The sequence below is a fragment of the Esox lucius genome, chromosome 11, assembly GCF_011004845.1.
Source record: "Esox lucius isolate fEsoLuc1 chromosome 11, fEsoLuc1.pri, whole genome shotgun sequence".
Taxonomy (NCBI): Eukaryota; Metazoa; Chordata; class Actinopteri; order Esociformes; family Esocidae; genus Esox; species Esox lucius.
The window spans coordinates 51,063,189-51,320,941 of NC_047579.1; the positions used below are offsets into that span (position 1 = coordinate 51,063,189).

General features: G+C 43.6%; 15 protein-coding genes across 27 annotated transcripts in view; 10 read left to right on the top strand and 5 right to left on the bottom strand.

The window, feature by feature from the left end:
• The first annotated feature begins 2,642 nt into the window (after window positions 1-2,642).
• Window positions 2,643-15,022, top strand: arl6ip1 (ADP-ribosylation factor-like 6 interacting protein 1). Its single transcript, XM_010904377.5, has 6 exons — window positions 2,643-2,822; window positions 6,785-6,918; window positions 7,246-7,365; window positions 8,823-8,940; window positions 9,565-9,649; window positions 13,747-15,022. The coding sequence occupies exons 1-6, from the start codon at window positions 2,787-2,789 to the stop codon at window positions 13,863-13,865; spliced, it is 612 nt and encodes a 203-aa protein (XP_010902679.1). The 5' UTR covers window positions 2,643-2,786; the 3' UTR covers window positions 13,866-15,022.
• Window positions 15,023-15,389: 367 nt separating this feature from the next.
• LOC105030484 lies at window positions 15,390-22,845 on the bottom strand. Its single transcript, XM_010904378.3, has 5 exons — window positions 22,815-22,845; window positions 22,122-22,337; window positions 16,306-16,467; window positions 15,750-15,945; window positions 15,390-15,660 (listed from the first exon to the last, which is right to left on the bottom strand). Exons 2-5 carry the CDS (start codon window positions 22,320-22,322, stop codon window positions 15,548-15,550), a joined length of 672 nt encoding a protein of 223 aa, XP_010902680.2. The 5' UTR covers window positions 22,323-22,337; window positions 22,815-22,845; the 3' UTR covers window positions 15,390-15,547.
• Window positions 22,846-77,024: 54,179 nt separating this feature from the next.
• Window positions 77,025-96,918, top strand: LOC105030482 (NACHT, LRR and PYD domains-containing protein 12-like). Of its 3 annotated transcripts, XM_013135999.4 has the most exons (15): window positions 77,026-77,179; window positions 78,380-78,498; window positions 78,586-78,702; window positions 80,811-80,924; window positions 81,062-81,178; window positions 83,708-83,762; window positions 84,000-84,216; window positions 84,926-86,717; window positions 87,684-87,857; window positions 93,121-93,303; window positions 93,437-93,610; window positions 94,311-94,484; window positions 94,777-94,950; window positions 95,054-95,100; window positions 96,233-96,918. In XM_013135999.4, exons 1-15 carry the CDS (start codon window positions 77,051-77,053, stop codon window positions 96,763-96,765), a joined length of 4,119 nt encoding a protein of 1,372 aa, XP_012991453.3. In that variant the 5' UTR covers window positions 77,026-77,050; the 3' UTR covers window positions 96,766-96,918. The 3 variants fall into 3 exon arrangements, with proteins under 3 accessions (XP_012991452.3, XP_012991453.3, XP_012991451.2); XM_013135997.4 differs by lacking the exons at window positions 95,054-95,100; window positions 96,233-96,918 and having other exon boundaries at window positions 78,361-78,498; window positions 94,777-95,003; XM_013135998.4 differs by lacking the exons at window positions 80,811-80,924; window positions 81,062-81,178; window positions 95,054-95,100; window positions 96,233-96,918 and having other exon boundaries at window positions 77,025-77,179; window positions 94,777-95,003.
• A 3,778-nt stretch (window positions 96,919-100,696) lies between these two features.
• Window positions 100,697-113,959, top strand: shmt1 (serine hydroxymethyltransferase 1 (soluble)). Its single transcript, XM_034295104.1, has 12 exons — window positions 100,697-100,812; window positions 103,153-103,292; window positions 104,151-104,296; window positions 105,819-105,934; window positions 107,465-107,625; window positions 109,370-109,451; window positions 110,343-110,555; window positions 111,003-111,116; window positions 111,657-111,779; window positions 112,541-112,657; window positions 112,734-112,844; window positions 113,491-113,959. Exons 2-12 carry the CDS (start codon window positions 103,194-103,196, stop codon window positions 113,661-113,663), a joined length of 1,455 nt encoding a protein of 484 aa, XP_034150995.1. The 5' UTR covers window positions 100,697-100,812; window positions 103,153-103,193; the 3' UTR covers window positions 113,664-113,959.
• A 335-nt stretch (window positions 113,960-114,294) lies between these two features.
• On the bottom strand, window positions 114,295-131,452 carry smcr8a (Smith-Magenis syndrome chromosome region, candidate 8a). The gene is made up of 6 exons (XM_010904372.4): window positions 130,772-131,452; window positions 130,524-130,672; window positions 129,640-129,900; window positions 124,493-125,938; window positions 123,598-123,822; window positions 114,295-120,879 (listed from the first exon to the last, which is right to left on the bottom strand). Exons 1-6 carry the CDS (start codon window positions 130,967-130,969, stop codon window positions 119,922-119,924), a joined length of 3,237 nt encoding a protein of 1,078 aa, XP_010902674.2. The 5' UTR covers window positions 130,970-131,452; the 3' UTR covers window positions 114,295-119,921.
• A 231-nt stretch (window positions 131,453-131,683) lies between these two features.
• Window positions 131,684-145,213, top strand: top3a (DNA topoisomerase III alpha). The gene is made up of 19 exons (XM_013135983.4): window positions 131,684-132,303; window positions 132,500-132,559; window positions 133,052-133,125; window positions 133,270-133,345; window positions 133,517-133,625; window positions 133,793-133,936; window positions 134,120-134,290; window positions 134,468-134,568; window positions 135,263-135,337; window positions 135,534-135,616; window positions 137,767-137,977; window positions 138,163-138,348; window positions 139,829-139,958; window positions 140,099-140,212; window positions 140,307-140,472; window positions 141,035-141,181; window positions 141,272-141,394; window positions 143,246-143,934; window positions 144,379-145,213. The coding sequence occupies exons 1-19, from the start codon at window positions 132,082-132,084 to the stop codon at window positions 144,597-144,599; spliced, it is 3,102 nt and encodes a 1,033-aa protein (XP_012991437.2). The 5' UTR covers window positions 131,684-132,081; the 3' UTR covers window positions 144,600-145,213.
• Window positions 145,214-147,082: 1,869 nt separating this feature from the next.
• flii (FLII actin remodeling protein) lies at window positions 147,083-165,990 on the top strand. The gene is made up of 31 exons (XM_034295242.1): window positions 147,083-147,219; window positions 148,764-148,874; window positions 151,307-151,378; window positions 151,458-151,538; window positions 151,875-151,960; window positions 152,492-152,653; window positions 153,058-153,161; window positions 153,388-153,563; window positions 153,765-153,922; window positions 154,082-154,166; window positions 154,250-154,397; window positions 154,723-154,856; window positions 154,958-155,080; window positions 155,210-155,314; window positions 155,637-155,816; window positions 155,902-155,984; window positions 156,064-156,138; window positions 156,258-156,341; window positions 156,595-156,766; window positions 156,905-157,009; window positions 157,119-157,310; window positions 159,467-159,565; window positions 160,946-161,035; window positions 161,196-161,335; window positions 161,470-161,695; window positions 162,781-162,935; window positions 163,050-163,110; window positions 163,614-163,742; window positions 163,970-164,182; window positions 165,120-165,185; window positions 165,348-165,990. The coding sequence occupies exons 1-31, from the start codon at window positions 147,157-147,159 to the stop codon at window positions 165,480-165,482; spliced, it is 3,813 nt and encodes a 1,270-aa protein (XP_034151133.1). The 5' UTR covers window positions 147,083-147,156; the 3' UTR covers window positions 165,483-165,990.
• A 10,333-nt stretch (window positions 165,991-176,323) lies between these two features.
• LOC105031077 (NACHT, LRR and PYD domains-containing protein 12) lies at window positions 176,324-191,890 on the top strand. Its single transcript, XM_010905293.5, has 15 exons — window positions 176,324-176,469; window positions 178,503-178,615; window positions 178,932-179,048; window positions 180,212-180,328; window positions 180,990-181,106; window positions 181,556-181,631; window positions 181,760-181,979; window positions 183,720-185,517; window positions 185,647-185,820; window positions 186,294-186,476; window positions 186,601-186,774; window positions 187,950-188,123; window positions 188,659-188,832; window positions 189,138-189,184; window positions 190,333-191,890. Exons 1-15 carry the CDS (start codon window positions 176,443-176,445, stop codon window positions 190,863-190,865), a joined length of 4,044 nt encoding a protein of 1,347 aa, XP_010903595.3. The 5' UTR covers window positions 176,324-176,442; the 3' UTR covers window positions 190,866-191,890.
• A 2,768-nt stretch (window positions 191,891-194,658) lies between these two features.
• On the top strand, window positions 194,659-212,042 carry LOC105031080 (NLR family CARD domain-containing protein 3-like). Its single transcript, XM_010905297.5, has 15 exons — window positions 194,659-194,861; window positions 196,102-196,232; window positions 198,156-198,272; window positions 199,330-199,446; window positions 199,793-199,909; window positions 200,383-200,458; window positions 200,573-200,792; window positions 201,224-203,021; window positions 203,165-203,338; window positions 203,725-203,907; window positions 204,035-204,208; window positions 206,594-206,767; window positions 207,264-207,437; window positions 208,095-208,141; window positions 210,444-212,042. Exons 2-15 carry the CDS (start codon window positions 196,189-196,191, stop codon window positions 210,977-210,979), a joined length of 3,951 nt encoding a protein of 1,316 aa, XP_010903599.4. The 5' UTR covers window positions 194,659-194,861; window positions 196,102-196,188; the 3' UTR covers window positions 210,980-212,042.
• Window positions 212,043-212,190: 148 nt separating this feature from the next.
• LOC105031076 (tripartite motif containing 16 like) lies at window positions 212,191-216,617 on the bottom strand. Of its 3 annotated transcripts, none has more exons than XM_010905291.5 (4): window positions 216,390-216,617; window positions 215,373-215,463; window positions 214,705-214,751; window positions 212,191-214,279 (listed from the first exon to the last, which is right to left on the bottom strand). In XM_010905291.5, exons 2-4 carry the CDS (start codon window positions 215,414-215,416, stop codon window positions 213,738-213,740), a joined length of 633 nt encoding a protein of 210 aa, XP_010903593.1. In that variant the 5' UTR covers window positions 215,417-215,463; window positions 216,390-216,617; the 3' UTR covers window positions 212,191-213,737. The 3 variants fall into 3 exon arrangements, with proteins under 3 accessions (XP_010903593.1, XP_010903594.1, XP_010903592.1); XM_010905292.5 differs by lacking the exon at window positions 216,390-216,617 and adding an exon at window positions 216,337-216,382; XM_010905290.5 differs by having other exon boundaries at window positions 212,192-214,279; window positions 215,373-215,467.
• Window positions 216,618-217,753: 1,136 nt separating this feature from the next.
• bud31 (BUD31 homolog) lies at window positions 217,754-220,448 on the bottom strand. Its single transcript, XM_010905286.5, has 4 exons — window positions 220,181-220,448; window positions 219,534-219,656; window positions 218,343-218,509; window positions 217,754-218,040 (listed from the first exon to the last, which is right to left on the bottom strand). The coding sequence occupies exons 1-4, from the start codon at window positions 220,272-220,274 to the stop codon at window positions 217,990-217,992; spliced, it is 435 nt and encodes a 144-aa protein (XP_010903588.1). The 5' UTR covers window positions 220,275-220,448; the 3' UTR covers window positions 217,754-217,989.
• Window positions 219,900-224,445, top strand: pdap1b (pdgfa associated protein 1b). Of its 4 annotated transcripts, none has more exons than XM_029122997.2 (6): window positions 219,900-219,972; window positions 221,941-222,032; window positions 222,512-222,610; window positions 223,193-223,311; window positions 223,427-223,578; window positions 223,972-224,445. In XM_029122997.2, the coding sequence occupies exons 2-6, from the start codon at window positions 221,967-221,969 to the stop codon at window positions 224,025-224,027; spliced, it is 492 nt and encodes a 163-aa protein (XP_028978830.2). In that variant the 5' UTR covers window positions 219,900-219,972; window positions 221,941-221,966; the 3' UTR covers window positions 224,028-224,445.
• Window positions 224,446-227,712: 3,267 nt separating this feature from the next.
• On the top strand, window positions 227,713-232,233 carry cpsf4 (cleavage and polyadenylation specific factor 4). Of its 2 annotated transcripts, none has more exons than XM_010905284.4 (8): window positions 227,713-228,271; window positions 228,504-228,554; window positions 228,631-228,783; window positions 228,931-229,026; window positions 229,473-229,566; window positions 230,226-230,280; window positions 230,462-230,641; window positions 231,782-232,233. In XM_010905284.4, the coding sequence occupies exons 1-8, from the start codon at window positions 228,169-228,171 to the stop codon at window positions 231,848-231,850; spliced, it is 801 nt and encodes a 266-aa protein (XP_010903586.1). In that variant the 5' UTR covers window positions 227,713-228,168; the 3' UTR covers window positions 231,851-232,233. The 2 variants fall into 2 exon arrangements, with proteins under 2 accessions (XP_010903586.1, XP_010903585.1); XM_010905283.4 differs by having other exon boundaries at window positions 227,715-228,271; window positions 230,226-230,298.
• Window positions 232,234-233,510: 1,277 nt separating this feature from the next.
• On the bottom strand, window positions 233,511-235,510 carry atp5mf (ATP synthase membrane subunit f). Its single transcript, XM_010905282.2, has 4 exons — window positions 235,415-235,510; window positions 234,551-234,658; window positions 234,272-234,388; window positions 233,511-233,634 (listed from the first exon to the last, which is right to left on the bottom strand). Exons 1-4 carry the CDS (start codon window positions 235,428-235,430, stop codon window positions 233,606-233,608), a joined length of 270 nt encoding a protein of 89 aa, XP_010903584.1. The 5' UTR covers window positions 235,431-235,510; the 3' UTR covers window positions 233,511-233,605.
• Window positions 235,511-242,190: 6,680 nt separating this feature from the next.
• The window catches only part of slc29a4 (solute carrier family 29 member 4), a 17,350-nt gene continuing 1,787 nt past the window's right edge, over window positions 242,191-257,753 (top strand). Inside the window, exons 1-12 of one of the 5 annotated variants that reach the window (XM_034295591.1) lie at window positions 242,191-242,800; window positions 245,518-245,924; window positions 246,647-246,778; window positions 247,107-247,220; window positions 247,492-247,620; window positions 248,138-248,212; window positions 248,338-248,615; window positions 253,765-253,888; window positions 255,163-255,350; window positions 255,436-255,676; window positions 256,631-256,750; window positions 256,787-257,753. The exon at window positions 256,787-257,753 is cut by the window's right edge and continues 1,787 nt beyond it. In XM_034295591.1, the coding sequence (XP_034151482.1) occupies window positions 245,678-245,924; window positions 246,647-246,778; window positions 247,107-247,220; window positions 247,492-247,620; window positions 248,138-248,212; window positions 248,338-248,615; window positions 253,765-253,888; window positions 255,163-255,350; window positions 255,436-255,676; window positions 256,631-256,750; window positions 256,787-256,788 (1,650 nt within the window). In that variant the 5' untranslated portion in view covers window positions 242,191-242,800; window positions 245,518-245,677 and the 3' untranslated portion in view covers window positions 256,789-257,753. The other 4 variants (XM_013136010.4, XM_013136011.4, XM_034295592.1 and 1 more) reach the window with 4 other exon arrangements.

The window sequence follows — 257,753 nt, forward strand, 5'->3', positions numbered from 1 at the left end:
ATTCTTCTATACTCAACTGTGCTGACACGCAAAGTTAAGCCTCATCACACGTCTTGGTATGGTCAATTAATATGCAGTATTTTCCTTTTTCATAGACGAATCAAATCTGATCAAGAAGATATGGATAAGCTGTGTGTATTTCTTGATGTAATAATGATCAATTATCATTTGCTACCTCGTGAAATCCGAAAGTAAACCAATCGTTTGAATATGTATGTTTTAGGGGCTGGATAAATATTTGATAATGGTGCTAACTTGGCTTTAGCTTAGTGTGTGGGGGGTAAATGTTACCTACGGTAACTTGCACGACACGGCTGGAATAAAATAACTAACGGTTGTGGCCTAATTTAATTGTTAAAGCCTATTATCAGATTAGGAAACCTCACTTCTCTCATTATTGCAACTTTCAGAACGTCATTGACAATGCCTCCGCCTTTTTTATTTAAGCAAGAAAGACCGCAGCAATGGTGAGTCTTTTGGAATTGTTGGAACTGGAGCGTATCCGAGAAAGACCCCATATCCGCAGGAAGTGGGGGTTGCAGCCTTCCCGCCGGCGAGGTTCTGAAATGTGGGTGTTCCCACTATTTGCGAGTCACGCTGCTGGGACTGGTTTGCCGCACTCACGAAACAGGCGTTGTACAATGTAGAGATGTATGAAAATATATATTTAAAAGCACATTTCACGATCAGCTATAGCATATTATGTCGAAGTTTGGGTTTATGGCTCGGATATCGATGTAACTATAAATATAACTCTCACCTCGAAGGTCTACCTCTCTTTACTGGAAAAAAGGTGATAGTTGCTTTTTAGTATCATCTAGTAAGATAACGGTTTAAAAAGGAAAAAAAAGGGTATTGGTTTTCATCTACACTCAGTGCCGGCTTTAGCCTTTTGGGGGCCCCTCTCCCCTATTGTTTGGGGGCTCCCTAGCGGTCGGGGGCCCTAAGCAACCACTTATGTTGCACATGTCTGGAGCCGGTTCTGTCTACACTGATGCTTTTCAGATCAGATATGCTCTTTATTGTGTAATTGGGCCAAAAGTAGTGCACGTACTAAAAGTATAGCTCTAGATCCTACACTGCTCAAAAAAATGAAGGCAGCACTTAAATCATACATCAGGTCCTGATGAACGAAATATATTAAATATTAAAATCTTTACTGTACATTGTGTCATTTATTGAGAACAAAATTATGTAACAACAGTCAATGAAAACCAAAATAACCAAACGATTGATGACCTGGATCAGGGTGTCTATGAGCTCCTGGACACTAGCGCCACCTGGCAGCATCAGATGCACCGATACATAACGTCCCAGAAGTCCTCAGTTAGATTCAGGTCGGGGGAATGTCAGGGCCAGTCAATGGCATCCATGCCTTCGTTATCCAGGAATTGCCTACACATTCTGGCCATATTTGACTGGCATTGTCCTGCACCAAGGGGAACCCAAGGCCCACGGCACAGGTGTCAAGTCTGAGGAAAATGGGTCTGAGGATTTCATCCTGGTACGTAATGGCAGTGAGGGTACTGTTGGCTAGCATGTGGAGGTCTGTGTGAACCTCCACGGATGTGCCTCCCCAGACCACCCCTGACACACCACCAAGCCGGTCATGCTGGATGATGTTGCAGGCAGGATAATGTTCACCACGGCATCTCTAGACTTTTACGTCTGTCACATGCTCAATGTGAACCTTCTCTCATCTGTGAAGAGAACAGGGCAACAATAGCGGACCTGACAATTCTGGTGTTCTCTGGCGATTGCCAGTCAAGCTGCACGGTGCTGGGCTGTGAGCACAGGTCCTACTAGAGGACTTTGGGTCGTCATGCCACCCTCATGGAGGTTGTTTATGACATTTTGGTCAGAAACATGCACACACGGCATTCGGTAGAGCCGTCCCTTCCAACTTTGATGGGTGAAAGTGACAGATTAATTGACTGATTCAATAATGACAGGAACTATGAAATAAATTGTGAATTATGAAATTGTAAAATAAATAGTTAAATATAGAAATACGTGGAAAAGGTTAACATGCACATCCAACTCGTTAGGTGCAGGACAAAAAATATTTGTAATAATTGAAGAGAGTCCACAACTCTGATAAAGTTTCCACAAACGTAATATAATAAAATGCACAGATTGACAACGCTTCAAAATTATATTAAATTTTTGTTGGAGCATTATCAGAGTTGTGTACTCCATTCTATTATTTATAAATATAGAAATACACCATTATATATCTTCCATGTTTTCTTTATTCATTTAAATTATATATTTTCCTTTATATTTAATTATTTCATGGGGTTTATATTAATCTAATAAAGTCCCTAAACTTCCTCCATACTAAACTGGGGTTCAGTAGGCCTTGGTGTATCAATTCATCTAAACTGAGGGTATAAACCAGTAAACACACAAGCTCTTGATGTGGCAGTAGCTTTATTACATTTACGAAAACCGTATGAAAGTGTTTAGGGAAATAGTTTAAGAAACATTTATTGCGAAACAAATTGCAATCTTGAATTGTAGTCAAATAGCCTATTATTGGTAAATGTCAACGGATTTATTTTATTGGGGGGGAGGGTGTGAAACGGGGAAACTGATGAACTCCATTTCCCATAAATCATTGAGCCATGACGCGTGTATTTCAGATAAAAACATCATCGGTTGGTTTTGTGAGTAGAGCCGGAAAGGCGAGAGGGATCTGCGTGTCTGGGCCGTTTCAGTTTTGCTTTTAAAGCGCCACTGAGGAAAAAAAGGAAATACATCTTAGGACAAAACCGCCTTTAGCTATGACAGAAGGAGATAACCAAAGTGTGAATACACTCGTAAGTAATAACGCATCTTCTAACCTTTCGTTCGCCAGAAGTGGTAGTGTTGCCGCGGTTATGAACGGCCTACTTAAAGGCTACCTGATATTGCTGTAGCTAGCTGACTATGAGGATTAGTAAAAAAAAAAACGTACCCAAAACATTCAATAGTTACATTTCCTAATTTAAAAAAGTAAGTACTATAGTCTACCTGTTCTTTGCCCTAGACTACATACGTATCTAACTATCTAGCTAACGTTATTGGGGATTCACACATTTCATGTATGGTTGGTTAACAGCTTGCTAGATAGTTGGTTTGACTGGAGTTAGCTGATCTGGTGGTATTTTCACTTCCTAAATATATATTTAACTAGGTACAGTAGCTGTTAACGCGTGATAATGTAGCTACCACTCACTGACAGGTGTATTGGTTAGTAGCCAGTTAGTCTTAACCACTACGGATTTTGAGGTTACGATTACAAATGATTACGACGTCTTAGCTAGTCCGCTAATTAGCTAGATGGTAAACTTAAATATTTTGAACCTGCAGCTGGTAACATTCCTGCCAACTAATGTAGGGCTACATAACGCATTTTCTACGCGTCCGGTCATGATGACACTGCAAGTTATGAAGTGCTCTTGGAATGACACAGCTGTACGAAGACAGCCGTATGCAGTGTCCTAACGTTTCCCGATAGTCCACAACCCTTTGGCGTTACAAATCTATCGCTAAGTTTGGAATTGAAGCAAGTACTGTAGCAGTGCTTAAAGTATTAGCTAATTATCCTTGAGGACCTAAACGGTGGCGTTAGCGTATAATGGTGGTTGTGTAGGCCGCCTATACCTCGTCTTATGCGTCCCTTACGCCGCCTTTATTTCTTATGTAATGCAGTCCCTGGGATCAACGCCCATAGCGAATAGGGGACTCCGACACCCTGCGCCCCAGCAACGACTGTGCATGTTGCAACTTAGTTGACTAAAATGCACTTTCAGTTACTGTGTTGTGTGATTGTCACACCCAGCCATTTTGAGATTGGTTTAAAATGCTGTAAATTCACTCTGAATACACCGCAACTATGTGTCTAAAATGTCTGGCTCAGAGCTCAGCTTCTGATATAGGGCAGTGTTTCCCAATCCTGGTCCTGGGGACCCCAAGGGGTGTACGTTTTTGTACTTGCCTTACTACTTACACACTTTATGATATGTTGATTACATCAATCAAGTATTTTATTTGAATCAGGTGTGTGTGTGCGTGTGTGTGCTAGTACAAAAATAAAAACATGCACCCCATGGGTTCCCCAGGACCAGGATTGAGAAACGCCGCTGTAGGGTGTCATTTTGGACTGGGTCTTACATTACACATGCCTACATATGTCCAGCTATAGTACTAGAACATTCTCCGGTGCGAATTAAACATTTTCCCTGTTACCATCATTAGTCCAAACCATGGAACTGTAATTTTCAATGGACAAATTAAAGTCTCCTCCTATAGGCTCTAACGCTGGTTTAGTGTCATATGACTGACTGCTCTTACTCCTCAGGAGCCTCTAGGTGCCATGAGTCACAGTGGCTGTATCTGTCGGGCCGAGTTGGACAGGGTTTTCCTGTTGCAGCCGTTGTTCGTCCTTGCTTGTTATTATGCAGTGTTCTTTATGCTAGAACCTCCACCACGACGTGTCTGGGGATTTCATCTTGACGATGGAACCTCCACCGCGACGTGTCTGGGGATTTCATCCTGACGATGGAACCTCCACCGCGACGTGTCTGGGGATTTCATCCTGACGATGGAACCTCCACCGCGACGTGTCTGGGGATTTCATCCTGACGATGGAACCTCCACCGCGACGTGTCTGGGGATTTCATCCTGACGATGGAACCTCCACCGCGACGTGTCTGGGGATTTCATCCTGACGATGGAACCTCCACCGCGACGTGTCTGGGGATTTCATCCTGACGATGGAACCTCCACCGCGACGTGTCTGGGGATTTCATCCTGACGATGGAACCTCCACCGCGACGTGTCTGGGGATTTCATCCTGACGATGGAACCTCCACCGCGACGTGTCTGGGGATTTCATCCTGACGATGGAACCTCCACCGCGACGTGTCTGGGGATTTCATCCTGACGATGGAACCTCCACCGCGACGTGTCTGGGGATTTCATCCTGACGATGGAACCTCCACCGCGACGTGTCTGGGGATTTCATCCTGACGATGGAACCTCCACCGCGACGTGTCTGGGGATTTCATCCTGACGATGGAACCTCCACCGTGACGTGTCTGGGGATTTCATCTTGACGATGGAACCTCCACCGCGAAGTGTGCAGGGATTCGCTGAATGGTGATTGGGAACGGCAGTCACATGATTCTTTAAGAAATTTCATTTATTCCTTCAAAATGCGTCATGTACATTTGACTCTTTCCCCTTTAACAAGTATCATCTGATTTCACCCAGGGCTTGCTCCACACCATATCGGACTCCAAGCAGGGCCCTGGGTCAGCTTTGCCGTGCCATGTAGCCCATCTCTCACTGGCTTGCCTGTTGGACGGAATGTTATTAATTTGAGCTGGAATACCACACTCAATGCCAGGACTAGAGCAGGTGAAAGCCTGCTGGTGTTTCCGCTGGCAGTTTAGTGTCTCAGACTGGCTGTGCCTCCCATTGCATGTGGCTGGTTCAGGTCGAGGTAACGGTCATTTTACTCACAGGTGCACCTCAATATGTTGCTGTGCAATGGGGAATGTAATTGCTTAATTCTTGTGTACCTGCATTTTTTTAATTATGGAACGCGGTTCATCTTCTTTGTAAAAAGCAGAAGCGGGTAAATAAAAGGGGATTTTGGCATTAGGCCTCATTACATGACCAAACCCGGAAAAATTTGATCGTGTAATTTCCACCTTTGGCCTTACACAATATAACCACAGGCTACATTTTCAGTGGCACATTTTCTTTGACTAATGGGCTAAGCCAACCAGCCTGGCTGATGTGACCATGTGACTAGACGGCAAAGAGCTCTGGAATGGATTAGTGTTTACTGATCGGCCAGTGTTGCAGTAGTCGACCGGGACGGACCGGAATCACAACTGCTGGATGAAAATTATAATTACGACTAAACGATCGACTTGTTGACTGAATGCGGTCATCCCTAAAAAAATGTTTTCCTGCTGACAGACCGTATCCCAAGAGCATGAACATCCAATCAATAAAAAGTAACAACAGTCCAAATGAAATTACCAGTTGGGAAACACAAAGCGGTGCTAACTGGCCCTAAATCAACCATGCGCCACGGCTGTCCATATGACCGTGGTTAAAGAGTGTAAAACGGTGACAAAGTGCCAGCTTGGTGAGCAAAGCCCTGGCATTCTGAAGGGTAGACACAGGAAACCCACACTGTGTAGAGGAAAGACTGTGCTGCCGTTTTCTGACAATGTCATAGATGCCAACCAATTTTTGTAAGTTCCTTTTCTGGTGACTGTAGGAAACCAGTCATTCTGAGTGGGCACATCGCTGTGTTGGCATCACACGACATTGCTACCTGACACAAAATGAGGGACAGTATCTTGCAGTCCTATAAGCCTTTCTTATGCCATTGTTTTCTTGTAAAGACTCATTATTGGTAGATAAATCATTCATCCAGCCATGGCAGTTGGGTTGTTGTTCAAGTTCTACTATCCCCTTTGGGGCGCCTGATTGGTGTGGCCGGGCGCCTGATTGGTGTGGCCGGGCGCCTGATTGGTGTGGCCGGGCGCCTGATTGGTGTGGCCGGGCGCCTGATTGGTGTGCAGTGATGTCTGGTAACTCTGAAATAAGAGCGGCGTCTATCACATCTGCTGGGTTTCAGCAGCGTCTGTGGTGTGATGTCATCACTACGTGACGACTTCGTGTGAACTTTTATTGTAATTTATTTTCTGAGCCGAGGATTTTGTCAGCCTGTAGTTCTACTTTTATTTCAACTGAGCTTAATGTCTGTGTGTTCCAGGCCCAGGCGACGGCCCAGCTGGAGGATCAGCTGCAGGGCTGGGGAGAGGTGATCCTAGCTGGGGACCAGGTGCTGCGCTGGGAGAAACCATGGTTCCCGGGAGCTCTGGTGGGAGCCACCACACTGCTCTTCGCGTAAGTAGGACACAGACACAGCAGGATGCAGTCAAATGTATCAGTTGTAAAAAAAAAAAAATACAACTATTTCCAATTAGTTATTTTTAGCCCGTTCAGTAAACAAAAAGGTACTGTCTATAGAGGAGTCAGGATTGGAACCCTCACCGCCATAATGCAGCTTCACGTGAAGTCTGTCTGACAGGCTGGAGTGCCCTGAACAGCCTGGGAAGACCAGTGGCGGTCCTACTTGCCAAATTCATTCTGCAGAATGCCGTCTTCTCACGGTTAATATCTGCGGTGTGCTGAAGGGTGAATACATTGTCTGTTTCTCCTCCCCCTCGGCAGGTTGATATACTACCTGGACCCGTCGGTGCTGACCGGCCTGTCCTGCGCCGTCATGTTGCTGTGTCTGTCTGACTACCTGGTGCCCACCCTGGCGCCCCGCGTCTTTGGATCCAACAAGTGGTGAGAGCCTGGGGTCTTCGACTGGAGGACAGGGTGGGGGGCGGGGGGGGAGACTGGGGGGGGGGGGGCAGGGTGGGAGACTGGGGGGTGGCGGGGCCAGGGGAGAGGGTGGGAGACGTAATGACTTGTTGGGTGAGCGGGGGTCAGGATTTAAGATGGGTGTGGTTAATGTCAACAGTCTGCCCCACTTTGTCACGTTGCAAAGATGTTCCTTCACACGTGGCGCCTCCTAGTGTTCTGTAGCACGGTGTCCAAATTCACTCCCTATTGAGTCTACCACTATTACACCAGGGACCCTATGGTATAGGGGACACGTGCTGCATCTTTCTCAGTCCCGGTCCTAGCCCTTCTCCTTGGGTAGTCTGGTCGGTAAGGGGACACCAGGACCGGGATGATTGACGCCTCCGTCCGTAGCCAGAACCCCATCCTGACTCGGCTGTTGGCAACCTTATCCAGGGTCTGACGTTGGTGGGCTGATCAGGTGTCGGCAGAGGTCACGTCCAAGCCCCTGTTCAACACCATGTCCAGTAGCCTGCTGTCACCCGTCCCCCCTTCATTTAGCAGAACAGATCTCCTCAGGCCACACCCTGTTCTGGATGTTAGGGGTGTGTCTATCATTCTTATGCCAATCAATTACAAGCCAATTTACCGGCGAAAGTTGCTGTTTTCAGTGATTCCTGTTGACAAGCAAATTCATGCAGTTTCCCCGACGGAGCTGATGTGTTACATGCAGAGTAGGCTGACCTCACAGAGATCCTGCCACAATTGCCAAAACACTGATATGATACTACGGGTGGGTGTGCCGGAGGGGGGGTGGGCGTGCCTGACGCTGGATGTTGAAAGGTTTCACACGTGGATGTTGCGTAAGACTGTGACCCTTTCCCCTGCCTGATATAGTGAATTTTGTCCGCTAGGGGACGCAGGCCAGGTGTACTCCTAATCACCCGTCGTATCCATGTTTAAGACACCTTTTAGTCCTGGGTCCTATTCACATTAACAAGTGGATTTGGGACAATTTTCCAAAATAATCATGTGGGTGCAGTTTCCCCATCCACTTTCATGACTGGAACGTATCAGGCCAGCGGATTTGGGGATGGGCAAGGCTCCTGGAGTCCACTGACCTCGTCCAAGTCCCTCTCTCTCAGAAGGGTCACGGAACGTCAGGACAATTTAGAATTTCACAAGTTTACAAAAATATCCTTTGTTGCCAAACCACAGAGCGATGTCTCAATGTGACTGTTGTGGCATGAATATGTCCTAAAACATCAGTGTCTGGGAAACATGACCAGAATGTGGTCCCTTTTCAGGGTGTAGTTTAACCCTTCATCTGCCTCGTCCTGCTTCTATGTGGTTCAGGGTGTAGTTTAACCCTTCATCTGCCTCGTCCTGCTTCTATGTGGTTCAGGGTGTAGTATAACCCTTCATCTGCCTTGTCCTGCTTCTCTGTGCTTCTGCAGGTCTTCAGAGCAGCAGCAGCGTTTCCATGAGATCTGTGGTAACCTGGTGAAGACTCAGCGCCGTGTGATTGGCTGGTGGAAGAGGCTCTTCGCCCTGAAGGAGGAGAAACCCAAGATGGTAAAAAAATACACGCACACTTTGGAGTATACATCTATTGAATTGGTTTGGTTGGGTCTGTCTTTTAGTCTCTCTTCTCCTTTATTTTTTTTCTCCTCTCTCCTAGAGAGAATCAGTGGTTTCTGCCAGTAGTTTCAGACTCTGTTCTTTTTATCTGGTTGTAAATGAGGCTGCAGTGACCTTAAATAACTGTTGCACAGCACACACAGCTGTTTAGTCCTCAAACTGTACTCAGTTCTCCAATTTAGAATGTAATGTTTTATAGTATTACTTAAGTGTTGTAATTAGCTGAGGTATTCAGTTACTGCGGTCTGCTTGGCCTTGTGGCAGTGGAAACTGTTTTCATTTTGTTGCTGGGGTAAGCAGCCCTTGTATAGAAATTGTTGCAATTTCCTGTTGCAGAATTCTACATAGTTTTGTTAAATGAGAGCATGCAATAAATACAGTAGGGAAATACTGTGTTGTTAAATGCTGATTTATGGATTAGGGGATGGTTAAATGCTGTGTTTAGGTAAATGGGTTGGTTAAATAAAATAATTGGTCAGGTTTAACGGTAGTTTTACCTAAACTAATAGCTGTATCGCTTCCTGGTTTGTGATGTAACTTCCTGTTGCCTTCCCACAGTACTTTGCGTCAGTGATCAGTGGTCTGGTGACAGTGGCCTGGATTGGACAGCAGGTCCACAACCTGTTTCTGACCTACCTGATTGGTACGTAAAACATTTAACTCTGTTACAGGCTAAGGACAATATTTAAGGGATGGTTTGTCAAAAATTTTAACCAAAAGAGAATTCTGAAAACGCATTGTCATTTTTTTTCAAAAGACATTATTCAGCTCTGTCCCCGTATGTAAAAAGTATTGTTCACAATTGTTCTTTCAGGAAGAATGTGTGTATAAATCACAGTAAACTATAGTATTCACTAGCTAGAAAGCAAGTTACCGATCTCGTCTTTGATATTCACCTTGGACGGTCTGTGTGGGTGTGTCTCTGTGTGGGTGTGTCTCTGTGTGGGTGTGTCTCTGTGTGGGTGTGTCTCTGTGTGGGTGTGTCTCTGTGTGGGTGTGTCTCTGTGTGGGTGTGTCTCTGTGTGGGTGTGTCTCTGTGTGGGTGGTCTTACAGAACTCATGGGGACCTTTTGCCAGTCCCCATGAGGCAAAAGTCAATTTCCAGCTCAGGGTTTAGGGTCTAACTTACAATTGATTTTATAGTTAGAATTGGGGTTTCTTCAAGGTCCAGGCGTTGTTGGTTAAGTTTAGGCATTACATCTAGGTAAAGTTTAGGCATAAATGTTGCTTTATTGAGGTTAAGGTTGGGTTAGGGTTAAGATTAGGGCAAGGGAGCATGCAATTTTTATTTTCTGGTCCCCATGAGGGTGGCTGTACAAATGTGTGTCTGAATATTAGCAGGAATAAAATTTTTCAGGATAGTGTTACTTGTTCTGACTAATACACCGATGAATTGACCGAATAGAAACTTGGACAGCAGCTAAAGGGTGAACCCGTTAATCCCCAACCCTTGCCCAGAATATCTGGAGGCAATATGTACTTTGTGTTTCATAACACAGCAGTCAGAAGTATTACTTACAATCTTTCTTGTCTCCAAGAGTAACTTAAAGTTCACGCTCACCTCGATGACATCACTGCCGAAGAACAGAAGCTGTGTCCGGTGGCTATAGGAAATAGTTTGCTAGTGCCAGTTTGAATTCAGACAATTACACTGGCTGTTTCGTCAGTGTACAGTTAAAAATAATTGACGCTGCCGTGACAGATTACTGAATCTAGTTTGAAGTATTTTGGAGTAGATTTCCGCGTACAGTGCAGCTTTGCGATAGTGGGATGAACTGCTCCCATTCATGAATTCAGAAGATGCTAATAACGCTAATACCAGACTGGGACAGAGCTGAATAATGAATTGTTTGAAAAAATTACTGTCTTCAGGATTCTGAAAAATAGGAATTTTGGACAAACTGTCTCTAACTCTGTCACACACTAAGGACATCACTATCTAAACTTTGTAGGTGTCCTTAACTCATCCAAATGATCCAGTTTGGATATGAAGGTAGGCTAGCTAAGCAATGTTTATGTAAGTTTGAAAAGTGAGGACTTCACCCCTCCCGACTGACTTGCCATCAGAAGACCGCTTATTCAGTATAGGCTAGAGCCTGTGCTTTGGACCAAGCTTGACAACAGTTAGGCTAGAAAACTGACCCATGTTACATTTAACTCTCCTCTTCTCTACGCAATCAGGGCAATGGCAGCTTCTATGTGCTACTGCAAAAAGGCTTGAAAGAAAGTGCTGTTTATGTTTACAGGAATCATTTATGAATGGAGATCCTGGGTCCCCACCCCAAAGGCTTTTAAATGTCTGTTTTTAGTTGCATTATTTATACTTGTGCATTGACAACTTGTCAGAATACATTTCCCCATCCTTCCCTAAGCCACCTGCTAAATGAATGTGGTTAAGACAAGAGAAAAAGGTGTCTTGTGGACTAGGTGAACTAGTCTAGCGTTTCCTTGTTCATTAATGTTGTTTGAAGGTGAACTGTGGACGGCTGTAGCCTCCACACAGAGCCCCTTTTCTCCTGCCGTCTGTCTTCAGACGTGTCTCTGTGTTTTCCTGCCGTCTGTCTTCAGACGCGTCTGTGTTTTCCTGCCGTCTGTCTTCAGACGCGTCTCTGTGTTTTCCTGCCGTCTGTCTTCAGACGCGTCTCTGTGTTTTCCTGCCGTCTGTCTTAAGACGCGTCTCTGTGTTTTCCTGCCGTCTGTCTTCAGACGCGTCTCTGTGTTTTCCTGCCGTCTGTCTTCAGACGCGTCTCTGTGTTTTCCTGCCGTCTGTCTTCAGACCCGTCTCTGTGTTTTCCTGCCGTCTGTCTTCAGACCCGTCTCTGTGTTTTCCTGCCGTCTGTCTTCAGACGTGTCTCTGTGTTTTCCTGCCGTCTGTCTTCAGACGTGTCAGGGTTCAGACGTGCTGGATGAGTTGTCCAGCTGCTGTAACTATCAAATGACCGTCACAAAGCGCCCCTGGTCTCCGCTGGCTGTAACTGGAATCCATGCTTAGTCTGGTCCGTTTGCAGTGCGTTGCTTCGTGAAGACGTGTTCATATGAATGCCCTAGCAGTCGGGAGCCAAGGATGTTCCTTGTAGGCTGTATGTCATGGGTGTGCAGACAAATCACATGGTGTCAGGGCGGGGCAGAACCTATGTGTCTTGGACAATTTGCCAGTGCAGTTTGGCAAAATCGGCATGTGTGTTTGTGTAATTCAGGCCTCCAGGCTAGCACTTTGCCCTGGTGGGACTGATGCCTTTCAGTCTTTTAATTTTGTGGCACCAGCACATGATTTGGTTGCACCCCCCAAATTTTATTTTAGTCTTGATTCTACATATAACCCTCTGTCAGTATAAGTGTCTATTTCTGACATGATTTAGACGTGTGGTTTAAGTGAGGTGTATTTATTACTACTACTGGGCATATCAAACGAGTATTTCTTAATGTGTTTAAACTGGGTGTAGTTGCAGCTGTAACACGTGGTGAAGGCTGGCTTCAGAGGAGCCACGTGAATGATTAGATTGAAGTGCGTCGCTTGACAACAGCAAGTGTGATAACCACATAGTTTGCAAACTGAGCTAGAATATCTTCTCTGCGTGGACCAGCAGATGCTTCGGTTTCACACATCAACTGGAAGCAGTTTTCAGTGACTCCCTCAAGGGAAGGGGGAGGGAAAGGGACTCACATGCAACTTGCCAAACAGACATTTTTGATATTATGAAACTTTTGGTGTACGTTGGGAATGCAACAAAATATTCTCCAGCTTTATATTTGCCTGAAGTTTCATGCCGATTGTACTGGGTTACTGCGTTAATTTTAAACTGGCGCAGTAACCACAGCAAGAACAAAATGAATTTCGTGTTCCTGTCAGACACATGAATTGCAATTCGAAGTAATGGATAATCTGTTACTCCACTGTCCTTAAGGCCCTTGAGCTCCTGGTCTCATGTATTCATGTGAGATTTGACAAACACAGAGCACACTGTCCTTGTGGTTGGATCCAGACTCTGTTGGCCATCCGTCTGTAAGCCAGACCCACCCTCTGACAAAACTCTGACAAAATTAAAACATTGTTCAGGTTTAATTGCACTTCACTTCACTTCAGAAACTGCAATGAAAGATTGCAATGTGACATTATAAGGGACGTCACAAAAAGGATGTTCTGAGTTTCACTATCTGAACACTTCCTGTTGGAGTCCCAATTCATCCCCTATTCCCTACCTGATTCTACTAATCTGTTAGCTGGGGTGGATTTATTTAATTATTGAACAGGGACAATTCTATAAGTGTGTAAGCTTTTACCTGCTGACTATTTTCTAGCTGTAGTCTCTGGTTAATTAAAACCTAGCTCCATGTAAGGGATCATGAATCAGATGGGGTGTAAAACTGGTTTGATCGCTCCGATGCTTTGACTCTGTGGGTTGTGATGATTGGCTGCTGGGAGATGAAGGGCAGGTTTGATCGTGTCATCACAGCAGCTTCTGCTTTCCCCAGACATCACATGGTCACGTTCTCATGACTGTGAGGAGAATACAACATTTAGGCTTTAGAGTTTTCTCTTTGTCTATCATCTGGAATATTTTGTAAGTCAGTTGGTATGTCAAAATGTAACTTCTGACGTGTTCTTTCGTTTTCTAACCTTATAGAAACTCTAGTCCTGTAAGGTTATCACTACGGTGATGTTTTTCTGAATTCCCTAGTTGGAGGATTCCAGGCATGCATGACATTTCTTTTAGTGACTGTCTTCTGTTTCCCCTCCAGTGAGCTTCCTGCTTCTGCTTCCTGGTCTGAACCAGCATGGCGTCATTAGCAAGTACGCGGGTATGGCCAAGAGAGAGATCAACAAGTTGCTCAAACAGAAGGAGAAGAAGAACGAGTAGGAGAGAAGAGGGCGTCTGTGAGATGGAAGACGGAAGTGAGAGAAGATGACGTCGACATGAAAAGAAACTTAGACGGAACTAAACAAGAGAAGACAAAGCTTAAAAGTACATTAGTACACCCTCAGTCTACACATGATCAACTCCACACGCTGAATGACTCTCTTTGACCCCTGACCTGTTGAAATAGGAAGTGTTTGTGCATCTACCCACCCATGCATGCAGTCACCACATCTTGCCGGGCTTTAGTTTTTCCTTCCTTCCTCCACACACACACACACACACACACACTCTCATCCCTGCTCTGTTTATCTGAATAATTCATGTGTTTAATGATGCCAGTCACTCTCCCTAATGCTCTTGCTTATTTTATGTCACTCATGATTAGCCAGTGGGAGACTACTGAACACAAACCTCTAGCTCTGTTTATCAGGCCCCACAGCCTCACAGCATGAATCCATCTCAGGCCTGACTCCCCCTGTGAGGCTAGCCAGGGGCTCAGTCTGAAATGGTGCCCCAGCCTCTATTTAATTACACTGCTGAAATGCAGTTAGGGGGCCATTTTGAGACGGCCAATGTAATAGATTTTCAGATGCCGTCTCTTATTGCTTGAGAAAGCTTGAATGTACACCTGTGGTCGACCGCGCTGGATTTAGCTTTTAGCTTCCTGCTTCGGCTTTGTTTTTAATATTGTACTGAAACCGTAGAAGAAACTGGAGTTTGAGAAATGGGATTCCATTTGGGTCTCTTTTGATGTTTGTAATATATTGTGGCAGTGTGTGAGGTGAGACTTGTTCTGGCCCATTCAGGTGGCCCTGGTGTAAGCACAGACCTGGGATCAGCTGAACTCTGACCTTAATAACTAGAGGGGTAGCACCAGTTTGTCCTTGGATTAGTGTGTAGGCTTTGGGTGGATTTGAGCCACTGCTGAAACCCTGGTAACTGGACCTGCTGGTCCCTTAGCTGCCCCCCCCCTCCCCCCCTCACTGGTCTGGGGTACCTCTGATTGTAAATATGCCTCCTCTCCACCCATCCATCCTCCATCTTTCTCATCTGTGTCCTGTGTTTTATTCTTAACCTATCCTTTATCGGTTCCTGTCATGCAGTTCTTCTGTATTTTGTGAATTGTCAATGAAGAACGAATAAAGTGTGATTTAAATGAATGTTGTTGTTTGTTAACTTGATTGTTTCTTTTAAGACCCACTCTGGGACCCAGTATGCACATGCACCAGAGGACTCTTGGTCTCTGGACCATCAGAGGACTCCTACGAAGTTTCTTACAAAAGCATAAAAAAAATGTGTATTTTGTCTCGCTGAGTTTGTTTGCGGCCTGGTGGGACCCTGGAATGTCTCCTTTTTGGCTGACCCGCCTCTCTGTGTGCCGCCTGCCGTCACATGGCCTGTGTTCGTACTCGTGCCCAATGGTTGGTACAAACGCCCTGTGCCGGGACGAACCTGGGACACGGAGATCAGCAACATTACCCTTTTTAATACCACAACTCTGCCTTCTGCGTTTTGAACCGGGTGGTTTATTGAGCAAAACAAATATGTCAAGGGTTGCGTTTGACCCTCGTCTGAGGACTGTGTGTTTTAGTTTGGTCAGAGTGCACGTTCAGTTGTGTATGTGTTTAGTAGAGCGCGTTCTGTTGTGTGCGGTGCGTGTATGTGTTTAGTAGAATGTGTGTTCAGTAGAGTCGGAGAGCGCAGCATCCCGTCTCCCAGCGCCGTGTGGCCCACAGGACTCTGTCTAAAGACTGCCTCCTAGCTTTACCGGGACCAGCTGGAGTTCTGGCCTCACCTGACAAACACACACAAACAAACACCCAAATAAAGACACCAGGGTGGGTACAGAACAGTGAGGACACTGTGTCCGTGTGACTATGAGACCTGTGAGTATATCGTGCTGGTGCCACATTGTGGGTCTGCCATTTGAACTGGAGGGGGTGGGCCCTGGACCCCTGTGCTCGCTGCGGTAGGTTGTCCAGTAAGGGGTGGGCTCGTTGGGATTGGTCACCTCTTTCATGGCCACGCCCTGACGGTTACGGGACAAGTTATTCTGACCCAGCCTGTGCAGAACATTGAACTGTGAGATAAAGATGGAGAGGGGGGAGGAAGAGAATGGAAAGATGAGGAGGAGTATGGGTGGATAAGACGGTTTGAAGAAGCAGGGGGTTAGGAAATAGATATCTTTAAATGTGTTCGCTTCTGTCTAGGAGTTGCTCAGTAGTTTCTTTCCTCTGAGTATGAGGTCACAGCACCCTCTACTGGCGACATGGAGAACTGCCAACATGGTCCAAAACAACAACGAGTGGAATAAGGGCGTATTGGACTTATGTCAAATAGTCAATAATCGGTTTAGTTTTTGATCTATTCTTGCAGTCGCTTAATCACTAATTAATTTATCAACTTCATTAATTGTTTGAGAGCTGACAGTCGGACTTACCGGGATGATGTCCTTGAGGCCATGGACATCTCTGCTGTGTGTCTGCAATTGGTTAGTGGGCCTGTCGCTCAGGTTTATCTGAGTAGTCTGCTGGGAGGGGTAGGCGGGATCTCTGGGAAAGAAGACCAGTGGGTGTCCGTCTGCTGTCCGCCCACAGTAACTCTTCAGGGGACATGGAAGTGGAAAGAGTAGTGTAAATACGGGGGTCTGACACGTGCGTGTGCGTGTGCGTGCGTCCCCTGACATCAATGTGAGCGAACAAGCGCGTGTGTGTATCTGTAAAGGTCAACGATTGATTTGGGTTTGGCAGACAGACACAGATCAACACAGAACCAGTGATTTGGGTTTGGCAGACAGACACAGACCAACACAGAACCAGTGATTAGGGTTTGGCAGACAGACACAGACCAACACAGAACCAGTGATTTGGGTTTGGCAGACAGACACAGACCAACACAGAACCAGTGATTTGGGTTTGGCAGACAGACACAGACCAACACAGAACCAGTGATTTGGGTTTGGCAGACAGACACAGACCAACACAGAACCAGTGATTTGGGTTTGGCAGACAGACACAGACCAACACAGAACCAGTGATTTGGGTTTGGCAGACAGACACAGACCAACACAGAACCAGTGATTTGGGTTTGGCAGACAGACACAGACCAACACAGAACCAGTGATTTGGGTTTGGCAGACAGACACAGACCAACACAGAACCAGTGATTTGGGTTTGGCAGACAGACACAGACCAACACAGAACCAGTGATTTGGGTTTGGCAGACAGACACAGACCAACACAGAACCAGTGATTTGGGTTTGGCAGACAGACACAGACCAACACAGAACCAGTGATTTGGGTTTGGCAGACAGACACAGACCAACACAGAACCAGTGATTTGGGTTTGGCAGACACCTATGGGGTCCATGAGGATCTTGTCAACCACGATTAACAAACATCTCATCCTACATAAAGGAGAGGTGACCTCTCCAATAAAGTACAACCTTGCACTTCGGTCCACCAGAAACACCTGACTTGGTTGACGAGATGCTTTACCATCAGTCTTCCTTGTTTCGTCGGAACAGCCTGGCATTTTAGTTCGAACTTGTGATGCCAATACCAGAGACCATCTTGGCCATGTTCCCAGGCTGACGGTGGGCCTTTTTCAGACTGCGTGAACTTCGATGTGAGTACTTTTCAGGGGATTCGGCTGACCATGTTGTAGATGGTCTTGACTTGTACCTCTCAAGACAGTGTCACTAACAGCACACGTCCACAAATGTTCTTGTGTAATTCTTGAGGATTTGTTTAGGCCTTTATGACGTTGCGTTTTGTAAGATGTAGAATAAGACAAATATTATACAGTTCTGCTCTTAAGTTTGGATGCCTTGGCTGAAATTTTGGCATTTATTTTGAAAATATGCAAAACATAGTTTGTCTTTTATTGAAGGATAGTGATCACATGAAGCCATTAATTATCACAATTGTTTGGCTCATTTTTAAATCGTAATGATAACAGAAATCACCCAAATGGCCTTGATCAAAGGTTTACATATTTAAATGCTTGGCCTTTTTACAGACACACAAGGTGACACACACAGGTGAAAATGGCAATTAAAGGTGAATTTCCCACACCTGTGGCTTTTAAATTGCAATTAGTGTCTGTGTATAAATAGTAAATGGGTTTGTTATCTCTCATATGGATGCACTCAGTAGGCTAGATACTGAGCCATGGGGAGCAGAAAGAACTGTCAAAAGACCTGCGTAACAAGGTAATGGAACTTTATAAAGACGAAAAATTATATCCAAAGCCTTGCAAATGCCAGTCAGTACTGTTCAATCACTTATTAAGAAGTGGAAAATTCTGGGTTTTCTTAATACCAAGCCAAAATCAGGTAGATCAAGAAAGATTTCAGCCAAAACTGCCAGAAGAATTGTTCGGGATACAAAGCAAACCCACAGGTAACCTCTGGAGAAATTCAGGCTGCTCTGGAAAAAGATGTTGTGGTTGTTTCAAGGAGCACAATACAACGATATATGAACAAAAATGAGCTGCATGGTCGAGTCGCCAGAATAAAACCTTGACTGTGCCAATGCCACAGAAAAGGCCTGGTTACAATATGCCTGACAACATCTTGACACGCCTCACAGCTTCTGGCACACTGTAATTTGGAGTGACGAGACCAAAATAGAGCTTTATGGTCACAACCATAAGCGCTATGTTTGGAGAGGGGTCAACAAGGCCAATAGTGAACAGAATATCATCCCCACTGTGAAGCATGGTGGTGGCTCACTGATGTTTTGGGGGTGTGTGAGCTCTAAAGGCATGGAGAATCTTTTGAAAATGGATGGCAAGACGAATGCAGCATGTTATCAGAAAATACTGGCAGACAATTTGCATTCTTCTGCACGAAAGCTACGCATGGGACAATCTGGGACTTTACATCACGACAATGACCCTAAGCACAAGGCCAAGTGGACACTCCAGTGGTTACAGCAGAAAAAGGTGAAGGTTCTGGAGTGGCCATTACAGTCTCCTGACCTGAATATCATCGAGCCACTCTGGGGAGATCTCAAACGTGTGGTTCATGCAAGACGACCAAATGAGTCATTTTGGCAAGACGAATGAGCAGCTATACCACCTGCAAGAATTCGGGGCCTCATAGACAACTATTACAAAAAAACTGCACGCTGTCATTGATGCTAAAGGGGGCAATACAGAGTATTAAGGACTAAGGGTATGCAGACTTTTGAACAGGGGTCAGCTAATTTTTTCTTTCCTGCCATGTTTTGTTTTATGATTGTGTTATTCTGTTATGACCTACAGTTGAATGTGAATCCCATACGAAATAAAGTGTTTTGCCTGCTCACTCGTTTTCTTTAGATATGGTACATATATTAGCAATTCTCCAAGGGTATGCAAAATGTTTGCACAAATGTTCAGTGGGGAGAACAAGTATTTGATACACTGCCGATTTTGCAGGTTTTCCAACTTACAAACCATGTAGAAGGCTATAATTTTTATCATAGGTACACTTCAAATGTGAGAGACGAAATCTAAAACAAAAATCCAGAAAATCACATAGTATGATTTTTAAATAATTAGCATTTTATTGCATGATATAAGAATTCGATCACCTACCAACCAGTAAGAATTCCAGCTCTCACAGACCTGTTAGTTTTTCTTTAAGAAGCCCTCCTGTTCTCCACTCTGCACCTGTTTAAACTCGTAACCTGTATAAAAGACTCCTGTCCACACACTCACCTGTCCACACACAAACAGACTCCAACCTCTCCACAATGGCCAAGACCAGAGAGCTGTGTAAGGACATCAGTAATAAAATTGTAGACCTGCACAAGGCTGGGATGGGCTACAGGACAATAGGCAAGTAGCTTGGTGAGAAGGCAACAACTGTTGGCGCAATTATTAGAAAATGGAAGAAGTTCAAGATGACGGTCTATCTCCCTCGGTCTGGGGCTCCATGCAAGATCTCACCTCATGGGGCATCAATGATCATGAGGAAGGTGAGGGATCAGCCCAGAACTACACGGCAGGACCTGGTCAATGACCTGAAGAGAGCTGGGACCACAGTCTCAAAGAAAACCATTAGTAACATACTATGCCGTCATGGATTAAAATCCTGCAGCGCACGCAAGGTCCCCCTGCTCAAGCAAGCGCATGTCCAGGCCTGTCTGAAGTTTGCCAATGACCTTCTGGATGATCCAGAGGAGGAATGGGAGAAGGTCATGTGGTCTGATGAGACAAAAATTTTGCTTTTTAATCTAAACTCCACTCATTGTGTTTGGAGGAAGAAGAAGGATGAGTACAACCCCAAGAACACCATCCCAACCGTGAAGCATGGAGGTGGAAACATCATTCTTTGGGGATGCTTTTCTGCAAAGGGGACAGGACGACTGCACCGTATTGAGGGGAGGATGGATGGGGCCATGTATCGCGAGATCTTGGACAACAACATCCTTCCCTCAGTAAGAGCAATGATGATGGGTCGTGGCTGGGTCTTCCAGCATGACAATGACCCAAACACACAGCCAGGGCAACTAAGGAGTGGCTCCGTAAGAAGCATCTCAAGGTCCTGGAGTGGCCTAGCCAGTCTCCAGACCTGAACCCAATAGAAAATCTTTGGAGGGAGCTGAAAGTCTGTATTGCCCAGTGACAGCCCCGAAACCTGAAGGATCTGGAGGTCTGTTTGGAGGAGTGGGACAAAATCCCTGCTGCAGTGTGTGCAAACCTGGTCAAGAACTACAGGAAATGTATGATCTCTGTAATTGCAAACAAAGGTTTCTGTACCAAATATTAAGTTCTGCTTTTCTGATGTATCAAATACTTATGTCATGCAATAAAATGCTAATTAATTACTTAAAAATCATACAGTGTGATTTTCTGGATTTTTGTCATTCGGTCACTCACAGTTGAAGAATATCTATAAGAAGAATTACAGACTTCTACATGCTTTGTACGTGGGAAAACCTGCAAAATTGGCAGTGTATCAAATACTGTATCAGATACCACTGTATCTGTGTGGGGAGGCCAGAGTGAGGTGCTGAAAAGCTGTTTAAAAATGACAGCCCCTCATGTTAGGCCTGAACAGCCTTGTATGTCACTGCAAGCTCTGAAAAAAACATTTGGGAACCTTGGTGTCCTCATATGTTGAGAGTACGTGGCCTTTAGATTGTAGGGGTTAATGCATTGCCTTCAAAAAGTATTTTGACCCCTTCACGTTCTCTACATTTTGTGTTATGGACTTTGTTCCAGTCTTCCTTCCCTCAATCCTGACCCGTCTCCCAGTGCCTGCTGCTGAGAAGTATCCCCATAGCATGATGCTGCCACCACCATGCTTCACTGCAGGGATGGTATTACCTTGTTTGGAATTGTCTTCAGACAGAGAATCTTTATTCTCATGCTCTATGGGTCGTTTAGTGACAGTGTCATATGCCTTGTACTAAGGAGTGGCTTCTAGCGACTCCACGATAAAAGCCTGATTGATGGAGTGCTGCAGACATGTTTCTCTCTGCCAGTCTCTTAAGAGAAACTCTGAAGCGTTATTAGAGAGGCCACTGGGTTGTTGGTCAGTTCCCTGACAGGCCGTCTTGCCTGGTTACTTCGGACAGATAGCCAGCTTGAGAAGGTGTGTTTTTAGTTCCAAACTTCTTCCATTTCACATCGATGGAGTCCGTTGTGCTCCTGGGAACTTACAATACTTTAGCAACTAAGATCTATTTCATGACACTATTCTGCACACAATTTTGGAGGTCTACGGAGAGTATATTGAACTTCCAGACTTGGTTTTAGCTCTGACATGACTGTGAGACCGTATATAGGCAGGTGTGTGCCTTTCAAAATCATATCCAATCAGTGTAAGTTGCCCAGAGGTGGACTCCAATCAAGTTCTAGTGACACGTCACAGATGATCAAAGGACACAGTGTCATGGCAACGGCCTGAGATATTTCAGTTTTTCATTTTCAATAAATTGTCTCAAATATCAAAGTACATCCATAACAGAACAAATTGGAGAAAGTGATCGGATCTGACTGTATTTTGAAGGCGGTATTAGTCAAGGCCACAGCAGCTACCAAGGAACTGCTTTGTGTCAGTGTTCATTGGCTGCCTCACTGTGAGGAGGAGGGCCTATCTTTTCCCATTCATTGTCTTTACGTATTAAGACTGTTAGAATATTTGAGACCTTTTTGAATTGACATCTGATATGTGTTCTTAAATTAAGGGTCCTGACCTGGGTGTGTCCTGACCTGGGTGTGTCCTGACCTGGGTGTGTCCTGACCTGGGTGTGTCCTGACCTGGGTGTGTGTGGTGGTGTAGCTTCTCCCACATGCCTGTGGGTCACCAAGCGTCAGTGTGCTCCGGTGCATCCGACGCCCACCCCTTGGGCCTAAAGCCTGGGGCTCGCCAGGAACCTGCTGCCCAGCCGGAGCCTTTCGAATATGGGTAATCCCGCTGCAGCCCACTGTCACCACAGATGTATGCCAGTTGTGAGACATATTGCTGGCCAAAGCCTGTAGACCAGCACACACATTTAATCAATTAAGCGTCTTTCAAAAGCTCATTTTACAGATAAGTGGCAGACAAAATTCCAGATGGTTCCATTCATTTTCTGCAATTCAAACAATATATTGATTTCTGTAAATCCCCAAAACATGTCAGATGACATTTCGAATCTCTACTGGGAAATGCAATTTTGCTTTCCCTCAGTATTTAAATATATTACAGTAAGGTTTTGCAGTATGACAGATGTATTATTACAAATGATTACACTTCAGATCTTTTAGAACTACATATTTCATCAATTCTTTTTGGAGCCTCAACACACTCCATTAATTCATCCATGAATTAATGAGGATATACCATTATTGAGACCAAATTCTTCATAAAGCAAAATGTGGTCATGTGAAAACAATTTTATTGCATGGCCTTATAGATAGACTTAACTAAATAATAGACTTTTTAATAATTTTCAGGTAAGGAGTACTTACCCCAGCTCTAACCAAGACTGAACAGAACACGAGTTGCTGTTCTATTGTTGAACTTTGGTTGTTATGGATACAGAAAACAAGTCCAGCAACAGCACAGAAATAGAACGACACATAAAGCATTACAGAACTTATTACATTACAAATGAATGCCTTTGAAGTTGCTTAATATAAAATAAAATAAAACATTCCAAATAGAATAAATTTTTTCTTTACTTGTGAATATAAATAATAATAGAACAATGGACCTGAGAGACGAATAATTTAAAATCATATCAGTTATCCGTGTGGGAATCAACAATGTTGTGATCAGACAGGCGAGGTCACCAAGCACAGCAGAGCTTATACATATCAACTAGCTAAGAAGACTTGTAATTTTAAATATGGCAACACCAAGTGTCACGATGGGACTAGTTAAAGTTAATTTGTTACTTTGAAGGTGAGCACAGTCAGTCAACTGATCTGGAACCTGTGATGTGGATGGCCTGTGAGGAAACCTGGCTTAAGACCTGAAGCATTGCCCTGAATGAGGCCTTCTGGTTTACACTATGTTTAGTGACTATACATCCCAGACAGTATTTATGATACCAAATGTCATTTCACACCCAAAGAAAACGGCCTTGTCTCTTGTGTTTCTAGTCGTGGAATCTGGGCAGCCTACTCAAATGATTTGTAATAGCTCGTGTTTTCAGCCCCCCTGGGCCATTTGCACCGTTCATACGGACCAGTCTGTGATTTCTGGTAACTTATGTAACAAAATTCACACGGCGCAGTAGACTAGCTGGCCTAACGACACCTGGGGTGTTCTGTGTTTTCTTTAAAACGCACTTTTATCTTATTGATCATATTGGAAATTCACTGTCAAACACTTATTTAGAAACACTTCATTAACAATGAGACTGAATGTCAATTGGGACATTAAAGCAGTTGTCTTCTATCACAAATGTATATGGCCCAAAACCACCACTTACTGTTCTCAGTGAAAACTGTACAACAGTGTTACTTCCTACCAGGGTGAGGGGTAGTATTCAGTTGAATGCCAAGTGTGCAGAGTTGTCATCGAGTCAAAGGGTGCCTACTTTGAAGAAACTAAAATATAAATGTATTTTGTTTTTGTTTAATTATTTCCTGTTGCTACATGTGGAAAATAGTAAAGCAAAAGAAATACCCTTGTGTGTGTGTGTGTGTGTGTATATATATATACACAGATCAGCCATAACATTATGACCACCTGCTTAATATTGTGAAGGTCCCCCTTTTGCCGCCAAAACAGCCCTGACTAGTCGAGGCATGGACTCCCCTAGACCTAAGGTGTGCTGTGGTATCTGGTACCAACATGTTAGCAGCAGTTCTGTAAATTGCAAAGTGGGGCCTCCATGGATCCGACCTGTTTGTCCAGCACATACCACAGATGCTTGATTTGATTGAGATCTGGGTAACACTTTGAACTTGTTACGTTCCTCAAACCATTCCTGAACCATTTTTGCTTTGTGGGAGGGTGCATTATCCTGCTAAAGAGACCAATGCCATCTGGGAATGCTGTTGCCATGAAAGGTTGCACATGGTCTGTTGCATTAGACCAGGCCACCTTCTTTCATTGCTTTGTGGTCAAGTTCTGATGCTCACATGCCCATTGTAGGTGCTTCCAGCAGTGGACAGGGGTCAGCATGGGCACCCTGACTGGTCTAAGGCTACTCAGCCCCTTCCGCAACAAACTGCGATGCACTGTGTGTTCTGACACCTTTCTATCAGTACCAGCATTAACTTTTTCAGCAATTTGAGCTACAGTAGCTTGTCTGTTGGATCGGACCACACGAACCAGCTTTCAATCCCCACGTGCATCAATGAGCCTTGATCCTGTTGCCAGTTCACCACTTTTCCTTCCTTGGACCACTTTTGATAGGTACTGAACACTGCAGACCGGGAACACCCCACAAGGGCTGCAGTTTTGGAGATTTTCTAATTGCTCAAGGGCCTAATTGCTCTAGCCATCACAATTTGTCACTCAGATCCTTACACTTGCCCATTTTTCCTGCTTCTAACACATCAAATTTGAGGACAGAATGTTCACTTGCTGCCTAATACATCCTAGCCACTGACCGGTGCCATGATGATGACATAATCAGTGTTAATCACTTCACCTGTCAGTGGTCATTATATTATGGCTGATCGGTGTACGTTTTTTAACTGTGATCAGGTAGAGAAAATACAAGATTTTTAAAGGTACCGCCTACCTCATAACATTCATGGACTGCAATGATGTGGTGTGCCTCTCAACCAAACATCAGAAAGTATGAGGCATATCATGTTGTTAATAGTTTTTTGGTCCTAAGCCCAAAGACAACTGCATCCAGATACTTTTTTTTTCCATGATAAAAGATCCCATTAAACATGTTTAGGACAGGATAAACAGTAAATTGATCAAAGCTGATATCTGGACAACTGAAGAAATTTTTTGTGAAAGCTTATTCTTACAATTGATCATTTTAACTTGATGGTGAAATGTTTTTGTCATTCTGTGTTAAATGTAATGATCAACATTTTAAATGTTTTGTGATCAGTATTTCACACACTTTGATGATCTTTTGATACGATGTGGGGGGTGTCAGTGATTTATAAGATTGTACAAGGAAATATCCACTGTTTAAACATCCACATTCTAACAGACTGAAAAGTATTATAGCAGATGAAATTCATCTCATCTCATCTTCATCCGCTTATCCAGTATCGTGTCGCGGGGACACCAGCTCCAGCAGGGGACTCCAAACTTCCCTTTCCCGAGCCACATTTGCCAGCTCTGACTGGGGGATCCCGAGGCATTCCCAGGCCAGTGTCGAAATAGTCTTAGAAATAGTCTCTCCACCTGAGTCCTGGGCCTACCCCGAGGTCTCCTCCTAGCTGGACGTGTCTGGAACACCTCCCTAGGGAGACGTCCTGGGGGAATCCTTACCAGATGCCCGAACCACCTCAACTGGCTCCTTTCGATGCAAAGGAGCCGCGGCTCTACTCCGAGTTCCTTACGGATGGCCGAGCTTCTCACCCTATCCCTAAGGGAGAAGCCAGCCACCCTTCTGATAAAACCCATTTCAGCCGCTTGTACTTGCGATCTAGTTCTTTCGGTCATGACCCAGCCTTCATTAGCATAGGTGAGGGTAGGAACAAATATTGACCGGTATATCGAGGGCTTTGCCTTCTGGCTCAGCTCTCTTTTTGTCACAACGGTGCGGTAAAGTGAATGCAATACTGCCCCGATTCTCCGGCCAATCTCCCGCTCCATTGTCCCCTCACTATTGACCCCATTGACCCCGAGATACTTGAACTCCTTTACATGGGGTAACGCCTCATTCCCTACCCAAAGGAGGCACTCCATCAGTTTCCTGCTTTGAACCATGACCTCAGATTTAGAGGTGCTAATCCTCATCCCAACACCTTCGCACTCGGCTGCAAACCGGTCCAGTGAGTAATTGTGGAGTATATGTTATAATTTTATTAGGGACTTAAAATGACCAGGCTCAAAGTTGGCACATGCTTGCTTCAGAATTTCACATGATTATAACATATTTACACTAGTGAATGCTGCTTTCCCACCAGGGCCAGTCTGACCAATGGGACCAGTCAGACCTGTCACACCAATGAAACCAGTCATTCCGGTCAGACCAATGGGACCCGTCAGACCCGTCAGACCAATGGGACCAGTCAGACCAATGGGACAAGACAGACCGGTCAGACCAATGGGACCCGTCAGACCACCAGGGCCAGTCAGACCAATGGGACCAGTCAGACCAATCGGACCAGTCAGACCTGCCAGACCAATGGGACCTGTGAAACCAATGGGACCAGTCAGACCAATGGGACCAGTCAGACCACCAGGGCCAGTCAGACCCGTCAGACCATCAGGGCTCCAGAATTCCAAACCATCAATCCAGATTCCTTCAATTCTGTTATCAACTGTTTTCTCGAAAAACTAACAGAGGAGTAAGTAATAGTTTCTTTTGTATTTAGCTGTATGATGGTCAGCATTTTTGGGTTTATATTTGTGCTAAATTATATTACTTTCTGCAGGCAATTGAAGCTGTTAAGAGGTGGCAATATGGACCCTGTAAGTTTGTCTTTGATTAATATATTGTATGTGAATTAATGTTTCTTCTTTGCAAAACACTCCAAATCTGTCAGATTACGAGGACATCTCCTGTGCAAAGCCCTCTTTAGATCACCCCACAAATGTTCAATTGGATTCAGGTCTGGGCTCTGGCTGGGCCATTCCAAAACATTAATCTTCTTCTGGTGAAGCCATGCTTTTGTGGATTTGGATGTGTGCTTTGGGTCGTTGTCGTGCTGAAAGGTGAACTTTCTCTTCATCTTCAACTTTCTAACGGACGCCTGAAGATTTTGTGCCAAAATTGCCTGGTATTTCGAACTGTTCATAATTCCCTCCACCCTGACTAAGGCCCCGGTTCCAGCTGAAGAAAAACATCCCCACAGCATGATGCTGCCACCACCATGCTTCACTGTGGGTATGGTGTTCTTTGGGTAATGTGCAGTGTTGTTTTTGTGCCAAACATACCTTTTGTAATTATGGCCAAAAAGTTCAACCGTAGTTTCATCAGACCATAACACAATTTCCCACGTGCTTTTGGGGGACTTGATGTTTGTTTTTTTAACTGTCTTTTGGCACTGTCTAGAATTAACTAACTGACACGGACAGTTCATCAGTCATCTTTGCATCACAAATTGAACCTTACAAATCTAGAACACTGCGTATGAAATAGGGTTTAATTTGTGACACAATCAAATATTGCTGACGTTCCTGTAGCACTATCACAGGCAATGATAAGATATGGTTTGATGTAAGAAGCTGGAGGAATTAAATGTCAGCAGAACAAGCAGAGATTATAAAATACCACAAATGAAAAGGAGATTCTGATAATGCACAGATGATGCACAGAAATTCGGTTCCCAATGGGTACAACCTTTAAAACGATTTTATGGGGATAAAAGTATTTACATGAAAAATTGTAGTGATCTGGTGCTCATGTACAGATTCAAATCAATATTCTGCTCGTAAGATATTAAAGTGTCACATTATATCAGATTAAATAACCCTGTTTCTGGAGGCTGATGGAGTATTACACAACATATACACACAATGATGACACATTATTGACGCACAAAATAAATTCCCAGCAGTGATGTGGCAATAGGCTCATGCATGTGAAGGTGTGATAGTGAGGGAGCTGGATGCTGGTGCATGTGAAGGTGTGATAGTGAGGGAGCTGGATGCTGGTGCATGTGAAGGCGTGATAGTGAGGGAGCTGGATGCTGGTGCATGTGAAGGTGTGATAGTGAGGGAGCTAGATGCTGGTGCATGTAAAGGTGTGATAGTGAGGGAGCTGGATGCTGGTGCATGTGAAGGTGTGATAGTGAGGGAGCTGGATGCTGGTGCATGTGAAGGTTTGATAGTGAGGGAGCTGGATGCTGGTGCATGTGAAGGTGTGATAGTGAGGGAGCTGGATGCTGGTGCATGTGAAGGTGTGATTGTGGGGGAGTTGGATGCGGGTGCATGTGAAGGTGTGATAGTGAGGGAGCTGGATGCTGGTGCATGTGAAGGTGTGATTGTGGGGGAGCTGGATGCTGGTGCTTGTGAAGGTGTGATTGTGGGGGAGCTGGATGCTGGTGCATGTGAAGGTGTGATAGTGAGGGAGCTGGATGCTGGTGCATGTGAAGGTGTGATAGTGAGGGAGCTGGATGCTGGTGCATGTGAAGGTGTGATAGTGAGGGAGCTGGATGCTGGTGCATGTGAAGGTGTGATTGTGGGGGAGCTGGATGCTGGTGCATGTGAAGGTGTGATTGTGGGGGAGCTGGATGCTGGTGCATGTGAAGGTGTGATAGTGAGGGAGCTGGATGCTGGTGCATGTGAAGGTGTGATAGTGAGGGAGCTGGATGCTGGTGCATGTGAAGGTGTGATTGTGAGGGAGCTGGATGCTGGTGCATGTGAAGGTGTGATAGTGAGGGAGCTGGATGCTGGTGCATCTAAAGGTGTGATAGTGAGGGAGCTGGATGCTGGTGCATGTGAAGGTGTGATAGTGAGGGAGCTGGATGCTGGTGCATGTGAAGGTGTGATTGTGGGGGAGCTGGATGCTGGTGCATGTGAAGGTGTGATAGTGAGGGAGCTGGATGCTGGTGCATCTAAAGGTGTGATAGTGAGGGAGCTGGATGCTGGTGCATGTGAAGGTGTGATAGTGAGGGAGCTGGATGCTGGTGCATGTGAAGGTGTGATTGTGGGGGAGCTGGATGCTGGTGCATGTGAAGGTGTGATTGTGGGGGAGCTGGATGCTGGTGCATGTGAAGGTGTGATAGTGAGGGAGCTGGATGCTGGTGCATGTGAAGGTGTGATAGTGAGGGAGCTGGATGCTGGTGCATGTGAAGGTGTGATTGTGGGGGAGCTGGATGCTGGTGCATGTGAAGGTGTGATAGTGAGGGAGCTGGATGCTGGTGCATGTGAAGGTGTGATAGTGAGGGAGCTGGATGCTGGTGCATGTGAAGGTGTGATTGTGGGGGAGCTGGATGCTGGTGCATGTGAAGGTGTGATAGTGAGGGAGCTGGATGCTGGTGCATGTGAAGGTGTGATAGTGAGGGAGCTGGATGCTGGTGCATGTGAAGGTGTGATTGTGGGGGAGCTGGATGCTGGTGCATGTGAAGGTGTGATTGTGGGGGAGCTGGATGCTGGTGCATGTGAAGGTTTGATTGTGGGGGAGCTGGATGCTGGTGCATGTGAAGGTGTGATAGTGAGGGAGCTGGATGCTGGTGCATGTGAAGGTGTGATTGTGGGGGAGCTGGATGCTGGTGCATGTGAAGGTGTGATAGTGAGGGAGCTGGATGCTGGTGCATCTAAAGGTGTGATAGTGAGGGAGCTGGATGCTGGTGCATGTGAAGGTGTGATAGTGAGGGAGCTGGATGCTGGTGCATGTGAAGGTGTGATTGTGGGGGAGCTGGATGCTGGTGCATGTGAAGGTGTGATAGTGAGGGAGCTGGATGCTGGTGCATCTAAAGGTGTGATAGTGAGGGAGCTGGATGCTGGTGCATGTGAAGGTGTGATAGTGAGGGAGCTGGATGCTGGTGCATGTGAAGGTGTGATTGTGGGGGAGCTGGATGCTGGTGCATGTGAAGGTGTGATTGTGGGGGAGCTGGATGCTGGTGCATGTGAAGGTGTGATAGTGAGGGAGCTGGATGCTGGTGCATGTGAAGGTGTGATAGTGAGGGAGCTGGATGCTGGTGCATGTGAAGGTGTGATTGTGGGGGAGCTGGATGCTGGTGCATGTGAAGGTGTGATAGTGAGGGAGCTGGATGCTGGTGCATGTGAAGGTGTGATAGTGAGGGAGCTGGATGCTGGTGCATGTGAAGGTGTGATTGTGGGGGAGCTGGATGCTGGTGCATGTGAAGGTGTGATTGTGGGGGAGCTGGATGCTGGTGCATGTGAAGGTGTGATAGTGGGGGAGCTGGATGCTGGTGCATGTGAAGGTGTGATAGTGAGGGAGCTGGATGCTGGTGCATGTGAAGGTGTGATTGTGGGGGAGCTGGATGCTGGTGCATGTGAAGGTTTGATTGTGGGGGAGCTGGATGCTGGTGCATGTGAAGGTGTGATAGTGAGGGAGCTGGATGCTGGTGCATGTGAAGGTGTGATTGTGGGGGAGCTGGATGCTGGTGCATGTGAAGGTGTGATAGTGAGGGAGCTGGAGGTCTGATAGTCTTGCTGTCTGACTCATTGAAACAGAGTAAGAGGAGAGAGGAGCTGTGGTGTGTGTGTGTGTGTGGCCACAACCATATTTTCTAAACAGGAAAAAATCATCAATCCATCTACATGATTTCATTTTTTACTAAATGAGGAGCAAATTTATCTCAAAGTCGCTGAATGAGAAGTACTGAAAGCACTATTATTAAGCACTCATTATTAATATTATTCTACATATAATGAATGTGTAACTCTAGTATCACATTATATCATACTACAACAGACAGAAACTCTAATAACACTGTACATCATACTACAACTGACAGAAACTCTAGTAGTAATGTACATCATATTACAACTGACAGAAACTCTAAAATCACTCTACATCATACTACAACTGACAGAAACTCTAGTAAAACTAGTAGAACAGTTTAGGAATCTTAAAAAGTGAGTGAGGAATTTAATTGCATGATAATATTTCCATATTTTATTTAGTAAAATGCAGTTATACAAAACTTTTCCCTCAATCTGTAATATATGGCATGCCTCAGTGGACCTGCTTACTGATAATCTTTCACCTGAAAACCTTAGATTTATATTCCTCTTTTTCATCTGCACTACCTCTACTGATCTCTGTTCACTCCAGTCTGTCCTCTCTTCCTCTTAATTATCTCACATAATTGTCTTCTCATACTCATTTCTCTTCACTCTCATCTATCTTCTTTCTTCATCACTCTCCTCTTCAACTGTGCTGCTCCTCTGTCTCTGGTCTGCAGTCCTCCTGGTCTTCAAGGAAGCCTGGTCTCTTCTCCTGGTCTTCAGGTTCACAGTGATCAGAACACAGAACATCCCCAGCAGAGCACAGCCCATCAGTGAAGAGTAAACTCTGTAGAACATGGAGTTGATGCCAAAGGGGTCCCAAATATACAAGACAGTCTTATTTACTGAAACACACACCTCTTTATAGAAGACAGCACACCAGTACTCCCCACTGTCAGCCAGTGAAAGGTTAGAGAGAACCAGAAAGGAAGGAGGGTTAGGTATATACATTCGGCCATTCAGGTCTTCAGGGTAATTTCCTAGATGGTAATATGTGTCCAGAATGACATTGTCCACCTGAGCAGTCTGTCTGTACCACACCACCCTGTCAGACTTAGTGAGATCAGAGTTACAGCTGAGAACAACCTCCTCTCCTTCTGAGAAGAACTCTGTGAGCGGCTCAGACTTGGGACACACCAGGAGTTCATAGACTGTAATGACAGTATCTAACCATTGATAGCATGTGTAAGAACTTGAGTGGTTGAGCATCAGTGATGGGATGACCAGGGAGTAGTTTCCTGATGTTCTTCCATCTGACACATACATCTGATTCCCTCCACCAGTGAGATGATTGGGGACCCATGTGATTAATCCAAAGTGGCTTCTGTGCCAATATGTCTCTGTCCCATTTGGGTCATCAGGGTTAAAGCAGGGTAGTACCACCTCCTCTCCCTCTGACAGACAAATGTATTGACTCTTAGGTTGCAGTTGAAAGTCCTGTCTGGAAACACAAAAACGTCCCTTCAGTACAACACAGATATAACTGAAAGAAAGCATGTCCATGCTGGTGAGTTTTATTAGGTCAGAGTAGCTGTTCTCAGACTTCAATTGTCTTTTTGAGCTAATTTCCTCCTGGAACCATCTGACTGTCATGTCTCCATCCCTGGCACCCTCACACATCAGCTCTACTGTCTCTCCAAGTTTAGCACGCAGGTACTTCGGAACATCTGGAGCACTGCAGACAAAGAGGTCAGTCGTTTTCTGGTATGACACCCTGCCTTCTTTCCAACACTTCACGCTGTACTGTCCAGAATCTGACTTGGTGAGATTTCTGATCTGGAGAAAAGGAATAACCTGATAATACACAAATCGATCTCTGAACTCTGCAGACAGGGTGGAATTCTCAAGTGGTTCAGAAGTGTTCCACAGCAGCAGGTTCTCTTCATCTGAGGATCTCAAGAGGAGACAGTAGTCTGCATCATTAGGAATGTCAAAGTCAATGTAACCCCTTTCTGTCATGATGTCCCATTCAGTATAGATGGTTCTGATAAGAACAGCCAGTAGAACACTGAGCTTTATGACCCAAGCCATTATATTCAGAGATGTCTGAACATCTTTCTGTCTGTCTAACTGCTGTCTGCTAATGTTTAAGTCCTAACAAGTCCAACCCAGGGGATCGTTGAAGAGTCATTTCTGGGACTTGTTGAGGTCATAGTGAGATATCTACTTATCTGACTTTTCAAAGGCCGGAAGTGAGAGAACAACCTAATCTGTTAAAACAGCACATGGCAACTTGTAGATGCTGCATTTAAGGGGAATTTGTTGTATTATTATTTATTTCACATTGTTTTTCTCCCTATTTTACATACAGGGCCTTTGAAAAGTATTCAGTCCCCTTCACACTTTGTTGTGTTATATGCTTAATTGATAATAATAAAAAAAAAAATGTAGCCATCACTCTACACACAATATCCCATTATAACAAAGTGAAAACAAATTATTTTTGGACTTCACATTCTCTACAACTCTGTATGTTGGATGGGAAGCATTGGTGAACTCAGATCAATAACAAATTAATATTTTGAGAATTTGAAGGGGTCTGAAAACTTTCCAAAGGCATTCTCTCCACAATGACTGGCCAAGCCCACTGGAGGTTGGACAAGGATTGCTAGTTCAATATACAGTACATGCATGATATATAACTGTCACTCATCCTAGTGGCTTGGCATTCCTTGTTTAGACATACCATATATCTATTCCTCAGTTTCCATGGAGACTGATAAGATACTAGACACGACCCTCCTGGGATGTTGCTTTATAACACAAGCTTCTACAAGGTAATTTGTTAGATTGTGGGACTCAGCAGGGAGAGAAACCCACTAACACTGGAGAGAGCTGTGATTGTAACATCTGGAGACATTTACTATGACTGCTGAATAAACATTAAAGGAGCCTCTAACCCTGATTCTTTCATTCACCTGTGCAGATCTACATGAACAACTACTAGCCTAATGGTCAAAAATATGTAGATCTAACAATAATTATGTTGAGGGGCCATAATCACAATCTGGATGTCAGGACGTCAGGGAGAATTACTGTCAAAATTAAAACTAAAATGCAACTGTGATGTTCTGTTCTGTTTAGATTTTGCTATTTTTTTATGAACGTAGCTTGTTCTGTTTGGCTTTTATCCTTTGTTCTTACACACAGCCTGTTGGCCATGTAGTGAATGTTGTCTCCTTCCCAATAAAGGTATTCATGGATGTGCACTTCCACAAGTAGCTGATTCCAATGTATAACAAAACCTAAAACTAATAAAACTAAAACTAAACTTTTTCAAGAATTATTTCAACACTATGAAATAAGACCAATTTGGAAACTGACACTAAACTCAATTGAATAACATATTCAAATCCACAAATTAGGCAAGATCAGGGCCTAAAGATTTATACTGACAGATTTTATTATTAACCTTGAGTCAGGAAAATCATAGAAATGTGTGAATGTTGTGTTCATAATTTTTCGTCTTACTAGAAAGACCTTCAGACAACAAAGTAAGGCATCAGCATCAAGATGTCCGGTGGTGGTTTAAAACATCTGCTCCGTCTGTGTCTTCCAGCCTCCAACAACTCAGATGAATAAATCAGATAATCTGCATCCTCACTGTGAAAAGAAAACAGAAATCACTCACATAAGATCCATGGGGTTGGACGTGTCAGGACTTAGACAACAGCAGCATAGCAGAAACTTAAAGGTACAGGTCTTGCGATGTGTGTTTTCTTAATCAAATCTAATATACTGCATGTAACACTCATTACATAAACAAATCCCCTTAAAGACACTTCTACCTTCTCTTCCCTCTTCCGTGTTCACTCACTCGTCCCTTCACTATTTTCTTTGCTCACTCCTCTTTCTTCTTCATTTACCACTATTCTCTCATCTCTCCTCCTCCACTGTGCTGCTCCTCTGTCTCTGTGTCTGGGCTGCAGTCCTCCTGGTTTTCAGGGAAGCCTGGTCTCTTCTCCAGGTCTCCAGGTTCACAAGACAGTCTTAGTTACTGAGACACACACCTCTTTATAGAAGACAGCACACCAGTACTCCCCACTGTCAGCCAGTGAGAGTTTAGAGAGAACCAGAAAGGAAGGATGGTAAAGTAACTCTAGCGTTTAGGTCTTCAAGGTAATCTAAGGTGACAACCTAGTCTCTACCTAGAATAAACCCTTAGCCCCCACAACTTATTACCCTACAGGATAGGACCTAAATCCAACCATTTATAGCCTACACCCATCAAACTCAACTATGGATCTTGAGGCCAGTGCCACTCCATATTTTCATTTCAACCCTCTAAACAGAGACGTATTTAGACCTGGGTCAACAGGTGGTTGCAATTTATGGTGAGGTAGAAGAGAAAACCAGCAGGATCGTGACCTCATAGGGTAGAAGTACTCCTGACCTACCTGTACCCTAGACCCTACAACACATACTCTACACTATAGAACATGTATACTAGACCCTACAACATATACTCTAAACCATAGAACATGTATACTCTAGCCCCAATAACCTATACCCTACACCATGGAACATGTACTATAGATCCTAAAACCTATACCCTGCAGCATAGGACATTCACTATAAACCCTGGGTCCTATACTCTAGACCCTATGACCTATACCCTACACCATAGGACATGTAATATAGACCTTAGACCATATACTCCAGACCAGTGTGTCCTGTACCATGTACCATAGTCCCTACAACCTAGAACATAGTCCCTATACCCTTGACACTACAACTTATATTCTACACCCTACACTCTATACTCTAGTCCCTATAGCCTATACCATACACCATTGGACATGTAACATAGACTCTACAACCTATAAATTATACCACTTATACCCTTATACCACTTATACCACTTATACCCCTTATACCACTTATACCATTTATACCACTTATACCACTTATACCCCTTATACCACTTATACCCCTTATACCACTTATACCACTTATACCACTTATACCCCTTATACCACGTATACCCCTTATACCACGTATACCCCTTATACCACGTATACCCCTTATACCACGTATACCCCTTATACCATGTATACCCCTTATACCACGTATACCCCTTATACCACGTATACCACTTATACCCCTTATACCCCTTATACCACGTATACCCCTTATACCACGTATACCCCTTATACCCCTTATACCACTTATACAACTTATACCCCTTATACCACTTATACCCCTTATACCACGTATACCCCTTATACCCCTTATACCACTTATACCCCTTATACCACTTATACCCCTTATACCATGTATACCACTTATACCACTTATACCACATATACCACTTATACCCTACACTATAGTAATTTCTGCATCTTAAATGGCTTCTTATAAATGTAGAACACTACATAAGGGACACATAATAATTTGGGACACTATCAAATAGGAGTTCCTGTAGCACTGACACAGGCAATGATAAGATCTGGTTTGTTGTAAGAAGCCGGATGAATTAAATGTTAGCAGAGCAAGCAGAGATGATGAAATACCAGAAATTAAAAGGAGATTCTGATAATGGATGAACTGTATTTTAAATGTTATGGTCAGACGATGTAATACACCTACATTATGATCTTTCCAACAGCAACAACGTGTAAAAGGATTTCATGGGGAAAATACTTTTAGAATTGTAGTGATTCTACTGGCGCTCATATCCAGATTCAAATCAATAGTCCATCTGTGAGAAATGAAACCCACATTATATCAGATTAAATCCCCCATCTGGAAGCCGGCGGAGTATTACACAACATATACAAACAATGAAGACAAATTTTTTACGCACAAAATGTACACATACACAATATAAATTCCCAGCAGCGATGAGGCAATAGGCTGGTGCATGTGAAGGTGTGATAGTGAGGGAGCTGGATGCTGGTGCATGTGAAGGTGTGATAGTGAGGGAGCTGGATGCTGGTGCATGTGAAGGTGTGATTGTGGGGGAGCTGGATGCTGGTGCATGTGAAGGTTTGATTGTGGGGGAGCTGGATGCTGGTGCATGTGAAGGTGTGATAGTGAGGGAGCTGGATGCTGGTGCATGTGAAGGTGTGATTGTGGGGGAGCTGGATGCTGGTGCATGTGAAGGTGTGATAGTGAGGGAGCTGGATGCTGGTGCATCTAAAGGTGTGATAGTGAGGGAGCTGGATGCTGGTGCATGTGAAGGTGTGATAGTGAGGGAGCTGGATGCTGGTGCATGTGAAGGTGTGATTGTGGGGGAGCTGGATGCTGGTGCATGTGAAGGTGTGATAGTGAGGGAGCTGGATGCTGGTGCATGTGAAGGTGTGATAGTGAGGGAGCTGGATGCTGGTGCATGTGAATATGTGATAGTGAGGGAGCTGGATGCTGGATGCTGGTTGAAACATATAATTGTGAGAAAGCATGTCTTTTCTTGATTATTCAGGTGCATTTTAGTTCTATGTTCTTGTTAAAGAACACAACACAGAGGAATGGTACTTCGCTAGCTTCTGCTATATGAGGTACCGTACAGCAAACAGTTGGTATCTATTATTGAGGGGCCCCAGACAACCCGATAAAACTCAAGAGGGGACACTGTACATGGTCATATAAGGTTAGGATATTGAATACACTTACTTGATTGGAAGACAGACAGATATTGAAGGGGACGTGCTGAAGGTTTGGTGGCATATAAATATGCTGTTAAGGACAAAGACATTTGGAGAACATGTAAGAAATATGGAATATCATGGTCTCATGCTAATAAAGAATGTTCTCCCCTGACTTCCGGTTTAATGATTTTGTTCATGGATCAAAAGTGGACAGAATCTGACACCTGATAGTTAGAGCATCTTAACAGTAACCAAAAGGTTTCTAGTTATTCCCTGACCGGCAAGCTGAAAAATCAGTCCCTGATTGTTGCTGTTCATAAGAATTGGTTCTCAGTCAATGTGTCTGGTGAAATACGAGTTAAAGTCAAAGTTGTGAACGATAAAGGGATTAGGGTGTGGTTCTGGATTCTGCCTGTGAGTGGGAGTATAAGCACACAGTCATGCAAGAGCTGGGAAACTTTTCTCATTGCCCATTTTCTAGGCCAGTGGTGTCAAACTGGTTCCACAGAGGGCTGAGTGTCTGCAGGTTTTCACTCTCACCTTGTACTTGATTGACTAATTAGGTCACTAATTGGTTAGTTTCTACCCTCAACTGGTTATTTTTAGTCTGAACTGGGAAACTATTTATTGGATTAACTTGTCTGTTGGATCGGACCACATGGACCAGCTTTCAATCCCCACGTGCATCAATGAGCCTTGGTCCTGTTGCCAGTTCACCACTTTTCCTTCCTTGGACCACTTTTGATAGGTACTGAACACTGCAGACCGGGAACACCCCACAAGGGATGCAGTTCTGGAGATTTTCTGACCCACTGCTCAAGGGCCTAATTGCTCTAGCCATCACAATATGTCTCTCAGATCCTTACACTTGCCCATTTTTCCTGCTTCTGACACTTGAACTTAGAGGACAGAATGTTCACTTGCTGCCTAATACATCCCAGCCACTGACAGGTGCCATGATGATGACATAATCAGTGTTAATGACTTCACCTGTCAGTGGTCATAATATTATGGCTGATCGGTGTACTTTTTTTAACTGTGATCAGGTAGAGAAAATACAAGATTTTTAAAGGTACACCTACCTCATAACATTCATGGACTGCAATGATGTGGCGTGCCTCTCAGCCAAACATCAGAAAGTATGGGGCATATCATGTTGTTAATAGTTTTTTGGTCCTAAGCCCAAAGACAACTGCATCCAGATAATTGTCTCAGGTCTCTCTGGCTTCTGCTAGCAAAGTTTGCGGACTGCCCTGAAATCCTTTAATGTGTCATTAATTTTACATGGAAAAAGACATTTTTCCATGTAAAAAATGTTCCATGTCCATTTTTTTCTATGTAAAAAGATCACATTAAACATGTTTAGGACAGGGTAAATAGTAAATTGATCAAAATCTGATATCTGGATTTTTTTTTTGAAAAGCTCATTCTTACAATTGATCATTTTAACTTGATGGTGAAAATGGTTTTGTCATGTGTGTTAAATGTAATGATTCTTAATCAACATTTTAAATGAGTAATAGCTCTGTATGGTATCATTCATCCTTTCAACCTGTCCTTAAGGGGAGCAGAGGCTCTGTTTTGTGATCAGTATTTCACACACTTTAATGATCTTTTGATATGATGTGGGGGTGTCAGTGATTTATAAGATTGTACAAGGAAATATCTACAGTTTAAACATCCACATTCTAACAGACTGAAAAGTATTATAGCAGGTGAAATTATAAAACTAAAACAAGGAACCAGGCAAGCCTACTTCAGGCGGCCCGCAATAAAAAACATTGACCAGTGTTGCACCATCTGACATTCAAACCCGTATTGTCCACGTGAAAGGTTGTATCTTTCACCACTAAGCCACCAAGCTATCCTTTTACCAAGGGTCAGTATAGCCTCTTGACATTATTCTGTCACGCATTAACATCACATCAAGTTTGAATATTTCTTTAGACACCATTAACCACTGTGTTAAACTGAGTAACATTTCTTATTAAGTTTTCCTCCACCACAAATAGCATCTATGGACTGTATGGCTTTTGCCACCGGCCGTTTTAACAGCTTATTAGCCATTCGTGAATGACATTGAAAATCCACAAGAAACAGTGCAATTTAACCGTAAACAGTTTTATTTTAGGCTTACTAAAATGTAGCTACTGAAAGGTGTAGCAGCAATGTTTTTGTCTATCAGGAACAAAGCTAAATGCATATTTTGTGTTGACTGGGAGGAGATTCAACCACAAAACCTATAATTTGCATGTCCGCTTCTCTAAAAACTATATTTAACTTGGTCGGTCGGTAAGAGACATCCACTCTTCTAGGCCAGCTCCGCTCACGCGGTCCGGCAAAAAATAATCAGAATAATTACCCACAAAGCAATTGGATGAGAGCTTTGGACGCGAGTTTTTAAATATCACTAAACGGTCTGCAGATACACCTTACCTTACTAGAGTTGTTTTGCGCATGATTTCAGTACTCACTCAGAGGTCCAGAATGTGGTTATGACGTCACAATGTATTTCATCCGCAGCTTCCCAAAAACACCAGGCTGCTTACTAGTTATGCATCTTTTTATTTCAAATATATTAGCAAACTAGTAATACTGATAAAAATGCATATTGAATAATTATTGACCAACCGTAAAAATGCTGTTATTTTTCCAAAAAACTGATTTTTGAAGAATACTTTGAGCTGTTTTCTCAAGCCCAAATCCTGAGGGGGACACAAAGTAGTGCTGTAATACTGTTTTAGATTGCGCCATCGGTTTGCTCGCTATTGTAGATCTGGATATTAATTATGTGAGAATCCTGCCAACATATAACAAAACGACTGGATTAACCCCACGTTATAGCTACGTGCATTGAGTTTATTTCAGACGGTTGACACGAACACAGTCAGCTTGCCAGCTAAAGAACACTACCTACAATACAACATTGGAAGCTTCTCTCATTGACTCGAATTCAAACAGCTCTAACACTGGTTGATGTTACTGTAGGTAGCTAGCAAACGTCAGCTAACCGCTAGCTAACAAAGTGTGATCTGTAATTCAATGCAGCGAAAATGAAGATTGGTGACGGATATAAATGTGTCTTATTGTATTGATCGGTTGACGTAAAGAAATGTTTATTTGAACTAGTTACTGAAAGTAAGCCAACGACCAACTGGCAAAGGTGCAAAATGGCACGAGCAACTGAAATGCAGGGATAGCAGGAATGAGGTTCCCGAGTTATCTCCTTTTTATATTTAAAAATAATAGAATTCAAGTATGTATCTTACCTTGTGGGATTCTCACTGTGAAGACTATAAAACACTTCAGACTAGGCCGTTTGACATGCTGGATCTCTGACTCTGTAAGGAACGCTTTACAAAGATTATTTAGAGCTAGCTTATAATTTTTTAATTGTTGCGTTTATAAAAAAAAGAAAAGAAAATGTACCATCGCAAGACCAGGCCAACAACAATATCAGAATTTAAAGTCCTGCCCGATCGTGATTGGGTTCGGGCTGAGAATGAACACATAACTCTAGGTTACAATGGCCCTCATGAAACGTGTGTACGATCAAATATGATCTTAAAATGATTTTACGATCATTTCACCATCAGAGCTGGTATTCATCAATATTATCTTTGTCGTATCTTTACGATCAAACAATTGTCCATACTATACGTATTTTTTCTATAATATGAAATAATCAATGTTATTGCTCCCCAAAAAGGGCTGTATTGAAGTGTCTTTAAACATTATGTAAATGACTGTATTGTCTTTTAAAACGAAAAGGATGAAGAGAAACACAACAGGATCACATGGGATGGATGGACCTCAAGCCAAACAATCTGGTTAGAATGTCCAGACCAATGGGACCCGTCAGATCACCAGGACCAGTCAGACCCGTCAGACCAATGTGACAAGTCAGACCGGTCAGACCAATGGGACCTGTCAGACCACCAGGGCCAGTCAGACCAATGGGACCAGTGAAACCAATGGGACCAGTCAGACCAATGGGACCAGGCAGACCACCAGGGCCAGTCAGACCCGTCAGACCATCAGGGCTCCAGAACTCCAAACCATCAATCCAGATTCCTTCAATTCTGTTATCAAATGTTTTCTTGAAAAACTAACAGAGGATTAAGTCCAAGCTTCTTTTGTATTTAGCTGTATGATGGTCAGCATTTTTGGGTTAATATTTGTGCTAAATTATATTATTTTCTGCAGGCAATTGAAGCTGTTAAGAGGTGGCAATATGGACCCTATAAGTTAGTTTTTTAGCTAATTTGTAAATCATGATTAATATCCTCAGTCGGAAAAGGGTGGCTTGCCCACTTCAGGTTGGTGGAGAGTGCCTGCCTCAAGTGGAGGAGTTTAAGTATCCAGGGGTCTTGTTCACGAGTGAGGGAAGGATGGAACGGGAGATTGACAGATGGATCGGTGCAGCTTCTGCAGTAATGCGGTCGATGTATCGGTCTGTCGTGGTGAAGAAAGAGCTGAACTGCAAGGCGAAGCTCTCGATTTACCGGTCAATTTACGTTCCTACTCTCACCTATGGTCATGAGCTTTGGGTCATGACCGAAAGGACAAGATCCCGGATACAGGCGGCCGAAATGAGCTTTCTCCGCAGGGTGGCTGGGCGATCCCTTAGAGATAGGTTGAGAAGCTCGGTCACCCGGGAGGAGCTCAGAGTAGAGTCACTGCTCCTCCTCATCGAGAGAGGTCAGCTGAGGTGGCTTGGGCATCTCTTTCAGATGCCTCCGGAACGCCTTCCTGGGAAGGTGTTCCGGTCCCGTCCCACCGGGAGGAGACCCCGGGGAAGACCTAGGACACGCTGGAGGGACTATGTCTCCCAGCTGGCCTGGGAATGCCTCTGTGTCCCCCCGGAAGAGCTGGAGGAAGTGTCTGGGGAGAGGGAAGTCTGGGCATCCCTGCTTAGACTGCTGCCCCCGCGACCCGGCCCCGGATAAGCGGAAGATGATGGATGGATGGATGATTAATATATTGTATGTGAATTAATGTTTCAATAAAATGTGATACAAGCCCTTGATTTACAAGTCATCCCCATTATCATTAGGAAGTTAGGGTAGCCTTGGTGAGAGCATATACAGTGGATATAAAAGGTCTACATACCCCTGTTAAAATGCCAGGTTATTGTGATGTCAAAGAATGAGACAAAGATAAATGTGTCAGATTGCAAGGACATCTCCTGTTCACAGCCCTCTTCAGATCCCCCCACATATGTTCAATTGGATTCAAGTCTGGGCTCTGGCTGAGCCATTCCAAAACATTAATCTTCTTCTGGTGAAGCCATGCTTTTGTGGATTTGGATGTGTGCTTTGGGTCGTTGTCATGCTAAAAGGGGAACGTCCTCTTCATCTTCAACTTTCTAACGGATGCCTGAAGGTTTTGTGCCAAAATTGCCTGATATTTCGAACTGTTCATGATTCCCTCCACCCTGACTTAGGCCCCGGTTCCAGCTGAAGAAAAACAGCCCCACAGCATAATGCTGCCACCCCCATTCTTTACTGTGGGTATGGTGTTCTTTGGGTGATGTGCAGTGTTGTTTTTGCCCCAAACATACCTTTTGGAATTATGGCCAAAAAGTTCAACCTTGGTTTCATCAGACCATAAAACAATTTCCTACATGCTTTTGGGGGACTTGATGTTTGTTTTTGCAAACTTAAGCCGGGCTTGGATGTTTTTCTTTGTAAGAAAAGGCTTCCATCTTGCCACCCTACCCCATTGCCCATTCAAATGAAGAATACAGGAGCTTGTTGTCACATGTAGCACACAGCCAGTTCCAGACAGACATTTCATTCCTTTAATGTTACTGTAGGCCTCTTGGAAGCCTCCCTGACCAGTTTTCTCCTCATCTTTTCATCAATTATGGAGGGATGTCCAGTTCTTGGTAATGTCTCTGTTGTGACAAATTTTCTCCACTTGATGATGACTATCTTCACTGGCTCATTCTGGGGTGCAGTCATCGGTCTGTGTAGCCGTATCAAGAGAGAAGAGATATTTTATGTGATTGGCACGCAACAGACTGCAAGAGATCTTATAAGTGATGCAATAGCCTGTGAGTGCTTATATTCTCAAACTTTATGTTGCTGAACAGGTCACCACTTCACTATTTATTTCCTGGTAGAGGCAGAATCTATTATAAACGTGAAATTGTCACTCAGTATGTGATGTGCAGTCTAATTTACATATAAAGACTTAATAACGCATTTTAATGTTTGACAGGTACAAGTCCAGAAGTATTTAGACAGTGACACTAGTTTTGTTGTCTTTGCTCTGTGCTGCAGCGTATTGGATTGGAAATAAACAGCCATTTGGATTCAACCAAACACAAACAGAAGGACTTTATAGGGCAGTGAGCTGCTCAGGATTGGCTGTTGGAGTTTAATGGCCAAGCCCACGTCATCAGGAGCAACTCACCACACCTGGGTAGGAAATAGAGTAGAGACAGGGAGAGCACACCCAACAGAGACAGCACACACAACAGAGACAGCACACACAACAGAGACAGTACACCCAACAGAGACAGCACACACAACAGGGACAGTATACACCACAGGGACCGTACACCCAACAGAGACAGCATACACAACAGAGACAGCACACACAACAGAGACAGTACACACAACAGGGACAGTACACCCAACAGAGACAGCACACACAACAGGGACAGTATACACCACAGGGACCGTACACCCAACAGAGACAGCACACACAACAGTGACAGCACACACAACAGAGACAGTACACACAACAGGGACAGTACACCCAACAGAGACAGCACACACAACAGTGACAGCACACACAACAGAGACAGTACACACAACAGAGACAGTACACACAACAGGGACAGTACACACAACAGGGACAGTACACAGTACACAGCACACACAACAGAGACAGTACACACAACAGAGACAGTACACCCAACAGGGACAGTACACCCAACAGAGACAGTACACACAACAGAGACAGTACACACAACAGGGACAGCACACACAACAGTGACAGCACACACAACAGAGACAGTACACACAACAGGGACAGTACACCCAACAGGGACAGTACACCCAACAGGGACAGTACACAGTACACAGCACACACAACAGAGACAGTACACACAACAGGGACAGTACACACAACAGGGACAGTACACAGTACACAGCACACACAACAGAGACAGTACACACAACAGGGACAGTACACACAACAGAGACAGTACACAGTACACAGCACACACAACAGAGACAGTACACACAACAGAGACAGTACACACAACAGGGACAGCACACACAACAGTGACAGCACACACAACAGAGACAGTACACACAACAGGGACAGTACACCCAACAGGGACAGTACACCCAACAGGGACAGTACACACAACAGGGACAGTACACAGTACACAGCACACACAACAGAGACAGTACACACAACAGGGACAGTACACACAACAGAGACAGTACACCCAACAGGGACAGTACACACAACAGGGACAGTACACAGTACACAGCACACACAACAGAGACAGTACACACAACAGAGACAGTACACACAACAGGGACAGTACACACAACAGGGACAGTACACACAACAGGGACAGTATACACAACAGGGACAGTACACACAACAGGGACAGTACACACAACAGGGACAGTACACACAACAGGGACAGTACACAGTACACAGTACACCCAACAGAGGGAAAATATTTAATGGAAGGTTTATTTGAACAGTGAGAGACAGAATAACAAACAAATCCAGATAAATGTATGTCAAAAATGTTATAAATTGATTTTCATTTTAATGAGTGAAATAAGTATTTGATCCCCTCTCAGTCAGAAAGAATTCTGGCTCTCAGGTGTCTTTTATACAGGTAACGAGCTGAGATGAGGAGCACACTCTTAAAGGGAGTGCTCCTAATCTCAGTTCGTGACCTGTATAAAAGACACCTGTCCACAGAAAAAGAGCAATCAATCAGATTCCAAACTCTCCACTATGGCCAAGACCAAAGCTGTCCAAGGATGTCAGGAACAAGATTGTAGACCTACACAAGGCTGGAATGGGCTACAAGACAGTGTTGTTTTTGCCCCAAACATACCTTTTGGAATTATGGCCAAAAAGATCAACATTGGTATCATCAGACCATAAAACAATTTCCCACGTGCTTTTGGAGGACTTGATGTTTGTTTTTGCAATTGTATTTTGGCACTGTCTAGAATTAACTAGCTGACACAGAAAGCTCATCAGTCATCCTTAAAACGATTTTATGGGGATAAAAGTATTTACATGAAGAATTTTTGTGATCTGGTGCTCATATCCAGATTAAAATCAATATTGCGCCCATAAGAAATACTATATCAAATTAAATAAAAGTGTCACATTATATCACATTAAATAACCCTGTTTCTGGAGGCTGATGGATTATTACACAACATATACACACAATGATAAAAACATTATTGACACACAAAATAAATTCCCAGCAGTGATGTGGCAGTAGGCTCATGCATGTGAAGGTGTGTTAGTGAGGGAGCTGGATGCTGGTGCATGTGAAGGTGTGATAGTGAGGGAGCTGGATGCTGGTGCATGTGAAGGTGTGATAGTGAGGGAGCTGGATGCTGGTGCATGTGAAGGTGGGATAGTGAGGGAGCTGGATGCTGGTGCATGTGAAGGTGGGATAGTGAGGGAGCTGGATGCTGGTGCATGTGAAGGTCTGATAGTGAGGGAGCTGGATGCTGGTGCATGTGAAGGTGGGATAGTGAGGGAGCTGGATGCTGGTGCATGTGAAGGTGTGATAGTTAGGGAGCTGGATGCTGGTGCATGTGAAGGTGTGACTGTGAGGGAACTGGATGCTGGTGCATGTGAAGGTGTGATAGTGAGGGAGCTGGATGCTGGTGCATGTGAAGGTGTGATAGTGTGGGAGCTGGATGCTGGTGCATGTGAAGGTGGGATAGTGAGGGAGCTGGATTCTGATGCATGTGAAGGTGGGATAGTGAGGGAGCTGGATGCTAGTGCATGTGAAGGTGTGATAGTGTGGGAGCTGGATGCTGGTGCATGTGAAGGTGTGATAGTGAGGGAGCTGGATGCTGGTGCATGTGAAGGTGGGATAATGAGGGAGCTGGATGCTAGTGCATGTGAAGGTGGGATAGTGAGGGAGCTGGATGCTGGGGCATGTGAAGGTGTGATAGTGAGGGAGCTGGATGCTGGTGCATGTGAAGGTGTGATAGTGAGGGAGCTGGATGCTGGTGCATGTGAAGGTGTGATAGTTAGGGAGCTGGATGCTGGTGCATGTGAAGGTGTGATAGTGAGGGAGCTGGATGCTGGTGCATGTGAAGGTGTGATTGTGGGGGAGCTGGATGCTGGTGCATGTGAAGGTGTGATAGTGAGGGAGCTGGATGCTGGTGCATGTGAAGGTGTGATAGTGAGGGAGCTGGATGCTGGTGCATGTGAAGGTGTGATAGTTAGGGAGCTGGATGCTGGTGCATGTGAAGGTGTGACTGTGAGGGAACTGGATGCTGGTGCATGTGAAGGTGTGACTGTGAGGGAGCTGGATGCTGGTGCATGTGAAGGTGTGATAGTGTGGGAGCTGGATGCTGGTGCATGTGAAGGTGTAATAGTGAGGGAGCTGGATGCTGGTGCATGTGAAGGTGTGATAGTGAGGGAGCTGGATGCTGGTGCATGTGAAGGTGGGATAGTGGGGGAGCTGGATGCTAGTGCATGTGAAGGTGGGATAGTGAGGGAGCTGGATGCTGGTGCATGTGAAGGTGTGATAGTGAGGGAGCTGGATGCTGGTGCATGTGAAGGTGTGATAGTGAGGGAGCTGGATGCTGGTGCATGTGAAGGTGTGATAGTGAGGGAGCTGGATGCTGGTGCATGTGAAGGTGTGATAGCTAGGGAGCTGAATGCTGGTGCATGTGAAGGTGTGATAGTGAGGGAGCTGGATGCTGGTGCATGTGAAGGTGTGATAGTGAGGGAGCTGGATGCTGGTGCATGTGAAGGTGTGACAGTGAGGGAGCTGGATGCTGGTGCATGTGAAGGTGTGACAGTGAGGGAGCTGGATGCTGGTGCATGTGAAGGTGTGACAGTGAGGGAGCTGGATGCTGGTGCATGTGAAGGTGTGACAGTGAGGGAGCTGGATGCTGGTGCATGTGAAGGTGTGATAGTGAGGGAGCTGGATGCTGGTGCATGTGAAGGTGTGATAGTGAGGGAGCTGGATGCTAGTGCATGTGAAGGTGGGATAGTGAGGGAGCTGGATGCTGGTGCATGTGAAGGTGTGATAGTGAGGGAGCTGGATGCTGGTGCATGTGAAGGTGGGATAGTGAGGGAGCTGGATGCTGGTGCATGTGAAGGTGGGATAGTGAGGGAGCTGGATGCTGGTGCATGTGAAGGTGTGATAGTGAGGGAGCTGGATGCTGGTGCATGTGAAGGTGTGATAGTGAGGGAGCTGGATGCTGGTGCATGTGAAGGTGTGATAGTGAGGGAGCTGGATGCTGGTGCATGTGAAGGTGGGATAGTGAGGGAGCTGGATGCTGGTGCATGTGAAGGTGTGATAGTGAGGGAGCTGGATGCTGGTGCATGTGAAGGTGTGATAGTGAGGGAGCTGGATGCTGGTGCATGTGAAGGTGTGATAGTGAGGGAGCTGGATGCTGGTGCATGTGAAGGTGTGATAGTTAGGGAGCTGGATGCTGGTGCATGTGAAGGTGTGATAGTGAGGGAGCTGGATGCTGGTGCATGTGAAGGTGGGATAGTGAGGGAGCTGGATGCTGGTGCATGTGAAGGTGTGATAGTGAGGGAGCTGGATGCTGGTGCATGTGAAGGTGTGATAGTGAGGGAGCTGGATGCTGGTGCATGTGAAGGTGTGATAGTGAGGGAGCTGGATGCTGGTGCATGTGAAGGTGTGATAGTTAGGGAGCTGGATGCTGGTGCATGTGAAGGTGTGACTGTGAGGGAACTGGATGCTGGTGCATGTGAAGGTGTGATAGTGAGGGAGCTGGATGCTGGTGCATGTGAAGGTGTGATAGTTAGGGAGCTGGATGCTGGTGCATGTGAAGGTGTGATAGTGAGGGAGCTGGATGCTGGTGCATGTGAAGGTGTGATAGTTAGGGAGCTGGATGCTGGTGCATGTGAAGGTGTGACTGTGAGGGAACTGGATGCTGGTGCATGTGAAGGTGTGATAGTGAGGGAGCTGGATGCTGGTGCATGTGAAGGTGTGATAGTTAGGGAGCTGGATGCTGGTGCATGTGAAGGTGTGATAGTGAGGGAGCTGGATGCTGGTGCATGTGAAGGTGGGATAGTGAGGGAGCTGGATGCTGGTGCATGTGAAGGTGTGATAGTGAGGGAGCTGGATGCTGGTGCATGTGAAGGTGTGATAGTGAGGGAGCTGGATGCTGGTGCATGTGAAGGTGTGATAGTGAGGGAGCTGGATGCTGGTGCATGTGAAGGTGTGATAGTTAGGGAGCTGGATGCTGGTGCATGTGAAGGTGTGACTGTGAGGGAACTGGATGCTGGTGCATGTGAAGGTGTGATAGTGAGGGAACTGGATGCTGGTGCATGTGAAGGTGTGATAGTGTGGGAGCTGGATGCTGGTGCATGTGAAGGTGTAATAGTGAGGGAGCTGGATGCTGGTGCATGTGAAGGTGTGATAGTGAGGGAGCTGGATGCTGGTGCATGTGAAGGTGGGATAGTGAGGGAGCTGGATGCTAGTGCATGTGAAGGTGGGATAGTGAGGGAGCTGGATGCTGGTGCATGTGAAGGTGGGATAGTGAGGGAGCTGGATGCTGGTGCATGTGAAGGTGTGATAGTGAGGGAGCTGGATGCTGGTGCCTGTGAAGGTGTGATAGTGAGGGAGCTGGATGCTGGTGCATGTGAAGGTGTGATAGTGAGGGAGCTGGATGCTGGTGCATGTGAAGGTGTGATAGTGAGGGAGCTGGATGCTGGTGCATGTGAAGGTGTGATAGTGAAGGAGCTGGATGCTGGTGCAGTTGAAGATGTGATTTTGGGGGAGCTGGATGCTGGTGCATGTGAAGGTGTGATAGTGAGGGAGCTGGATGCTGGTGCATGTGAAGGTGTGATTGTGGGGGAGCTGGATGCTGGTGCGTGTGAAGGTGTGATAGTGAGGGAGCTGGATGCTGGTGCATGTGAAGGTGTGTTAGTGAGGGAGCTGGATGCTGGTGCATGTGAAGGTGTGATAGTGAGGGAGCTGGATGCTGGTGCATGTGGAGGTGGGATAGTGAGGGAGCTGGATGCTGGTGCATGTGAAGGTGTGATAGTGAGGGAGCTGGATGCTGGTGCATGTGAAGGTGTGATAGTGAGGGAGCTGGATGCTGGTGCATGTGAAGGTGGGATAGTGTGGGAGCTGGATGCTCAATCCATCTACATGATTTTGTTTTTTGAGGATCAAATTTATCTCAAAGTCGCTGAATAAGAAGTACTTAAAGCACTTTTCATTATTAATATTATTCTACAGACTGACAGAAACTCTAGTATCACATTATATCATACTACAACAGACAGAAACCCTAATAACACTGTACATCATACTACAACTGACAGAAACTCTAGTAGCACTGTACAACATACTACAATTGACAGAAACTCTAGTAGCACTCTACATCATACTACAACTGAAAGAAACTCTAGTAGAACTAGTATAACAGTTTAGGAATCTTAAAAAGTGAGTGAGGAATATAATTGCATGATAATATTTCCATGTTTTATTTGGTAAAATGCTGTTACACAAAACTTTTCCCTCAATCTGTAATATATGGCATGCCTCAGTGGACCTGCTTACTGATAAACTTTCACCTGAAAACCTAAGATTTATATTCCTCTTTCACTCCAATCTGTCCTCTCTTCCTCTTAATTATCTCACGTAATTGTCTTCTCATACTCATTTCTCTTCACTCTCGTCTATCTTCTTTCTTCATCACTCTCCTCTTCCACTGTGCTGCTCCTTAGTCTCTGGTCTGCAGTCCTCCTGGTCTTCAGGGAACCCTGGTCTCTTCTCCTTGTCTTCAGGTTCACAGTAATCAGAACACAGACCATGCCCAGCAGAGCACAGCCTATCAGTGAAGAGTAAACTCTGTAGAACATGGAGTTGATGCCAAAGGGGTCCCAAATATACAAGACAGTCTTAGTTACTGAAACACACACCTCTTCATAGAAGACAGCACACCAGTACTCCCCACTGTCAGCCAGTGAAAGGTTAGAGATAACCAGAAAGGAAGAAGGGTTAGGTATATAAATTCGGTCATCCAGGTCTTCAGGGTAATTTCCTAGATGGTAATATGTGTCCAGAATGACATTGTCCACCTGAGCAGTCTGTCTGTACCACACCACCCTGTCAGACTTAGTGAGATCAGAGTTACAGCTGAGAACAACCTCCTCTCCTTCTGAGAAGAACTCTGTGAGCGGCTCAGACTTGGGACACACCAGGAGTTCATAGACTGTAATGACAGTATCTAACCATTGATAGCATGTGTAAGAACTTGAGTGGTTGAGCATCAGTGATGGGATGACCAGGGAGTAGTTTCCTGATGTTCTTCCATCTGACACATACATCTGATTCCCTCCACCAGTGAGATGATTGGGGACCCATAAGATGAATAGAAAGCTGCTTCTTTGCCAATATGTCTCTGTCCCATTTGGGTCATCAGGGTTAAAGCAGGGCAGTACCACCTCCTCTCCCTCTGACAGACCAATGTATTGACTCTTAGGTTGCAGTTTAAAGTACTGTCTGGAAACACAAAAACGTCCCTGCAGTACAATACAGGTGTAACTGAAAGAAATCATGTCCATGCTAGTGAGTTTGATGAGGTAAGAGTAGCTGTTCTCAGGCATCATTTGTCTTTTTGAGCTAATTTTCTCCTGGAACCATCTGACTGTCATGTCTCCATCCCTGGCACCCTCACACATCAGCTCTACTGTCTCTCCAAGTTTAGCAAACAGGTACTTCGGATCCTCTGGACCACTGCAGACAAAGAGGTCAGTAGTATTCTGGGATGTTACCCTGCCTTCTCTCCAACACTTCACACTGTACTGTCCAGAATCTGACTTGGTGAGATTTCTGATCTGGAGAAAAGGAATATCCTGATAAAACACAAATCGATCTCTGAACTCTGCAGACAGGGTGGAATTCTCAAGTGGTTCAGAAGTGTTCCACAGCAGCAGGTTCTCTTCATCTGAGGATCTCAAGAGGAGACAGTAGTCTGCATCATTAGGAATTTCATAGTCAATGTAATCCCTTTCTGTCATGATGTCCCATTCAGTATGGATGGTTCTGATAAGAACAGCCAGTAGAACACTGAGCTTTATGACCCAAGCCATTATATTCAGAGATGTCTGACCGTCTTTCTGTCTGTCTAACTGCTGTCTGCTAATGTTTAAGTCCTAACAAGTCCAACCCAGGGGATCGTTGAAGAGTCATTTCTGGGACTTGTTGAGGTCGTAGTGAGATATCTACTTATCTGACTTGTCAAAGGCCGGAAGTGAGAGAACAACCTAATCTGTTAAAACAGCACATGGCAACTTGTAGATGCTGCATTTAAGGGGAATTTGTTGTATTATTATTTATTTCACTTTGTTTTTCTCCCTATTTTACATACAGGGCCTTTGAAAAGTATTCAGTCCCACATTTTGTTGTGTTATATGCTTAATTGATAATAATAAAAAAAAGTGCCATCACTCTACACACAATATCCCATTATAACAAAGTGAAAACAAATTATTTTTGGACTTCACATTCTCTACAACTCTGTATGTTGGATGGGAAGCATTCGGTGAACTCAGATCAATAACAAATTAATATTTTGAGAATTTGAAGGGGTCTGAAAACTTTCCAAAGGCATTCTCTCCACAATGACTGGCCAAGCCCACTGGAGGTTGGACAAGGATTGCTAGTTCAATATACAGTACATGCATGATATATAACTGTCACTCATCCTAGTGGCTTGGCATTCCTTGTTTAGACATACCATATATCTATTCCTCAGTTTCCATGGAGACTGATAAGATACTAGACACGACCCTCCTGGGATGTTGCTTTATAACACAAGCTTCTACAAGGTAATTTGTTAGATTGTGGGACTCAGCAGGGAGAGAAACCCACTAACACTGGAGAGAGCTGTGATTGTAACATCTGGAGACATTTACTATGACTGCTGAATAAACATTAAAGGAGCCTCTAACCCTGATTCTTTCATTCACCTGTGCAGATCTACATGAACAACTACTAGCCTAATGGTCAAAAATATGTAGATCTAACAATAATTATGTTGAGGGGCCATAATCACAATCTGGATGTCAGGACGTCAGGGACAATAACTGGGCAAAATTGAAACTAAAATGCAACTGTGATGTTCTGTTCTGTTTAGATTTTGCTTTTGTTTATGAACATAGCTTGTTCTGTTTGGTTTTTATCCTTTGTTCTTACACGCAGCCTGTCCTTGTCCTTTTTGCTTTATCTGTGTCTTGTTTGCCCCCTCATTATGTCCCTATTTAAGTTCCTCCTGCCCTCTTTTGTCATGGTCTTATGTGAGGTCTGTGTTAGGTTGTTGTGTTTAAGTTCATAACAGAAACTTGCCACGTCTGCAATCCTATCTTATCTCAGTTTAGGATGACATTTAGGATTTTTGCTATTACAGAAACATGTTTACTAACTGCATTCAGGGGGAAATTATATCTTATGATAGGAATGTAGCTATTACAGAGCCATCCTAACTGAAGAATATCCTGTGTTTGGGAATCCTAAGTTAAGATAGCAAATCAAGGAGGACTTTTTCAGACAGAGCCTGATGCCTGGAGTAATTGGGCTTGTTGATGGTTCGCACTTCCCGGTTAAAGCACCTAGTGGACCTGATGAGCCAGCTTTTGTTAGCCGCAAAGGCTTTCATGCCATTATTGTGCAGGCCATCAGGGACCAAAACATGGTCATATGGCATTTGGAATCAAAGTGGCCTGGATCCACCCATGATTCTTTAATCTTCAACACCAGAAAAACTACTAACACTACTAGTACAAATAATAGTTATTGTTATTGTAGATGGAGATGCCATGTTATTTGGTCGTTATCTGCAGTATGCCCCAGAGAAGGTGGTAATGTTCATACCAGCCACTGCAGGTTGCACAATATTTGCAGGATGGCAAAGTTTCCAGACCCAGAAAAACATCCCTATCCTGTCTGAAGATCAGGAGTGAGTCAATGATTGCGCACAAAAACACATTTCACTACATAGAATAATTACCTAGCTATACAGACTAGGAAATTGGACAGACAATGACATTTTACTTGATTTAAAACATTATATTCGTGAAGAATAAATACACATTAATTTACCAATGAATAATAATGTCTAGAAAATAAAATATAATTTTTAATTTTTTATCCTACATCTCAAATACATTTACGTTGTCACACCCTCTAGCTTCCTGTCTTTTAGAGTGTTCCTTCATAAATTGTAATTTTGTCATGTCTTTCCTTATCTATTGCCAGTTGTTCTTTCATCAGCTGCACTTTTTCTCTCTCCAAGTCGAGGAGCTCTTCTTGGGCATTCTTATTGCGCGGGTGGGGCTCGTGTAGTCCTCTTCTTTTTGGCTATACAGATAAGAAAAAAACTGACTGGGGAAGTAGACCTAGATTATATTCAGCATTAGCTTATTGTGAAAACCAATTTACCAGGTGATGGAAGAACTATTTGAGGTTGTTGCACCAGCGTTATGATGACCTGAGGCTCAGTTGACGCTGGCAAAGTTGGCTCTGGAACTGGGAGTCCGATCTCTGAACCATTGTGATACATACATGGCATAGACTTAACAACTCACAGATAGCTACGTGGTATTTGTTGTTAGCTAGCTACAATGTATCAACAATGGACATCCGTTAACGTCAGCTAACGTTAGCTTTCCTTCGGTGTAAACCTTTCCCATCATGGCAAGGATACTTTCTCCGTGGGCAGTCAGTGGTTTCATCTCATGAGTTTAGGAACTGCTTATGTAATAGCAAGATAGGAAAAATGATATCTTTGAAACTTAAGTTTCAAGTTTACATAGGACAATTAGTTAGGAAATGTTTCTGTAATGAGGCCCCTGTTATGTATCTCAAGAGCATTGTATGTTTAGTGAGCGACAAATTAGTCCTGCTACAACCACCATTAAGACGTGACAGCACTGTCAACATGCATTCTAAGATGCTAATAGAGAACTCAGTGGAGAACCCATCAGGTTTACAACATGAGAACCCACACTGGGGAGAAATAATTTAGCTGCAATGAATGTGGCAATGTAAATAGAAACCAGACACTGAAAATAACAATACATGACACTGCACATGTGGAGAATAAAGGGTTTTCAGACCAAGGCACACATAGAAGAGCATGTGAGGAATCACACTGTGGAGAAAACTTGTGTTCTCCAAGTGCTTCAGTGGAACAGTAATGAGTTCCATTAGAGATCTCAGAGTGGAGAGAAACCATTTGGATGCACAGAATACAACAAATGCTTTTTCATCAAATCAACCCTGGTTGTCCAAATGAGAATATCCACAGAGGAGAAATCACACTGCAAAAAGATATGAAATATATTTTAGTATAAAGACCATCTTCAGACAGCTTTTTATAGTATCCTATGTACTTTGGGTGTGACAGTTGCTGACCTTTCACATTAAAAGTGCAAAGAATGTGCTAAATGCTTCACTATCAAGTTACTCAAGGTCATCTAAATAAGAACAAACAGGGGAGAAAAATTCAACAAACGTTCCACAATCAAATCAAGCCTGGTTAAATACATTCATTCAACACAGGAGAGAAACCATGCAGCAGTAACCTGATATTGCAAAATGAAAACCCACAGACCAAAACAACACCAGCAATCTGTGAATTCTGGTTATTCTTTTGGGGCTTGGTGCGACACCGGTGCAGCAGAAGGGGGCGCCTTCACGTGATATTAGGGAATGGAGTCCTGGTTATACATTGTGTACATGGTAAGGAATTCAACATCATTTTCTGGTCAAAGTAAAGTGTTATACATTATGTACTAACTGGAGGTTGGTAGCCTCTGAGAGATTATGGGCACGAGAAACTTAACACAATGCATTAGTGCTAACTGACTCTGAACAAAGGAGAATAGATAGAACATGTTCCCCATTACTGATGGGCCCCACACACCCTACCCACACACCCTACCCACACACCCTACCCGCACACCCTACCCACACATCCTACCCACACACCCTACCCACACATCCTACCGACACACCCTACCCACACATCCTGTCCACACACCCTACCCACACACCCTACCCACACATCCTACCGACACACCCTACCCACACATCCTGTCCACACATCATGTCCACACACCCTACCCACACACCCTACCCACACATCCTGTCCACACACCCTACCCACACATCCTGTCCACACACCCTACCCACACACCCTACCCACACACCCTACCCACACATCCTGTCCACACACCCTACCCACACACCCTACCCACACATCCTACCCACACACCCTACCCACACACCCTACCCACACATCCTGTCCACACATCCTGTCCACACATCCTGTCCACACACCCTACCCACACACCCTACCCACACACCCTACCCACACATCCTGTCAACACACCCTACCCACACACCCTACCCACACATCCTGTCAACACACCCTACCCACACACCCTACCCACACATCCTGTCAACACACCCTACCCACACATCCTGTCAACACACCCTACCCACACACCCAACCCACACATCCTGTCAACACACCCTACCCACACATCCTGTCAACACACCCTACCCACACATCCTGTCCACACATCCTACCCCCACATCCTGTCAACACACCCTACCCACACATCCTGTCAACACACCCTACCCACACATCCTACCCACACACCCTACCCACACATCCTGTCAACACACCCTACCCACACATCCTGTCAACACACCCTACCCACACATCCTGTCCACACATCCTACCCACACATCCTGTCAACACACTCTACCCACACATCCTGTCAACACACCCTACCCACACATCCTGTCAACACACCCTACCCACACACCCTACACACACACCCTACACACACATCCTACCCAAACATCCTGTCAACACACCCTACCCACACACCCTACACACACACCCTACACACACTTCCTACCCACACATCCTGTCCACAAATCCTACCCACACATCCTGTCCACACATCCTACCCACACATCCTATCAACACATCCTACCCACACATCCTACCCACACACCCTACCCACACATCCTACCCACACATCCTGTACACAAATCCTACCCACACATCCTGTCCACACATCCTACCCACACATCCTACCCACACATCCTGTCCACACATCCTACCCAAACATCCTGTCAACACACCCTACCCACACACCCTACACACACACCCTACCCACACATCCTGTCCACACATCATGTCCACACACCCTACACACACACCCTACCCACACATCCTGTCCACACATCATGTCCACACATCCTGTCCACACATCCTGTCCACACATCCTGTCCACACATCCTGTCCACACATCCTGTCCATACCTCCTAATAGGAACTGTCCATGTGTCTGTAATAGACTCTATGAATAGATCTATGGACCATAGGTTGGAACATATCATTGTGAGAAAGCATGTCTTTTCTTGATTATTCAGGTGAATTGTAGTTCTATATTCTTGTTAAAGAACACAACACAGAGGAATGGTACTTCGCTGGCTTCTGCTATATGAGGTACCGTACAGCAAACCGCTGGTATCTATTATTGAGGGGCCCCAGACAACCTGATAAAACTCAAGAGGGGACACTGTACATGGTCATATAAGGTTAGGATATTGAATACACTTACTTGATTGGAAGACAGACAGATATTGAAGGGGACGTGCTGAAGGTTTGGTGGCATATAAATATGCTGTTAAAGACAAAGACATTAGGAGAACATGTAAAAAATATGGAATATCATGGACTCATGCTAATAAAGAACGTTATCCCCTGACTTCCGGTTTAATGATTTTGTTCATGGATCAAAAGTGGACAGAATCTGACACCTGATAGTTAGAGCATCTTAACAGTAACCAAAAGGTTTCTAGTTATTCCCTGACCGGCAAGCTGAAAAATCAGTCCCTGATTGTTGCTGTTCATAAGAATTGGTTCTCAGTCAACGTGTCTGGTGAAATACGAGTTAAAGTCAAAGTTGTGAACGATAAAGGGATTAGTGTGTGGTTCTGGATTCTGCCTGTGAGTGGGAGTATAAGCACACAGTCATTCAAGAGCTGGGAAACCTTTTTCATTGCCCATTTTCTAGGCCAGTGGTGTCAAACTGGTTCCACAGAGGGCAGAGTGTCTGCAGGTTTTCACTCTCACCCTGTACTTAATTGACTAATTAGGTCACTAATTGGTTAGTTTCTCCCCTCACCTGGTTGTTTTTAGGTCTGAACTGGGAAACAATTTATTGGAAAAACCAAAAACCTGCAGACACTCGGCCCTCCATGGAATTGGTTTGACACCCCTGGTCTAGGCTAAAAACATTACAGCCTATAATGCAGGTGTCATGGAAGGCAGAGTGTCTGCAGGTTTTCGCTCTCACCTTGTGCTTGATTTGTTAACGGGTTCACTAATTAGTGAAGATCTTCCTTCACCTGGTTCTATTTGGTCTCAGTTGGGCACCATTTGAAAGGAAAAAACAAAAACCAGCATACATTCTGCCCTCCAAGGATCCGGTTTGACACACCTAGCCTATAAAGATTCAGATATAAAGACGGCTGTTCTGAGGCACTTCATGGTACTGTCCTAGATCAACACTTTTAATCTGAGACACTTTGTAGTCCAGTCCTAGATCAAAATTCCTAATCTGAGACAATTTATGGTCCAGTACTTGATCAATACTGTTAATCTGAGACACTTCATGGTCCAGTCCTAGATCAATACTGATAATCTGAGGCCCTTTATTTAATTTCATTTTTATTTATTGTTTATTTGAAAAGGGACAGTTTACATTGATCAACTAGCCACAGGCTAGTTTTCATCATTAGTTATTTTGCCTGATGTTGTTAAGCATCCTAAAAACATAAGATTAGTACAATACAATACAACATACAGTAGTTGTTAGAAAGGTGTATACAAGCAATAAAACAACACAAGCAGATAAAATCCTGTAGAACATGATATGGGTAGATGGGACCAGCATCAGTGTTGGCATTGTTGGTTTTCAATAAGTCATTTCTTAATAATTCCCTGAAATGCAGAGTAGGATGAGGATTCTCTAATTGACTGTGGTAGTGAGTTCCATTGGTGTGATGCTCTGAAGGAAAACACTGCTTGGCTAAATCTGGTTTTTCTAAGTGGGATTGTGCAGTTCCTCCTAACTTCACCTCTAGTAACTCTGTTTGTGGTAGATTTGAAGTTGGTGAGGCCAGACAGGCCTAATAATCTTATAAACTAAGCAGACATTTTTATGTTTGGTTGGTTTTTTCCAGCTGAGCAGATTATACTTATTTATGGCAATGATGGAAACTAGATGGCCTCTTGCCTAGTTTTTAGTGTTTGTTTCTAGTCTTGTTTTAAGTGTTTGTTTCTAGTCTAGTTTTAAGTGCTTGTTTCTTGTTTAGTTTTAAGTGCTTGTTTCTAGTCTAGTTTTAAGTGCTTGTTTCTAGTCTTGTTTTAAGTGCTTGTTTCTAGTCTAGTTTTAAGTGCTTGTTTCTAGTCTTGTTTTAAGTGCTTGTTTCTAGTCTAGTTTTAAGTGCTTGTTTCTTGTCTAGTTTTAAGTGCTTGTTTATAGTCTAGTTTTGAGTGCTTTTTTCTAGTCTAGTTTTAAGTACTTGTTTGTATAATGATTCCAGTGGTTTTAAGGCTCTAGTGTGTGTATTAGACCAACTTTGACAATAGGTGATGTGGGAGAGAACCAATGAGTGGAAGTATAACTTAGCTGCCTCAAATGATAGAAGGTTTCTGATAAACCTGATATTTGCCAAACTAAACTTACTTTATTACAGACCATTTTCTAAGACATCTTGTAGTCTCTCTCCTGAAATAAAAAGATCTTGCTGTACATCTAGATCTACACTCTTAAACAAGGGTTTGAGTTTTTAATTGTATTCGTATTTACACTTACACTGCATACTAGTTTGTCATTAAGTCACATGAAAGTCTCCTTCAAGCTGGCATTTCAGCAAAAAAGACAAAATGCCCCAGAACGATTTCTGTCACATGGGGGAAGGAGGGGCAATTTCATGAAATCTGTCACATAAATGTTCCCTTCCTAAATGCACAAAGAAATACAGTACAGTTGTCTGAGAAGAGCTCCTCTCTTTTCATCAACAACATTCCTTTGGACAACATCCTGCATTTCAATTACGTGTGTGTTTATTACTTCACATTAGTCACAGTTTCTGACTCTGTCAGTGGGAGATGCCCTGCTTGAACCATGAAAATTCTTATCACAACAAATGCATATATTAACTCAGCAATGATGGAATGTAGTGCCCAGGACCTGTAGGTAGAGGCTTTTATAATTTATACAAACCAGATTGAAAAACTGAGGGCACTGTTCCCCAACCCCCCTCTACACCCTGTTGACTCCCAGGGACCCTGTGTAATGTGACTCCCAGGGACCCTGAACCTCTGATATCAGGGGACACATTGACCCTAAGACCACTGAGTTGGTTTAGCTAGACCCTGAACCTCTGATATCAGGGGACACATTGACCCTAAGACCACTGAGTTGGTTTAACTAGACCCTGAACCTCTGATATCAGGGGACACATTGACCCCATGACCACTGAGTTGGTTTAACTAGACCCTGAACCTCTGATTTCAGAGGACACACTGACCATAGTGACTAAGTAGAAACTAATAGGAGAAAACAAAGTTGTTGAGTATTAACATGTTGCTTTCTTTAAATCGAAGATGTTAGGGAGGACCCTGTCATCATGTCATGCAAGCATAAGCAGATAAAAACATATTTTTTCAGAATCTTCAGACCACAAACATCAGCATCATAGTTTTATCTTGTCATCTTTTAACATGTCAGCTAACTCTAATCAGACACTTTAGTCCTCCAGCAACTCAGAAGAAAAGATTAATACATCAATACATCAATGCATCAATATATCAATACAACAATGCATCAATGCATCAATGCATCAATACAACAATGCATCAATGCATCAATACATCAATGCATCAATACAACAATGCATCAATACATCAATACATCAATACATCGATACATTGATACATCAATACATCAATGCATCAATATATCATTACAACAATGCATCATTACATCAATACATAAATGCGTCAATACATCAATACAACAATGCATCAATACATCAATACATCAATACAACAATGCATCAAGGCATCAATACATCAATACAACAAAACAACAATGCATCAATGCATCAATGCATTGCCAATCATGGAAAGATAATCAAATACACTAGTGGTTAGTGCATTGGGCAAGAATCCCTGAGCCCACAAGATCTGTTTTGATCTGTTTTGCCCTTGAGCAAGCACCCATCTCCTATTGTAGCTGTTAGCCACTCTGGATAAGAGTATCTTTTACAGGTTTTTTTCTCGCTTTGGTACTATTATCAGTAGTATGCTGCAGTTTTTCAAAACTCCAAAGAGATCATACTTGTAAACCATTAAATATTCCATTCAAATCAACTGATTTTGCTTTCATTTATTTTGTAAACATCTTTCAAAACAAGATCGTTGATTCAATCACAAAGTTTTTGGGTGAAATATGTTCATACAATGTACAACTTTTGATAGTTTCTTGCATCATTGCATTGCATCATCTTCCGCTTATCCGGGGCCGGGTCGCGGGGGCAGCAGTCTAAGCAGGGATGCCCAGACTTCCCTCTCCCCAGACACTTCCTCCAGCTCTTCCGGGGGGACACCGAGGCGTTCCCAGGCCAGCCGGGAGACATAGTCCCTCCAGCGTGTCCTAGGTCTTCCCCGGGGTCTCTTCCCGGTGGGACGGGACCGGAACACCTTCCCAGGAAGGCGTTCCGGAGGCATCCGAAACAGATGCCCAAGCCACCTCAGCTGACCCCTCTCGATGTGGAGGAGCAGCGGCTCTACTCTGAGCTCCTCCCGGGTGACCGAGCTTCTCACCCTATCTCTAAGGGATCGCCCAGCCACCCTGCGGAGAAAGCTCATTTCGGCCGCCTGTATCCGGGATCTTGTCCTTTCGGTCATGACCCAAAGCTCATGACCATAGGTGAGAGTAGGAACGTAGATTGACCGGTAAATCGAGAGCTTCGCCTTGCGGCTCAGCTCTTTCTTCACCACGACAGACCGATACATCGACCGCATTACTGCAGAAGCTGCACCGATCCGTCTGTCAATCTCCCGTTCCATCCTTCCCTCACTCGTGAACAGGACCCCTAGATACTTAAACTCCTCCACTTGAGGCAGGCACTCTCCACCAACCTGAAGTGGGCAAGCCACCCTTTTCCGACTGAGGACCATGGCCTCGGATTTGGAGGTACTGATTTTCATCCCCACCGCTTCACACTCGGCTGCAAACCGTCCCAGTGCATCCTGAAGGTCCTGGCTTGAAGGGGCCAACACGACAACATCATCCGCAAAGAGCAGAGACGAAATCGTGTGGTCCCCAAACCTGACACCCTCCGGCCCCTGGCTGCGCCTAGAAATTCTGTCCATAAAAATTACGAACAGAACCGGTGACAAAGGGCAGCCCTGCCGGAGTCCAACATGCACAGGGAACAAGTCTGACTTACTGCCGGCAATGCGGACCAAGCTCCTGCTTCGGTCGTACAGGGACCTAACAGCCCTTAGCAAAGGACCCAGGACCCCATATTCCCGAAGCACTCTCCACAGGATGCCGCGAGGGACACAGTCGAATGCCTTCTCCAAATCCACAAAACACATGTGGACTGGTTGGGCAAACTCCCATGAACCCTCCATCACCCTGTAGAGGGTATAGAGCTGGTCCAGTGTTCCACGGCCTGGACGAAAACCACACTGTTCCTCCTGAATCCGAGGTTCTACTGATAGTTTCTTGTTATTGTTAAAACACATTTTATTATCACTATGCTCATTGTTCCTAATTGATCATTTGGTGAATATACAGGATGTATTTTACATTGTTTTGCCTGCTTTGTTCAGATTGAAATGATAGACTCACCACCCTAAGGCCGCAGATTTTTAAGCAGGTTAATGTTCCAAAATATTGGTAAAGCATGAGCTCATCCAACACAGGTACTCGTCCAAAGCCCTGTAACATCTCATGTCTGGACTACTACAACTGTGTGGACAGGACTCCCTGATTCTGTCACCAGACACCTGTAACTGATACAGACTGCTGTGGCCCAGCTGGTGTTCATCCTTCCCATATGTCACCTCTGTCCTCTGCTCTACTGAAACACACATTCACTAAAAAACCATGGTGTTTGTCTGTGGAACAATAAGGGGATATTTCTCTTGGTACTTTTAGGGGTTTGATGAAACCCAACCCAAAATATGTGTCCTCCCATCTCTGGTCTTCTGATCACCCCTACAGGAGGGCATTGCTCCCTTTGTCTAGTCAGAACTCTTCTCTGTCCTGGCAGCCAAATGGTGAAACATGGTTCCACTCAAAGCTAGGACGGCAGAGTTCTTACCCATCTTCAGAAAACTTCAGAAATCTTATTTTTCAAAGATAATATAAAAAGATAGTTTATATAACTCCTTAGTCTTTGGGCACTAAGGTTCAAAAGGACACACAAACTGCATCCATTTGCTTGCTGACAGTTAAATGTCTTTTACAGGAATGAGCTCTCTGACCAAACACATGCACGTTTGTGGAGGCGGAGCCCAACACTTTTTTGACTAACTGGGGGTATTAACAAAAAAAAAAGATCTCTGACATACTGGAGAGGTCACTGATATACCAACAGACCACTGAGTTGTTCTAAGTATAAGATATTAGGAGAATATTTTGTTGTTATTATTATAATTATGAGTATTAACATGTTGGTTTGTGAGTCTAAGGCATTCAGAGGGAAGCTGTCTGCATATTGTTCAGCAGAAACAGATTGTTATGATCAAATTATTGAGAGTTTTTAGACTGCAAACATCCCCATTATCTTCCACATCAAGTTTTTATCTGTGTTATTTTAGCATGTGAAGTAATTCTACTGTCACACATCATGTTTTTATCTGTGTTATCTGGCTGGACCTCTGGGTCTGGACCTCCGCGTCTGGACCTCCGGGTCTGGACCTCCGGGGCTGGAACTCCGGGGGTGGACCTCCGGGGGTGGACCTCCGGTGCTGGACCTCCGGGGCTGGTCATCCGGGGCTGGACCTCCGGGTCTGGACCTCCGCGTCTGGACCTCCGGGTCTGGACCTCCGGGGCTGGAACTCCGGGGGTGGACCTCCGGGGGTGGACCTCCGGTGCTGGACCTCCGGGGCTGGTCATCCGGGGCTGGACCTCCGGGTCTGGACCTCCGCGTCTGGACCTCCGGGTCTGGACCTCCGGGGCTGGAACTCCGGGGGTGGACCTCCGGGGGTGGACCTCCGGTGCTGGACCTCCGGGGCTGGTCATCCGGGGCTGGACCTCTGGGTCTGAACCTCCGGGGCTGGACCTCTGGGGCTGGAACTCCGGGGCTGGTCATCTGGGGCTGGACCTCTGGGTCTGGACCTCCAGGGCTGGACCTCCGGGGCTGGACCTCTGGGGCTGGTCATCTGGGGCTGGACCTCTGTGGAGGCTGATCCGGGAGAAGAAGAACATCAGCTCCAGCAGCGGCCGAAGGAGAAGCAGCTCAAGGTTGCTGGAGGTCTAAAGGTAGAGATAACATACGGATAATGATGCTATTATGTTTTAAAAACATGCAGTTTTATTGGTTGACCTCCTGCTGTCAGTGATGACAACTTGGTGTGAATTTGTGACCTTAGATGCATGACCTGACCTCCGACATGTGGTTGAGCTGTGTTATTTCTCCTCTGTTGCAATTAGAAGCTGAGAAACAGCTAAGCCTACACAGCTGGCCCGGCTCATAATTATAATACACAAATAAGGTGTTACTTTTTAGGTGTTGAATACTCAGTCCAAGAGCCCCCTGAGTGTTAAGTGATAGCACGGAAAGGTGTCATTAGTATATGGATTAACACTAAGAATGCTATTATTGTAACACTAAGAGTGTAAAGGTTATGACACTACTTTAGTGTTGATTTAGACCCTTGACACTGCTGAATTGTTGTTTTTCTAAAACACAGAGTGTTAAACTTTCAAAGGTGTTGATATAACACCAATTTTTGTGGTCTCAGATACACACGTTGTTTATGACACTCAGAGTGTTAAATCCAGAAATGTTATTTTTGCCGTGTGGTACCAGGATGAGATAAGAGGACGACAGTCAAAATATAAGTTGGTGGGTGTTGATTTTATTCCACAGAAGCACAGGTTTAGTTAGCCAACAGTGAACTAGTGGCTGACAAAGCCTGGCTTAATTACTGGTAGTAATACAGTTTTAGGCAGCATAGACATTTTACGACGGCCATGGTCGTCATGGCCCTTGGCTCTTGCCGCGAAGCCCTGAAAATCATTGTACGCCCTACAGCCATCACTTATTTAATGCATAACTTAATCAAACCTCTCTATTTTGGAAGGTGCGTTCATGAGCAACTGGGAAGTTGCTCCGAGTGGGAGAATTGGTTTGACATCACTAGACATGGCAGCGTTTGTGGTGAAAAATAAAAAAATGAAAATGTATTAAATTCCATGCACAAATAAGTCATTTGTATATTTAGGTTGTACTTCTAAGCACAGGGCCTTTGTGACCTTTGTGCCCTAAAAATTTTTTGTGACGCCGAAGGCCAAATGGCCCCTAAAATGACTAAATTCTTAGTCTTAGTCTGAAATAAACATGTATTAGGCCTATTTTAGAGTTGTTATATTTTACTTTTGTGGACAGTTATGCCTTTTGAAGGACACCAAAGAAAATAACGTTGGTTGATTTTGACTTTTCATTGTCAGGAATGTCGACAAGCTAAGCTGTGAAACTGTATGATTAGTTCACCTCAGTGAGCAATCAGGACCTCAAAGTCCTTAATGGCGACATGTAAAAACACATTGTGTGTTCTTTGTTAGTTAAGGTAAGACATAGAGCAGTGTGTGTATGTGTGTGTTTTAGTAGGAACATCTCCCTGCTGGTACTTATGAGCATAGCTAGTTCATCCAGGGAACCTGAGTGGGCACTGGCTCACCGACGCATCAGCTGATGTCAGCATCGCTCCTTCTACATGCTCAAGATTGCTAATCTAATATGGCGGTTAAGTCAGTCAGGGTTTTCACTCTGCTTCTCTGCTGTTTGACTTGCATGTGGTTGCTAAGCCCACCCACCACAGCAGCCTCGACTTGTTGGTTCTTTGGCTGGTCCTTTTGCGGGAGGATTGGTGCTGTTTCTTTGCTCATTGTTGAGCATTGTTTCTCTAATAAATCAATCAAATCAATCAATCAATCAATCAATTCTCTAATAAATGATTAAACCAAGACGTGGCGTGTCCTGTCTGAACTGTCATTCTCACTGATACAGTCCAGGTCTAACAGGAAAATCGTTACAATCTTCAGTTGTATGAAACTGATAGATATTTAGTCATTTATGGGAGCCCTAGTCATGACACTGTGACATCATCAACCCACTACAGTTTGATTATATACACACGTCCCTTTGTCCATACAGCCTCCATGTGAACCTTCACTCCACCCTCAAAAACCTACTCACTCCCCCCAAAATTTAGAGGGAACATTTCCCTGCACCCTTTCTCTCCCTTCACCCCCCCTACCTCTTCTCTCTCTCTCTATCTCTCCACCCTCTGTACCTCCTCTCTCTCCACCCTCTGTACCTCCTCTCTCTCCACCCTCTGTACCTCCTCTCTCTCCACCCTCTGTACCTCCTCTCTCTCCACCCTCTGTACCTCCTCTTTCTCCACCCTCTGTACCTCCTCTCTCTCCCCCTCTCTCTCCACCCTCTGTATCTCCTCTCTACCCCTCCACCTCCTATTTCTCTCCTCATTTTTTATTCTTGATAACAGGTTTTCAAAACAATACAAAACGTTTTATTTATTTGACATTTTATATAGTACAGTGAGGGAAAAAAAACATTTGATCCCCTGCTGATTTTGTACGTTTGCCCACTAAAAGTCTATAATTTTAATGGTAGGTTTATTTGAACAGTGAGAGACAGAATAACAACACAAAAATCCAGAAAAACGCATGTCAAAACATTTTAATGAGTAAAATAAGTATTCGACCCCTCTCAATCTGAAAGATTTCTGGCTCCCATGTGTCTTTTATACAGGTAACGAGTTCAAACAGGTGTAGTTAATACAGGTAATGAGTGGAGAACAGGAGGGCTTCTTAAAGAAAACAAACAGGTCTGTGAGAGACTGAATTCTTACTGGTTGGTATGTGATCAGATACTTATTTCATGCAATAAGATGCAAATTAGTTATTTAAAAATCATACAATGGGATTTTCTGGATTTTTGTTTTAGATTCCGTCTCTCACAGTTGAAGTGTACCTATGATAAAAATTACAGACCTCTACATGCTTTGTAAGTAGGAAAACCTGCAAAATCGGCAGTGTATCAAATACTTGTTCTCCCCACTGTACATTCAGCTGATAAGATCACAGAAGCACTCATATAAGATCCACTGGGTTGAATCTGTTAAGACTTGAACATCAGCAGACAGCAGTGTTCCCTACTAGACAGACAGACATCTCCGAACAGAATGTCTTGGGTCATAGAGCTCAGTGTTCTACTGTCTGTTCTGATCAGAACCGTCTATACAGACCCTATCATCATGATAGAAGGAGAGTCCTTTAGATTTAACTTTGATAATGATGAGGTATACATTTTCTCCTTCAGATCCTCATATGGAAACAGCAGACTGCAGTGGAAGACTTCTGACCCACTTGAGAATTCCACCCTGGCTGCAGAGTTTAAGGATCGACTGGAGTTGGAACAGGATCAGAATAGTATATCTGTCAGGATCAACAGTTTAACTCAGTCAGACTCTGGACAGTACTGGAAGGAATATTCGACGGACGGTAGGCAGTTTGTAATGATCATTGATCTTTTAGTCTGTGGTGGTGCAGGTGAAACGACTACTCTGTATGCTAATCCAGGAGAGACGGTAGCTCTACGTTGTGGGGATACCATGGATGGTGACAGCGTGACAGTCAGTTGGTTCTATAAAGACCTGGGAAATGGAAACATAGAAAAGAGCAGCTCATCTCTCATCTTAAACAACATATTTAAGGAGGAAATAAAAGATTTAAAGTTCACCTGTGTGGTACTGGAGGGAAAGGATTGTGTTTCCAGACACGTCTATATTCTGTCTCTTCGGGTACAATACGTTGGCCTGTCAGAGGGAGAGGAGGCTGTACTGCCCTGCTTTAACCATGATGACCCAAATGGGACAGAGACAATGTAGCGCACCAGCAACTTTGGATTCATCAGATGGGACCCCAATCATCTCACTAGTGGAGGGAATCAGATGGAAGAACATCAGGAAACTTCTCCCTGGTCATCCCATCACTGAGTTTCATACACACAGGGTGGTATAACTGCTGTAGGAATGTCCAAGAAATGGACACAGTCATAAAAGGCTATGAACTCCAGGTGTGTCCGAAGTCTGAGCCGCTGACAGAGTTCTTCTCAGAGGGACAGGAGGTTGTTCTCAGCTGTAACTCTGATCTCACTGAGTCTGACAGGGTGGTGTGGTACAGACAGACTTCTCTGGTGGATGATGTCATTCTGGACACAAAATATAAACTAGCAAACTTCCCCAAAGACCTGGATGACCGAATTAATGTACCTAACCCTCCTTCCTTTCTGGTTCTCTCTAAACTTTCGCTTGCTGACAGTGGAGAGTACTGGTGTGCTGTCTTCTATAAAGAGGTGTGTGTCTCAGTTACAAAGACAGACTTGTATATTTGGGAGCCCTTTGGCATCAACTCCATGTTCTACAAAGTTTATTCTTCACTGATGGGCTGTGCTCTGCTGGGGATGGTCTGTGTTGTGATCACTGTGAACCTGAAGACCAGGAGAAGGGACCTGGCTTCCCTGAAGACCAGGAGGACTGCAGCCCAGACAGAGAAAGAGAGGAGCAGCAGAGTGGAGGAGGAGGGAGAAGAAGTTGAGAAGAGAAGAGAGGAAAGAGAGTGAAGCATAAAGAAGAGATGAGAAAGAAGAGAGGAAGGAGATAGAGAGAAGAGACAGAAAATGAAAGAGAGATGCATTTAAGGTGAAACTTTGTCTTCTGCATGAGGAGGTACAACTGATTTAACAATATTTTATAACATGCATATTTTTACAAAGTACGTTTAAAATCACATAGAAATACTAAGAGCTTGCATGAATGGGTCTTCCTAATGCCAGATGTTAAAGCAGCAGTGTATTTGAAATAACTGAATGGAGAAAATTAGATAATTAACATTAATTGCATCTATCATGTACTAATCTGGATCTTATCATGCAAAAATGATCAGATCCAGATTAAATGGCTTCATAGGATAGTGATCATATGAAGCCATTTATTATCACATGTGAATCCCATAAGAAATAAAATATGTTTTGCCTGCTCACTCATGTTTTCTTTACAAATGGTACATATATTACCAATTCTCCAAGGGTATGCAAACTTTTAGCACAACGGTACATTTGACTGGTGATGTATATACAGTGTTACAGAGAATTATTTTGATTTTCTTAAAGAATGTACATGTGCCTAAGACTTATTGTAGGCTACGTGTCAAGAGAAGTACTGCACCACTCGTTTGAATACAGGAAGTCATGGTTGAGTTCTGGCTTTGGGATAACTCAAGCCATTGATGATATTTGTACCAAGAGTCATTGAATGCCCTATTCCTGTTACCTTGCATAGTTCTTGGAAATACCTTTAAATGTGGCTGCACTGGGCCCGATGCTCTGGATTGTGAAACATCTGCGAATGATACATCATCAAGATTAATAAAGTACAGGCCAGGATGAGCTTATAGGCTTCAGAACACCAGCAGGAAAAGTGGTTGTGTTGGGCTGAGTATAGAGAGAATGTGTTTGGTGATTTGACCATTAGGTTCATTGGTTGTAATGTAGAATTGAATGCAAGCATTATAAAAAAAACTAGTTATGGTCTAGATATGATGTAGATATGGTCTATATATGGTCTAGATATGGTGTGGATATGGTCTAGATATGGTCTAGATATGACATTGTTTGCAGGTGTAAGAGACTCCCTTTCACAGTCGCCATCTACCTGATGTGTCCTGGTAAAGGGATTCCGTTCTCATCGTCTGCATTTTGCTGGTCACTCTTCTTAATGCACCTCTTCTTCTTTCCACATTTATTATCAGTATATTTTTTTAATATTTGTATTATTACACCTCTATTACACATGAAACATTTTTAATAGCTTCCTATACAAATGACATGGACCCCTGAAACCAATTGCATGTTGTAAACTGACCTTCTTTGTCTCGAGTACGACCCTTAGATTTGCCATTTTCCATTTCAGTGATTTTATCAGAATTTATCCTTCTTTGCAATCCCTTTTTAATAGCTCACTATCCATATGAGCTAGAGATCTACAAACATGTGTGGTGTGTTCTTTTCCCTCTACTCTCAAAGGTACACCTTTTCATTTTTATGCCAAAATTCATGCAATTTAAAATGTGTTAAATAAAAGAACTCACCACACAAGCCATTTATTTAATCGTATCCATTTATTTGGCTAGTTGGAGCCATTGATCACAGTGGCTCTTACCCTGTGGACCTACTTGCAATTATTATTTTGCTCCAGCGGTTAATGCAGTATATTGATGTAATTAATAAAACACAATTATGTTAACATTCCTCAACTACAATTTATTTTCCTGTTGCAGCTTTTGTTTATATTTTATTGTCACATTTGACTTAGTAGTTATAAATGTGAAACTCCTCTCTGGTCGTGGGTTCGAGCCCCGGTCAAGCCACTGTCCATTGTGGCCAGGGTGTCCGTTAGAGTGGGGGCATATTGGGCTGGTGTCGCCTTGGGGGAGGTAATCGACATAGGGGATTTGCTTGTGCCACTGCGTTCCAGCAATGTCTCTGGTGGGGCGGGTGCCTCTGACCTGGCCATGCATATAAGGTAATGTGAGCGGGCGTTTCCTCCAATGGCTCTTATTCAAATCAATCAATCAAAATTTATTTATAAAGCGCTTTTTACAACAGCAGTTGTCACAAAGTGCTTTACAGAGACACCCGGCCTTAAACCCCAAGGAGCAAACAACAGTAGTGTTGAATTTCAGTGGCTAGGAAAAACTCCCTAAGAAGGTCGAATTTTAGGAAGAAACCTAGAGAGGACCCAGGCTCAGAGAGGTGACCAGTCCTCTTCTGGCTGTGCCGGGTGAGATATTAAGAGTCCAATTGGAATAATAAATAAATTTCTCTTGGCTAAATCCAGAGTATATTTGATTTTAGACTAGGTCAGAAGTATGACCAAGTGGACAAGGACAGGAACAGCAACGGTCCCCCCAAACCAGGTAATCCGCAGGTGTGGACCAGGACCTCATCTCCTTCTAAAATTTAAAATTGGAGGAATTTATTGATTTATAGGTTAAGAGTAAAACCTTAAAATCAGCCCTAACCCTAACAGCCAGCCAATGTAAGGATGCCAGGACAGGAGTAATGTGTTCAAATTTTTTTGTTCTAGTTAGGATTCTAGCAGCTGTGTGCAGCACTAATTGAAGTTTATTTATTAATTTGTCTGGATAACCAGAGATAAGAGCATTGCAGTAATCTAATCTAGAAGTAACGAAAGCATGGATTAATTTTTCTGCATCAGTTTTTGATAGGAAGTTTCTAATTTTTGCGATGTTTCGAAGATGAAAATAAGCAACTCTTGAGACATATTTTATATGTTCTTCAAAGGAGAGGTCAGGGTCAAGGGTAACGCCAAGGTTTTTTACAGTTTTTTGGGATACGACCATGCAGCCGTCGAGGTTCACAGTGAGATCTGCTAACAACGCTATTTGTTTTTTGGGTCCTAAAAGGAGCATTTCTGTTTTATTTGAGTTTAAGAGCAAGAAATTCTCTGTCATCCACTTCCTAATATCTGAAACGCATGCTTCCAAAATAGCTAATTTAGGGGCTTCTCCATGCTTCATTGAAATATATAACTGTGTGTCATCAGCATAACAGTGAAAGTTAATATTGTGATTTCGGATTACATCGCCCAGAGGGAGCATGTATAGTGAGAAAAGTAATGGGCCCAGAACCGAGCCGAGGAACTCCAAAGCATACCTTTGACTTGTCAGAGGATATGCCATCCACACTAACGAACTGATATCTTTCAGATAAATAAGATTTAAACCAGGCTAGAACATGTCCACGTAGCCCAATATTGGTTTCCAGTCTCTCTAAGAGAAGGGAGTGATCAATAGTGTCAAAAGCAGCACTAAGATCAAGAAGCAACAGGACGGATGCGGAACCTTTGTCTGAGGCCATTAGAAGGTCATTTGTTACCTTCACGAGTGCAGTCTCAGTACTATGATGGGATCTAAAACCAGACTGGAATATTTCATAAATGTTTTTTGTCTTTAGGAAGGCATTCAGTTGTTGGGAAACACATTTTTCTAAGATTTTTGAGAGGAACGGGAGGTTCGATATTGGCCTATAATTGTTTAATATGTCGGGATCTAGATTAGATTTTTTTAGAAGAGGCTTAATTTCCGCAATTTTTAGTGAGTTTGGTACGCATCCGGAGGAAAGGGAGCAATTTATTATGTTCAGCATTGGCTGACCTAGCACAGGAAATAACTCCTTAAGTAATTTTGTAGGAATCGGGTCTAGCTGAGAGTTTGTGGGTTTAGAACTCATTACAAATTTTGTAAATGTGTCGAGCGATACGGTATCAAAATACTCAAGTGTCCCCATTGACACCTGATCAGGGAGGCTCAGGAAATTTTCCGGACAACCGAGATTTTTAGGACCATAACTATTTAGGGATTCAGTTATTTGTTTTCTAATGGTGACGATCTTTTCATCAAAGTAGTTCATGTATTCATTACAACTAAAGTGAAGACCCACTTCACATGCTAAGCTTTGCTTTTTTGTTAACTTTGCAACTGTATCAAAGAGAAATTTTGGATTGTTTTTGTTCGCCTCAATCAGGTAGGAGAAATAAGCTGATCGAGCAGACGTGAGTGATTTTTGGTATTGTACTGAACTGTCTATCCAGGCTAGTCTAAATACTTCCAACTTGGTGGAGCGCCACTTTCGCTCCAATTTCCTGGAGGCTTGCTTAAGTGCTCTAGTATTGTCGGTGTACCAAGGAGCAAGTTTCTTGTTGCGTATTTCTTTAGTTTTTAGTGGTGCAACTATGTCTAATGTATTTCGCAGTATTGAGTTTAGATCCTCGATTTGATCGTTTACAGATTTATTTACTCTGTCATTTAAGAGCGAACTAGTAAGAATATCAAGGAATTTATTTGTAATCCGAGAATTTATAGTACGGCTTTTGAAACTCATAGTTTGGGGGGCAAGTGAATTTCTTGTTTTAACGGTAAATGTAATAAGACAGTGATCCGATAATCCAGGATTTTGGGGGTAAATTATTAGATCTACAATATCTATTTCTCGTGACAGGACTAAATCTAAGGTATGATTGTGGCAATGTGTTGGACCTGAGACATGTTGGATGAAACCCATTGAGTCGATTATGGCTTGAAAGGCTTTTTGAAGAGGATCATGGGGGTTTTCCATATGGATATTGAAATCGCCAAAAATTAGAATACTATCTGCCATGACTACAAGGTTAGACAAGAATTCTGGAAACTCATTGAGGAACAATGTGTATGGCCCGGGGGGCCTATAAATAGTAGCTATGTAAAATGATTTATCGGCCTGGTTAACTTTCATGAGTAAAACTTCGAAAGAATGAAACTGTGATATGTTTGTGAGTAAGTTTATATTTACTGTCATAAATATTAGCGACACCCCCTCCTTTTCGGGATGCACGAGGGATATGATCACTAGTATAGCCAGGAGGAGAGGCCTCATTTAAGGCAGTGAATTCTTTAGGCTTTAGCCACGTTTCACATAAACCAATAGCATCTAGTTTATGATCAGAGATTAATTCATTTACCGCAACTGCCTTTGGAGCAAGAGATCTAATATTTAGGAGTCCCATTTTGAGATGCGAAGTGATACAATTATTTTTATTTTTGACCGAGGTGGAGGAAGGCTTTATCTTAATAAGGTTGTTTTTGTTAGCACTACCTTGTTTAACTTTTCTCAGCCTGGAACGAGTCACAGTGGCAATAGGTAAAGCTGTACTAACTACTCTGGCTATGCTATTGACAGACTCCACTATGCTAGCAGGCTGGCTAACAGCCTGCAGCCTGACCTGCACCCTATCTCATGTTAAAGCTATAGGAGTGAGACTCCTGTCAATGTTCCTAGACAAAAGAAGAGCACCACTCCAGCTAGGATGGAGTCCGTCGCTCCTCAGCAGATCAGGCCTGGCCCTATTTCTGGGAGAGTCCCAAAAAGAAGGCCAGTTATCTACAAACTCTACCTCCTTGTTGGTTTTATAAACATAAAGCCATCTTAGAAAACAATGTATTGATTCAGCACAGCGAACCGTGGCCAAGGTGTGCACCATGATTGTTTGGGTGGACTTTGATGGCGCTGGAATGACCCCGCCTGGCTTCACTTATGGCTAAAGGTCATGTTACGGTGATATGAAATGGTAGAGGCGCCATTTGTTTTTGGTCAGCATAGATCAGATCTACAAACAGAGGATTGGGTCAATGCATCATTATATGACATGCGTAATGGCGTCCATTTTTGGTGAAGAAGAGGACGATGGTAAGGAGCGAGCATTTGCCATTTCAGGAAACAAACTTGTGAGATCAAGTGGTCAAGACGTGGCACTGGTGGTCTCATCACAATTCTGCATCCAGTCATCCGTTTAGTGGATACAGAATGCTACCCAAGGAAAAAGTCCATCCTCTGTATTACTAATAATTTGGTATAATTGATGATCATTGATCTAAAGGAAAATTCATACTTCATACTATTGCAGCCAGTGCTTGTTTAGGCTCCCTGGGAAAATGCCTTCTCTGTCCAGCATTGAGTTACCTAACCATTTGGATCGCATCTTTTGTGTCCAAGACAAAGTTGGAAGCGCTCACCATGCTCCACCAAGTACGCTCCCATGTTCTTCTTCAGTTTATCAAGATGAGCATCAGGGATATGGACTTCGAGGGACATCCTACAGTCCACTGTGCCTTAGTTCTGCACCAGAGCCTCAACAAGCTCCATTCAGAACAAACTTGTGATTGCCCAGGAGTCCCTGAAACACTGTGACAAAGTTGCTCCAATCCTCTTTCTCCTTACTAGTGAGCTTCTTGGGGAATTCATTGCACTCCAGGATCTTCTTTATCTGTGGTCAGACGAAGACATCAGCTTTGACCTTTGCCACAGACAGCTTAGGAAAGTCTTGATGGTACTTTAAGGCTACCGTCTCCTTATCTAGAGCTCTGACAAATTGTTTCATAAAGCCCAATTTGATGTGCAGTGGTGGCATCAGCACCTTCCGGGTGTCCACCAGTGTCTCCCACTTGACATTGTTCTTCCCCACAGAGAACTTGGTCCGCTGTGGCCAGTCCCACCTGGAGTAGTGCACCTTGGTGTCCCTGCTGTCCCAAAGGCAAAGATAGCAGGGAAACTTGGTAAAACCGCCTTGGAGACCCATCAAGAATGCATTGGAGACCCATCAGGAATGCCTTGGAGACCCATCAGGAATGCCTTGGAGACCCATCAGGAATGCATTGGAGACCCATCAGGAATGCCTTGGAGACCCATCAGGAATGCATTGGAGACCCATCAGGAATGCCTTGGAGACCCATCAGGAATGCTACCATTCTGAAGTCTCCTCTGATCTCCCAGCCATACTCATCATATTTATCCACTTAGGCAGTTGGAACTACATTGAACTGGTTGGCTTAAGGCTCCTGTATTCATACTACTATTTATATTACTGGAAACGTATAGATAGTTCTAGAAGTTACTCCAATATTACTCAGCACTGAATCTATCTGGAATGTTCTGGAAAATTGATACATATTAAAATGTCCTTGTCCTGGTTACAAAAGAAAAGTTTGTGGGTAATAATATAGTAGCCGTTTTCTATACTTTTGAGGCATAAACAATAAAAAAAAAGCTTCTACAACCCATGGACAAAAAAGAAATGTTACACGGTGTCAGAGGCACAGCTATAACACCCCACACCCCTGCCTGGACAGAAAGTACAGGGTTTTGAATGTACATGCTGGATGAAAATGTTCAATGTACATGGGGATAGATCAAATAGGGTGATGGGTGGAAGGTTTGCATGGTTTCATGCTCCCTTGTAAAAGTATTTTTATTCCTTTTGAAATACAAAAATATGTGTGTGTGTGGGTGTGTGTGTGTGTGTGTGTGTGTGTGTGTGTGTGTGTGTGTGTGTGTGTGTGTGTGGGGCTGGGGGGTATGGGGGGGGTTTGCATCGAGGAACACTAAAAATGAATATCTTAAAAGAACACACTTTTCTGGTTGTCTTTTCAATCAAGTTAGCTGGTGCTCTACTGTGATATCAGGACAACCTAAGACAGGTCCAGTCATGCATCTGGCCACAATCCAAAATATACATACCTGAGGCACAGGTGTACGTCACCCAGAAACAAATAGCACAATGACTCACTCAGACAAATGCAAAATTAGTTTTTTTGTGTGTGAATTATGTATTAGATAAAGGGAAAAAAGAGGCGGTGCAGAAATGATGCAATTAATGACAGTGTTCACCATTGATTTGGTTGATATTATTAATGACAGTATTCACCATTGACTTGGTTGATATTATTAATGACAGTATTCACCATTGACTTGGTTGATATTATTAATGACAGTATTCACCATTGACTTGGTTAATATTAAATAATGACAGTATTCACCATTGACTTGGTTGATATTATTAATGACAGTATTCACCATTGATTTGGTTTACATTAATAATGACAGTATTCACCATTGATTTGGTTTACATTAATAATGACAGTATTCACCATTGACTTGGCTGACATTAATAATGACAGTATACTCCATTGACTTGGTTGATATTATTAATGACAGTATTCACAATTGACTTGGTTAATATTAAATAATGACAGTATGCACCATTGACTTGGTTGATATTATTAATGACAGTATTCACCATTGATTTGGTTTACATTAATAATGACAGTATTCACCATTGATTTGGTTTACATTAATAATGACAGTATTCACCATTGACTTGGCTGACATTAATAATGACAGTATACTCCATTGACTTGGTTGATATTATTAATGACAGTATTCACCATTGACTTGGTTAATATTAAATAATGACAGTATTCACCATTGACTTGGTTGATATTATTAATGATAGTATTCACCATTGACTTGGTTGATATTATTAATGATAGTATTCACCATTGACTTGGCTGACATTAATAATGACAGTATACTCAATTGACTTGGTTGATATTATTAATGACAGTATTCACCATTGACTTGGTTAATATTAAATAATGACAGTATTCACCATTGACTTGGTTGATATTATTAATGACAGTATTCACCATTGACTTGGTTGACATAAATGACTGATCGGCACAGAAATGTAGCTGGTTCTGGGTTAGGGCTGAATTTCATTGGCTAATGCAGAATGGGTGGAGTTTTTCAACATCAGCCTGTGAGGTAACAACGCTCCGATGCCAAATTCCAGGGAGCCTTTGTCTCTTAATTCCTGTGTTTATTTATCACACTACCTGCCTTCCAGACACTTTATGAGGGACAGGATAAAACACACACCAGGGAGACAGATCACCCCACTACTCCAGGTATGGTGCTACTTCATAAACAGAAATACTAACCCTTACTCCCTAAACCTAACCCCTAACCCATATTCATCTGCTGAATTAGTCATGTCAAGTCATGTTCAGTCATGTAAAGTGAAGTTTAGTCCTGAAAAGTTTTGTTTAGTCATGTCAAATGTTAAGTTACACTACACTATGTTTTGGAAGACCTACATTTTTCCAGTTTTTATTTAAATGTGAACAGTTCAAGTGAATCACCTGAAATGGTTCAAAGGTTAGCAGTAAATAGCCAAAGGTTATAAAAAAGTTGAGGTTAACAAAAACACTAAAATTATGTACATTTCAGAGTTATAAAAAAGGCTTTTTTTCAGGGAACAAATAATGTGTTAAAAACGTACAGCTGTTCTGTAGCAATGGAAGTAAATTAAACCTTGAAAGTTGATGCTAGCAATTACCAGTTTTGGAACTTTTGTTGATTACTTACAAACCCTCTGTCTGTATAAAAGCAGTGTTGGAACATATTGTGTTACTGCAGCCTCTTAAGCATTATTTGGAGAATATGGAAGACAAACAGACCATTATAACCTATAAAAGTGTAGGTCTTTCCTTTAGAGAAAAATTTGCCACGGTGTCAGTGAGTGTACTTTTCCACAATATCCAACGGCACTTGGAAACAGGATTAGTCATTTAAAGTGATTTAATGTAGTGAGAATTTTTTATAGGAATAAATGGTATATGAATTTACAGGGATGTCGGAGCTCAAACCCTGTCTGGTGATTTCATTTCGGTCATTGGCAACCAAGATCGTGTGAGCTGAAAATTCAAATAAATGAGCTTGACAGTTTTGGTAATCATCATAAAGGATGTGATTAATTAGAAAAATGTTGTGTATGATTTGTTTTTTGTGCAACTGCGAGTAAGAATCCTTCAAGTTCATAGAATATGTTGTACAGTAGAATACTTCATGGTAGTTATGGTAAAACACACTACAACAGAATATTTCTGAAAAAACAACTGCACGGATGAGATCTGGTCATGTGATGCATTAAAAGTGTAGGTCTTGTGAAGACTTTTTATATCCACTGTAAGTGGTGCTAATCAGTGTGTGTGTGTGTGTGTGTGTGTGTATGTGTGTTTGTATGTGTGTGTGTGTGTGTGTGTGTGCACATATATGTGTGTGTATCTTTCCACATTCATCAACACAGAACAAAAATCCCTTTACAGACATGGGAAGAGACTGATAAGACAGAGGAAGAGGAGGGAACCACTGCCTCTATGATGAGTCTCTCTGGGAAAAATGACACTGAAAACAAACAGATGAAGGAGCCAGGGTGGAGAGACAGGTGTGTGAATGTGTCAACTTTTATCAGTGACATGACATCACCAGACAAATTATTAGATCATAAAGATCTGTGTTTGTTGTGTTGAAGCCCAAACCATCAGGAGAGACCAGCGTCCCCTGTACCCAGCTGTCTGTCCATGAAGAGTGACCAGTCTATAGATCTGCCAATATTCCTGAGAGAGGGAGACATTCCTACTGAACAAGGGTAAATACACATGGTATTGATGAATACAGCCATTGTCTATGTGTCTGATACATTTGTTCCTCTTTTAGTTTCCATAGACCAGGGTATTTTTACCTACCCACTGTGTATTGGCCAAATATTAACAGTGGCTCTAATTTGTTCCCATTTTGTTTGATAAAATAGAATCTGATTTGTGGAGAAACTCTGTGTTTATTCACATTCACTGGAAAAGATCAATTTAACCTTGTAGGTTGCAGGTTTGATTCAGAGCATTGGTTTGCTATAAAAAACTGAGTTTGCTTAATTTCTGGTTTGATAGAGCTAGCTGAGTGACAAAAACAGTTTTCTGGAATACCCCTCCAGTGGCTTATAGCAGGACATTTATGTCACTAGCAACCAAGGTGGTTTGAGTTCAAAAACCAAATAAAGTGACTATTTTGGTAATCATCATACAACGTGGGGTTAATTACAATAGTTTGGAGGTTTTCTTTTCAACAGTGAGTGAGAATCATGAAAACATGCTATAATGAATTAAAAAACAAACAGAAATCTTTGAGGGGGAAAAATAAAGAATTCACACTAACCTGGTTGAATAAGTGTGCACACCCTTAAATTAATACTTTGTTGAAGCACCTTTAGATTTTATTACAGCACTCAATCTTTTTGGGTAGGAGTCTATTAGCAAGGCTCATCTTCACTTGGCAATATTTGCCCACTCGATCCGCCAGATTGCAAGGACATCTCCTGTGCACAGCCCTCTTCAGATCACCCCACAGATGTTCAATTGGATTCAGGTCTGGGCTCTGGCTTGGCCATTCCAAAATGTTTATCTTCTTCTGGTGATGCCATGCTTTTGTTGATTTGGATGTGTGCTTTGGGTCATTGCCGTGCTGAAAGGTGAATTTCCTCTTCATCTTCCGCTTTCTAACGGACGCCTGAAGGTTTTGTGCCAAAATTGCCTGGTATTTGGAACTGTTCATAATTCCCTCCACCCTGACTTAGGCCCCGGTTCCAGCTGAAGAAAAACAGCCTCAAAGCATGATGCTGCCACCACCATGCTTCACTGTGGGTATGGTGGTCTTTTGGTGACGTGCAGTGTTGTTTTTACACCAAACATACCTTTTGGAATTATGGCCAAAAGGTTCAACCTTGGTTTCATCAGACCATAACACATTTTCCCATGTGCTTTTGGGGGACTTGATGTTTGTTTTTGTAAACTTCAGCCTGGCTTGGATGTTTTTCTTTGTAAGAAATGGCTTCCGTCTTGCCACCCTACCCCATAGCCCATTCATATGAAGAACACGAGAGATTGTTGTCACATGTAGCACACAGCCAGTACTGGCCAGAAATTCATGCAGTTCCTTTAATGTTGCTGTATGCCTCTTGGAAGCCTCCTGACCAGTTTTCTTCTTGACTTTTCATCAATTTTGGATTGACGTCCAGTTCTTGGTAAGTTCTCTGTTGTGCCATATTTTCTCCACTTGATGATAACTGTCTTCACTGCATTGCATGGTACATCTAATGCTTTGGAAATTATTTTGTACCCTTCTCCTGACTGATATCTTTAAACAGTGAGATCCCTCTGATGCTTTGGAAGCTCTCTGCGGACTATGGCTTTTGCTCTAAGATGCAAATGATACAATATCAGGAAAATCCAACTACAACAGCTGAACTTTATTTGTGATTAATCAGAGTCACTTTAAATGATGGCAGGTGTGTAATGACTGCTATTTAACATGAGTTTGAATGTGATTGGTTAATTCTGAACACAGCCACATAAGCCAGTTATAAGAGGGTGTGCACACTTAGGCAACCAGGTTATTCTAAGGTTTTTATAATTTTTCCACCTTGAAGATTTCAGTTTGTTTTTTAATTGAATTGTTCACATTATAGGTCACATTAAAAGTGGAATATTTTCTGACATGATTTATCTTTGTCTCATTCTTTTACATCACAAAACCCTGTCATTTTAACAGGGGTGTGTAGACTTTTTATATCCACTTTAGGTGGTGCTTATCAGTGTGTGTGTGTGTGTACGTGTGTGTACGTGTGTGTACGTGTGTGTACGTGTGTGTGTACGTGTGTGTGTACGTGTGTGTGTGTATATCTTTCCACATTCATCAACACAGAAAAAAAAGCCCTTTACAGACATGGGAAGAGACTGATAAGAGAGAGGAAGAGGAGGGAACCACTGCCTCTATGATGAGTCTCTCTGGGAAAAATGACACTGAAAACAAACAGAGGTGGGAGCAAAGGTGGAGAGACAGATGTGTGTGAATGTGTCAACTTTTCTTATATTTTATGTCCGAGCCTGTATCAGTGACATGACATCACCAGACAAATTAATAGATCATATAGATCTGTGTTTGTTGTGTTGAAGCCCAAACCATCAGGAGAGACCAGCGTCCCCTGTACCCAGCTGTCTGTCCATGAAGAGTGACCAGTCTATAGATCTGCCAATATTCCTGAGAGAGGGAGACATTCCTACTGAACAAGGGTAAATACACATGGTATTGATGAATACAGCCATTGTCTATGTGTCTGATACATTGGTTCCTCTTTTAGTTTCCATAGACCAGGGTATTTTTACCTGCCCACTGTGTATTGGCCAAATATTAACAGTGGCTCTAATATGTTCCCTTTGTTTGACAAAATTGATTAATTGGTGGAGAAGCTCTGTGTTTATTCACATTCTCTGGAAAAGATCCATTTAACCTTGTAGGTTGCAGGTTTGGTTCAGATAATTTGTTTGCTGCAACACCTGAAATAGGGTATTTTACCTACCCACTGTGTATAGGCCAAATGCCCCCAGTGTCCCTAGAACCCATTGGGGATAAGCCAAGTAGTTCTTGTGTCCTTAGAACCCATTGGGGATAAGCCAAGTAGTTCTTGTGTCCTTAGAACCCATTGTGGATAGGCCAAGTAGTTCTAGTGTCCCTAGAACCAATTTTGGATAGGCCAAGTACTTGTACAGGAATCCTAGAACCCCTGGTTGGGAACCTAAAACTCACAGAAAGATACATATACAGACAGACACAACTACAGATAGACAAACACTTCCAGACAGAATCACAACACATCCCTAATTTCTCATTTGGGCATAGCGAATTAATGACCCTTGCGACTGGCATCACCAATCAGTGTGTAGCTGTAAGATCAGATCAAACTCTGTGAGCTATGACACAGTAACCATCGAAGGATTAAGCTAAGTAAAATGCCTTCTGCGCTCCCCAACTAAGATTTAGACAAATTCAACATTTTGTAAAGGCAGCAGAACCAGACAGAATGGGAATGGTCTTCACGGACGTCTTCAGTATCAACTAGCAGACCAGCATGATCTCAGTACCAAAGAATAGAAAAAAACACCCTGCCTGAATGACCACAACCCAGTAGCACTGACGACTAGACACTTTGAAGGACTGGTCATTGCTCACTTCAACACCATTAACCCAGACTCCCTGGACCACTCTGATTTGCATACTGCCCCAACAGGTCGACCAACACAGCCATCTCCATTGCTCTCCACACATCTCCCACCCGAACTACATTAATAGTTACGTGACAGTGTTGTTCACTGAGTTCAGATCAGCATTCAACACCCTAATACCATTTCAAGTTGATCACTAAGCTCAGGACCCTGGACCTGAACACCTCCCCCTGGAATGGGAGACTGGAGGTGACCAGTGTTTGCATTACATTGAACAACAGAGTAGAATTAAGTGTCAATTAAGTGAGAGTTTATGAGTAATGACAGACTGTGTGTTAACAGAGAGTATCCTTGAGAGTAAGTTGATCATTGGAACATTTAAACACAAACGGACAATCTGTCACACTCAAGGAAGTGAATATTCTAAAAACAAAACAGCAAGATAAAAAACACAGTCTGGTTCTTCGGAATCCCAGTCAACCACATTCTTGAAATGGCTGCAGAACCTGTTGTGTTCAGCTGAGTCATTCTGTGACCTTCTCTCTCACTGGGCGACAAATACAACTAGTTGGAAGTCCCACCTCCAAGAAGCCACCGATCGTTGGATAGGTTGCTGTTGCTACAGCATCAGTAATGTTGCATGTTGAGAACAGATGGGTTAAAGAGATACAGTTATTTCCAGAAAGGTGGCATTGCTGGCAGCAAATGAGCAACTACGTAGTTTCGATCAACAATTTCTCAGGACATTGTTGTGAATATCACAAAAAAGTACTGATATATTATGCAACTGTGTGTCATGTTACTCTGCTCACTAACAATTTCTCAGGACATTGTTGTGAGCAGAGATGCTCTGGAGGCCTATTCAACCAGTTTAATAAAATATCATGGACATATTCATGTCATGTCAAACACCAGGTATAACCACTCTGATGGGTTCAGTTGAAACCCCTCACTTTATACAGGTAGGACGGTTGAAAAGAGAGGACACAGGTTGAAGGTGTATTGAGAAAAATAATAAACCAAAACAGTTTTTGCAGGTAAAACCAAGTAAAACTCTCCCGGAAATGAGCCATGGGTGTACCAAGAAAGCACAAACTGAAAATAAGCCACTGCCCACATGTAATGGTAGGGGCAGGGCCGGCTCCAGGCATAAGCAAAATAAGCGGTTGCTTAGGGCCCCCGACCACTAGGGGGCCTCTGACTGCTAGGGAGTCCCCAACCTGGTATCTGTTCAGAGTGAACTATATGCAGTGGTTACTGTGACCCCACTCTGAGAATCAATATACTTTTTATTCACATATATCAAAGAATATGTGTCATATGGGTCTCCTTTTACACACAATACTGTAGAGAAAACTATATTATAAAATATTTAATCAACTCAAATATAGCGAGCATTATGTGAAAAGCAAATGCTATATCATATGAGTATACTGTATATTATAGCTGTGTATATAGATTTGACAATCTATTTTGAGGTTTTTACTAAGGTTTGTCAAAATGTTTGTGTGCAGGAAAAGGGTATATGTGTGGGTGTTGGGTTTAGAGATGTTTTCGAGGTGTTTCTATGTAATGCTTGGTTTATAATCTCCTGTGTAGTTTCAGTGGTCAATCTGCACAGAATCACCAATCAAACCTGGACTCCATATTCAAGGTGAGAATTTTTCTCAAGTCTTGTTGACTTTTTCTGGCCTTTTTTTTTTATTGTAATTGATATAAGATATTGGGGAAAGTGATTTTGCTGAAAGTGAAGTGGTTAAGATTCTAAGACATGCTGCAGCACTAGATGTGAATCTGGTGCCACAAACAAAACATTTAAAAAGCAAATATATAAATTGCTTGTTCTGCTCAATAAATGCTGACCTTTTGATTTATATATTCTTTGTTTCAGACCCTTGAAGACAATTTTATCATGTTTGTAAAGAAAGAGCTGAAGAGATTCAAGAGCATGCTGAGTCCAGATCTCCCAGAATGCACTGACAGTCAAAAGAAAGACAAGGAAGTGTTGAAGCCTGAAGATGAGAAGCAGAAGAACAGGGCTCTGGAGATCACACTGCACATCCTGAGGAACATGAACCAGACGGAGTTGGCTGACACACTGGAACAAAGTAATATTTATTAAAAATTCAATCTTTGCAAGGTCACACCCCTGTTGTGGAAATCAAATTTACTCCACACCTCCATCCTGTAAGATCTTAACTAAAGTTAGGTACATAACTACTTCTCACAAAAGTGAATGGATGTTAGGAACCCTGTCATGGAAAACCGTGTAGGAATGAGATTAGTCTACATACCAAGAAGGGACCCTTTATTGATATATTTGCAGAAAACAGTCATTGATGTCATTGCAAATTTGAAAAGAAATTAGTCGTGTAGGTGGTAACAAGCACCACATTCAACAGATTGATCGCAGCGATTGCATTTGAAGTTGTCCGTTTGTATTCTATTTTTATTTGAGCTATGCTAATTATTGAAGGAGATTAGGATAGTTGTTAGTTGAATAAAGAGACCATCTTCTTGATCTCAGTCTTTTACTTTATCTTTTACTTTTATTACTTTATTTTATCTAAAAGGGACCGGATAAAGGTTTCTCCATTCATTTGGCCATAGATGTTTGAAAACTATAGTATATTTCAATTATAAAAAATTTACCTTTGTTAATGTCACCTATGTTTCAAATATGATACATTACAGTACATGCCAGCTAGTCACCACTAACAATGAAAATAGTTTTAGGTTGCTTTTTCTATTCAATAAACACAATAGAGTAGAAACCAACTGTATATCTGTTAACATTTATGTCCTCTGCATTGTTAGGTCTTGTAGATGATCCTGTTATGAAGAGCCAACTGAAATTGAAATCTCATCTGAAGAAGAAGTTTGAAAGTGTATTTGAGGGAATACCTAAACAGGGAAACCCTACACTTCTCAATAGTATCTACACAGAGCTCTACATCACAGAGGGTGGAAGTGGAGAAGTCAACAATGAACATGAGGTGAGGCAGATTGAAATGGCATCAAAGAGACAAACACATGTAGAGACACCAATCAAATGCCACAACATTTTTAAACCCTTACCTGGACAAGAGAAATCTATCAGAACTGTGTTGACGAAGGGAGTTGCTGGCATTGGAAAAACAGTGTCTGTGCAGAAGTTCATTCTGGACTGGGCTGAAGGAAAGGCCAATCAGGACATCCAGTTCTTATTTCCACTGTCTTTTCGGGAGTTAAATTTGATAAAGAAGAATAAGCACAGCTTGATGGAACTTGTTCATCACTTTTATATAGACTCTAAAGAATCAGGAATCTTGAACTTCGACGCATACAAAGTTCTGTTTGTCTTTGATGGTCTGGATGAGTTTCGACTTCCTCTAGACTTCAAGGGCGGTGATAGTTGCTGTGATGTCAAAGAGTCATCCTCACTGGACATGCTGCTGACAAACCTCATCAAGGGGAATCTTCTTCCCTCTGCTCTAGTCTGGATAACCACCCGACCTGCAGCAGCCAATCAAATCCCTCCTGATTGTATTGACCGAGTAACAGAAGTAAGAGGATTCAATGACCCACAGAAGGAGGAGTACTTCAAAAAAAAAATCAGTGATGAGAACTTGGCCAACAGGATAATCTCTCACATAAAGTCATCAAGAAGCCTCCATATCATGTGCCACATACCAGTCTTCTGTTGGATCTCTGCCAATGTTTTTGAGAACATGTTAAAAGAAAAAGGAAGGGAAAAGATGCCCAAGTCTCTCACTCAATTGTACATTGGCTTAGTGGTGTTCAATCTCCAAAAGATGAATGAGAAATATAACAAGACCGATAACCCACAGTGGAATATAAAATTCATCATGGCCCTGGGAAAACTGGCCTTCCAACAGCTTGGAAAAGGCAACCTAATCTTTTATGAGGAAGACCTGAGAGAGTGTGACATTGATGTCAGAGAAGCATCAGTGTACTCAGGAGTGTGCACACAGATGTTACGAGAATATAATGGACTGTTCCAGAATAAGGTGTACTGCTTTGTTCATCTAAGCATCCAGGAGTTTCTGGCTGCGATGTATGTTTTTCTCAAATTTATCAATGAAAACATTAATATTATGGCTAAACCACAATCAACCCACAATCAATCAAAGGAACAGCAACCTGAAATGAGCCTTTTGTTCAGGAGTGCTGTGGACCAGGCCTTACAGAGTGGGAATGGACACCTGGACCTGTTCCTCCGATTCCTTCTGGGCCTTTCAATGGAGATCAATCTGACTCCTCTAAATGGTGTTACAACACAAACAAGACGCAGCTCCCAGACCAGAGAGGAAACAGTCAAGTACATCAAGGAGAAGATCAGGGAGAATCTTTCCCCAGAGAGATGCATCAATCTGTTTCACTGTCTGAATGAACTGAATGACCATACACTAGTGGAAGAGATCCAAACCAACCTGAGCTCTGGAAGTCTGTCAGAAGCCCAACTGTCACCTGCACAGTGGTCAGCTCTGGTCTATATTTTGCTAACATCAAAAGAGCAGTTGGATGTGTTTGACCTGAAGAAATACTCCAGATCAGAGGAAGGACTTCAGAGGCTACTGCCAGTGGTCAACGCCTCCCAAACAGCTTTGTAAGTACTTAAACCTAATTATTCTCAATGGCCATTTACCGAAAACCTCTGAAACCCTAAAGCCTCGATCAGACATACAGGGTCAATGCACTGTGATACTCTGGAAGTTAATTCATTTCAAATGGAATGCTGTATTGGGTCTTGTGTGTATGTTCCATTGGTCTTGTAAACGTTTATTCAACGTAAAGACCACGGACGAAAATTGACACCAAGTAGAGCGATTTCATTTGTCAAGTTGAATGCCTGGTCATTTTTCTCCAGTAATAAATGTTTTATTGATAAGTAATGTGTTTAATACCATAACTGAATTTAAGAACTTAACAATATAACGTAAAGTTATTTAACCTGCTTTCACAATCTTTATTGCGTTGAGTTTTCATGAGAAATAGGACTGATAGAGAGATAAAAAGTCTATAAAGTATAAAAACCAAATGGCTGTGTTAGAAAGCTGCTAGCTAGCCAATAATTGGTAGCCTACATATATGTCGCTACTTGACACACAATATGCACAGCGACAATGATTGTCTCCATTTTATAAAAAGCAGCATGCAACATCTGTGGAGAACAAATGCGTTTTGAGTAATTGCGCAGCTGCACAAAATGTTCTGCAAGCTTTCTACTTTGATGCTGTAGGTGTGATTGAGGCGTGAGAGAATCTTGAATAAATCTTAACCCCTCCCCACCTCCAAGCACACACACACACAAACACCTCTGCCCACGGTTAAATACTTGCACATTTTTGTATTTCTTCCTTTTCCCCTGCCTTTGCTAATAGCTATTTTGTGTAAAGTGTACTTACTATTATTTATTTTGGTAGTTGCCCAACATAGACATTTTTACATCAATCCCTCTGTATAAGAGTACCTGGTAAATTATTAATTATTGAAATGTAAAATAGTTGCTTCTTCGTGATTAACAAGAATTCCACAACATCCTACATATTGCCATTTTCTATTTTTAATATAGGCTGGACGGATGTAACCTCACAGAGAGATGCTGTGAAATGTTGGCCTCAGTTCTAAGCTCAACCTCCTCCCACCTGAGAGAGCTGGACCTGAGTAACAATGACCTGCAGGATTCAGGAGTGAAGCTGCTCTCTGCTGGACTGGAGAGTCGTCATTGTATACTGGAGACACTGAGGTCAGTGGAGTTAATTTGTTATACGTGTTGAACTCAAAAGTGACAGTCATTTTTTTCTAGGACCTTGTGAGAGGTTTTCAGTGCTTGATTTGGGCCACAGCTGTCCAGAGTGGAGCTCCCGCATATTTGATTTTGGCCAAACAATTCTCTGGTTACTTTTTTGGGCAGAAGACTTCTCTAGAGAACTGTACTGGCACTTCTGATTAAGATTATCATCTAGTTGCAAAATGGTTGATCAAGGTAGAATGTGGTTTGTATTCTTTTTTAAATGAGTGGAGTCAAGACATACAGCTCCGGAAAAAAGGAAGAGACCACTGCACCCTTTCCTTTCCGATAAAGTAGAAAAGGAAGATTTTGAGTGAGGAACAGAAGGGTTAAAATTAAAAGACCACTGCATATTGAACACTTCTGTTGATCTCTCAAAACTTTCCTTTTCAACTTTTTTGGAAAGGAAAGAACAGGGGTGCAGTGGTCTCTTCATTTTTTCTGCTATCTTGAAGTGTACAGTTGTGCTCCTAAGTCTGCATACCCTGGCAGTAATTGTGAAATATTGGTATTGATTTTGAAAATATGACTGATCATGCAAATAAAATGTATTTTTTTAAGGATAGTGATCATATGAAGCCATTTATTATCACATAACAGAAATCACCCAAATGGCCCTGATCAAAAGTTTAGATACCCTTGAATGTTTGGCCTTGTTACAGACACACGAGGTGACACACACAAGGTGACACACACAGGTGAACATTTCATTTCCCACACTTGTGGCTTTTTAAATTGAAATTACAGTGGATAAAAATACACACCCCTGTTAAAATGCCAGGTTCTTGTGATGTAAAAGAATGAGAAGAATAAATCATGTCAGAACCTTTTCCACCTTTAATGTGACATATAACGTGAACAATTCAACTGAAAAATAAAAACTCACAATAACCTGGTTGCATAAGTGTGCACACACTTAAATTAATACTTTGTTGAAGCACCTTTTGATTTTATTACAGCACTCTTTTTGGGTAGGAGTCTATTAGCATGGCACAACTTCACTTGGCAATATTTGCCCACTCAATCCGTTACATTGCGAGGACATCTCCTGTGCACAGACCTCTTCAGATCACCCCACAGATGTTCAATTGGATTCAGGTCTGGGCTCTGGCTGGGCCATTCAAAAACATTAATCTTCTCTGATGAAGACATTCTTTTGTGGATTTGGATGTGTGCTTTGGGTCGTTGTCGTGCTGAAAGGTGAACTTCATCTTCAGCTTTCTAACGGACGCCTGAAGGTTTTGTGCCAAAATTGCCTGGTATTTGGACCTGTTCATAATTCCCTCCACCCTGACTAAGGCCACATTTTGAAAGATCTACTTTACGGCTTTATTAATAAGTAAATGAATAGGTCTGCGTAGTGCGTTTATATATATATATATATATATATATATATATATATATACACACATATATACCTATATATACACACCTATATATACCTATATATACACCTATATATACATATATAAACGCACTACGCAGACCTATTCATTTACTTATTAATAAAGCCGTAAAGTAGATCTTTCAAAATGTACCACTTATCACAAATACAGGATTGGAGATGAAAAGTTACTGACACGTAGGCCTAACCGCGATCAGTTCGTGGGAAATGTATGTTTTGCGCTATTATCTAAATATCGATTAAAAAAACTATTTTTTCATCTGAGAAACACTGTGATTGGTGGATAGGGAGCACCCGGAGCAAGCGACTGGTTATGTCGCTGTCACTAACATCAACATAACCAATCACAGTGTGACAGACGCTTTACATATCACCAACGGCAAGTTTAATTTTAAATGAATGTAGCCTACTGGCGGTCTGGCACACGTGGGTGCTCGTGCTCGGTATTTTCGTGGGTGCTCGCTATTTTCCGTGGGTGCTCGCTATTTTCCGTGGGTGCTCGAGCCCCGGATCACCCACGGTATCGGCGCCTATGACTGTCAACTGCGTAACATTGTAATGGAACTTTATAAAGATGGAAAAGGATATAAAAAGATATCCAAAGCCTTGCAAAGACCAGTCAGTACTGTTCAATCACTTATTAAGAAGTGGAAAATTCGGGAATCGTTTGATACCAAGCCAAGGTCAGGTAGACCAAGAAAGATGTGTGAGCTCTAAAGGCATGAGGAATCTTGTGAAAATGTATGGCAAGGTGAATGCAGCATGTTATCGGAAAATTCTGGCAGCCAATTTACATTCTTCTGCACAAAAGCTGCGTATGGGGCACTCTTGGACTTTCCAGGAAGACAATGACTCTAAGCACAAGGCCAAGTTGACCCTCCAGTGGTTATAGCAGAAATAGGTGAAGGTTCTGGAGTGGCCATCACAGTCTCCTGACCTTAATATCATCGAGCCACTCTGGGGAGATCTCAAACGTGCGGTTCATGCAAGACTACCAAAGACTAGACTATGACCTAGAGGCATTTTGCCAAGACGAATGGACAGCTACAGTGAGGGGATTTTTTTTTAATCCCCTGCTGAGTTTGCCCACTGACAAAGAAATTATCAGTCTATTATTTTAATGGTTAGTTTATTTGAACAGTGAGAGAAAAAATCCAGAAAAACGCATTTCAAAAATGTTGTAAATTGATTGCATTTTAATAAGTGAAATAAGTATTTTATCCCCTCTCAATCAGAAAGATTTCTGGCTCCCAGTTGTCTTTTATACAGGTAACGAGCTGAGATTAGGAGCACACTCTTAAACGGAGTGCTCCTAATCTCAGTTTGTTACCTGAAAAGACAAATCTCCACAGAAGTGATCAATCAATCAGATTCCAAACTCTCCACCATGGCCAAAATCAAAGAGCTGTCCAATGATTTCAGGATTTCAGATTTTCATCTTCCTCGGTCTGGGGCTCCATGCAAGATCTCACCTCGTGGAGTTGCAATGATCATGAGAACGGTGAAGTATCAGCCCAGAACTACACGGGAGGTTCCTGTCAATGATCTCAAGGCAGCTGGGACCATAGTCATCAAGAAAACAATTGTTAACACACTACGCCGTGAAGGACTGAAATCCTGCAGCACCCGCAAGGTCCCCCTGCTCAAGAAAGCACATGTACAGGCTCGTCTGAAGTTTGCCAATGAACATCTGAATGAGGGGAACTGGGTGAAAGTCTTGTGGTCGCATGAGACCAAATTCTAGCTATTTGGCATCAACTCAACTCGCCGTGTTTGGAGGAGGAGGAATGCTGCCTATGACCCCAAGAACACCATCCCCACCGTCAAACATGGAGGTAGAAAAAAAAAACTCCTTCCCTCAACGAGGGCATTGAAAATTGGCCGTGGATGGGTATTCCAGCATAACAATGACCCAAAACACACGGCCAAGGCAACACGAGGAGTGGATCAAGATGAAGGTCTCTACAGGTCCATATAGGTCTCTTCAGGTCCATTTAGGTCTTTATAGGTCACTACAGGTCCATATAGGTCACTACATGTCCATGTCAATCAATCAATCAATCAATCAAATGTATTTATAAAGCCCTTTTTACAACAACAGTTTGCTTTTACAACAAAGTGCTTTACAGAGACACCCGGCCTTAAACCCCAAGGAGCAAACAACAGTAGTGTTGAATTTCAGTGGCTAGGAAAAACTCCCTAAGAAGGCTGAATTTTAGGAAGAAACCTAGAGAGGACCCAGGCTCAGAGGGGTGACCAGTCCTCTTCTGGCTGTGCCGGATGAGCTATTAAGAGTCCAATTGGAATAATTAATAAATGTATCTGGGCTAAATCCAGAGTCTATTTAAAATTAGACTAGTTCTGAAGTATGACCAGAAGGACAAGGACAGGGACAGCAACAGGCCTCCCAAATACTCCGCAGGTGTGGACCAGGACCTCCTAAAGTTTAAAACGGGAGAAGACTGGGACAATTCAGAAAATGCATTCATTATATCAACAACGATTTATAGTGGAGAAGGAGAACTTTGTGGGGAAGAAGAATTGACCCAAACCCCCAGCACAATATTATAGCAGCGTAAGACCTAGGAACTGATAGGTCTCTACAGGTCCATATAGGTCACTACAGGTCCATATAGGTCTTTACAGGTCCATATAGGTCTCTACAGGTCCATATAGGTCTGTACAGGTCCATATAGGTCTCTACAGGTCCATATAGGTCTGTACAGGTCCATATAGGTCTCTACAGGTCCATATAGGTCTGTACAGGTCCATATAGGTCACTACAGGTCCATATAGGCCTTTACAGGTACATATAGGTCACTAAAGGTCCATATAGGTCACTACAGGTCCATATAGCCCTTTACAGGTCCATATAGGTCTTTACAGGTCCATATAGGTCACTAAAGGTCCATATAGGTCTCTACCGGTCTACATCCTGCAGTTATCTGGAGTGTTTCTCTGGTACCCTTTTTCCATATTCAAGTGGGATATTGCCAACCCAGATTCACACTTAGCAGCAAAACATGTCAAAGTGGAATTAAAGCAGGATCTGCAATAAGTAACAATGGAGAAGGGACATTCATTCCGCAAATTCACTTTATTTATCCACACATTTTCAGTGCTGAGAATATACCATTAATGAACACAAGGTGGACAACCATCCACCAGGGCTACTGCACACAGGACCCCACACGAGACCCAGTCTAATCAGATCGTAATCTAAACATCTGCAAACCTTGGAAAGGTTTGGTGTGAGTCAGGGTGGGACTGAATGCCTGCATTTAAGAAATTGAATTAGCAGAAAGATCCTTTGTTGCATGAAATAATCCCTGACAGCGGGTGAGGTCATCATAGAACAGGTGCCAGTTTGAACCAGCAACAACCAGCCAGGATTATTTTTGACAACAAGGAAATGACTACATGTTGGCTGCTTTCCCCAGTCTGCCAGACTTGTTCATTGTGCTCAAGGAGGAGAGGCAACCCTGTCTGACATCTGATCCATCCACCCCCAGAAGAGCTGAACAGATTTACAGCGCCCTCTGCATGATCACCAGGCATTGTTTTGAAAATCAGAATGTATTGATATTCCAAAACCAGGACTTAGACTACTTGCTGCCATGAGGCAGTTATTCTGCGATACAGCGACATAGACCACTGTGCCATTCAGGAGCCATGAAAAGCTCCATGTGATTTTCTTATATAAAAGCAATAGCTGCCACACTGCTTTTCAATGTCTGTATTGTAATAGTTTGTGTGTGACATACTTTCAGTGTGAACTGTGTAAATGTAACATTGATGATGTTCTCTCTATAGGTTAACAGGCTGTGGGGTCACTGAGGAAGGTGGTGGTTCTTTGGCTTCAGCTCTGTTGTCAAACCCCTCCCACCTGAGAGAGTTGGATGTGGAGCTGGAGGTGTTTGACCTGAAGAAATACTCCAGATCAGAGGAAGGTCTTCTCAGGCTGCTTCCAGTGGTCAAATCCTCTAGAAAAGCATTGTAAGTAGTTGGATATGAAGACATAATTATCACCCAGAAAATGTATGCAGTGTAACAGAGCAATCAGAAAAAAAAAAATGTTTATTTGATAGTTGACATTGAACTCACATTGTCATTTGTTATCATCTCTAAGGTTGAATGGATGTGAGCTCACAGAAAGATGCTGTGAAGCTTTGGCATCAGTTCTCAGCTCAACCTCCTCTCATCTGAGAGAGCTGGACCTGAGTAACAATGACCTGCAGGATTCAGGAGTGAAGCTGCTCTCTGCTGGACTGGAGAGTTCCAACTGTACATTGGAAACTCTGAGGTCAGTACATTTAATTGGCTTGGACACTTACTGGACATGTACTTGTAGACTTTAGCTAAGAAAATAACTGTCTTTCTTGATACAATGAACGGAGTGCTAATTAAACAGTGTAACCATCTTAACTACAAGACTACATATGAAGGCCCATTTCTACTTACTCTATGCCACACATTTCTCATTTGCTCCCTCCTTTACACATAAATCCTCTTACACACGCACACATGCACACACACACACATCTAAACACACAACACACACACCCTACTCTTGCATATACAGCCTAACTTGGACAAAAACTAAAGTAAAGTAGCTTAGAATGTTTCAGGTCTTCCTGTGCAATCCCAATATGAAAATATATACACTCAGAAGCTGATGCTATGTTAACTGTGGGTTAGGGCTAAATGACTTCACATGTGAATGTTAGGATTTGGGTTCAAGGGCCTTGAGGTGGTGCATTGGTCTAATTCACTACCACACATTGGTTTGTGATATTAGCTCTACCATTTAAAAGTGTCTGATATGTTTCTTTATGGTTTGTTATTTAGTAACAACAATAATCATCTCAGCCCCACCAATGTGATAATTCCACAAAGTTCACAAACCAATCCTATTTTATATCTAGCACTGCAATGTAACTTTGTCTATTTCATATTCTATGATGAAAATGTTTGTTTATTTATTTTATTTATCATTTCCATAGATTGAATCAATGCACATTATCAAAGTCATGCTGTGAAACATTGGCCTCAGTTCTCAGCTCAGCCTCCTCTCATCTGAGAGAGCTGGACCTGAGTAACAATGACCTGCAGGATTTAGGAGTGAAGCTGCTCTCTGCTGGACTAGAGAGTCCCCACTGTAAACTGGAGACACTGAGGTCAGTATAAGAGTAATAGTTCCCAAGTGATTCTGTTGGTTCATGTGAGTTGAGCTTTCAGTAATCTAAAAATTATAAAAAATGTAAAGCATAAATGTAAAGCTCAACTCACAAGCATAATTTTCTGTCTTTAAGCTTACACTGATGACAAAAACGACCTGATGTAACTTCCCTTCTTTTCACAAACTGATTATAGCTATTGGATTTTTGTTTATCATTAAAATCGCTGGTGAGTTTTCTTTTTCAATATTGAGATTAATTGTGGAAATGTTACCCAATGATCCCTATGCAGGCTGTCAGGTTGTCTGGTCACAGAGGAAGGCTGTGCTGCTCTGGTCTCATCTCTGAGGTCCAACCCGTCCCATCTGAGAGAACTGGACCTGAGCTACAATCACCCAGGAGATGCAGGAGTGAAGCTGCTCTCTGCTGGACAGGAGGACCCACACTGGAGACTGGAGAAACTCAAGTAAGGGTTTGTGTCTAACAGTGTCCATGTGGTATTGTGTGTATGTGTTTGAGTTTGTGTGTGTTTGTTTGTAATACTGAATCTTGATGTTTTCTTCCTTCAGTGTGTACCATCATGGAGAACATTTTTTGAAATCAGGCCTAAAGAAATGTGAGTGATGACTGACTGTTGTGGAATATTATACTTTTAAATGAAAACAATAATTAATATAACAACATTTTGTAATTGCCATGTGATTAACAGCAGATGGTGCAGAGGTTTGGAGACAGAGGCAGATCAGAATAATTAAGATTCCAATTGGGAATGCACTAGGAAAAAAAGGTGCACTAGGAAGAAATTATGAGTCAATTGCTCAATTGTAAGTCGGTTTTGTTTAAGCAGAAACTGGGGCACTCATCAAAATCTACTCTAATAGTCCTACTCATTACTTATTGTAACTATAGCCAAATGTACCTCATGAAAATCTCACTCAAAATCTCCTTCAAAGTTTATTCTATTAACTATTACCTAATTTATATTTCTGGCTGTTTTTTTCATAGTATTTTGGTTAAAGCATTACATTACCATTACATCCTATAAAAACTAAAGTATCTCATTTGCACAAGTATTCACACCCTTTGCAGTTACACTCAGAAATGGCTTGGGTGCTTCCTGTTTCCATCATCCTCGAGATTTTGTCCGTTGAGCTCTGAGAAAGTATTGAGTGTAGCCACAGATCAGGGTGGTACCAAAAAAGGGTAGAGAAGGGTGTGAATACCAAGCATTGTGTCTGTAGGAAACTATGGTGCTCAGGACCTCAGACAAGTGCAAAGGTTTACCGTCCCACAGGACAACGACCCTAAGGACTCAGCCAAGACAGTGCAGCAGGGACGGTTTTGTGAATGTCCTTGAATGGCCCAGCCAAGGCCTGGACTCAGACCGGATGAAACATCTCTGGAGTGATCTCAAAATGGTTCTGTAGCGATGTTCCTCATCCAACCTGACAAAGCTTAAGAGGATTTGTAGAGAGAAGAACGGGAGAAAATACTATTGTGCCAAGCTAGTGGCGTCATATACCCAAAAGACTTGAGGCTGTAATTGCTGCCAGGTGCTTCAACCGAGGACTGATTAAAGGGGTCTGAATACTTATGCAAATGTGATATTTCTGATGGGTTTATATAAATGTGCTGAATTTCTTTTTCAAGATATATTTGCTTAGTAACTAAGGGATGTTCGATGTGTAGATGGATGAGTGGGATGTGAAAGATTATTTATAACACTGCGTCCTGATGTTCCCCATTAGATGCCTGTGACATCACACTGGACCCAAACACAACATGCAAAACCCTCTTCCTGTCTGAGGGGAACAGGAAGGTGGAATGTGGAGAGGAGGTGCGTCCTGATCACCCAGAGAGATTTGACTGCTGGGACCAGGTGCTGTGTAGAGAGGGTCTGACTGGGCGCTGTTACTGGGAGGCAGAGGGTGATGGGAAAGGAGCTGCTATAGCAGTGACTTATAAAGGAATCAACAGGAAGAAAGGGGGTGTTGACTCTGGGTTTGGAGCCAATAACAAGTCCTGGTGTCTGGAATGGTGTTCTAAAACTTACATTGCCAGTCACAATGAAAAGAACACAGTCTTATATGTCCCCTCCACCTGGTCCAGCAGAGTAGGAGTGTATCTGGACTGGCTGGCCGGCACTCTGTCCTTCTACAGCATCTCCTCTGACAAACTAACCCACATACACACATTCCACTCTACATTCACTGAGCCCCTCTACCCAGGGATTAGGGTTGCCTGGCCTGGCACCTCAGTGTCTCTGTGTCTGGTAGAATAGCCTCTTGTGTCCTTGTGGTATAACTGCACCTTAAAAACTGTCATTTGTTTTGGTACGGTAGAGGAGAGATTTTGTTTTACCAAAAATGTAATTGTGTCGTGGTGAAGAAAGAGCTGAGCCGCAAGGCGAAGCTCTTGATTTACCGGTCAATCTACGTTCCTACTCTCACCTATAGTCATGAGCTTTGGGTCAGGACCGAAAGGACAAGATCCCGGATACGGGCGGCCAAAATGAGCTTTCTCCCCAGGGTGGCTGGGCGATCCCTTAGAGATAGGGTGAGAAGCTTGGTCACCCGGGAGGAGCTCAGAGTAGAGCTGCTGCTCCTCCACATCGAGAGGGGTCAGCTGAGGTGGCTTGGGCATCTGTTTCGGATGCCTCCGGAACGCCTTCCTGGGAAGGTGTTCCGGTGCCGTCCCACCGGGAGGAGACCCCGGGGAAGACCTAGGACACGCTGGAGGGACTATGTCTCCCGGCTGGCCTGGGAACGCCTCGGTGTCCCCCCGGAAGAGCTAGAGGAAGTGTCTGGGGAGAGGGAAGTCTTAGACTGCTGCCCCCGCGACCCGGCCCCGGATAAGCGGAAGATGATGATGATGATGATGAAAAATTTAATTACTGTATTACTTTGATTTTCATCTTGATTTCTATATTAATTGCATAATGAACACCAGTAAGCTTCTGTATGAATTGTATTCTGTTTATTGATTAGAGACCTGCTTAACTGCTCTGCAAAATCCAGTGTAATAAATTAACTGTGTTAGACGGTTCATGGACACCAAGGATAGGCAAATACCTTGGTCAGCATGCCCTGTTCTTAGACAAGACCTTGGTCAGCATGCCCTGTTCTTAGACAAGACCTTGGTCAGCATGCCCTGTTCTTAGACAAGACCTTGGTCAGCATGCCCTGTTCTTAGACAAGACCTTGGTCAGCATGCCCTGTTCTTAGACAAAATCTTGGTCAGCATGCCCTGTTCTTAGACAAAATCTTGGTCAACATGTCCTGTTCTAAGACAAAACCTTAATCAGGAACAACCAAAGGCCCCAGGCCTCAAACTATCTTATCTATGGCCCAGCTTCAGACTATCTTATCATGGGTACAGCTACAGACTATCTTATCTATGGCCCAGCTACAGACTATCTTATCTATGGCCCAGCTACAGACTATCTTATCATGGGTACAGCTACAGACTATCTTATCATGGGTACAGCTACAGACTATCTTATCTATGGCCCAGCTACAGACTATCTTATCATGGGTACAGCTACAGACTATCTTATCATGGGTACAGCTACAGACAGCTCCAAGTTGAAGCTGCAAATGGTTGCTCAGATCAGGAAGTCAATTAACTTTAATCTTATTTTCATGTTTGTGTGACAGCTTGTTTTTATGTATTTTTTTGAGCAGAAAACATTTTTCCTCAAGACATAATATTAAAAGTAAAATCAACAATGTGACTTCAGATCAACTCATGACAATTTGTTTATTCCTTGTACTCTGTGCTGAATAAATGAAATAATGAACATCCATCCAGTCTTCTGAGAGGTTTCTTCAGACTCTTTTCTTCAGACTTTCCTTATTGTTTTCTCTGAAAAGTAGACTTTTCTATAGTATATTCATTATTGATGTATGCACTATTGAACTTTAAATACCATTTGAAATACTCTGAAAACTAGTACATCGTAAGTTTTATTTGTATATGTCATAAGTTATTTGTAACGAATATGACACAGGCAACCAGGTGGAGTGGTTATGCAGAGCATATATTTTAATTCTCAAAAAAGCAAAACCCAGAGGACAGGCAGTTCGGTACATGGGTGATAACAGGGAGAAACTGGTCGGTACACTTGGAAATGATCAAAACTAGAGAATTGCAATAAACGGGCTTAGCCAATAAGCAGGGAGCTAAAAAGGAATTATGTTTATATATTTTTTTTTATTGTTGTTATTTTTATTTGCCAAATGAAACATTACATTGGGGGTATTTCAGAAAGTGGGTTTAGTGAAAAGTTAGTTGATTCTGAGTTGAGGGAAACTCTGGGTTTACAGTTTCAAAGAGCCAGTTCAGCTCTGAGTCAGTTACTATGGCAACATACTCGGTGAAGCTAACCTGCTCGCTAGCAGGTTTTATCCAACTAACTCTAAATTTGGTCTATTCTTTAACTGAAATCTGCTCTCTGAACGTGTAAGACAGGTTGTGTCCATTTCTCGAAGAGCCACTTGAAGCACAAATATTCTGCAGAAATCTCAGATTAATGATTTATTTAAGGATTATTTTGAAAATGTCATATTTTGTATGCCAGTTAGTCTACACACCAATCAGCCATAACATTATGACCACCTGCCTAATATTGCGATGGTTCATCTTTTGCCGCCAATACAGGCCTGATCCGTTGAAGAACGGACTCCACTAGACCTCTGAAGGTGTGCTGTGGTATCTGGCACCAAGACGTTAGCAGCAGATCCTTTAAGTTTTGTAAGTTGCAAGGTGGGGCCTCCATGGATCGGACCTGTTTGTCCAGCACATCCCACAGATGCTCGATTGGATGGAGATCTGGGGAATTTGGAGGCCAAGTCAACACCTTGAACTTGTTATGTTCCTCAAACCATTCCTGAACCATTTTTGCTTTGTGGCAGGGTGCATTATCCTGCTGAAAGAGGCCAAAGCCATGTGTTCTCCAGGTAAGTAACGCACACACACCTGACCATCCACATGATGTAAAAGGAATCGTGATTTATCAGACCAGGCCACCTTCCTCCATTGCTCCGTGGTCCAGTTCTGATGCTCACATGCTCATTGTAGGCGCTTTTGGCAGTGGACTGGGGTCCTCACCCTGACTGGTCTGCAGCTACACTGCCCCATAAGCAACAAACTGCGATGAACAGTGTGTTCTGACACCTTTCTATCAGTACCAGCATTAACTTTTTCAGCAATCTGAGCTACAGTAGCTTGTGTGTTGTATCGGACAACACAGGCCAGCCTTCCCTCCCCACGGTCATCAATGAGCCTTGGCCGCCCATGACCCTGTCACAAGGTCAACGCTTTTCTTTCCTCCACTTTTGATAGGTACTGACCCCTGCAGACCGGGAACACCCCACAAGGGCTGCAGTTTTGGAGATGCTCTGACCCAGTCGTCTATTCATCACAATTTGGCCCTCGTCAAAGTTGCTCAGATCCTTACGCTTGCCCATCTTTCCTGCTTTTAACACATCAACTTTGAGGACAGAATGTTCACTTGCTGCCTAATATATCACAACCACTGACAGGTGCCATGATAACAAGATTATCAGTGTTATTCACTTCACCTGTCAGTGGTCATATTGTTATGCCTGATCAGTGTAGAAAAACTGAGAGGAGATTTTGGAAAATGACAAAGTCCTTTTCTCCAAGTGAACAGGCTACAAAATGGGACGTCTTTGAGGGTCTCTCACGAGGGTTCTGATGGGGATGACGAGTGGATTTCAAAGCAAGTGCATAGGTCTAAACCGAGAGGAGTTTTGGGAAAATACAATTGCTTAAATTACGAGTCTGGTCATGGCAACCCTGGAAATGAAATCGAATCACCAATCAAAAAACTGTATTCGTAAGAGACTGGGCCATCCAACTCAAATGGGTGAAAGTAAAAGATTCAATGACGGATACAATATTGACAGATTTCACAATGCCTGCAACCATGAAATAAATAAATGGTGAAATATGAAATTGTGAAATTAATCGTTACATGTAGAAAATCACCATTAAATGTGTTTCGTGGTTTTCATTAATTCTTTTATTTATCATTTAAATTATATATTTACCTTTGTATTTAATAATATTTATTTAATTAATTCCCCAAAAATCATCCAAACGTATACCTGGGTGTGATCTCTGTGAATTCGTGTCATTGGTCTCTTGTGATCGTTCTGACAACGGGGAAATCCCGCCTCACTGTACAATGATTGGGTGAGAGTTTCGCGGACTTTGGATCTTAGTAAAGTCAACCTGCGTTCTTGTGCAACTTTCACCAAACAACAGATTCCCTACTCTAATAGCTGCTCAACCCATCGACCTGGTGGGTACCGTTTCACGAATTGTCCATGTAAATTGTTATGTATTTAATGTAAAATACGCATGCATTTATTCTACAGCATTGTGACGCTTTAGTACAGATGGTTTTGTGGTTTTGACTCATGCAATGTCGTATTTGTTACATTACAGCCAGATAAAACTTGTTAGCTAGTTAATTTTGTTAAAAATCTGCGGTTTTTAGTTATGTGTAAGCGAGTCCAGTCGGCTTGGAATATCCTGAAGTACTGCTAAAAGTTTTGACAAGTACAGGAGACCGCGTGTCAGAAGACAGGCATCCCTGGACAGTCTACTGTACGGTACTTAAGTTGCGAAACACGAAATTGTTAGATAGTTGTAGTTAGCATCTTCGCGGGAAAATGTGACAGCTCCTGTCATTTGGATCCAAATTGACACGTTAACTTGCGAGTTAGTGTTTTTCTTTGAGATAGACAGCTGACGGTTTAGCTGACCTTTGTCATTTTAACAACATAATAGAAGTCATGGGTCCAGTCGCTGTTGCATCAGACACACACACACGCTGCGCCGCAGTGTCGTGCGCTTGTGTTCACAGCCCTACCAAACTATTTACCAAACTATTTACCAAGCTATTTGAGATGGTTTTGCACAACCTTACACCATCGTCAACCGAGTTCTGATAAAAGGTAGTAACAACTTTAGGAAATGGTTTGCGGTCTGGTTTATCTATAAATACCAGCTAATGATATCCACCATGGTGGTGACCCGACAAAAACCTGACCGCAGTTCAGTCAAGCTGATTGACTACCTAGCATTTGGCCTGTAGCCCTCTCGATTCAGCTTGTCAATAAAAATTGTGAAATTTCCCCTAGGAGTTTCGAAAACCACTGATACTTAGTTAATTAATACTTTTGTTTGTCATCTTGAAGCCTTGAGCAGAAGCTGGTTTCTAGTCTGGTTAAGGTTGTGTAGCTTGATTTAGTGTGACAGTGTATAGACTACTTTCCTGGGTTGTTATGAAGGATCTGTTGTAAAACTTTAACCTGCTGGAACCATCATGTGGTCTGAGCTCAGGAGTTCAACCATGAGGGAGGGGAAGAACTGGGAGGCAGGAGTAGAGACGCGCAGGGCTGGGACGGTGCAGTACTGGACAGACATGAGTGACATGCAGGCCTGCTCTACTGAAACAGATGTACTGTACTACTGTCCTGTTGGTTACCACGTGGCTACTCCACTGTAACAGGTTTACTGTATGGGTGTCCAGTTGGTTTCAACATGGCTACTCCACTATAACAGGTTTACTGTATGGGTGTCCAGTTGGTTTCAACATGGCTACTCCACTGTAATAGCTGTTCTGTCGGTTTCAACATGGCTAGTACAGTGTAATACAGCTCCGGAAAAAATTAGGAGACCACTGCACCTTTTTCTTTCCTTTTCAAATAAATCGAAAAGGAAGGTTTTGAGTGAGAAACAGAAGTGTTAAAATTAAGAGACCACTGCAAATTGAATGCTTCAGTTCCTCACTCAAAACTTTCCTTTTCAACTGTTTGCAGTGGTCTCTTAATTTTTCCCGCAGCTGTAGCTGTCCTGTCGGTTTCCACGCGGCTACTCCATTGTAATAGCTGTCCTGTCGGTTTCCACGCGGCTACTCCATTGTAATAGCTGTCCTGTCGGTTTCCACGCGGCTCCTCCACTGTAACAGCTGTCCTGTTGGTTTCCACACGGCTACTCCAGTGTAATAGCTGTCCTGTTGGTTTCCACACAGCCACTCCATTGTAATAGCTGTCCTATTGGTTTCCACACAGCTACTCCACTGTAACAGCTGTCCTGTTGGTTTCCACATGGCTACTACATTGTAACAGCTGTCCTGTTGGTTTCCACACGGCTACTCCACTAATCGCTGTCCTGTTGGTTTCAACATGGCTACTCCACTGTAATCGCTGTCCCTTTGGTTTCAACATTGGCTAGTACAGTGATCTGGATGCAGGGCCAGGCCTAGGCATAAGCAACATAAGTGTATGCTTAGGGCCCCCGACCGCCGGGGGGCCCTGGACTGCTAGTGAGCCCTGGACCACTAGCAGGGGGCCCCTCAACCAACCAAAATGTTTAGAGATAATGAGAGGCTGGCTCCGTTGCGCCAGTGTGTGCTGAGTGTTCGCATAAAAACCATGTGAATATCAAAGCTGAGGATGTCAGTCAAGTGTCCTCATATATGTTGATATGATTTTCTGGAGAGTCCATATAACCTGGCAGAAACCCAGCCTGATAGCATGAAGGACTACGTAGCAGAAATAAAGCAGCAGAACAGACAGTAAGATGGTCCATGATTGACTCTGTATGTCCTGTGTGTGTCTATATGTTTGTTCAGATCAATAATCTCATTGTTGAGCCTGCCTGGGAGCCTCCATCATGTCTCTTAGCAATGGTAATGGTCACCATGTCAGTCAGGAGGTCTGGGAGTCACACAACAAGATGATGCAGGAACCTCTGTCCACCAACGACTCTGAGGTAGGCAGCTAAACATGGGTGGTTGTCTGGGGCTGGGTAGGTGTCTGGGGCTTGGGTAGGTGGTTGTCTGGGGCTGGTGTAGGTGTCTGGGGCTTGGGTAGGTGTCTGGGGCTTGGGTAGGTGTCTGGGGCTTGGGTAGGTGTCTGGGGCTGGTGTAGGTGGGTGTCTGGGGCTGGGTATTTTTGAGTCTGGGGTTGGGTAGGTGTGTGTGGGTGTGGGTGAGTGGGTGGCCTGGAGCCTAGACATGGAAACAGGATTCGTCCTTTTCCATTTTCCATTATGGAATCTGTGAGAGCTTAGACATCCAATCTCATTGGCTGATCCCTCCTGATGACCTTGCATTACTTCCAATGGGTCATCAAGAGGAATCGGCCAATGACGTTAGACATCCGATCCAGTTGACTACACTGAAATGGCAAAAGGCATGTTTCTCTTAAAGGCAATGTTAGCTCAGTCTGAAATTACCTTTATATTAATTGATTCCCTGCATGCATGTGTGTGTCTGTGTGTTTTAGGTCTAACTATACTCATGGGGACCAAATGTCCCCATGAGTATAGTAAAACCAGAAAAATCCCCATGAGGCAAAAGTCAATTTCCGGCTCAGGGTTTAGATTTAGGATCAAACTTACAATTCATTTTAGATTTAGAATTGGGGTTTCTTTAAGGTCCAGGCGTTGTTGTTTAAGTTTAGGGTTAAGGTTAGGCATTACATCTAGGTAAAGTTTAGGCATAAATGTTACTTTATTGAGGTTAAGGTTAGGGTTAGATTTAGAGTCAAGATTAGGGCAAGGGAGCATGCAAATTAAATTTTCTGGTCCCCATGAGGATAGCCATACAAATGTGTGTGTGTGTGTTAGGTATTTGACATCATAAAGAGAGAGAAGCATCGTCAGACGTTTGGTCTGGAGCTGATAGCGTCAGAGAACTTCACCTCCAGAGCTGTTCTAGAAGCCCTGGGTTCCTGCATGAACAACAAATACTCTGAAGGATACCCTGGACAGAGGTACTCGCACGCGCGCACGCACACGCACACACATGTACAGTCATGGCCAAAGCTTTTGAGAATTACACAAATATTCATTTTCACAAAGTCTGCTGCCTCAGTATATATGATGTCAATTTGCATGTACTCCAGAATGTTATGAGTGATTAGATTAATTGCAAAGTCCCTCTTTGCCATGAAAATGAACTTAAACCCCAAAAAAGAAGGCTTCAGGACGCCCAAGAAAGTCCAGCAAGTGCCAGGACTGTCTCCTAAAGTTGATTCAGCAGGGGGATCGGGGCACCACCAGGACGTCTCCTAAAGTTGATTCAGCAGGGGATCGGGGCACCACCAGGACCGTCTCCTAAAGTTGATTCAGCTGTGGGATCGGGGCACCACCAGGACTGTCTCCTAAACTTGATTCAGCAGGGGGATCTGGGCACCACCAGGACTGTCTGCTAAAGTTGATTCAGCAGGGGGATCGGGGCACCACCAGAGCAGAGCTCAGGAATGGCAGCAGGCAGGTGTAAGTGCATCTGCATGCACAGTGGGGCGAAGACTTTTGGAGGATGGCCTGGTGTCAAGAGGAGCAGCAAAGAAGACACTTCTCTCCAGGAAAAACATCAGGGACAGACTGATATTCTGCAAAAGGTACAGGGATTGGACTGCTGAGGACTGGGGTAAAGTCATTTTCTCTGATGAATCCCCTTTCCGATTCTTTAGGGCATCTGGAAAAAAGCTTGTCAGGAGAAGACAAGGGGAGCGCTACCATCAGTCCTGTGTTATGCCAACAGTAAAGCATCCTGAGACCATTCATGTGTGGGGTTGCTACTCAGCCAAGGGAGTGGGCTCACTCACAATTTTGCCTAAGAACAGACATGAATAAAGAATGGTACCAAAACATCCTCTAAGAGCAACTTCTCCCAACCATCCAAGAACAGTTTGGTGACGAACAATGCCTTTTCCAGCATGATGGAGCCCCTTGCCATAAGGCAAAAGTGATAACTAAGTGGCTCGGAGAACAAAACATTGACATTTTGGGTCCATGGCCAGGAAACTCCCCAGACCTTAATCCCAGTGAGAACTTGTGGTAAAACAAAAACCCACAAATTCTGACAAGCTCCAAGCATTGATTATGCAACAATGGGCTGCCATCAGTCAAGATGTGGCCCAGAAGTTAATTGATAACATGCCAGGGCGGATTGCAGAGGTCTTGAAAAAGAAGGGTCAACACTGCAAATATTGACTTTGCATAAATTTAATGTAATTCTCAATAAAAGCCTTTGACACTTATGAAATGCTTGTAATCATACTTCAGTATACCATTGTAACATCTGACAAAAATATCTAAAAACCCTGAAGCAGCAGACTTTGTGAAAATTAATATTTGTCTCAGTCTCAAAACCTTTGGGCATGACTGCACACACAGCTTGTAGACACCAAGACACAGAGAAATGTGAAACACATTTACCACCCAAACTGCTGTGTCGAAGAAGAGTCACCTACAGTGTGTGTTTGTGTGTGTGTGTGTGTGTGTGTGTAGGTACTATGGTGGTACAGAACATGTGGATGAGTTGGAGCGTCTGTGTCAGAGAAGGGCCCTGGAGGCCTACAGGCTGGACGCTGAGAGATGGGGTGTCAACGTACAGCCTTACTCTGGTAACACACACAGACACACAGTCTGAAACACACAGTCTGAAACACACTGTCTGAAACACTCTGTCCCCTTCAACACACAGTCTGAAACACTCTGTCCCCTTCAACACACAGTCTGAAACACTCTGTCCCCTTCAACACACAGTCTGAAACACTCTGTCCCCTTCAACACACAGTCTGAAACACTCTGTCCCCTTCAACACACAGTCTGAAACACTCTGTCCCCTTCAACACACAGTCTGAAACACTCTGTCCCCTTCAACACACAGTCTGAAACACTCTGTCCCCTTCAACACACAGTCTGAAACACTCTGTCCCCTTCAACACACAGTCTGAAACACTCTGACCCCTTCAACACACAGTCTGAAACACTCTGACCCCTTCAACACACTGTCTGAAACACTCTGACCCCTTCAACACATAGTCTGAAACACTGTCCCCTTCTACACACAGTCTGAAACACTGTCTCCTTCAACACACAGTCTGAAACACTGTCTCCTTCAACACACAGTCTGAAACACTGTCCCCTTCAACGCACAGTCTGAAACACTCTGTCCCCTTCAACGCACAGTCTGAAACACTCTGTCCCCTTCAACGCACTGTCTGAAACACTCTGTCCCCTTCAACACACAGTCTGAAACACTGTCCCCTTTTACACACAGTCTGAAACACTGTCTCCTTCAACACACAGTCTGAAACACTGTCCCCTTTTACACACAGTCTGAAACACTGTCCCCTTCAACACACAGTCTGAAACACTCTGTCCCCTTCAACGCACAGTCTGAAACACTCTGTCCCCTTCAACGCACAGTCTGAAACACTGTCCCCTTCTACACACAGTCTGAAACACTCTGTCCCCTTCAACACACAGTCTGAAACACTCTGTCCCCTTCAACACACAGTCTGAAACACTCTGTCCCCTTCAACACACAGTCTGAAACACTCTGTCCCCTTCAACACACAGTCTGAAACACTCTGTCTCCTTCAACACACTGTCTGAAACACTCTGTCCCCTTCAACACACAGTCTGAAACACTCTGTCCCCTTCTACACACAGTCTGAAACACTGTTTCCTTCAACACACAGTCTGAAACACTGTCCCCTTCAACGCACAGTCTGAAACACTCTGTCCCCTTCAACGCACAGTCTGAAACACTCTGTCCCCTTCAACGCACAGTCTGAAACACTCTGTCCCCTTCAACGCACTGTCTGAAACACTCTGTCCCCTTCAACGCACTGTCTGAAACACTCTGTCCCCTTCAACACACAGTCTGAAACACTCTGTCCCCTTCTACACACAGTCTGAAACACTGTCTCCTTCAACACACAGTCTGAAACACTGTCCCCTTCAACGCACAGTCTGAAACACTGTCCCCTTCAACGCACAGTCTGAAACACTCTGTCCCCTTCAACGCACAGTCTGAAACACTCTGTCAGTCTGTCTAGGTTCCCCTACTGACTGTCAGTCTGTCTAGGTTCCCCTACTGACTGTCAGTCTATGTAGGTTCCCCTCCTGACTGTATGTCTGTCTAGGTTCCCCTGCTAACTTTGCGGTGTACACTGCCATCGTGGAACCTCATGGTAGGATCATGGGACTGGACCTTCCTGACGGAGGTCACCTGACACACGGCTTCATGACCGATAAGAAGAAGATCTCCGCTACGTCCATCTTCTTTGAGTCCATGCCTTACAAGGTAGAAATACGCTTCATCATGATGTCATTGTGGTCAGCCAAGGATACCTCCACGGGTGGTGTCAGTGATTGGCCAGATGGTGCCGGTGATTGGCCTGATGGTGCTAGTGAATGGTGATTGGCCAGATGCTGCTTTCCAATAGATATTGAGGATATTCCTCTGAATACTATTGGTACACAGGACACAAACGCATTGACTTGGATTGTTCTATTAAAGGATGGCGCTTATTCTAACCCTAGGTTCTGTTGGTCAGAACTGAGGTGGGCCTTGACATCAGTTGGTGTATTAGTCATGGTTAATGCAGTGGCATTTCTTCAGGCCAATACCTCACATGTTAACCTGTGCGTCTTGACTTTACTCTGGTTTTAATGGCCCTCATTTATCATTCTTGCGTAGAAACGGGCGTATATGTTGGCGTAAGATTTTGCTTACACTCCTCTCATCGCCTGATTTATGAAACTGTGCGTACCTTTAAAATCCAGGTGTACGCAACACCTTCCCTTGATAAATGCCGCGGACGAAAACGATCGTCATTAGAATAACACGCCCCTATATATTCAAGTCTCCGCTTCCCCCACGCCCTCATTTTACGCCATGGACACACGGAAGACGGCAAAAAAGAGAAACTTCTCTGACGTGGAGATTGAGACGATCACCAGGGAGGTAGAAAGAAATAAAATTGTTTCATTTGGCAGTTTAAAAAGCGGAATAAAAGATGAAGATGTGATGTGGAGTACCATTCATTCACATTAATAACTGCATGACAATTTGTAATATTCGTCTTATTATTTCATGATATTTATCAATGACGTTTATTGTTATTTAGAAGAAGAATGTCGTTATTATTATTATTTCTATTATTGTCTAAAAGAAGAAGAATGTCATTTTTATTATTTTGTCAGTCTGAATTATATTTTGGTAATTCAAAGCCTTTTATTACTGAACCCAGTCCGTGCGCAACTGCCGGGCCTAACCCTGAAACATCATGTAAAGCGCACAGACTCGCATCTGAAGGAATACATATAAGTCAAATGCTTTGGTAAAGTCACACAAATGAAATCTTGAAGTCCATGTTGCACAAAAATAAACACTGAAGTTTGTAATTATGTTGTTGTTTTTTTTTACAGTAGGTCATAATATATCACATCTTTTAGTTTGTCAGTGCGTTAGGATTTTCTTTTCTGCGCTGTTAAGGTTTCATTTCTCTCCGCCATGTCCATGTGCAATATGTTGTTGTCATCCATCCACCAAAGATCACTCCAAATATAACTATTAATACTGTTTTATTTTCAGTTTACATCTCAATGCACTGGCATAACATCTGTGCACGAGGGAACAGCAGCAGGGGCTGAGTATACGGCGACCAATTTTTTGCTTGAGACAGGTCAAAATAAAAGTCCCGTCTCTTCACACATGCGCACAATTAACTCTTGCACAATTTTGGGTATACAACAGTCAGTATCATAATTAAACAACATAACATAAATGATGAGAACATATAACTCAACATGCGCATTTCCGCACTAACTCAAAACGTGCTTACACCACCTCCTGAGCTGGCGTAGGATTTGAGAGTGCTGTACGCCAACGTCCTTATTGATAAATCTCAAAGTCACCGTGGTTTTGGGTGTACGCCAGGTGTACGCTGGAAATTTGGTGTACGCACTTTTGATAAATGAGGGCCACTGTGTGTTAATCCAGATGAATCCAGACATTAGTTTGATGTTAATCTGTGTTAATCCAGGTGAATCCAGACACTGGTCTGATAGACTATGACAGACTGGAGGAGAATGCCAGATTGTTCCACCCCAGACTCATCATTGCAGGTAACAGACACACTGACAGATACAGACACATTGACAGACACACACACACTGACAGACAGACACACACACAGGACAGACAGACACACACACACAGAGCAGTGAGATAGAGATAGAGTCCAGGGACAGAACGTTCTGTATCTTCCTATATGGAGTAACTGGGGTGTCTTTCAGGATCCAGTAACACAACCTCCCCTGAACATTTTTATTTTGGGACCAGTATCCAAGACTCGATGTTTGTTGAAATCTTGTCTTGGATTTACATAATTTTACATAATCCTTGAACACATCTTGACCAAAAACATTATATCAGAATGTGTTTAGTAGAATGTTTCCAAAACAATGCCCATTTCTGGGTAACATCCAGTTATTGATGCTCCCAATATTTTTGGTAAGCCTTGTCCCTCTCATTTATGTTTTGGATGAGACACTTGCACAAACACACGCAGGAAAACACAGAAACAAACAAACACACACACAAAAACACATGCATAGTGGATGTTGAAGCGCTACAATAGAGACAGACTGTTCTACTGCATCAGAGAGACTGAGGTGTTCCATGAAGCAGTGGAGGAACGATGTGATGAATCAAATATTTGAGTGGCGTCAAAAACGTGTGAACTCTGACAGCTCCAATAGAAACCCATCATTTCCACACAAGGATAATGTGTGAAACGGTAACACTGCAATGGTGTGAAACGGTAACACTGCAATGGTGTGAAACGGTAATACTGCAATGGTGTGAAACGGTAACACTGCAACGGTGTCAAACGGTAACACTGCAACGGTGTCAAACGGTAACACTGCAACGGTGTCAAAAGGTAACACTACAACGGTGGAAACTGCAACAGTGTGTAATGGTAACACACCAAATGTTCTCTTCATCCTCCCCAGGCACCAGCTGTTATTCCCGTAACCTTGACTATGCCCGGCTGCGTCGTATTGCCGATGACAACGGGGCTTTCCTATTGGCTGACATGGCACATATCAGTGGGCTGGTAGCGGCCGGTGTCGTCCCGTCTCCATTCGAGTACTGCGACGTGGTCTCCACGACAACACACAAGACGCTGCGAGGTTGCCGCTCCGGGGTCATCTTCTACAGGAAGGGTACGAGGGGTTCTTACAGGAAGGGTACGAGGGGTTCTTACAGGAAGGGTACGAGGGGTTCTTACAGGAAGGGTACGAGGGGTTCTTACAGGAAGGGTGGGGGGAGTTCTTACAGGAAGGGTACGAGGGGTTCTTACAGGAAGGGTACGAGGGGTTCTTACAGGAAGGGTACGAGGGGTTCTTACAGGAAGGGTACGAGGGGTTCTTACAGGAAGGGTGGGGGGGGTTCTTACAGGAAGGGTACGAGGGGTTCTTACAGGAAGGGTACGAGGGGTTCTTACAGGAAGGGTACAAGGGGTTCTTACAGGAAGGGTACGAGGGGTTCTTACAAGAAGGGTGGGGGGGGGTGTTACATGACTGGTAGGGGGGTGTGTTACGTGAAGATTGCGTTCATGGGGATGTGTGTGTGTGTGTGTGTTTGTGCATGTGTGTGCTCAACCCCTCCAGGTGTGCGTAGTGTGGACGCCAAGGGGAAGGAGACTCTGTACAATCTGGAGTCTCTTATCAACCAGGCCGTGTTCCCTGGTCTACAGGGAGGACCCCACAACCACGCTATAGCAGGTAGATATATACAGGCACCTACACAGGCATCTATACAGGGAGGACCCCACAACCACGCTATAGCAGGTAGATATATACAGGCACCTACACAGGCATCTATACAGGGAGGACCCCACAACCACGCTATAGCAGGTAGATATATACAGGCACCTACACAGGCATCTATACAGGGAGGACCCCACAACCACGCTATAGCAGGTAGATATATACTGGCACCTACACAGGCATCTATACAGGGAGGACCCCACAACCACGCTATAGCAGGTAGATATATACAGGCACCTACACAGGCACCTATACAGGGAGGACCCCACAACCACACTATAGCAGGTAGATATATACAGGCACCTACACAGGCATCTATACAGGGAGGACCCCACAACCACACTATAGCAGGTAGATATATACAGGCACCTACACAGGCATCTATACAGGGAGGACCCCACAACCACACTATAGCAGGAAAGATTGGAAACTTAACTGAAATCACACTAACCCTCATAATAAACCATGTGTGTGTGTTTGTGTGTGTCCGTCCAGGTGTGGCTGTGGCCCTAAAACAGGCCATGACCCCAGAGTTCAAGGCGTACCAGCAGCAGGTGTTGTCTAACTGTCGAGCCTTGGCAGACGCCCTGATTGGACACGGATACAAGATTGTCACTGGTGAGATCACTTAAAGGACGAGACGTGTGAAGGCCAGCCGCCATGGGCCTCCTGTGGGCAATTAGCATTTTTGGGCGGCCACGATAACTGACTTTTATCTGCCGATAATATGTTTCATTTTTATTAAGGGACGGAAAAACAGATCAGATTGTGCTCCAACTGATAAACAGAAAAGGGGGTTTGAGTATTCTTAACAGCCAGGCTACTGTACTAAACAGTTTCTCAGCTGGAGGTTGCGCTCAATATGCACACAGCAAGTTAGTGTTCATGTGTATTAAACATTGTTGATGTAACGTTGTACTTGTTTTTCTATTAAAGACAAGTGTTCACTGTTCAGCGGAGTAACGCACAGGTTGCGTTACTAAGGTAACCTACTTGCTGGATTGATGGCTGGCTAGACAATACCACCGCCCTGGTGGCTGCATAGCCAACTGACATCAGCAGTTTCTTTCTAAGCATTACTTCCAGTGTGCTGGCCAGGGTAGGCTGCTCTTTCACACTGTGAGCTGAGTTATGTTCACTTACCAGCTTGTTGAGGGGTCCAGGAGAACCACTGTTAACTCTTCATAATAAACATTGGCTCTTCATCGTTGGAATACGGACTGAGTACAATTATGGCTAACTGATAAATGAATCTAGTGATTTGGTTGTATTATAGTTGTTTGAATTTTGTATGATTGTAATATGGTTGAGAGGATGTTGTGTGGTTACAATCCGGTTGTATTATAGCTGTGTTATATAGTGGTTTTACTGTTGCCCAGGGGGATCTGATACCCATCTGATTTTGCTGGACCTACGGCCAAACGGGACCGACGGAGGGCGGGCTGAGAAGGTTCTAGAAGCAGCTGCCATCGCCTGCAATAAAAACACCTGCCCAGGTATTACACACACAATTTCACAAATCACACAATTTCTGCAGGATGCCTGTAAATAATGTGTGTTGTTTGTGTGTAGGTGACAAGAGCGCATTGCGTCCCAGCGGTCTGAGGTTTGGTTCTCCTGCTCTCACCTCCAGAGGAATGGTGGAGGACGACTTCAGGAAGGTTGCAGAGTTCATCCACAGAGGTAACCCCTGAAGCAGTAACCCCTGAAGCAGTAACCCCTGAAGCAGTAAACCCTGAAGCAGATATACCTACGGACACCCACCGGACAACGTCACACCCAAACAACCACAGATCTTGAGATGTACTTGATTAGACACTGCTTCAGAGTGCTTTGCATAGTAATGGGGATGTGTCACCCACCTGGGTCAAGGACGATGGGCGGTGTTTACATAGTAATGGGGATGTGTCACCCACCTGGGTCAAGGACGATGGGCGGTGTTTACATAGTAATGGGGATGTGTCACCCACCTGGGTCAAGGACGATGGGCGGTGTTTATAAGACCCCGCTATGAGGTGGAGATGTGAGCAAATATGTTTTCAAATTAGGAATGACAGGGATGCTCAGATTGCATGATGGGACAAGGACAAGATTGGAAACGGTTGCAAAATACACAGTTTAAGATGATTGTCATGAGGTCTTAGTGACCAGATGGGCCCCCGTTTAACGTCCCCTCTGAACGACGGCTTCCTCCAGGGGGCGACAGAGCCTCCCTCCACATTGAATCACAGGTCTGCTTAGGTTCCACCTTGTCAGCGGGATTTAAACTGGCAACCTTCTGGTGACCGGTGCAACGCTCTAACCCAACACACCATCTGATGCTCTCCAGGTATCCAGATCACCCTGGACATCCAGTCCAGCCTACAGCCCAAAGCCACCCTGAAGGAGTTTAAGGAGGCCCTGGCTGGAGAGCAGAAGCACCAGGAGCGGGTGGCCGAGCTGAGAAGGGAGGTGGAGGGCTTCGCTGGGCGGTTCCCCATGCCCGGCCTGGAGGAACTGTAGAGGGCAGGGCCACAGCCCCTGTATCTGAAAGATAGAATGCCTTGGTCTATACAGCGCCTTAACCAATCATAACCTTCAGAATATGTGGGCTGTTTAGCTATTGGTCCTGACAGAATTATGACTGTGACATCACTGCAGGGTGATAATGGCACTCTTAAAGCAGTGCATTTTCTAGAATAGGGGGTGTTACTTGGGATCAGCCTGAAAAAAAGTGCTTCAACTGACGGTTTCCTCCTCTGCAGTAACAGGCTCTGCAGTCTGCTCCATGGTCCTGTTTGATCTTCTGCTTTACTGTATCTTCAGACCAAATGACAATCTGCTGTTCTGATTATGTAACATGTTTTGTCTAATTGTTCCAAAGACTCGAGTAAAACTCTGATATGGAACAGCCCTGACTACGGCCTGTTTATTACCCAAGGACTCCCGGAACACTAGTTCCTGCTTCCTCCGCAACTCAGTGATTCTAAGGCAGTAGGACATTATAACACGCGCCAGTTTGTAGAAAAGAGCTGCTAATCAAACACATAGAGGCAGGTTTGATTGAACTGAGCCCTCAGTCACTAGAGCACTCTCATTCTTCAGATGACACGTGACCAGTGTGAGTGACGACAAACGGACAAACAAATCAAAGTCAGGAGGTGTTTGATCTTTAATACTGATGATCAGAAGTCGTGTCCGTCCTCACAGCCCCCTGGCTTCGACAGTTTCAATATTCCACAGTCATCAACATTCAATAAATTAATGGAATAATTATCAGTGTCCTAACGGCATGGATAAGACATTCAGCTCAGTTTAACATGGATGGATCCTCTGTACAGGGGAATATCCAGCTCAGTTTAACACGGATGGATCCACTGTACAGGGGAATATCCAGCTCAGTTTAACACGGATGGATCCACTGTACAGGGGAATATCCAGCTCAGTTTAACACGGATGGATCCACTGTACAGGGGAATATCCAGCTCAGTTTAACACGGATGGATCCACTGTACAGGGGAATATCCAGCTCAGTTTAACACGGATGGATCCACTGTACAGGGGAATATCCAGCTCAGTTTAACACGGATGGATCCTCTGTACAGGGGAATATCCAGCTCAGTTTAACACGGATGGATCCACTGTACAGGGGAATATCCAGCTCAGTTTAACACAGATGGATCCTCTGTACAGGGGAATATCCAGCTCAGTTTAACACAGATGGATCCTCTGTACAGGGTAATATCCAGCTCAGTTTAACACAGATGGATCCTCTGTACAGGGGAATATCCAGCTCAGTTTAACACGGATGGATCCACTGTACAGGGGAATATCCAGCTCAGTTTAACACGGATGGATCCACTGTACAGGGGAATATCCAGCTCAGTTTAACACGGATGGATCCACTGTACAGGGGAATATCCAGCTCAGTTTAACACGGATGGATCCTCTGTACAGGGGAATATCCAGCTCAGTTTAACACGGATGGATCCTCTGTACAGGGGAATATCCAGCTCAGTTTAACACGGATGGATCCTCTGTACAGGGGAATATCCAGCTCAGTTTAACACGGATGGATCCACTGTACAGGGGAATATCCAGCTCAGTTTAACACAGATGGATCCTCTGTACAGGGGAATATCCAGCTCAGTTTAACACAGATGGATCCTCTGTACAGGGTAATATCCAGCTCAGTTTAACACAGATGGATCCTCTGTACAGGGAAATATCCAGCTCAGTTTAACACAGATGGATCCTCTGTACAGGTGAATATCCAGCTCAGTTTAACACAGATGGATCCACTGTACAGGGGAATATCCAGCTCAGTTTAACACAGATGGATCCACTGTACAGGGGAATATCCAGCTCAGTTTAACACGGATGGATCCACAGTGCTGACAACTGGAGTGAGGGCTGATCCTAAATCCGCCTCTAGTTATGTGATCAGTAGTAAATACTGAGCTGCAAAACTGAATACAGACACAGAATAAGGTGCGTTAAAATGGACACGAAAGAAAAACCACATTAAGGCCTGGGTTCAATCGGCTCAAACATTAACCAGCGCGGGCTGACACCTGCACAGCTGCCATTTCGGAGTAGGTCTGTAGCACAGGAGAGGCTGCAGTTAATAAGGATTTATGTGCGATTAATGGCTTTATAAGGCTGGCTGTGGACAACTAAACCCTAATAATGCAACTCGCCACATCCAAATGTTAACAGTAGGAACTTGCACATCCGGTGTTGTATTTATTTAGGCTATGAAACTGCTATGCGAGTTGTCAGTTTTCACAGGTTAAGGCAGAATTTACGTCAGCTGGGATTCATTCAAACCCACCATGGCAATTTTAAAGCAGCCTCTTCTTTTCCAATATTCAACCTGGGCCTGCATTTCTTATTCAGAAGAGTGGAATTCTCCATGTCAGGGATAGTATGGGGAATCCACACCACTAAAAACAATAAAACATATTTTTTAAAGGCTTTACCTCAAAGTTCTTAGACAGAAACCCGGCCTAAAGCACCACAGAGCAGTGGGATGTCTTTTACAATAAAATTGTCACGAACAAATTAACACTGTTTTTCCTACAATAAAATCTGCATAAATATCTCAATGGAATTAAAATAAAATATTGAATACTACATAGACAGTGTTTAAAAGGTAGGCTGTGCCACTTAAAACAGTTCTGTTCTCATGTTTAATCACAAATGTAATCTAGCTGAATCGTTTAGGAAACAAAACAACACTGTTGATTTCAATCTGCCACATAAATCTGCAGGACTTTCTGTTTCACACAAGTGATTTACTTGGGACAAGTCTTCGAGAAAGGGTTCAAGGTATTAACTCTGAAAGAATCCATTCGGGGAGAGACCAGTTAGTTTCTCCCTGGTAGTATTTTTAGGTTTTTGTACAGTACTCAAAAGCAGTCTGAGTCAATTTGATCATTGGAAAAAGAGCAACTGCATAAATACTGCAATGAGGCCTTGACTGAGTTGAGCCCTTAATCTAACCCTAAGCACAAAAACACACACGTAAACGCATACACGTACACACACACACACAGTGTGGTATGGCTTATCTTTAGGTTACATTCTGTTTGCATTTTAGACAATCTGTATAACAATCAAAAGAAGAAAATAAAAAACATTAAACTTCTTGAACTTTAAGAGCTATTCTACTTAAGGAATGACCATAGTAGTTCTATAACTAGAATGAAGAAGAGGAGTTCTATGACTAGAATGAAAGAACGGAGTTCTATGACTAGAATGAAAGAACGGAGTTCTATGACTAGAATGAAAGAACGGAGTTCTATGACTAGAATGAAAGAACAGAGTTCTATGACTAGAATGAAAGAACGGAGTTCTATGACTAGAATGAAAGAACAGAGTTCTATAACTAGAATGAAGAAGCAGAGTTCTATGAATAAAATGAAGGAACAGAGTTCTATGAATAGAATGAACGGAGTTCTATAACTAGAATGAAGAAGCAGAGTTCTATGAATAGAATGAAGGAACAGAGTTCTATGAATAGAATGAAGGAACGGAGTTCTATAACTAGAATGAAAGAACGGAGTTCTATGACTAGAATGAAAGAACAGAGTTCTATGACTAGAATGAAAGAACAGAGTTCTATGACTAGAATGAAAGAACGGAGTTCTATGACTAGAATGAAAGAACAGAGTTCTATAACTAGAATGAAGAAGCAGAGTTCTATGAATAAAATGAAGTAACAGAGTTCTATGAATAGAATGAACGGAGTTCTATAACTAGAATGAAGAAGCAGAGTTCTATGAATAGAATGAAGGAACAGAGTTCTATGAATAGAATGAAGGAACGGAGTTCTATAACTAGAATGAAGAAGCAGAGTTCTATGAATAGAATGAAGGAACAGAGTTCTATGAATAGAATGAAGGAACAGAGTTCTATAACTAGAATGAAGGAACGGAGTTCTATAACTAGAATGAAGGAAAGGAGTTCTATAACTAGAATGTAGGAACGGAGTTCTATAACTAGAATGAAGAAGTGGAGTTCTATGATTAGAATGAAGGAACAAAGTTCTATAACTAGAATGAAGGAACGGAGTTCTATGAATAGAATGAAGGAACAGAGTTCTATGACTAGATTGAAGGAACGAAGATCTATAACTAGAATGAAGAAGCAGAGTTCAATGACTAGAACAAAGGAATGGAGTTCTATGACTAGAATAAAGAATCTAAGTTCTATGACTAGAATGAAGAAGCGGAGTTCTATGAATAGAATAAAGGAACGGAGTTCTATGACTAGAATGAAGGAACAGAGTTCTATAACTAGAATAAAGGAATGGAGTTATATGACAAGAACTAAGGAATTGGGTTATATGACTAGAATAAAGGAAGAGTTCTATGACTAGAACTACAGTGGAAAAAGTGGCTTAAATAAGTGTGGTTTTTGAAAGAGAATGTCACAACACAGAAAGTGATTTAAGGTATGTGTGGATGGAATGAGCCAACAGCTCTATAGTAAAGATCGTCACAACCATCAGTCAGGGTTACTTCAATGATATGGGAGAATGTTCTGATGTTGCTTCAATGTTTTCATGGATCATGAATAAGGTTCTCTGAGGTTAGGTACTCTGTTGCGGCGGTAGATTTATAGTCCTTTTAAGAATGAGATTTTCACTTACGTCAGTTACTTCAAGATGCAGTCTGAAAACCCCCCATTTTGGGCTGCATGTGTAATATGTTGTGTATATGTGCTTATACCACAGTATTGTTGAATACTTGTTGCTGATATTCAGGACAGCTGGATATCTTCAGGACAGATATACCGGACACCCAATCATGGCGTCTATAATTAGAATGACTATCACCTCAGTTACACATGATATTCCAAGTTTGAAAGCCAATGATTTTGATGAAATGGGGCACATATCATCATGTAAATGTCAAAAGTACACAATTTCCAGAGATCTGTTTTGGCTTGACAATGCCACTTTTACAACCAGTGGCCAGAATACGCACAGAATGCATCTTTAGGTCTTGATGTAATGATGACATCACTGAGGTGGTAACTGTATGGCACTGGAGATAATCCTCTGTGAATGTCTGTCTATAATATGTCTCTATGAATGTCTGTCTATAATATGTCTCTATGAATGTCTGTCTGTAATAGGTCTCTATGAATGTCTGTCTGTAATAGGTCTCTGTGAATGTCTGTCTGTAATAGGTCTCTGTGAATGTCTGTCTGTAATAGGTCTCTGTGAATGTCTGTCTATAATATGTCTCTATGAAAGTCTGTCTGTAATAGGTCTCTGTGAATGTCTGTCTATAATATGTCTCTATGAATGTCTGTCTGTAATAGGTCTCTGTGAATGTCTGTCTGTAATAGGTCTCTGTGAATGTCTGTTTGTAATAGGTCTCTGTGAATGTCTGTTTGTAATAGGTCTCTGTGAATGTCTGTCTGTAATATGTCTCTATGAAAGTCTGTCTGTAATAGGTCTCTGTGAATGTCTGTCTGTAATATGTCTCTGAATGTCTGTTTGTAATAGGTCTCTGTGAATGTCTGTCTGTAATCGGTCTCTATGAATGTCTGTCTGTAATAGGTCTCTGTGAATGTCTGTTTGTAATAGGTCTCTCTGAATGTCTGTCTGTAATATGTCTCTATGAATGTCTGTCTGTAATAGGTCTCTGTGAATGTCTGTCTGTAATATGTCTCTGAATGTCTGTCTGTAATATGTCTCTATGAATGTCTGTTTGTAATAGGTCTCTGTGAATGTATGTCTGTAAAATGTCTCTGTGAATAGTCCTTGTCTCAACATTTAAAGGCTAACACCTGTTACACCCTCATGCCGACAGCACAACACTCTTACAAACTTAGAACCTTCAGACAACGTTTAGACAACTGTGCAGTACGTCACATTTAGTAGCTTAAAAAGTGTCCAAGCAGTCGATGTCCCATGGTTGCTATGGACACCGTGGATGCCGCCAGCCAGTGTTGTAGTACTATAGTAATACTGTAGTAGTACTATTGTAATACAGTAGTAATATTTTAGTAGTACTGTAGTAATACTGTGTTTCTATGGACAACATGCAAAAAAGGCGGAACGGCACTAGACACACATGCATCATGATCGTCACACACACACACACACACACACACAGAGTTTTCTCTTAGACCAAAGACCAACTCTTGGTGACTGATATTCAATACATTCACTTCACACCCTCGAACTCTCCAGTTACTATGCAGAGGGACACACCAGTCGTTCATGAAAAACCCACTGAGATCAGTGATGCCAGGTGTTTCAGGTTAGATTTTGAATACTTGGCTGGTGGTGTAGTTAAAGGTGAAGCTGGATGGAACCTTCCGTCTAGTGGCAGACAGAGATGTTGCAGGGTCCAGATACTGTTCTGGGGTTTTGGCGCCCCCAGTGGCAGGGTCCAGGTACTGCTCTGGGGTTTTGGCGCCCCCAGTGGCAGGTTCCAGGTACTGCTCTGGGGTTTTGGCGCCCCCAGTGGCCGGGTCCAGGTACTGCTCTGGGGTTTGGGCGCCCCCAGTGGCAGAGTCCAGGTACTGCTCTGGGGTTACAGTGCCCTCAGGGGCAGGGTTCCTGTTCTGCTCTCGGGTGGCATCGCCTCCGTTAGCAGGGTCCAGGCACGGCTCTGAGATTACCACAGTGGCAGGTTCTAATATTCTCACAGATTCCAGGTCCAGTTGTGTGGTAGTGCCCCCAGCGTCAGCGTCAAGGTATTCTCCTGGGGTTGCCGCGCCTCCAGTGGCATGGTCACGTGTGGTTACAGACACTGGGTCCTGCTGCGTGGTAACAGATGTGCTGTTAGCCTCTAGGCTGGGGCGTGTCTTGACAGCGCCCCCAGTTTCCGTCTCCAGGTAGCGCTGTGTGATCAGGTGACTGAGGTACAGCAGTATTCGACAGTCGTCGTCGGTCAGCCCCAGCTGATCTTTCAGGAAGCCCCGCCTCCTCTCCTCTACCTCTCGTCTCGTTTCATTGGCGACGATGGGTAGGTGGAGGTGGTGAGTGAAGCTGAGGAGGAAGGCCCGGGCCGCCATGCTACTGAGCATGCTCTGTAGGTGCAGGAAGTAGGTGGAGCCACGCCGGAGGTGTGTGCGGTGGTCCGCCATGTTGGAAAGGAGGTTCCCGCGGTAGCCGGGGCAACGAAGCGTCTTCTGGTCGGCGTCAAGGACAGAGATGTAGCGACTGTAGCGAGACAGGGAGCAAAGCATGCTGGTCCCCACTGGTGAGCCCATCCTGTAGTGGGAAAGGAGAGCTTCAATGGACTGAATGAGGTGCACAGGGAGGAGTGAGAGACTCAAACATGGTGGTTTACTGACTGACAATTTTAAGCGTTTTGCTTGAGTTTTTTTAATTTGGCCACTTATACTATTCTGCTTTAATAATGCTGGCTGCAAAAACAGTGCCATCCACAAATATGCAGAAAAGTCAAAATTGCTATTTTTGCTGTACACTCAAGGCATATGAAAATACAATTAAAAGATGAATATGAACTCTGACAGTGCTGTTATTCTTAGTTGGTAAAACAAATGTGTTGAAACGGACCAAAATATAAGGTGACACTCCATACTTATACTTCATATCTTTTAATTGTATTTTCATATGTCTCAAGTGTATAGCAAAAATAACACGTTTGACTAAACTGTCCCAATACTAATGGAGGCTAACGACTGAACTGAACCTGTCTGGATCTGTCTGCACTGACTGTCTCGTACTGATGACATCACAATCACCATGACGGACATGGTTCTGTTTAATTATTTTCAGATAATGAGACGCACCTTTTTAAGAACCACTCTGTTTTAACAGTGTTGAGACCGGATGCACCAACATCGGAGCGGGCCCAGGCTGACCCCATCGGGGCGTGCCCACGCTGACCCCATCGGAGGGTGCCCAGGCTGACCCCATCGGAGGGTGCCCAGGCTGACCCCATCGGGGCGTGCCCACGCTGACCCCATCGGAGGGTGCCCAGGCTGACCCCATCGGGGCGTGCCCACGCTGACCCCATCGGAGGGTGCCCACGCTGACCCCATCGGAGGGTGCCCAGGCTGACCCCATCGGGGCGTGCCCAGGCTGACCCCATCGGAGGGTGCCCAGGCTGACCCCATCGGAGGGTGCCCAGGCTGACCCCATCGGAGGGTGCCCAGGCTGACGGTCTGATTGGATCCATCCATTATGCAATAAATATAAATAACAGATTTCTGATGTAAAGGCAGCTGTTATCTTAACATAACAGCAAGTATATCTTAAATCTTTCAGTCAATTTAAACTAAAATCATATGCACGTGATCACCTCCTGCTACTGGCTGCTGCCAGAGTGAGAAAAAGGAGGAGGCTATACATTGGTATAATCTATTCTTGATTGATGGAATATGGAGGGCAATCTGTGAAAGATAGAAGATGAAAAGTACACTGTTTTATTTCATTATATTGTTAAATATTTCCCTCAAGTTGGACAGAGCTATTTAAGACAGGCCAACTGTTAGGTTCTTATATAATGTGAAGTTGGTATTTTCAAACTAATTTAAATTCCCTTTAATTTTATAAGGATTCATTACTTTAATAGTTCATTCGGTTTCTTATTATTTATCATTAATGAAGTTTACAAAGGTCTGGCTATATTCCTATTAGTCAACTGTGTTGGTGAGCACTGCCTCCTCTCAGACTTCATTCATTTGAGATGAAAAATAATGTCTTAGAGTTTGATCTAACAATATAATGCTTCTTTATTAAAATACTGAAATTATAAATTAACAAATTATAGTCTCTTACTATAGGCTAATGTAGCCTGTTTCCCCTGTAGCCGACAAGGACAGGCTAAATAAGAAGTGTGGCTATGGACTGGGAACACTCCACTGGCATATCCTCAAGCTCGCAGAGCACTTTACATCTGTTTGTCAAAATCCCTATGCTAAAGGCATACATGCATGCATTGAATGCATTTAGCCACCAAATCTCCACCTGAACCATCAGTGTGGTGTGAGTCCAGCAGGTGTGTAGCTGCGGAAAGTGTGGTGCGTTTGGGTATTGTAGGCTATTCTCCGCTGCTTTCGCCAATATTTAGGAATACACCAACAAGAATATCGGAATTAATGTCATACCTGGATATAGGAAAATGCCGGCTGTAGCCTATATCCTATATCGGTCTTTATAGGCACACGCTTCAATTTGTCATTTAAAATTATTTCAAAAATATATTTATGGACTTGCATGCAGTGACTGAATGTTTAGGACCTAGGCTATATTACGCAATGCATTCAGTCAAGACCGCAAAGCGTTTAATGCCAAATATGCACAACTGAGCACCGTTGGACACCCTGTTCTAGGCAATGGAATAAATATAAATAAATAACACATTTTGTACTTGGAGGTTATGCAATTTGTTGTAGGACGTTAAAACAATGAACTAATTTTGCCAATAACACTTCTGCTATTGATGGCGCTGGCTGGCTGCTGCACCAGCCAGCCAGACTTCATTCCATTTCTGTGGTCGGGACTGAACAGATCTTTCAGGGGTCTGTTTTTCGTTTTATTCTACTTTTCGGGAATTTATCAGTTTTTTTCTTCGGGTCCATTCGGAATGGGTCGAATATTTTTAAATTTTATCAGGTCGGGTGAGAAACACGTTGGTTAATTTCGGAACGGATCCAACTCTTTGTGAATACCTCTAATGCCCACACTGACCCCATCGGGGCATGCCCACACTGACCCCATCGGAGGGTGCCCACACTGACCCCATCGGAGGGTGCCCACACTGACCCCATCGGGGCATGCCCACACTGACCCCATCGGGGCATGCCCACACTGACCCCATCGGGGCATGCCCACACTGACCCCATCGGGGCATGCCCACACTGACCCCATCGGGGCATGCTCAGACTGACCCAATTGGGCCGTGTACAGATTGACCCCATAAAGACACACACACACACACACACACACACCCCCTCTCACCTCTGCAGTCCGATGAGTTTCCACCTCTGCAAGTCAGTGAGACTGAATTGGCAGGAGAGCCATGGCTGGACCCTCTCCCCACAGCGTCCTGGCCCAGGGACGTAGAGGGCTAGAGCGGACACCAGCCTCCGGACCCTCCCCTCCTCTGACCCAAGGACCACCAGGGTCCGACCACTTAGCAGCGACCACAGAGCCTGAAGGGCAAACGGGTACTGACGCACAAACCTAGACAACACAAAGACCACGTTCACGTAACTGACACAAACATGTAGGTAAAGGGTTAAAACTGACAGACTAACTCCAGTCAGGCAAATATCTGTCTCCTTAATCCATAAGGTCCAAAGTCTCAGTGTGCACCAAGCAGTGGCAAGAACATTGACCATTGACCAGGGAACAACCGTCAAGATAGCGTTCTTTTATGGTCAGAATGTTGATGGTCAGAATGTTTAGGGTTAGAATGGAAGGTCAGGGTTTGTAAAAGACTAACAATTTAAAATTAGAATGATGAAGGATAGAAATGTTTAGGGTTAGAATGGAAGGTCAGGGTTTGTAAAAGACTAACAATTTAAAATTAGAATGATGAAGGATAGAAATGTTTAGGGTTAGAATGGAAGGTCAGGGTTTGTAAAAGACTAACAATTTAAAATTAGAATGATAGAAATGTTTAGGGTTAGAATGGAAGGTCAGGGTTTGTAAAAGACTAACAATTTAAAATTAGAATGATGAAGGATAGAAATGTTTAGGGTTAGAATGGAAGGTCAGGGTTTGTAAAAGACTAACAATTTAAAATTAGAATGATGAAGGATAGAAATGTTTAGGGTTAGAATGGAAGGTCAGAGTGTTGAGGATCGATATGTTTTTAATTACAAATCAAATCAGCAAATTAGTGACTGACCTGAGTGCCCCCTGGCCCGCCTTCTTCCTTTGTCGCAGCGTGACCACGCCCCCATACCCAAGAGGAGAGCCGGTCTGCTCCGACCCTGTGGAGGCTGACATGGTACAGTCGGAGCCCAGGGAGGGCACAGACAGGTCCAGCCCAGCCCCAGGGCTCAGGCAGCGGGGAGAGCCCAGGCCATAGGCCCCCTGGACAGGCAGCATGGCCTGGGGCTCCTGGTTGACCACCAAAGGTAGGGGCAGAGAGCCTGGGCCAAGCCCAGGACCAGGCAGCATGTCTGGGGGAGACGGGTCGTAGAGGAAGCCCTCCTGGGACATGCAGCAGGCTGTATCCATCTGGACCAGAGCCTCTGAGCCTCCCTCAGTCCCTGCCTCAGGCTCACAAACACGTTCTGTCTTCCTCCTCCCTGCCTCCTCCTCCAACAGAAAGACAGGGGATTGGTCCTCCTCCTCTCCTCCGTCCTCCTCCCCTGGACTGCTACCTCCATCCTCACTGCTGCTCTCCTTCTCTGCAGGGTTAGAATCAGGGTGCCCTACTCCTTTTCCCTCCTCTCTCTCCTCCCCTTCTACATCTCCTGCTTTTCCCTCTCCAACTCCCTCTCCTCCTGGCTCCTCTCCTCCACTCCTGTCACTGCCGAAACTGTCCTTGTTCTCTTCAGAGCTCTCCTGGTCCTGGGTCTCCATGGTCAGGTCGGACAGCGTCGATTCCAGCCTCTCCTCCCCAAGCAGGTCCTCCCTCTGCTGGGCAAAGCTAGCAGGGCCGGCTGGGTTCTCCTCCAGGACCTCCCCGGGCTCCAGTGGCACGGGACACAACACGACGAAAGGGTTGTGCGAGTCCGTCCCCGTCGTGTGTGTCAGAGAGCAGAAGATCCGTCCGAGCGCCGCCACCTCCTCCTCCTCCTCTCCCAGCTCCTCCTCGAACAGGAAGTTGGTGACGTTCTGTTTCCTGCGGAGCGCCCGGTCCAGGCGGCGGGTGTGCAGGTAGCACAGGTCCCCCCGGAAACACCGCTCGGTGTCAGTGAGCAGTTCCACAGTGGCGCCGTAGAAGCTCTCCTCGCACAGCTCCGTCAGCGTCTTCAGGCGCTTGTCGAAGCACTTGGCCGACTTGCCCTTGATCAGCTGGGGAGTGTAGGACTGCCTCCTCTCGCCCTGCTCCCCCCGCGACCCCGGGCCACAGTCGGGGGGTGTGTGTGGAGTGTGTGGCCCGTGTGTGTCGGTGTGCCTCCGCGACTCCGTCACACAGTGCTGACAGTGTGCGGCGTGGGGGTCCCGGCGGGGCCGCAGCGGGTACGATGTGATCTGCCTCAGCAGGTCCCGGTGCTCGTAGATGCTCTTCTCCACCGCTGCCAGCTCGTTGGCTTTCTCCACCACGTGGGCGGAGTAACAACCCTGTGGCCCCGCCTCTCTCTGTAACCCCTCCTCCTTCTGCAGGACAGATCGTGTGTAACTGGAGGACACACAGGGGAGACACAAAGGTGTTAGGACAACAGGAGGTCAGCTTTGTGTTTGTGTTGTCATTTAGCAGATGCCGCGGTCCAAAACGATTTACAGTAGCGACTGCGGACTAGGGATGGGTGACGAAACCCTGAATTAACCTGGCCCCGGGGCTGAATTATGAAAGACTGTATCGATAAGCTCTCACGTTATCGGTTCTGCTTTCGATACTGGAGAAATAAAGAAAATAAATGTCCTATTTATTAGTGCTACATAAACATTATCTTGGATATTTTATCCCACCAACAGTTTCTAACTTGCATTCCCAGTTCAGAAAAGTGATGTCTCTCGCAAGGAGCCACGCGATACAGCATGTACGCACACACACAAAAAAAACCTGACCTTAATGTTGAGGACTAAACATTCATAAGTTTGGTTACACATCACCAGAGTTGATGGCGACAATGCTCGTTGCCACAAGAGCAACAATACTATTGTTTGTAAGGGCAGAAACACGAGCAATATGCCCAAACATCTATAAAAAGTGCATTGTGTACAGGCAGAGAAAAGCAGTTTTCGACTGCCTAACTCCTAGTTCACCTCTCGTTGCCTGATCTACGTTAGGTATGTATGCTAGCAGCCCAGAGCCCACACACAGACTTAACTAAATTATGCAAACCCGAGTTCATGATCAAAAGTAACTATTAGCCAGCTGATTGTTTAGCTATGGGTGCGTTCATAAATTAAGTCACCCATTTAAAGATTTAGCAACTGTTTTGCAACTGCTAAGAACCGTTAGTCCAGTTGCAGCCTACCTGCACGCCCACCAGTGTTGCTCTGTAACACTATTTTGTTTTGCAGGAAAGTATTGTTTATTTCATTTGTTTTACATTTCCATAATCACGACATGGGAGTATATAGTGATTAGTTCAAAATATATGTTTCTGTTGCTGTAAATAATTATTTTATTTATTTACATTTCAGAAAATAAAGCAATGTTAAATCTGTTCTTAATTAGTTGAGGTTTTTTTTCTCGTAAAAAATAACATTATGAACCGATAAGAATACTGTTAAAGTACTGCATGGATAAGCAGTATCGGTAGGAGCAAGCAAACAAGCAAGTTTATATAGCGCAATTCATACATTGAAGCAATTCAATGTGCTTTACAAAGAAACATTTTAATAAAAATATACACAAATACAAAAACATAAAAACAAATACTCAAATGAAAACATCATAATAAGAAAAAATAATAAGCTATAAGGCTAAACAGTGTGGTTAAGTTTAAGTGCTCAGTCATAGGCACGTGAGAAGAGAAGTGTTTTTAACCTGGATTTAAAAGTTGATAAGTTTGGGGAATGTCTAAGATCTTCTGGTAGTTTATTCCAGTTGTGTACAGCATACAGTGGGGAGAACAAGTATTTGATACACTGCCGATTTTGCAGGTTTTCCTACATAAAAAGCATGTAGAGGTCTGTAATTTTTATCATAGGTACACTTCAACTGTGAGAGACGGAATCTAAAACAAAAATCCAGAAAATCACATGGCATGATTTTTTTATTAATTTGTATTATATTGCATGACATAAGTATTTGATCACCTACCAACCAGTAAGAGTTCCGGCTCTCACAGACCTGTTAGTTTTTCTTTAAGAAGCCCTCCTGTTCTCCATTCATTACCTGTATTAACTCCACCTGTTTGAACTCATTACCTGTATAAAAGACACCTGTCCACACACTCAATCAAACAGACTCCAACCTCTCCACAATGGCAAGACCAGAGAGCTGTGTAAGGACATCAGGGATAAAATTGTAGACCTGCACAAGGATGGGATGGGCTACAGGACAATAGGCAAGCAGCTTGGTGAGAAGGCAACAACTGTTGACGCAATTATTAGAAAATGGAAGAAGTTCAAGATGACGGTCAATCTCCCTCGGTCTGGGGCTCCATGCAAGATCTGACCTCGTGGGGCATCAATATCATGAGGAAGGTGAGGGATCAGCCCAGAACCACACGGCAGGACCTGGTCAATGACCTGAAGAGAGCTGGGACCACAGTCTCAAAGAAAACCATTAGTAACACACTACGCCGTCATGGATTAAGATCCTGCAGCGCACGCAAGGTCCCCCTGCTCAAGCCAGCGCATGTCCAGGCCTGTCTGAAATAGCCAATGACCATCTGGATAATCCAGAGGAGAAATGGGAGAAGGTCATGTGGTCTGATGAGACACAAATAGAGCTTTTTGGTCTAAACTCCACTCACCGTGTTTGGAGGAAGAAGGATGAGTACAACCCCAAGAACACCATCCCAACTGTGAAGCATGGAGGTGGAAACATCATTCTTTGGGGATGCTTTTCTGCAAAGGGGACAGGACGGCTGCATCGTATTGAGGGGAGGATGGATGGGGCCATGTATTGCGAGATCTTGGCCAACAACATCCTTCCCTCAGTAAGAGCATTGAAGATGAGTCGTGGCTGGGTCTTCCAGCATGACAACGACCCAAAACACACAGCCAGGGCAACTAAGGAGTGGCTCCATAAGAAGCATCTCAAGGTCCTGGAGTGGCCTAGCCAGTCTCCAGACCTGAACCTAATAGAAAATCTTTGGAGGGAGCTGAAGGTCTGTATTGCCCAGCGACAGCCCCGAAACCTGAAGGATCTGGAGAAGGTCTGTATGGAGGAGTGTGCCAAAATCCCTGCTGCAGTGTGTGCAAACCTGGTCAAGAACTACAGGAAACGTATGATCTCTGTAATTGCAAACAAAGGTTTTTGTAAGAACTATTAAGTTTTGCTTTTCTGATGTATCATACTTATGTCATGCAATAAAATGCAAATTAATTACTTACAAATCATACAATGTGATTTTCTGGATTTTAGTTTTAGATTCCGTCACTCACAGTTGAAGAGTACCTATGATAAAAATTACAGACCTCTACATGCTTTGTAAGTGGGAAAACCTGCAAAATCGGCAGTGTATCAAATACTTGTTCTCCCCACTGTAAGTGCTAAACGCAGCTTCTCCATGTTTAGTTTGGACTCTGGGCTTTACTAGCTGACCTGTGTTCATGGATCTAAGAGCCCTGCTCGGTTTATATTCTGCAAACACATCAGAAATATATTTGGGTCCTAAACCATTCAGAGATTTATAAACTAAAAGCACCAATTTGAAATCTATTCTGTAACTGACTAGAAGCCAATGCAAAGAGTTAAGAACCATTTAAGAGCAGTAATACCGTTAAAATCTTCCCATCCCTACTGCAGACATTTTCATTAATGTTTCTACTGGTTCTCTGTTAGAATTAAACCTGCAACATTCGCCTGGTACAACCAATCAATTGGTCCAACCAATTGAGTTACACTGGCCATTTCTTAGTTAGCACTGAGCGATATGGCCTGAAAATGGTATTGTTATATTGAGTATTATTGAGGAATCAGTATAAATACACAACATATTAATTTGTTCCTTTAATGGAAACAAAAATTATGTTTAAGGAGTAACTATTGATAGGAGTATTGGGTTAGACAACTATTGGGTAATTGCTGTGTTGTTTCATCAAATAACCCAGTGCTTCTTTCATACAATTTTCAAGAATTTCAAGAAAACGCTGCAAAATCCTCCAGGCAACCGTGGCTATTCTGGGTGGCTACCCGGATTTTCTGTGTGTACGGTGTGTGTCTGGTGTGTGTGTGTGTGGGTGTGTGTGTCGTCTTACTCCAAGTCTCTCAGCTTCCTCTGCAGCTCGCGGGCGAAGGCCCGACGGTTTCCGGTCTTCAGGCACTCTGAGGCACGGGAGAAGCGGAGCGACAGCTCCTCGAATTGGAGCATGATCTTCTTCTCGTCAGCGGAGACGTAGGCCATGCAGAAGGGACGGACGAAGCCACGGGCCTCCAGGTCGTACAGCGTCAGGTGGTGAACGTAGGCAAACGCCCCCTCTTTAGAGTCACCCAGCACCACACGGGAGTCCTCCACAAAACTACAGGGGAGTAGAGATTAAGAACAGGGCATTAGAACATTAGAACAGAATATAAAGAACAGGGCAGTTATATCATGGTTCAATACATTTATAGTAGAGTGCAATAAAACTGCTATCAGTTATAGTGGAGTACATTAAACAATACATAGATACAAATTAAGGTAAACTTCAGGTACATAATATGTATTATTCATGAGATAATCCAGCACACGGAGGTGGTCTGCATATTGTGTTGAGTTCAGCCTTCTAGCATTCTCAACCAGAATGGCTTTGTTTATAAACACTCCAAACTTCCAAACTGCTAAGTTTATAACATTACAAACTACCAGAAAGACTTTGTTCACCAAAATACCAAACTTCCAGTATGCCTTTATTTATAAACATTCAGTACCAGTAGAACAGCTTTGTAAACATTCTGATTTTCTGAGTTTCATAACGAAACCATTACTAAGTTTGATGTTGTAAGCCAGTTACACTCCCCCATATAACCAAATACTACTTCACAACAAACTTCTCATTTCTCTATTACAGGCTAAGTTACGTAACGAACAATATCAGCATAATGGTTGGGCCCGTGTCAATCAGGTTGGGTTGATGGCCCAGCTCCACTGGGCAGTAAGTACCTGAGGCGTGGGTACCCACTGCCAGGAGGGTGTCCTACGAATGAGGCCTGGTAGTCCACAGACATGATCCTCAGACTGAAGTAGTTGAGGTCAAAGGTCCCACACACTTTAGGGTCATCTGGGATGGTCAGCAGAGGTTGGGGGCCCACCTAGTTAGGACGGGAAACACACACACACACACTCCCTGTCAGAACACAGCAGACACACACACACTCACTCACTACTCCCCCAGTTGCCCGTGGTCCAACCTGCTCAGAGAACTCTGATATGAGGATGAAGTCCTTGGTGAACTTGGCGTAGGATGTTTTAGCCCAGGGGTTGGCGTTGTTAGCCTGTGGGAAGAGAGGCACAGAGAACTCCTCTGGGACCACCCATGGGTCAGAGTACCCACCGTCCCCAAAATCATCCTCCTTGGTGAACGCCACCACGTCTGGAGAACCAATCATATTCACTAGATGAGACCGGAGTCTGGGGTTAACGTTTCAGCTTAGACATCAGAGAAAGTCCATAAGCTTGTTCAGCTGCCAGCCTGTCCTTATCTGTGTCCCTCAACCGACTGAGACTTAACCGATTCCTGTCTCTCTATATGCATACCTGTCTGTCACCACTTATCTGTCAACGAGGTCTGCTGCTGGATAATAGCAGTTATCCCGCTGACTGTCTTACGCGCTCCGGCCCCCGTACAGTAGCGACGTCAGACAGCTAGCTAGCAAACAGACAATGCGAAAAGGAATGCGTCCGTTTCCCGATCACCACCAAAGACCCATTGGTCATCCTGGAAGTGTGCTCCGTTACCGGGTTATATAGTCAGATGACCGTCATGCAATGATAAAATAACGTCACGTTACTATCAAATACAGTTAAAAGCATTCATTTAAAATCCACATCCCGACCAACGCCATCTTTACTCCTCTGGTCATTTACTTACAGTACCACATGACCAGCTCACAAGCGATAATCTAGATAACATATCAAACACATTTTATAAAATTTAGGAAATTAATTAATATTCATAACATAGTACAGTTAGAATTTTGGTATGGTTATATCTTATTACATGCTGGCGTGGAATTAAAAATAGATCATAAAAATGAATTCAGATCCATACGAATAGGAATGCTTTACGACAATGGTTTACGACACTTGTTGACAGGCGCCGAATTTGTAAAATCACCAACACTAAACCTTTGCTCCCTAATACCAACAATTTTACTTAGCAACCTAGTTTTAAAACCAACCCAGTTTTAAAACAACGTATTGTAAGGTACATTCTTTCGGACTTCTGATCAGGGAAAGTTAAAGTTTTAGCAAGTCGCTAACTGATGTTAGTTCTAGTGATAGGTTGTAAGTTTGTCATTAGCTACCGCTGAAAACTAGCTAGTAGCACTAGTCACTAGCAATCACTGCATGCTAACTAGCAGACGCGATCTACAATTGTTGACATTTACCTGTTGTGTATGGGTAGGACTTAACAAAATTAATGCAGTTGGATTGGACACTTTGAACAAGCATTTAGTTAGGCATGGAATTCGTTACGTTATGACAGGAATAGCTAGCTATGCGGATACACCAGCTGGCCAGGGCTTTATTTACATCCAGAAGGTCGATACATCTCGAGTTGTTCCGGAGGCTTAACTTTGCCGGGCCGAATTGTTCAGATTCAGCGGGACCTGGAGACATGATCCGGAGGACCCAGGTCAAACGTGTTCTCTGTGTGGCCGAGAAGAATGACGCGGCCAAGGGAATCGCAGACATTATGTCGAACGGCAGAATGAGGAGGGTGAGTGTGTGCGTGTGCAACAGAGGCTTCCATGAATGGTTGTCTGCCTAAACTCATGAAGTTCATCTTCTCACAGACACATCAACTTTCATCTTCCTGATGTCTGGTTAACTAATCTTTTGCCTGTCTGTTTCAGATGGTCTTTTTGTCAGTCTGTAATTTGATGTTGTTCTGAAGTAAACGTTGTCTGTTTCAGATGGAGGGCCTGTCCGTCTATAATAAACTGTATGAGTATGAATACAATCTGTTTGGACAGGTAAGCATGAACTACAGAAACCTTATGGCATCAGTGTGTCTGTCTCCTTACAGGACGTTTTTGCATGTATGATAGCTGTGCGTGCGTGTGTGTGTGTGTCTTACAGAACGTTACAGAGTGTGACATGGGTGTGTCTGTCTCCTTACAGAACGTTACTGTGTGTGTGTCTGTCTCCTTACAGAACGTTACAGTGTGTGTGTGTCTGTCTCCTTACAGAACGTTACAGTGTGTGTGTGTCTGTCTCCTTACAGAACGTTACAGTGTGTGTGTGTCTGTCTCCTTACAGAACGTTACAGTGTGTGTGTGTCTGTCTCCTTACAGAACGTTACAGTGTGTGTGTGTCTGTCTCCTTACAGAACGTTACAGTGTGTGTGTGTCTGTCTCCTTACAGAACGTTACAGTGTGTGTGTGTCTGTCTCCTTACAGAACGTTACAGTGTGTGTGTCTGTCTCCTTACAGAACGTTACAGTGTGTGTGTCTGTCTCCTTACAGAACGTTACAGTGTGTATGACATCGGTATCAGGTCATCTTCTTGGTATGGAGTTCAAAGCGCCATTCCAGAAATGGTGAGTGTGAGAATGGAGGACAAAAAGCCCAGAAGAGACATAATCACACTACACACACTAACTGAGATCCACAAAAGACCTAATCTAACGCTGTGTGCGTGGCTGTGCATGTCTTCGTATGACTGTGTGTCTGTGTGTTTTCAGGCACAGCTGTAATCCTGTGCAGCTGTTTGATGCTGAGGTGGAGAAGTACTGTCCTGAGAACTCTGTTCAGATCAAGGTAAATGGTTCTAGATAGATCATGCAGTTATGTTTTTTAGACGACCAAATCAGAGGGATATCCAATTAAAGCCCATTGAATAAGACGGAGCGATGTGTATTTTCTAATTTGACACATCCATAGTGGACATTATTAAGAACTGACACTTCAAGAAACCGGTTTGTGTCTCAGCGTACCTTAGAGGCTGAAGTGAGAAAGTGTCAGGCGTTGGTCATCTGGACAGACTGTGACAGAGAAGGAGAGAACATCGGCTTTGAGGTCATCGACGTCTGCAGAGCAGGTACACACACTCCCTGAAACGTGCGCACACTCCCTGAAACGTGCGCGCACTTCCGCCTGGTGGTTTGCATTCTGATGCATGTGTCTAACCATGTACTGTATGTGAGTATGGTGTGTTACTGTGTGTTTAACCTTCCCTGTGTGTGTGGTGGGGTTTGTGGGTTCCAGTGAAGCCGGTGTTGCAGGTGTTCCGTGCACGGTTCTCCGAGATCACTCCCAATTCCATCCGACGGGCGTGTGACACATTAACAGAACCGGACATCAACGTCAGCGACGCCGTGGACGTACGCCAAGAACTGGACCTCAGGATAGGTCTCACACACACACACACCTCACACACGCTTCTTCTCAGAACAGACCGTAGCTGGTTCACAGCTTTTCATGTCTCGTCTACTTAACTAAAGTCTCAGAAGGAGAGGTCAAAGGTTACATTTACACTCATCTCCATCTAGTTGTTCCAAACACCTGTCTTCATCCCTCGCTACTCCCCTCCAGGTGCGTCCTTCACCAGGTTCCAGACACTCCGCCTACAGAAGATCTTCCCAGCATCGTTGGCCAATCAGCTGATCTCTTACGGCAGCTGTCAGTTCCCTACTCTGGGCTTTGTGGTCGAACGCTTCAAGTCTATCCAGGCCTTCATACCAGAAACCTTCTACAAGATCAAAGGTCAGCACACACACTCACACACAGCTCTACATTACACATTTACATGGGTAGAATTGCTGCTCCCAACTTATAAAAGTTATGAGCACAAAGTACCAGTATTATGTATTTACAGTAATTGAGACCAATTGGCTTCCTGTAGTCCAGCTTTTTTGAACTGTCTGTGTGTGTGTGTGTCAGTTCTCCATGAGGTAGATGAGGAGTGTGTAGAGTTCAGCTGGAAGAGGAACCGACTGTTCAACCACACCGCCTGTCTGGTACTCTACCAGATCTGTATGGAGGTAGGAGAGACTGTCTGTCTGTCTGGTACTCTACCAGATCTGTATGGAGGTAGGAGAGACTAACAAAACAAGATTGAGTACAAGTACAGAGACCAACAGAGCAGAGTTATGATAATTGTTCTGATCATACATTATTGGTTTCACCTCCTTTATGCCCCTCCTTGTCAGCTCCCAAAATATTCTCTCTTATGTTTCAAGAAAACAAGTTGTCATACTAATAGGAAAACAAGATAGGACCCTACACTGTCATGGCAACCATAGTTCTAGGTCAGAGTTAACAGACCTCCTGATCTGAGACCCCCTTTCTCTGTCGTGTCCGAATGGAGGAGACACAGGAAACTTCACTTTAGAGTTATCTGTAGTTGGGCCACAGATAAGATAGGTTGAGGCCTGGTGTATGGTTGGGGCTATAATCACTTCTAAGAACAGGGCATGCTGACCTAGATTTTCTCCGAACTGTGGCAACCATGAACAGTCTAAAACAAATTCAGGGCTAGTCTAAAACAGTACACTTTTTACACTGGATTTTGCAGAATAATGATTGAATAAGGATATAGTAATAAATTCATAAATACCAGATCTGTATGGAGTTCTAAACCGTTCTAGCTGTTCTAAACGAAAGACATTTAACTTGTCTAAGTACAGCTGTTCTAAACATTCAGTTCTCTTAGTAACAAGATAACCTTGTTTGCAGGATCCCATAGCAACTGTAATCTCAGTATCCAGTAAACCCAAAAGCAAGTGGAGACCACTTCCCCTGGACACTGTGGTAAGGAGACACAATACACACACACACAGAAACACTGCCCTTGGAGAGAATGATAAGGGGACACACATTGAAACACACTGCCCTTGGACATGTTGGCAAGAAGACAGACACAAACACACACCCCAATACAGACACACACTGAAACACGTTCACATTCCATTCATCAGTGGTTTAATTGTGTTGTCTGGTCCAATAGGAAATGGAGAAGCTGGCTTCCAGGAAGTTGAAGATCAGTGCCAAAGAGACCATGAAGATTGCTGAGAAACTTTATACGCAGGGGTGAGTCCAGGGTTGAGGGTTGAGTCCAGGGTTGAGGGTTGAGTCCAGGGTTGAGGGTTGAGTCCAGGGTTGAGGGTTGAGTCCAGGGGTGAGGGTTGAGTCCAGGGGTGAGGGTTGAGTCCAGGGGTGAGGGTTGAGTCCAGGGGTGAGGGTTGAGTCCAGGGGTGAGGGTTGAGTCCAGGGTCTCTTCCTGATCCTGTGAGCTGTTTGACTGTACAATAATAAATGTGTGGTCCTTATCTGTCTGTTTCCTGTTATGGTTTAACAGTTGAAATTATGACCTGAGAAAAAGTTAAAAACCCTTATTAGAGCCATTTTTAGATCCCTGTGAGGACAAAGTCAATGACCCGTTCATGGTTTCCAGCTTAGGAGTTAGGCTTAAACTTTCAGTTAGGGTTAGAATTTAGGCTTCATTAAGGTTTTGGCCATTAGGGTTCAGGCTTTAGGGTTAGGTTTACACATACAGTTGGCTCTGGAAATAATTGGACAGTTTTGGTTGTTTACCAAAATATTTTCAAGTTGCAGTTCTATGATTGGAGGAAGGGTTTAGGAATGACAGCTCTTTAATATGGAGCCCCTCTTTTTCAAGAGATAAAAAGTAATTGGACAATTGACTCAGAAGATGTTTCATGGACAGGTGTGGGCTATTCCTTCATTATTTTTTCACTATTTAAGCAGGTAAAAGTTCTGGAGTTGATTCCATATGTGGAATTCGCATTTGGAAGCTGTACCTGTGAACCCACAACATGCGGTCAAAGGAGCTCTCAATGCAAGTGAAACAGGCCATCCTTAGGCTGGAAAAAAATCCATCAGAGAGATAGTTGGTACATTAGGAGTGGCCAAATCAACAGTCTGGTACATTCTGAGAAAAAACAGTAGTGGATGATCGTAGGATCCTTTCCATGGTAAAGAAAACCCCCTTCACAACATCCAGCCAAGTGAAGAACACTCTCCAGGAGGTAAGGATATCATTATCCAAGTCTACCATAAAGAGAAGACTTCACAAGAGCAAATACAGAGGGTTCACCACAAGGTGCAAACCATTCATAAGCCTCAAGAATGGAAAGGTTTAGACTTTGCCAAAAAACATCTAAAAATGCCACCCCAGTTCTGGAACAGCATTCTTTTAACAGATGAAACTAAGATCAACCTGTACCAGAATGGTGGGAAGAAAAAACTATGGAGAAGGGTTGGATTGGCTCATGATCTGAACCATACCACATCATCTGTAAAACATGGTGGAGGCATTGTAATGGCATGGGCATGCATGGCTTCCAGTGGCACTGGGTTACTAGTGTTTATTGAGGATGTGACAGAAGACAGAAGCAGCCAGATGAATTCTGAAGTGTATAAGGATATATTGTCTGCTCAGATTCAGCCTAATTTATTGGACAGTGCTTCACTTTACAGAGCAACAATGACCCAAAACATACTGCAAAAGCAAGTATTTTAAGGCAGAGAAGTAGAATATTCTGCAATGGCCAAATCAATTACCTGATTTCAACCCGATCGAGCATGCATTTCACTTTCTGAAGACAACTTAAGGCAGAAAGACTCATAAACAAACAACAACTGAAGACAGCTGAAGTAAAGGTCTGGCAAAGCATCACAAAGGAGCAAACCCAGCATTTGGTTATGTCCATGCGTTCCAGACTTCAAGTAGTCATTACCTGCAAAGTAATCTCGACAAGTATTAAAAATGATCATTTTATTTATGATTGTGTTAATTTGTCTAATTACATTTGAGCCCCTGAAATATGGGGACTGTGTATTAAAATGCTTGCAATTCCTAAACATTTCATGATATTTTTGTTCAACCCCTTTATTAAAGCTGAAAATATACACTTCAATTGCATCTCAGTTGTTTCATTTCAGATCTATTGTGGTGGCCAACAGAGCCAGAATTATGAAAATTCTGTAAATGGATTTCCGAACCTAACATGGGAACGTGTGTGTGTGTGTGTGTGTGTGTGTGTGTGTGTGTGTGTGTGTGTGTGTGTGTGTGTGTGTGTGTGTGTGTGTGTGTGTGTGTGTGTGTGTGTGTGTGTGTGTGTGTGTGTGTGTGTGTGTGTGTGTGTGTGTGTGTGTGTGTGTGTGTGTGTGTGTGTGTGTGTGTGTGTGTGTGTGTGTGTGTGTGTGTGTGTGTGTAGGCTGATCAGCTACCCTCGTACTGAGACCAACCAGTTTCCTAAGGACCTGGCTCTGGGTCCTCTGGTGGAGCACCAGATCCCAAGTCCCCAGTGGGGAGGCTTTGCCAGGGGGGTGTTGGAGCTGCCAGGGGGGCCAAACCCTCGACAGGGGACCAAGACTGACCAGGCCCATCCCCCCATACACCCCACCAAGTACACAGATGCACTGCAGGTAGACACACACTCCCATTCACAACATTGTTTCCCAGAGCTTACTGGAGCAGTGTGTTAACTGTTGGTCTCCACCTTGTTGGTCAGATGTTGCCCGGCCATCAGCCCCTCGCTAAGTTTGTGTATCTGCTTTGGTTCTCAATGATTAACTCTGGGGTGTGTGTGTGTGTGTCTGTCTGTCTCCAGGGCAACGAGCAACGCCTTTATGAGTTCATCGTGCGCCATTTCCTGGCATGTGTATCCCAGGATGCCATGGGGCAGGAGACCGTGGTGGATCTGGACATAGCTGACGAGAGGTTCTCCGCTAACGGACTCATGATCATCAAGAGGAACTATCTGGATGTCTACCCCTATGACCGCTGGAGCGCTAAGGTAGATTCTGCGTACTGTTTAGCAGGTGATTTGAGTGTGATTTGTTGCCTGTGTGTAGACTGGCATAACTGAGTGTGTTATTTAACTATAGATGCCTGGTGAACTGCCCATCCTGTTAGTCTGTCTATTTATACAACCCCATTTCCAAACAGTTGGGACGCTGTGTGAAATGAAAACAGAATGCAGTGATGTGCAAATCATTTAATCCCTGTTGAATCAGAGAAGTGTTATTGTTTTTGGAAAAACACATGCCCATTTTGAATTTGATGCCAGCAACATGTATCAAAAAAAGTCAGGACAGGGGCATGTTTACCACTGTGTTGCATCACCTCTTCTTTTAACAAAACTCTGTAAGCATTTGGGAACTGAGGTTTTTATTTCCTTTTGTATTGATGGCCAGAACTAATTCCATGTTTGTTGTGAAATTTACTTGGCAATGAAAGAAAAATCTGATTCTGAGACCAATTGATGTAGTTTTGAAAGTGAAATGTTTTCCCATTCTTGCCTGATCTAGAATTGCAGCTGCTCAAAATTTCAGGGTCTCCTTTGTCATATTTTTCATTTCATAATATGCCTAATGTTTTCAGTGGGGTTCTTCTTTGCATGGTAGAGTTTATACTTGCATTTGTGGATGCAGCAACAAACTGTGCTGGTTTTCAGAAGTGTTGCGATTATGCAGTTATTTCCACTACAGAATCATGTCTGTTTTTAATGCAGTGCCGTCTGAGGGCCCTAAAGATCACGGCCATCCAATATTGGTTTTCAGCCTTGTTCCTTGGATACAGAGATTTCTCTGTATTCAATGAATATTTTAATGATATTATGTACTGTAGATCATGAGATCCCCAAGCTCTTCACAAATTTACATTGATTCTTAAATTGTTGCACTATTTGCCTGCACAGTCTTTCACGGAGTGGTGAACCCCTCCCCATCTTCTGAAAGACTCATCCACTGGGATGCTCCTTTTAGAACCAGTCATGTTAATGACCTGTAGCCAATTAATCTAATGTCGTTGTGAAATTTTCCACCAGGTTTTTTCTTTTGTATTTCACAACTTTTCCAGTCTTTTGTTGCCCCTGTCCCAGCTTTTTTTTTTAAACATGTTGTTGCATCAAATTCAAAGTGGGCATATATTTTTCAGTTTCAACATTTGATATGTTGTCTTTGTACTATTTTCAATTGATTATACGGTTTAAATGATTTTTGTTGAAAAGGGGTTGTATAAGGCCAGAGTGACACCTGGTCTAAGGTCGGTGCACCCAGGATGTCTAGCGACCCCTTGTGGTGGGTAGGGCACCAGGAGGTTCACTCGTGGTTGTTGGTGTATGCGTCCTTCGTGTTTGCTGGCGGGAACTTCCTGGTTTCACAGGTGTTGTTTTGGTGTGGTTGTGACCGCTGGGCCATAATCTCAGATTGCGTCCCAGAAAAACTGAGAGGGTGGATGAAACGGGTACTTTTTTCTGTGTGCGTTTGTTGCAGGTGATTCCGGTTTATGAAGTGGGCAGCCAGTTTCAACCGTCCGCAATCGAGATGGTCGATGGTCAGACCTCCCCTCCTCAACTCCTCACCGAGGCAGACCTCATTTCACTCATGGAGAAACATGGCATTGGTACACACACACACACACACACACACACCGTTCTGTGGCCAGAGAAAAATCCATGTTCCCATGTTAGGTTTGGAAATCCATTTACAGTTAGGTTCGAAAATATCTACGTCTGTAAGTTTATTAAATACACAATTGTGTAGGAACGGATGCAACCCACGCGGACCACATCGAGACCATAAAGAGTCGCATGTATGTGGGGCTGACCGCTGACCAGAGGTTCCTTCCAGGGGAACTGGGCATGGGCTTAGTAGAGGGTATGTACCTGTCTGTCTTCCTGACTGTCTGCCTGTCCTGACCAGGACAGGTTCAGATCCCATCCATTATAGCTCTCTGTGTGTGTGTGTTTAGGTTATAACTCCATGGGGTATGAGATGTCTAAACCAGCCCTGAGGGCGGAGCTGGAGGCGGACCTGAAGCTGGTGTCGGAGGGGAGGAAGGACAAACAGGGCGTGTTGCTTCACCACATCAACAAATACAAGGCCGTCTTCATAGAATCTGTCAAGAAGGCCAAGAGGTCAGGCAGTCACACAAACACACATTCAAATGTACCATCTATTAAAGGCTATAAGCTGTTAAACAGCCTTTTCTATTTGGCATTTACAGTACTGAGTGGTCATATTTTGTATTCCCATTAGGGGGCACTGTAGTTACACAGTCCTCACTCATACAGGGCCTCATACAGGCTTTCAGGTGGATCTGTCTAGCATATGTTGTGGAACTCACTCATCATTAGCAAAGGTAGGAGAGAAAGCAGAGCAGAAGTGGCTGGACGGCCTTGTTGTAGAACCTGACCAGTAACCTGAACGTTGCTAGATTGAACCCCTGATCCAGCAAGTAGAAAAATCTGTCATTCTGTCGCCGATCAAGGCAGTTAACCCCTGGGTTGTTGCTTAATGTTAGAATGTGTTCTCAGTCATACCTGTCTGCTCAAATGTTTCAGTATGTCTTTTGCAAACAACAGTTGTTTTAGGTATTAAAGTATTACTTCGGCCACAGTTCAGTCCAAACTTTTAAACTATCCCGCCCAAACACCACAGACCTTCTGGTTTATTATGACTCGTTATTGTGTCCCTCAGGTTGGACGAGGCTCTGTCGGCCTATCTGGGCGCGGCCCAGGAGTTCACGGAGTCAGAGCAGCAGGATTTGGAGATTCCTCTCCCTGTCAGGAAGTGTCCTCAGTGTGGGCGGGACATGGTGCTGCGAAGAAGAAAGGAGGGGAATGGGTGAGGAGGGGGTTGAGAGGTGGGGGTGAGAGAGTTTTTGGAGAAGTTATTTTCTGCCTCATTAATCGGCCCCCCCCCCCCCCACCTCAGGAAGTACCTGACCTGCGTTGGTTACCCAGAATGCAAGTGTTCTGTCTGGTTTCCTGACACCGTACTAGAGGTCAGCAGAGATGAGTCTGTCTGTTCCACCTGTCAGCCAAGCCCTGTACACATGTGAGTACACCTGTTTTTGTCTTTCTTCACGTGTGGGTTAGATACCACCTCATGATAGTCTCTCTCACCTGTCTGACTAGTGTTGGTCACAGTCTCCTGTCTCTCTCTCAGCCTCTCTCACCTGTCTGACTAGTGTTGGTCACAGTCTCCTGTCTCTCGCTCAGCCTCTCTCACCTGTCTGACTAGTGTTGGTCACAGTCTCCTGTCTCTCTCTCAGTCTCTCTCACCTGTCTGACTAGTGTTGGTCACAGTCTCCTGTCTCTCTCTCAGTCTCTCTCACCTGTCTGACTAGTGTTGGTCACAGTCTCCTGTCTCTCTCTCAGCCTCTCTCACCTGTCTGACTAGTGTTGGTCACAGTCTCCTGTCTCTCTCTCAGCCTCTCTCACCTGTCTGACTAGTGTTGGTCACAGTCTCCTGTCTCTCGCTCAGCCTCTCTCACCTGTCTGACTAGTGTTGGTCACAGTCTCCTGTCTCTCGCTCAGCCTCTCTCACCTGTCTGACTAGTGTTGGTCACAGTCTCCTGTCTCTCTCTCAGCCTCTCTCACCTGTCTGACTAGTGTTGGTCACAGTCTCCTGTCTCTCTCTCAGCCTCTCTCACCTGTCTGACTAGTGTTGGTCACAGTCTCCTGTCTCTCTCTCAGCCTCTCTCACCTGTCTGACTAGTGTTGGTCACAGTCTCCTGTCTCTCTCTCAGCCTCTCTCACCTGTCTGACTAGTGTTGGTCACAGTCTCCTGTCTCTCTCTCAGCCTCTCTCACCTGTCTGACTAGTGTTGGTCACAGTCTCCTGTCTCTCTCTCAGCCTCTCTCACCTGTCTGACTAGTGTTGGTCACAGTCTCCTGTCTCTCGCTCAGCCTCTCTCACCTGTCTGACTAGTGTTGGTCACAGTCTCCTGTCTCTCGCTCAGCCTCTCTCACCTGTCTGACTAGTGTTGGTCACAGTCTCCTGTCTCTCTCTCAGCCTCTCTCACCTGTCTGACTAGTGTTGGTCACAGTCTCCTGTCTCTCTCTCAGCCTCTCTCACCTGTCTGACTAGTGTTGGTCACAGTCTCCTGTCTCTCTCTCAGCCTCTCTCACCTGTCTGACTAGTGTTGGTCACAGTCTCCTGTCTCTCTCTCAGCCTCTCTCACCTGTCTGACTAGTGTTGGTCACAGTCTCCTGTCTCTCTCTCAGTCTCTCTCACCTGTCTGACTAGTGTTGGTCACAGTCTCCTGTCTCTCTCTCAGTCTTTCTCACCTGTCTGACTAGTGTTGGTCACAGTCTCCTGTCTCTCTCTCAGCCTCTCTCACCTGTCTGACTAGTGTTGGTCACAGTCTCCTGTCTCTCTCTCAGCCTCTCTCACCTGTCTGACTAGTGTTGGTCACAGTCTCCTGTCTCTCGCTCAGCCTCTCTCACCTGTCTGACTAGTGTTGGTCACAGTCTCCTGTCTCTCGCTCAGCCTCTCTCACCTGTCTGACTAGTGTTGGTCACAGTCTCCTGTCTCTCTCTCAGACTCACCTGTCTGACTAGTGTTGGTCACAGTCTCCTTTCTCTCTCTCAGACTCACCTGTCTGACTAGTGTTGGTCACAGTCTCCTGTCTCTCTCTCAGACTCACCTGTCTGACTAGTGTTGGTCACAGTCTCCTGTCTCTCGCTCAGCCTCTCTCACCTGTCTGACTAGTGTTGGTCACAGTCTCCTGTCTCTCGCTCAGCCTCTCTCACCTGTCTGACTAGTGTTGGTCACAGTCTCCTGTCTCTCTCTCAGCCTCTCTCACCTGTCTGACTAGTGTTGGTCACAGTCTCCTGTCTCTCTCTCAGCCTCTCTCACCTGTCTGACTAGTGTTGGTCACAGTCTCCTGTCTCTGTCTCGGCAGGTTAAAGTTCAAGTTCCGCCGGGGCAGCCTTCCCCCCACGATGCCTCTGGAGTTTTTGGGGTGCATCGGGGGGTGTGACGAGACACTGAGGGAAGTGCTCAACCTGAAATACCTTCGAATGGCAGGAGGAGGGCCGGCGGGGGGAAGAGCGAGACGAGACCCCCCTCCCGCCCAGAGATCTCGCCCAGCAGCCCCCAGACCAGACCCCCTGCCCTCTCAAACCCCCAACCCTTCCTCCTCCTGGCCTGGCCGCCCGCGGGCTGATGCCCAGGCCCCTCCCCCCGCACCCAGCGCCGGTGACATCACAGTGTGTAACTGCGGGTCGGAGGCGCTGCTCCTCACCGTGCGTAAAGACGGACCCAACCAAGGACGCCAGTTCTACAAGTGTTCCTCGGGGGGCTGTAACTTCTTCCTGTGGGCCGACCAGCCCAACACTCCACCTCCAGACCGCCAGGGGGCGCCACCTGCCAGACCACAGCAGCCCCCGAGGATTTCGGCGGGGTTTGGGAACGTGGGGGTCGGTGGAGGGGCTCCGGGGGACGTGGTGTGCAACTGCAGCGAGCCGGCCGTGCAGCGGACAGTGCAGAAGGAGGGGCCTAATAAAGGACGGCTGTTCCATACCTGCGGGAGGCCCAGAGAACAGCAGTGCGGGTTTTTCCTCTGGGCCGATGAGAACGTACCACCACCAGGTAACGCACTCACACCATTCTCGCTCCTGTGGCGTTATGTGTTAGCCTTACTCCTGTGGCGTTATGTGTTAGCCTTACTCCTGTGGCGTTATGTGTTAGCCTTACTCCTGTGGCGTTATGTGTTAGCCTTACTCCTGTGGCGTTATGTGTTAGCCTTACTCCTGTGGCGTTATGTGTTAGCCTTACTCCTGTGGCGTTATGTGTTAGCCTTACTCCTGTGGCGTTATGTGTTAGCCTTACTCCTGTGGCGTTATGTGTTAGCCTTACTCCTGTGGCGTTATGTGTTAGCCTTACTCCTGTGGCGTTATGTGTTAGCCTTACTCCTGTGGCGTTATGTGTTAGCCTTACTCCTGTGGCGTTATGTGTTAGCCTTACTCCTGTGGCGTTATGTGTTAGCCTTACCCTCTGCTTATCGATCCTCTTGTCCTTCTGCCTTTCCCACAGGTCCCGGAGGATATCGTGGAGGGGGGCGGGGGGGTTATGATGAAGGGGGGCGGGGGGGTTATGGAGGAGGGGAGCGGGGGGGTTATGGTGGGGGAGACGCGGGGAAGAGGGGGAGGAAAACTGGCGGTGGAGGAGCCCCGACCACCACGGCCAAGAAACCCCGTACCTGTGGCATCTGTCACGCGCCGGGACATACTCGCGCCACCTGCCCTCAGCGCTGACCTCCAGAGCCTGACCTCTGACCCCAGGGCTTCCACGGAGCCGCCCGGATCAGATGTGGCGTCTCTGCCTACTGTGTAGTGCACCAGTAAAGAGGGTGCCATTTGGAACGGGCCGCCTGAGACAGCAGGTCCAGAATGGCATCTGATAAGAATAGAAAATACATTATAGGGTCATGAATTCATGGATCTGAACGTGTGTTTTTATGTTGTTGGAAAGGGATAGAGTATCCTATATGGGGGTCAGACCTGGCCGGTTTATGTTGTTGGAAAGAATACACTTGTAGATGTAAAGTATTACATCAGTATTACAGCTGGGAGATTTTCCTTTATTGCTTTCTTAAATCCAGTTGGATGAAAAAGCCAGGATCCCTTCTTCTTCTGATCTTCTCCAATGGGTTTTGAGGAGAGGGAGGATGACATGAGGGCTAAGGGTTTAGGACTCACTGCTTGGATGTGTAAAGTGGATTGAATTACAATAATTTTTTTGTAATGTTTATATATAAAACAGTCAGGTCTGTTGTCTGTGACTTTTCTCTGAACTGAATGAGGTGCCTCAGGGCTGTAGGTTTTGTTAATTATATTTAAATAGTCTATAAAGTTGTACAGTATTAAAAATGATTTGAAAATATCTTGTATGTATTTACTATGTACAGTATCTCACAAAAGTGAGTACACCCCTCACATTTTTGTAATTATTTGATTACATCTGTGTGACAACACTGAAGAAATGACACTTTGCTACAATGTAAAGTAGTGAGTGTAAAGCTTGTATAATTAAATTTGCTGTCCCCTCAAAATAATTCAACACACAGCCATTAATGTCCAAACTGCTGGCAACAAAAGTGAGTACACCCCTAAGTGAAAATGTCCAAATTGGGCCCAAAGTGTAAATATTTTGTGTGGCCACCATCATTTTCCAGCACTGCCTTGACCCTCTTGGGCATGGAGTTCACCAGAGCTTCGCAGGTTGCTACAGTCCTCTTCCACTCCTCCATGACATCACGGAGCTGGTGGATGTTAGAGACCTTACGCTTCTCCAGCTTCTGTTTGAGGATGCCCCACAGATACTCAATGGGGTTTAGGTCTGGAGACATGCTTGGCCAGTCCATCACCTTTACACTCAGCTTCTTTAGCAAGGCAGTGGTCGTCTTGGAGGTGTGTGTTGGGGTCGTTAACATGTTGGAATACTGCCCTGAGGCCCAGTCTCTGAAGGGAGGGGATCATGTTCTGCTTCAGTATGTCACAGTACATGTTGGCATTCATGGTTCCCTCAATGAACTGTAGCTCCCCAGTGCCGGCAGCACTCATGCAGCCCCAGACGATGACACTCCCACCACCATGCTTGACTGTAGGCAAGACACACTTGTCTTTGTACTCCTCACCTGGTTGCCGCCACACACGCTTGACACCATCTGAACCAAATAAGTTTATCTTGGTCTCATCAGACCACAGGACATGGTTCCAGTAATCCATGTCCTTAGTCTGCTTGTCTTCAGCAAACTTTGTGGGCTTTCTTGTGCATCATCTTTAGAAGAGGCTTCCTTCTGGGATGACAGACATGCAGACCAATTTAATGCAGTGTGTGGCATATGGTCTGAGCACTGACAGGCTGACCCCCCACCCCTTCAACCTCTGCAGCAATGCTGGCAGCACTCATACGTCTATTTCCCAAAGACAACCTCTGGATATGACGCTGAGCATGTGCACTCAACTTCTTTGGTCGACCATGGCGAGGCCTATTCTGGGTGGAACCTGTCCTGTTAAACCGCTGTATGGTCTTGGCCACCGTGCTGCAGCTCAGTGTCAGGGTCTTGGCAATCTTCTTATAGCCTAGGCCATCTTTATGTGGGGCAATTTTTTCAGATCCACAGAGAGTTATTTGCCATGAGGTGCCATGTTGAACTTCCAGTGACCAGTATGAGGGAGTGTGAGAGCGATAACACCAAATTTAAGACACCTGCTCCCCATTCACACCTGAGACCTTGTAACACTAACAAGTCACAGAGGGAAAATGGCTAATTGGGCCCAATTTTGACATTTTCACATAGGGGTGTACTCGCTTTTGTTGCCAGAGCGGTTTAGACATTCATGGCTTTGTATTGAGTTATTTTGAAGGGACAGCAAATTTACACCGTTATACAGACTGTACACTCACTACTTTCCATTGTAGCAAAGTGTCATTTATCCAGTGTTGTCACATGAAAAGATGTAATCAAATATTTACAAAAACGTGAGGGGTGTACTCACTTTTGTGAGATACTGTAAGGAAAATATTTGAATATGTTTTGTTGATAATAGCAGAGACGAATTGGTGAAACTAAAATATATTTGATAGAATTAAATACACATTTCTGTGAACGAAGCGGATAACCAAGCACACGTTTGGTTTTCTACGTTGGTGCGCGGCTCATGACGGGCTATTTCATTCTGTGCTTGTTCGGAGGGGTGTTTTTCGGTCACAGCAGCTGTTGGAACCGTCCTCCTGCCAGTGGCAGACTAATAATACCAAAATAGACAGCGTGAGCAACGACCGACATAGCTACATCCCGAAGCAGAAATGGCTGCCACCGGAGTCCTTCCGTTTATCCGGGGGGTAGATCTCTCTGGAAACGATTTCAAAGTAAGAAAATAATTTATTTCCACAACGGTCCGTTATTAGTTACCGGTAGGTAGTTCGCTGGTTAAGCAGTGTGATTGGTCGGGCTGTGTCTAGCTAGTAGTACAGTGGCTAACCAAACCAGGAAAACCACTGGGCGTTAGCCAGTTCAACTTGTCAAATGTATTTGTCGTCAAACAAGTGTCCTACTACAGTCAGATATAACGTTTAGTTAGTATGCGGGATATTATTGTAAGACAACTCAAATGTTACAATTAGGAACTGGACCAACTAGCTAGTTTGGGGTAACCGTTGATCACGTCAATCGCTTACATTTTTTGTTTCTGTCCGACTGGCTTCAGAGTACAGTAGTTAACAAGAAGTTGGCACACCGTTAGCAGCATAGTCTGACTAACTAGCAGTTACATAGTCATTCCAGTTACCTGGTACTGGATGTGTTTTTTTTAAATGCGTACATTTTAAAAATACATACAGCGAGAACGCTAGCTAGCTGTAGTAGGACTGTAAACCTGAACCCAGTAGGACGTAACTCTGGCTACAGACAGCTCTCTGTTGAAACACGTCCATGTGTTGCGTCTTATAATCCATGAGTAAGATACTGGTTGATTTGTATGTATTTGATCTGAAGATGTAAAACGGATAAGGGGTATTTCTGCTTTCTTACCAGCGACTACAATTACTGCTACAGGCAATGACATAGCGCGAACTAGTACGGTGACATCACCAGGCTCCTAGCCTGGGAACTAGGCAGGCGACGTCGGAGACCTATAATAGCCTGTGTAGTTCCGTTGTCAGGGTTCTGACTCAGTTCCGGTGGTCGTTCTTTATGACCCAGTTAGTGAGCGTTTTAAACGGGTCCCAATCCAATATGTGCCTGAAACATCAGTGTTCTACACAGAGCCAATCCAATGTGTACCTGTCTCAGACGAACCGGGTTCTCCCTGGTTATACAGAAGAGACTACTGCAAACAAATTCTGATTTAATCATATCTGAAGGCCTGCCTGGGATTTCTTTTAAATCTAAATGATGTCACTGTGGCGGTGAATGGGAAAGCGCTCAACATCCTTTAGTTTACATTTTATTTGACACATACCTGCCTCACACACCTTCCAAATATATTCAATTTACTGTTTATTCTGATGTCTGCTTGGGGTCTTTGTCTTGTTAATAGATCCCCTTTTCCCCCTAATACAATATAGCGTACTACTTGGGTTGATTTGCCAGTTTTTTAGGGGCTAATCGTCTTGTCTCCTTTTCTGACTGTGTTTATTAATAATAAATATACACTGGGTTATGTTGATACTATGATGCGGGCTATGTCTCCTGTTGCTGGAAGAAAGTTCAAGTGTTTTCTAATGCGGCTGAGACTTAGCAGGGGTGCCATGGGTCTGGCAGTAAAAGCAACTGGGTCGGCAAGACCACAAACCAATTGGAACCAGGCTAGCTATTACACAGAAGGACGAGCAGAAGCAATGTTGTAACTTGTGTTAACGCTGCCTCCATGCCTGTGTCCGTCTGTCTCTCTGGCTGTGTCTGTTCCCTGCAGGGCGGTTACTTCCCCGAGCATGTGAAGTCTATGAGCAGTCTCAGATGGCTGAAGCTGAACAGGACGGGTCTGTGTTACCTGCCGGAGGAGCTGGCTGCCCTACAGAAACTGGTGAGTTCTATGCTGTGTGCCACAGGGTGCCTGGCTTGGTGCTGAAAATCACAAACAGTGATTTAAAAGTAAGTGAACAAAAAATTCATCGCTCATAGAATGTCCAGGGAGGCCTGAAAAAACGCTTATGTAAATATTTACATTTTTGTCGCTTCTATTCTCTCAGAAGTTGGCAAAAGTGGTCTTTCTGTGATGCAAAGAAAAATATGCATTAATCTTTTGTAACACTAATAAGTATCACAATACTAAGAAATGGGGCTTCCCAAACACACATTAGCTAGTGGCACAGGTAAAACTTAAACAGTGCGTGGTGGTCAGCCTGGTGCACTGTCACCGCGCCACCCAAGTTCACCATCTGGTGAATACAGGGTAGACAGGCCTGTGGCGGGCCCCCTTGTGTGGCGTGGCGCTTTGAAGACAAGGCAGTGAACCACCAGCCCCTCCTGTCAACCTGGGCAGCCCCCCAGGCGTTGATGCAGGCTTGGCGCTGATGTTCTGGGTTGCCTGGCTGTACGTGTCCTCCAGGTTGCTGGTCTACGTTAGACGACAGCGGAGAGTCTGGGGTCATCGGCAGTAGGATTCAACATGAAGGATGGCTGGCCCTCGGCCGGTGAAAACACGTCAGGCAAACTGTTTGAGTTCAATTCATCTCAATGCGCTCCTGCTTGATCCCCAAACAAAAAACAACAAAAAGAATGAAGCTTTTCATTCATACTGTTTCCACTGGTCTCACGCTGTTACGGCTACAGTGCAGTGCGCGCCGAGTAGCCGAGAGATCTCATTCACGTGTCTGCTTTTTCCCCGCACGCAAGGCAAGGATAATACGGTGAGGTTCTGGCTTGTCAACGACTACGGCAAAGAGCTTGTTATTAGTGAGTGCTCCAGCGACGTCAACCAGCTTGCATACAGCCTAAAATAACTGTCCACCCACACACAGCCAGCTCTGCGGATTTGTGTAGAAATGGGAATCCGATTTTTCTTGGTGTTTTACATTTGTTTTCAGGACAGTTATTTCTTTCTCACGCTGCTCCAAACTGCCAGCACCGAGGTAACATTTCTAACATTCGGATGGAGGGAATCATGTTGAGGCAGTCCTTCCCGGTTGAGCCGACAAGGCCGGCCGAGGTCAACATGTGGCCAGACACGCAGAGGGTTTTACGGCCACGGTGAGAATGTAATAATGGCACCCTCTCTGTCCAGACGGAACACGTTGGGCTCCCCCAAAATGCGAGACTCTCCGTTGGGATGGGAGAGGCGGTTGTACCAACACATGCATCGATACGCTTGCTTTGTTTGTTACTCTGGGTTGCGTGTGGTTTAATGACTAGTAATGTCTTAGTTTCTCCAGTTATGGTGGTTGTAATATTATTTTGTGCAAGCTGCTGAAGATGTGTGGCACAACAAGGGTTGATTTGAGAGACGGTCAGAGACTGGTCTCTCGCCCCACTGAGACTGAAGAGACGGCGGTAGTAGAATAGATTGAGGTTGCTAAATGCTGAGGCTTATTCAGCTGTGCTTCACAAGAATCAATCAATCAATCCAATTTATTTTACAACAGCAGTTGTCACAAAGTGCTTTACAGAGACACCCGGCCTAAAAACCTCAAGGAGCAAACAACAGTAGTGTTGAATTTCAGTGGCTAGGAAAGACTCCCTAAGAAGATCGAATTTTAGGAAGAAACCTAGAGAGGACCCAGGCTCAGAGGGGTGACCAGTCCTCTTCTGGCTGTGCCGGGTGAAATACTACAATATAGTCTATAACCAGTGTCATCATGTACTTGACGGTTGTGAATATTCATTTCTAAACATCACCAATTCAAGCATTGTTTTAATGTATAGGGCTAAGGCCTGTGCTCTAATTCTCCTTCCTCATTGCTGTACACTAGAACCTATAATATTGCATGTGCTTAAGTGTTATAATGTTTTTATCGCCCTGCATTTTAACTCACTGGTTTAGGCTCAAAAGGTTGGTGACCAAGGTCTAAGGTATTGATTTGCATTGCTAAATAATAACACACAACCTTTTATTGTAAAATATATATTTTTATAATGAATGCTTTATCTGAAATGCTTAAGGGAATTTCTTGTCGGCCAAAATAAACCCTTTGAAATCTTAAGTGATCCTTCAATTTTGTTATTTATGGGAAGTGCTTTCTGCTTTTCTCTTTTAAAAACTGTATTGTTTAACAGCTCTTAATTATCATAAAAGCAACACCGAGCCATGCCTATGAAAACTTTTATCTCATAGTCTGCCTGGATATATGTAGAAAGAGTTACTTGTATTTGCGTCTTGATGCACAATAAGACCTTTCTAGTGTTTGAAAGTTATTCAAATGTACATTGGATTTGTAGATTCAGAAAAATATTTGTGTGTTTGGGTACACTCTAGTGTGTGTACTTTGTGTTAACTCAGTGCTGTGGCTCTTTCTTCAGGAACATCTGTCCGTGAGTCACAACAGCCTGACCACTCTACATGGGGAACTGTCCAGCCTGCCCAACCTCAGGGTAAACCACACACACACACGGTCGTCCTGTGATGTTGTCAGGTTACATACAATGTGTCTGATAGTGCGTTGTCTTTCAGGCGGTGGTTGCCAGGGCCAACAATCTAAAGAACTCTGGAGTTCCAGATGACATCTTTCAGCTGGATGACCTTTCTGTTCTGGTAGAGTAACGTCCCCAGTCTGTGTTCTGGTAGAGTAACGTCCCCAGTCTGTGTTCTGGTAGAGTAACGTCCCCAGTCTGTGTTCTGGTAGAGTAACGCTGCCTGTTTTCAGAGAGCAGTAGTGACTCTGACAATCTGATATGCCCTCTATTTATCATCCCCTCCCTTGGAAACCTTTTTCCATCACTGTCAAGGGCCTAAGCCTACAGAGGTACCATCGAGTGCTGTTAGACATGTCTAATGTTGGAATGGGTGTCAGCTGGACGACTAGAGCTCGGGGTCTGAACGTCTACTCTAGTGATGGATAGTATTCCAGCTGCCTTCTGTGTTCTGCAGGATCTGAGCTTCAACCAGTTGACTGAGATCCCCAGAGATCTGGAGAACTCCAAGAACATGCTGGTTCTCAACCTCAGCCACAACAGGTGAAAACTGATGACATACTTTTATAGTAATATGCATGTAAATTTAATTTACCAACATTTACTTTCCATTATTAAATAACTATTTGATTAGACATTGGAATTAGTTAGTACTTGAGAGGATGTCTGACCTACTTTGTAAAACTGAACTTCTAAAGTATTTTCATCAGACAGCTTTGCTGTAGCATTCTGCAGCTAGTAAGTAGCTAGTCGTTGCATCTATCTAGCCGCCGCCTTACTTAGCTGGCTGGAGAAGCGCGGAGACCACAACATGGTCATCTGGCTGGAGAAGCGCGGAGACCACAACATGGTCATCTGGCTGGAGAAGCGCGGAGACCACAACATGGTCATCCGGCTGGAGGCAATGAGATGACTGACTATAATGTGTAAAACAACCTCAAAGCACTAATCAGTCAGTGCTTGTTTTAGAGCTTTTATTCTGACATAGCAGGTGACATTCAGACCTAACAGGTAACCTCACACAACACAACCTGTGTCGTTTATAATACTGACCCAGTCCTCTCCTCCTCTCAGCATCGATGCCATCCCCAATCAGCTGTTCATCAACCTGACAGACTTGCTCTACCTGGACCTAAGTGACAACAAGATGGACAGCCTTCCTCCACAAATGAGACGCCTCGTCCACCTCCAGACCCTCATCCTCAACAACAACCCCCTAATGCACGCCCAGCTACGGTATGAAGCTTCATAATAACAACCCCCTAATGCACGCCCAGCTTCGGTATGAAGCTTCATAACGCAGCACTGTAGAGCACGCCCAGCTACGGTATGAAGCTTCATTACACAATGCTCTAGAGCACGCCCAGCTACGGTATGAAGCTTCTTAACACAACAGTCTGGTGCATGCCCAGCTATGGTATGAAGCTTCATAACAGAGATCTCTGGTGCGTGCGCAGCTATGTTATGAAGCTTAACAAAAAACTGGTGAATGTGCAGCTACGGTATGAAGCTTCAGAACCTGTTATAAAACCCTGGTGCACACCAGTTCGGCATGGGCCATTTAATGCCCCGATACATTTCAATCTACCTTACAAAGCGTTATAACACATTGTAACAGCGTTCCGTATGTGTGTGAGCAGCCAGCTGCCAGCGATGGTTGCCCTCCAGACTCTCCACCTGAGGAACACCCAGAGAACACAGAGCAACATGCCCACCAGCCTGGAGGGGCTGGTACACCTGGCAGGTAACCCGCGCGCCCACACACACACACACACTCTCACTCATCAGAATAACAAGGTAATTATCGACAAGTACATTCGCACATACCCAGAATGCTCCTTGGTATCAACATGTGGCTGGTGATACTAATTGGGGCAGAATTTGTGTGCGTTTGTTTATCAAGCGGGTCGAGGGAACCAGCCTTCCATGTAAATCCATGAGTTTGACCCCACCCCCGTCTCTCCCGTCAGATGTGGACCTGTCATGCAACGACCTGGGGCGCGTTCCCGAATGTCTGTACACCCTGAGCAGTCTGAAGCGACTCAACCTATCCTCCAATCAGATCTCAGAGCTCTCCCTCTGCATTGACCAGTGGACACAGCTGGAGACACTCAACCTCAGCAGAAACCAGCTCACGTCACTGCCGGTAAGACTGGGAAAATAACTCTTGGTTCAGTTTACAATGCTGTTTGCGCCGCTGGTTGCCCTTTTCTCATAGAAACATTATCTTAGCTGCTTCGGTTGAACGTTATTGAACATTATACAAATACTTCACCTAACTGACATGATTTGATTTAAAATCTCTGTTTGTCTTGCGTCCTTCTTTCTCCATTTCTGTCTGTTCCAGTCTGCTATCTGTAAGCTGGGGAAGTTAAAGAAGCTGTATGTGAACAGTAACAAGCTGGACTTTGAAGGGGTTCCGTCTGGTGTGGGGAAGTTATCCTCCCTTCAGGAGTTCATGGCTGCCAACAACAACCTGGAACTGATACCTGAAGGGCTCTGCAGGTTGGTACCGTGCGCACACACACGCACACACACAAAGACAGGGTTGTTGTTTCTGTAATTATGTTTTTACTCTAACTTCTACAGGGGCTGAAAGACCGGGGTTAGTTGGAGGCCCGGCTGATATTGTGGTTGATGTTGTATTATGTTACTGTTCTGCAGGTGTGGTAAGCTGAAGAAGCTGGTTCTGAATAAGAATCGTCTGGTTACTCTGCCTGAAGCCATCCACTTTCTGACTGACCTACAGGTACCAACTATTCTGGGTTTTAGGTTCTGCATGTTCCGTCCTGGGTTCTAAGTTGTAGTTGATGTGTCCCGTGTGCATTGTAGGTTCTAGATGTACGTGAGAACCCCAACTTGGTAATGCCCCCCAAGCCAGTGGACCGGACAGCAGAGTGGTACAACATTGACTTCTCTCTTCAGAATCAGCTGAGGCTGGCTGGAGCATCTCCCGCTGTGGTAGCAGCTGCTGGTGGAGGTGGGTCTGACTCCCCTGTCCTGTCTGTCTGTCTGACTCCCCTCTCCTGTCTGTCTGACTCCCCTCTCCTGTCTGTCTGACTCCCCTCTCCTGTCTGTCTGACTCCCCTCTCCTGTCTGTCTGACTCCCCTCTCCTGTCTGTCTGACTCCCCTCTCCTGTCTGTCTGACTCCCCTCTCCTGTCTGTCTGACTCCCCTCTCCTGTCTGTCTGACTCCCCTCTCCTGTCTGTCTGACTCCGTCTCTGTCTGTCTGACTGCCTTTCTGCCTACGGTGTTGTTTGAGTTTAGGTACTCTGTGTTAATTATTTAGTGTCTGTGTGTGTAGGAGCCAGCCCGCGGGACCCCCTGGCGAGGAAGATGAGGCTGCGGAGGAGGAAGGACAGTAGCCAAGACGACCAGGCCAAGCAAGTCCTTAAGGGAATGAGTGATGTCACGCAGGAGAAGAACAAGAGCATGGAGGTAGAGTGAAAAGGGTGGTACATGTCTGCTCCTCTTGACTGGGCCCGAGACTCTCCGAGACTTGCTTCAGTTCAAAACCGGAGTCCTGCTGTGTCTTGTAGGAGAACGGGGACCAGAAGTACGGAGAGCTGAATGCATCGCTTGGAGCAGCGCGGCGTTGGGACAAGAGCCTGGAGAAACCACAGCTGGACTACTCCGAGTTCTTCATGGAGGACGTTGGACAGGTGGGAGGGTGGAGATTCGTGGCTGTTTGTGTTTTTGGGTCGGCACCCCGTCTGCAGCTCACACTTTACTTTCTGGGTTTTTGGGTCGGCACCCCGTCTGCTGCTCACACTTTACTTTGGGTTTTTTAGGTACCAGGTGTGTTTGTGTGGCAGATCGAGAACTTCGTTCCGATGCAGGTAGACGAGGCGTTCCAGGGGAAGTTCTACGAAGCAGACTGCTATATTATCCTGAAGGTGCGAACATAGTTGCATATTACTTACCATGTCTGTGTCCCAGGCAACTGAAGTGTATGAGAATGTGTGAAAGGTGATGACTAGAATTAAATATCATAAATGTACTGAGTGAACAGCCTTACATGTAACAACTGGGACTAGAAGAAAATCATATCCGATCCGTTCCATGTCTGGAAGCTTATGAGAGCCATGGCAAAAACGGGGTTTACTTTACACAAATGTTTGTTTGATGATCAATGTTATGGTGAATTTGCAACATTGATTTGTGAAACATGGAGCCTGTTGGAGTTTGTGACTGACCTCCTCCCTTGACCTCCCAAAGACTTCCCTGGATGACAATGGATCGCTGAACTGGCAGATCTTCTACTGGATTGGTCAAGAGGCCACTCTGGACAAGAAGGCGGGGTCAGCCATTCACGCCGTCAACCTCCGCAACTACCTGGGGGCCGAATGCAGGACCATCCGAGAGGAGATGGGGGATGAAAGCGAAGAGTTTACCGCAGTAAGTGCTGAAACAGAGACACCAACCGGTGTTTGAGAATAAGAACAGTCTTTATGACTGTTCTAACGGCTTTCTACACCAACAGGTGTTTGATAACGACATCTCATACATTGAGGGAGGAACAGCCAGCGGCTTCTACACAGTGGAGGATACCCACTACACCGTCAGGTAGGACTCTACACGCTACACCGTCAGGTAGGACTCACTACACACTACATGTCCAAACAACCGTGTGTGTGTTCTCCAGATTGTATCGTGTGTATGGAAAGAAGAACATCCGTCTAGAATCAGTTCCTCTGAAGGCCTCGTCTCTGGACCCACGGTGAGTCGGTCCGTTCACTTCGAGTTCTGGGTTCTGTTAATGGAACCACAGTTGGAACCTTCCATGTGGTCACTTGACAGGGGTTCTGTACAGATGTCTGATATTCTGTGTTCCTGTAGGTTTGTGTTCCTGTTAGATACCGGTCTGGAGATCTTTATCTGGAGAGGAGCCAATGCGACCCTGTCTGGCACTACCAAGGCCAGGTAACTAACACGCACACGCTACACTGTCTGGCACTACCAAGGCCAGGTAACTAACACGCACACGCTACACTGTCTGGCACTACCAAGGCCAGGTAACTAACACGCACACGCTACACTGTCTGGTACTACCAAGGCCAGGTAACTAACACGCACGCTACACTGTCTGGTACTACCAAGGCCAGGTAACTAACACGCACATAGATATTTATGTCAATGTATTTGCAATTCTAAACGTGCGTGTGCACGTGCGCAGGCTTTTTGCAGAGAAGATCAATAAGAACGAGCGTAAGGGGAAAGCTGAGATCACCACTGTGCAACAGAACCAGGAGCCTCCCGACTTCTGGGAGGTTCTGGGAGGACAACCTGAAGAGATTCGCAAACACGTCCCTGACGACTTCACCCCCATAAGACCCAAACTATACAAGGTAACCCCTGACCTGAAGTCCATCCCAGCTAGGTGGTTCTCTGTTCTACCTGGTGTGGCAGGTCAACGTCAGAACCTGGTGAATGACCACCATCAGTGGACTGCTTTGACCTGACATTTGACCTCTTCCTCCTTTAAGGTGGGTCTGGGGTTGGGCTACCTGGAGCTCCCTCAGATCAATTACAAGCTGTCAGTGGAACACAAAGACAAGGTCAAACTGGACACGCTGCCCGAGCTGCGACTGGTAACTTCACACGCACACACTTTGACGTAATAGATGACACAAATATAACCGTTAAACATTCTGGTGTGCTGTGTGATTGGGCTGATCCTGACCGTCTGTGCGTTTCCAGCTACAAAGTCTGCTGGACACTAAGGGAGTCTACATCCTGGACTGTTGGTCTGATGTCTTCATCTGGATCGGGAGGAAGTCTCCTCGGCTGGTCAGAGCAGCCGCCCTGAAGTTGGGACAGGAAGTCTGCTCCATGCTACACCGACCCAAACACGCCACCGTCACCAGAAACCTGGAGGGGACAGAGTGTCAGGTAGGGAACCCGCGGAAGCCTGCCCCACTGTACCTTAACCCCTACCTGCTGCACACTGTACCTTAACCCCTACCCACTGTACCTTAACCCCACTGTACCTTAACCCCCCCTACCTGCTGCAAACTGTACCTTACCCCCACTGTACCTTAACCCCTACCCACTGTACCTTACCCCACTGTACCTTAACCCCTACCCGCTGCACACTGTACCTTACCCCCACTGTACCTTACCCCCACTGAACCTTAACCCTTACCCACTGCACACTGTACCTTACCCACACTGTACCTTACCCCCACTGTACCTTAACCCCTACCCACTGCACACTGTACCTTTTCTCCACTGTACCTTAACCCCTACCCACTGCACACTGAACCTTACCCACACTGTACCTTACCCCCACTGTACCTTAACCCCTACCCACTGCACACTGAACCTTACCCCCACTGTACCTTACCCCCACTGTACCTTAACCCCTACCCACTGCACACTGAACCTTACCCACACTGTACCTTACCCCCACTGTACCTTAACCCCTACCCACTGCACACTGAACCTTACCCCCACTGTACCTTACCCCCACTGTACCTTAACCCCTACCCACTGCACACTGTACCTTACCCCCACTGTACCTTAACCCCTACCCACTGCACACTGTACCTTACCCCCACTGTACCTTACCCCCACTGTACCTTAACCCCTACCCACTGCACACTGTACCTTACCCCCACTGTACCTTAACCCTTACCCACTGCACACTGTACCTTTCCTCCACTGTACCTTAACCCCTACCCACTGCACACTGAACCTTACCCACACTGTACCTTACCCCCACTGTACCTTAACCCCTACCCACTGCACACTGTACCTTTCCTCCACTGTACCTTAACCCCTACCCACTGCACACTGAACCTTACCCCCACTGTACCTTACCCCCACTGTACCTTACCCCCACCCACTGCACACTGTACCTTACCCCCACTGTACCTTACCCCCACTGTACCTTACCCCCACTGTACCTTAACCCCTACCCACTGCACACTGTACCTTTCCTCCACTGTACCTTAACCCCTACCCACTGCACACTGAACCTTTCCTCCACTGTACCTTAACCCCTACCCACTGCACACTGAACCTTACCCACACTGTACCTTACCCCCACTGTACCTTAACCCCTACCCACTGCACACTGAACCTTACCCCCACTGTACCTTACCCCCACTGTACCTTAACCCCTACCCACTGCACACTGAACCTTACCCCCACTGTACCTTACCCCCACTGTACCTTAACCCCTACCCACTGCACACTGAACCTTACCCCCACTGTACCTTACCCCCACTGTACCTTAACCCCTACCCACTGCACACTGTACCTTACCCCCACTATACCTTAACCCCTACCCACTGCACACTGTACCTTACCCCCACTGTACCTTACCCCCACTGTACCTTACCCCCACTGTACCTTGACCCTTACCCACTGCACACTGTACCTTACCCACACTGTACCTTACCCCCACTGTACCTTAACCCCTACCCACTGCACTCTGTACCTTTCCTCCACTGTACCTTAACCCCTACCCACTGCACTCTGTACCTTACCCCCACTGTACCTTACCCCCACTGTACCTTACCCCCACTGTACCTTACCCCCACTGTACCTTACCCCCACCCACTGCACACTGTACCTTACCCCCACTGTACCTTACCCCCACTGTACCTTACCCCCACTGTACCTTACCCCCACTGTACCTTAACCCCACTGTACCTTAACCCCTACCCACTGCACACTGTACCTTACCCCCACTGTACCTTAACCCCTACCCACTGCACACTGTACCTTACCCCCACTGAACCTTAACCCCTACCCACTGCACACTGTACCTTACCCCCACTGTACCTTGGGAGTTTTTCCCGGCCACACACTGGTGTTGTTTGCATCTTGGTGTTTCAGGCCGGGTGTTTTATAAAATTCTACATTCAATCGTTGTATCGGCGCAGCACTATGCTTTCTAACGCCAGTCAACAATTTTGTCTCGTTTTAGTCAAATATCCTCTTGTTAACTGCCACTGAAAAAGAAGTGTTACCAAATATTTTCAACTGTACTTTTGACATGACTACTACTGGACTTGACACAGTCTCTCATTGCTCTCTAGGTGTTTAAGTCAAAGTTTAAGAACTGGGATGACGTGTTGAAGGTGGATTACACCAGAGCGGCTGAGAGCGTGGAGCAGGTGGACGGACTACAGAGCAAGGTGAGAAACACCCACGTGTCTCTGAGGCAAGACCAACACTAACATCAGTGATGGTGAGAAACACCCACGTGTCTCTGAGGCAAGACCAACACTAACATCAGTGATGGTGAGAAACACCCACGTGTCTCTGAGGCAAGACCAACACTAACATCAGTGATGGTGAGAAACACCCACGTGTCTCTGAGGCAAGACCAACACTAACATCAGTGATGGTGAGAAACACCCACGTGTCTCTGAGGCAAGACCAACACTAACATCAGTGATGGTGAGAAACACCCACGTGTCTCTGAGGCAAGACCAACACTAACATCAGTGATGGTGAGAAACACCCACGTGTCTCTGAGGCAAGACCAACACTAACATCAGTGATCTACTGGTAACGTAAACTAAATCTTGTCTTTGATTTAATGTCCGCTAGATGGTGCTGTCTTAGCTGCTAACCGTCTGGCTTGGTCTCTGTGTAAACACTGGGGATCCTGTTGAATCACCATGAGGCTCTAAGCCCTTCATAACGTGTCTCTGTAAACACTGGAGATCCTGTTGAATCACCATGAGGCTCTAACCCCTTCATAACGTGTCTCTGTAAACACTGGGGATCCTGTTGAATCACCATGAGGCTCTAAGCCCTTCATAACGTGTCTCTGTAAACACTGGAGATCCTGTTGAATCACCATGAGGCTCTAACCCCTTCATAACGTGTCTCTGTAAACACTGGGGATCCTGTTGAATCACCATGAGGCTCTAACCCCTTCATAACGTGTCTCTGTAAACACTGGGGATCCTGTTGAATCACCATGAGGCTCTAACCCCTTCATAACGTGTCTCTGTAAACACTGGGGATCCTGTTGAATCACCATGAGGCTCTAAGCCCTTCATAACGTGTCTCTGTAAACACTGGAGATCCTGTTGAATCACCATGAGGCTCTAACCCCTTCATAACGTGTCTCTGTAAACACTGGGGATCCTGTTGAATCACCATGAGGCTCTAACCCCTTCATAACGTGTCTCTGTAAACACTGGGGATCCTGTTGAATCACCATGAGGCTCTAACCCCTTCATAACGTGTCTCTGTAAACACTGGGGATCCTGTTGAATCCCCATGAGGCTCTAACCCCTTCATAACGTGTCTCTGTAAACACTGGGGATCCTGTTGAATCACCATGAGGCTCTAACCCCTTCATAACGTGTCTCTGTAAACACTGGGGATCCTGTTGAATCACCATGAGGCTCTAACCCCTTCATAACGTGTCTCTGTAAACACTGGAGATCCTGTTGAATCACCATGAGGCTCTAAGCCCTTCATAACGTGTCTCTGTAAACACTGGGGATCCTGTTGAATCACCATGAGGCTCTAACCCCTTCATAACGTGTCTTTGTCAGGTGAAGAAAGATGCTGAGAAGAAAGACGAGATGAAGGCTGACCTCACCGCTCTCTTCCTCCCCCGGCAGCCTCCAATGGCTCTTACTGAGGTACGCGGGCCTCACCCCCGCAGGGTCGCCCTCACCCCCGCAGGGTCGCCCTCACCCCCGCAGGGTCGCCCTCACCCCCGCAGGGTCTCCTCACTCATACACACTCACAAACATCAGCTTATGGCCTTGAATCGTATTTGTCTTTCCTCCATTTCATTAGGCAGAACAGATGATGGAGGAGTGGAACGAGGATCTGGATGGAATGGAGGGGTTCGTGTTGGAGGGGAAGAAGTTTGCTCGTCTTCCAGAGGAGGAGTTTGGACACTTCTACACACAGGACTGTTACGTGTTCCTCTGCAGGTACAGACTGACAGACACACAGACCGACAGACACACAGACTGACCTTAATTAGAATAAGCAGGGCCTGTGTGGGAAATCCTGTATAAATATTCAGTGGTACAAATTTTTTCAATCTACATACGTGTGTTTCTAGGTACTGGGTGCCTGTGGAGTACGAGGATGATGACAAGGAGAAGGAGAAGAAGGAGAGACATGGCCACGGAGGAGAGGAGGAGGATGGGGAGGAGGACAGGGTTGAGGAGGACTTCCAGTGTGTGGTGTATTTCTGGCAGGGGAGGCAGGCCTCCAACATGGGCTGGCTGACCTTCACCTTCTCCCTGCAGAAGAAGTTTGAGAGCCTCTTCCCTGGGAAACTAGAGGTATACAATGTAGACACCCCCCCCCCCCCCCCCCCCCCCCAATACAAGTACACCCCCCAATACACACACACACACCCCCAATACACCCCCCCCCAATACAAATACACGCACACACACGTACACACACACCCCAATACACACGTACACCCCCCCCCAATACACACACACACGTACACATTCTTGTTTTACAGTACTCATAAGGTGTTTTGGGATGACCGATGATTACCATTAAACTTCAAACACCTAAAAGCAAATGAAACCCCTTGATCCTGAATTTGACCCATAAAACCCTAACCTCAGGTTACCCCTAGCCTGAAAAACGATCCATGTAAGTGAGCATCTGCACAGTGTCCTCACTAGTTATGATTTGTCATGTTTTGCTATAGTACTGAGGACATCTGGACCTTGTATAGTAGAACTCACACACACGCCCTGTCTCTCACACACACATTACAGACTTATAAAATGTAGCCACTTACGCGTGAGCTTCAGTTATTAGGTCTCTGTCCCCTGGTGGTTCATATGACCCATCGGTTATTTGGTCTGTCGGTCTCCAGGTGGTTCGTATGAACCGTCGGTTATTTGCTCTGTCCGTCTCCAGGTGGTTCGTATGAACCGTCGGTTATTTGCTCTGTCCGTCTCCAGGTGGTTCGTATGAACCGTCGGTTATTTGCTCTGTCCGTCTCCAGGTGGTTCGTATGAACCGTCGGTTATTTGCTCTGTCCGTCTCCAGGTGGTTCGTATGAACCGTCGGTTATTTGCTCTGTCCGTCTCCAGGTGGTTCGTATGAACCGTCGGTTATTTGCTCTGTCCGTCTCCAGGTGGTTCGTATGAACCGTCGGTTATTTGCTCTGTCCGTCTCCAGGTGGTTCGTATGAACCGTCGGTTATTTGCTCTGTCCGTCTCCAGGTGGTTCGTATGAACCGTCGGTTATTTGCTCTGTCCGTCTCCAGGTGGTTCGTATGAACCGTCGGCTATTTGCTCTGTCCGTCTCCAGGTGGTTCGTATGAACCGTCGGCTATTTGCTCTGTCCGTCTCCAGGTGGTTCGTATGAACCGTCGGCTATTTGCTCTGTCTGTCTCCAGGTGGTTCGTATGACCCAACAGCAGGAGAATCTAAAGTTCCTGTCCCACTTCAAGAGGAAGTTCATCGTTCATAAGGGGAAGAGAAAACTGAAGACTGACTCCGCTCAGCCCTCCCTCTATCACATACGCACCAACGGCAGCGCTCTCTGCACCAGGTACACTCCCCCTCTGCCACATACGCACCAATGGCAGTGCTCGCTGCACCAGGTACACTCCCCTCTGCCACATACTTCTAAATCCCTCCCCTCTGTTTCTCTCCGTGTTCTCAGGACGATCCAGATTGGAACTGACTCCGCCAACCTGAACTCGGAGTTCTGCTTCATCCTCAAGGTGAGATGAGAAGTCTTGAAATCTATACAGTACTACTGATGACCTTTAGAACAACGCCCCCTCTGACACCATCACACTGCAACAGCTCTGTGTAGGCAATAAGGCACATGGGGCTGTGGTATATTAACAATAAACCACGGCTAAGAGCTGTTCTTAGGTACTATGCACTGTGGAGGGCCTGGGCACAGCTGTTAGTTGTTCGATATTGCCAATATATCATGAACTCCGGAGATGCCGGTTACTAACACAAACAGGGCAGTAAAAAGTGATGTCATTTAAAGTGATGTGATGTCATAGCCATGGCTTACGGTCTCATTTACCACAGCTATCAGCATTCAGGATTTAAACCAACCGGTTCATAAATACATGTATTAAACAGTACAGAACCTTAAGAACAACACCCCTTCCATCTGATACTGTCACACAGCCGAAATCTGTATTGTAGCCAGCTTCATTATGTACTTTGTGTGCTTGTGTGTGTGTGTGCGCGCGGGCGTGTGCAGGTGCCCTTTGAAAGTACAGATAACCAGGGGATAGTTTATACCTGGGTTGGCCGGGCAGCCGACCCTGATGAGGCCAAACTGGCTGAAGACATCATGAACTGTATGTTTGATGACACCTACAGCAAACAGGTATGCCCTTCATGCTGGTCTGAGTTCTGACCCAAGACCAGCCAGCTCTGTCTGTGACCGCTCATATCTTGATATGGAACATAAACTTTAGGGGGGGGGCTGAATTTTTTCTTCTTCCCCGATCTGGTCCAGCTCCAGGAGCTTTAAGGATCATATAAATAGAATGTGTGCTGTATGCAACCTCCTAGCATGTTCTGACCCCACTTGACTGGGTCCCCGCCTCCTAGGTGATCAATGAGGGGGAGGAGCCAGAGAACTTCTTCTGGGTGGGGATTGGCTGTCAGAAGCCTTATGATGAAGATGCAGATTATATGAAGTATGCAAGACTTTTCCGCTGCTCCAATGAGAAGGGCTACTTTGCCGTGTCTGAGAAATGTTCAGACTTCTGTCAAGATGACCTGGCTGATGATGACATCATGCTGCTGGACAACGGGAAGGAGGTACCACCACCCCCACTACCTCACCTCTATCACCACCACTACCTCGCCTCAATCACTACCTCACCGCTCACCGCTACTCCCTCCCCTCGATCACTACCTCGCCTCGATCACCACCACTACCTCACCTTGATCACTACCTCACCTCTATAACCATCACTACCTCACCTCGATCACTACCTCACCTCGATCACTACCTCACCTCGATCACTACCTCACCTCAATCACTACCTCACCTCTCACCGCTACTCCCTCGCCTCGATCACTACCTCACCTCGATCACCACCACTACCTCACCTCGATCACTACCTCACCTCTATAACCATCACTACCTCACCTGGATCACTACCTCACCTCGATCACTACCTCACCTCGATCACCATCACTACCTCACCTGGATCACTACCTCACCTGGATCACTACCTCACCTGGATCACTACCTCACCTCGATCACTACCTCACCTCTATAACCATCACTACCTCACCTGGATCACTACCTCACCTCGATCACTACCTCACCTCTATAACCATCACTACCTCACCTCGATCCCTACCTCACCTCTCACCGCTACTCCCTCGCCTCGATCACTACCTCGCCTCTATAACCACCCCTCCCTCACCTCGATCAACACCACACTTCTGTCACCACCACTCCTACATATACAGCTCCAGAATTAATGATGAGACCACTGCACCTTTTTCTTTCCTTTCCAATAAAGTAGAAAGGGAAGGTTTTGAGTGAGGAACAGAAGGGTTAAAATTAAGAGACCACTGCAAATTGAGCACTTTTGTTCCTCACTCAAAACTTTACTTTTCCACTTTTTTGGATAGGAAAGAAAAAAGTATAGTGGTCTCTTAATTTTCTCCGGAGCTGTGTATTGTCAGGTGTACATGAGGTTATATGTTCTGTGTATATATTAACCTGCGTTCTGTCTCTCAGGTGTACATGTGGGTTGGAACTCAGACCAGTCAGGTGGAGATCAAACTCAGCCTGAAAGCCTGCCAGGTAAGACTGGTGTGTTTGGGTGGGTGTGGAGTGCCAGAAGTACCCAAGTAAAGTAAACCTCAAAGTGTGGGAATTTGCCGTGTCCTCACTCATGAATAAATGCTATTTTTGAGAGATGGTTTAAATTCGGTGTAATAATCCTCTCCGGTTCTTTGCCTCCAGGTGTACATTCAACACATGCGTTCTAAGGAGACCGAGAACCCCAGGAAGCTGCGTCTCGTCAGGAAGGGAAACGAGCCACACTGCTTCACGCGATGCTTCCACGGCTGGGGAGAATTCAAGACCCCGCCTGCATAGTGTGACATTAGGTCCAGACACACGCGTACACTTAGAGCTTGGTCCTAAAGGGCAATGTCATTTTCTATCTGTAAAAGAGGCCTATTTCATATCAGAACAAACTCACAATGCTTTATCTGACTGATGTCCCACCATCCACCCTGGCCCCCCCATTATCCATCATCATCCATCCATCCATCCTGGCCCCCCCATCATCCATCCTGCCCCCCCATCATCCATCCTGCCCCTCACATCCGGAGGATGACTGCTGTCCTGGGGGAGGAAGAAGGGAAGTTTTGGTTTTTCTATGTGCTTTTAGCAGGGCTGAATCATACATGGTTATTGATTATTACACGACGATCGATTGGTTTTATGTACAGATGTTTTTTAGTGGTTCTGGTGAATTTGTTCCAATGTGCTTATCTAACAGCCAGATATAATCGATGGTTCCTGTCACAGGGGATGTTTTTCAAACTGATCAGATGTCAGATCTTACTAAGTAATAAAGATTTGGTGATCTAATCAGTGATTCTGTCTGATTGTGGTGGATTTAGAAAGGCGATATTAAATCAATAAATGTATTGATTTTAAAAAGTTCATTTTTGGGTATAAACCAAAGGTTCATTCTGTTATTGACAGTAGCCAGGGAGTTGTAAGTTGAATTCTGCTAATTTAATCTTGTGGTCTCTAAATGAGAGATTTGTTTTCTGAAACATTGGTTCAAAAACCGATAATATGATATTGTTCCCCCAAATACGATGATCTGGATCATTTTGATTCAGATAGTTTAAAACAAAACAAAAAAAAGCATCCCCTGAGAGACGATCTGTCTACATAAGGAGAAACTGATAGAGAACTTGAATACAAAGACAAAAAAACGGAATGGTTTGTGTAACTCAAAGCATTCTGGACACAATCACTACTTGATGTTTCACTCCGCCGAAAACACCCAAAAACATTTCATGCAGCTGGTTATATGCGGTGTCCAATCAGAGTACCTTTTTACGAGACTATGCCTGCCAGTGGTCAGGTCAACAGCTGTTCGAGCTGCTGCAAACCGCCACAGAGATTTGGGTAATGTATATCACAGGTCTCATGGGATAAAAATAAGAACTGGCAGACGATACAAATCGTTTTAAAAATGAGTTATCTTAAATTGTCCAACGTGGACTGTACGTGCTGGCTAGCTTGCTCGAAAGCGTCGCGTAGAACGTCAACACTTCGGCTAAATTGTGCAGCTAGTGTGCCGTCTGCATCGGTACAATTATCAAACGCATTGATTAACACACTTGATGAAACTATGATGTGGCTTCATGACCGGACTGAGTATTGCATGGAATTTTGATTGCACTTGAATTTCATAGCTATTATATCGGCACATTGAAGACAATCCCACTTTTGCGTTAACAACATAACTGCAAATTGCCTGAAGTTGTCTTCAGTCTTGTGTGCCTGCTTAGATGCATCATTTATACCTGCTGCTAATATACTGTCCTCAAGCCTGATACTGTACGTTAACACGTAGATCCAATTAAATTCTGTTTGAGTGTTTGAACATCTATTCTCATCCTAAAATGTGGGCACAATCCGAATTTGGGCGATATGTTGCCCCCACTGGCGTAGCTATCGGGTTGCACCAGGTGCTGTGAGGACAGCTTGCGCAAACCATGCTACGCCATGCTACACGTTAGCGTCAGGTGTGAATGGGATGTCAGGCTTCTGTTTCTGCAACAAGTGAGAAAAGCCCCTTTTGGTCGGTCCTGTGAATGTAATGGATATATTAGTTATAACAGAGATTATATTTGTACTGAAATGCTGTCTCTACTCCTGCAGCTCTTTGTGCACCCGCTTGGTTGTAACATGCACACGCGTGGTTGTAATGTGCACATTTCTGATGTCCCCTGCAGTCATTCTATTTATGTAGCTGGTATTTTATACGAAAATAAAGTTTTTACTTCCGTAAGCAACCTGCTGTTACTGAACACCATACAAGTATAGCAGAAGTGTTGGATAATAGTGACCAGTAGGTAGAGCTCTGATGCTTTTGGGAAGTATTCAGACCCATTCAACTTGTTCCATTACTGCCTTATTCTAATATTGATTAGATTTTTGTTTTTGCATCAATCTACACACACTAACCCACAATGACCAAGCCAAAACAGGATTTGAGGAATGGTTCCAAATTAAAAAATAAAGACAGAAATTTAACACTGACGTAAGTACAGAAATTACAATTTGCAATTAGGTAACATGACCGGCACAGCATTTATCTTTAACCAAACATATATTTTATATAGCCTTCTTTTGTCTAGTGGGACAATAATTATGGGGGTGACAAAGCCTCTCTTTAAGCCTCTCTTTAATTATTGTCCCACAGGCTATATAAAATATGTTTGGGGCTGTACGAATTGATTTGTCCATACGTATTGCTTTGTTCATCTGAGCCTCTCTAGGAGTTTATTGTAGTTGAATATGTTTATCTCATTTATCTGTGCAATATGTCTTAGGTAACAGTCGAACTAAAGTTATTTAAATGGGTAATACATTTTTTATATACATACACTCACCTAAAGGATTATTAGGAACACCTGTTCAATTTCTCATTAATGCAATTATCTAATCAACCAATCACATGGCAGTTGCTTCAATGCATTTAGGGGTGTGGTCCTGGTCAAGACAATCTCCTGAACTCCAAACTGAATGTCAGAATGGGAAAGAAAGGTGATTTAAGCAATTTTGAGCGTGGCATGGTTGTTGGTGCCAGACAGGCCGGTCTGAGTATTTCACAATCTGCTCAGTTACTGGGATTTTCATGCACAACCATTTCTAGGGTTTACAAAGAATGGTTTGAAAAAAGGGAAAAACATGCAGTATGCGGCAGTCCTGTGGGCGAAAATGCCTTGTTGAAGCTAGAGGTCATGGGCCAACTGAATGAATGGGCCAACTGATTCAAGCGGATAGAAGAGCAACTTTGACTGAAATAACCACTCGTTACAACCGAGGTATGCAGCAAAGCATTTGTGAAGCCAAAACACTCACAACCTTGAGGCGGATGGGCTACAACAGCAGAAGACCCCACCGTGTGTCACTCATCTCCACTACAAATAGGAAAAAGAGGCTACAATTTGCACGAGCTCACCAAAATTGGACAGTTGAAGACTGGAAGAATGTTGCCTGGTCTGATGAGTCTGGAATTCTGTTGAGACATTCAGATGGTAGAGTCAGAATTTGGCGTAAACAGAATGAGAACATGGATCCATCATGCCTTGTTACCACTGTGCAGGCTGGTGGTGGTGGTGTAATGGTGTGGGGGATGTTTTCTTGGCACACTTTAGGCCCCTTAGTGCCAATTGGGCATCGTTTAAATGCCACAGCCTACCTGAGCATTGTTTCTGACCATGTCCATCCCCCCACGGTCACCAGATCTCAACCCAATAGAGCATCTTTGGGATGTGGTGGAACGGGAGCTTCGTGCCCTGGATGTGCATCCCACAAATCTCCATCAACTGCAAGATGCTATCCTATTAATATGGGCCAACATTTCTAAAGAATGCTTTCAGCACCTTGTTGAATCAATGCCACGTAGAATTAAGGCAGTTCTGAAGGCGAAAGGGGGTCAAACACAGTATTAGTATGGTGTTCCTAATAATCCTTTAGGTGAGTGTATATACACATACATATACAGCTCCTGAAAATTTAAGAGACCGCTGCACCTTTTTCTTTCCTTTCCAAAAAAGTCCAAAAGGAAGCCTGAGCTCAACCTTCAATGGAGAACACTTGACCTGACTCGGCTGGGAGTGTTGTTAACTGCTCCAGGTTTATACATTTAGAACAAAGCTTTACTTGTGAAAATAATCTACAGTCTCTGTGCTTTTCCCACTGATCCTTTCAACACCACTAAGGTCTACAGCCTGCTCTCCTGACCTGGAATACACAGCAAACCCTACCTGGTATTTCTTCTTGGATATATATGGATTGAAATACACTCAAATTATTCTTCACCAAGTTTGAACATTAAACCTACAGTCACTGGGCCTCCTTCAACACTCATCTTTGTGACCTTTGTAGTCTGACTTTCCTTCAGCACTCATCACTGTGACCATTACACTCTGACCCTACTTCAAAACTCATCACTGTGACCTTTACACTCTGACCCTCCTTCAACACTCATCACTGTGATCATTACACCCTGGCCCTCCTTCAACTCTCATCACTGTGACCTTTACACTATGACCCTCCTTCAACACTCATCACTGTGATCATTACACCCTGGCCCTCCTTCAACTCTCATCACTGTGACCTTTACACTATGACCCTCCTTCAACACTCATCACTGTGATCATTACACCCTGGCCCTCCTTCAACTCTCATCACTGTGACTGTTACACCCTGGCCCTCCTTCAACACTCATCACTGTGACCTTTGTTAACAGGCACTTAGTACATACAAAACACCATACTCACTGGTGACTTTGTCACTGAACAGTATAAATACAGTACAATGAAATGCTTACTCATGTGGCCAGAGTGTGCAGGCACTTCCTGGATGATTAAAGCATTGATGCCATTGACTGGCCCTCACGTGCCCCAGACCTGAATCCAATTGAGAACCTCTGGGACGTTATGTATCGTTGCATCCGACACCGCCAAGTACCGCCACCGACTGTCCAGGAGCTCACTGACGCCCTGATCCAGGTCTGGGAGGAGATCCCCCAGGACACCGTCCACCACAGTACACAATGCAGTCATAAGTGTTGTTTCTTCTGATATTTTTGTCTTCATACTTTTATATGGAGCAGTACATGTGCTTGTGCTTAGAACCTGTTGCTTTCAAAGGTTAACTCCCAGCTGCCCCTTGTGGTCACAGAATCTTAACTACATTATGCCACAATAAGTATTTGGACAGTCACATAAGTTCAGTTGTTTTGACACTGCACCTCAGCACATTGGATTTGAAATGAAACAATGATTATAAGGTTAAAGTGCAGACTAACAGCATTAATTTGACGGTATTTACATGAACTGTGAACTGTGTAGAAATTACAGCCCTGTTTATACATAGCCCCCCCCCCTCCCCAGCTATAGGTGCAAAATCTGTATCTTAAGCTGTACAGTCCAATATGTATGTTCAATTTGCATGTTCATTACTCACTATATATTTGTAAGTTGTCAATTTAATCAGGCTATTTAATACATAACAATTTGAATTGCATTTTTGGGTAAAAAAAAATAAAAGTAGTATTGTCAACATTATTTTCCAATTTTGTACAGCATTATCTAGCCAAAATGTAATTCTTTAAATGGGAGGCTTTTATTATGAAGTCGAGTCTAGGACTCAACTATTATATTAGCGTCATGCTGGCAACATTAGAGATTCCGTAGCAACAATAAGACTTCCGGTTTTCGGATTTTGCCTTCAAAATAGAAGTCCGCGGTAAAACGCGATTTTAATAATATTAAATGTATCTATTTTGACACTTTGCTTAGTGTAGATTGTAAAAATGTACTCTAGGAAATGTTCAGGAGACTCTATAGAATAATTATATGCAAAGAAATCAAGGGGTACTATGTATTTGCAATTGTTGCTGGCATTTTACTCCACCGATCCTAGATCCTATTGGCCACAATGTAACTCAATGGATATGAAATATATATTGGCCTATAAAAAAAAAACTGTTCTATACGCCGCGGTGAATGTATTATAGGAAATGTTCAGGAGACTCTATAGAATGATTATATGCAAAGAAATCAAGGGGCACTCTGTATTTGCAATTGTTGCTGGTGTTTTACTCCACCCATTCCATTGGCCACAATGCAACTCAATGGATATGAAATACATATTGGCCTATAAAAAAAAAACTATTCTACACGCCGCGGTGAATGTATTGTAGGAAATGTTCAGGAGACTCTATAGAATGATTATATGCAAAGAAATCAAGGGGCACTCTGTATTTGCAATTGTTGCTGGTGTTTTACTCCACCCATTCCATTGGCCACAATGCAACTCAATGGATATGAAATACATATTGGCCTATAAAAAAAAAACTATTCTACACGCCGCGGTGAATGTATTGTAGGAAATGTCAAGGAAGGTGGATAGAGTAATTATATGCAAAGAAATCAAGGGGCACTCTGTATTTGCAATTGTTGCTGGTGTTTTACTCCACCCATTCCATTGGCCACAATGCCACTCAATGGATATGAAATACATATTGGCCTATAAAAAAAAAACTATTCTACACGCCGCGGTGAATGTATTGTAGGAAATGTCAAGGAAGGTGGATAGAGTAATTATTTGCAAAGAAATCAAGGGGCACTCTGTATTTGCAATTGTTGCTGGTGTTTTACTCCACCCATTCCATTGGCCACAATGCAACTCAATGGATATGAAATACATATTGGCCTATAAAAAAAAAACTATTCTACACGCCGCGGTGAATGTATTGTAGGAAATGTCAAGGAAGGTGGATAGAGTAATTATATGCAAAGAAATCAAGGGGCACTCTGTATTTGCAATTGTTGCTGGTGTTTTACTCCACCCATTCCATTGGCCACAATGCCACTCAATGGATATGAAATACATATTGGCCTATAAAAAAAAAACTATTCTACACGCCGCGGTGAATGTATTGTAGGAAATGTCAAGGAAGGTGGATAGAGTAATTATATGCAAAGAAATCAAGGGGCACTCTGTATTTGCAATTGTTGCTGGTGTTTTACTCCACCCATTCCATTGGCCCCATTCCAAATTGCTGAATAGCCTTTAGATTCATTATTCCTTTTGTTAATGGAAGTGATTATCACCACTTGGTGATTACCTAATAATTCAGCCAACGATCTAATGTTGTTGTCAACGACATATATTAACTAGTCATTAGCCTGTTGTACCACCTTTAGATATGTAGGTGAGTCCAAAAGACCATTTACAGTTTTATACCTTTTAGATTAGCAAAATATTTTTTACAACAGAGTCAAATCATAACCAATTTATCCAACTATTACGTACTAGAATAAGTCAACTTATTAGAAGGATATGTTATTGCAACTACATTCCAGCCTTAGCTTAATTTGTAAAAAGAATATGTATTTGTCCTTATATTGAAACATAAATGTTTTAATTGAGACGTATGAAGGCTTGTATAGTACAGTTAGGGGGAAAAATGGGCATTGTATTGCGAATGTGGCCAATTCTTTGCAGTCATGACATTCCTGTCATGACTGAAAAGTCCATATTATTTCCGGCTGTCTAGAACGAGAACATTTGCTTGGAGACAAATATATTACAGGACTGCAAAATGTTGGTCCTGGAAGGGCAAAACACTTTTCTGTTTTGTTTCTTAGAGGAAGTTAGCACTTAGACCAACTCAACTGTACTCAGATGGTATCCCCGGTCAAAATAAGTCAGTAATGTGAGAATGAAGACCTGGGTTTTGGCCCTACGCGACCAACATTCAGAGCAGACATATGCTATAAATTTGTTAACATAGAGATGTCCATGGTGCTTTAAAGACCTCTCTGGGAATATTGCTATGAATACTTTTTAAGAGTTTTATTGTAAATAATCTAAATAAGCCAATAAGGAGAAGCTGTGTGTATTGATTTTCTGTCTCTACATTTGGCTATAAAAATCATTCAATCAATCAGAATTTTGCTCAGTCAAATGAAATTAACAACATATGCATACCAACATGAATCAAACAGCAAAACCAACAAACTGAGAAGAAATTGCCAACCTGATGAAGAAACAAAGCCTCTTAAATAAATGTAACAGTGATTCAGAACAAATGTAAGCTGATCCAAGCAGAGTCCAAACAAGGACTTTCTGCAAATGGGGTTGGTCCTACTAACCTGGTTATATATTACAGGCCTATCAAATGAGAGATTTGTGAACGAGATGCTACCTGGCAACTGAAAGGACGATTGGGATAACTATAGCACAAGTTCATTTTATAGTCGCTGGACAACACAGACTTTCAACTCCCTCCAAAGATTTTCTATGGGGTTGAGATCTGGTGACTGGCTAGGCCACTCCAGGACCTTGAAATGCTTCTTACGAAACCACTCCTTTGTTGCCTAGGCGGTGTGTTTGGGATCATTGTCATGCTGAAAGACCCAGCCATGTTTCATCTTCAATGCCCTTGCTGATGGAAGGAGGTTTTCACTCAAAATCTCACGATACATGGCCCCATTCATTCTTTCCTTTACACGGATCAGTCGTCCTGGTCCCTTTGCAGAAAAACAGCCCCAAAGCATGATGTTTCCACCCCCATGCTTCACAGTAGGTATGGTGTTCTTTGGATGCAACTCAGCATTCTTTTTCCTCCAAACACGAGTTGAGTTTTTACCAAAAAGTTATTTTTTGGTTTCATCTGACCATATGACATTCTCCCAATCCTCTTCTGGATCATCCGCATGCTCTCTAGCAAACCTCAGACGGGCCTGGACATGTACTGGCTTAAGCAGGGGGACACATCTGGCACTGCGGATTTGAGTCCCTGGCGGCATAGTGTGTTACTGATGGTAGCCTTTGTTACTTTGGTCCCAGCTCTCTGCAGGTCATTCACTAGGTCCCCCCGTGTGGTTCTGGGATTTTTGCTCATCATTTTGACCCCACGGGGTGAGATCTTGTGTGGAGCCCCGGATCGAGGGAGATTATCAGTGGTCTTGTATGTCTTCCATTTTCTTATAATTGCTCCCACAGTTGATTTCCTCACACCAAGTTGCTTACCTATTGCAGATTCAGTCTTCCCAGCCTGGTGCAGGTCTACAATTTTGTTTCTGGTGTCCTTTGAACGCTCTTTGGTCTTGGACATAGTGGAGTTTGGAGTGTAACTGTTTGAGGTTGTGGACAGGTGTCTTTTATACTGATAACAAGTTCAAACAGATGCCATTAATACAGGTAACGAGTGGAGGAAAGAGAAGCCTCTTAAAGAAGAAGTTACAGGTCTGTGAGAGCCAGAAATCTTGCTTGTTTGTAGGAGACCAAAAACCTATTTTACAGAGGAATTTACCAATAATTTCATTAAAAATCCTACAATGTGATTTTCTGGATTTATTTTTCTCATTCTGTCTCTCATAGTTGAAGTATACCTATGATGAAAGTTACAGGCCTCTCTCATCTTTTTAAGTGGGAAAACTTGCACAATTGGTGGCTGACTAAATACTTTTTTGCCTCACTGTAATTACCTGTTGGTGTTTTCAGTAGTAAAAAAATGTGGTAATGTTCTGATGGAGCTAAAAACTGGAACAAAAACTTCTTACAGAGGAAGTATGCAAACATACCCTTTTTTTCAGTATCACATTCACATATTAAACATTACTTTTATATTATTACAGATCAAATCCTACATCTACATCTCTAAAGGTGATACAGCAGGCTAATGGCCAGTTAATATAAGTAATAGACAACAAAATTAGATAATTGGCTGAATTGTTAAGTAATCAGCAAGTGGTGATAATCACCTCCATTAACAAAAGGAATAATTTGGAATGGGGCCAATGGAATGGGTGGAGTAAAACACCAGCAACAATTGCAAATACAGAGTGCCCCTTGATTTCTTTGCATATAATTACTCTATCCACCTTCCTTGACATTTCCTACAATACATTCTCCGCGGCGTGTAGAATAGTTTTTTTTTTATAGGCCAATATGTATTTCATATCCATTGAGTTGCATTGTGGCCAATGGAATGGGTGGAGTAAAACACCAGCAACAATTGCAAATACAGAGTGCCCCTTGATTTCTTTGCATATAATCATTCTATAGAGTCTCCTGAACATTTCCTACAATACATTCACCGCGGCGTGTAGAATAGTTTTTTTTTTATAGGCCAATATGTATTTCATATCCATTGAGTTGCATTGTGGCCAATGGAATGGGTGGAGTAAAACACCAGCAACAATTGCAAATACAGAGTGCCCCTTGATTTCTTTGCAAATAATTACTCTATCCACCTTCCTTGACATTTCCTACAATACATTCACCGCGGCGTGTAGAATAGTTTTTTTTTTATAGGCCAATATGTATTTCATATCCATTGAGTGGCATTGTGGCCAATGGAATGGGTGGAGTAAAACACCAGCAACAATTGCAAATACAGAGTGCCCCTTGATTTCTTTGCATATAATTACTCTATCCACCTTCCTTGACATTTCCTACAATACATTCACCGCGGCGTGTAGAATAGTTTTTTTTTTATAGGCCAATATGTATTTCATATCCATTGAGTTGCATTGTGGCCAATGGAATGGGTGGAGTAAAACACCAGCAACAATTGCAAATACAGAGTGCCCCTTGATTTCTTTGCAAATAATTACTCTATCCACCTTCCTTGACATTTCCTACAATACATTCACCGCGGCGTGTAGAATAGTTTTTTTTTTATAGGCCAATATGTATTTCATATCCATTGAGTTGCATTGTGGAAAAAGAGGGTGTGGAAATATTGTGTTGCTAGATGTAGCACACTGTTCCCCATGATTAGACAGGTTTGTCTTACTCTACACATTCTCCTGGACATTTCCTACACTGCTTTCTCTGTGGAATATTCAATAGTTTATTAGCTATGAGGCAATATGTATTCCATATTCTGTCATTGGCATTGTCTGAATTTTACCCTTGGAACGTGTTTTAACACCCACTAACACCCACTTTTTATCGAAATTACTCTTAAATATGATCATATGTGAATTGTTGTCAATGTTTTGAGAGGTACATGTTCTCAAACAATTAATAAACTCAATTTATCTCCGTTTTTAAGTAATTCGTTGGTCTCTTTTATTTTGAAAAATTCCAGATTTTCGTGACCCGGAAGTGTTTCTTTAATGTTGCTCACAAGACGCAGATAACTATAATGGCTGGGACTCAACTACTCTTCTTATTGTGGCTAGCTTCAAATACGTTCAAATAGGTCTAGTGTTTTCTTAAGAAAGTGAAACTCATAAAAATAAATTGGGGGGGGGGGGGGGCTGATTCAGAGAAGATGAGTGACGGGACCACTATATTTCAGGTAAGTAATTGCCATGGACGTCTTAAAAAACGCAAATTAAAATGACTTGCGTACTAGGTATTACTAGGCGATCTGCGTCTTAATATTTACAAGATAAAAAATATATATAGTGCTACGTCAAGTAATGTATGTTTTGCCGGTCAAATAGAATAAATAGACGTGAAATGTTATGGTAGTTTCAAGTAAAACACATCTAATTAAATGGGGATTCCAACATTGTGAAACATCCCTTCGTGGTCGTCGCTAAGGTAAACGATAAACTCACGTCATTGATGACCCAAAGCTGTCTTCCTCCGTACATATAACTTGTGTCCTTCATTAAAGAACAAGTGGAATAGTGGGAATTTTCTCAGGACGTGCTTTTATTTCAAAACCTAATTAATAGTCCTTTCAGCACACGTTGCCATGACATTTTTATCTTTCTGGTGTAGTTCCAGTAATTTCTCTATACATTTACGTCACAGATGTTGCAAGTTTTTTTGGAAGTATGTTCAAGTAATCATGTGACTGGTGAACCTTTAAAACAAAGAAATTATCGTACTCTCCGTATCCTCTCTTCTTTTGTGTAGATAGTCAAAGAAGATTTTGAGAATTATAGGAGAGAGGAAATGCTCTGCCCATACGATCTCAGCAACAATCTGCAATATCTTAACCTAAAAAAAAAAAAAATTGAAAATTGCTTCACAAATGAACCTTGCATTTCGATTGGGATTGGTGGTGAAAATGTTTAAAACAAGGTGATTTCACCTTTTGAGAACTGGTTGTTTTTGGAGGTGCTTGGAAGAATAAGGAGGCAATCTTTGAGACTTGTGTTTGGATTTTATTTAAGACAAAAAGCAAATTCCTTTCACACGTTTTTTACATTATTGTTAGGTCATTTGTTGTTCCTTTGTTATTTGGTTGCATATGGGATGGATGTGGGAATTTGGAATTGGATGGATTTGGTATTTGGTATTTGGTATGTATATTCTTTATTTTTATATTTGTACTTTTGGAACATGAAGGATCTCAACCAGCCCACTTAAAGAGACGAAGTTATAGCCCATTTTAAGTCTCTGTTCTTTGATTTTATAGCTTTACAATAAATCCATTCAGGGGCTCCAAATGGCTGCAGCAGTTAAGTCAGTGCCTCTTCACTGGTAGACCAAGGTTTGAATCTCCCTCTCTGGGCCTTCAGAGGGCACTGCATATGTCCCGCACCGTCTGGGCTTGGGGTTAGTAATCAGATTGGCTGCATATGTCCCGCACCGTCTGGGCTTGGGGTTAGTAATCCGATTGGCTGCATATGTCCCGCACCGTCTGGGCTTGGGGTTAGTAATCCGATTGGCTGCATATGTCCCGCACCGTCTGGGCTTGGGGTTAGTAATCCGATTGGCTGCATATGTCCCGCACCGTCTGGGCTTGGGGTTAGTAATCAGATTGGCTGCCTCGCCTCATCATGCTCAGGTGACAGCTCAATCATTGTAGAAGTCCAGAGAGTGGATGATGCATAAGGATGTAGAATTCCTGGTTAAGCGATTAGCATGATGATAACCTCATCAAATATGCTTCAGAAGACACATCTCCGCCAGAATGTGCTAGTTAACATATATGGCCCAAACTCAGATAATTAACTAATCAAAAAGACAATGCCACACACTCCTGGTGATGCCCCCGAGTGATTTCACTATGGATACAGCGTTTGGACTTTCAGGCAGCGCTGGACAACTACAGTGTTGAAAAAGGTGGGGTTGAAAATTTGACCAAAAGATGTTAGCAAAGACACGATGACCAGACCAGTCCACACAGACCAGGCCGGCTCCGTAAACACGGTATGGCAGATGGAATGTTGCCGAGATCTGACCAGGAAGGCGTTTGTGTGTTTGTGAAATGAGAGCAGACTGAGACGACGTTCCGGCACCAGGAGAAGATGATGAGGAAGTGAAGGGGACCATTACCTCTGAGATGGATCTCTCTGGGGACCAGAGAGATCTGACGGAAAAACCAGACAGAAATGACTAGAGACTAAAGGCCTGTGTTTTGTTGTGTTGAAGGCCGATCCATCAGGAGAGACCGGCGTTCCCCGTTTCCAGTCGTCTGGGAAAAGTGACGCCTCCGTGGGACCACCGGGGCACTTCCGAGATGGAGACGTGTCTTCTGACCACGGGTAAGATGTGAGGTAGCATCTCTGCTTGTAAAGTCTGCCCCCATCCTAGGACTGTCATATGCAGAGCTGAGTGGGGATGTTTCAGGGAGGGCCGTCCCTAATTCAGCTTTGAAAAGCTGCCAGGTTGGAGTGAGAGCAAGACCAGAACTGGACAGTAAACAAGGGTTAGACCCTGAACAAGTTCTACCAAGTTAGCGATCTACATTCCAAGAACCACATCAACCTCAACTCATGACTCCTCCTTTGTTGGGCTTGTGTCTGTTCAGTGATATCACATCATCGCCCGACAAAAAGTTATTTCTCTGTTGTGTTTCAGACTGGTCCATCAGGATAGACCACATTCCCCTGTATCCAGCTGTCTGTCCCTGAAGAGCGACCAGTCTATGGAACCACCAATAAAGTTCAGAGAGGGAGGGATCTCTACTGGACAAGGGTGAGAAATGATGGATCCTGGTGTCTTCCTGGTTTTCAGTGTATCATGTCTGACTCTTCTACTTTGTCTGGGCACTGAAAAACAAAAGAGAAATCGCTTCAGTTAACAGTCAGTAGGCAACATAACAATTAACATAAGTCATTTTACCAGATTAACATTTACACATGGAAATGTATCCATTTACTTTCTAAGACATACACTTGAAATATATTCACCCCCACATGGAACAGATTGGACAGGCCAGAGTAGCTTTCCTCAGTGAATATAGAATCATGTAACAACAATAGAAAAAACAACTCCGGGAAAAAGTAAGTGAGGAACAGAAGGGTTGAAATTAAGAGACCACTGCAAATTGAATGTTTCTGTTCCTCACTCAATTTGTTCTGGAGCTGAAGATTAAGTCAACATTCAACATACTGTATATTATAAGCAACCAATATAAGCAGGTAACATACGGGCTACCTATAGTTATATAAATTATATTGACTTCTCATTGTGAGGGATGCGACTGACGTGAGTCCTTGAAGTGGATGACTGAAGCTTCCGTTGTGCCAATGCAGCGTCATCGCGGTAGTCATTATTTGACCTGCTATTAATGATTTCAACCAGTAGGTGCCCTCAGTGAGCTATGTCTAGACGAGGCATGAGAAATTAGCCTTTTAGCGAAGCAATGTCCTGGAAATCCTCATCGATTCAGCAAGGCCTTGTTTTGGCCATCACTACTGAGAGCTAACAAGCTCATTGACTATTTATACACAGACATTAATTGCAATTTAAAAAGCCACAGGTGTGGGAAATTACCTTTATTGCCATTTTCACCTGTGTGTGTCACCTTGTGTGTCTCTAACTAGGCCAAATATTCAAAGGTGTGTAAACCATTGATCAGGGCCATTTGGGTTATTTCTGTTATCATTATGATTTAAAAAGGAGACAAACAACTATGTGATAATAAATGGCTTCATATGATCACTATCCTTAAATAGAATACCTTAAATTTGTTTGCATGATCAGTCATATTTTCAAAAACAATGCCAGAATTTCACATTTTCTGCCAGGGTATATAAACTTATGAGCACAACTGTAATGTCTCTTCCTTCTTTGAGCTTGAGTCTGCTGGTATCAATGATAGCAGAACAAACAAGTTTTTCTCTGTTGTGTTTAAGACTGGCCCATCAGGAGAGACCACTTTCCCCTGTATCCAGCTGTCTGTCCTTGAAGAGCGACCAGTCTATGGAACCGCCAATAAAGTTCAGAGAGGGAGGGATCTCTATTGGACAAGGGTGAGAATTGATGGATCCTGGTGTCTTCCTGGTTTTCAGTGTATCATGTCTGACTCTTCTACTTTGTCTGGGCACAGAAAAACAAAAGAGAAATCGCTTCAGTTCAGTTAACATTCAGTAAACAACATATCAATCAACATAAGGTATTTTACCAGATTAACATGTACATGTGGAAATGTATCCATTACTTTCAAGGTAATATTTGTCTACAATACTTGGTAGATTGCACTACAGGTGTCGAAGACAAACACTTGAAAAGTATTCACCCCCACATGGAACAGATTGGACAGGCTAGAGTAGCTTTCATGTAACAACAATATAAATACAGCTCCAGAAAAAATTAAGAGACCACTGCACCTTTTTCTTTCCTTTTCAATAAAGTACAAAGGGAAGGTTTTGAGTGAGGAACAGAAGGGTTAAAATTAAGAGACCACTGCAAATTGAATGTTTCTGTTCTTCATTCAAAACTTTCCTTTTACATTTTTTTGGAAACTGGACAGTAAACAAGAGTTACACCCTGAACAAGTTCTACCAAGTTAGCGATCTACATTCTGAGAACCACATCAACCTCAACTCATGACTCCTCCTTTGTTGGGCTTGTGTCTGTTCAGTGATATCACATCATCGCCCGACAAAAAGTTATTTCTCTGTTGTGTTTAAGACTGGTCCATCAGGAGAGACCACTTTCCCCTGTATCCAGCTGTCTGTCCCTGAAGAGCGACCAGTCTATGGAACCGCCAATAAAGTTCAGAGAGGGAGGGAACTCTACTGGAAAAGGGTGAGAAGAGTCATGTCTGTCTATTGTGATAGAAATCTGAAGTCAGAACCCTTCAAGGCAGGGAAGGTAGAGATCAAAATACTCTTTAACACAAATACAGTATATTAATATTTGCAAATACAGACAGAAAGACACTAAATCAAGATCAGTGACAGTCTGTCTACCATACAGTTCAGAAACACCTCCTTTTGTATGGGCAAGAAGGTGGGACATCATCTCACAAAATAACTGTCCTTTGAGAAACACGTGACTGTAGTCTCTATTAGTCTAGTCTTGTTCCTTTGATTAGTTTAGCTCTGATTTAGCACATCTTGCATTACATCTTGACACCTCAGTTACCTAATTGAAATGAACCCGGGTTCACAAGGCCCTGATGATGTGACACCTCAGTCACCTAATGGTTCACCTGTCTGTTTCTAGATACTGCAAGGTTTACTTTTTGTCCACAGGGACCAAAAGGAAAGATCTGAGATTCCCAGTGTTCAATCTGATAAAAGTCACTCAGGCCTGGACCACATATTCTGGGTGAGATTTTTTTTTGTTAGTGTCAATCAATTAATTTTAAAGGCAAATTAAACAATCAAAAATTGATGAATGTATTTTTTTGCAGATATTGAACTTGTTTTGATGTGAACCTTTCATCTCCATTTCAGTCACTTGAAGACAATATTATCACATTTGTAAAGAAAGAGCTGAAGAGGTACAAAAGAATTCTGTGTCCAGATCTCCCAGAATTCTTGGAGAGTCAAAAGGAAGAGGTGGATACTGAAGAAGAGAAGCAGGAGAGCAGTGCCAGAGAGGGGGCTCTGAAGATCACCCTGCACATCCTGAGGGACATGAACCAGAAAGATCTGGCTGACACGCTGGAACAAAGTAATTTATAACAGAGTATTTTAATTTAGAAAATATTGTAGTAATATGCCTGAAAATCTATACTTACTCAAGCCCTTTCAAGAAATGACTCTGTAAGAAGACAGTTTATTTTTTGCCTCTAGAAAATGTCTGGCCTCATGAGCAGAAACAGGGAAGTAGTATTTAGCAGGCTTACAGAAGCCTACCCTAAAAATTCCCCAAACCAGATACTTCTTCTTTCGAAGAGTTACCCAAGTGAACTCCCAAACCGACACAAATGGGTACTTATATTCCCCATGCCCCTGCCGAGACAAATCCATGCCAAATATAAATCAATGACATACTGCGTGATTACATGTAAAAGACATATTCTTTTGTCCTTCATTATTTCACGTACAGTACAGAGCAAATGTTTTAGGCCGTCGAAGAAACTTGTTTAAAGCAATTTATCTGAGCAGTAAGTGTTTATTTGCTCATATACACACTATATATAACATTAGAATAAATATACACAGAAACTTAAATACAATAAAAACAAATAATTATATATTGGATTGTCCTAAAAATAATTGATATCCAGTGAGATGGCTAGAAAAAGCAGTGGATGACCCTGAAAGCTGTCTTCATTTGATAAACAGTAATTAAAAGTCACACCCTTGAGGAGCGGAAGGAAATCCAGTGAAGTGCTTGCTTAGCATCTGGCTGAGTCATCTGGCATCTGAGTACATGCTTCAAGTGTGTGTTGCATCTAAGAAATCATTCTTTCAGAAAGTTTGCCTGTCTGCAGATTTCTTTGAAACACTCATTTATGGTCTGAGGGTGCATTTCAGCCTAAGGTTTAAGAAAACCTTGAATGTATGAGTGAAGGAACATAACGAATACAGATGCTTCCATTCAGGTTTATTGCATGATACAAATAAGCAATTAACTTCCTATTATGTTCTGTGGCGTTTATAAAAAAGGCTGAGTAGGCCCAGGTGAGTCAGTCGGATAGAGGGTTAATTATTGGGTCTTTTCCAGGATGACAATGCCCCCATCCACAAGGCACGAGGGGTCACTGGATGGTTTGATGAGTATGAAAATAATGTGAATCATATACTACAGCCTTTGCAGTCACCAGATCTCAACCCAACTGAACACCTATGAGAGATTTTGAACCAACGTGTTAGACAGCGCCCTCTACAACCATCATCAAAACACCAAATGAGGGAATATTTCTTTGAAGAATGCTGTTCCATCCCTCCAGGAGAGTCCAGAGACTCATAGAATCTATGACAAGATGCACTGAAGCGGTTCTGGTGGCTCGTGGCCCAACACCTAACTGAGACACTTCAGGCTGGTTTTAACTTCAAGTTGTCATCCGTCTGTATAAACAGATAATGCTGTGCATTTGGGAAAATAACAGATAGGAGAATACTTTGAAATCTTTGAGCATGATAATGACCCCAAACACTGCAATAAAAATGGAATCTTACTCGGAGTGTTAAGCCTTCACAATATTAGACTGGCCACCTCAGGGCCTTGACCTCAACATGAATATATATGTGTGTGTGTGTGTAATAAAGCTTGTCATTATAGATCAGTTAGCATATTAGTTAAATAAAATATTTGTATAGTAACTAGAAATCACCTAGGACACTATCTGAATTAAATCAAGTATTTGGACATCAAGTGCTGATGTCTAGTTGCAACTTCGGTATGAAATCCGAAACAGAGAAAGTCCTTTACATCTGATAATAATTATGTTATTTGCTTCATTAGGTTTTGTAGATGATCCTGTCATGAACAGTCAACTTAAACTGAAATCTATGCTGAAGAAGAAAAGTGAAAGTGTATTTGAGGGAATACCCAAACAAGGAAACCTGAAGCTTCTCAATAAGATCTACACAGAGCTCTACATCACTGAGGGTGGACGTGGAGAAGTTAATAATGAACATGAGGTGAGACAGATTGAGACAGCATCCAAGAGACCTTCTAACCCAGAGACACCAATCAAATGCAACAACATTTTCAAACCCTTATCGGAACAAGACCAGCCTATCAGAACTGTGCTGACGAAGGGAGTTGCTGGCATTGGAAAAACAGTGTCTGTGAAGAAGTTCATTCTGGACTGGGCTGAAGGAAAGGCCAATCAGGACATCCAGTTCTTATTTCCATTATTTTTTCGGGAGCTTAATTTGATGAAGGGAAGAAAGCACAGCTTGATGGAACTTCTTCATCACTTTTATATGGAAACCAAAGACTCAGGAATCTCTGCAATTGGCAAGTACAAAGTCCTCTTTGTGTTTGATGGTCTGGATGAGTGTCGACTACCTCTTGACTTCAAGAACTGTGAGATCTGCAGTGATGTCACAAAGTCAACATCCGTTGATGTGTTGCTGACAAACCTCATCAACGGGAATCTGCTTCCCTCTGCTCTAATCTGGATAACATCTCGACCAGCAGCAGCCAGTCAGATCCCTCCCGAGTTTGTTGACCGGGTAACAGAGGTGCAGGGTTTCACTGACCCACAGAAGGAGGAGTACTTCTTGAAGAGATTCGATGATAAGATTCTGGCCAACATAATCATTTCACATATAAAGACGTCAAGGAGCCTTCATATCATGTGCCACATACCAGTTTTCTGTTGGATCTCTGCCACAGTTCTTGAGCATGTGTTGTTACACATAGATAGAAAAGAAGAGATGCCCAAGTCTCTGACTCAACTGTACATTGGCTTAGTGGTGTTTCAGATCAAACAGATGAATAACAAATATCACAGTACAGATGAGACACACTGGAACACAGACATCATCTTGGCCCTGGGAAAACTGGCCTTCCATCAGCTGGAAAAAGGAAATCTGATATTTTATGAGAAAGACCTGGAACAGTGTGACATTGATGTCACAGAAGCATCAGTGTACTCAGGAGTGTGCACACAGATCTTCAAAGAGGATTATGGGCCGTTTCAGAATAAGGTGTACTGCTTTGTGCATCTTAGCATCCAGGAGTTTCTGGCTGCATTGTATGTGTTTCTCACATTTATCAATGACAACATCAACCTTATGGCTGAACCACAATCAAGAAAAAGTCTCACAGTGTTTAGTGACAAGCATGATGAATCAGTCCTCCTCCAGAGTGCTGTGGACCAGTCCTTACAGAGTGGGAATGGTCACCTGGACCTGTTCCTGCGATTCCTTCTAGGCCTCTCAGTCAAGTCCAATCAGACTCTCCTACAAGGTCTAATGACACAGACAGTAAGCAGCTCACAGACCAATGAAGAAACAGTCAAGTACATCAAGGAGAAGATCAGGGAGAATCCCTCTCCTGAGAGATGCATCAATCTGTTCCACTGTCTGAATGAACTTAATGATCATTCTCTGGTTGAGGAGATCCAAAGCAACCTGAACTCAGGAAGTCTGTCAGAAGCCAAACTGTCACCTGCACAGTGGTCAGCTCTGGTGTTTGTATTGCTGACTTCAGAAGAGAACCTGGATGTGTTTGACCTGAAGAAATACTCCAGATCAGAAGAAGGTCTTTTGAGGCTGATGCCAGTGGTCAAAGCGTCCAGAACTGCTCTGTAAGTACTTGGATATCAGAACCCTAATCATCATGCAAAACATGTCTACAGAATAACAAAGACAAATGTTTTTCTTAAATTACATGAAATAGGCAATATACTTTGTAAGTAGCTTTTTTATACTTTTAGGCTGAATGGGTGTAACCTCACAGAAGGATGCTGTGAAGCTTTGGCCTCTGCCCTCAGCTCAACATCCTCACATCTGAGAGAGCTGGACCTGAGTAACAATGACCTGCAGGATTCAGGAGTGAAGCTGCTCTCTGCTGGACTGAAGAATCCACAATGTAAACTGGAGTCACTGAGGTCAGTACCTCAGACATGGAATTGTAGGTAAAATCATTTGGGCCTGTTGTGGCTGTTATTTTGCCCAAAAATAATAATCCCAAATAGGGCCAGGTTTAGTCTGTTTGTTTCACAGCCATAATCCCATCTGAATTAGGAGAGTCAAAGATTGAGGGTCATGCAATTCACATCTCCTTTCGGCTTTTGATGTTGCCAGTAAAGATGCTCTCAAAGGTAAAGTGATTATATTGGAGAAGATGGTGAATTGGTTTATGAAGGTGGTTTATGAATGTACTTAGATGCCTTATAGAGTTGTTACTGTTGCACCCTGTTGATAACATTAGTGGTCCATGACAGGTCCCCTGTGATGTGGATTTAGTGAAATTTAGAACCATCTGGATCTCTGGTACATCTTGTTGATGTGCTTTGGGAGTGTTCCTTCTTCTGGTCCCTAATGTCAACAATCATCTCCTTTGTTTCTATGATCTCTGCAGGCTGTCAGGCTGTGGAGTCACTGAGGAAGGTGGTGGTTCTTTGGCTTCAGCTCTGTTGTCAAACCCCTCCCACCTGAGAGAGTTGGATGTGGAGCTGGAGGTGTTTGACCTGAAGAAATACTCCAGATCAGAGGAAGATCTATTTAGGCTGCTGCCATTGGTTAAAGCATCCAGAACAGCTCTGTAAGTACCTTGATCTGATCACCATACAGTTATTATTTTATACAAACATTAGAAGAAGAAAAAATCTCAGATTAAATGGAAGGTACAAAAGCATATGCAGAGATCCTCTTTACATCTTGTTCAGGCTAGATGGATGTAAGCTCACAGAAAGATGCTGTGAAATGTTGGCCTCAGTTCTTAGCTCAGCCTCCTCCCACCTGAGAGAGCTGGACCTGAGTAACAATGACCTGCAGGATTCAGGAGTGAAGCTGCTCTCTGCTGGACTGGAGAGTCCCCACTGTACATTGGAGATACTGAGGTATGGTTTCAAATAGCAGGTATATTTCTTTAAATATCACTATGAAACTGTTATGTTTCATAGTTTTAATTTGTGCGTTTTAGGGTTCTTTAAGTATCTCTGGCCCTCTGCATGGCCTTATCACATGTACACATATGAAATACTTCAATCTGATTATTTAGAGTGATAAGGTTGTAAAAGATAATTCTCACCATACGTTTTGTGAATACCATGTAATAATATTCACCATATATGTCTTATAATAATTATAGCAAGCATTGTTTTACACAGTGGATTTACACTGATCAGCTATAACATTATATAAAACAGCCCTGACCTGTCGAGGCATGGACTCCACTAGACCTCTGAAGGTGTGCTGTGGTATCTGGCACCAAGATGTTAGCAGCAGATCCTTTAAGTTTAGTATATTGTGAGGAGGGGCCTCCATGGATCAGATTTGTTTGTCCAGCACATCTCAAAGTGACTTGATTTAATTGAGATCTGGGAATTTTGGATGGTCATGTTTACTTGCTGCCTAACATATCCCACCCACTGACAGGTGCCATGATAACGAGATAATCAGTGTTATTCACTTCACCTGTCAGTGGTCATAATGTTATGGCTGATGGATGTGTCAGTGTTATTCACTTCACCTGTCAGTGGTCATAATGTTATGGCTGATGGGTGTATCAGTGTTATTCACTTCACCTGTCAGTGGTCATAATGTTATGGCTGATGGATGTGTCAGTGTTATTCACTTCACCTGTCAGTGGTCATAATGTTATGGCTGATGGGTGTATCAGTGTTATTCACTTCACCTGTCAGTGGTCATAATGTTATGGCTGATGGGTGTATCAGTGTTATTCACTTCACCTGTCAGTGGTCATAATGTTATGGCTGATGGGTGTATCAGTGTTATTCACTTCACCTGTCAGTGGTCATAATGTTATGGCTGATGGGTGTATCAGTGTTATTCACTTCACCTGTCAGTGGTCATAATGTTATGGGTGATGGGTGTATCAGTGTTATTCACTTCACCTGTCAGTGGTCATAATGTTATGGCTGATCGGTGTATGTCAGTATTTATTTAAGTATGTAATGTTTTGGTAGCTAACAAGTTGTTTTGAAAAGAAAATGTAATACGGCACAACTGCTGGGTAGCCTGTAAAACAGTTTTATTCATTCAACTTCCTTAGATTGAATCGATGCAGGTTAACAAAGAGATGCTGTGAAGTTTTGGCCTCAGCTCTCAACTCACCTTCCTCCCATCTGAGAGACCTGGACCTGAGTAACAATGACCTGCAGGATTCAGGAGTGAAGCTGCTCTCTGCTGGACTGGAGAATCCACACTGTAAACTGGAGATACTAAGGTCAGTATTTGTATAGTGTTCATATTTTATATTATCGTAATATAATATACTGATTTAAAAGAGCTGACCTCACATTCGTATATATAGAAATTACAAGAATTATTAAAAATAATTCAAAACAACAGTGAAATTGCTATTGTGCATGAAACTGAATACAATAGTACGATAAAAATGAAACTTTACTAAATAGCTAGTCCAACAATAGCTTTAAAGGATGTTTGTTTTGCTGTGCATATCTAGTGAGATAAAAGCAAACATAAAAAAAAAAAATTCACAATTGTTAACAGAATTTCATGAATTTCAACATTCTGTGCAGAGTTCATTTTTCCAAATGAATGCACAGAACAGAGGTGTTTTTCACTCATACAGTATACACAGTATACAAACAACAGCGTAGGAATAATTTACTAGAAGAAATTAGGACAGATATCAGGAATGTATGTGCATGCTAGTACTCACAAGTAGTCCACAATACTGTGGTATAATAAATACTAATGTTATATTATGTACATGCTCTTTAAAAACCCTGGTGCAGGCTTTCAGGTTGTCTGGTCACAGAGGAAGGCTGTGCTGCTCTGGTCTCATCTCTGAGCTCCAACCCGTCCCATCTGAGAGAGCTGGACCTGAGCTATAATCACCCAGGAGATGCAGGATTGAAGCTGCTCTCTGCTGGACTGGAGGACCCACACTGGAGACTGGAGAAACTCCAGTAAGTAGAGGCTTTCATTAAACAGTTTAACATTGACTTGTGTGTGAATATTTATTTGCCTGGCTGTGTGTTTTTGTGGACTTAAATTCCTGTCCAAGTGAGAACCGATTTAAGGTTAAGACTTTTGATTAGGGTTGGAATTATTTAAGGAAAATATTTCTTATTTATGGTACTACATTTTCAGTATTCACTTTCATAGTAAAAACAATGTGTTTTTTTTTGTGTGTGTGTGTGTGTGTTGTGTGTGTGTGTGCGCTTGTGTGCGTTCTTGCATAATACTGAATTATGGTATTTTACTCCTACAGTATGGACCCTGGGGGAGAGTGCTGGTTGAAACCAGGACTTAAGAAATGTGAGTGATGACTGGTGAATGTAGGATAAATTATTTGGTGATTTTAAATGAATTAATATAACAACTTACACTGTTAAAATAATAGAAGATTTAATAGAATAATTTATATTTCGTAAAAAAGATTATCTGTTCTAATTGACCAGAACTTTCTTGGATTTGGGGATTAGTGAACAATATGGATTGCCTGGCCCTATAACGCTCTAGTCACTCTTTATGGAGGCTTGGGTGCTTGTAAACTCAATCTAGATTGAAGTTCGAAGAGTGCGTTCCCTTCTGGCACAAATTTATATTTTCCAAGAGCTGTATTTGCAACTTTCGAATTGACATAAAAGACTGGATCATGCGTTCCCTTCAGTGCATAGAAATTCCTGTATATTTGTATAATCACAAATTGGGTATATCCAAATTGGGGTGATGGGAAAAAACAGAGATCTGTTAAAGTGGAGTTTCTCCGGTTCATAACACATTGGAAGACCTTGGAGATGTCAAACAGATTGTGTACAAATTGTGTACAGGTGGTGACAAACATCACAGCAAGGTCACACTGTATAATGGTCAAGGTGGTGACACATATCACAGCAAGGTCACACTATGTAATGGTCAAGGTGGTGACAAAGAACCCAAATATAGGAGATAAGGATCTGCAGGCATCTCTAAAACTTTGTAGAATATGTGTCCATGAGTTTACAATGAGAATGACACTGAAAAACAATGATTAAGGGGAGGACACCATTGCTCCCTGTCTCAGGTTTGCAAAATCCACCTGGATGTTCCTCAACACTACTGGAACAATGTTCTACGGGCAGAAAATATTTAAAAAAAAAAATATTTGGCAGAAGGGCAAAGCACTATATTTGGATGAGAAAATATTCTGGATATAAACCCCAAAACCTCATTCCAACCGTGAAGCATGATTAGGCATCACAAACCCCTGTCCCATCATGGAAAGACACGTGGTAAAGATTCAAGGCAAACATGTTTTAGAAGCTCATTATCAGTATGGAAATAAATTACATCATACTACTTAATCTCTACAAACTATGATACTGAAATTGTCCTTTAACAATGTTTCTGAATCAGTTATTGTATTTCAGTAATGAGCGTTCTGATTTGGATTTTTAATCCTGTGTCTTGGTCTCCTCCACTAGATGTCTGTGACCTCACACTGGACCCGAACACGGCCAACAGAACCCTCTCTCTGTCCGAGGGGAACCGGAAGGTGACATGTGGAGAGGAGCAGCCATATCCGGATCACCCAGAGAGATTTGACTTCTGCAGACAGGTGCTGTGTAGAGAGGTTCTGACTGGACGCTGTTACTGGGAGGTGGAGAGTAGAGGGAAAGGGGCTTATATAGCATTGACATATGAAGGAATCAACAGAAAGGGAGAGGGTTATGACAGTCTACTGGGAGGCAATGACAAGTCGTGGGTTCTGTACTGCTCTGATGAGAGTTACTTTGCCGGGTACATTAATAAGAACATTGACATTCCTGTCCCATCCTCCAGTTCCAACAGAGTAGGAGTGTATCTGGACTGGCCAGCCGGCACGCTGTCCTTCTACAGTGTCTCCCCGGACGCAGTAACCCACATGCACACATTCCACTCTACATTCACTGAGCCTCTTTACCCAGGCTTTTATGTTAGGTATGGATCCACAGTGTCTCTGTGTCAGGTAGAATAGTCTCCTGTGTCCTGGAGGAACATCTCTTCAATCACATTATTGTACCATTCTGAATTTGGGCCTATGGTAACAAATATATTTAGTTGGAGGAAGGAGTAAAGAATTTAGACCAGCTGTTGGATTGCATAATCACGTCATGATAATTAGTAGAATCGTTAATCTGCTGGGTTATTTTCTGGATTTTCTTTCGCAATCAAGCTTAGTTTAGCCTGCAGGTGCATGTTATGTCCTGATATTAGCTTTTCCTGTAATTCAGCGGTTAACCCACAGATTATCACGCATCTTCGTTGCAATCTCCTATTCTCAAAAATATGTGAGTGTATATGATAAATTTATAAGCCTAAATTTTGATTTAGGCAAGCAAGCCACTTTTATATATACAATATATATGTTCGCAATAACCCCGTAAAACCTAAAATAATCATATTTTTGAATTGTTAACCTTTTATTTACTTGACAATGAAAAAAATCCACAGCAGTGGTGCCTAGTTCTGGAAACACTGGACAGTGAAAATCTAACATATATTTATTTTAATTTAAAGTAGATTCTAGTGTGTGTGTGTATATGCATGTGTGTATGTGTGTACTGTAAGTGTTAGATTACATAGCTACCTCAACATTAGCGAAAATTATAAAGCTAACTAATGTTAATTTACAGCACTTGCTAACTAGTTAAAAATCATATTGGTTTAGCTTTATTGTAAGGTAGCAAGCTTATGCTGCTGACCCTGTATTGCTACAAACACAAGTTCGCTAAACCAATCAATTTTCATGACTTGAGACATGACTTGGATTTAACCATCATTGACTCAGACTTGGATTTTTTATCATGTAATTATTAGGAAGAGAGTGAATATAAGCAGCCCTATCTCAGGGACGTTCTGTTAAGATCTTTTAAGTTTGTGCTCCTTCTCCAATTATACATTTTGTACAGGCAGCTCTGTTTCAAAGAGCAATGAGTTTGTTCGTGAGGTACAATAATAGTGTAATATATTTGTGTCCATTAAAATGCTGGTTGTCTTTCATTTTGTTGTCTCGCTCAACACTTAAATTTTTCACCACTGTACAAAGACAACATATCAGTTATTGAACCAGAGAAACGTTATTGTTTTTGGAAAAATACATGCCGATTTTAAATTTGATGCCAGCAACACGTTTCAGAAAAGTTGGGACAGGGGCATGTTTACCACTGTGTTGCATCATCTCTTCTATTAACAATACTCTGTAAGGAACTGAGGAGACCAATTGCTGTAGTTTTGAAAGTGAAATGTTTTCCCATTCTTACTTGATATAGGATTTCAGCTGCTCAACAGTTCAGGGTATCTTTGTCGTATCTATCAATTCCTAATGCTCCAAATGTTTTCAGTGGGTGAGAGGTCTGGACTGCAGACAGGCCAGTTTAGCACCCTTTTACTACAGAGTCATGCCCTTGTGATATGTGCAGAATATGGTTTGGCATTGTCCTACTGAAATCAGCAATGCCTTCCCTGAAAAATATGTTGTCTGGGTGGTAGCATATGTTTCTCCAAAACCTGTATATATTGTTCAGCATTTATGGTGCCTTCACAGAAGTGCAAGTCACCCATGCCATGTGCACTAATGCACCCCCATACCATTACGGATGCTGGCTTTTGAACTGTCCACTGATTACAAGCCAGATGGTCCCTCTCCTCTTTAGCGGAGGATGTGGCGTCCATGATTAACAAAAATAATTTCAAATTTTGATTTGTCCGACCACTGGACAGTTTTCCATTTCGCCTCAGTGCTCTCTGAGGGCCCGAATATCACGGCCAACCAAGACTGGCTTTTGGCCTTGTCCCTTGCATACAGAGAATGCTCTTTCTATACTTAATCATGTTACTTACCTGTTGCCAATTAACCGGATTAGTTGTGAGATGTCCTACCAGGTTTTCTTTTTAGCATTACACAACTTTTCCAGTCTTTTGTTTCCTCTGTCCCAGCTTTTTTGAAAGGTGTTGCTGGCATCAAATTCAAAGTGGGCATATATTTTTCATGAAACAATAACATTTCTCAGTTTCAACATTTGATATGTTGTCTTTGTACTATTTTCAATTGAATGTCTATTAAATGATTTGCACATCATTGCATTCTGTTTTTTTTACATTTTACACTGTGTCCCAACTTGTTGGGAAATGAGGTTTTATTTTTATTTCATTCTGTCATGCATTGGGACCTGCATTTATCATTACACTGATAAAGCATGTTGCATGAGCTAGGCTATAGCGTATTAAGAAGGCCAGTAACCTCTATGTAAACATTTAGTGACTGACTTCCTCTTGCCATTTATTGTTCCCAGTGGGTAAACAGCAATATCTAGAGTTAAAGTGGACTCAGTAACACTGGGACTTGGATTTCAGCCATGGAGTCTAGTGGGCTAACTAGTGACTCAGTCAATGGTGGGAGTGGGACTGACTTGGACTCTACTTAGACCAGGGTTTCGTGGCTTGACTCGCACTCGAGGAGAAGTTACTTGGGACTAGTTCATTTTCATCAGGGAGAGAGTAAAAATGAAAATGTATGCACTCACTAATGTAAGTTGCACTGGATGAGAGTATCTGGAACACTGTAAATAAAAATAGTTTTTTTGGTTAAAACTTATCTTCAGCATTTGTCTTCAATGTGATTGATATGGGTTTACATGTATGTGTCATGGATGACCATGCGTTTGACCTGATGGGTTTATTTCTGTGCTGTATCAAGCCATTAAACTGTTATTAAAATCCTGTGTTAATGACTTAATACATGTTATGACACTATTAAGAGTCATTACAACAATCTTGTGTCACTTTACATGGAATACATGAATACACTTTATGACACTGTGGAAGCATTGTAACTATAAGAGTCGTATAGGTTTCAGTCCCAAGGAGGGTGTCTGGTCCTGCCCCTGACAGAGGGGACCCCAAATGTAAATGCAAAGCCTAAAATCAAGACTAGACTTGGATACCTTTCACCAATGATGCCTAGCAACCAACCGCTGTAAATCCAATTGTCCAAATACATTTAATACCCAAAAATCGGGGCACCATGTTTGAAATGTGCTTTCATTTCTAAATGGTTCATCAAGTATGGAAGACAATACCGCCCAAATTCCTTTGAGGTTCGATGTACCTTTAACATCGTAAAATAACCTGTTAATCATGAAAGAGCATAAATCATCTTTACACTGGTAACCTAGGAACCTAGTAGACACTTTCAGTATTGTCCTGTAATAATTTAAAGTGAAACACCTGTAATTTTGAAATACTGTGTTCCGGATACATAGCTAGAAGCCTTCTGCTTTATTAAGTAATGATATGTTTATTCCTGTCTTGTTATCTAGTATTGTATTTTGCTATTTAAGCCCATAGAGTGGAAAGAATGAAAGGACGGGTCCACGCCATCTAGCAATTCATTACAAAACTTTGTATAGTTATTAGAAACATATATATTTTTAAAAGCATCTCACTTGTGCTGCAGTTGTCACAAATTGCTTATAGTTACTCAGCCTAAAGCCTAAAAGAGAAAGCGAAAACAAAAGATGTATACGCCATGGCTAGGAGAAATTCCCCAGTAAAGTTGAAACCAAGAAAGAGCTTTGCTATACAGTCCAGTGTGTATTTTCAGGTAGCCTATTCGGTGTATTTTGCCAATTTAATAATGCAGTTTAACACATCCAAAGTGGGTTTTCTTTTGACAGAAAAATAACACCATTCCAACATTGTTCAGCCTTATCTAGTTAAATGTGTGAGGTTCAAATGTTTTCACTTTCATTTTCATTACTTTAAATGTGACACCATTATTTTGAAGGGAAAATCTAGGATTGCATCATTGTCGGCAAAACGGAGGCTAGCCAGTAATAGAGTTACAGGTCTCTAGTCACATCTTCAGAAAGGGAAGCTTTTAACAAAATGTTAAATGAAAATAATTTTTGAAAGATTATTGGAGAAAAAGTGACAAAGAAGAGGACTGGCATTACCACTGTCTATATTTCGGGTAAGTACCGCCAATTATTTCATGGATGTCAAAAACGCAAGTGAAAATCACTTTCGTATTAGACGATATTATCAGTTTACAAATATTTTATGTGATGTCAGTCGCGAGTTTTAATGTTCACCTTTTCTAACATCTCTACGCATGGCTCGTGGGTTTACTGCACAATCCAATGAGCCGTAGAATGTACTGTATAGAGTACAGTACCACAATCTATACTGCGGTCAATCTAGCCGACTTGAAAATACTCGCTCGGGAGAAGTTGTGCACGCGGTATACCATAGTATTAGTCAAAGCGCTCTGAAAAGTAGTCTTGCTATATCGGTTACATTTGTAGTATTTCAAGATACATTAATGGAATAAACATTTCTGAAGATACGATGTAGTAAGAACTTGTTTTAGTTTTTATAAATCTGATCCGGACCTCTTTTGAAAAGAAATATTAATTTCATATTGGGGATGATTTGTCCCGGAGGTGTGATGTTCGGATGTACCTGTGCAGGTGTTGTCACACGTGGTCTGCCACTGCGAGGACGATCAGCTGTCCATCCGGTCTCCCTGTGGCGCCCTCTTATTAAGCCTCTTACAGGCGTCTCACAGTGCGGACTTAGCAATTTATTGCCCAGGCCACATCTTCGGTCTTCACGCGAACCTGCAGCATGTCTAAAGCCCGTTCACGCAGATGATCAGGGACCCAGGGCATCTTTCCTTTTCAGAGTTAATAGAGAGGTCTCTTTAGTGTCCTAAGTGTTTCTAACTGTGACCTTGCCTACCTTCTGTTAGCTGTTAGTGTCTTAACGACTGTTCCACAGGCATGTTCATTCATTGTTTATGGTTCATTGAACAAGCATGGGAAACAGTGTTTAAACCCGTTTCAATGAAGCTCTGTGAAGTTATTTGGATTTTTGCGACTTATCTTTGAAAGTCAGGGTCCTGAAAAAAAAAATGTTTATTTTTTAGCTGAGTTTATATGACCTCCCCCTCACTACCTGCCTTCATTGCCAGCTGCCTTAAACAACTGCAACCCCACCCCTAACCCCCCCACCAACGGAAGCTGTGGTTATTCACGTCGATTAGTCTCTTCAACAAAAAAACTAAAGATAGACTTAGTACTTTATTAGGCTAACAGTCTACGTTTTCTGTTTTTGATAGACTTGGTGTGTTCAGAGTACTGCAGAGGTGTCCAAACAGACCTGAGATCTCACAATGGATGTGTGTTTGTGTGTGTGTTTATGTGTGTCAGCTTGCGTGGAAGAGGAAGAAGAGCCGACTATTGACACAAGAAGACAGAGAGGAGGAGGAGGGAGAGAAGTGGGCAACTGCCTCCAAGATGAGTCTGTCTGTGGAACATGTGACCGACAACAAATCTAAGAGGTGGGAGGAAAGACCAAGATTGCATCTGTGCATGTTTACATTTTACTAGTTTATATTGGCGCAGATATATTGAACAGTATCCAAAAAGGATTTTAACCCATGATCACTCGCCACAAAAAGATCTGAACTCTGGTACCATGTCAGGACAGGGGCAGGAAGTAAAGAGGCTGATCAGGAAGAGAAAGGCCCGCACAGTGGTCGATAGGGGCAGGAAGTAAAGAGGCTGATCAGGAAGAGAAAGGCCCGCACAGTGGTCGATAGGGGCAGGAAGTAAAGAGGCTGATCAGGAAGAGAAAGGCCCGCACAGTGGTCGATAGGGGCAGGAAGTAAGAGGCTGATCAGGAAGAGAAAGTCCCGCACAGTGGTCGAAAGGGACAGGAAGTAAAGAGGCTGATCAGGAAGAGAAAGGCCCGCACAGTGGTCGATAGGGGCAGGAAGTAAAGAGGCTGATCAGGAAGAGAAAGTCCCGCACAGTGGTCGAAAGGGACAGGAAGTAAAGAGGCTGATCAGGAAGAGAAAGGCCCGCACAGTGGTCGATAGGGGCAGGAAGTAAAGAGGCTGATCAGGAAGAGAAAGGCCCGCACAGTGGTCGATAGGGGCAGGAAGTAAAGAGGCTGATCAGGAAGAGAAAGGCCCGCACAGTGGTCGATAGGGGCAGGAAGTAAGAGGCTGATCAGGAAGAGAAAGTCCCGCACAGTGGTCGAAAGGGACAGGAAGTAAAGAGGCTGATCAGGAAGAGAAAGGCCCGCACAGTGGTCGATAGGGGCAGGAAGTAAAGAGGCTGATCAGGAAGAGAAAGTCCCGCACAGTGGTCGAAAGGGACAGGAAGTAAAGAGGCTGATCAGGAAGAGAAAGGCCCGCACAGTGGTCGATAGGGGCAGGAAGTAAAGAGGCTGATCAGGAAGAGAAAGGCCCGCACAGTGGTCGATAGGGGCAGGAAGTAAGAGGCTGATCAGGAAGAGAAAGGCCCGCACAGTGGTCGATAGGGGCAGGAAGTAAAGAGGCTGATCAGGAAGAGAAAGGCCCGCACAGTGGTCGATAGGGACAGGAAGTAAAGAGGCTGATCAGGAAAAGAAAGGCCCGCACAGTGGTCGATATGGCAGCAGGAAGTAAAGAGGCTGATCAGGAAGAGAAAGGCCCGCACAGTGGTCGATAGGGGCAGGACGTAAAGAGGCTGATCAGGAAGAGAAAGGCCCACACAGTGGTAGATAGGGACAGGAAGTAAAGAGGCTGATCAGGAAGAGAAAGGCCAGCACAGTGGTCGATATGGCGGCAGGAAGTAAAGAGGCTGATCAGGAAGAGAAAGACCGGCACAGTGGTCGATAGGGGCAGGAAGTAAAGAGGCTGATCAGGAAGAGGAAGGCCCGCACAGTGGTCTAAACGGACTGAAAATAGACAAGACTGATTCCCGGGGCCTGAGGACTAATTAGTGACAGTACAAGTGTGATTGGAGCGACCTCCAGTACCTCAGGCTCGGTGAGGGAACCAATGCTTACAGGTGAGACTAAGAATACTGTTGAGCGTTAGGAACCGCCGAGTGGCAACATAAAACCTTCCTCAGTCGGAGGATTGATCGATAGGTTCGTCCCAGGCTCGGGACGCGTGTCTAAAGCCAGGACGGAAGTTACATGATCTTGCAGTGGGTCAAGTTATGACTTACGCTACATTCCAGTGCCTGATAAACTGAGTTTAGTGTAATCTCTCAGAGGACTTAAACTCTAACAAAAAAGGTCCCAGGGCAAGTGTCAAATAACCGTCATCTGTTCAAAACTGAGAGCTGATAAGGAACAGGAGTTAGGTTAGTCAGGTGTTCCCACAGGTAAAGGCCACGAATGTTATGGACATGATTCCCGGCTGATATGAAATCATTAGCGCTAGATGTACATCTTTAGAGACTAAAGGTTGGTCCCTGTTGTGTTTTAGCCAAAACCACCTGGAGAAGGTACACTCCCCTGTACCCAGCTGTTTGTCCATGAAGAGTGACCACTCCATGGAACAGCCAATAAAGTTTGGAGAGGGAGGCATTTCTACTGAACAAGGGTAAGTAGAGTCGTTTCTGTCTATACAGTGTGTCCACCAACTAGGACCCACATTGGTAGAGCCGATGGGGAACGTTTTTGGGAGGAGTTGCCCACCATTCTGCTCTGATTGGCCACCGGGTTGGAGTGAGAGTATTGAAACTCGACAAATTCCTCTAAGTAATACAGTTTAATATCAGAAGTCTTCAAATGTGAATGGCAGTTGGTTTTTCCCGTCCCACCAATTTATTTGGTTGCATCGGAGCAAGTCAATTTCATGTCAGAATCAGAAGACACTAATTACAGGATGGGTTTCTACAGGTCTTTTGGCTACAGGGGGCTTTATATACTCTTGACCAAGTTGATTCTTTGTTACTAAAGGTATGAAAACAGAGGACTGGCGCCAAATGCTATAGCCATATTCCTTTGTTTTCTCCCACAATTAAATAATGCAACCAGCATTCTCACACATCTGTTGAGTTAGTTTCACCCAGAACAAAACTTGCTTTTCAAGTATCTCTTGACATCCAAGAAAACATTGACAAACTAAACTAAAAAGTATACTCAGACTGTAGCCTTGATAATTTAAATCAGTGTAGCCTAGCTTAGCAGCCATTGATTTACTACGGTTGTTCTGGATAGTTTATTAACAGAATAGGAAATATCCTTGGTCAGGATAAAGAATTTGGTCTCCCATAATGAAACAAATAGGCAGGACATGGTGAAAACAATCAAGGTATACAACGTGAAATTACACACCCCATAGTCAGACTTTTGTAAGAATGAGGGGGGATTGGACACCCGAAACCATGATCTTAACAAGAGCAAGACCAGAACTGGAGCATCAGAGAGAGACACTTCAAGTTAGGTATTTAGTAACCCTAAAGTTAGTTACCCATTTCGTTGTGTACAGCTCTCCTCACCCTCCAAATGCCTGTGTTCTCAGAGCTTTAAAAATCATATAAACTACTGTCTTCTCATTCTTTTCTCAGCTTGTATCCGCTGGGATTAGTAATATAACATCATCGTCACTGCAAAAAAACATTACTCTTTATTAGTCTTTATCTCTTGTGTTGAAGACTGATCCATCAGGAGAGAACAGACTCCCCTGTACCCAGCTGTCTGTCCATGAAAAGTGACCACTCTATGGGACAGCCAATAAAGTTCAGAAAGGGAGACATTTCTACTGAACAAGGGTAAGGAGAGTCATTTTGTCTATACAGTGTGGCCAACTAGGACTCACATTTGTGGTGCTGATGGGGAACGTTTTGGGGGAGGAGTTGCCTGTCACTCTGCTCTGATTGGCCACCGGGTTAGTGAGAGCAAGACCTGAACTGGTGCGTCAGAGAGAGACACACTGTGATCAAGTTCTGTCAGGTTAGGAAGCTAGTAACCCTAAAGCTAGTTAGCCTTTTTGACAAATCAACTTAAACTATTGTCTCCTAATTTGTCTCTGAGCTTGTATCTCCTGTTATCAGGGATGTAACATCGTCATCACGCGAAATAAGCAGTTACTCAATGTATGTCTCCATTGTGTTGAAGACTGATCCATCAGAAGAGAACAGACTCCCCTGTACCCAGCTGTCTGTCCATGAAGACTGACCACTCTATGGGACAGCCAATAAAGTTTGGAGAGGGAGGCATTTCTACTGAACAAGGGTAAGAAGTGATATATCCTGGTCTCTTCCTTGTCTTCACTGTATCATGTTTGACTACATAGTGGAGCAACCTTCAAGGATTGTCATCTTGAGTAGCTCATGGGGAGCTTTTGGGGCAGGAGTTCACCTACATTAAGGCATGCTGTGGCAATTGTAGACTTCGCTATCACTTGGCTTTCATCTTAGCTTTGATTTGATTGCTAGCTCTTAGCGTACAGTATTTGTCTTGCAGAATCGCTAGGCGCTAGGCACTAGCTCTGAGGCAATCAGAAAACAGGAGAAAAATGTCAAAAAGAGCTAGAAAGATTGTACTTTCATGACTTTTTTGGAGGGGAGCCCGGCTACCCCATACTATTTTATTCATTTTAACAGCATTCCAGAGTCAATCATTATGTTAACAAAATTAAACCCTCAATGATTGGAAATGAGCACCAAGTTCATCCCAATGCACTTTTGCCACCCTTTTTTCCACAGAAACCAACAGGAGAGATCAGAGATTCCCAGTGTTCAGTCTGTCAAGAGTCAAACAGACCTGGAGTTCATTTTCAGGGTGAGCTGTTTCATAGTTGATTTTTTTTTTTTAAAGCAGAGACATCAACCCAATATTTTTGGAGCTTGTTTGTATGGCTCAATTAAATTTTGAACCGAATTTTTCATGTTTCAGTCACTTGAAGAGAGTGTTGTCAGATTTGTGAAGAAAGAACTGAAGAGATTCAAGATGATTCTGAGTCCAGATCTCCCAGAATTCTTGGAGAGTCAAAAGGAAGAGGTGGATACTGAAGATGAGAAGCAGGAGAGCAGTGCCAGAGAGGGGGCTCTGAAGATCACCCTGCACATCCTGAGGGACATGAACCAGAAAGATCTGGCTGACACGCTGGAACAAAGTAATTTATAACAAACAAAGTATTTTAGTAATGTGCCTGTAATCTGGTTAAAGAGAAACCTGCCTGATGTTAAACAGCTACTACCGGTGTCCGCTAGATTTAACCACAGCTAGCTAAAAATAAAAACCGCCAATAGGGAAAATGTGCAATGTAAACAAAACATTACTCCAACGTGTAGGAATCCGATCTAAACATTCTGGTTGAGCAAACAGTGTGAAAAGAACCATAATGGCATTGCACATCTTCCAAAGGGCTGTTCTGAAGCTGCTGGAACTTAATCACAAATTATATATCAAGTACATCTTCCTGCCTAAAACACAAACTTGTGATTGATGGAAGGTTTGTGCAGACTTTGGATTCAAGTTTTTATGAAATCCTTAGTAGAAATATAGCTGCACATCTTGTAACATGTATGTCGTCTGCATTGATAGGTCTTGTAGATGATCCTGTTATGAAGAGCCAACTCAAACTTAAATCTCATCTGATGAAGAGATGTGAATGTTTATTTGAGGGGATACCTAAACAAGGAAACTTAAAACTTCTCAATAGTATCTACACAGAGCTCTACATCACAGAGGGTGGAAGTGGAGAGGTCAATAATGAACATGAGGTGAGACAGATTGAAATGGCATCCAAGAAACCAGCAAACACAGAGACGCCAATCAAATGCAACAACATCTTTAAACCTTTACCTGGTCAAGACAAACCTATCAGAACTGTATTGACAAGGGGAGTTGCTGGCATCGGAAAAACAGTCTCGGTGCAGAAGTTCATTCTGGACTGGGCTGAAGGAAAGGCCAATCAGGACATCCAGTTCTTATTTCCACTGTCTTTTCGGGAGCTTAATTTGATGAAAGGGAAGAAGCACAGCTTGCTGCAACTTCTTAATCACTTCTATATAGAAACCAAAGATTCTGGATTCTGCAACTTTGCAGAGTACAAAATGTTGTTTATCTTTGACGGTCTGGATGAGTGTCGACTTCCTTTGGACTTTAAGAACAGTGAGCATTGTTCTGATCCTACAGTGTCACCCACAGTGGAGGTGCTGCTGACAAACCTCATCAAGGGGAATCTGCTTCCCACAGCTCTACTATGGATAACCTCCCGACCTGCAGCAGCCAATCAAATTCCCCCAGATTGTGTTGACCGATTGACAGAGGTACAAGGTTTCAATGAACCTCAGAAGGAGAAATACTTCAAGAAGAGATTCAAGGACAATGAAAATCTGGCCAACAGAATAATCTCTCACATACAGACATCAAGAAGCCTTCATATCATGTGCCACATACCAGTCTTCTGTTGGATCTCTGCCACAGTACTTGAGCACCTGTTAAAAACAGACAAAAGTAGAGAAATGCCCAAGACTATGACTCAACTGTACATTGGCTTAGTGGTGTTTCAGATCAAACAGATGAATAATAAATATCACAGTAAAGATGAGATACATTGGAATATGAAAACCATCATGGCCCTGGGAAAGCTGGCCTTCCAGCAACTAAAGAAAGGCAACCTGATTTTCTATGAGAAAGACCTGGAACAGTGTGACATTGATATCAAAGATGCATCAGTGTACTCCGGAATGTGCACACAGATCTTCAGAGAGGATTATGGGCCGTTTCAGAATAAGGTGTACTGCTTTGTGCATCTTAGCATTCAGGAGTTTCTGGCTGCATTGTATGTGTTTCTCACATTTATCAATGACAACATCAATCTTATGGCTGAACCACAATCAAGAAAAAGTCTCACACTGTTCAGGAAGAAACATCCTGAATCAGTCTTCCTCCAGAGTGCTGTGGACCAGGCCTTACAGAGTGGGAATGGACACCTGGACCTGTTCCTCCGATTCCTTCTGGGCCTTTCAATGGAGTCCAATTTGACTCTTCTACATGGTGTACTGACACAAACAAGAAGCAGCTCCCAGACCAGAGAGGAAACAGTCAAGTACATTAAGGAGAAGATCAGGGAGAATCCTTCCCCAGAGAGATGCATTAATCTGTTTCACTGTCTGAATGAACTTAATGATCATTCTCTTGTGGAAGAAATTCAAAGCAACCTGAACTCAGGAAGTCTCTCAGAAGCTACACTGTCACCTGCACAGTGGTCAGCTCTGGTGTTTGTATTGCTGACTTCAGAAGAGAAACTAGATGTGTTTGACCTGAAAAAATACTCAAGATCAGAGGAAGGTCTTTTGAGGCTGATGCCAGTGGTCAAAGCCTCCAGAAAAGCACTGTAAGTACTTGGAAACCAAAACGTAACCATAAATAAAATGTTTACGGAATAAAGCATGAATATGTTTTTCTCAAATATATTTCGCTAATATTTTTCTCATTTACATTAAATATTCAAATTGTATTTTTCTACTTTTAATTTAGGCTTAATGGATGTAACCTAACAGAGAGTTGTTGTAAAGGGTTGGCCACAACACTCAGCTCAACCTCCTCCCACCTGAGAGAGCTGGACCTGAGTAACAATGACCTGCAGGATTCAGGAGTGAAGCTGCTCTCTGCTGGACTGAAGGATCCACACTGTAAACTGGAGACACTGAGGTCAGTACCTCAAATGTGGAATTGTAGGCGAAATCAGGTCAGTGGCTCTTATTTTGCCCAAAAATGGTTTTCCCAAATTGGGCCTATTTTGGTCTTTTCATTTTCCAGCCATAATCCCATCTGAATAAGGAGAGTCAAAGACTCAGGGACATGAGGGAAGTGATTATTTTGGAGAAGGTCGAAGGTGGTTTATGAATGTTTTAGATGCCTTATAGAGGAGTATTACTGGTGCACTCTTTTGATAAGATTGGTGGTCCATGGCAGGTCCCCTGTAATGTGGATTTAGTGAAACTTAGAACCATCTGGATCTCTGCTACATCTCATTGATGTGCTTTGATGGTCCCTAATGTCAACAATCATCTCCTTTGTTTCTATGATCTCTATAGGTTAACAGGCTGTGAGGTCACTGAGGAAGGTGGTGGTTCTTTGGCTTCAGCTCTGTTGTCAAACCCCTCCCACCTGAGAGAGTTGGATGTGGAGCTGGAGGTGTTTGACCTGAAGAAATACTCCAGATCAGAGGAAGGTCTTCTCAGGCTGCTTCCAGTGGTCAAAACCTCCAAAACAGCTCTGTAAGTACTTTGATATCAGAATCATATAATTTACTGACATTATTATAGTATACCAACTTTATGAAAACAATTATGTTTTCTGAACTTTTACAGAATGCACAAACTTGTATACATTTCTTTGTTATAGACTGAATGAATGTAGCCTCGCAGAGAAAGGCTGTGAAGCGTTGGCCTCAGTTCTCAGCTCAACCTTCTCCCACCTAAGAGAAGTGGACTTGAGTGAAAATGACCTGCTGGATTCAGGAGTGAAGAGGATCTCTGCTGGACTGGAGAGTCCCCACTGTAAACTGGAGACTCTGAGGTAGGATTTCAAAGGGAGTATATACAGTATCTCACAAAAGTGAGTACACCCCTGACATTTTTGCAAATATTTGATTATATCTTTTCATGTGACAACACTGAAGAAATGACACTTTGCTACAATGTAAAGTAGTGAGTGTACAGCTTGTCTAACAGTGTACATTTGCTGTCTCCTCAAAATAACTCAACACACAGCCATTAATGTCTAAACCGCTGGCAACAATAGTGAGTACACCCCTAAGTGAAAATGTCCAAATTGGGCACAAAGTGTCAATATTTTGTGTGGCCACCATTATTTTCCAGCACTGCCTTAACCCTCTTGGGCATGGAGTTCACCAGAGCTTCACAGGTTGCCACTGGAGTCCTCTTCCACTCCTCCATGACGACATCACGGAGCTGGTGGATGTTAGAGACCTTGCGCTCCTCCACCTTCCATTTGAGGATACCCCACAGATGCTTAATAGGGTCATGCTTGGCCAGTCCATCACCTATACCCTCAGCTTCTTTAGCAAGGCAGTGGTCGTCTTGGAGGTGTGTTTTGGGTCGTTATCATGTTGCAATACTGCCCTGTGGCTCAGCCTCTGAAGAGAGGGGATCATGCTGTGCTTCAGTATGTCACAGTACATGTTGGCATTCATGGTTCCCTCAATGAACTGTAGCTCCCCAGTGCCGGCAGCACTCATGCAGCCCCAGACCATGACACTCCCACCACCATGCTTGACTGTAGGCAAGACACACTTGTCTTTGTACTCCTCACCTGGTTCCCGCCACATACGCTTGACATCTGAACCAATTAAGTTTATCTTGATCTCATCAGACCACAGGACATGGTTCCAGTAATCCATGTCCTTAGTCTGCTTGTCTTCAGCAAACTGTTTGTGGGCTTTCTTGTGCATCATCTTTAGAAGAGGCTTCCTTCTGGGATGACAGCCATGCAGACCAATGTGATTCAGTGTGCGGCGTATGGTCTGATCACTGACAGGCTGACCCCCCACCCCTTCAACCTTTGCAGCAATGCTAGCAGCACTCATACATATATTTCCCAAAGACAACCTCTGGATATGACGCTGAGCATATGTACTCAACTTCTTTGGTTGACCATGGCAAGGCCTGTTCTGAATGGAACCTGTCCAGTTAAACAGCTGTATGGTCTTGGCCACCATGCTGCAGCTCAGTGTCAGGGTCTTGGCAATCTTCTTATAGCCTATAGGCCATCTTTATGTTGAACAGCATTTCTTTATTTCAGATCCTCAGCGAGTTCTTTGCCATGAGGTGCCATGTTGAACTTCCAGTGACCAGTATGAGGGAGTGTGAGAGCGATAACACCAAATTTAACACACCTGCTCCCCATTCAGACCTTGTAACACTAATGAGTCACATGACACCGGGGAGGGAAAATGGCAAATTTGGCCCAATTTGGACATTTTCACTTAAGGGTGTACTTACTTTTGTTGCCAGCGGTTTGGACATTGATGGCTGTGTGTTGAGTTATTTTGAGGGGACAGCAAATTACACTGTTATACAAGCTGTACACTCACTACTTTACATTGTAGCAAAATGTCATTTCTTCAGTGTTGTCACATGAAAAGATATAATCAAATATTTGCGAAAATGTGAGGGGTATACTCACTTTTGTGAGATACTGTATTTCTTGGAACTTTATAAGTTGACCAGTAAACTACCAGATTTTTATGTACGGTACTCTATCGCTAAAGATTCAATAGATTTTTGGGGTAGGAGTGGTAATGTCGATGTCATAGCCAAATGTCTAATCGGGCATTTATTGCAAAATGGCTACCTAATCATCCCTAGCTTCCAGTTGGCTGATTCATTCCCCTGTAACATTTGTGGGTTCTTCAGATTATCCAAGGTTTCTCTAATTGTGTGTGGCCCTAGGTGGCCTCATGAATGAATACGCTGTAAAACGGTATCCTAAATAAACCTTGCATTTTGCCAGTACTGTATACCCATATTTAATAATAAGTGGAATAATGATTGTTAGAAATATTTATAATAATAAGTAATATTTTATAAATGCTATTAATTTTATTCATGTCAATATTGAAAGGCAAATATTATTCCAACAGACTGTCAAGCTCACTTGGAGGGGCAATATGTCATTGTGAATTTCCTTAAGGTTGTGCACCTTTGACATTTTGTGAAATGTGTGATAGACATGCAGCTTTCTCTGTTTTGGCAATCTTTCTTTAATCCCCCATCAACATTTACTTCCCATTAAAAAGTTTTTTATTAATACAGGAAGATCAGACTGAGACCAAGTTCTGTTTGACATTTTTAAAACAATTTATTTTTAACAGTTTGTGTACTTTTGTTGTACTTTTTTGTAGAGATTTTGTAATTTGTATTTATTTATATAATTTCTTAGATTGAATCGATGCAGATTAACAAAGGCATGCTGTGAGGTGTTGGCATCAGTTCTTAGCTCAGCCTCCTCCCATCTGAGAGAGCTGGACCTGAGTAACAATGACCTGCTGGATTCAGGAGTGAAGCTGCTCTCTGCTGGACTGGAGAGTCCCCACTGTACATTGGAGATACTGAGGTCAGTTTTTATATAGTGGTATTAAATTATAGAATCCTAATAAATTATATTGGACCTGTGTACGATGTGACCTGTCAAAATTCTTAATAATAGACAATTTGCTGATTTTAAAATACATCTATAATATCTAATGAAAATGAAAATACCAACAGTACAGCTTCCTCATGCTCTTTTTAGGATCTATTTTTTGTTGTCTGTCAGTAATGTCCAATATCTTATTTTTCTATCTATTTTTTACTCCATGAAGACTATCTTTCTTTTTCTGTAATTTGTCATTTGTATTTGCAATTGAACTTGTAGGAGCTATGTTGGTATCCCAAAAATTATTTGAAACTCCAGTGATTTGAAAATGTGAAACATTTAAACTTTAATTGTACAACACATGTAACTTTGCTAGCTAGCTAGTCCTACCTAATTGGTTTGAAGGATGTTTGTTTTGTTGTGCATATCATGTGAGATATAAATGTTAACATTTTACATTCAAATCCCTGTGCAGGCTATCAGGTTGTCTGGTCACAGAGGAAGGCTGTGCTAGTCTAGCTACGGCTCTGCAGTTAAATCCCTGCCACCTGAGAGAGCTGGACCTGAGCTACAATCACCCAGGAGATTCAGGAGTGAAGCTGCTCTCTGCTGGACTGGAGAACCCACACTGGAGACTGGAGAAACTCAAGTAAGATTTTGTGTCAAACATTGTCCATGTGACATTGTGTGTATGTGTCAATGTTTTTATACAAGTTCGTATGTGTGTGTCTACTGAAATTTCTATCATAGTCTTGACCTGGTTGAGTTTCAGACCACTGAATTGAGGACATTTGGCCAGTTCTCACAATAAAATGTCCTTGTTTCTAGTTATGGCTAGGGTTAGAATTCTAGTTAAGCATTACGCATTAGGTTTAGATTTAGGGGTGATTTAACGTTTTGGAGGTTGGGATATGTTTTAGGGTATCAATGAGCTTTTTAAAAGTGGAAAAAGCGTATTTAATGTACTAATAGCTAATGTTAGCAATGCTACATTTGTGTGATGAAAATGGATCATCTCCTCAACACAACCTACATTGAGCAAATTAGAATTTTGTGGTTGGATTGACTTCCACTGCATTTGTCTGTTCATAAAATACCTTTTTCCGCCTCTCTAACAAAATGGCAGAGACTAAAATAGTAAGACTATAGACTACAGTACTAATACTTGTTAGAAGACGAAAAAGCAATTAAATGGTACTTTATTTTTGGTTCTCATTTTGATAGTATAACCTTTGTGTGTTTTATGTGTGTGTGTGTGTGTGTTTTGAGTATGCGTAACACTGAATCATGTGTTGTCTTCCTACAGTGTGGACCATGGTGGCGACTGCTGGTTGAACCCGGGACTTAAGAAATGTTAGTTCTTCTGACAGTTGTGTAAAAAACATTTAGATTTTGTTCAGTAAATAGAATAACACTGTTAAACTGATAGAAAAATTAATGGCCTAACTTCTACTGTAAGTCAAACATATTGAGCTGTTATTAAGATACACATATTTCTTTAATATTTTCTTACCCAAACCCCTAGCTATTTTAATAGATATATAACCAGACCACCTAATTCAACTAGTTGGACTTGTCAGATAAACTTTTAGGGACCGTACACAATGTGTTCTTGCACAAAAACATCAAGTTGATCAAACAATCATTCAGGGTTAGGGTTAGGGTAATGGTTAGGGTCCCTCCCATAGCCCCACTGTAACCAAAGGCAGGGCAAGGTGAGGACTTAAGATGAGAGACAATTTGTAAACAAACAACAATATTTATTCAGAAAGAAAACAACTAGAGGGGTCAGAGCCAAACCTGCTAGCCCAAAGGGATTTTACATATACTGGGAGAACCACACCCAGCCAAATCTGCTAGCCCAAAGGGATTATACATAGACTGGGAGAACCACGCCCAGCCAAACCTGCTAGCCCAAAGGGATTTTACATAGACTGGGAGAACCACGCCCAGCCAAACCTGCTAGCCCAAAGGGATTTTACATAGACTGGGAGAACCACGCCCAGCCAAACCTGCTTGCCCAAAGGGATTTTACATAGACTGGGAGAACCACGCCCAGCCAAACCTCGGCAGCAAAGCTTCTGAGGACCCACAGACCACCCCCCCAATTTAATCTACTATCCCCGTCCCAAAGGACCTGCGACAGTTACTCTGCAAAACATATACTCTTCATAGATTTTTATTGACAATTTGAAATGCACCCCTCACAATGTCTTAGCCCGCCTTTCCCCTCTACATAGGCCATCAGGTATTGTAAGATATTCTGTTGGTGGCCGGAATTTTTTTGTAATAATAGGAAATGTATAACTCAATCATGGTTTTGTGAACTTAAACCGTAAAGAATCTCTTCCTAGATATTTTGCATCCTATTTCAATCAATCAATCAAATGTATTTATAAAGCCCTTTTTACAACAGCAGTTGTAACAAAGTGCTTTTACAGAGACACCCGGCATTAAACCCCAAGGAGCAAACAACAGGAGTGTTGAATTTCAGTGGCTAGGAAAAGCTCCCTAAGAAGGCCGAATTTTAGGAAGAAACCCCGGAAGAGGACCCCGGCTCAGAGGGGTGACCAGTCCTCTTCTGGCTGTGCCGGGTGAGATATTAAGAGTCCAATGGGAATAATTAATACATTTATCTGGGCTAAATCCAGAGTCTATTTAAATTTAGACTAGGTCAGAAGTATGACCAGATGGACAAGGACAGGGACAGCAACGGGCCCCCCAAACCAGGTACTCCGCAGGTGTGGACCAGGACCTCATGTCCTCCTAAAGTTTAAAATGAGAGGAGACTGGGAAAAGTCAGAAAATGCATTCCTCATATCAACAACGATTTATAGTGGAGAAGGAGAACTTAGTGGGGAAGGAGAACAGACCCAATCCCCCAGCACAATAGTATAGCAGCGTAAGAAAAATTTGAAAATCTATTTTGCCCTTTATTAAGTTTATTTTCAAAACAGAATTAATAAACAAAATGACAAATAGTTTGCTATTGATCAGGATATCTGAGTTTTGACAGTATTTTTTGTTGTTTGCAGTTGAAGTGGTATGAGCATTTGAACAGCAACAGAAAGTTAATAAGACCAAATCCTTGAACCTCTGCTCAAAGAGGTTATTATATGGATAAAGGCTGTACTTTTTTTATCTTTCATACAGTATGGATGAAAATACCCTAGTTAAACTAAATACAGCAGGATACATACACTACTGGTTGGGAGCACTGAGAAAATCTTCTTGTTTTTGAAAGAAAAGCAATTTTTTGTCCATTAAGATCAATACAAATTGATCAGAAAATCAGAAATACAGTGTAGACATTGATAATGTTGTAAATAACCATTGTAGCTGGAAACGGATTATATTTAATGGAATATCTACATAGGCAACCACCACTCCTTTGTTCCAATGGCATGTTGTGTTTCCTAATCAAAGTTTAGCATTTTAAGAGGCTCATTGATCATTAGAAAACCATTTTGGAATGATGTTAGCACAGGTGAAATCTGTATAGTATTCAGCAGGTCCATTTATCACACAGTAGTAGCTTGTTTAGTTTTTATCTTGCAGGTGTCCTCGCATGATTCTCCTGAAATTAATTCAGGCTTACTTGAATTTAGAAGTGAACCATTTTAAATAAATCCTGTGTCTTGGTCTCCTCCACTAGATGTCTGTGACCTCACACTGGACCCAAACACAGCCAACAGAACCCTCTCTCTGTCCGAGGGGAACCGGAAGGTGACATATGGAGAGGAGCAGCCATATCCGGATCACCCAGAGAGATTTGACATCTGCAGACAGGTGCTGTGTAGAGAGGTTCTGACTGGACGCTGTTACTGGGAGGTGGACAGGACCGGGGAAGGGTCCTACATAGCGGTGACATATAAAGGAATCAACAGGAAAGGAGAGAGTTATGACAGTCTACTGGGAGGCAATGACAAGTCGTGGGTTCTGTACTGCTCTGATGACAGTTACTTTGTCAGGTACAATAATAGCCCCACTCCCATTGACATCCCCGCCTCGTCCCGGTCCAACAGAGTAGGAGTGTATCTGGACTGGCCGGCCGGCACGCTGTCCTTCTACAGTGTCTCCTCGGACACACTGACCCACATGCACACATTCCGCTGTAAATTCACCGAACCCCTCTACCCAGGCTTTTATGTTAGGTACGGCTCCTCGTTGTCTCTGTATCGAGTAGAATAACCTGTGACCTGAAGGGCCACTTCAAACTGCAATTAAGATTGGTCAGCGAATTACAGGGAATCTCCGTAACGCAGAGGTCATTGGCGTCTGTTACAGATCTCAAGTCTATTTTCAGCCTCTTTGTTATCCTGTTTGTGTCATCATTGCAACTGCTCTTATTTTATGAGCCGACTTTGACCAATGATCTATTTCACTGTAATTATGTTCAAGTACTTCCTCTTTAATCAGAGCAAACCTACTGTATAACGAATAAGAAAAACAAGTGTTGAGTCTGTAGCCTACTTTAGATTCATCTAAATGTTGATGACTAATCTGGTGTGTTCTTTATGCATTCAAGCTTGGTTTAGTCTGCAGGCACACGTGATTTACTGTTCATAGAGATTTAAGAAACCCAGCGCTAACCTGCAGATGATCAAGCCTCGTTGTTGCAGTCCCCTCGTATAAGTGTCATGTATTTCTTGGGCCAGGCCCTGTAGAGGGTGTGATGTGACTGTTGACTTTGACCGCTGTTGGCATTGACTTGGAATCAAACTCAGACTCAAAAGTTTAGTGACTCGACTGAATCACTGGTTGGAATCATATGTAAGATGTGAATCTCTGATTCTGAAGATCTCGGTCCTGAGATCATGTACCCGTAGCTCACTTGGTATAGGGCGGCGCTTGCAACGCTATGGTTGTGGGTTTGATTCCTGCGAGGGGAAAAGTATTAACATATTTATTAAAGTATTAAAATGTTTGAAAACATTAAATGTGAAAACATATGTACTCAATAAGTGTGTAATGTCAAAAGACCTTTTCATTTTACAATAAACCCTGGGTGTATTACATAAAACACATACTGTAAGTACACACTACTAAGAAACACATTTACCTCACCTTCAAATACACATTAAGGAAATAGTTGCATTTATTACCAAACAGCTCTACTAATTGGCCCTTTTAACTGCCTTTCAGGCAGCAGTTCATCCATTTTCAAAGAATTCTGCATTTTGTTCCAAATATATGGCACCAAAAATGAGTTTTAAGTATATTTGTGAAAACCAAGGAAGTCAAACATGTTTTGTTATTCTAAAATGTATCAATATTGTTAAAAGTAATCACATTGCTGTACTTTCTGAATGTAATTGTTTTGGATGATATAAAGTAAATAAAAGGAAACATGATTAAAACTTTTGTGTTTGTCAAAGTTAATTGAAAATACAAAACAGAAAATAATTTATTACATATGTTCAGCCACTTCAGTCAATATTTGGTAGAGGTGCTTTTGGAGCAATTAAAGCCATGAGTCTATTTGGATAAGTCTTGCAGATTTGGATACAGTTGCTTTTGCCATATTTTGCAGAATTTCTCAAGCTCCATCAAGTTGGATGGAGCTTTGGTGAACAGCGGTTATTAGCTCTTTCTACACATTCTCAATTGGATTGAGGTCTAGGCTTTGACTGGGCCACTACATGAAATTGACCTTTCTGTTTTTAAGACAATCTAGTGTGGCTTTGTTTGCAGTCATTGTCCTGCTGGAAGACAAATCTTCTCCCAAGTCCAAGAGTTCGAGTCTGGCCTCTAGCTGGGCCACTCACAGACTGGCCCCCTCACAGAGTGGCCCCGACACGACTGGGCTCCTGTTGGGAAGTGAACCCACACAGACTGGTCCCGACACGACTGGGCTCCTGTTGGGAAGTGAACCCACACAGACTGGTCCCGACACGACTGGGCTCCTGTTGGGAAGTGAATCCACACAGACTGGTCCCGACGCGACTGGGCTCCTGTTGGGAAGTGAACCCACACACACTGGTCCCGACGCGACTGGGCTCCTGTTGGGAAGTGAACCCACACAGACTGGTCCCGACCCAACTGGGCTCCTGTTGGGAAGTGAACCCACACAGACTGGTCCCGACGCGACTGGGCTCCTGTTGGGAAGTGAACCCACACAGACTGGTCCTGACGCGACTGGGCTCCTGTTGGGAAGTGAACCCACACAGACTGATCCCGACACGACTGGGCTCCTGTTGGGAAGTGAACCCACACAGACTGGTCCCGACGCGACTGGGCTCCTGTTGGGAAGTGAACTCACTCTGAAGCAGCTTTTTATCTAGGATCTGTCTGTATGTTCTGTTGAATTTGACAACGGTATATTATAAACTGTGTTGTTAAATTGTTCTCTCAGGGAGCCACGGTTATGGTACATCTTTTTCAATATTAAGGTAGCCAAGGACAAAAACAAACTGGAACGTTGATTGAGGCTGCCCGGCTGGTTGACCACTGAAGATGTATCATTTCGAACTCACTCTAAACCCACCCACACAAAACAGTTGTGTCAAAACTTTGAAACTGCATAAAAAGAAATCAAGAACAAAAGCCACAGTAGAGTAAGCAAAGATAGAGAAAAAGCTGGAGCCAAAAGTGTCAACAATTAAAATGATTTCCCTGAAAAACGTATTCTCGCCTTTGGCCTTTTCCACATTTAATTGTCCCACCATAAAATCAAACTGGATTTAATTAGGTTTTGCCACTAATCAACCCCCAAAATTTCTGAATATCAAAATGAAAAATAAAATCTGCAAATTGTTCTAAAGTAATTACAAATATCAATCAGAAAATAAAGGGGGGGAATATTTTTGAGCGCCATTGTCGTTTGCATTCATTTTCAATCAATTTGTTCTCACATTTTATTTGCTATATATATTTTTGATCACAATACTTTTGGGTTGATATTTTTCTTTCAATATCAATATGTTTGTTGTCAGTACAAATACACTTTTTATTCTACCTCACACAGAGAAACCAAGGAGCCAGTTGCCCAAAGCCCAAATGCTGGGTAGAGGGGCTCAGTGAATGTAGAGTGGAATGTGTGTATGTGGGTTAGTTTGTCAGAGGAGACACTGTAGAAGGACAGAATGCCGGCCGGCCAGTCCAGATACACTCCTACTCTGTTGGAGTGGGTGGAGGAGGGGTCAGGTATATCCGTGCTCCTGTCGTTGTGCCAGGCGTGGTAACTGTCATCCGAGCAGTGCACACTCCAGGACTTGTCATTGAATCCAAGATCACAGTCATCTCCCTCTCCACTCCTGTTGATTCCTTTGTATGTCACAGCTACATCAGCCCCTTCACCACTCCACTCCACCTCCCAGAAACAGCGCCCGGTCAGACCCTCTTCACACAAAACCTGTCTGCAGAAGTCAAATCGATCTGGATGATCCGGATATGACAGCTCCTCTTTCACCTTTGTCACCTTCCGGTTCCCCTCGGAGAGAGAGAGGGTTCTGTTGGCCGTGTTCGGGTCCAGTAGGAGATCACAGGCATCTAATGGGGAATAATGGGACAATATCAAATATGGCATCACATTATATCAATAGAAATTGTTCTCCAGCTACTTATGGAGTCATCACTAATTGGCTTATGTCTGACTGGAGCCCAAACATTGCTTTTATGAATCCCTTTACTTCTCAAATCACCATTAAAGAATATTAGAATTTCCTCTTCATAATTGGACCTATGGCGACAGGACTCCATTTACCGGTTTTGTATTCAATATTAGACAAATATTTGTATCTATTTTCTGTGAGAAAAACTGAATATCTGGGATTAGATTCTGAATCTTCAGGTCCTCCAAGCCCCGGCTGTTTCAGCTCAACAGTTATTCTTTCAATTATATTTCTTAGCAGTTTATGTTATTGTGCTCATTATTCAGTTCAACAGTGTATGATTAGTTATTCCACATCACTCACATTTCTTAAAACCTGATTTCAACTGGATATCTCCAACTTGGTCCACACTGTAGGAATAAAACACCATGATTAAGTATTAACACACACACACACAACTAATGTTGTTGACGGTACGACAGGTAACCTAATGTTGTTGACGGTACGACAGGTAACCTAATGTTGTTGACGGTACGACAGGTTACCTAATGTTGTTGACGGTACGACAGGTAACGTAATGTTGTTGACGGTACGACAGGTAACCTAATGTTGTTGACGGTACGACAGGTAACCTAATGTTGTTGACGGTACGACAGGTAACCTAATGTTGTTGACGGTACGACAGGTAACCTAATGTTGTTGACGGTACGACAGGTTACCTAATGTTGTTGACGGTACGACAGGTAACGTAATGTTGTTGACGGTACGACAGGTAACCTAATGTTGTTGACGGTACGACAGGTAACCTAATGTTGTTGACGGTACGACAGGTAACCTAATGTTGTTGACGGTGTGGCAGGTAACCAAGTGGTGATGATTTTATGGCAGGTTAAGCTGGTTTCGATTCCCAGGACGATGGGAAAACTCTAATTATGCCCTTGAGCAATGCACTAAATCTAAATTTCACAAGTGAAATTAAGGATACCCCTCACAGGCGTGCATACGGGCATTCGCTCTCTTAACGCTCCCACCTCTCTGTTCTGCTGTGAGTGTCACCTTCCCCAGAGAAACTCATCTTAGAGACAGTGGTCCTGCCTTCGTCCTCCCTCCACACAGAGGTATCTGGCTTAGGAAAACAAAATACAGACATAATGATCCAGCATTGCAGCAGATACAGCAAAATGTTAGAAATCATTCAGCGTTCTGAAACGCTGAAAAACTGTTACAGAAAACAAGCTATTAAAACTGGGGACTCTTGTCCCCCTTGCCCATTTAAAACATTCTTTGGAGGATTTTTGTGTTGCTTGTAACTGCTTTGGGTAACACAAGTTCTGTGCTATCAGGGGAATAACATTTCTGTGATCGTTTAGTTTTTTCTGTTTTATGTAATGTCTTGTTTTGTCTGTACTTTGTAATAATTTAACCTAAACTGTATGTGTAAACATGTATACACAGGGCCCAGCTGTAGGAGAGACCTTGGTCTCAGTCTGTCTTCCTTGTTGAACTAAAGGTGTAATTATTGGGAATGGATTCTTGTTTATGTTCATAAAATAGTTTTACAGTGTATGCAGAAATGGAAGGTTGTTACCAATTGAGCCGACAAACACACAATGTTTATAATGAATGCAGTTTCTGTCTTTCCACTGCCTGTAAGGCTGAACTTACAGACTGCAGAGATTGTACTCTTATAATGTCCACCCCGCACAGAAAGATCAGGCTACCCCTCCGAGTCCAGCTCATCTCTGGGTTTCTATCTAGGCTCTTCTAGGTTTTTACATTGTCCTTATCTGCACAAGCAGTTTGAGTCAATTGTTGACGAAAAAAGGGCTTAGAAAATACATTTCACTGAATAGCGCCCTTAGCGAAACTGATCACTCAAAGGTAAAATCTGTAATATTTACTCGTTTCTGATAGCTATTTCAATTATCTTCAAAAAAGCATTCATGATCTCACTTTCACCTTCCACAGCCCAACAAATCACGTTTTTGTACTTACATTACCGCTTTACTAGAATCTGAAACATCTCATAACGTCATCGGGGTGCTTACCTTGTGGCCTGAAAATCACGATGTCATTCTTCAAGGTGTGGCCAGTCACTTTGTACAGTAACTTAAAGTATCCCCCTCGTCTAAACTAGCTAGCCTGAGCAGAGTAGTGGGTTGCTAGTCTGTTTATAAACAAATCTTCCTACCGTATTAGGAAATGTACAAAAACATATATTCACAGTATAGTGTTGATCTGTGTAGGCAAGTGGAAAATCTTACTTTAAATACATGAAATTCTGAAGCACTGACACAAGGGGGAGTTGACTTTCCATAGGCACTGTATTTATAATAATTTTTGGTTTTATACAATGCATATTATAAACAAATTACTGTTGGCTAAAGAAAACCTACATTTAACTATTTACACCGGAACTGGAATAAAACAATTAAAAAAAATTGTTAATCAAAACAATCACTAAATCATTGTTTATTATGCCGTGTACAAAGTCTTGCTTTGTGTGTGTATGCGGAGTTATAATATAGAATTGTACAATTGTACAAACGTTTTTTTTAAAAACCTCAAACAATATTGTAGTGACCATGGTTAATTGTGTAATATTGGGTACTGATCCTGTTATTTACGTTTTGCTCACGGATTTATTTTTAACACAGATAAACATCCAACAGGTGGGATTTCCAAGTCCCTATTACTCTATGGAGAGCACCCCCTACTGTTGGCTTAAAATAAGTATGGCGAACCATTTCAGTCCCAGCCCAGCCCCATTTCAGTACATTCCAGCTGTATTGCACCAAATTTCAGTATAATCCAGACGTATTTTAGCAATTTCAGTACAGTCCAGGCGTATCGTACACATTTCAACCGGTGCCCAGTTCCGATTGGGTGTGTTTAGTAGGTCAGACCTGACTGAGGATAACCACCTCATCAACAGACACGTCAAACATCCAGCTTCAGAAACAGACAGTTTAGTACAACAGTTTTATTAAAATGAAGTACAAATAAAACAAGATGTGTCATCAGGTTCAAAGCAATTACATGTTCAAAAAAGCAACACCCCCCATCCACCCAAGCCCTCTTCATTGTAAATGAGGTACAACAGCACTTTATAATGACCAACACGGCTTACTAAACTAACAGCTGGAATGGTAGCCCGTCCAGCTAGTCCTTGGGGGTATTTGGAATCGAACCATAGAGGTGGTTAGAGGTCATAACAAGGAGAAAACATGACAGCATAGGCATCACCGCTGAATACATTTGAATGTTTTCAACTGGGTGGGACATCCAACATAATTGGCTGATCTCACCTGACGACCCGGTCGGTCTTGTGGTACCAACTAGTAACCGGGTTGTCAAGACTACTCGCCCCACAAATAATGTCGAAATTTAAAAATTGAACACTGAGACGGACTCAGCGGTGATGCACAAGCTGAAAAGAATGACACAAACAAAAATGAGACCTCTATCCCTCTTTATGGAGGCGACAACTCTCCAGGATCTTGAAGCACACAAGTGGAGTAGATGAGCCCTGATCTCCCATACAAAAGACCTGACTAATTGAACCAGCGCAGAACAAGCCAGGCCAGACAAAACGATCCAGATCAGAAGACCCCGGGCCAGTAGACGATCCAAACACGAGCAACTGATTCAGCCGGAGCAACCTCGACAGCCACAGTGGGTGCACTCTATTATCCTCCCCTGGACGCACAGAGAGAGAGAGACACACAGAGAGAGAGACACACACAGAGAGAGAGAGACACCCACAGAGAGAGAGAGACACCCACAGACAACATTAAAGCAGTGTTATACTGCTGTACTCATGTTATAGTATAGCGAAGCAGTAATACTTATTACTGTAGCCATGTTAAGTTGCAGTTATATGTTGTGGTGTAGCAGTGATTTGTAATAGCTTTGAAGCAATGTTATAATGTTGTAGTAGTGTTATAATGTTGTAGTAGTGTTATAATGTTGTAGTAGTGTTATAATGCTGCACTACTCACCACCTCCAGCTTGCTCTTGGGGACTCTACAGATGCAGTTGGTTCCAAAGTTGGTGTCTCGTGTCTGGATGCAGCGAAGGCAGCACAGGTTCTCGTATCCTTGCTTCTTCCACTTGGCGATCAGGTTCTTATCGGCATAACCCTCCCGTGTGCAGTAGTCATAGAGCTCTGCACAGACACATGGCAGTGAAATTACAAAAAGCAGCAAGGATCGTTTGTCAGTCAATAACAGCCCTGTACTGCCAATTGTATTCCAACCAGAAATCTAATGTTACCAGCCATTAGAAATAACTGGAACCATACTGGAACCATACTCTAACCATATCCAAATCAACGCTGAACTAATGTAGGAATCTATTTCAAAACAAGGCAGATCCTAGTCAATTGTTCAGTTGGTAGTCTGTTACCCCACTACGGTCATATGTTACCCCACTACGGTCATATGTTACCCCACTACGGTCATATGTTACCCCACTACGGTCATATGTTACCCCACTACGGTCATATGTTACCCCACTACGGTCATATGTTAGCACAGTTGTAGCAAAAGACACTGTATACCTAAAAACTGAGCTAAATTTCAGACCAAATTTCTAAAACAAAATCTGTACTACGGAAGCATTCCTTTACAGCAGAGTTACGCAAAACGGCAGATTTTGCGATCAACTTTAAAAAAGTAGGTCAGCCTACTTTATTTCTTTTTTTGTTACAGAGACCTGGTAAGTGCAGAGTCTTTTGCACAGACGCAGTTTCTCATTTCTACACTAACATAATCCTTGCCTGACATTTGCGTCTGAACCCGAGCCTCTAACTCTGCTATCTTTACCTGAAGAGGATAGTTCTCCTCCGTGTTGTAGCTACAACAATTACAGTGATAAGGCATTTGAATGATACTTAGCGTCGGGTGTTCAGGGGTGAGTAGTTCCGTTAATCATGTCCAAAAAGACTCCCGGTGTAGAAAAGTTGGGTAAAAGGTCAATAGATAAAAAATACTGCGTTGGTAAAACTCTTGAAGTAAAATTTGACCAATTAGTTTATATAGAGTAAAATGTGAGTGGCGAGCACATACAGAGCAGACAGGGTTTATAAAATGATATAGGGGCAGCTATCCATCCAGCTCACATATTATGATCTCAGCTCACTCCAATCAAACCAACGGTCTGTGATGTATTAGTGTGAACTGGGACAGTACCTCTGCTGATTGCCTTCCTCTTGTAGAACAAGTCAAAGATGTATCGGCTCCTCTGATGATGCAGTCTGAAAATCGGCCACAGAGACTCAACCTTCCTCTTGCCCTCGTGAGGCTCCGTCTCGGCTGGAAGTTGATAACAAATCACAGCTCATTATACAAGTAGCATATTTGAGAATCTGCCATCGACGAGCTCGGCTTGAAAGGGTGATACAAACAGCAGACTTTATCACCCGGGTCAAACTCCCTGCCATCGAGGACCTCAACGGCAGTCCGGAGTAGCAGTATCTTTTTAACCCCCCCCCCCCCCACCCCTCTCTTTTTTTGTTGAATGATCCCTTAGTAAGCATTTCCCTGTTAGTCTACATCTGAAAACAACAGACCAACCGTAAAGTTAAATACACGACGTCGGCTAGCGGATATGCCTACTCTGTGTAGCTTGGTAGGTACGTACCTAACTAACTAATATTAACATTGTTTTCTATTTATTTGTTTATTATTATTAATCAGTTGACTAACACAAAACAGGAAATATGCATACAACACTAAGGTTACTTACAGGAAAAGGTTTTTGTTGTAAACACAGCCTCGCTTGGTACGGAGTAAAATAGCTACTGTAGATAACAGTCATTTCTGTCTAGCTAACTTACCTTCTCGCATTTTCTGGTCCAATTCGTCCAGTGTAGGTTCAATCAATTCCCAGCCATCTGGGGGCGGCTTCCTGCTCCTCTTCACTTTCGGCATAGCGTTTGCTTCAAAAACGGATTATTGACAACTAAATCTATATCCTATCCTCTACCTGATGTTTGTGTTCGGCCCGTTTGTAGGCCTGCCTGTCTTCTCTTATTTACGTCACGGCATGGAGAGGTCCTTAGGCTTTGGCCGATTGTCGCATAAGACACCGGTCATTCTCCCCGAATTAAACAACTATGTATTGGCCTCATGTTTTATGTATCAATCGCCTACAATTGAATTATTTTGTTACATACGAATTAAAACAATCAATTGACACAATTCTGCGCTGTTGTACTTTATACTGAACCTAAAATAGATGTGTTGCTCTCGGAGCTTTTACATTGCATCAGGTTAGTTACCAAAGAAAGTGCCCAAACATGTAGCAAATTATTTATGTCCACTCGGATTTTAATTTGACAAAATATGGTATTCTGACGTTCCTTGTGTAAATATATATGTGTTGTTTTGCCTATATACGTTTTTATAATTCAGAAAATAAAGCAAACTCTCGTTATTAATTTATTTAATGCAGGCAAGTTTGCTGAACGACTAAGAGCTATGCATAGGGGAGGGTCTATATGCTGTGTCTGTGCTCAGCCTGTCATTCGTGTTTGTTGTTTTTTTTTGGGTATTTGTTCTGTAGTTTCTCACTATATATTTACAGTTTTAGACGTCAAAATGCCCAAAGGAGGTAAGAACAGGCGAGATTAACCGTGGTGTGTTGTGTATAAACTATAAAATAGCCTCCCAGTTAGCAACTCATTAACTTCTGTAACGAACAGCTGTTAGGGGGTGTGTGGTTGCTTTGCCTTCTCTTGCACGATGCTGTGCCCAGGACTTTAAAGTGCTAACAATTTGGTAGCACATGCGACGCAATAATTGGTTGTGCGACCCGGTTTTTTGTTTTGGGAGCTCAGTGAGTTGTACCACTGTTTCTGAATGCACTAGAGAAAAAAGACTAAGCAGATTGGTTATCATCACGGCTCCACCTATAGTTGAATATTCCATTCTCGTTTGTGTTGGTTTGTGATTAATGTTTGCGGAATTTGTTTGGCATAACATTTGTTTACCTAAAGTTGATACTTTAAAAAAAATGGATTCTGAAAAAGCTTACCTTGACTAAAGTTTGTCCTGTGCAGACAGATTCTTCAGGGTCTTCTTCCAATGTATCCCTTTAATAAAAACAACTTTTATTAAACACATCCACTGACTTTTTCCTTGCTTCGTTGCTCAACAAATCCAGCTATGATGACACATGCGTGGACAAGGATATGTGAAGACAAAGTATTTTATTCATCAAATGCACCAAATAACATAGTGTCATTCTGAACAATGAAATACATGTGACATGGCACGCGACATCTAAACAGTAGGCGTTAAAGATAACTCGGCTGTGATGGTGGTGGATTTATTCTCTATGTATTTTTTTTTTATTAAAAGGATACATTGGAGGACCAACCTGAAGTTTCTAGTCTCAGATTACCTGTTAAAGTCAATTAAAATTAATTTGAATAAAACGTTCTGTCTTTAGGGAACTTTTCAAGAAAGGAGTGCTTTCGTGTTTAAGAAGAGAATATACGTTTTTACACGGAGGTTCTGTGAAGGCCTGTCCATCCATTGTCCACATCTGTTGTGATTGTGTGTGTTTTGTATGAGCGTCCCTTGTCTTTTCCAGGCAAGAAAGGGGGTCATAAGGGTCGCATGCGGACGTTCAACAACCCAGAAGAGATTGATGCTCAGATGAAAGCTGAGAAAGAGAGGAAGAAGGTGGGGTGATTAATAATATAAACATATGACGTGGGTGCTACCTAATTGGCTGATAGCCGTGGTATATGACACTGAATGCCACATGTATGACATCATATTACTTTTTACTCCTCTAATTGCAGTAATTATTTAAAAACATGAGTGTAAACCAAAGCTTATGGTTCACAGCTGCTGACCCTGTCCATAACCCCTGTAGCAAGCAACCACACTACTTAAGCCTGGTCCTATTTGTGGTTATTTAATTTTGTTTTAATGACATCATAAGGCCTCATTTTAACCGGTCGGTTAATGCCTAAACATAGCCATGAATTTGTCTGTTTCGTTTATATCTCAAACTATAGTCCTTACTTTTTGAAGTGTCTGTAACCAATCATCAATTTCATATCGCTTGTTGGATAAATAGACAGCTGTGTTCCGTAACCGAGAACTGTTATGTGGGTACCAACCTGGTGTGTTTATTATGTGTGTGTGTGTGTAAGTTGCAGGAAGAGGAGGCAGGAGCATCTCTGAATGACGCCGAGGGCGAGAAGCTTCCAGGGTCAGGATCAGAAGACAGTGACGATGAAGATGGATCACAGGTACAAACACACATACAAAACACGTACACAAAACGTTACGCTTTTGGCTTCGATACAAACAATGGCTATCAGAAGTATTTCCTCCCTTGGACATTTTCACATTTTATTGTGTTATATTATGAAATGAAAATATATACAAAATATATAATTTTTCCATTTGACATGATGGACTTATTGTGTTGATAAGTGACAGAAACTCTTAATTAAATCCATTTTGAATTCATGTTGTTACACAAAATGTGGAAAAGTCTAGGGGGTTGAATACATTTAGAGCCTCTTTATATACACGTATCTGATCAAAAGGAAGTGGCCTGTCCTTACCACACAGTGTCACTGAGCAGGGTGCTCCTCACTACCAACACATTTTCCTTCCTGAAATATCATAATAAATTCCTCTCAGTATGTTTGTTTAAATTTGAAGGCAGTGCCATGTTACAGCCAGCAGTTACCTGAACAAGGATCTGTTTACTATTGTTCTGCCAAAAATGCCTCCATTATAGATTGCTAAATGTTATTATACATGCTATACTCTGTTTTTGTCCGGAAAATCTCTTGAAATGGTTTGTGTTTGTGTGATATCAGAAGAGGAAAGGAGTGGAGGGGTTGATAGACATTGAGAACCCCAACAGAGTGGCTCAAAAGAACAAGAAGGTGACAGAGATTCAACTTGAGGAACCCAGAGCACTGTCAAGGAGAGAGAGGTAACACATTCTCACACACACTCACACAAACACACACTCAGGTGTTCCAGAAAGCTAAGGGGGCGCTGCAGGATCATGGCAGACCCAATGACCTCCAGTTTTGCGTTGTCCCTAGAGAAGAGATAGAGAAGCAGAAGGCTAAGGAGCGCTACATGAAGATGCACCTGGCAGGAAAGACTGACCAGGCCAAAGCAGATCTGGCCAGGCTGGCAATCGTCAGAAAACAGAGGGAGGATGCGGCGCGTAAGAAGGAAGAGGAGAGGAAAGGTGAGGAGGGCGGGGGGGCGGCGTGCCACTGTATTCAGTGTTCCAACGGGCTTAATTCCAGAATTATATCAGCTGGAAGGCAGGGCTTCCAGTTAGGCTCAAGACCCCTTTGGCCTTCAAATGCATTATTGTATAGTTCAGTGTTTCCCAACCTTTTTCAGTAAGTGTACCGCCAAGAGAATTTTGCCTTTGCTCTGAAAACCCCTGAAGTACGTGTATGTGTTTCTGTACCACTCAAAATATATTATGGTGATTAGTTTGCTAGTTACATGTGTTTCTGTACCACTCAAAATATATTATGGTGATTAGTTTGCTAGTTACATGTGTTTCTGTACCACTCAAAATATATTATGGTGATTAGTTTGCTAGTTACATGTGTTTCTGTTTCCACAGCTAAAGAGGCGGCAGCGACGGCATCCAGGGGTGTCAGCGCTCTCTCTCTCAAGTGATACTTAATGACAAAGATTTTATTTATTTACTTTTCGCCCCCACGGACTGAAGAAGAGATATCTAAACTATTTTTTAAAGAGATGTTATGAAAGGAATATGTCACTGTTTTTCTGTACTATGTGGTGGTGTGAGGATGGAGAGATATATTTAATGGTTTTGTACATGTCAGAATGAAATTACGGCAGTGAAGTTCTTAAAGAAAGTTACTATGGGACAACCTGTTCTCTCTAAACATACTTCTGCCTTAGCTATGCATGGTGATCAAATCTAATGTAATTGGTCACAAACCCAGAACCAACAGATAGTAGAACCAGTATATATGGCTGCCTGATGCAGTGTCCAGGCCCAAAATGCAACAGAATGTTCAATAACATTAACAATGTTCAATAAACACACAGTTAAAGAATATAAAAATAACAGGAAATGTCAGAATATTATATTTACAGCAGTAATACAAGAATGAACTCTGAAACATGCTACATTTGTACATGTGTGTTGCAAACTATTTGTACATGCTACATAAGATTTGATACAGTATTAATTTTGTGATGAAAGTTAAAATACAAATACACAAATCAAATCATATAATGGATTATTTTGTATTTTAAGTGCATTTAAAATCTCAACAATACATTTACAATAGTAAAACATCAAATCAATGGGGTCTCATGGGAATATGTGGTATATTATATGTAAATCTATATATGATATTACATTTTCTAAGTTGCATTACAATGCACTACCAAAACATACAATACCGTTCAAAAGTTTGGGTTCACTTTGAATTTTCCTGGTTTTCCATGAATACATACATGAAATTAGTTTGAATAGGAATTATAGCAAAATTAATAGGGACAATAGTAATTGACAATGTTAGAAATAAGGACTTTTTAATTGAATTAAGTGTCCTTCAAATTTTGCTTTTGTATAAGAATCGTCTATTTGCAGCTATTACAACCTTGCATACCTTTGGCATACTAGTAATCAATTTGTTGAGGTAATCTTTGTAGAGCCCTTGTTGAGGAGATTTCACCCCAAGGTTGCAGAAGTACCTCCCACAGGTTGGATTGGTTTGATGGGCACTTACATACCATACAGTCAAGCTGCTCCCACAACAACTCAATAGGGATGCGATCAGAGGGTTTCAGAAGAAAGTTATTTTGAGCCTGCAATCGAACCCAAAGTTGCTGAAAGGACAGTTTTATTGCTTCTTTAATCAGCACAACACTTTTCAGCTGTGCCAAGATAATTGCAAAAGGGTTTTCTAATGATCAATTAGACTTTTAAATTGCTAAACTTGGATTAGCAAACACAACATGCCATTGGAACACAGGATTGATGGTTGCTGATAATGGGCCTCTGTAGATATGCCATTGAAAACCGTCCGTTTCCAGCTACAATAGTCATTTACAACTTTATCAATGTCTACACTGTATTTCTGATCAATTTTATGTTCTTTTAATGGACAGAAATGTGCTTTTCTTTTGAAAGAATTGACATTTCTAAGTGACCCCAACCTTTTGACCCCAAACATACAGGTGCTGGTCATAAAATTAGAAATTTGAAAAAGTTGATTCATTTCAGTAATTCCACACAGACTGATATATTTCAAGTGTTTATTTATTTTAATTTTGATGATTATAATGAAAATCCCAAATTCAGTATCTCAGAAAATTAGAATATTGTGAAAAGGTTCAATATTGAAGACACCTGGTGCCACACTCTAATCAGCTAATTAACCCAAAACACCTGCAAAGGTCTTTAAATGGTCTCTCAGTCTAGTTCTGTAGGCAACACAATCATGGGGAAGACTGCTGACTTGACAGCTGTCCAAAAGACGACCATTGACACCTTGCACAAGGAGGGCAAGACACAAAAGGTCATAGCTAAAGAGGCTGGCTGTTCACAGAACTCTGTGTCCAAGCACATTAATAGAGAGGCGAAGGGAAGTAAAAGATGTGGTAGAAAAAAGTGTACAAGCAATAGGGATAACCGCACCCTGGAGAGGATTGTGAAACAAAACCCATTCAAAAATGTGGGGGAGATTCACAAAGAGTGGACTGCAGCTGGAGTCAGTGATTCAAGAACCACCACGCACAGACATATGCAAGACATGGGTTTCAGCTGTCACATTCCTTGTGTCAAGCCACTCTTGAAAAAAGACACAGCGTCAGAAGCATCTCGCCTGGGATAAAGACAAAAAGGACTGGACTGCTGCTGTTCTCTGATGAAAGGAACATTTTGCATTTCCTTTGGAAATCAAGGTCCCAGAGTCTGGAGGAAGAGAGGAGAGGCACAGAATCCATGTTGCTTGAAGTCCAGTGTAAAGTTTCCACAGTCAGTGATGGTTTGGGTTGCCATGTCATCTGCTGGTGTTGGTTCACTGTGTTTTCTGAGGTCCAAGGTCAACGCAGCCGTCTACCAAGAAATTTTTGACCACTTTTTGCTTCCTGCTGCTGACCAACTTTATGGAGATGCAGATTTCATTTTCCAACAGGACTTGGCACCTGCACACAGTGCCAAAGCTACCAGTACCTGGTTTAAGGACCATGGTATCCCTGTTCTTAATTGGCCAGAAAACTCACCTGACCTTAACCCTATAGAAAATCTATGGGGTATTGTGAAGAGGAAGATGCAATACGCCAGACCCAACAATACAGAAGAGCTGAAGGCCACTATCAGAGCAACCTGGGCTCTCATAACACCTGAGCAGTGGCACAGACTGATCGACTCCATGCCACACCGCATTGCTGCAGTAATTCAGGCAAAAGGAGCCCCAACTAAGTATTGAGTGCTGTACATGCTCATACTTTTCATGTTCATACTTTTCAGTTGGCCAACATTTCTAAAAATCATTTTTTTGTATTGGTTTTAAGTAATATTCTAATTTTCAGAGATACTGAATTTGGGATTTTCATTAGTTGTCAGTTATAATCATCACAATTAAATGAAATAAACATTTGAAATATATCAGTCTGTGTGTAATGAATGAATATAAAATAGAAGTTTCACTTTTTAAATGGAATTACTGAATTAAATCAACTTTTTGATGATATTCTAATTTTGTGAGGTTTATGCAAACGTAGCATTTTACATAAAACTGTATTTGATCCCTCAAGTGGTCAAATATGGAAGGTATCATTTAGAAATGGAACCTTTGTTCTTTCTGTAAAATATGAGTCAATTCCCTATTTTCACAGAACAAGTGGCAACCCTGATGCTTGTGTAGTTTTACAAAAATGTCGAAATAAAAGTTTCCCAAACCCATGTCCATATACCTATAACATCAAAAAAACAAAATGTTTACCGCTTGGGGTTCCCCAGGACCAGGATTGGGAAACACTGACATAATACATTTGCTGAATTCTATGTTTTCATTCATATATTTTAGGGAAACTAATAAGTACGTTTTTTAGTTTTCCCATTAACGTGAAACCCTAACACCCGCTCTGGTCTCTCGAATCCTTGTGTTTCCAGATGCCTTCGCTGTGCTGTCCCTCATTCAGAATTCTTGGTTCGCTTCTTTCTGTGTAAAACAGTTTTTCATATTGAACACACCACAGAATACGCCAGGGTACACGTCATGCGCGCTATGGACAATGAAATTAGGCTTATTAGCAGATGCTAGAGTGGTCGAGCTTCACAGGTCCTTTGAAAGCGAACTTAGTTCAGGCCTAAATAATTGAAAATAATTTACACATTACACGTATTTTGAGAGTCACGATCAGGCCTATCGTTTCATTTGTTGACTTATTATAAATAATTATCCGGGCGCTTTCGTGGTTTAACTAGAGCTATTTCTCGAAATTTTCGGATTCTACTACTCGGGCTTTCGACCCCGAGGTCAAAGGTTAGGGTTCAGTCGGCGCGCGTTTAGAGGCAGAAGAAACAAGCAGGCAGGCAGGTCAACAAGATAAACGCACTCCTTAACGATCGTTTCCTCCGTTGATTTAGTCACATTTAGATATACATTTAGCTAACTAGCCAGCCATACAATCTGCCGACCCCCGTTATGGCAGATTGATTAGCTAGCTAGCTAGCGCGATTTCACAGGTTAGCTGATAGCGAATTTCCGTTAGTCTTGCTAGCTGAGCTAGCTAGCTTGTTTCTGCCTGGTTGGAGCGCAGTCGGACGGTCAAAATGCAGGACCTGATTGCCACTGTTGACCACATCAAGTTCGATCTGGAGATCGCGGTGGAGCAGCAACTCGGGGCACAACCCCTCCCCTTCCCCGGGATGGACAGTAAGAAGCTAATGTTTTGAGTTGGCTGGCTAACAAACTAAACCGTCAATCTACTTTGACAATGACTTCATAAATAGTTTTTCTGTTTAGCAACTCCCATAGGAACCCGTCCAATGTTCAGACAAACTCGCAAAGTTACAACTACAGAGTTAAGTTGTGACAACAACTTTATTGTTGCTTTTGTGTATTGAAACTTCAGTTAGAATAACAAACGTCCTCTGTCTGATTGCAGAGTCGGGAGCTGCAGTTTGTGAGTTCTTCATGAGAGCAGCCTGTATTAAAGGTAAGACAATACATTTGAGTAGTAGGCAATCTCTCCGTGTGTGTGTGTGAGACCAACTGACCCTGTCTGTGTTTAGGTGGCATGTGTCCGTTTCGTCACATCAGTGGGGAGAAGACGGTGGTTTGTAAACACTGGCTGAGAGGACTCTGTAAAAAGGGTGACCAATGCGAGTTCCTACACGAGTATGACATGACAAAGATGCCCGAGTGCTACTTCTACTCCAAGTTTGGTAGGTCAAAACAAACTAGATGCGGGGGTACGAGGCAGTGAAATCCTCAGCAGAAATCGGGAATTTTTTCATATAATCCTATTTTTACTCCAAGTACTGTACCCCAGCTGTAGCATCTGACGGCCTGTGTGTGTGGTGTTTCCCCAGGGGAATGCAGCAACAAAGAGTGTCCGTTCCTGCACATCGATCCAGAGTCAAAGATCAAAGACTGTCCATGGTATGACAGAGGCTTCTGCAAGCATGGTACGTCCTACATACACCGCCCGCCCACACACACACACACACGCTGCTCCACTACAAAAATGAAACGCACTGTTCCGATTGGCTGTTTAAAAAGCTTTGGGCGGACAGGATAACCTAGTCCCAATATTGTTGTGTCAGTAAGTGAAGGTTGCTGGTTCTAATCTCCGTGCCGACAGTTCTGTCCCTGAGCAAGACCGTTAAACCTAATAGCTCCTGGGTCATTGCTGTAAAAAATAATCTGTTCATAGCAATTTTAACTGGTCAAATAAGTGGTAAAAAAAATCAGCAAGTCTTTGTCTGATCACCTTTGCCGGCCTGAACATCAGAAGTCCTTTCGGATAAAATTCTATTAGTTCTGCATGATGGGTCATGACCTCAACAACACCCAGCTGGCTCTGTGTCAACATGGTATGTCTTGTTGACCTCCCCCTCTCTCCACTCCCCAGGTCCAGACTGCAGACACCGCCACACCAGAAGAGTGATATGTGTCAACTACTTAGTTGGTTTCTGTCCAGAGGGACGGACCTGTAAATTCATGCAGTGAGTTCTCTTCACATTGCTCCAATTGTTTTTCACCATTACATCAGCATATCAAATGACACCTTGTTCTCTATGTAGAACCCTACTTTACACCAGCGACGATACCCTGTTCTCTAGGTAGAACCCTAGTTTACACCAGCGACGATACCCTGTTCTTTAGGTAGAGCCCTAGTTTACACCAGCGACGATACCCTGTTTCTCTAGGTAGAGCCCTAGTTTACAACAGCGACGATACCCTGTTCTCTAGGTAGAGCCCTAGTTTACACCAGCGACGATACCCTGTTTCTCTAGGTAGAGCCCTAGTTTACACCAGCGACGATACCCTGTTCTCTAGGTAGAGCCCTAGTTTACACCAGGGACGATACCCTGTTCTCTAGGTAGAACCCTACTTTACACCAGCGACGATACCTGTTTCTCTAGCCCTACTAAGTTAACTACCTTTGACAGCGGTAGCAGCGCTGATTCAAATGAATCACTAAAAACTGATGATGACCGGATCAAGTCAGGTGTCTTGGGTTAGATCACCAGTGGAACTACTGACACAAGTCATAGAGGATATTCACATTTCCAAGAGATTGTAGAATGTCAATGTTCTGCAAATATGTTAATAAAAAAGATTGTAGAATGTCATGTGACCTGTCATGTGATGTTTCTTGCAGCCCACGGTTTGAGCTGCCAATGGGGGCCACTGAACAGCCACCTCTACCACAACAGGTACAGAACCATCAGAAGGTAGGGTAACACACTCACTAACCTACACCAACACACTCACTAACCTACACCAACACACTCACTAACCTACACTAACATACACCAACACATGGGCACTCACACGCTCTCTCTCTCACACACACTCATTACCTTAACCTCTCTTCTGTTCCTGTTCGCGTCCCAGCCGGTGCCTTCACTTGGCCGCTCATCCCTGTCACTCATCCAGCTGACCAATCCAGGCGGAGGGGGCGGGCACCACCAGCGTCAGCCGTACACCTCTGGTCCCAGCATGCATCAGCACCACAACAACATTGCAATAGGCAGCAGAGGACCACGCCCTCTGGATCAGGTCACCTGCTATAAGGTAAATGGGCACATCCAATACTAGGCCAACTTGCCCTTCCCACCTATTGGCAATGCTGGCAAAAAACTTAATTCTGACACTTTAAAGAGCATTTAAAATAAATCTGATGACCTGTGAGTCGTGGCAGAGGCTACTCGGGTGGTCCAAGCTGTCTCCATGTGCTGCAACAGCATTGGTTTGAGTCCAATCAACCCTTTACATTTATTTGTAAAGCCGTTTTTACTTCCGCAGTTGTCACAAAGTGCATTTACAAAACACCCAGCCTGAAACCCCAAGGAGCAAACAACAACAATGTTGAAGCACAGTGGGTAGTGAAAAACTCTACTAAGAGAGGCTGAAATTTAGGAAGAAACCTAGAGGGGAACCAACCTACCGTTCTTTCAGCAAAAACGGTCTTCCCCACAACCTGGTGCACAATAGGTGCTGATCTCACCAGGTGGTATTAATTAGACCCTTTTAATAATTATTGGTTCACTAGCCTGTTCCAGATGCCTGTTGACAGATGTGTGACTTGGCTGCTAGCTACTGGCAGTCCTACAACGCTCGTCTTCCTGACTACGTTGGTTGATTAAAGCCTGCAATGGACTTAAAATGTATGCAATGACATCTTTAGGATGATGACCTGGAGAATAGTCTGCCTGCACTTCATTACATGTTCTTCTCAAGTCAAATGAAGCAAAGCCTGCCTACGTTTTTTAATGAACAAGCAGGTTAATAAAATAGATATATAGAGGTAGAGAGAGAGTTATTTCATGAACAGGTGGTGTGTGCAGACAGCCAGAATAAAAAAACTAAATAAATGGAACATCACAAATGATCGCATAATAGTTCAATCCAGTTGGCTGTGAAGCTTGTAGCAGTGAGTGAGGAAAACGGCTTCACTATCTGGTCCCGGGTTGTCCTCCTCTCTACACCCAAATGCATTTTACTTTATTTTGTCGTGTTGGTTATAGTATCCAGTGCAACTTCTAGTAAGTTGTAAATATACTACCACACAGCAAATTCATGTATACTAAGTGAAGTCATGTAAGTATTTTAACTAGATACAACGCTTAGCTAGGATGGAAAAGTGCATTTCTTTTAATGTGTCTGTGTTGCTTCCTGGTGGTGTGTTTCTAACACGGGTCTCTGTCTCTCTAGTGTGGGGAGAAGGGGCACTATGCCAACAAATGCACCAAAGGACATCTGGCCTTCCTCAGCGGACAGTGATACACACACACACCCCCTCTCACCCTGTTCCACACACATACACACACCCTCTCACCCTGTGGATCGACCCATTCAGGCAGAAGACAAGGCGACGAGAACAGAACAGACCTTCTGTGGACTGTCAAGATGCTATTTTGAATATGGTTTCAAAGTTATTTTCTGATGACCTCTGGAACACATGGACCGTACGGAAAGAGACAGACAGGCAGAATGTTTCCCTGACTGCACCGGCAGACAGCCTGGAAGACAGACAGTTTCCCTGGTGTTGATGAGAGCCTGGTGGACAAACCGCAGTGATGAGACCAAGCTGGTGGTGTCTAGGTCCTCAGCTGTTGTGTGAATGACGGGTTGTCGGGAAAATAAATATCATCTTTGTATCTGGATGGGGATTCTGCTTACTGTTGTCATAACGATGAACCTGATGATTACTTTGATCAAATACGTCTGGTGGTGCATCCATCCCTTCAACCTCATTTACACTGGCAGTTTTCTCTCATTCCCATCTGGTTGAAATTTACTTCAGCAGTCGGGTATTTCATACCACGTTCATAGGTGGTTTGATGTCTGATGCAAATGTCATTCATGGTCATAATACCTGTCTGATAGTGCCCTTGAGTATGTCAGGCTGTTATTTGGCATATATTGCACTTGTTGGCTAATCTTTTCACTTGAGTATCAGATGGTTGATAACTTGCTTTTTAATAGTTTTGACAAAACAGCAAGTGCTAGCAAGCTGACGACTGCCAAAATAGATATTGGATAATCTTGTCCTTTAAGTAGTTGGAAGCAGTATTTGTTGAATTCTGTCAGATTCCTTCAAGTGTAAATCCTGGATATGATGTTGCACGTCATGTTGCGCTGATCTCTGCCTCAAGTTTTATGTAGGTACGAAATATGTACCATAATGCTTTTTCCATCCAATTTACACAGATCTCCAAATGTAAGTGAATGGGAAGTGTGAGGCCTTCTCTTAACCCTTCACCCAAAATACAATTTTACTGGAATCAATCAACCTTTATGACCTGAAACACAACAGTTTGTCACCATTTTGGACTTAAGAGGTGGTGGGATAGTTTTGTATTTGTATATTATGAACATGTTCAGCTTTTTCTAAAATGTTTTAAATAAAATAAAACCTGGTTCTAGTTATAGGAGGTTACGCTGCATCCTTCCGCCATTGATTCAAAGCTGGGTCGGTCCTGGTTGGGAGACCAAACACTGGGGGAAGTGGTGTTGGAGGGGTCTAAATACCATTCCGCATATGGGGGTTAAAACAACTTTTTACCTCAGGGTAGTTTCATCTGTGTCCAATAGACTGGGTGGGGTCTACTCCAGGCTAGCTTGATCGGTTTTCTGGCCGGCGGACCAACTGTTCATATGAGTGATATGGTTTTAAATGCAACAAATGTATTTGTATAGTAAATTTAAATGTATTCAAAGCAGGGCTAGACTTATTCCAGCTGTATTTATAGAGTAACATCAGGGTCATGGGGGTAGCCTAATAATAAATAATGTATTTAATATGTAACATTTTACAATGTACCAAGTCAATTGATGCGTTTTCCTTGGTGTAGCTGACGAACTAGAAACTGATCAGAAAACTAAAACCACATGGTGTAAAGCAGGCTGAGATAACCTTCCCACAGAACGGCAACCAGTGTTAAATGTTACAAGTAGTTTTATTTCATTTATTCTTGGTCACAATGGTGGTTTTATACAGAACAAAGCAAGACAGCTAGGGCTCAGGACCAGGCCTCAGTGGTACTTCCTCCAGCGGTCATGTTCTGTGACGACAGGAAGAGAGGACACAGAAGCTGGTTTAGTAATTGGGAGCATCTTGCTTAGGGACTGAACAGGGTTTTTCAATGTCAGCTCTGAGATTAGAATTATGACATATTTAAGATTTGTTTAGGTTCATAAATCAACTCATTTTTGGACTGTCTCTAAGCATGCAGCACTCAGTGAGAGCAGTGTAACCCGGTTACATCGCTCACACCACTAATGCCATTTTACAGAACTTAGTAAAATAACGCTTATCTACTTCAAAACACAAAAGGTTCTATTACAGCGAAAACAACATTGGGGAAAAAGACATCTACGAAGATTGTAAAACCACTGATTCCCTACCAATCTTCCTGAGGTGCACGTTACCACGCCTCACATTTTTAAGGACCGGACTGATGTGAGGAACTCACTGCAAACTCCCTTCACAGTGAAGCAGAGTGAAAGCGTGCACTTCCAGAGACAGGCGGGGAATCTGAACACACTGATTGTGCACAGGAAGATAATTCCACAACCCTCGTCTCTCAGAAAACCCACAGGATGAGACAGCCAGAGTCCCTCCCCTCTGAATCTCTCTTCCAATGGGTTTTGAAGATTCGAGAGGACGCTTGGAGCGTGAACCTTCCAACGTGTACTCACTGAGGTGCTCGAACTCCCACACGTAGCTGAGGGCCACATATCCGGCCAGAAGCATGGCAACGCCTCCAATACCGCCCTTCCTCACGTTGATGTACTTGTTGTAATATCTGTCGTGGCCTGGAAGAGACAGCATGCAAGTATTAGGCCCCGAGTGTGTCGCTGCACTTCTTGTTATGAACAGGCTCAGTGATGTAAAGGTCCCCTCTGCAGGTTAGTCATTACCTTTCACCTGTCTAACTTTACACCTACTCCAATGAAGGAGGGGGGCTCAAGTCTTACCCTTGCGGATGCTAGCCAGAATTCCGTTGGGGGTGAAGTCCCGGGTGCCCAGCCACGAGCCCAGCTCTCCCAGCTTGACGTCTACCAGACGCTTCTCCGCCACAGGAACTGGGGAGCGCACACGCATTTTAATGCACACATTTTTACAATATAAAACCTCTCTCACTCTCACAGCCACAATCCTCTCTCCCATACATTTGTGACAGATGAGTGAGCACTACTTGACATTTACACACATGAACGTCAATTACCTCAAAATGCAAGGTAAGGTCAACGTTCATTAACCAGGCTGCTAGCGTTGAGAACTAACTAGCGATAAACGTGTATCTCCGTTGGTAAAGCGCTAAGCTAGCAACGCCGGCGTTGTGGATTAGATTCCCACGGAGGGCAATAACTAAAATCAATGAAAAACAACGTATCCTACTCAACATCGCTTTCGTTACGAGCCTCTGATAAATTACTTGCATGCCAAGCAGTGGCGTATCCTAGTACATACATTACCCCTCTTTACAACTAGGCCGCTTGTAGTCTTTACTAATAATGTACACATATGTAGTAAAAATTGGTTGAATGTACAACCTGCAAGGACAGAGTCAAAATAGTTTTTTCATGCAAAATAGTCAAATCATGGTTTATATCGTAGCTAGGCTGTTTAAATGACCATGACAGCAAAGTCCTTGACTTGACTCTAACCGTGGACTCACAGCGGCCTTCAAACTTAAGAATAGCACCTAACTCCACACTTCTCTTACATATATAAAAACATACAATCCCGTGGGTGTAAATGGGGTTTAAATGCTGATATGGACGATGTCCTGAAAAATAAACGACAAGTTACATTTTAAATACAGACAGCAGCATTACCTATTTTGTCCGCCATCTTGCTTGCAGTAGACTGACCGCAGTGGATTTTGGGACTTAAAATGGACGGAGAGGATTATGGGAGGAAAGTGGGGCTTCACCGGGCTGCACTCAATAATATACTGCAGGCGCGTTATATATTTCGGATAGGTGTAAAGCAATACACCAAGCAACTGTAGATCCAAAATGGTTTACATCAATATATTTCAAATTTCATACCAGAAATATACTTTTTTTTATTTCATTAAAGCACAATCTTATTCTGGTCGGCAGAGCAGCATATCCGCTAGGGGGCAGCATACAGTAAAACAGAATGCAGGTAATAAAGAAAACTGGGTGCTGATCTTTGAATCATTTTGCTTTTCCTCTTTCTCACCTTCCTAACTGTCTCAATTTATATTTCCTCATCTCCTTCCTGCTTCTTCCCTTATTCATCCGCCCGTCTACTCGTCTTTCTTTTTCCTTCTCTCCTCATCACTCAACTTTCTCCTAATTTCCTCCCTCTTTTCTCATCTCCTCTCCTCCCTCTCTCCCCTCTGTGATAGTTATGGTGATATATTTCCTCTGTTGTCCCTAAATGTTAACTCTCCTCTATTTCGTCCTCCTCTCTCCCTGCCCTACTGCTCTCATCATGAGTGTGTGTACTCAAATTCTTATCAAAGTGTGTGTGTGTGTGTGTGTGTGTGTGTGTGTGTCTGTGTTCATGTCTACTGGGGACTTTAGTTCAATGTTGATATTTGTTTTACATTTGGATGATTTTGCCAACAAAAAAAATCAATGTAAAACAATGGTTTTTTTTGTTAAAATGATATGGGTTTAAAGTTTATTAGAAAAAATATCAAATTCCTTTAGGTATATAACTTTTTTTGTCTTCATTCAACATCCCCACACAGATTTGTGTTGTTGGACTGACATGGAAATAATTTTGTTGAGTGAGTGCATCCAGGTGGTTGTTATGTGTTTGTATATGCATGTGTGACCATCTTTGGTATTCTATTTGAATGAGCTGGTACCGAAGCTCAGAACACAAAAACACACATACACACACACACACAGACACAAAGACAGTGGTTGTTTTATTCCACTTCAACAGGCAGTTGGCCCCAGGGACAATACTTTGATGCTGACTGAAAGGGGGAAGGGACGAAAGGACTGAGTGGATGGACAGTGGAAGGATGGGGAATGGATGATAGATGAACAAGTGGTGGGTGGTGGTAGATGGATGATGGATGGTGGATTAAGGTGGATAGATGTATGGGGGGGTGGATGGATGATGGATGAGGGTGGATAGGTGAATGGTGGGTGATGGTGGATGGATGGATGAAGGTGGATAGGTGAATGGTGGGTGTTGGATGATTGTGGATGGATGGATGGTGGATGAAGGTGGATAGGTGAATGGTGGGTGATGGATGATGGTGGGTGGATGGATGATGGGTGGTGTATGAAGGTGGAAAGGTGAATGGTGGGTGGTGGATAATGGTGGATGGATGGATGGGTGGCAGATGGATGGTGGATGATGTTGGTTGGATGGAGGATGAATGGTGGATGGAGGGTGGTTTATGGGGGATGGATGGTGGACATTGTCTACAAGGTGACCTAGTTGGCTACATTATGCACTGACTGACTGAAAGGGGGAAGGGAGGGAAGGACTGAGTGGATGGACAGTGGAAGGATGGGGGATGGATGATAGATGAATGAGTGGTGGGTGGTGGTAGATGGATGATAGATGGTGGATGAAGGTGGATATATGTATGGGGGGGTTGATGGATGATGGTGGGTGGATGAAGGTGGATAGGTGAATGGTGGGTGATGGATGATGGTGGATGGATGGATAGATGATGTATGAAGGTGGATAGGTGAATGGTGGGTGGATGGATAATGGGTGGTGGATGAAGGTGGATAGGTGAGTGGTGGATAATGGTGGATGGATGGATGGGTGGCAGATGGATGGTGGATGATGAAGGGTGGATGATGGATGATGATGGATGGATGGTGGACATTGTCTACAAGGTGACCTAGTAGGCTACATTATGCACATTGTTTTCTTTATAGAAATTGAACTCATGCATTAGCAGGCTACAGTAATCTTATAGTAAGCTAGCTGTTTAGCATATCAATGCCCATTTTAATGCAGCTTACTACAGTTAAGTAGCTAATTACATTTAAATCTACTTTTACAAATTAGATAGCCTAGTTAGGTAGTTATTCTGTATCTTCAGAACAATCAAACCTAGAAGCTACAAATAGTTAGATAACTTCAGATGCTGTATACAATGTCACATACATCACACAGCTACACAAATACATCCAACATACACACACAATCCACACAGCTACACAAATACATCCAACATACACACACAATCCACACAGCTACACATATACATCCTACATACACACACAATCCACACAGCTACACAAATACATCCAACATACACACACAATCCACACAGCTACACAAATACATCCAACATACACACACAATCCACACAGCTACACAAATACATCCAACATACACACACAATCCACACAGCTACACAAATACATCCAACATACACACACAGCTTCACAAACACATCCCACATACACACACAGCTACACAAACACATCCCACATACACACACAGCTACACAAATACATCCCAGATACACACACAATCCACACAGACGCACAAGCACACAGCTCTGTTTGTCCCTTTCTCTTTAACAATGCTAAAAAAGGAACCGTTGCTTAGTAACATCTGATCAACAGCTAGATTGGAGACAAATAGATGGAGGGGCAGATAGGTAGAGAGAGAGGTATGAGAGAGAGGTATGAGAGAGAGGTATGAGAGAGAGGTATGAGAGAGAGGTAGAGAGAGAGGTAGAGAGAGAGGTAGAGAGAGAGGTAGAGAGAGAGGTATGAGAGAGGGGTATGAGAGAGAGGGGTATGAGAGAGAGGGGTATGAGAGAGAGGGGTATGAGAGAGAGGGGTATGAGAGAGAGGTAGAGAGAGAGGGAAGTAGCTTGGTGTGTAGATTAATGTGTAGTAGTTCTGCTTCTGTGTTGATGTCCTGTTGCCAGATCCATGTTCGGTTCTGCTTTAACTATGTGACAGATGTGGCCTCACACTCTCCTCAAGAATTCTCTGGTACATTATAGAATTCATTGTTGAGACAGCAAAGCAGCCCCACATCATAATGCCACCACCTACAAGCTTTATGGTTGGCATGTGGTTTTTCTGTTTAAAGGCAGTTATTCGCTTTTGTGGAAGATGGCATCAGGACTTGCAGCAAAAGCAACTCAACCTTTGCCTTATTTTCCATAGCCCATTGTTTCACTAGTATTTATCTTCAGCCAGGTGTTGTTGGGCAAATGTCAGTCATGTCTTGATATTCTTTTGTGAGAGAAGGGGCTTTTCTGACCTTACATATGAGCCATGTTTTTAAAGTCTCTTCGTGACAGTTAACTCAAGCAATTCGACATTGACTGTGTCGAGAGGCCTGAGGCCTGTGGATCCGCTAATGGTAACCTGAGGTTCTTACACAAAAAGTACACACACATTAACAGAAATTGCGTTGAAAGGCAGTCAAATGGAAAGCATGTACAGCTGAGGAAATAGAGAGGAGAGGTAGAGAAGGAGTTGAGGAGAAAATTAGAGGTGGAGGAGAAGAGGGGTAGAGTAAAGGTGGATGAGGAGGAGGGAAAGGGAGAACAAGGGGCAGAGAGGAGAGACAGGATGACTACTTTGTACTTGCTTTGGCAATGTAAACAAATGTTCCTTACAAAGCCTTTCCATTAAATTGAGGAGAGTGGGAAAGAGGAGGGAGGACAGGAGGACAGGGACAAGTGCAGGGGTTGAGCAGAGGCGGCACTACCATTAGGCATAGTAGGCAGCCGCCTAGGGCCCCAGAATGCCTGGCCCCGGTGACAATTCTAAATAGAATTTACAAAAATATTAAATATAGTACAGTATGTTATTTAGCATACTAATGTTTCTCCCAAACATGCAAACAAATTATATTCTGCCTTCTATTACATTATTCATGTGTGAGATGAATTCAAACCCCCCTATCTTACTCAAATGGTTTGTTCCAAATTGTTTCTCAGCCGTGCAGCGCCTTAGGTAGCTAAATCGGTTAAGTAAGAGAGACAGGTCTTGGCAAATTATTAAACGATTACGGTATGATAGCGGTGCAGCAAAAAGACGGAAGAAGGAGGAAAACAAAACTTTTATTGCCACCCTCCCAAATGTGACCTTTTCTTTCGTCTGCCAACAATGTTAGCAATAGTAGTAGTTTAGCGGCTGCGGCTAGCACTACTAATGTGAATATCTTAGTGGCTACAGCTATTCCTGAATACGATTTGACATTGACTGGCCATGAAGAAAGCACCATCATCACGAATGGACACCACCAGATACAAGACATTAAAGGTGGAGAGAGAGAAATAAACAACCAGAGACAAGACATTAAAGAGGGAGAGAGAGAAAAACAGAACCAGGACATTAAAGAGGGAGAGAAAATGAACAGAACCAGAACATTAAAGAGGGGGAGAGAAAATGAACAGAACCAGAACATTAAAGAGGGGGAGAGAAAATGAACAGAACCAGAACATTAAAGAGGGGGAGAGAAAATGAACAGAACCAGAACATTAAATAGGGGGAGAGAAAATGAACAGAACCAGAACATTAAAGAGGGGGAGAGAAAATGAACAGAACCAGAACATTAAAGAGGGGGAGAGAAAATGAACAGAACCAGAACATTAAATAGGGGGAGAGAAAATGAACAGAACCAGAACATTAAAGAGGGGGAGAGAAAATGAACAGAATCAGGACATTAAAGCACCCATATTATGACTGCTTTTCAACAAGTTAAAATAGGTCAATAAGTTCCATAAAACATGTTTCTGAAGTTGTTTGCTGGAAATAGCTTGTAGGAAAAGATTCTTACCTCCCTTTATTACCCTCTGTTTCAGTCCCTTTCAAAGTTTTTTGCTGCTCATTGCATTTTCATTCGCTGCTGCTCCTTTGCCCACGCCCACTCTAACTGTTACCGTGGTAGCAGGGAGAGCGCTAGACAACGCTAACATATTCCCGTTTTTAAATATAATATTATAATAGCTAGAAGCTAGCGGTTAGCTTTACCTTGTACTATGTGGCAAAACACTAGCTAGCTAAAATGTTAGTTTGCCAAAACACTTCTTGGTTAGTTCGTGTAGAATTGCAAAATAAAGACAGCTAATTGGATAGAACTACTTACATGTCCCTCGTCTGCAGGTATTCCACGCAAAGTTGGAATTGCGCACTCTTTTAGTAAAAGTTTCTTGGCTAATCCTGCATTGTACTGACTGAAGTTGGAGAAACTGCCCGTCTCAAAGTGGTTAGCGCAAACCGAAATTTTTTGTCCAACTGTAGCAGGGACATTGCCTTCAAAAATGAATTCAAGCCATGCCGCTCTTCTGTCCTCTGCGGCTGGGACGCGATGGAGTGTTTTGTGCTCCTCTTTACAGCCAACAACAGCACAGTTTAAGTGGTGCTTCGACATGGTGCTTCTGAATCAGTAACAACATGGAGGATATCAGAGAAGAAGTTACTGCTGTACCTGGTGGGTGGAGCCTATTGACAGTGGAGACATTAGGTATGCTCTGTTGGGAGGGGTGAAGGGTGGGAATATTCAAATTTTTCGGACTGTGACGTCACATTCCGAGGAGTTTTCGAACAGCTCACCCAGAGACTGAAGATAGAGGACATTCAGAAATCCATATCTCACTCGAAACAGCATGGATGTTTTTTTTTCAAAGTTTGTATGCATGTGGAAGCACCAGACACACAAAAGAACACCCCAAAACCCAGAAAAGGTGATTTTTTTTCATAATATGGGCACTTTAAAGGAGAGAAAGAAAGCAACAAAACCAGAATTAGGACATTAAAGAGACAGGGAGAGAGAGAGAGAGCGAGAGAAAGAAATGAGCACAAGCAGAACAAGGACATTAAAGAGGGAGGAAAATCTACAAGAGAGCAAGGTATATGAATGCATTGATCATAATTTAGAAACATTACACTTGAACAACATGACTAGATGCTTCACTGTAGTTGAACAACATGACTAGGTGCTTTACTGTAGTTGAACAACATGACTAGGTGCTTTACTGTAGTTGAACAACATGACTAGGTGCTTTACTGTAGTTGAACAACATGACTAGGTGCTTTACTGTAGTTGAACAACATGACTAGGTGCTTTACTGTAGTTGAACAACATGACTAGGTGCTTCACTGAAGTTGAACAACATGACTTACTGTAGTCGTTGCTGATAAGCATATATCCTTAATTAAATAATTTTTCTACTTGTTGATTTACTCTCTTGAGAAAGGGGCAGCAATACAAGTGTCTTAGGAAGCGGCATTTCCAATCAACCATAAAGAAAGAAGGAATGTTCAAATTGTTGTCGGTAAGGCTCGGAAAGTAAAGAAATACATTATTTAGGGGCCTCAACCAGTCTCTGCCTAGGGCCCCCAAATCACTAGAACCGCCTCTGGGGTTGAGGAACACTGATGTGCACTTCTTGAGTGTGTGTGTGTGTGAGAGAGAGGGAGGGAGGGAGAGAGAGAAAGAGACGGTGTGTGTGTGTGTGTCCTGTGTGTGATCAGTGTGTGCCAAAAGACTATTGCCTTCAAGATACTGCAAGGAAGAGCTGAAAGAACACCAATTTATACACCTCTACTCGGTTCCTCCCGCTCTCGCCCACTGTCTCCCTCCCCCTCTCTCCTCTCTGTCCCTCTCGCTCTATAAAAGGGAGGAGTCCGTCAGTCTCTATGACAACCAACTAGAGATGTGCTGTATGTTTTTCGCACGCCCAGGATGTGTCACAGGAACTTGATTAGCTAGACGAACAGATGTGCCCAGCGGGTTACTGCCACGGGGACACTGTTTTATTGACCTAATTTTATGACTGAATAATTTCCCCGCTCATAATATTTATCCTGAGACTACGCTCGAGACACATGAAATGCCCGTACCCTGACCAACGTCTTAACGTACATACGAAGTTGGCATTGCCAACTGGAACTGGCTAGACGACGTAATCAAACAACCCTTCACTACCATGACAAAAGTCCGGTGATGTGGGTTGAGCGAGATTTGTGCGCGTCTGTCTAAGGGCGGGTGACAACGGCGTTAGAGCACGCGGCCAGGAGCGGTTCTTCTCTGGGTGGAGACACCAGGATGTAGGGCAGGAGCACCAGCCAGCCAGTGATCGGGAGTTCCCTTCTCATGGAGGCGGTTAACGGACCGACGAGAACACAGACCCTGAAGTCTCTGAGAATGAAGATGGTTGCGTTACCGTCAGGTCTTATCTAAAGTCCCCCGAGACAACAGAGGTTCATACCGTTCAGACCGCGGTGGGAAGAGAGGTAATGATGCACGGAAGGATCACGGATGAATAACCTGTTGTTTTGTATGGGTGCCGAAGTATTTGTGTGGTGAAAGCTGCTTTTGTTCATCTAGGCTACTATTATGGGTTTAGTTCGTTTTTCCAATGACTGCAGAACAAAACAGACGGAATGAACGAGTTTCCGGGAATAGGCTATATAGTCTGTTTACTGTACTGTGTGTTTTTATTAATTTGAAATTAGATTTTTATTGCGTAAGCAAAATGTAATTAAATTAAATTGTGGTCTATAATAGTTTTTCTACCCATGTAGGCCTATATTTTCCCCCTAACGTCATTAAACCAAATACGAGGGTTTTCTTATTTGCGAATGTAAATAATAGTAATTAACTGTATACTTAAGATAAATAATAGTAATCGAGATGTGAAAATTTTCTGTGCCATATTGATCTCTTACTATTTACTATATTTTCATTTAGAAATCATTAAGGACATGTATGTTTACTTTGATAATGCTACTGTTGAATTTGTAATGCTCTTTATGTACATATATTGGTTATAGGTTTTTCTTGGATCCTTTCTGAGTCGCAGAGGATGTTAGCGCAGACTGGTGGTTAGAACAGGAAATACACCTAGGTCTGTTCTAATCTCGTGGTAATTGAGGCCTGCTTGTGTCTGTGTGGGTATCTGTTTGAATACGCCTGTTTCTCTGTGAGAATAATGTGTAGCTTTACCACATTCAGATGATTTGCCTCTTCCTTCAGCACCAAGCACATGCCACGCTTTTAACACTTCATAGGAATGATGATCACACTGCATACTTTTGTTTTGCTATTTCTGAATGAATCTGTACTTTATTTGCTCAATGTTTCTGTATCAATTTCTTATGACAGACAAACAATGAATCTGCTACTACATGTTTATCTCACTTACCTGACCAAGTTCAGTACATCTGGTCATCCTACCAGACCCGGTTCAGTACATCTTGTGATCCTACCAGACCCGGTTCAGTACATCTTGTCATTGTACCAGACCCGGTTCAGTACATCGTGTCATCCTACCTGACCCAGTTCTGTACATCTTGTCATCCTACCAGACACAGTTGAATAATCTTATCATCCTACCAGACCCAGTTCATACATTCTGTCCAAATGAGTAATTCTTATCAGACCTAGATCAATGCATTCAGTCTCTTAATCCTTATCCTGCTAACTGACCTGTGGGTGGAGAACAGGCCGAACAAAAACACATCAGAGATCCCAGAGGAGAGGCAGGACAGGATGACTCCAAGCTCGGCTGAACAGAGCTAAGCAACTTCTCTCTTCCAAATTTCTTGTGCAAGTTCTTGGGAACAAGCTTTGTGAACTCAGATTAAGGCTGCAGTAACAGAGGGATTGCAGGGACTCCTGAACATGGATGGAGGAATCTGGCGAGACTCTGCTGTAACCACACTTCTCCGTCGGCTGTATGTATTGTTCAGCTGCTTGAGCTAAGAGCAGTGAAGTAGGCATTTGTTTCCTCGTGGCCATTCCCTGGTGCTGTCCTAGCAAAGATGATAATGTCTCCTATTTCTTTTTGCCCGAATGGCGAGTTTCCACTGAACTGATGACTCCACCATTTGTTGTGGGAACTAAGCTGCATTTTCATTGCAGCTTTTTTACACTCTCCCAGGACCTGACTTCAACACGTTGTTCAGTCATCTTCAAAACTGTATTAACCAACAAGATTCCCCTACCCTGTATTCAGCACTTATTGTCACAGGAGATATATCACCAAACAATTTGCCAACAAGTAACTTGATGTAACCAGTATCCGGCAAAGCTGTGCCTGGCTCCCCCATGGCCAATCAGAGCATCTCCCTGTCCCTCTGAAAATCTGAATGATGCTTCAATCCGGTACCGTAAAATTCTGTGTTGGCAGAAACTGTCCTAACAACCCAGTCACGTGCAACACTAAGAGAGCTAGCAGGCATTAGCTCAGATAATCCATCAGGGATGGAAAAATGAATAACAAGCCATTCTGCAACTTTGGATTAACGCCTCAGCGAGAAGACAGCACTTTGTCCGGGTTCAGAAAGGGCAAATTGAGCTACATGTTGCCAACTGATGCCTCCTGCCAGACGAGTTCAACACATTCTGCAATCTTGTCTATTTGCAAGCCAATTCTGACTAAGGCCCGAATGTATTGTGATCCTAGCATCTATTCATATTGTACATTCTTGCACAACTGCTGCAACCAGAAGGATTTTTTTCTTTTCATTGACACACAGACTCTGTTACAATTACTACTGAACAATTTAAACATCTTCATTTCCCCATCTGACACATGTGAATATGCTTTAAATACATTCACCAGTATTTTCTCTTATTATAATTCTATATATTAGTTACTTTTTCTCACTCTGTTGTTCTACTGTTGTGCCGTTGTCGTGAGGGAACCAAGCTGGGAAGCGTTCTGTTGAATTCTCGATGTGTACCCTTTTGATATGACATAAATAAATCATGAAAAGCAGATTAACTGTGTGGACAGAACAGAGGGTGATATGGTGGTGGTGATGGTGGTAATGGTGTTTGTTTTTGTAGTATTTACCAAGACAAAGCGTGTCGTTGTGTCCTGCTTCATCCTGCTGTCCTTCCCGATGACAAGCACATCAACAGAAACACACAGACACATCATGAAAAGTGTACTTCATGGGAACACACTGACACACAACAAAACTCTGTTGTGTTTTCTTGACAGGTCCAGATCACCTCAGATACTCCTGTCCTCCCTTCCCTTCTCTCCTGTAGATTAAAGGAAAGGTTAAGGGTTGCATGTTTGCTCCCTGTTCTGTGTATTGAGTCTTGTTGGGAGAGCGTTGGGTGTATGTATGTACAGCTTGTGTGTGTAGTACAGTATAATGAGCGCAGCCACAGCGGAGCAACAAAGGCCAACTCTGGCACAGACCCCTGAGGGAAGAGAGGGGTGGAGGGAGGAGAGAGATGGGAGAGAGGGGTGGAGGGAGGAGAGAGAGGGAAGAGAGGGGTGGAGGGACGGCAGGGGCAGCAGTGTGGTGCAGAGCTACAGCTTCGACTCGTACCAGCTGGAGGAGGAAGAAGGGAACAAGGACGCTCCGGAGAGAGGGGTGCTGGCCCTGTCTGAACCAGGTGAGTCTGTGTGTGTATAGAGAGGGGTGCTGGCCCTGTCTGAACCAGGTGAGTCTGTGTGTGTATAGAGAGGGGTGCTGGCCCTGTCTGAACCAGGTGAGTCTGTGTGTGTATAGAGAGGGGTGCTGGCCCTGTCTGAACCAGGTGAGTCTGTGTGTGTATAGAGAGGGGTGCTGGCCCTGTCTGAACCAGGTGAGTCTGTGTGTGTATAGAGAGGGGTGCTGGCCCTGTCTGAACCAGGTGAGTCTGTGTGTGTATAGAGAGGGGTGCTGGCCCTGTCTGAACCTGGTGAGTCTGAACCAGGTGAGTCTGTGTGTGTATAGAGAGGGGTGCTGGCCCTGTCTGAACCTGGTTAGTCTAAACCAGGCGAGTCTGTGTGTGTGTATAGAGAGGGGTGCTGGCCCTGTCTGAACCAGGTGAGTCTGTGTGTGTGTGTATAGAGAGGGGTGCTGGCCCTGTCTGAACGAGGTGAGTCTGTGTGTGTGTGTGTGTGTGTGTGGGATGTTTGCTGTCCTCTAATCTTGGCTGTAGACCCAGAACTAAAATGGACCCATGAATGTTGGTCGTTTCCTGTTTCACAGTTGAGATAACTTCAAAGGAAACCCCCCATTCAAAAGTACATGTCTAATGCACTCAGAATCACCATACCACTCAAAGTACTGCCATCGCCATGGATTCCTGAATCCATAATAACCCCTCCCCTCTGCCATTGTCTCCCCCAGCCTTTGAAGAGCCAGTCCCTGACGACCGTTACCATGGCATCTACTTTGCGATGCTATTGGCCGGTGTGGGTTTCCTACTTCCGTACAACAGTTTCATCACTGACGTGGATTACCTTCATCACAAGTTCAAAGGTATAACACAATCAGACACACACTGACACACTCAGATCCACACTGACACACACTGACACACTCAGACACACTCAGACACACTCAGACACACTCAGACACACACAGACACACACAGACACACTCAGACACACACAGACACACTCAGATCCACACTGACACACACTGACACACACAGACACACACTTACATGCACACATTTAGACTCATGGTGACACTAATACACAGACACGTGTTTTTCTGTCTTCTGATGAGTTAATGTTATTTTTCTCCTATTTTGTGTGTGTGTGTGTGTGTGTGTGTGTGTGTGTGTGTGTGTGTGTGTGTGTAGGTACCTCCATAGTATTTGACATGAATCTGGTGTACATCATTGTGGCCCTGGCTTCAGCTATACTCAACAACATCCTGATGGAGAGACTCAGTCTACACACTCGGATCACTGTGGGTGGGTTACGCACACGCACGCACACACGCACGCACACACACACACACACACACACTTTGACCTGTTCTCTCATGACTGGTTGATTTACACTTCAGATTCTTCTTGGAGTTACTATTACTAATCAATACAATGCTGTGTGTTATTCAGACTCCTGAAACACAATTGTTTTTCTGGACTATATTACAACATCTACAACATACTATATTTCAACATCAACTATAATATGAATTCCACAAGCTGCCATGAGACTCCACCTTGTCTCCCTGGTCAGGCTACCTGTTCGCTTTGGGACCACTGGTGTTTGTCGCCGTGTTCGATGTGTGGCTGGAATGCTTCACCAACAGACAGGCTTACATCCTCAACCTCGTCTCTGTTGGAGTGGTGGCCTTTGGCTGCACAGGTACCAAACAAATAGAATCAGTAGATAGAGGCAGTGAGCCTGTGTGTGCGTTTGTGTGTGTCTGTGTGTGCGTGCGTGTGTAAATGTAGGGTTTATTTGTGTGCACATATTATACATTTTATAATGTGTCCATCTGTCTCTCAACATGTCTGTCTCTGTCTGTCTTCCATGTGTGATAATATGTCTGTCTGTCTTCCATGTGTGATAATATGTCTGTCTGTCTTCCATGTGTGATAATATGTCTGTCTGTCTTCCATGTGTGATAATATGTCTGTCTGTCTTCCATGTGTGATAATATGTCTGTCTGTCTTCCATGTGTGATAATATGTCTGTCTGTCTTCCATGTGTGATAATATGTCTGTCTGTCTTCCATGTGTAATAATATGTCTGTCTGTCTTCCATGTGTAATAATATGTCTGTCTGTCTGTCTTCCATGTGTAATAATATGTCTGTCTGTCTGCCACGTGTATATAATGTGTCTGTCTGCCACATATATAATGTGTCTGTCTGTTTTCAGTGCAGCAGTCCAGTTTCTATGGTTACATGGGGATGCTGCCCAAGAGATACACACAGGGGGTGATGACAGGAGAAAGTAAGAACCTTCACACACACACACACACACTCCTTACACACACAAACTATACACACCTACCTTATACACACACACACGTCTCTCCTGTATCTACATCACTAATGAGTTGTATTTAACCCACCCAGGTACAGCTGGGGTGATCATCTCTCTGAGTCGTATCTTCACAAAGCTGCTGATCAGTCATGAGAGGATCAACACGCTCATCTTCTTCCTGGTTTCCATTTCCATGGAGATGCTCTGCTTCCTGCTCCACCTCATTGTCCGACGCTCACCGTTTGTCCGCTACTACACGGGCCACGCCCACCGAGGTCACAGCCAGGGGAAAGTTCAAGACCAAGAATCAGCGGTCACTGGGACAGGCTACAGGGTCCATCATGACGTCATCACAGAGGAAGTAAGATTTGTAAGTTTAGACCTTGGGTGGTGTGTGCGCCTGTGTGTGTAGGGTGGTGTGTGTGCGCCTGTGTGTGTAGGGTGGTGTGTGTGTGCGCCTGTGTGTGTAGGGTGGTGTGTGTGTGCGCCTGTGTGTGTAGGGTGGTGTGTGTGTGCGCCTGTGTGTGTAGGGTGGTGTGTGTGCGCCTGTGTGTGTGGGGTGGTGTGTGTGCGCCTGTGTGTGTGGGCTGGTTCTATCACACAGGTCTAAACTTTCGTGAGAAATGCCTTCCATCTTGCTAGGTCAACGCGCAGCTAAGACTTGCTGAGAATACACTCACGAGTTGTAATTTGCAAGGACTTTGCAGTTCCTGACAAAAATTCCTACTGCTACTTTAAGGTTGGTGTTGAGCTCCTGGTAGCCTCCAAGAGGAGCTTCATCTGTGGTCTGTCATCACTTTTGGCAGAACATCCGGATATTTGCAAAGTCCTGATGGTGCTCTCTTCTTCCACCTTCAGTGTTCCCTGATACATGTAATGCCTTCAAAATGATCTGTTCCTCCACAGATCTGTAAGTTTCAACAATAAGATTGCATTGAGCTTATTAGACCGTCCCGATCATGGGTCTAGCTAAAGTGTTGCTCGCAAGTGTTTGGCCTCACGGCACAGTGAGCAACTTGTGTGAATCAAAAATATTTAAGCATATTTAATTTGTACGTTAATGTTATTTAAGGGGAATTTGCTTGTTTTAATCTATCGTAGTGTAAAAACCCTCTAGGGCAGCCAGATCAATCTGTGGGCACCATTGTTGGCCTCCTGCCAGACATGAGAGATTGCCCCAGTGAAGCATGAGGTACCAACATTAACAAACTTAGTAAAATGTCGGTGGATTGTTAATTATATAATTCAGTGAAACATCTCTTGAAGGGAACATTTACTGTAAGTGGACCTTTCTCTTCTTTCTTGTCACAGTTTCTACACTCACCTAAAGGATTATTAGGAACACCTGTTTCTCATTAATGCAACTATCTAATCAACCAATCACATGGCAGTTGCTTCAATGCATTTAGGGGTGTGGTCCTGGTGAAGACAATCTCCTGAACTCCAAACTGAATGTCAAAATGGGAAAGAAAGGTGATTTAAGCAATTTTGAGCGTGGCATGGTTGTTGGTGCCAGACGGGCCAGTCTGAGTTTTTCACAATCTGCTCCGTTACTGGGATTTTCACGCACAACCATTTCTAGGGTTTAGAAAGAATGGTGTGAAAAGGGAAAAACATGCAGTATGCGGCAGTCCTGTGGGCGAAGATGCCTTGTTGATGCTAGAGGTCAGAGGAGAATGGGCCGACTGATTCAAGCTGATAGAAGAGCAACTTTGACTGAAATAACCACTTGTTACAACCGAGGTATGCAGCAAAGCATTTGTGAAGCCAAAACACTCACAACCTTGAGGCGGATGGGCTACAACAGCAGAAGACCCCACCGGGTACCACTCATCTCCACTACAAATAGGAAAAAGAGGCTACAATTTGCACTAGCTCACCAAAATTGGACAGTTGAAGACTGGAAGAATTTTGCCTAGTCTGATGAGTCTCGATTTCTGTTGAGACATTCAGATGGTAACAGAATGAGAACATGGATCCATCATGCCTTGCTACCACTGTGCAGGCTGGTGGTGGTGGTGTAATGGTGTGGGGGATGTTTTCTTGGCACACATTAGGCCCCTTAGTGCTAATTGGGCATTGTTTAAATGCCACGGGCTACCTGAGCATTGTTTCTGACCATGTCCATCCCTTTATGACCACCATGTACCCATCCTCTGATGGCTACTTCCAGCAGGTTAATGCACCATGTCACAAAGCTCGAATCATTTCAAATTGGTTTCTTGAGCATGACAATGAGTTCACTGTACTGAAATGGCCCATACAATGAAATGGCCCAGATCTCAACCCAATAGAGCATCTTTGGGATGTGGTGGAACGGGAGCTTCGTGCCCTGGATGTGCATCCCACAAATCTCCAACAACTGCAAGATGCTATCCTATCAATATGGGCCAACATTTCTAAAGAATGCTTTCAGCACCTTGTTGAATCAATGTCCCGTAGAATTAAGGCAGTTCTGAAGGCGTAAGGGGGTCAAACACAGTATATATATTAGTAATATTAGTATGGTGTTCCTAATAATCCTTTAGGTGAGTGTATATCAGCTGAATAATGTGTGTTCTGTACTGTTTCTCACTCTACTCACTGTTGTTTTTCAGACATTGTTTTCCCTTTTTTCCCCAGTGCAGAAAGCCAGGAAAACTGGCTTTCATAAGTACTGGTTAGAATTTCTCTATTTTAAAAGTAATAGTTGATTAATACGTCGATTATCCACTTCTGACATACAGTCAAATGGTGCCAAGGAGATGTATTTCGAGATGGACGTGGCTTGACCCTCGCTGAGATGTTGGCCCAATTGGGGATTGAAGTGCAGCAGGAGGGGTTAAAGCCAGGCCTGTGATTCGATACGGTGACAGCCCTATTTAACAAAGTTCTGCCTGGGTGAATAACCTGCCAGAGACACTCTGCGTCATCTGTTTAGGGTCCTCTCTCAGCTGCAGCTCTGCTCAGCGTGATATACTGCTGGATCAGGGGGAGGCGGGCTGCACTCTGTCTCTGGTTCTTTCCTTTTAAGAGCATCAATCATTGTGCCTGCAGGGTGATGTACTGCTGGTGGAGGGGGGGAGGGCGAAGAGGTCAACTGCTGGAAGAGGGGGCGGGGAGGAGGTGGTATACTGCTGTAGGGTGGAGGGGATGTGGGTGAGGAGGTGGTAAAACACTGGGGGAGGAGGTGGTCTACTGCTGTAGGGTGGAGGGGATGGGGATGAGGAGGTGGTCTACTGCTGTAGGGTGGAGGGGATGGGGGATGAGGAGGTGGTCTACTGGTGTAGGGTGGAGGGGATGTGGGATGAGGAGGTGGTCTACTGCTGTAGGGTGGAGGGGATGAGGGATGAGGAGGTGGTCTACTGCTGTAGGGTGGAGGGGATGGTTGATGAGGAGGTGGTCTACTGCTGTAGGGTGGAGGGGATGTGGGATGAGGAGGTGGTCTACTGCTGTAGGGTGGAGGGGATGAGGGATGAGGAGGTGGTCTACTGCTGTAGGGTGGAGGGGATGTGGGAAGAGGAGGTGGTCTACTGCTGTAGGGTGGAGGGGATGAGGGATGAGGAGGTGGTCTACTGGTGTAGGGTGGAGGGGGTGGGGGTGGGGGAATGAGGAGGTGGTCTACTGCTGTAGGGTGGGGGGGATGAGGGATGAGGAGGTGGTCTACTGGTGTAGGGTGGAGGGGGTGGGGGAATGAGGAGGTGGTCTACTGCTGTAGGGTGGAGGGGATGAGGGATGAGGAGGTGGTCTACTGCTGTAGGGTGGAGGGGATGGTTGATGAGGAGGTGGTCTACTGGTGTAGGGTGGAGGGGATGTGGGATGAGGAGGTGGTCTACTGCTGTAGGGTGGAGGGGATGTGGGATGAGGAGGTGGTCTACTGGTGTAGGGTGGAGGGGATGTGGGATGAGGAGGTGGTCTACTGCTGTAGGGTGGAGGGGATGTGGGATGAGGAGGTGGTCTACTGCTGTAGGGTGGAGGGGATGTGGGATGAGGAGGTGGTCTACTGGTGTAGGGTGGAGGGGATGTGGGATGAGGAGGTGGTCTACTGGTGTAGGGTGGAGAGGGTGGGGGGTGGTGGTCTACTGGTGTAGGTGGGCAGGGGGTGTGAGAGGAGGTCAACTGCTGTAGCATCTGCGTACAGGAGGAGGTGCTCATGACTCAGGGAGTCCTTAGTGGGTGTTGCCGGGGGTTATTGGGAGCTGTGCTTTATATTATGGGACATAATCACAGAGAGTGGTTCCTCCTGGCCCTGTAGCACTGCAGATAATAAACTAATGGAACAGTCTGTCTTTGGCCGTGTGTGTCTGAGTGTGTGTGTGACTGCGTTATTGTTGGATCTTTGGCATATTGCCACATGCATCACAGTGACTCCAATATACTGGAACGAGGTAATCCAGTAACCTGATTAACACACACAACCACTTGGGCCGTCACAGACAGAATCACACAGTTACATTTAAGTCGTTTAGCAGATGTTAAGGAAAGATGTGTATATATATATATATATATATACAGGACTAAATACATACTTTTGTGCTTTTTCACACTCACTAACACATGAAGCGACTCTCTCAGACACACCCAGGAGGTGGTTACGTGACTTATGGAGATAACAAAATGAAGCTTGATTCAGCATTTATACAATCAGGAGAAGATAGGAGATGGGAGGACAGGCAAGGAGCCAATGAAAGGTGTTTTCTCCTCCTCCCCTCCTCTCCTCCCCTCCTCTCCTTACTCTTCTCTCCATGGTTTATATCCAAATATGGAAAATTAGAAATCTGCCTCACATTCTTGGAATCAACGTTCTATTTGTTGAAAGACAAAATCATGCACAGTTTTAAAACAATGTTTTTCTTGTTTTATCAGTAAAATATAATGTTTAACTAAGAAACCAAGTTTATTTTCAACAGTTTACAATTTATTTATTTTGTGATGCACATCTGTAAATGTAATTTCCTAGATGACGTATGGCCAGGAAGGATCGTGTTATTTATTAGAAGTCTCTCCTCTACTGACATTTTGAAATGCCAGATAGGAGGGAATAGGTGAGGATATTTCTTCTAGGAAGGGTTGATACGGGATGTGTTGATACGGGATGTGTTGATACGGGATGTGTTGATACGGGATGTGTTGATACGGGATGTGTTGATACGGGATGTGTTGATACGGGATGTGTTGATACGGGATGGGTTGATACGGGATGGGTTGATACGGGATGGGTTGATACGGGATGGGTTGATACGGGATGTGTTGATACGGGATGTGTTGATACGGGATGTGTTGATACGGGATGGGTTGATACGGGATGGGTTGATACGGGATGGGTTGATACGGGATGGGTTGATACGGGATGGGTTGATACGGGAAGTGTTGATACAGGAAGCAGTATTGATGCAGGAAGGGTTGATACAGGAGTGTTTATACAGGAAGTGTTGATATAGGAGTTTTAATGCAAGAACTGTTGATATCGGAAGCAGTGTTGATCCAGGAAGGGTTGATACAGGAGTGTTTATGCAGGAAGTGTCTGTCTGTCCTCTCAGGGAAATGGAGCAGTAAACACAACGTCGCCATCAGATGATGTCACAGATGAGTTCTCTGGAGGAACATATGTTCGGTTTGGAGTCCCTAAAGATAAGATCCGGAGAAGCTGGCCTAGACTACAAGGTAACAATCAACATTATGCTACATTGCATCTCTCTATTTCTCTGTCCGGCTCTCTCTATGTATCTAACTGTCCATCTCTCCCTATATATCTAACTGTCCATCTCTCTCTCTCTCTCTAAATCTCTCAATCCATCTCTTGTAGTCGTCAATCAGTCTTGTTCATTTACTGGCAGGAATTTTCTCCCACTCTTATCGACAAACTTTCTTTCACTGTGAGGGCTTTGACTCAGCCTTCCGTATCCCTCTTGGATCTAATGTTTCGAGGTATTGTCCTGATGTGATCCATTATCTGTTCAGCTTCAGCTTCTCACAGAAGGTCTCACATTCTTCTCCAATATTCTCTGGTACAATGTGGTACTCCTGGTTGACTTAGAGATGGCAAACTAGTCCAGAAAGCAGCCCCAAACCATTATGCTCCCACCATTAACAAACCATTATGCTCCCACCATTAACAAACCATTATGCTCCCACCATTAACAAACCATTATGGTTGTTATGGAATTCTTCTGGCAACAGACTGTACGAAGTGACATCTAGTGTTGCTGAAAAACATCTCCTCATATACTCATCCAACAACTCCAACTATGACTCGGCCAACAACTCCTCCTATGACTCGTCCAACAACTCCTCAAATGCCTCATCCAACAACTCCTGCTGTGCTTCGTCTGTCCAGAGTAAATTATTCCAATTGCCTTGTTAATGTGTCAACTGCTACCATTCACAGAAGACTTCACCAACCAAACTACTAAGGCTGGACTGCAATATAATTTTTTTTCCCTTCTCAGATACAACAATATGTGTCTAAACTCATTGTAAAGCACTACACAGCACAATGACCCCAAACATACTGTAGAGGGAATCAAGGAGATTGTCAGGGACAAAAAGTGGAATGTTCTTGACTGGCCAAGTCAGACTACTAATCTGAATACAATTAAGCTTCTGTTTCACTTGGTTAAAATGCCACAAAAACAAACAGGAACTGAAGATGATGTGTTTCAAACCCAATGCAGTACAGATTCTGAACAACCAAACTTGTGTCACTGTCCAAAACAGAGTGTACAGTATCTGTCATCTCTATCTTTCTACCTGTCTGTCTGTTTCTTTCTGTCTCTCTGTCTGTGTCTGTCTGTCTTCTGTTGATATCAGTTTGAATCAGAGACCACTATGTAGTTACTGTCAGCTTCTCCCTTCGCCTGTTTCTCTTGCTCCCCCCATCCTTCTCTTCCTCTCTCCTCCTATCTTTTCATCTCTCACCTATATCCCCCTCCATGCAGACATGTTTCTCCACAGGTACGTGGTTACCAGGGTGATCTGGGCGTACATGCTGTCTATAGCAGTGACCTATAGCATTACTCTGTGCCTGTTTCCTGGTCTGGTGTCAGAGATCCGAAACCCCACCCTGGGGGAGTGGCTACCCATACTGATCATGGCCACGTTCAACATGGCTGACTTTGTGGGCAAGGTGAGTCGACAAGGTGGCGTTTTCCCTCCCGTGTGGATACCGGTCTAAACCGTGACCTTTAACCCGTGACCTCTGCCTTCCCCAGATCCTGGCAGCATTGCCCTATGAGTGGTCGGGGGGCTCCCTGCTCCTGTTCTCATGTCTGCGCGTGGTCTTCATCCCCCTGCTGGTCATGTGTGTGTACCCGTCCTCTGCCCCCACCCTGCCCCACCCCGCCTGGCCCTGCATCTTCTCCCTCCTCATGGGAGTCACCAGTGGCTACTTTGGCTCGGTCCCCATGATACAGGCTGCTGGGAGAGTCCCTCCAGAGCAGAGGGAGTTAGCAGGTGAGCCTGTGTGTGTGTGTGTGTGTACACATTAGGGCTGCACAATTAATTGAAATATAATCGATATTGACAAATATTGACAAATCGCCAACGCATGCAATTTTCAGCTCCAAAAAAGGTGAGTTATACGTCCGTAATTGGTTTTCTTGCGGGTGCTGAAGGTATTTTTGCAGATTACTTAAATTCCTGGACTAATTCTGTTTAAAAACTTGATGGTTTTTCAATGTTCGTTTGAGTTACCACTGCAACTGCTAGTGAAGAAGTTTGCGAGTGGCACCAAGAGATATTGTATTGTCCCACACACACAACAACATGATTATTAAAAAGTTTGGCTTCAATGTCGGTGCCTACAAACAAACTTAATATGGGAGGAAATATACCTCAAGTGTTGAGATATGTTGACCAACCAGCTGTGACAACGACACAAACAGTGCAAACACTGCAAACACCACTGCATTAAATGAGCAGTTAAACGAATAGTTCCACACAGGCTGCACCCTCCAATTGGTAAGAAGTGTAAAATTGAAAAACATTAATTTTAACTCGGTTTAATAGCACATTATGTAGGATATGATCTCTATTTTAAAGTGAGATAATCTACGCTGTTTATACCCATGTTTGAAAGTTGTAAATCATCACCGTAATTGCAATATTTGTCAAAGAAATCGCGATTAAATATTTTATCCAAATTGTGCAGCCCTAGTGTACATGGAGAGTATGTGTGTGCGTTTTTCATACACGTTTGAGTCTTGTATGTTTCTTCTTGGGGAGCTGACCTCCTAGGTCAACTGAATGTGTAACATTTTCAAAGCAAAACAGAATATTCTAATGAAGTGAACAAACTTAATATGGGAGGAAATATACCTCAAGTGTTGAGAAATGTTGACCAACCAGCTGTGACCAGCTATTCCTCCCCCTTCCTCCCCCTCCCTCCCCCTCTCCCTCCCACTCCAGGCAACACCATGACAGTATCGTACATGTCAGGCTTGATGTTGGGATCAGCAGTGGCCTACGCTGCCTACAGCTTTACTGTCCCAGACACACACACGCTCACCAACGTCACCACCGGCTACTGAACACACACGCTCACCAACGTCACCACCGGCTACAGAACACACACGCTCACCAACGTCACCACCGGCTACTGAACACACACGCTCACCAACGTCACCACCGGCTACTGAACACACACGCTCACCAACGTCACCACCGGCTACTGAACACACACGCTCACCAACGTCACCACCGGCTACTGAACACACACGCTCACCAACGTCACCACCGGCTACTGAACACACACGCTCACCAACGTCACCACCGGCTACTGAACACACACGCTCACCAACGTCACCACCGGCTACTGAACACACACGCTCACCAACGTCACCACCGGGTACTGAACACACTCGCTCACCAGCGTCACCACCGGCTACTGAACACACTCGCTCACCAGCGTCACCACCGGCTACTGAACACACGCTCACCAATGTCACCACCGGCTACTGAACACACTCGCTCACCAGCGTCACCACCGGCTACTGAACACACTCGCTCACCAGCGTCACCACCGGCTACTGAACACACACGCTCACCAGCGTCACCACCGGCTACTGAACACACACGCTCACCAGCGTCACCACCGGCTACTGAACACACTCGCTCACCAGCGTCACCACCGGCTACTGAACACACTCGCTCACCAACATCACCACCGGCTACTGAACACACGCTCACCAACGTCACCACCGGCTACTGAACACACACGCTCACCAACGTCACCACCGGCTACTGAACACACTCGCTCACCAGCGTCACCACCGGCTACTGAACACACACGCTCACCAACGTCACCACCGGCTACTGAACGCACACACTCGCCAATGTTGCTACCGACTACTAAACACACACACACTCACCAACCATGACACCGACAGCTACTGAACACACCCACAGCCTCTCCATAAAAGCCTGCAGGACTCCATTGAAGGTGCCCTAAGAGCTCTACTGAACTCCACCCTGGAACCTCTAACTTGTGACCCCTGACCCCTACCTAGCCAGGCCCACTCCCAGCCGTATG

Bases quoted from the DNA above. Each gene is read 5' to 3' on its own strand.
- arl6ip1 (XM_010904377.5), top strand. From the start codon at position 2,787: ATGACAGAAGGAGATAACCAAAGTGTGAATACACTC. The intron at 2,823-6,784 runs GTAAGTAATAAC...TGTGTGTTCCAG, and splicing joins ACCAAAGTGTGAATACACTC to GCCCAGGCGACGGCCCAGCT. The intron at 7,366-8,822 runs GTGAGAGCCTGG...GTGCTTCTGCAG, and splicing joins GTCTTTGGATCCAACAAGTG to GTCTTCAGAGCAGCAGCAGC.
- LOC105030484 (XM_010904378.3), bottom strand. From the start codon at position 22,322: ATGTCTCACAACTGGCATACATCTGTGGTGACAGTGGGCTGCAGCGGG. The intron at 15,946-16,305 runs GTAAGTCCGACT...TTTATCTCACAG, and splicing joins GCCTCAAGGACATCATCCCG to TTCAATGTTCTGCACAGGCT. The intron at 15,661-15,749 runs GTCTCATAGTCA...TGTGTTTGTCAG, and splicing joins CCAGCACGATATACTCACAG to GTGAGGCCAGAACTCCAGCT.
- LOC105030482 (XM_013135999.4), top strand. From the start codon at position 77,051: ATGCCAAATTCCAGGGAGCCTTTGTCTCTTAATTCCTGTGTTTATTTA. The intron at 86,718-87,683 runs GTAAGTACTTAA...TTTTTAATATAG, and splicing joins AACGCCTCCCAAACAGCTTT to GCTGGACGGATGTAACCTCA. The intron at 87,858-93,120 runs GTCAGTGGAGTT...TTCTCTCTATAG, and splicing joins TGTATACTGGAGACACTGAG to GTTAACAGGCTGTGGGGTCA.
- shmt1 (XM_034295104.1), top strand. From the start codon at position 103,194: ATGTCTCTTAGCAATGGTAATGGTCACCATGTCAGTCAGGAGGTCTGG. The intron at 105,935-107,464 runs GTAACACACACA...ATGTCTGTCTAG, and splicing joins CAACGTACAGCCTTACTCTG to GTTCCCCTGCTAACTTTGCG. The intron at 112,845-113,490 runs GTAACCCCTGAA...GATGCTCTCCAG, and splicing joins TGCAGAGTTCATCCACAGAG to GTATCCAGATCACCCTGGAC.
- smcr8a (XM_010904372.4), bottom strand. From the start codon at position 130,969: ATGATTGGTTCTCCAGACGTGGTGGCGTTCACCAAGGAGGATGATTTT. The intron at 130,673-130,771 runs GTTGGACCACGG...CGTCCTAACTAG, and splicing joins TATCAGAGTTCTCTGAGCAG to GTGGGCCCCCAACCTCTGCT. The intron at 129,901-130,523 runs GTACTTACTGCC...ACTCCCCTGTAG, and splicing joins AGTGGGTACCCACGCCTCAG to TTTTGTGGAGGACTCCCGTG.
- top3a (XM_013135983.4), top strand. From the start codon at position 132,082: ATGCGGATACACCAGCTGGCCAGGGCTTTATTTACATCCAGAAGGTCG. The intron at 133,126-133,269 runs GTGAGTGTGAGA...GTGTGTTTTCAG, and splicing joins AAAGCGCCATTCCAGAAATG to GCACAGCTGTAATCCTGTGC. The intron at 135,338-135,533 runs GTAAGGAGACAC...CTGGTCCAATAG, and splicing joins CACTTCCCCTGGACACTGTG to GAAATGGAGAAGCTGGCTTC.
- flii (XM_034295242.1), top strand. From the start codon at position 147,157: ATGGCTGCCACCGGAGTCCTTCCGTTTATCCGGGGGGTAGATCTCTCT. The intron at 148,875-151,306 runs GTGAGTTCTATG...CTCTTTCTTCAG, and splicing joins TGGCTGCCCTACAGAAACTG to GAACATCTGTCCGTGAGTCA. The intron at 152,654-153,057 runs GTATGAAGCTTC...GTGTGTGAGCAG, and splicing joins CTAATGCACGCCCAGCTACG to CCAGCTGCCAGCGATGGTTG.
- LOC105031077 (XM_010905293.5), top strand. From the start codon at position 176,443: ATGAGTGACGGGACCACTATATTTCAG. The intron at 181,107-181,555 runs GTGAGAAGAGTC...TTTTGTCCACAG, and splicing joins GGGAACTCTACTGGAAAAGG to GGACCAAAAGGAAAGATCTG. The intron at 185,821-186,293 runs GTCAGTACCTCA...TGATCTCTGCAG, and splicing joins TGTAAACTGGAGTCACTGAG to GCTGTCAGGCTGTGGAGTCA.
- LOC105031080 (XM_010905297.5), top strand. From the start codon at position 196,189: ATGAGTCTGTCTGTGGAACATGTGACCGACAACAAATCTAAGAG. The intron at 199,447-199,792 runs GTAAGGAGAGTC...ATTGTGTTGAAG, and splicing joins GACATTTCTACTGAACAAGG to ACTGATCCATCAGAAGAGAA. The intron at 203,908-204,034 runs GTAAGTACTTTG...TCTTTGTTATAG, and splicing joins AAAACCTCCAAAACAGCTCT to ACTGAATGAATGTAGCCTCG.
- LOC105031076 (XM_010905291.5), bottom strand. From the start codon at position 215,416: ATGAGTTTCTCTGGGGAAGGTGACACTCACAGCAGAACAGAGAG. The intron at 214,752-215,372 runs GTGGGAGCGTTA...TTATTCCTACAG, and splicing joins ACTCACAGCAGAACAGAGAG to TGTGGACCAAGTTGGAGATA. The intron at 214,280-214,704 runs GTGAGTGATGTG...ATTCCCCATTAG, and splicing joins GAAATCAGGTTTTAAGAAAT to ATGCCTGTGATCTCCTACTG.
- pdap1b (XM_034294908.1), top strand. From the start codon at position 219,952: ATGCCTACTCTGTGTAGCTTGGTAG. The intron at 222,033-222,511 runs GTGGGGTGATTA...TGTGTGTGTAAG, and splicing joins CTGAGAAAGAGAGGAAGAAG to TTGCAGGAAGAGGAGGCAGG. The intron at 223,312-223,426 runs GTAACACATTCT...CGTTGTCCCTAG, and splicing joins GCACTGTCAAGGAGAGAGAG to AGAAGAGATAGAGAAGCAGA.
- bud31 (XM_010905286.5), bottom strand. From the start codon at position 220,274: ATGCCGAAAGTGAAGAGGAGCAGGAAGCCGCCCCCAGATGGCTGGGAA. The intron at 219,657-220,180 runs GTAAGTTAGCTA...ATCAACTTCCAG, and splicing joins GGACCAGAAAATGCGAGAAG to CCGAGACGGAGCCTCACGAG. The intron at 218,041-218,342 runs GTGAGTAGTGCA...CTGTGCGTCCAG, and splicing joins CCAAGAGCAAGCTGGAGGTG to GGGAGGATAATAGAGTGCAC.
- cpsf4 (XM_010905283.4), top strand. From the start codon at position 228,169: ATGCAGGACCTGATTGCCACTGTTGACCACATCAAGTTCGATCTGGAG. The intron at 229,567-230,225 runs GTGAGTTCTCTT...TGTTTCTTGCAG, and splicing joins CGGACCTGTAAATTCATGCA to CCCACGGTTTGAGCTGCCAA. The intron at 230,299-230,461 runs GTAGGGTAACAC...TTCGCGTCCCAG, and splicing joins AGGTACAGAACCATCAGAAG to CCGGTGCCTTCACTTGGCCG.
- atp5mf (XM_010905282.2), bottom strand. The intron at 234,389-234,550 runs GTAAGACTTGAG...TGTCTCTTCCAG, and splicing joins TCTGGCTAGCATCCGCAAGG to GCCACGACAGATATTACAAC. The intron at 233,635-234,271 runs GTGAGTACACGT...CTGTCGTCACAG, and splicing joins GTGGGAGTTCGAGCACCTCA to AACATGACCGCTGGAGGAAG.